The following is a 269904-nucleotide window of genomic DNA, read 5'->3' on the forward strand; positions in this document are numbered from 1 at the left end:
TGACCTGCTGGACCTGGTGCGCTGGAGGGTGCTGAAGGAGAAATGCATTCCTGCTCTGCTGCAGGAGGAGTTGGACAAGAAGGTACACAACACAGGCTCCCCCTACCTGTGGAGGTTAAAACTCTTCCTGGTGCGCGTGCTCTACCAGTCCCTGCAGAAGGCCCCCGTGGAGGCACGCTGGCGCCCCACGCATGAAGACTCCAAGGTGTTTGTGGGGGATGAGGAGGGGGGTGGAGGAGGGGAAGAGGGGGTGTCGAAGCTACAGGACCCAGAATCCCAGGCGTTGGAGGAGAAGATGGGAGAGGTGATAGCGTGGATCGAGGCGGTGGAGGCCCACCTGACCAGGGAGCACATGAAGAGGGTTCTGGGGGAGGTGTACCTTCACACCTGGATCACAGAGAATACCAGTATCCCCACCAGGGGGGTCTGTGACTTCCTCACCTGCGACCCTACATACGAGGACAGGGCTGCCAAGGTTGGACTAGGCTCCCTACACATTTCTATTACCCTATTCCATAGCCTGAGCAATAATCAAGTTTTTCAACATTAGGCTAAACCCTGTTGTGCATTATTCAGCACCTCTCACGTCTTGCTGTCTGTACCCCAGGTCCTGATAGGTCACATCCAGAAGAAGATGAACAAGCAGACGTTCCCAGAGTACTGTAGTCTGTGTAAGGAGGTGCTACCGTTCACAGACCGCAAACAGGCTATCTGCTCCAATGGACACATGTGGCTCAGGTAAAGTGTCATCAACCTTATTTGCGTTAACCACGAGTCACCCGATTCCCGTACTCTAAATACTGCAATTTTTTGCTATGCTAGTCCAATGTTTATGCCACAGTTGCCTTCGTATGTCAGTTGGCTTTCATGTTGCAGACAGCATTTTCATAAAATATCATCAATGATATTCTTTTCTACAAAGAATTTCATACAAAATGTTTGCCTGACGATATTCTGAACTTCCCAATACCTTTTTCTGATGCATTTCAGTCACTTCAAACCATACCTCCTTCAGAATGAAATACTTTGACTGATTTGTAGTAGACTGTCAAAGCCCCAATTAAAAAAGTTACCATTGGCCTGATTACATAACTTTATTAAAAAAAAAAATGTACATGGTGAGGTTGTGAAAAGGTTTTGATATGAAAATGGGGTTGTGGGCCAAAAAAGTTTGGGAACTCCTGTCCTAGGGATTTCTTGAATAATGATGTCTACTGGGAATTCACTTTCACATATTCTGTTCTTTCCAGTCATTGCAAATGAAGGGAAGAATATGAGCAAAGGAAGCCACTTTAGACTATTGATACCCCTCCCACTCAGTGTCAGTGCCTGTCTGAAGCGTGCCCGTCTCTTTCAGGTGTGTGTTATCCTACCAGGCGTGCCAGACACTCACGTACAGACGCTGCCTGCTGCAGGATAGCATTGCCAGACTGCCAGTGCCTGAGGGTAAGCAGCTAGCGCCACTTTCCACTTCTCTACCTCCTCTCTCACTCCACCCTCTTCTCTCTCTCCCAGGGCTGTTATTCACTGTCAGCTCTCTCACTCATCCTGCTCCCTGATCAGCATATCTCCTTATATAGCATTGACAATATATAAGAAAGTACTTTTTTTTTCTCCAAAAACTTTTTTCTTTAATTGTCACAGACTGCCTGCATAAACGATTTTCAATAAGCTTAACATTACTGAGTGTTCAAGCTGTTATCTATTTACTGCTCAAATAGTGGAGCAGATGATTGTGATTGAACAGATGAATCTGATAAAATATTCAATGTTTATTTATTTTCCTCCTACCCTCTTCACTGCAGACCCAGACTGGATCAAGAGGATACTGCAGGGTCCTTGTACATTCTGCGACTCTCCTCTCCTCTAGGACTATAGGACATGCTAGTGGAGAGCCGAGGTTACATTGCCTGCAGCATTTGTGTTTCTGCTCGGACTAGATGGACAATTTTCACAACGGACACCACTATTCCTTATTTTTACCTGTTACTTATAGCCAAGCATAATTGATATATTTAAATGAATTATAGCACATAACCTTATCATTTTCTAAATAAAGATTTTGAATAAACATTTAAAACCCCACTGATATAACTATGGTTTAATAAGAGGAAGTGGAGTGTGTGGAGATCGATATAACCTTTTCTCTCGGAGTTCACAGCCCAATAAGTATTATTTTCCACATCTTGACTGCATTTCCAAACACTTTTGTGTGTTATTCTGTTAGGTAAAAAACGGAGGGGGGACTTGGAGTGTCAGCCCTATTTTGGTCTATTTTTTGCCAACTACATATCCTGACTGACTGAGAGAAAACAATCTAAATGTACCGGTATCTGTTATTTTAATTGGCAGTGTAAAACAATTTCCATGCTGCATGTAGGAGAAAAGAGACTGTCGTTCTCTTAGATGAGGACTTCCGCTACTGTAGACGGAGAGAGGGGGGAGCGCGAGGCAGTGAGAGAGGGATAGAAAGTGTGTTTAAAACTGACGCATGTCTCCCCTGGGGGCTGATTGTAATGAGATTCTACAGTAATGAGGGACAGAGTCGGGCGGCAGGCAGATGTGAAACTAATTCTAATCAAGGGGGGGTTAGAGTTGATATTGTTAAATACAATAAAACCTTTTTTATTTTGGGGAGAACAATGTTCCATGGGGAAGGATGTGTACTCATGATGTGCTCCCGCCTTGCACCTTCCCCCTGTCTCAGAGACATAGATGTCAGTGGCCAGTGATCAAAGATGTAGTTGGACCTGAGAGACTGGGCTAGTAGCAGTACTGCTCTCTATCATGTCCTCTCTCATCCCTTACATCCCCAGCATATCCCCGTGCACAGCCCCAGCCAGGCAGAGGGGTGAGGCTGCTCTGGAGCTAGCCCTGCGTCAGGAAGTGGCCCTGGCTCTTGGTTCTCAACACTTAATGAGATGGCCAGAGTTTTACCCAGAATCCTCAGCCCATTGTCAACACTTTTTCTAGACAGACAGCAGATCTGTTCAGAATTTAAATTTATTTGTGGAAATAATGATAATTTGCCTGTTTTCTGCAAAGTGGCTCATTATGTCTGATCTAAGGTTGTCTGGTCGATATAGCGGTAGTATGTGTGACGCTAATGTATTTTGGCGATCCACACTGAAAAGGTTTTTAATTATTCATTAGGAGCTAGCACTTTGCTAATTATTACATTCAATATTATTAGACAATGTGCAAACTCTGCAGCATTATATAGAGCATACAGGTTTTTTGATCATGTGATTGGCTCCCAGTAAGTGTGTTTGTCAAGTGGAAGTGGGCCTTCAGGTGAGAATGTTCTTGTCATTGATAGGTGGAGACCAGTGCTGTTAGAGGTTAGCTGTGTTTGGTTGAACCTCCTCCTGCTTTAATAGAATAATCTGTCAAAGAGCATTTCCACCAGTAATTACCGTCTCCCCTCCCTTTCTTCCTCTGTCTTAGCTCTCACAAGACTTCAAAGAGGGATTCTTCTCTATGCATACAATATTTATAGCCTTCATGTCAATGGCTGGATCGCATAAAACATGCATAGCACCTTTTCACACTTTATTTAATATGCTATCCCTTTTGTTTATCTAGTTTGAATATGATACAATATCCTGTATCTACTCTTATGTGTACAGATGCATTTTGTAGTACCCAAATATCTCCATCTCCACCCATTTGCACGGCAGTTGCTTCATTTCACTGGGAAATCCTAATGGGATCAAATCCATGTTTCCGTTTGTATTTTTTATGTTTCATGTTGATTTCTCACTTTTGTATTTTTCTGTGTTTTGAGTCTTTTCGATAACTTCAGTCAGCTAATTTTACATTCACGTCATAGTTTGGAATGGAAGGCCAACGTTGGACAAAGAGTTTCCATTAGAGTGTCTCACCTGGACTACCCAGTTTTCTGTCCTTAAGTCCTATTTGACAGTTGCATGTCAACTAACAGAGTGGACTGTCAACCCAGAGACACTGATCCCTATAGTACCCAAAGATGACAGCACTCTCTACTCTCTCATCTAGCTCTGTGAAACCTTGTGTCCTTGTCACAGTGCCGTTTCACAAGTTCAGTGTCTCCTTTATCGCATTTCATTGGGTCGTCTGGACTTTTCCGTGACCCTAAATATTTGTAACCAAGAGTTATATTTTCCTTATGTTGTGTAAATAAACATTTTTGTCTTTGTACATTTTTTTTGTTTTTTTTCCCATTGAATTAAAGATTCTAATATGTAGTCATAAAAATCGAGTCCTCCGTAGTAATTGTATTACCCTAAACAATGATGTTTGTTTATGCAGGAAACAGACAGTCCCCTAACTCTGAGATAAACATGACTGTCTGCAATGTTTGGACCCCAAAAATAAACACAACATTTTGGAGAACGAACGCTTTTCTGAAGTCACTTCCCTCCGCCGTTCTGCTCACACACTCCAACCCCTGAGAGAATACGTTTCTCTCCTCAGGTTTTAAACTATTCCAAACTAAGGCACATCTTCTAACTTGTCCCTGCTAATGAAGTGAGTCTGTGGGGTTTGTTTCTAGGCAGGCTGTTAACAAGGTCCTTTAACGGGTAGACTCCCCTCTCTCCTCTTCCTGTCCCTAGAGGGGTGGGGGCAGTGACCCGAGACCAGTGGTGGGGATATGTGGAGAGAAGGGGGACGTCCGTCATTAGAGACGCTGCTTGTTCTTGTTGCTAAGCATGGGGCCACTGAAGTGGAACTAATACTGAGCAGTAGCAGCAGAAAGGGCATGAGCAGGGAGGTTTGTGTTTTGCTGCTACATTAATGAAGCTCATTCTCAACACGGGACCCGCCACTCTCAGCCAGAGTTAAATACGTCTAAGGGGGTGTTATGTGTGTGGTTTCATGTTGGCTCCACTTCGAGACCAGAATGTCCATCTAACTAATAGGCTTTGTATGATATGGAGTTGATGTGAATGGAGAGTTGTATTGCCCCGTCATTGGTAAGTGAGTCATTTACTGGATCAGTCTGGATGAATCAGATGTCAGTTGAAAAGAGAAGCCTAACTTATACCTGGCTTTCTTCAGCTTTTTTCTTCTTTGTGTGAGACACAGTACATGTGTTGTAGTTGTAAATCTCGACAGTCGCTTTTTTAGGATGTCTCTCTCCATCACTTATGACACCGTGAGGTGACAGCTCTCGATAATAGTGACAGCGTTGAGTTACAGCTGAGAAAGATTGCCTTCAAGTGTCTGACTCTGGATCCAGAATCGTACCTAGGACGCCTTCCTCTCCTTTTGAAGGCTGAAGGGCTCTTTCTGCCTTTTATATTCCCACATTTCAGCCAAAAGACAAATGGAAATTACTCATTTAAGTGTTTGCTTTAATATCAGTCTTTCAGAGATCAGAACATGTCATATGCATACACCTCATACCTCACGTATCACACAATGTGTAACAGTCTCTTAAACAGTTTAATAGAATCATAACGGCTGCTTTCCATTACTATATCTGACAAGGGAAACTTAAAGTCACCTTTCTTCTTTGACTAAACTGAATTGTATAGCAAGTGCTGGAAGTAAATACAAAGAGGCTGCTGTCTACTGTATTGTGTCTCGCACATAGGCCTATCACAGGTTGAAGAGTTCAACTCTTCGACATAGAAATGCTACTGTATCATCTTTGGAAAGATAATCAATCAACAAAGAAGATAAAGTGAGATGCATGTAGAAGGCATTGGCTTACTGTTGGTCTGACTAAAAGTGAAATAGTTTACTGGCAGTGCAGTGTTTGTGTTTGTTTAAGTGTCTGTTTGGCTGAGAGTGTATGAGAGTATTTCAGGGTTTGGTTATGCAGAAATTATAATTAGTATTTTATTTAAATTTTTTGTAAGAAATACCGGTAATAACTACTGTGCAATACCATTAGAATTCATATGTATGTTTCTTGTTATGAAATATTCATTAAGTTGGTATAAAAAAAAGAACAAGGAGCAAGAGTGGGGAGTGTGTTGTGTGTGTGTGTGTGTAGTGTGAGGTGTGTAGTGTGTAGTGTGTGCAGTGTGTGTGTGGTGTAAAGTGTAGAATGTGTGGTGTGAGGTGTGAGGTGTGTAGTGTGTAGTGTGTGGTGTGTGTAGTGTGAGATGTGTGGTGCGTGGTGTGTGGTGTGTGTGTAGTGTGTGATGTATAGTATGTGTGTAGTGTGTGGTGTGAGGTGTGTAGTGTGTGGTGTGAGGTGTGTAGTGTGTGGTGTGTGTAGTGTGTGGTGTGAGATGTGTGGTGTGTGGTGCGTGGTGTGTGTGTAGTGTGTGGTGTATAGTATGTGTGTAGTGTGTGGTGTGAGGTGTGTAGTGTGTGGTGTGAGGTGTGTAGTGTGTGGTGTGTGGTGCGCGGTGTGTGTGTAGTGTGTGGTGTGTAGTGTGTGGTGCGTGGTGCGTGGTGTGTGGGTAGTGTGTGGTGTATAGTATGTGTGTAGTGTGTGGTGTGAGATGCGTGGTGTGTGGTGTGTGTGTAGTGTGTGGTGTATAGTACGTGTGTAGTGTGTGGTGTGAGGTGTGTAGTGTGTAGTGTGAGGTGTGTAGTGTGGTGTGTGTGTGTAGTGTGTGGTGCGTGGGGTTTGGTGCGTGGTGTGTCTGTGTAGTGTGTGGTGTGTGGTGTATGTGTGTGTAGTGTGTAGTGTGTGGTGTATGTGTTTGTAGTGTGTGGTGTGTGTTTTGGAAAGTGGCGGTAGGTCCACATCGCCTATCGCGCAAGAAAGCTACTGACAAAACCCTTGGATTGAATATCTGACATTAACAAAAGCAGCAGCAATAGCATCTTCCTCCCCTTGTTTTTTCAACCATCCCCTCCTCACTCCCTCCCTCCTTCTCTGCCTGAGGTGATATGAGTCCCCCTGTTCACCCGGTCTCCCCATCTCTCACATTCTTTCTCCCTCTCTTTCTCGCCCATCCCTACCTTTCTCTCCCTCATTTCCCCTTCGTTCCATCTACCCAAATTAAGAAATTAATGAGGGATAGGTTCTTTACCAACTGCCCCCGCAATGTTTACCACTGATGAAATTATAATGTAGGCCTGCTGTATTATTTATAAGCCAATTAGGGGAAGTGTTACTTGATTTGATGGGGAGCCGACACACAGAGTACATTTAACTAATAGAGAGAAAGAGAGTAGAGGAGAGGAAGGAGGGAACGAGAGAGAGAGGACAGCTGAGGCTGATGATTCCGTACGATGCTCTAGGATTACGTGGCTAATTGCCCTGCTTTATCTGTCTGTCACGGATAGTCATGCATATTTCAACGTTCCCAAACACTTTGATTGTTTGCACTCGTGTTGGTGCTGTAACAAGTAGAGCAGAGGCCAGAGTGGAGTGTAGTTAAAAACTGGCAGCAGGGGAGCTCGGAAGGGGCATGGGGCAAGCGAGGGGGGAGTGGGGGGGCTATACAAAACTCTGTCATTGTGACAAGTGCAGGGGAAGTTTTGACAGGGAGGAAAGGGCACAAATATATGAAAAGCATACTTCAATCAATCAATCAAATGTATTTATAAAGCCCTTTTTACACCAGCAGATGTCACAAAGTGCTTATACAGAAACCCAGCCTAAAACCCCAAACAACAAATTCAGCTTAAAGGGATAGTTCACCTAAATTACAAAAAAGTATTTTCTTACTCTGTGAGCAGTCCATGGACAAGGTATGACAGCAATCCATGCTTTGGTTTAGTTTCCCTGGCACTGTTTCCATATGCTGTCATTTTAGCATATGTGGCACAAATCCTATTCAAGTCCTGGTACCAATATTAGCATTTTTCGTGTGTGATGTTGAGCCATGTTGAACCAAAGGGCCTCAAAACTGTAGACATGGATAAATAATGTATTTTATCTAAATGTGTCCTTATATTTTCCCTTGTTGGCGTCCACATGGACATCTATAAGTTTAGTATGTTTTAAATGTGTGCCACCCCCTGCTGTAACATTCTAACATTCTGCTGGAGCCCCAAAGGATAGCTCAGAGGAAGGAGCATCTCTCTCTGACTGATCAGCTATTTGAAAGTCGATCAGACACTTATGCAAAGGAGGGGAAACTGGAGCAAAGGCATGGTTAATTATCTGATGAGGGAAGTTTATCTGAACGGTTTCTTTTCCTCTCCTCTTTTATCCTGCAGGATCACATGGCACCTCTTTACATAACAAAAGAGCTACCTGGCTGACCTGCTTCAGTTAAGCTACATCCTGATCCGCGCACATGCACAAGCACACACACACTCATCTTGTGTCATCCCAGGCACGCCTGGTCTGAGAGAGGCTGTCTTAATTAAATAGGAAATCTAACTTCAGTACTCTAAATTATAACTCTCTGACGACAGTATCTGAATTGAATATCGAAGCTGCTTTGGATGGAAACAGTGTCCACAAGCACAGCTCATGCACATGTAAACCAAGACCTGGCTGTTGGGTCTTACCAAAATATTGATACAGCAGTCTAATTAATTCACAATTAAAAGTATTAACGGAGGCTTTGTGTGCTGGCAGAGGCCGGGTTTCCTCCTTTAGGGAATGAGGGGTAAGAGGATCCACCCTATGTGCCAGGCCATCCTTGTCCTCCAATCTCTCTTATAGGACTGTGGTTTCTCCATTAGAACACCTAGGGTGCCTTCAAAATGGCTTCCTACTCCCTATATAGTGCCATACTTTTGACCAGAGCCCTATGGTCACTATAATGCACTATATAGGGTGTCATTTCAGACCTAGACAAGGGCCCTACACACGGGCACACACGTCACCATGTTGACTTATTCATCCCTCCTAAAGCCCATGTAACGGGATAGCCGTTAATTAATGTAGCTGTCGGGTAAATGGTTGCTGCCGGTCAGATCAACATCCTCCCGTTCCATCAGTAACATTATCAAAGCCTTGTTTTCATGCCAGGCCTTGGGCTCAATTAAGATAATGTTATGCAAACGAGGTCTCCCTCCATTAGCCTCATCACTGAAGGGCCCTTAATGGCATCATTGGGGCACTCCAAAGGACAATTACTATGGCACCGCCCGCACCTATCAGATCCCCCATCATCTCTAAATATGGCATCACAGTCTTGAGTCGTAACTGGAGGGTGAGGAGTCACGGCAGGGAATCGACCCAGGTGGGTGTCAACTGGGGAGCAGGGACTGTGTTGCTAGGTGGAGGTAGGACAAACAGTCCACCTGTAGTCTGGGGAGCAGGAACTGTGTTGCTAGGTGGATGTAGGACAAACAGTCCACCTGTAGTCGGGGGAGCAGGAACTGTGTTGCTAGGTGGATGTAGGACAAACAGTCCACCTGTAGTCGGGGGAGTAGGGATTGAAGGTGAAAAGGGTTTAATTATGGCTAACCTAAAGAGCTTGTTCCTCTTTCTATCAATCAACAATTTAATATTTTGTAAGCTTACATCCACAGAGAGGATAGTAGGTACATCCTTTGAATTAATATGAGGACTGTCTGGACCATAGACATTAAGGTCTGGACTAATGAAATATTAGTATTACACAATCACATTTTAAAAATAGGCTCTAAGATGCTGATTCTACTTGCTCTCCCAAAAGAGTAATAACCACCATCTCTACAACACTAAAGGCATTAGCATGCTTCAGTTCGGCTGGCGGCTAGCCGAAAAGGTGTGCTCGCACACTCACAAGACATTCAAATCAAATCAGATCAAATTGTATTTGTCATATGCCCCCCCGAATACAACAGGAGTAGATCTTACAGTGAAATGCTTACTTACAAGCCCTTAACCAACAACGCAGTTTTAAGAAAATACCCCCCAAAAAGAAAGAGATGAAAATAACTAGTAATTAAAGAGCAGCAGTAAAATAACAATAGCGAGGCTATATACAGGGGGTACCAGTACAGAGTCAATGTACGGGGGCACCAGTTAGTTGAGGTAATATGTACATGTAGGTAGAGTTATTAAAGTGACTATGCATAGATAATAACAGAGAGTAGCAGCAGCATAAAAGAGGAGGAGGCAATGCAAATAGTCTGGGTAGCCATTTGATTAGATGTTCAGGAGTTTTATGGCTTGGGGGTAGAAGCTGTTTAGAAGCCTCTTCGACCTAGACTTGGCGCTCCGGTACCGCTTGCCGTGCGGTAGCAGAGAGAACAGTCTATGACTAGGGTGTCTGGAGTCTTTGACAATTTTTAGGGCCTTTCTCTGACACCGCCTGGTATAGAGGTCCTGGATGGCAGGAAGGTTGGCCCCGGTGATGTACTGGGCAATACGCACTACCCTCTGTAGTGCCTTGCAGTCGGAGGCTGAGCAGTTCCCATACCAGGCAGTGATGCAACCCTTCAGGAAGCTCTCGATGGTGCAGCTGTAGAATCTTTTGAGGATCTGAGGACCCATGCCAAATCTTTTCAGTCTCCTGAGGGGGAATAGGTTTTGTCGTGCCCTCTTCACGACTGTCTTGGTGTGCTTGGACCATGTTACTTTGTTGGTGATGTGGACGCCAAAGAAACTTGAAGCTCTCAACCTGCTCCACTGCAGCCCCGTCGATGAGAATGGGGGCGTGCTCGGTACTCTTTTTCCTGTAGTCCACAATCATCTCCTTTGTCTTGATCACGTTGAAGGAGAGGTTGTTGTCCTGGCACCACACGGTCAGGTCTCTGACCTCCTCCCTATAGGCTGTCTCATCATTATCGGTGATCAGGCCTACCACTGTTGTGTCATTGGCAAACTTAATGATGGTGTTGGAGTTGTGCCTGGCCATGCAGTCATGAGTGAACAGTGAGTACAGGAGGGGACTGAGCACGCACCCCTGAGGGGCCCCTGTGTTGAGGATCAGCATGGCTGATGTGTTGTTACCTACCCATACCACCTGGGGGCGGCCCGTCGGGAAGTCCAGGATCCAGTTGCAGAGGGAGGTGTTTAGTCCCAGGGTCCTTAGCTTAGTGATGAGCTTTGAGGGCACTATGGTGTTGAACGCTGAGCTGTAGTCAATGAATAGCATTCTCACATAGGTGTTCCTTTTGTCCAGGTACGAAACGGCAGTATGGAGGGAAATAGAGATTGCATCATATGACCAGCCTTTCAAAGCATTTCATGGCAACAGACATGAGTGCTATGGGTCGGTAGTCATTTAGGCAGGTTACCTTACTGTTCTTGGGCACAGGGACTATGGTGGTCTGCTTGAAACATGTTGACATTACAGACTCAGACAGGGAGAGGTTGAAAATGTCAGTGAAGACACTTGCCAGTTGGTCAGCGCATGCTATGAGTACACGTCCTGGTAATCCATCTGGCCCTGCGGCCTTGTGAATGTTGACCTGTTTAAAAGTCTTACTCACATCGGCTACGGAGAGCGTGATAATACAGTCGTCCAGAACAGCTGATGCTCTCATGCATGCTCTCATGCAGTGTTACTTGCCTCGAAGCAAGGATATAAGTTATTTAGCTCGTCTGGTAGGCTTGTGTCACTGGGAAGCTCTCGGCTGTGCTTCCCTTTGTTGTCTGTAATAGTTTGCAAGCCCTGCCACATCCGACGAGCGTCGAAGCAGGTGTAGTATGATTCGATCTTAGTCCTGTTTCTTATAAGCTTCTAGGTTAGAGTCTCGCTCCTTGAAAGCGGCAGCTCTTCCGTTTAGATCAGTGCGAACGTTGCCTGTAATCCATGGCTTCTGGTTGGGGTATGTACGTACAGTCACTGTGGGGACGACATCATCGATGCACTGATGTGGTGTAGTCCTCACTGCCATCGGAAGAATCCCGGAACATATTCCAGTCTGTGCTAGCAAAACATTCCTGTTGTAAAGGTGGTCTAGAGTTTTTTCCCCTCTGGTTGCACATTTAACATGCTGATAGAAATTTGGTAAAACTGATTTAAGTTTCCCTGCATTAAAGTCCCCGGCCACTAAGAGTGCCAGCTACTTTCTCGCTTGAAAGCCCGAGAAAAAATAAGCAATAGTACTGTTTGTCCATTTTGAGATGCCGTAACCAGTATACATTTCCTCAAAATAGTCAGAATTAATCTAAGATAACTCAAGAAATCTGTCATTAATCTTAATTGCGCAATTTTTCGTCTTTCTAAGATGTTTGGTGCCATATTTCTCAATGAAAAAATTGGCATGAAATCGAGTCGTCGCTCATTGAATGACAACAAAGACTACTGAAGAATCACTACTGTTGACCAATCAACGACGAAGGGACGTAGACTTCGGCTCAGGACTTCGGCTTGCCTAAAAAAAAAATGTGTGTGCCCAAAAAACTGGAAAAAAAACTGGCCCAAAACGAGAAAAAAACGTCACAAAATGTCGCCATAATATATGCACAAACTTTTCCAAACTTTTTCTGCTGGGAAGCATGCAGACACCTTAAGACATCCTGTCAGTTCTCACCTCCACATCTTACACTTACTTCACATCCACCTAGCTAGCAGAGGCTAAGCTGACCAGGTGTCTATCTTGACCCTGGTTTAATGATTCCTCTGATACACATTGAGGCACATCATTCCACAACATAGCACAGCTTTGCAGCTGAAGGCCCACAAACCTCCCTCCTATCTCTCAGAGAAAAGACTGTGTGTGAGCGTGGCTCCTTGGGAATTTTAAGAGTCAAGCCCCTCTAAATCTCCCTGTTTCTACTTTGAAAAATCAATACCATAAATATCCTGTGTGTCCCTCTCGCCTCTGCCGTCAGACCAGCACATCCCTCACATCCAGGGCACTGGAGCGGTGAATTTCACCCTCACCTCGGGCTATGTTTAAAATAATCCCTGTTTTTGGGCTTTAAATGGCCAAGGATCTCAGGTGTAGCTTTTGAAACAGGGAGGGGAGAGGGAGAGTCATGTTTAACATATGCTAATGGTGAGTGCCAATGGCTAAGTCCTGGCATCGACCCGCGTAGTGTGTGATTAGGGTAGTGAAGCTGAGCCTATCCTAGAAACAGATCGAACAGCCAAAACTCTCAATATGGATGCGCCTGTGCTCACAGCAGCTCACTGCCAGCCACATCCAGCTGCTTCTATTGATTTCTGCCCTCAATTATATAATGGAAGCTCTGTTCAGGATTTGAGCTAAAATCACATAGTTTGGAGAGCCAACGTCTCCCATAAATCAAGCGTTTTCCCTCATATCAAATTGGATTTTTATCGACAGTGTTTGACAGCCTCTACGGAGACCTGTGTGTGTGTGTGTGTGTGTGTGTGTGTGTGTGTGTGTGTGTGTGTGTGTGTGTGTGTGTGTGTGTGTGTGTGTGTGTGTGTGTGTGTGTGTGTGTGTGTGTGTGTGTGTGTGTGTGTGTGTGTGTGTGTGTGTGTGTGTGTGTGTGTGTCTTTCTGTCAAAATTAAATGTTATTTTTAGTTGAGTTCTAGGAACAGAAAGAGGAATTGACTTGAAACTTGATCATGCAGTTCAGCAGGCCACATCTGAGGCCTTTACAACAAATATGTTTTTCAAACCCTTGCATTAGTTCTCCTACACACAGCTCTCATTTATAATTGGAGAAAATACATGTTTTGGCTGTTTGTTTGGGCTTTTGATACCTACTAATACAACTTTATTCTATTGTTATTAAAGTCCTCTGAATGAGGATAGTCTCTGTTTTTAGTTAGATGAACAAATCAAATACATTTCATGCACACCTGTGTTATATTTCCATTTCAGGGGTTTTTGGTATTTCCTGTGATAGTCAGACAAACTAATTGCCACAAACTGTAAATTTATATTGGCATACCCATCCACGTTCATTTAAGGCGACTCGGGACAAAATGTTAAGAGGATGAAATAATGAAAAGTTATAGCACTTGCCCCCGTGCCTCCTGGGAATTTAAACTGAGAGTAACTGATACACAGACAATCCAGTAAACTGACAGGTATAAGCTCTGTACCTTTCCAGAGTGTCCTGCTCATTGACAGCCTCGACCCCATTTCAACTCACTGTCCTTTCTGCAAATGAGACCACCATCATTATCACATAGTGCCATCAGACACCTGAGGAAGACAGGTGGGGGGGTGGGGGTGGGGGGTGGGGGTGGTAACCGGAGTCGGAGATGCTAATCTAGCTACGCCAGGGTTTTTGGAGGATAATTGTAGCCCTGCCGCAGCTCAGGTGATGATGCAAAAGATCCACACGAGTTAAGACCCCCCCAAGATGCTCTGTTTTACTGCTCTTCTTCCTCTTCCATCCGTTCCCTCTCGCCCCCCCCCCCCCCCCCCCCCCCCCCTCCCCCCCTCCCCCCTCTCTCGCTCTATCTACCTCTTCTGTATGAATATTCTCTGGCACGCCTAACAAACCCATGGTAAGAGGCGGTGGCTAGGCGGTGGGGAAGGGTCGCGGGCGTAGCTTTAGCTGGAGTAATGAGGCCTAATCCCCTGCTGACTAGGGCCTGTTTAAACAGCTACTGCCTGAGCCACCCAGTAATGGAGTAATTAACCCCAGCGCCCTCTCCTGCCCAGCAGCTCTACACCTCCACCAAGTCTTCTCAGCACCAGCAGCCTCAGCAGCACTACATCTCAACTACCCCTACTCTACACAGCTCCATCAGCCCCTGTTCCAGCCTCAACCACAGAGAATGATAGAGTAAGGGAAAACTGCAAGTGATGGGATGAGAGAGGATCAATGTTGAGGAGAGATAGATAAGGTAGAGAATAACCAACGAGAAGGACATCAATACTATATCCCTCACTAACAGGTTCATATATCCTCCAGGTATACAGTGTGAGAGGTAGGACTATACAGTTAGTGTTGAAGTATTAGCATGGTAATGATGGTTAATGGTTCAGGGCTCCCTATTAACACTGTCATGATGATAAGTACGTACATGTTGTCGATGTCTATTACAGGCCAGAACAGGCACAGACAGCTATCCAGGTACAAAGCACATCTCCACTGATCTGTTTTCCATCAAATCCGACGCAACATTTTCCTTGTATTTGCTTTTAGTGGGCTCACAAAAACAATGAGGCACAATCCAACATCGTACACAACACACAATATCCCAGTGTGCCAATAGAAAAAGCCTTGTATGTGTCTGCTGCTATCTCCAGCTGGCTTTTGCAGAGAGAGGCACGGGCGTTTGAAGAAAGCAGCCACCACACATTATGCTAGATGAAATGCTATCCTGCGTGGTCGCTGAATGGTTTGTGTCATTAAGAGAACACGTCAAATAGAGAACTGAACGCACTCATAAACCTGCCTGGCGTTGCTTCTCTGAGGGAAGGCAAGATTAAGGGAATGTTCAGAGGCTCTTGTCTGTCAAGACTTGAAAGATCCCAGCGACACTCCTTGTATCTGCCGGCACGGCGACCAAATCGTGCACACTCTGCCGCCTCTGTGGCTGTCAAAGTTGTTCTGACATCCCCTTTATCAGGTATACAAGCTTTAATCCAGACACAGATAAATAAATCAACACATACAGGGGCTGCTGCTCTCCTTAGCACCTCCTGGTGGCGGGGCAAGAGAACAACAAGGAATGGGTCTATTTGGTGCCAGAACATCATTAGTACTGCTGGAGGTGACAACAAAGACAGGGCCAATTACATTGTACATAATTGGTGATGAATGCATAATAATCAACGGCAGTAGACTCAGACAGGCAGAGTACTGGATTAACGAGCAAATGAGTAAAGCAATATTTTTTTGACGATCAATTCCAATGTGTCCACACGCCTGAAGAAAATAACCTGGAAAAGAAAGACAGCGTCTGTGGCATCAGACAGGATCTCAGCAAATTGGGCTCATCTCCACCCGCGTGGCTTGTGGCATGAAAGAAAACGGAATTGAATTTCAAAGTGTATCTATCAGCTTGTACAAACAGAGGAATGTGTTGCGTTCCCCATTTTTCGGCGGTGGAGAATCTAGAGATCCATTTTGACGCCGGGCGCAACATCTGGAGGAGACAGACGAGAGAAAATAGAAAGAACAGAGAGGGATAAATTAGAGCTGACAAGCCGACATGCAGGCAGACACGCAGCACATCAGAGCCCAGAGCTGGATGGACGTATCAGGCCTGTTTGGATACCACAATCCTAACTCTGAAAACACACACCAGAGAGGGTTGTCTGTTTGTCTGCAGAAGCAATCTGAGAAATTGACAATGAAACACCAAAGAAGGAGAGAACGGGGAGGAAGAACAACATGTGCCCCGATATGAGTATCATAAGTTAGTCAGAAGTGACTTTTCAGAACGGGAGAAAACCCCAGGAAAGACACTCTTTTTGTGTATCTGTCTGGATGTATTTCAGTAGATTCTTTTTATTTAGTTTTAACAGTGAAAGTGAAGCAGACAGAGATCAGCAGCAACCAAAATGATGTCTGGGCTGAAAAGTGAGATCTGTTGTTTCATTGTTCTGTTTGTTTGTTTGTTTGTTTTGAAGACGGGTCTAGCAGTGGAAGCACATCCCTTTCAGAATACAAAAGATGCCTCAGAGGCAATGTAAGTGCATTTTTATGCTGATGGCTGCATGACACGAATAGGGGTGAAACTGCTAGTCTGCTCGGTGAGAGTAGACAGAGCAGGTACAGTGAGGAGAATAACTGAAAAGGATGGAGATAATACATCTAATAGAAAAAATATGAGAAGATGAGAGGACAAAAAAAATCATTTATTTCCTATAAGAGTAGTGGTGGATTACCCAGGGGGCCCTGTAAGTTGTGAAAAATTAAAGGAGACGGATTCAAACTGTCCAATTTCCACATCAAACAAGCCATGGCTCCATGCTCCTGGAGAGGCTGCTTCACACACTGCCTAGCCTCAGTTAGGTGCCCCACCCAGCCCCCCTCCCTAGTCCTTCCAACACCACCACGGTTTTATACCCCGCTACCGGTTGATATTCTCCATTTCCTCAGTAACCCCGCTCCCTCTCCAATTCCCCTAAGCACTGTACTGGTTACACTAGCCACTGTCTTTCCCCTGTCTAATTATACCCTTGTGAGTCTATTAATCAACTTGTGAATTATTTAAGAAGGAGTGCTCTTCTGCCTGTAACTTGGTTTGACACTGTGAGAGAGAGAGGAGAAAGGGGGACAAGGTGGGGGAATGAGAGAGTTAGAGAAAGATGAGGGAGGAAGGACGGGTGGGTCGGTGGGTGGAAAGAAAGAAAGAAAGAGATAGATAGATAGATAGAGAGGAAGGGAGGGAGGGAGGGAAAAGGATATGGAGAGAGAGATGGAATCAGGGTCTCCCGCATTGGCATGTCCCTCAGGACCACCCTGCCTCTGCCACTCTGTGCAGCGCGGCGCCAGACGAGACAAACCTCCGTCAACATTCACTCTGTTTTTTCCACCCTCTGTTTTCATGCATAAGTTTTCATCACAAACAGGAATTCATGAATATATGGAGTGATACAGTGAGAAAGAGAGATGGGAGAAAGACAAAGAAAAAACAGAGAAATGGGGAAGGCGAGAAGAAGAGATATTGTCAGAGGGCCACAGAGCGCCAAAAAAAGAAATGTAGATGGCAACACACACACAAACGCACACACACACACACACACACACACACACACACACACACACACACACACACACACACACACACACACACACACACACACACACACACACACACACACACACACACACACACACACACACACACACACACACACACACATATATATATATATATTACAGGGTGAATGGGCACCTCCAGTGTTTGACAGGGGCCTGGCTGCGTCTCCTCTGTGCAGGTGTGTGTGCTGCTGTGCTGGTTGTTAGCATGCTGTATCCCCACACTCCCACGGTCCTCTGCTCCTGCTAATTTTATCAGCTGAGAGGTGTGTTACCTCCTTAATGACTCCCATTGCCACTGCCACCCACCAAAAGCAGCCAGGGCAAAAAGAAAACATCCTCGTAAGTGAGATCATTATTATTTTCATAATGCTACGTGCTCTCTGTCGGACCCCTGGTGCATAACACAATGCCCACAGAATTATAATGAAAACGGTCAGAGGTTTTCGATAAATAAGTGAGTTTGTTTCACCGAATGTAAGAGGGTCTACTTGCTCAGTAAATGTGTGTGTATGTGAGAAAGGAGTGTAATAATTCAGAGATTATGTCAAATTTAAAATTGTAGGCTTCATCTAGTGTGTGTGTGTGTGTGTGTGTGTGTGTGTGTGTGTGTGTGTGTGTGTGTGTGTGTGTGTGTGTGTGTGTGTGTGTGTGTGTGTGTGTGTGTGTGGGTGCGTGCGTGCGTGCGTGCGTGCGTGCGTGCGTGCGTGTTTTTGAGACAAAGAAAGACAGTATGTGTGTGTGTGTGTGTGTGTGTGTGTGCGTGCGTGCGTGCGTGCGTGCGTGCGTGCGTGCGTGCGTGCGTGTTTTTGAGACAAAGAAAGACAGTATGTGTGAATGTGTATCAGTTTGTATCCGTGGGGGTCATTGTTGTCTCCATCAGTGTGTCTGGGACCAGCATCTCTCATTGGGCCTGAGGTGGGCTGGTGGCTGGTAGCTGGTGGCTAGTATTGGTGGCTACTGGCTGGTGGCTGGTGGTTGGTGGTTGGTGGTTGGTGGTTGGTGGTTGGTGGTTGGTGGTTGGTGGCTGATGGCTGGTGGCTGGTGGTTGGTGGCTGCTGGCTGGTGGTTGGTGGCTGCTGGCTGGTGGTTGAAGGTTGGTGGTGGCTGGTGGCTGGTGGTTGGTGTCAGAGTGGAGGAGGCAAATGTGGTTCCACACCAGGCCATCGCTCTGGGATGTTTAATAAATTAATAAAAGTTGCTCAAGGGAGTGCTGCTTGGGAATGCTCTGAGAATGGTCGTGGTTGGCACTCTCCTCCGCCCCGCGGTCTCTCGGGGGCCCATCCGTGTTTGCTTTAACTAACTAGCTGTGACTGAGGAGAGTAGGCTTTAGAACTCTACAGGAAGGCCTAGTGGGAGGCTGATGGCGGTGGATGGAGGGACAGAGGAAGGAGAAGAGACACTGGAGAGACCAGAGAGGGTGAGACAAAGTACAAGTGGACAGAAGAGGAAGAAAGACAAAAAAACAGTGGTGATGAGACTTGTTTGTAGCCTAAATTAATATTATCATTATTTAACAGTTACTTTACACAACAGATCTGTTTTGTTTATTTTGTCCAGCGATATGTTCCAATTAAACACAAAGAAAAAGCATTGCGTTCCTAAAATCTAGAGAGAATCTGCATATTTTCATCTCCTTTCAGGAAAAACAAAGGGAAAAATTTAAATATATTATAATCTCTTAAATATCCTTTTAAAAATAAACAAGACAAACAAAAACAAAACACAACAAAAAAGCCCTTCTCTTCTGTCTCTTCCAATTTATCTCTATTTCTCTTCTATCTCTTTTGGCTGATGAATCTCTGAGGAGGAGAAGCAGAGAGGGAAGTCATTTGCATATAAACTGTGAGAGGCAGGGATTGTCATCGGCGGCACATTAGACGCAAGGAGCGCGAAGGGAGACGATTTCCATGTGCAAATTTCAGCCCCGCCAAACTCTGTGTGCATTATTATTTCATCAGCGCCTAGGAAGAGTCCCTCTGTTCCAAAAGCCCAAGTCCCCACGGGCACTTGAAGATTCCGACCAAATCCCTCCACCTAACTTCTCCCCCACCACCCCCCACTAACTGTCTGTTTACACTAGGTCCATGACGTTGAAAGAGTCGACCGCCCCAGAAATGGGCAGGGATCAGATCACAGGGAAGTCCAGGAATAGCGAGACAACAGGTGCGACCAGCGACATTGGTGTTCCACACATTAATTGCTTGTAAACTGTGAGACTGGAGGCTAGCAGGCTTTCAAGTTTTAAAGGAGATTACAGCCAATTAGTGGGGCCTCTGAAACCGTGGGCTGCCTGGGGAATAAATGCTGATTCCTAATGTGGGGCAGCGAAGAGCAACAAAGGAACAGCCACAGTCTCCCGTTTGGAAACACACACTTTGTACATGTGGGACGGAGCAATTTAGTAACACACACTCACACAAACATGCCAGTGCAAAAAATTCAAAAAAATATACAGATTGATAGCAGCAGTTGATGAAAGTGCTGTTGCGACATTAAAAATGCATGGAGTAATACTGAATACATCAACACACACACACACACACACACACACACACACACACACACACACACACACACACACACACACACACACACACACACACACACACACACACACACACACACACACACACACACACACACACACACACACTCCAAAGAGTCAGATGGAGAGAGACAATGAGATAAATATGTTTTAAAAGGTGAAGGGAACGTTTGTGGTTTGGGGTACTTATTTCATCCTTTTAAATCAATTTGTCAAATTCTCTTAGGGCTGTGTTACCCAGAGAAGTCGGTGTTTCCCTGTTAACTGCCATCTTTAATGTCTTTGTCTGACGTGCTCCACCGTACCACAGCACACTAGAGACTGAGCACAAGGTGATGCAGAGCCCCGATCCCACGTGGAGAGACTCACTGAATGATTTCAGCCTCTGTTGCATGTGTACCCTTCTTCCACCCTGTGCCCCTGTTAAGCAGATGTATGGCCAATGTTCTAGACTCCAGCCTCAGTCTAATGATACTGCATCTCACATCTGTGGAGGCTCAATGACTGTGCTAGAGAGGGTTTCTACCACAGGAGAGATCAGGTAGAAGTTAATAAAAAAACTGAGGCCCTAACATGACAAAGAGGGAGAGAAGCCACTATAGAAACAAAGGCAGAAAGCAGTGGCACTTTATCACAGGTACTTCCCCTCTCTCTCTGTGTCTCTGCTGCACCAGGGGAGTATTTGTTGTGAGCGTGACCCTCTCAGGAAAGTTAACAGCTGTTTCCAGTCAGCTTTAGGGGTGACAACAACCATCTTTCACCGTGATGGTCCTCGCCTTTAATGCATCGCAATTAACCACTTCCTAATTAGAACTAATGACTGTCTCGTTAAGCTCTCCACAGCTAATTGCTAAACTGAACCACAAGCAGAGAAAAGCCACGAGGAGGCAGAGAAAAAAATGAATAGGAGAGTTGTGAAAAGGAGGGCTGTCCAGAGGAAGCTGTTGGATATTAACCTCCTTATCAAACTGCATATTTAATTAGTGATAATCAATACTCAAGGCGATGGTTTTATCGCAGTTTATACGTCTATCAAGCATCATAAATACTTAATGCTTTAAAAAAGTCTGCTGCCCCCCCCCCCCCCCCCAAATGTATATTCCCCAAGTTTACGGCAATCAGGCAAATCAGATATGATTAATTATAAATTAAACTATTATAGCAGCGTGCTTCAGAACCTCACGTTCACAAATTGCATCCATAACTGGGGTTGCAGATAGATGTGATCGCCTGGTAGTTCTGCTTCCAGAGCGGAGCAGGGTTCTCTGGGCCTGGCTTATTCACATGCAGGGGCCATTCTGATTCAACAGCACCCTGTAGTTGAATTTAGATTTTAAAATAAGACTCCAATAGACGGAGAATCAGATGATTTCCAGCATATCTGATAGTTTCCGCCTCACCTTGCCTTTGAAAATTCTACCCGAGCCCCGTGCCGAGCACATCTCATTAAAGCTGATCCTCGAATGACAGAAAAAATAACAGAGGGGGAGAAAAATGAAGTGAGAGAAAATACAACAACATCCCCAGATTTCTCCTCTTTGCCCAGGACAGAGAGAGAGGGGGGGGGGAACCAGGTTCCGTGCCTCCCAGCCTCGCAGGCGACCGCGGGGGACCAGGAGCCACATAAGGAAAGTGTGACAGTCACACCACGTTAGCACAATGACTGGAAAACCGCATACTTGGGATTTGTTCCCTAAAAATACTCTTTACACCAAGAAGAGCCACCCAGGAACCCATCTCAAACCACGCTGCCTGAGGACTATGCCCCCCAAACCCTCCTAACGGGATAATATGCTCACTGGAAACAATAGAGTTATTCTGGTGCGGAGTGGGATTGAGCGGTGGCATCCCGGGGCAGAGGGCTGGAGGAAGGGGGTGTCAGGGAGGTGTAGGGGTAGGAGGGGGTGCTCTAATGGGCTTGGGGAGGCTGCCAGGGCCTGTTGGAGGCCCACAGGAGGCCCTCCTCTCCTAGCCTGTGGTCTTGCCTTGGGCAGGCCTGCCACAGCAGCAGTCAGGTGGGCTGACAGACTTGAGGGAGGCAGAGGGGCCCGCCCCATGAGGGCTGCCATCAACCCCCTCCCTCCTCCGCCACACAGATGTTATGGTATGGGGAGCAACAAGCTGTGGTGTGTACTAACAAAGACAGTGTGATTTGCCCGACATTCATTTTCAATGGAAGACATCAAAATAGAAAGAACTGAGAGACAGTATGTACAATCACACTTTTGGCACTAACATAATTATTATATTGTATATTGTTCCCAAGTAAACAAGTGCAATATTTTTATGTAACAAAATTACATGCCTTGAGCTCTAGTATGTTTTAATTCACATTTTAAGCATGTGTTTACGCTCGCCCTGCAAGATTAAACGTGTAATGTTTTCTCATGCAACATGGAGAGGACTTTGAAGTTTAGTGTTCATATTAATAAATTCATATCAAATAATTTATGGTTATTTATCGACATGAATAAAAAATGAATTTGCGTCTACCTCCTAACTTGAATGCATGTTTAAAGTATAGCATTTATGTGTGTGGTCAGCCCAACAGTCGTGTATTTACACACACACATTTATGAAGTCCACTACCATGTCAGTTTTGGACTTGGACACTGCTGCCCTCTAACCTCTCCACCCCTACAACCCTAGGAGGTGTAGATCAGGGCGGGCAGACCCAGCTTTCTCCTCCTGACCGAGGCTTGGGTCTGTGTGTGGAGCCTCTGGTATGACTCTCAGCAGGGGGAAAATGCAGCTTTATCAACGCTGCTCAAACATTCATTACACAGCTCTCCTGCAGCGTGTTCCAAAGGGAGACAATGCTGCCTCTCCAGCCTCTCCAGCTCTCAGACTCTCACTAAAGCACCCTATTTACACAGAGATGGCAGGGAGGAAACTTCAAAGTTAGGGCCCGGGGTCCAGATCCACACATATCACAGTGGAGGGACACCACGGGAGCAGCACTCTCTATTCAGCTGGGAGGTCATTACGGGGCCATGTTTACGTCCAACCACTGATGTCTGTTGCTGTTTTAACATTTGGAATTTGCTGCTGCTGCATGCATCCACCGCAGCCAAACTACGTTATGTGGTGGTGTGTGTGTGTGTTGTTGCTATAGCTGTGGTTTTTGTTGGTAGTAATGAGAGAGACACAGTAGACACAGGGGATGACCATGTGAGAGATTATTGTGATTTTATCTCCTGCAGAGCAGAGTGTCTGTTGAGAGTCAGGCTAAATGTTTCAAACGTTAGTGAGAATAAGACCACTCAATGTACTGTAGAATGATACTATAATCATACTAATCACACTATAGAATGAATCACACTATAGAATGATACTATAATCATACTAATCACACTATAGAATGATACTATAATCATACTAATCACACTATAGAATGATACTATAATCATACTAATCACACTATAGAATGATACTATAATCATACTAATCACACTATAGAATGATACTATAATCATACTAATCACACTATAATCATACTAATCACACTATAGAATGATACTATAATCATACTAATCACACTATAGAATGATACTATAATCATACTAATCACACTATAGAATGATACTATAATCATACTAATCACACTATAGAATGATACTATAATCATACTAATCACACTATAATCATACTAATCACACTATAGAATGATACTATAATCATACTAATCACACTATAGAATGAATCACACTATAGAATGATACTATAATCATACTAATCACACTATAGAATGATACTATAATCATACTAATCACACTATAGAATGATACTATAATAATACTAATCACACTATAATCATACTAATCACACTATAGAATGATACTATAATCATACTAATCACACTATAGAATGATACTATAATCATACTAATCACACTATAGAATGACACTATAATCATACTAATCACACTATAGAATGATACTATAATCATACTAATCACACTATAGAATGATACTATAATCATACTAATCACACTATAGAATGAAATGCATGTAGGGTAGCATGGCTTGGTTAGGGCTGCTACATACTGGTACAGATAATTGGCAGCAATTAAATAGATAAATTATTCAACAAGTCACTTCAAATGGCTTATTTATCGCATTAGACTATAATCAAATACCTTCAATGTAGTATATAGTGACAAACAATGTCCTCCTCTTGAAGACCCGTGGGTTTAATATCTCAGAATTATTTACAACTCCAATAATAATATAGAAAAACATGAAGATAAATAATGACAAACTGTAACATATTACCCACGTCAAAATAAAGAAAATAAAACATTTGCAATGATAATAAAGTGATGATAACAACACTGAGTCTCGCAGGAAAGGCAGGAAGAGGGTTAAACAAAACCTTGAAAAAGAGTCTAATTCTCTAGCTCCTGCCCCAAATCCTTGCAGTTACCCCCACAAACTTCACAAGAAAAAAGAAAATAGCATGCATATCATTCATTAGCAGCAAATAAAAGAAATTCTCTCTAATAGTGCCCCCAAATCCCCAAGCTCCCTGCAACATGGAGCGGGAAATAAAGAAATGGGGGAGAAAGATGCAAAAGGAAGCCTTCTCCCTCAAGTGCTTGTTAGGCCCAAATTATTATGGCGATGAATAATTTTAAAAATAAATAAGGAAATAAATAAATAAAAAAGGAAACATTTATAGATCTAAGTATTATCAGAGGAGCTGCGGGTTGTTGCCAAGCTCTCCGGGCCGTTTGAAATCTGCCTTTGTTTTTCACTTTGATCTTTAACTGCTAACCTACCTATCCATCGCTTCACCTGATCCCCTGCTAACGCTTCACCCACTTCCTCCTATATCACACTTTTTAGTGTGCAATGGCACTGCCCGTGCTAAATGGTAATCATCATCATTAACATAATTATTTTCCTTGCTTGCTTCCTCAACAATCATTAACATGCTGCATGGGGAACCAGTGGAGATACTGTACGCAGCGATAGAAGAGTTGTAGAGAATGGAGAAAGAGTGGAGAGAAATGGAAGAGAAATGACTGCGAAAAGACAGACAGTGAGAGATGGACAGAGAGAGTAGAGTGGTGGCTAGCTCCTCTCCTCCTCACACCTCTCTCTCCTCTTCTCCAGGGGGACCCAGGATCTTGACCTGCAGTGCAGGGATGTCCCAGCCCTGAGCCCTAAGCCTGGGGTCTGATTGGTATTGTAATGAGCCAGTTTTACTATCCTCTCTACATCTCCTTGTACCCCAGTCCCTACCGCACCGTTCCCAACCGACCCCCCTCCCCACACATCTCCCTGAGCGGCTCGCTCCATTCCGTTTCATCACACATCAAACAGGCCTGATGCTCTCCGCGCCATGCGGTCAGGACCCAGGGACTGCAACATCTGCACAGGGAGGTGAGTGTGGGACACCGGCCTCTGAAGGGGGTGGGGGGGAGACACGCCGAGTGCAGAGCAGATGTCATTGGGACCTGAACAGCAGGTTGGGGAAAGGCCACAGGGAGAGAGAGAGAGACTGTGTCACCACCCACCCACCTCAAGCCAATTCTAGAGAGAGAGAGAGAGAGAGAGGGGGGAGACCCCCCAGTCCTGTCACACACACCCCTCCCGGCCCACCAGCAAGGCCCCCGTCCCTCTACCCTCTTTGACAGTACAATTAGGTAATTAGTCACCCTGGCACTAATCATTATCTGTGTGGGTTTTTTTATTACAAAAGCCTTGTCCTCCGTGGGCGCTCCCTGAGGGTAGGGGTCCTGTCGCAGAGCTGCGCTGTGAGGACACAGAGGTGGTGGGGATCCTGTCACGGAGCTGCGCTGTGGGGACATAGAGGTGGTGGGGATCCTGTCACAGAGCTGGGCTGAGGGGAGACTGGGGACATAGAGGTGGCGGAGCAGAGATAGACGTACTCAGGGCCTTTGTCTCAGCATTCCCTGTGGCACAGAGCCAACACTGATCCACCGGCACACAGAAAGGCCACCCTTTAATGGAGACAAAGATACTCCTCTTTGAAGAGGGTCAGAGTGGCTCTCACATCCATTAACACCAGGACTGTTTCGTCATCACTGTCTGTCCTGGCTGGCAGCCCCAGAGCTGAGGGTGAGTTCACTATGATCTGCCCTCCTGTGCAACACTGGCATTTCCCCGCTGTCAATGAGTCTTCAAAGAGCTCTGTTAAAAGTAGTGGTTGACGTCAACGATTCAACTAGTGTTAACACCAGGTGAAGCATGTTGCATCTTTACAAAAGACACAGCATGGGCCTACAACATTAAAATGTCACTTACAATAAATGCAGGCAAATGCATCAACACTCCCTTCTGAAATGGTCCCATCTCATTTTTACATTACATTTTAATCATTTAGCAGACTCTCTCATCCAGAGCGACTTACAGTTAGTACATTCATCTTATGGTAGCTAGGCGGGACAACCACAGATCACAGTCATAGAAGGAGGCTATGTTGAGAAATGTTTTACATTCAGCATCACTAAATCAAGGAAATATAGTATTCTTTCTAACAAAGATATCTAAATATATTTCAGGAAGTTGTGTGTCCCTGGAAATAATCATAATTCATGTAAACATAACAGTTTTGAAAATATAGCTTATCCCAGGAATGGAGTAAATTGAGCATAGGGAAAGGGTAAGTTGAGCCACCTTTTGATGTGCCAATTTAACCTGGACTCAGGGATAGATGTACATGTAAATCCATCTTCCTCCATTTAGTATGATATGTTACGTTTCATATGCTTGTTACAAATTGCAATTTGTATATGTTACGAATTGCAATTTGTAGGGGAGACCGGGGTTGGTTGTCACACTTTTGACTAATTCATGTATTTCTCCACACCAGTATATCTTATAAAACTATTTTCAATATTAGGAGAAAAAATAAGGTCTTGGATTGAAATGAGGATCCATTTTATCCTCATATCTTCTACCAATATGGAGGTAAAAGCCATTAAACACACTCTGTCCACTTGTGACAACTAACCCCATCCTGGGAATGATTGTCTCATGGTATGGGGTTGGTTGTCACAGTGTCTGCCATTTGTTTTTCAGCAACATTTGAAGCAATTTACTAAGTATTAGAAAATGTAAAGCCTTTAATTATTGAACAGTATTTCTATCGAACATAATTCAAAAAAGCACTTAAAAAAAAAAATCAACATATAGTTGTTGAATATTTGCTTTGACGTTGTAGTTCTTACTCCACTCAAATCAAAATTCTTACTCCACTCAAAATTTCTAAAACAAACAACAGTAACCATCTGATATTTGGATGAAAATAGAAGTGAAAGTGGAAAAAGTAAAGCTGTTATTTTTGAACAAGGCTTTTCAAAGAGGAACTGGTTTGTGTGTGTGTGTGCGTGCGTGCGTGCGTGAATGTTGTTCACTCTCAGTTGGAGTCATATGACTCACAGATTTGACAAGCAGGTTCGGACTGGACCAAATCTGAACCAGTCAGAGACGTCTATTTTTTACACGTTTGGACAGCATAGTATACAGTAGACCACTGCAGTGTACAGTACAGTACTACAGTAAAGTATATCTCAGTACAGTACATTATAGAGTACAGCACAGTAGTATAGAATACAGTATAATGTACTGTATTGTATCCTACTGTATTCTACTGAATTAAACTCAACTCAACTATACTATACTGTACTCGACTTTGCTCTACTGTACTTGAATATACTGTACTCTACTGAATTCAATTCAACTGTACTGTACTCTACTTTGCTCTACTGTACTTTATTCCAATATACTATACTGCACTGCACTGCACTCTGCTGAATTAAACTCTACTGGACTGTACTGTGCTGTGCTGTACTGTGCTGTCCAAACTTGTGAAACATAGACGTCTTTTCAACGTCAACATCATTTAGCTTACTGGGTACATTGTTACAATGGGGAGGGTTGACAGATTGTGACAAGCAACCCCAACATCAATGTGACAACCATCCCCAACCACCCCCTAACTCTGATTATGATGCTAGATTATGATGCTGGATTTTGAGTAATAATTACTGACACAACCAACCCCGGTCTCCCCAACAATATGTTACAAATTTGTAATACGTATGATATGTTACGAATTCAACTAATGTTACCTAGGTGGCTAATATTAGACTAGGCTAGGGGTTAGGATTAAGGTTAAGGTTAGGGTTAAAGATTCATAGCTATTTCGCACATGTACATGTTCATTTTCTTTTTTTTTATCAATGCACCTATTCAGTGTCATTCGGTCAGATTTTTCATCCCTTGCTGCTGCTCAAATGGACTTCCTTTCTCTTTCCTTGGCTGCTCTTTCAAGAACCTCAAGGTGGGCTAGTCCCCTGCTTACATTTGTATACACAGGGCATGATGATGTCTGCTCTGTAATAATAAAAATGCACTATCTTGAGTTCAAATGCTTGACAAATTACAAAAATACTATGCATATTATGCATAAAACTGACAAAATGGTTCAGGACCTCATATTGTAGCTTATAGAGACCACAACTGATGTCTTAAAACTATCTGCTTTGTTTAGATACAAGTATCATGAAACCTATACACTATAAATTTGTGAAAATCAGTTTTTTGGACCTAAATTGCTTACCACTTTTTCCATGTGGTTTCTTCCTTCACAGACTCCATGAAATGACGACCTCTTCCTATGATATTTATTTTATTTTATTTTACTAGGCAAGTCAGTTAAGAACAAATTCTTATTTACAATGACGGCTTATCCCGGTCAAACCCTAACCCGGACGACAATGGGCCAATTGAGCGCCGCCCTATGGGACTCCCAATCACAGCCGGATGTGATACAGCCTGGAATCAAACCAGGGTCTGTAGTGACACTTCTAGCACTGAGATGCAGTGCCTTTGACTGCTGTGCCACTTGGGAGCTCAAGTTTCCTAGAAACAAGGGGTGGCTCAACTAACCCTTCGGCATGACTTTCCCCACTCTCACCTAAGTAAAACATTTTTCTCAATAAAGCCGCTGTCGGATTACTCAAGATACTTTTTCAGATGTTTTGGTAGATGGGCAGGGACTCAGCTGTCCTGACGTTAGGGGGAAGCTTGTTTCCCTATTTGGCGGCCAGGACAGAGAAAAGCTCTTCCTGGGATGAGCAGGAGCCGACCCCTCGTAGGGGGGTATTATTCTCAAAAGCAGGGTTGGGAGTAACTGATAAGCAGTTATGTTACCAGCAAAAATATTGTAGGCAGATTACAGATACTTTTGAAAAACTAGATGATTACTTATTGGATTACTTTTAAATTCAGAAAGGAGGTTTGCGGAAAAAAATACATTATGACACACGTACATTTCTGTTTTCTCAATGACATTCAATTCAGCATAAAAAAAAAAGACAAGTCTAAGTTTACTCCACCAGAGCGAGTCTGACCACGAGTCAGAGACCTCTATGATAAAAAAAAACAAATGAGATTGATGGATCCTTTTTATCTTCTTCTAATGACACTTAAGGGGAAAGTAATCCAAAAGTAACGGAAAGTAATCAGATTACGTTAATGAGTTTGGGATACCAAAAGTTACGTTACTGATTACAATTGTGGACAAGTAACTAGTAACTGTAACCAATCACATTTAGAAAGTAATCTACCCAACGCTGCTCAAAAATAACCACAAGACTGGTCTGGAGTGAGGTTTTGTTTCTTCTACAGAGTTCTCAAAATGTACACCACTTTTGTAGCCTAAATCCAAACTAAATCATGCTACGTGATTCAGTTTATATTTTGTGGCTACCATTTCTGGACTCATGACGGGAGTGCTTAGGCTCTGAGCTCACTTGTTTACAGAGGAAAGTAGGCTACTGTATCTAATCCTGAAAGTTTGGGAAGGCCTGGTCAGGCTGCTCAATGGGCATGAAGGGCAAACCTGCTTGACTGACCTTTCCCCAAAGGTCTGAGCCAGAGAGACCAGCCAAATATCCCTTCCCTTCTCTTCCCTCCATCCCTCCATCGCTCCTCCACAGACTCCTACTGCAGCAGAGAGCTGGATGAAATTACATAGCACATTCAACTATGCCACAACACCATCCTTCATCCTTCTCGCCTGTTTCCGTTCGTTTTGTTTTCGGTACTTATCTGGTGGAGTTGTGGCCCTCCGCGGTGCACGCAGAGACAGCCGTTGTGTTGTCCTCATTACCATTTATTTTGCCACACAATGGAGCCCTGACTCCCAACAGCTGTTTTCCATGACAGAATAAATAAGGGCTTGTTCTTCTGACACAGAGGAGAGGGATAGGAGGAGGACAGAGGTCTAGCATTTGCACAGATGAGGTAACATATCAACAAGAGGACAGAGCACAATGCTCATTAGTAAAGTCATGGTGGAAAGCATGGTGGTTGTCTGTCAAAAAACATTGTTTCAGAGGTGGTGTAATTAGGAAAGCTTGACATACAGTAGGAGGCTATATGCGTACACATTTGTATATATATTACATTTCACCATGAACCATGAATAAAACATTCATACTTCATATGCAGTGATTCTTAACTATCAAGACAAGCATCAAACCCCAGAGAGAGAGAGAGAATTAGTCCCTTACTTTCTTTCTCCTCAATAACAAACCAGCACAAATGGTGCACAAGTGCCAGTGTATGTGTATTGTGGGCAGCAACCTTTATTAGATACAGCAACATACAGTATACAGTAGCTGGGGAAGGCGCTACAGCACATTATCACAGTGTGGGTAATGAGAGATAACTTTCGCACCACGGAGGTAGCAAGCGCAAAGCAAGTCAATCCATCACCCCATGCATTTTTTATCAGTCGCAATTAGTCAGAGGCTGTTTCTATTTCCCATTCATTTCATTTGGAAAAATGTACATGAAATAACCAGAGGCCAGCTGTAGGGGCTAGCGGCAAGCAGCGCCACAATAAATAGCAGGTTTCTGACAACATCTTGGGGATTAACTAATGACTAGGCTGCTTGTCAGAAAGGAGGGCTAGTCAGTTACATTTAACGCAATGTAGGCTATTGTAAATTCTCCTCACTACTCATGTCTGTCTGAAGTTTGATGCCTTTACTCAATCAGTCAATTCTCTGAGCTGAACATCTCTGATTCTGTAAGTACTGTAAGGTTGATTTAATGTGATAATGACAAAAAGGTAGACAATCAATGGTGTGTCCATCTCTCCTTCAGTGTGTCTCTCCCTCGGTGTGTGATAAGAAAGGGAGGAGAGGTGGGGTCTGACAGACTGACCTCTGCTCTGATAGGGTGAGAACAGGGAAGATGTAGCCATTGCGCTGAGAGTTGCCTGTTGTGATTGCCAGGTACAAAGAGACATCAGAGAATCATTCTGTGGGAGCTCCATGTTGTTATGTAGATAAACAATTTAAAATTAAATAAAAGGATACCTACTATCAAGTTCATATCCTGAGGCGATAGCATCATTTCCAGACTAAACAAAATAAGTAAAAACAAAGCAATCTCATCAAAAGTTGCCAAGCTTAGGGGTAAATCGTCTTTGTCTTAATTATTTAACTCTGTGAGAACGATGCCCTGATTTCATTATGTAACCACGAAAAGCAACATGGGTCAAATTAAATTAAATTCATGTTTGCCAAATCAAATGTTATTTGTCACATGCGCTGAATACAACAGGTGGAGACCTTACCGTGAAATGCTTACTTACAAGCCCTTAACCAACAATGCAGTTAAGAAAAATAAACTAAAGTAAAACAAATTTAAGAGCAACAATAAAATAACAATAATGAGGCTATTGTCACAACTTGATCTGTCTCACCTGTCTTGTGCTTGTCTCCACTCACCACCAGGTGTCTCCTATTTCCCCATTATACCTGTGTATTTATATCTGTCTGTTGCCAGTTTGTCTTGTCAAGTCGTCCCAGCGTGTTTTTCCTTCTCTCTAGTTTGTGTTCTAGTCTTCCCGGTTCCGACCTGTTTTTGCCTGCCCTGACCCCGAGACTGCCTGCCATTCTACGCCTGCCTGACTTTTTTTTAGGATTACTGTTCTCTCCTTGTCCTGGACCTGCCGTTTGCCTGCCCCTTGTATATAATACATCTCTGAGACTCGAACCATCTGCATCTGGGTCTCATCCTGTGTCTTTATAGTACAAACTGGCCCAGCAGACTAGGACCAGCTCCGCAATGCAGTCTGCCTGCAAGGAGCCACCATTGGAAGACACAAAGCGCTACTTCAGAACCTGATGGAAGGACTCTATACCTTGGTGGAATGCCATGACCAGGGTTTCAACTTATTACTGGAGCAATTCCGCGGACTATCTATCGGGCAGCAAGCCACAACAGAAACCTCCCGGATGCTCAGTAACCCCGCAACCAGCGGTGCTTTTCCCCAGCTTCCCGAGAACCCCCTTACCTCTTCCAGAGCGCTACGTTGGGGATCCTGGAACCTGCCTTGGTGTTTCTCTCCCAGTGCTCTCCCAGTGCTCATCTTTGAGCTGCAGCCCTCTTCGTTTCTTTTAGATCGTTCGTAGATAGCTTATCTCATAACGCTGATGTCTGGAAGGGCTCTCGCTTGGGCTACGGTGAAGTGGGAGCAACAATCCACCATTTGCCTTCGTCTGGAGGATTTCGTAGAGGAGGTGAGAAAGGTGTTCGATTCTCCGGTGTCCGGGAGAGGCGCGGCTCGGAAGCTACTTCAACTATGTCAAGAATTCCATAGTGTGGCAGACTACGCGGTAGACTTTCACACGTGTGCCTGGAACATGGAGTTCCTGATAGACACCTTCCTTCATGGATTATCAGAGGAAATTAAAGGCGAGCTCGCAGCTCAGAAGTTACCTATGGACCTCAACCCCCTCATAGCCCTGACCATAAGGATCAATGGGATCATTCCACTAAACTTACCTGTCATCCCGGCTCCCATCCTACCCTGACTTTCATCCGACAACGTTTTTGGTGGCCCACCATGGTTCCTGATGTCTCTGCATTCGTCGCCACCTGCAGTGTGTGCGCACAGAATAAGACTCAGCGGCAAGCTCCAGCTGGCCTTCAACCACTCCCTGCTTCTCACCGCCCCTGGTCCCATATATCCCTGGACTTTGTCACTGTCTCCCCATGTCAGACGGCAACACCACCATCCTTACGGTTATGGATAGGTTTTCCAACGCCGCACATTTCATTCCCCTTCCCAAGTTGCCCTCAGCCAAGGAGACGGCCCAGCTTATGGTGCAGCATGTCTTCCGGATCCTTCATTCATCATTCAGTCCATCATTACTTTAAAACATGAAGGTCAGTCAATACGGAAAATTTCAAGAACTTTATGGTTTTTAAAGTGTAGTCGCAAAAACCACCAAGCGCTATGATGAAACTGGCTCTCATGAGGACCACCACAGGAAAGGAAGACCCAGAGTTCCCTCTGATGCAGAGGATAAGTTTGTTAGAGTTAGCCTCAGAAATTGCAGCCCAAATGCTCCAGAGTTCAAGTAACAGACACATCTCAACATCAACTGTTCAGAGGAGACTGCGTGAATCAGGCCTTTGTGGTCAAATTGCTGCAAAGAAGCCACTACTAAAGGACACCAATAAGAAGAGGTTTGCTTGGGCCAAGAAACATGACCAATTGACAATAGACCGGTGGAAATCTGTCCTTCGGTCTGATGAGTCCAATTTTGAGATTTTTGGTTCAAACCGACATGTCTTTGTGAGACGCAGAGTAGGTGAACGGATGATCTCCGCATGTGTGGTTCCCACTGTGAAGCATGGAGGAGGAGGTGTGAGGGTGTGGGGGTGCTTTGCTGGTGACATTGTCTGTGATTTATTTATAATTCAAGGCAGACTTAACCAGCATGGCTACCACAGCATTCTGCAGCAATACGCCATCATATCTGGTTTGCACTTAGTGGGACTATCATTTGTTTTCAACAGTACAATGACCCAAAACACACCTTCAGGCTGTGTAAGGGCTATTTGACCAAGAAGGAGAGTGATGGAGTGCTGCATCAGATCACCTGGCCTCCACAATCACCCGACCTCAACCCAGTTCAGATGGTTTGGGATGAGCTGGACCGCAGAGTGAAGGAAAATCAGCCAGCAAGTGCTCAGCACATGTGGGAACTCCTTCAGGACTGTTGGAAAAGCATTCCAGGTGAAGCTGGTTGAGAGAATGCCAAGAGTGTGCAAAGCTGTCATCAAGGAAAAGGGTGGCTACTTTGAAAAATCATTTTGATTTTGTTTAACACTTTTAAGGTTACTACATTATTCCATATGTGTTATTTCATAGTTTTGATGTCTTCACTATTATTCTACAATGTAGAAAATAGTAAATAGAAAAACCCTTGAATGAGTAGGTTTGCCCAAACTTTTGACTGGTACTGTATCTCTTTTTTCTCAATGAACTGACCAATAAAGCTTCAACTCTTCCATAAGTTGAAGCCACATGCCTCCGCCGTCCTCCCCCTTTGACCTTCACCCGTGCTGCGGCCCCAAACGTCATGTATTGATTCTGTTTACTCCTCGTCTGCCTCCACTCCATCCCAGTGCAGGAGAGGAGCATCATTTGCCCCGAGGCAATCAGCAGGGCCAGGCTTGTTCCAGCCTTTGATCAACGTTCAGCCAGAGGATTAACATATGCATGCTCTCGTCCTCCCTTTGTCACCAAGCTTGATCATAAGTCTATGGCCTCCCCTCATTCCCTCTGATATGGGCTGAGCCCAAGGAATCAATGGCTGTGCTTTAGGTCTCTTGTTCAACATGGGTGCCAATGATGGATGGATGTCTGTGGGTAAAGCTCTGTTTATTAAAACGCCATAGCTGATTTGTTAGGCCGCCTAACGTGAGATAATGACAGAAAACATGTGTGAAATGATACTGTACACTATTTCCTATAACAAGGCATACATTCCAAACAGACCATGCCAAAAGCTAATTAAGTCAATAGTTTCCTTAGTGTTCATGCTGGCTAAAATGGACCTAGTATAAAAGACACTGGAGCGCAGGGGTGCATCTGTCTCTGTCATGCCAGACCTAACTGTGCAGTAAGTGTACTAATTGCAATGATTTGGGCCTACTACAGTCTCCCCAGTTTGTTTGCAGTGCACTAGCTAGTGGACGAGCTGAGAATGCAGCCTGATAGGCTGAATGGCTGTGGAATTGGGACAGAGAGTCCTTATCAGGTGGAGGTTCTCCATTAGCTGAGCTGATATTGCCACACTTATTACAACCTAATTCAACATAAGGTGTCTAAATGTCCAACATCCTGCCCTAACTAACGTAAATATTCTCATGGCCAACCTTTTGGTTGTCATGTGAAAAGGTAGCCTCTATAGGTCATAACACTATTAACCATGACTATTGATTCACATGAGCACCATTTCCATTGAGCCTTTCAATGGAGCCTAAAAAAGGCAAAATGAAATAAGAATTTCTAGGTAGCTGCGCCACATGCAGTGAATGAAAATACAGATTCCAGGCACCGAGGAGGGAGTCAGCCAAATCTGTACGAGCTCTCCCCCTCATCAACCTGCAGGTCTGAGCAAGAACCAAGGTGCTGGAGCCCAGGCCCTATTAAAACTGGAGCCCAGCTTGCCGTAAGAATGCATGTCTTCTCGTCGTGGAAAAACCAATCCACACGCCCCAACAGTGAGACAATCAGCCGTGCGCTGCGCGGGGTGAGACAGGAGTGACCTGCTGTTTCCTTCACAGCAGAGGTGAGGCCCACTCTACACACTGATGAGCACTTCCACAAACATCAAACAGGCCGCGGCAGACCTCCCTGCGACCTCCCTCCACTGCCTTGTCTCCTGCTCTCTCCTTTTATTTGGGGTTGATGTGGGAGGACGGATCGTCAAATATCGATCATGGTGTGCTCCGTAAAATTCTCCCTCCAGGTTTGAGAGGTGATTATAGGCCCAAGCCCAGCTGATGCAGAAAGTGGTGAGTGTGTGTGTACGTATGTGTGCGTGTGTGTGTGTGCATGCAATGACAATCTGAAGTTCCTTGTGTCAGAAAGAGAAGCCTAGGAGGGCAGTCCTTATTCTTTTATTCAATCTCAGATGCTGCTACCCAATATGTTCCAATCATCCAGAGGACACCCCAAAGAGAACAACTAAAGGCACAGACATGTAAAATACTGTAGGCCATGGAAACACTGAGAATAATGCATACTCTATAGAATCCAATCATCAAAATTCTAATGGTTTGTATCCATCCCACAAACCATCCCACAAAAAATGCAGCTAGATTCCAAGTGTTTGCAATAGGAATAGACTGTTATTAATTAAGGTTGTGGGTAGTTTTTGACAGCGGCTCCCGAGTGGCAATCGGTGTGGATCTTGGCGCTGACCTGGCCCAGCGGGGGTATGCGCTGCGTCTTTGAGGAGAGGAGGGGATAGAGGGGGGCAGGAGGGAGTGAGGCAAAGGGTGGGGGCTGGCTCCATGCCGGCAGCAAGGCCTGCCACGTCTGTGTGCCTGCTTTGAAGTGTCACCTTGAGGGAAGAGCCGATGGCCGGGAAGCAGGGAGGGCGGGAGCCGTGGAAAGGAGTGGCACTGTTGGCATTGCCAGACACGGCGTTTTAATATTACATGGGCTCCCGTCCATCTCTCTACACACACAGGACATTCCTTATGCTTGATTTAGTTTGAAAGTAGATCTTTGGGTTTTTCCTCCTCTCTGTGCTGTGGCTCAACACCTGTGCTGGTTTTGTGTTCACTCTGGCAATAACAAATGTCAAGCTCTCAAAACAGAATATCTTTAGTAAGACCTAATATTATGCAGCATAACAGCAAATAGTTAATTTGACTAGATGTTTATGTTCTGATTACTAGATGAACAGTATGTCTACAAAAACTTGGTAGTGGGCTTGAACCAAACATGTAACTTGGCTGCAGAGGCAACATTACGGCCTGGAAAACTTACTCATTAGTTGGAGAGAACTTGAATTAAGGGATGCACACTCCATTTGATAATGCTGCTGTCATAAATGTAATATATTTCAGTGATGCTAACTGATAAGCTAATATTACTCACTTGCCCATATAATTGCTTTTTTAAATGAAAACTCAGTATCATTATGGGAAAAACTCAATCTTTCAGCAATCTTCCCATGTCCCTCCTGCCAAGACTCAGTGTTCTAGAACACACCAGAATATCAAGCACTATGTCAGTCAATACACTGGCAGTGTGCTGTGGGGAGAGTGAAGAGAGCTTCTCTGTTTGACTGAAGTTTTAACAGAGAATGAGGAAATAGGTGTTTTGAAGTGAAGGAAAAAAACACTTTCTACCCACTTTAACAACCGTCCCAGTTCACAAATAGCAGTTTTAACTCCCCTGATTAGCTCTGACATCTGCAGCCTTTCATCTTCCCCTCCATCTTGTTTTTTTAATCACATTAACCCAAACGGGCATCCTTTAATGGCCTCTTTTTTAGGAAAGCTGAAAGAAGAAAGATAATTAAAATAATTAAACCATAGGGATTGGCCTGTGCATGCTCCTCTTCTCTCCCTCTTTTTTCTTTTCTTCTCTCCTTTTTTAAGTTTTGAATCTGCTTTGCTTACTGATTCGAGAGAGAGAGAGAGAAAGGGAGAGCCTCACCACCCTCATTTAATTGCATTAACTCTCCTCTCAGAGGTCCAATTTTTTCCACCAAAAACAGCAACCAATGTAGAGTCTGATGCAGAGGTGCATGTCAGCTGTCTAGATGTGCTAGTGGAGGAAAGGCATGTGTAATAAAAAATAACTTCAGTGCATATTTATTTAGTCTATTGTAGTGTGTTTTGCATAAGGCCTCGCTTAAAAAAAATGAAAAAGTATCCTCTTTAATGATTATTTATTCATGGGCTTTTAAGCTTTTAATGAGGACAAATGAAGCCGTTTTCCACAGTGTCAGAATGTAGTATGCTTACCAAAAATGTTCTTGTTTAGCATTTTCCTTCCCGTGTGTGTCCATGTGGAATAAACACAAACATTTAAATATAACTAGACTTTTGGAGGGAGACTTAAAACATTCATGATTTTAACTTGATCCTGCATAAATTCCTTATCTTCAAAATTTCCCTAGAAATTCTGATCCGGCTCTAATCATGATACTTACCGCTGCACTGTATTTTCTGTCTTTTAATTACATTCTATGAATGTAGATTATTTCAATAATTTAAGAAAAGAGCTAGAATTAGTACAACTGAGTTTGATGTCCAGTGCAATTGAGGGAATGAACCACCTCAAATTCATTACTATAATAAGTTTGAAAAGTCTATAGGCACTTGACAAAGTTCTAACAGTCTTACTTGAGGAAACCCTTCTTCTGGACTGCTTCAAATAATCTTTCCTGGTCATTAAATATGCCATTATGATATCATTAGGAAAAGGAGGAATTTAAGTATTGCTAAGTTGTAAACTTCACTAGCCACATGAATCTAATAGATTCACCAGATCATTTGAAAATGTGGATATAATGCATGAGATAGTTGCTGTAAAAAGAGAGATGTCGTCCCGTATTTAAAGATTCATTGTCTGCCTGCAATTTTATACATCAATGTTTTCTGTTGCTCAAGCACCTGTGTATGAACCTTTTAAGAAAAATCTGCAATTTTGTGTAAAATTAAGGTTTGAAAATCAACTATGTGTTATAGGAAATGTAGCAAAGTCACAGACATACAGTACACTGCATTACAGGTGTATATTTCTGAAAATTATGAAATAATTTCCAAATAATTATCTTAAAAGGAATGAAACCACAGGACTTCACTGTTGCCAAGAGATAGACATTCTCCTTGGAGCCCAATCCTTACTTTGCATAGCCTGCTGTCTGTTTCTCTGCAACCCTTTTCCTCATTCAGATCGTTCGTACAGGGCTCATTTCAAGTTGGCAAAAAGAGAAGAATCCCTTTGCTGGAAATACTTAAGATTTATATTAAAATTTTCATGAAATCTTTGAGAACATTGAGGAGCAATTTCACATTTGCACTGACATCTAATTTCTTGAGTACAGTCTGAAATCACAAATTGCCAAGGATTCCCTCTGTGCCCAATTATCCTGCATCAATTTGCCTGACCCCGCCGAGTACTGGTAAATTAATCATACCATTTTTTTTTATTCACTCATGAAATACATAGGCACACGTTTGATAAACGAATCGTACTTGCTCAGTTATACCCACAATGATTCCTTTCCTTTCCCGAAACGATATACACATAGGACCGTAGCATTAACCCATAAAACTGAGCTTTGTCGACGACACACACACAGTGAATATCTGCATACAACAACTGTCACTATTCATTATTCAGTTAATCTCTTTGCCCAATATGTTAAAATATGGACTAGAAATGTACAAAATAAAAAACAGTTTCGGGTAATAGGAAGGAGAGAAATTTAGAAATATGTAATAGGCTGAAAATAGGCAGCCATTAAACTATTTAGGTTGAAGTGTTATAGAATTGAGCTAATTTGATACATGGCTATTACGTTCTATGCTGTCTTTTTGTACCACTAACCATCACCATAGATTAGACCAGGAATAATGCAACAGCTAAATAACAGAATCAAACATTTTAAATATATCCTGTAGCTACCACTGACAGTATTTTGAACTTGGCAATAATTGTCTAAGGACTTGTTAGCTCCAATCATCAACTATACATCACATCTACCAGACCCGGCTTACCTGTTGATTGAACCACTGCAGGAAAAGGCTAAGTGTTTGGAACAACAGTGCTCTCTAGTGGGGAATAAGATAGAGAATGATGTTTAATGGTCACTTTTACCCTTGGTTGAAGTTGGGGACATATCTAAATTTACTGGGGGTGGGGGGCTGGTCCAACATAAATATTTTCACATGACTCTCCCCTTGTACTGTAAAATAAATTGAACACTCTCCCCACTCATAGACTTAACTCCAAATAATGTTTACGACCACAAATAACAATAACTATAGCGACCCTGTGTTTATAAACATGGATATCTACTTTGCTTTTGTGGAACAGTCGATGCCACGTAGGGCTATGGGCCAGAAGGTTCAGGGTTTGCCAACCACCACAGAGGGGCTCACTCTCCCTCCCTGTTTCATTAATGAATGATTAGAGCCGGATGCAAACAATGATCAGCTAAGGGGAAATCTGATTTAACATTTTGACGCTATATTTATAATTATATAAAATATATGCAACACATTTTCCACCAACAGGTTTCTGTGCCAATGCATCACACCACCAATAAACAAAACATACCGACATGGTTTGCGTTTTCAACACCAAAATAAGTCAATCTTGACAATCAGAAAACACATCCCTCCCTACCTTGTAGGCTTACCCAGTATTGAAGGCTTGGCTTGAAATCTCGGAATGTCATTGAACTTTGTGTTTTGTAACAGATGTCTCTTTCCATTCATCAAAATGCCTCTGCAAAGTCTGGAATGATTAATTGTATTTGTCAGTAAAAAAAAAATACACATACAGAAATAACTGGGATTGCACAATAAAGTCGGAGACATACACTACATGACCAAAAGTATGTGGACACGCGCTGGTCGAACATCTCATTCCAAAATCATGGTTATTAATATGGATTTGGTCCCCTCTTTACTGCTATAACAGCCTCAACTCTTCTGGGAAGGCTTTCCACTAGATGTTGGAACATTGCTGCGGGGACTTGCTTCCATTTAGCCACAAGAGCATTAGTGAGGTCGATGACATTCGATGAGGTTGAGGTCAGGGCTCTGTGCAGGCCAGTCACGTTCTTCCACATTGATCTCGACAAACCATTTCTGTATGGACCTCACTTTGTGCACAGGGGCATTGTCATGTTGAATCAGGAAAGGGCCTTCCCCAAACTGTTGCCACAAAGTTGAAAGCCCAGAAGCGTCTAGAATGCCATTGTATGCTGTAGTGTTAAGATTTCCCTTAACTGGAACTAAGGGGCCTAGCCCGAACCATGAAAAACAGCCCCAGACCATTATTCCGCAAAATTTACAGTTGGCACTATGCATCTGGGCAGGTAGCATTCTCCTGGCATCCGCCAACCCAGATTCGTCCATCGGACTGCCAGATGGTGAAGTGTGATTTATCACTCCAGAAAATGCATTTCCACTGCTCCAGAGTCCAATGGTGGCAAGCTTTACACCACTCCAGCTGACGATTCGCATTGTGCATGGAGATCTTAGGCTTGTGTGCGGCTACTCGGCCATGGAAACCCATTTCATGAAGCTCCGACAAACAGTTCTTGTGCTGATGTTGGGAACTCGGTAGTGAGTCTTGCAACCAAGAACAGACGATTTTTATGCGCATCAGCACTCTGCGGTCCCGTTCTGTGAGCTTATGTGGCCTACCACTTTGCAGCTGAGCCATTGTTGCTTCTAGATGTATCCACTTCGCAATAACAGAACATACAGCTGACTGGGTGCAGCTCTAGCAGGGCAGAAATGTGACTTACTAGCTTGTTGAAAAGGTGGCATTCTATTACGGTGCCACATTGACAGTCACTCTACTCTTCAGTAAGGCAATTCTAATGCCAATGTTTGTCTATGGAGATTGCATGGCTGTGTGCTCGATTTTATACACCTGTCAGCAATGGGTGTGGCTGAAATATCCGAATCCACTCATTTGAAGGGGTGTCCATATACACTAAATATACAAAAGTATTTCCATTTCCAGGACTGAATGCATCTAATTTACACATCTCCATCTGGCTTTCGGGGGTCACCTTTTTTTTATCAGAGTTAAATCTATGAGTTATTAAGTTTTTCTGTCATGAATAATGTGCGGTAGCACAACCTGGTCTCCGAGCATTTCGTATTATTCTGTACGTAAATCCGAGACACTCCATTTAGTATGATATGTTATGTTTGGTAAAGTTACATAAAACAGATGGTAACTTAAGGCAAAAACAAAAGTAGGTTTGTTGGTCGGGTAGGAAATACCGGGGGAAAAGTGATTATTCTCGGGATGGAACATTTGTAAAATACCAGGAAAATATTCAACCCTAGTCTGTAGCTTATTCTTTAGATGTTTGGGGCTGCTGGTGAACCATGATGTGCAGGCCTAATCAAGGTGACACTGGACTAGCACATTTGCCAGAGTCTTTAGGGTGTCTATAGGTTTCCATCCAATGGGCAAAAGATTTAATGCGAATATTCTAAAATCTGCATTAAAACAATATGCACATTTCAGGGTTTCCTTTAGGAACATTTAGTGCCGGACAACGTGCCCGGGAAGATTTAAAATTGACCAGACATTTTTTACATTGTTTTTAGGCTACGTTCCTAAAACAGTAATTGTCCGGTTCAGCTGTCAGAGATTTGAGCTCTAAATGTATCAGGGCATTGCATGCATAGGCCTATAGGTTTAGCTGTCCACTGTATGACAGGGCAGCACGGTAGCCTAGTGGTTAAAGCGTTGGACTAGTAACCGAAAGGTTGCAAGTTCGAATCCCTGAGCTGACAAGGTACAATCTGTCGTTCTGCCCTTGAACAGACAGTTAACCCACTGTTCCTAGGCCGTCATTGAAAATAAGAATTTGTTCTTAACTGACTTGCCCAGTTAAATAATGGTTAAATAAAAAATATTAATATTTTTTTTAAAGATAGTGCCTTCGGAAAGTATTCAGACCCCTTGACTTTCTCCACTTTGTTACGTTACAGCCTTATTCTAAAATGAATTTTAATAAAATCATCCTTAGCAATCTACACACAATACCCCATAATGACAAAGCAAAATCAGGTGAGATGCTTCTAAAACTTGGAGACCACCTGTGGTAAATTGAATTTATTGGACATGATTTGGAAAGGCAAACACCTGTCTATATAAGGTCCCACAGTTGACAGTGCATGTCAGAGCAAAAACCAAGCCAAGGAATTGACCGTAGAGCTCCGAGACAGGATTGTGTCAAGGCACAGATCTGGGGAAGGGTACCAAAAATGTCTGCAGCATTGAAGGTCCCCAAGAACATATCATTCTTAAAAAGAATAAGTTTGGAACCACCAAGACTCTTCCTAGAGCTGGCCACCAGCCCAAACTGAGCAGCAGTTGGGGAGAGAGGCCTTGGTCAGGGAGGTGACCAAGAACCTGATGGTCACTCTGAAAGAGCTCTAGTGTTCCTCTGTGGAGATGGGAGAACCTTCAAGACAGACAACCATCTCTGCAGCACTCCATCAATCAGGCCTTTATGGTAGTGGACAGACGGAAGCCACTTCTCAGTAAAAGGCACATGACAGCCCGCTTGGAGTTTGCCAAAAGGTACCTTAAGACTCTCAGACCATGAGAAACAAGATTCTCTGGTCTGATGAAACCAAGATTGAACTCTTTGGCCTGAATGCCAAGCATCACGTCTGAAGGAAATCTGGCACCATCCCTATGGTGAAGCATGGTGGTGGCAGCATCATGCTGTGGGGATGATTTTTCAGCAGCAGGGACTGGGAGACTAGTCAGGATCGAGGCAAAGATGAACGGAGTACAAGAGATATTCTTGATGAAAACCGGCTCCAGAGCGCTCAGACTGAGGTGAAGGTTCACATTACAACAGGACAAAGACCCTAAACACACAGCCAAGACAATGCAGGAGTGGCTTCGGGACAAGTCTTTGAATTTCCTTGAAACGGCCCAGCCAGTGCCCGGACTTGAATCTGATCGAACATCTCTGGAGAGACCTGAAAACAGCTGTGCAGCGACGCTCCCTATCCAACCTTACAGAGCTTGAGAGGATCTGCGGAGAATGGGAGAAACTCCCCAAATACAGGTGTGCCAAGCTTGTAGCGTTATCCCCAAGAAGACTTGAGGCTGTAATTGCTGCCAAAAGGTGCTTCAACAAAGTACTGAGTAAAGGGTCTGAATACTTATGTAAATGTAATATAGTTTTTTATACATCTGCCAAAATGTCAACTTTTTGCTTTGTCATTATGGGGTAGTGTGTGTAGATTGAGAAATACTATTTAATACATTTTAGAATAAGTATGTATCGTATGCTATAAAGTCAAAGGGTCTGAATACTTTCCAAATGCACTGTAGTACAGGTATAGCCTACTACATAAAATTATTTACAAAATGATAGACAAAAGTGCGAGATTATTATGTCAATAGGCAGCCAAGCATTGATCATCATGTCACTAGAATAAGACCCTTGATATTTATTGAAATGAGAATCAACATTATCACTGTGCACTTTCGCCACCCTGTGACGTTAACTTATTTCATCTGTACCCTAATAAACTGCATGCTTCCCAAGATGTGGTGACATTTATCAGACATGTAGGTTACTTTACTCACATAAAGGTTTGATTGAAACCTGGTTAATGTCAAGCCATTTTGAGGACGCTGGAATTACATTTTGGATGAACAGGTTCATGGCTACAGGAGACTTTTGAAGTAGCCTTATCAGATTCAAACATTGTGACTAGTTGAGTTTTTGCCACATATAAAAGGTTAACATTAAAGTGAAATGTTAAATATGTAGGCTATAATGAAGCGTTACGAATAGCCGCTTTGATTGGAGCGGAGGCAGAGCATGTGTTAAGCTTTCCTGAATAACTGGGCCTGCCGGGAGCATATGTGGCCACATTATTATAGGACAACTTGGGAGAATGATCTGCAAGACAGAACATTCAGTATCAGAAGTAAAAATAGTCAGACTGGCCTGCTACTGTGCCTTTCTATAGTCCTTATAAAATGTTGTGAGTAGATCAACGACTGATCCTAATTGAATGAAATATTCAAATCACAGGGCAATTGACATTTTCACTGGAGCCTAGAGTAGGATAGAATGGTGTACTCACTTGAAAGCAATAATGCAATTAATCATTGCATTATGGTGTTGTAGGCTAGTCTAGATTTTTGAGCTGTGTGTCTCATGTCTTCACTGTTCTTTCATGCGCAATGGTGCACTTGGCCTCTCCGCTGCCTATCAGTTATTCCTATTTGTTCTTGTCGATTAATATTAAAAAATTATGCAGCTTTGAATGTTGTGTGGTATGACTGCTAGGTAGCCTATTGCAGATCTGGACAAACAATCCACCTACCACAATTGCCACTATGAATGGTGTAAAGAGGGCAGGATGGACTATTAGACTATATTGACCATTAGTGTAGTAAAAAAGATAGCACATGGTAAAGCATAGTGCATAAGGGAAGTACCAAAACACCTTGATATAGGGGAGGTGCATGTAAGCAGATTTGAAAATGTGGCTAGGATGGGAGAAATTATATGGTAAACCCTGCAAAAGAGCGAATGTAAACAAGGGGAAAAAATGTAAAAATTAACACTAACCTCCCCTGTGCCCAATACATTTTTTTTTAAATACATCCCCACCCCCCAGTAACTTGCAATCTGTCCCTTAGTTTTATGATTATAGAACATTTAATGAAAAAGAAAAACATTAAGAGGATCTGTAGTGCAAAACATTGAAGACGATTTTATTTTTTTTATTGTTCACAGTTAAAACACAAGCAACTGCTTTAAATAACTTTGTTTTTTGCCTTTTTCAAAATCTCCAACTCCAAAAGGAGTGCCAACTCAAGCTTTCCATTCAGTTCAGTTCACGCTTGATTGTACCATCTCTTGGTTTGTTGTAGTTCCTACTACTATACTGTTGGCATTAAAGTGGATTGTTGAACATGCTTTAGATAGCAAGGCAGCTGAAGTTCAGTGGACAACAGGATTTATGACCATTTCAATGTCCACATCAAAGTAAAATTCTTCCACTTTTTACTGAATTTAAAAAAAAAAATTAAATAGGTAATTCTGACTGCCATAGGTCAGTAGGACCAATAAGAATCAATTGGCAGAGACTTCTGTTTTTGTTCTGTTCTCAGAAAACAGATGACACATGTAAACCTTTTATGCAGCATTCGAAAGACACCGAGACACAGGGTTGGGGAGTAACTGATTTAAAATGAACTGTAATCAGTTACGTTACCGGCAAAAATGCTGTAATCAGATTACAGATACTTTAAAAAACTAGATTATTACTTTGTGGATTACTTTAAAAAGGATGTTGTGAAAAACATTAACATCTTTCTGTTTCTCAACGACATTCAATTCAGCATTGAAAAAAGGCGCAATTTAAAGTTTGTTCCTCTGGAGCAAATCTGACCACAAGTCAGAGACCACTATGACACATCAAATGCGTTCGATGGATCCGTTTTGTATTCTTCTTATGCCTCTTATGGGGAAAGTAATCAGATTATGTTACTGAGTTTGGGTTATCCAAAAATTACATTACTGATTACAATTTTGAACAGGTGACTAGTAACGGATTACATTTAGAAAGGAGCCTACCCAGATACATAATGTATCAACTAGAATAGAAACTCTTCAGGTGAACGTGTCATTCTGAAATGGTTGTATTTAGTATCTGATTAAAATGTTTGGCACGTTCAAAGTGTCTTTCTGTAAGTGAACTCGAACAGAATACACTGCTTTATACAGGCAGATGTATTGCAAATTATTTGTTGAAACGAACATAGCATGAGTGTGACCTAAATTCAAGATGTAGATATCGTGAGCAACATAAGTTGCAGAACCTTGCAGGTATTTTTAACTCCGTTAACAAAATGCTGTTGTCATATCAATATTCCAGTTTGATAATAAATGTTATTGAAAGTTTCAGTAACTTCATCAACACTAACAGGAATGTAAATGGAATATATCCCCAAAATCCTTCTCCTTACAGGTTGCAAAGCCCCTTGCAAGGCTAAGACTACTTGGGGAAGGGAGTGATCATGAAATAATAAATCGTTTAAAAAAACTCTACTTATAAAAAAGCATTTCTAAATGTTGCAAATTTTTCTTATTGCAACTTGACTTAAACAACATACACACAAACTCGGCACAAACACACTCAGTCTCTGTCTTCAACACATGGGTTGTTCTGCAAAGGCTGCCCTTTGATATTTTAAGTAGACATTCTTTTGCACCGATATTGAATTTCAAAAGCCTGTTATATTAAATGAAGTGCCCTTTATTATAGACCACATGGAGAATTCAATAAATCCCATTTTTTATATGAATAAAGGTTTTTCAGCATTATGACATGTCCCTCCGTGCACCTTGTGACTTCTAGGAAGATTTTAATCCACTAAATCCCAACATTTCTCAAATTTCACCATCATTGTAAAGCCCTAGTTATTTTGTTGCTTTGACAAAGTCTTTTCTGAAGATCATTATTTATTTAATGTGATTGGTGATTCATTTACGTCTGTCCCGCATTTTAAGGTCAACCCTGTTATGTGAACTGAACTCTCATTTTAATATGAAACTATTCCTTTTTTTTTTTTTTTCACTAGAAACATTGAATATTTAAGTCAATACAGTGTAAAAGCAGTTGAATTGGTTCTGTCATTTTCAGTTTTTTTGTGGTGGAAAATTGAGTGGGTCAAACATAACACATCAACCCTGTCACCCTTAGATAGACAGGCTAGAAATGTTTCAACAAAAAGTAAAAATGTGAAGCTTGTATTCAATTACTACTCTGTTGCACACAACAAGCTTCCATTCCTCCTGTCACAAGGGGATTTATGGCTGATTTAAGATGAAATAGTCAACCCTGTTACTTTATTTGGCACTTAATAGGCACTTACAATAGTAATTATTTTATCTCTTTAATTTAACATGTGCTCTTTATGACAATGTTAAAATTAGGTGAAATCCAAAGTTTTTTTGGCATGGTTACACCGAATTGGTGGAACAAACCACATACTAAATGACATTTCTGTCAGGAATGCAGGCCTAATGAAATTTGCATGGAAAAGCAATCCTCTTGCATTGTATATAAACTATACTGTAGCAACAGTCAAAATCCCTGATTCCTCCCCAAGAATAGCAGAGTTGGAATTACGAACAACAATCCCATGCTTGGTACATCTACTATCCAAGCCTTGAGGATCACCCCACCCCCCTCCTCACACAACCTCAGTACAGGTGCTCAAGAGGGACATTAGTCAACCAAAACCGGGCTTTCAGAAACATCCTTTCTGACACACCCTACAAGACTCTAATTTGTATTGATGTGGGTTTTTTAATAACGTCAAGTAATGGATTTGGAAATAGGGTGTCTCTATATGAAATAGTTTGAAAAATCCCAAATGTATAAGTGAAATCAAAGCAGATAAAGATAATGTGGTCTCCGCTGGTATATTGTAACATTACGTTCTTATTTAAACCTTCCTTCCAATCTTTACATTTGATAAGGGAGTAAATCAAATCAGTGGTTCAAATCCTGTTGTCCACTTGAGGGAATGAGATAAATAACACTGAATTTAAAAAAGAGCTTTGTCTTGAACCTCTTACTGTTTGGAGCTCTTGCTCCGGCCAACCACTCGTTCTACTCTCCTACTCTCCATCCTCTCTCAGTTCTTGTATTTTAACTGTGCTTGTGATGCGTTTCGTTGTAGTCCATGATCCTTAGTTGCTGTCTGGGTCGTGCTGAACTGGCCGCCACCATTCCCCCTCCCCTTGCTCCTCCCATCTTCCGTCTGGTACTCTCCTGCTTGGTAGCTCTCTGCTTGGTTTCAGGCAGGTGCTCCTTCGCAGGCACAGTGAGAGGGGCACCCAGTATAGAGGCAAGGGCAGGGGAAAAGGTAAGGTTAAGGACAGGGTTAGAGACAGGACACGTCAGAGAATTCCCCAGTGGGGGAAATGAGGGCTCCACACACAGCTCAGTCTTCAGGCCCTGTGAAAGGCCGGCCAGGCGGGGGAGGGGCGGCTCCTCGTCACACTGGCTCTCGCTCTTGTTCCGGAACAGCTCTCGCGCTCGCATGCCCAGGAAGCTCTTGGCGCTGGGGTAGGAGCCAACAGTGAGGGGTGTGGCGTCAGGAGGCAGTGGGGGGGCCAGGGGGGTATGGGTACAGGAAGGCTCCACAAGGAGAGGCTTGGGGACGTCCTGGGTGCCGTTGACCGAGTTGACAGGGGGCGTCTTAGGGGGGTTGTTCGCCTTAGGTTGCCCTGGAAATAAAGTGCTGCCGTTGCGTCGTGGGGACTGAGGTGGTCTGCCGTTATCTGACCACTCATTGATTCCTGATGTGACTGGTCCATCTGGCTCCATGATACTACCATTACCATAGAGACAGGGGAGGAAAACATGGAAGGGGATTACTTTCAATTATAAACTGGGTGGTTCAAGCCCTGAATACTGGTGGCATATCAGAACGTATACTGCTCTAATTACATTGGTAACCAGTTTATAATAGCAAAAAGGCACCTCAGGGATTTGTGGTATATGACCAATATACCACGGCTAAGGGCTGTATCCAGGCACTTGACGCGTGCATAACAACAGCCCTTAGTCGTGGTATATTGGCCACATACCACACCTCCTCGGCCCTTATTGCTTAAATATACATTTAGCTTCTAATGGCACATACACCATTCTGCATGTGCATTCCATAAACCTCAACAGTTTGACTGCCATCTCACCTAGAGTCTATAGGAGGGCCAGGATCGGTACTGCTGCCCCCTGCGGAGGCTGTGGTCAGGGTGGCATGACCCTCCATCTCCAGTCTACTGTAGAGCTGCAGCAGCTCAATCTGCAGGAGCTGGGTCACTCTCCTCTGGGCCTGGTACCTGCTGTCTGATGCCTGCAGCTCGCCCCTACACAGAGACCGATGGACATGATCATATTACACACTTAAGAGACAAAAACAGAGCTAGCTGCTGTGCTAACACACAGTTGTGCATAAAAACCCACAAACCAACTGCGTTGATCCAAAGGTCGACACCTTAAAACACAATGAACCTAAATCCCCATTCTAAAGGAGCTTCTAAATAAGTCTAGAGGCCTTTTCCACCTCTAAACCCGGAATGCTCATACTTGGCCCGGCCCTTGACGTCCTCCAGAAACTTCTTCTGCTCCACGATGAGGTGTTCCTTCTTGGTGAGCTGGTTCTCCAGCTCACCCACCCTCTGTTGCGCTGCCTCCAGCTTCTGGCCCTGCTGCAGCAGGCTCTGCCTCAGCCTCTCCACCTCCTTCCCCCAGGACACCTGCACCATTTGGGCCTCCTACAGTGAGAAAGAGAGGGTGGTGGTGTGGGAACTGTTAAACTAGTCTGGCCAGGGTTTGGCCAGTGGCCTCCATGAGAGGTATCGTCTGGTATGCATAGAGTCATAGTACCCATAAAACCTAACGGTCAAACAGGGAAATAGTTCCAATTGTTTTCCACCATTAATTTTTCCATAGCGGATTTTATAAACACTTAAAATAAGGGCTGTATTTCGTGTAGGCTTACCCTGGCGTGGCGTTTTGATAACCGTGTAAATCTCTCTCAGACAAGGTGACTTATGTCAATATATTTGCCTGCATTTACACCCCTCCAAAATGTTTTAATGCTAATTAGCTGCTAATGTGGCCATCATACAGAACTACAAATGCCATGATGTCTGGATGAGACTGCCGAATCGTGGCAAAGGTAAGAATCTCTGGGTTAACTATCTAATGTTAGCTAAATGTAGTAATGAATAAATTGGTTTTAAAATTACACAATACCTGTTTAGCAAAGGTGTCAGCTAAAGATGACATGCAGGAGCTTGTAGGGATTTGTAGTCTTGCATGATGTCTACTTTGATGCTAATGAGCATTTTCAAACCTAAGAGTAAATAGAGCCAAATATATATATATATACACTGCTCAAAAAAATAAAGGGAACACTTAAACAACACAATGTAACTCCAAGTCAATCACACTTCTGTGAAATCAAACTGTCCACTTAGGAAGCAACACTGATTGACAATACATTTCACATGCTGTTGTGCAAATGGAATAGACAAAAGGTGGAAATTATAGGCAATTAGCAAGACACCCCCAAAAAAGGAGTGATTCTGCAGGTGGTGACCACAGACCACTTCTCAGTTCCTATGCTTCCTGGCTGATGTTTTGGTCACTTTTGAATGCTGGCGGTGCTTTCACTCTAGTGGTAGCATGAGACGGAGTCTACAACCCACACAAGTGGCTCAGGTAGTGCAGTTCATCCAGGATGGCACATCAATGCGAGCTGTGGTAAAAAGGTTTGCTGTGTCTGTCAGCGTAGTGTCCAGAGCATGGAGGCGCTACCAGGAGACAGGCCAGTACATCAGGAGACGTGGAGGAGGCCGTAGGAGGGCAACAACCCAGCAGCAGGACCGCTACCTCCGCCTTTGTGCAAGGAGGTGCACTGCCAGCACCCTGCAAAATGACCTCCAGCAGGCCACAAATGTGCATGTGTCTGCTCAAACGGTCAGAAACAGACTCCATGAGGGTGGTATGAGGGCCCGACGTCCACAGGTGGGGGTTGTGCTTACAGCCCAACACCGTGCAGGACGTTTGGCATTTGCCAGAGAACACCAAGATTGGCAAATTCGCCACTGGCGCCCTGTGCTCTTCACAGATGATAGCAGGTTCACACTGAGCACATGAGCACATGTGACAGACGTGACAGAGTCTGGAGACGCCGTGGAGAACGTTCTGCTGCCTGCAACATCCTCCAGCATGACCGGTTTGGCGATGGGTCAGTCATGGTGTGGGGTGGCATTTCTTTGTGGGGCCGCACAGCCCTCCATGTGCTCGCCAGAGGTAGGCTGACTGCCATTAGGTACCGAGATGAGATCCTCAGACCCCTTTTGAGACCATATGCTGACATGCACATTTGTGGCCTGCTGGAGGTCATTTCGCAGGGCTCTGGCAGTGCACCTCCTTGCACAAATGCGGAGGTAGCGGTCCTGCTGCTGGGTTGTTGCCCTCCTACGGCCTCCTACACGTCTCCTGATGTACTGGCCTGTCTCCTGGTAGCGCCTCCATGCTCTGGACACTACGCTGACAGACACAGCAAACCTTTTTGCCACAGCTCGCATTGATGTGCTATCCTGGATGAACTGCACTACCTGAGCCACTTGTGTGGGTTGTAGACTCCGTCTCATGCTACCACTAGAGTGAGAGCACCGCCAGCATTCAAAAGTGACCAAAACATCAGCCAGGAAGCATAGGAACTGAGAAGTGGTCTGTGGTCACCACCTGCAGAATCACTCCTTTTTTGGGGGTGTCTTGCTAATTGCCTATAATTTCCACCTTTTGTCTATTCCATTTGCACAACAGCATGTGAAATGTATTGTCAATCAGTGTTGCTTCCTAAGTGGACAGTTTGATTTCACAGAAGTATGATTGACTTGGACTTACATTGTGTTGTTTAAGTGTTCCCTTTATTTTTTTGAGCAGTATATATATATATATATATAAAAAAGTCGCCTTGTCAGAGATATTTACACAGTTATCAAAAATCCCCAATGGAAAAATTAAAGGTAGAAAAACTATTGGAACCATTTCCCTGTTTGACTGCTAGGTTTTATTACCACACATACTATGACACATCCACTGTGGGGCTTTATAGGTTGTTGTTCCTCTCCAAATACATACGTCCCTGACAACTTTTACCACAATGCAATGGAACACAATATGGAAGACAGGTCATGGCGGAGACATCGATAGCAACTTTTTATTAATACAGCTTTTACCCATGCAGTAGTACTGATTCTGTTCCTCTTTTCCCCCTAAGTTCCTCCTATATGTTCTCAGTGGCCCTTGGTACCTTACCATGGCATTGTCTGAGCCTGTGTGCTGCTGCCGCTGTACAGCCAGCTTGTGGGCCTCCCCCAGGAGCAGCAGCTGCTTGTTCAGGAAGCTCATCTGCTGCTGGGTGCGCTCACTGGTGCTCAGCTGAAGGACACATGAGACAACCAATCAGAATGGAGACAAACCCCACAAAGCCCTCGGTTTGGTTTATTTATGGACACACTATGTTCTTAGTGCTTTTATCTTCGCACATACAGCATCTGATTTACTACAAGTGGCAAGCAGATTATCCATGTTGATTGATTTTACAGCAGCAGAGCAAGTAGAACTAGATGAGGTGCCTCACCTTGGTAGTCATCTGGTTGAGAAGGTGCCCCGTGTGACACACCTTGTTGTTGGACCTCTGCAGATCTGCCTCCAGCTCATTCATCTTCTTCTGATACTCATTCAACTGACTCTGGAAAAGATCAGAGAGGGTACAATACAGTGTATGGAAGATTTGATATACATTATTCTATGCATGTGTGTGTGTGCGCGTGCGTGTGTAAATGTAGTCATGCATCTACCTGCAGCTCCTGGTTCTTGGTGTAGTAGTCGTCCCGGCCCTGTTGTAGTTGGCGGACCTGGCAGTGTAGTCTGGTGACCACGGTCTCTCGGTCGTCCCACAGCTGTCTGCAGCGCTGCTGCTCCACCTGCAGACTCTCCTTCAGAGACACGATGTCCACACTCTGGAGGTTCAACTGGTCCTTCTGCAGGCAGATACAGTGAGAGAGGATGACAGACCGCTCACCATTTGACGAAATCTACAACGTCATAGGATTTAATAAAACAGTTAATTTGTGAAACTTTTTTTCACCATATGCAACAGAGGAAAACCTACTCTACTGAGTCACTAGACGCAACAAAGTCGGTGAGTGAAATGGATCAAGAGCAGGCTCCTGTTTTGTGATACTTATCAAAACATCTACTTTGTGATACTTTCAAAGATAACCGTCTTAGAAAGCCACGATTCCAACACCACTACCTCTCAACCAATTCACACTAGTTCTGAGAAGCTACAGGACAAATCCAGGAGGGGAGGATCTGCTGCATTTATTACCATGGCGTTGTTCTGTTCCTCCAGTGCGGTGGCGTTGATGACGCGTCGCAGTAGGCGTCGGTTGCGGACGGCGTGCTGCTCTCGCTTGTAGCGTTCGTACAGCAGCTGGCTGTGCAGCAGGAGCAGCTGGCTACGCAACGTGTGCAGCTCGTCCAGCGGAGCAGAGCCTGGGGGAGGGAGGACAGGCACGCAGCAGATTAACAACAACCAGGAAAATGATGACCGTCATAAAATGATAATTATCAGGATAATAATGAAAATGTATTTGGTTCTTCTCATGCAATGTCAACAAGGAACTTTGAGCACATCGTTTGCGGGAGTTAACTGTTAACTCCACATTGTACAAGTTGTGGTTTATTTCACTGGGTAGATGTGAAGTTTATGATGGATTGATTGTATTTCTGACCCTCTCCTAATGCTATTCTGGGCTCAAACAGTAGTACTGTTCATTACGTAGATATAGCTTTGTTTCTATGGTTCATTAGCTCTAATTTCATCAGGCCCACATACACAGTACATAACACCTACATAAAGTAATATATTGAACATTGATTATTCATAATCCTTTAGTTATGTATGAAAGTGGTATGACTAGTTCACTGTATGTAGTCACACTAACACAGAAAAAAGGGAACTGAGTAGGTGTATATAAAATAAAACTGGCAGATAAAATCTATGAGAACTTTACACCAAGGCCTCTCAGAGTCATGAGGGAACTTACATAAGTTAACCACAAGCTCTTTGTGGAGTTGGTTTCACACACACAATTAAAAATACATGACTTATATAAACTTATTCAATTCCAATGCTCTAACTTGGCAGGCGGAGAGGGAGGCTTGGCCCATACACAAGGCTGTTATACAGTGATCAGCAGCTGGAGATGGTTAAGACAGAGACTTTTGTTCCCATCTAGGGAAGATGTCACATAGCAGCTAGGATCATCTCAACTGCTTCTGTACCTTTTTAATACTATTCTACCTAGGGATGCATGATATAAAATCGGTGAATATATCGGAATCAGCCGATATTAGCTAGAAATGCCAACATCGGCATCAGCCCGATGTCTAGTTTAACGGCGATGTGCAAATCCGATGTCAAAGCTGACGTGCATACCTGTATAACGTAGGTACATGACGTAATGACGCCACTTAAGATTTTGCGCTACATGTGCCACACAGCATTCCTAACCTAGCCCACAATATCTGCTGTGTGGATCGAGCAGTCAACAAGTCGAGCAGTCATTTGAAAGAGTAAGAACATATCATTCAGACAACTCAAAAGGCAAAATCCATTAAAGCCAAGATAATGGAATTCATTGCCCTTGACAATCAACTGTTCTCTGTCATGGGTGATGTTGGCTTTCGCCGACTGGTTGAGCACCAGTACACATGTTGCCCTACCGGAGTTACACAGTAATAGCGTCACTGCTATTAGCGTCACAACATACATACATACTATGGAACGGCGCTTGGGTCTTTGCGTGTCAAAAAAAGATTGGTCAAATAACACTATTTGACGCATTAAATAAGCTTTTAATTTGACACGTCAAATAACACAGTTCTATTATAGAATGTTGTGTGGGCTGAATTTGCACGTGCAAGCCAGGCGCCACCACTACTATAAGTAGCACTGTCAAAGCTGTACAAAAAGTCTACAAACACCGGCCACGAACGATGTGTTTACAATACCGTGTTGGTAATAAAGCATTATTTGTTTGACCGCAACTTCTGGGGTAGCTAGCTTTAGCTTGGTACTTAGCTAGCACCAATACAACCAGCCTGAAAACAATGACCAGTAGAAACTGCAGTCATTTTGATTATTATTAGCAATGATTTAGGAATCCTTGTGAGTAAGTATTAGCTAGGTTGTCACTTGTTGTTCGCCTATTGAAATTGAACTTCAGTTCATGAAAATAGCTAGCCAGCTACTTAACCCTGTTGCCCAAAGCAAACGTTATAAGCAGCCAGCTAGCTTCATCTGGCTAGGAAGGCTTGACTGGAACGTGTTATGTGTTGTGGCCTCCCCAGTCAGGCTATTGTGTGTATTGACATTCATAATGCACTGTACAGCTTTACCTAAGGATTTGGGATCAAATGGGGTATCAGTCTACTCAATACCCAAGATATTTTTTCCCAACATCCTCCTCAGAGTTATCAGACTCCAAAACATCCACACAGTATTGTTTTTCCTCAGGAATAGTGTTCAATACACATTGGTTGACAATAAATGTGGCTCAATTCACAATTGTTTCAGAGTCCCGCAATAAGACCTACGACGCTAATGTTCTCTGGGTGTCACTGAGTAGACTGATACCCAATGTCATTGATACCCAATGTCATTGATCCACAATCCATAGGTAAGGCTGTACAGTGAAATTAGAATTACATTGGGGGAATACTTATGTATGATTTCAACAGATGTCAAATTAACAAATTATTGTATTTTTTTTATTTTATATAACATTCCAACCTCGTTTAGCATGATATATTCAATTATAGCATAATTCTACTATTTGTATTCATTTGCATCACTGTCACACTTTTATTTTGAAGGCTAACTGCAAAGTTCACTATTGTGGCTAGCGTCACATAGATGGGTCCGCCCACCATTAATCAAATAAGAACTGTCTTATAAATTAGGGTTTATTTTAGATGACACCTAGCTATATAGTTAGCTAGCTAACTATAGCTACTGAAAGATGTATTTTTGCTGTTTTTGGGGAAGAACATTGTTTGCATCCATGAGCTAGCTAGCTTTTTTATTTATTTTTATGACCAGCACTGTAGATTCACGAGACAACTTTACCAGCACCATAGAATACGTATCGATGAATCGTTGTGAAATACGAGTGGTAGTGTAATCAATGTGTAATAACTACATCAAATTAATGAATGAGTTAAATTATTATGTGATGTGCAGTCATATTCAGATCCTGATTGGTCAACAAGCTTATTTGACACGTCAAATAGTGTTATTGACACTCAAAGACCCAAACGGCGTACCATAGTAAGAGAAATCCTGGTTGAGAATGAAACGACTGAACAACGAAACAGCACAGCAAGTAAGTGAAAGAAATAGGTTTTGATTATGTTTGGGGACATACGTAAATGCCAACAAAATAACTTTTTGGTCAGTGGTGTGTGTGTGTGTGTGTAACCTTTAAATTTAACTTGGCAAGTCAGTTAAGAACAAATTCTTATTTACAATGACTGCCTAGCCCGGACGACGCTGGGCCTATTGTGCGCCGCCCTATGGAACTACCAATCATGACCCGATGTGATACAGCCTGGATTCGAACCAGAGACTGTAGTGACGCCTCTTACACTGAGATGCAGTGCCTTAGACCGCTGCGTCCATGTCTGTGTTTTAACTATTTAACTGTACTAGAATGCTTAAAATGCTGCTAAAATTTAAAATATCGGTTTCGTTTTTTTTGGTTAGGAAAATATTAGATATCAGTATCGGCCAAAAATGTCATATCGGTGCATCACTAATTCTACCTCCAAAGGCACTTATGAGTGGGAGAACACTGTCAAATAGCCTCAGTTTCTGCCTGATGTTGGAAAACGACATTATAGTCAGTGTAGGGTAAACACATCATGAGGCCTAAATGTCCTGAAAGTTTTATCAGTGTTCCACTGTTGCACTAGCTGAAAGTACAGTGCTGCTGCTGTACTCTGGTGGTGGTTGTTTACCTCCAAAATGCGTCCAGTCAGCTGACTTGCTTGGCAAAGGTAATCTGTAAGAGAGAGAGAGGGAGAGTCATGACTATTTAAAAAACAGGGTCAGTTCAACAGAGTCAGCATTGGGTCAGTACATCAGACTCAGACACCCCCATAGAAAAATCTGAATGGTAGATCCCAGTCTTCTGGACCCATCTGGTCTTGGAGACACCTTTCTGTGTACTGGGCCTCTGTCCCAGTCAATTATATCCCTCAAGCAGGGCATGGCCTGCTATTGAGCTTTGGGGAAGATACTAAAGAGGTGGGGGCGGCGGGGGATGAAATGAGCAGAGCCAGATTGTTTTGTGCAGAGCTCCAACTCTGCTGACACTGGTCCCTTCTGTTGTTGTATTATTGGCTTAGGAGCGAGGACAGTGTGTGTGTGTGGGGGGGGGGGGGGTCAGACAATGCCTGTAGTTGTTCAACTGAGTTTTACCCGTGGGCCAGGGCATTGGACTGGAAAGGACCCAGCCCAGTTCTACACAGTGAGCTCAAATCACATACTCTGGCTTTCCTTTGCCTTCAACACTTACAGCACACTGAAAGCCATGTTCTTGGACTAGGTACTAAGACAACCCATAATCAGATGGTTTTGATGGAGACTGATAAGCATAAAGTTGGTCAGACAGTTGTGATCTCACACAGATATTAAAAGCTGGACCCCTCACCTGTTGAGCACCTTGTCGTGGGCGTCGCTTCCCTGCTGAACGAGACGATCCAGCACCTCCAGGGGGGAAGCCGACACCCTCCCCTGGCCCTCCTCCTCCCTGTCCTCCAGCCCCTCCTGCCGCTGGCACAGCCTCTCGAGAGCAGCCCGGCCCAGGGCCTCTGATGTCCTCCTCCCCACGAAGAGGGATGCGGCCCGGGGCAGAGCCAGGTCAAACAGGGCCTCATAGGGCAGGGAGGGGTTCTTGATGGAGGGGCTGGGGGAGAACAGGCCACCGAACTTGGCCATCTCGTACTCCGGGGCAGAGGGGCTCTGGTGGAGTGGGTGTTCGATGGGGCTGAAGGGACACATGGGTTGGAAAGACCAGGACTGCTCTAGGGCCGAGCCCCTACTATTGTCCCCACCACCATTAGCGCCCTGGGCATTCTCCAGTGCCTTGTCTGGGGTGGACACCGCATGGTGGGGGTCCCGGAGCAGCATGAGGCCACCCAGTGGGGGGTTGGGCAGGGCCTTCTCCTGGGTACCCGTCAGGGTCTCAGTGGTGCGGTAGAACGGGGAGTCAAAGCCCCTCAGGGCAGCCAAGTCTCGCTTGTCCTCCGTGATCTCCAGGAGCTCCTCTGTGATGGCAGCTGGTGTGTTTTTGGAGAGGTAAAACAGGGGACATGAGGACGCTTGCAGTGAAACAGGCTTTTGAGTCATTGGTGCATTAAGACATTTGCTGTGAAATGTATATGGTTCCCTCTCATTCAACTGACATTTTATGTCAGCCTCATTTAGACCAGCACACTCCTATTCTCAGACAGTGTACTCACCCTCTTCCCTCTCCTTCTCTGTCCTCAGCTGAAGCTCCTGCTCCTTCATAAAGACTGAAAGTTCTGTCAGCGTCATGGAAATGGTCCCACCACCACTTGCATCTAGTAAACAGAAGACAGACAATAAACATACAGTTTTACATAAAACAATCTTCCACCAGAGAACATGGATCGACAAAGTTTAAGAACCAACGACTTGGTAAAAAGCATACAAATGTAATATCCAACTCCACATTTTTGATGATGACTGACCTCTGTTGTTGATGACCACTCCACTTTTCTCAGGATCTTTAATTGGTTCGTGCCTCACCAGGCTGAGTTTGGATGCTTCTACAGGGAAGCCATGCTGAAAGTGAACAGTTTTTATTGTAATTTGTATTAAACCTTTATTTAAGCAGGAAGTCCCAAGTTCTCTTCTTACTACACTACAAAGGCCAATAATGCCCATCGTGGGCATGGATGTCATACTGTACCTTCCGTGGTGGACTAGCGGTGTTGGATGTCAGGGGGATGGTGGGGAACTCATCAGAGAGGGTGGGGGGCGGGGAGGTGGTGGCAGGAGTACTTGAGGCAGGCGTTCCTTTCCCTCCTGCTTACAGAAGACAGCAATTAGGAACAAATACCAACGGAAATGTCATGTAGGATTAATCACATGGCAAAACCTCACCAACACATGTAGGGATCAGTTTCTAAAGCATGATTGTTATATCATATGAATCAATATTGTTTATCAAATCCATATTAAAACACAAGATATTGTAATATGCCTTTTTACACTACACCGGTTTGAAACCGTTTTCATAGAGAAACTAGTTCCACGACACATATGCTACATATACACAGGCAGTCCAATTCTGACTTTTATGCCCAATTATTGGCAAAAGAGCTGATCTGAATTGTCAAAAGACCAATTTGTTAAAAAAAGATTACACAGACAGCCCACAGTTAAACACCGACATTTTTACAGTGTAAAGATCTGGTTTCCAATCCGACTTTCCCAAGCCACATCTGGACGTAGTTTGGGAGACACACTTCTACACTACATAACCCCCTCTGAGTGGTATAGTGTAAAGACAATGATTTTCCAACACCATTCTATTTCTATGGTGCAGACACACATGAAGCTATGTAAGGAGTGCAAAAAGATCTGTTTAATATCTGATGTTGAAGAAAGACAAATAGTGCTTCACATATTTTAAAGGTTTCTAAAGCATGTTGGTTATATCATACAAGTCCATATTGTTTATGAAATCTATACTGAACAAAAACTCAACATGTTGGTCCCATGTTTCATGAGCTGCAATTAAAGATCCCAGAAATGTTCCATATGCACAAAAAGCTTAATTCTCTCAAATGTTGTGCACAAATTTGGTTACATCCTTGTTAGTGAGGATTTCTCCTTTGCCAAGGTAATCCATCCACCTGAAAGGTGTGGCCTATCAAGAAGCTGATTAAACAGTATGCTCATTACACAGGTGCACCTTGTGCTGGGGGCAATAAAAAGGCTACTCTAAAATGTGAAGTTTTGTCACAAGACAATGCCACAGATGTCCAATTGGCATGCTGACTGTAGGAATGTCCACCAGAGCTGTTGCCAGAGAATTGAAGGTTCATTTCTCTACCATAAGCTGCCTCCAACGTCATTTTAGAGCGGCCCCACAACCGCAGACCACATGTAACCACGCCAGCTCAGGACCTCCACAACCAGCTTCTTCACCTGTGGGATCGTCAGACCAGTCACTCGGACAGCAGATGAAACTGAGTATTTCTGTCTGTAATAAAGCCCTTTTGTGGGGAAAAACTCATTTTTATTGGCTGGGCCTGGCTTCCCAGTGGGTGGGCCTATTCCCTCCCAAGCCCACCCATTGCTGTGCCCCTGCTCAGTCATAAATCCATTAGATTAGGGCCTAATTTATTTATTTCAATTGACTGATTTCCTTATATGAACTGTAACTCTGTAAAATAGTTGAAATTATTGCATGTTGCGTTTATATTTTTGTTCAGTATGTTGTATAGATTAATTATCTCTTTTCACCTGATGTGCTGTGGACGCGGTGGCCTGAGAGGTAAGAGGCACTATGGGAGAGCTCTGAGTTGGGTGACATGCCCCTGGAGGAAGGGGGTGTGGCCATTCCACACAGGGAGGAGGGGCTCCACAGTTCTTTTCCCCCACAGGTGGAGTTGAATTCACAGCTAGAGTTCTGAAGGAAGACATTCACAATGTTACCAGTTAAAGTTCCAATGCAGCCATTTTTATCCCGATATCAAATCGGGGTAACAATTAGGCATCTTACTGGGATTGCTTTCAATTAAAATGGTCAAAAATAAAAAGCATAGTTCCAATAGCTTCTTAGCAAAGAGCATTTTCTCATGCAAGAATTTTACTAGGACTGTCGAAGTGGTCTGAGTAAAAACTGAAAACTAGCTGTTATTGGCATAGAGGTTTGGAACTCTTTCTATTGGTCTATTAACTAATTTACCACCTGGTGATGCCACCAGGCAGGCCAAAACTCCATCCCACCAAAACAGGCTGACATTTCAGGTGGTCTTTTCAAACAGGTCTTACACTAAAATGGCATTATCAAAATGTTCACAATTTCACAGTTTTATTCCAACCTCATATTGTGGAAATACATATAAAAACGCAAGAAAATCATGTTTTTGACTACACAGGGCTTTACGAATTAATTTCAAATTGTTGATAATGATGTGGTATACTATTAATAGTAAGTGGAAATAAGGCTACAATATTTTTTTCAGGTTTCTACAGACAAATCCTCAGCCAGACAGACAGACAGACTGAGTGCTGAACAACACCAGGACCCCCTGCGTGGGCCACTCACAAATAGAGGGACAGACAGCATCGCCAAGGCAACCAGCCCATGTGACAGACCATATTGGGATGGCAGGACGGGGGCGTAAGGGCATGTTTTCTGTTTTCTAAGGCCTGACACCACCGCCCGCCAGTCTTGCCCACTGATGACTCAAAGCCTCTCCTCCCTCATCTCTCCTTGCTAAAGCACTCCCTCCCTTCTCTCCAAAAACAAGGGGGCGATTCATAGGCTCGGAAGGGAGAGGGGGGGGCCAGTGGGTTCAGGGATAAGCGATTGACTAAGAACATCTGACACAGCCAATATATCAAGTGTAAACACCCTCTGCAAAACAACAAGAAATGCATAGAGAAGAAGCAGCAGCAGCAATCAGCAGCTGCTCACTCTGGCTGACACTGGCCTCCAACCAACACTTTCTATCTAGGAACTAATCTGGACACATTTGCTATGGGTCAGTGCAGTGAAAATTTGTGCAACAGAAATGCTGTGTGTGTGTCTGTGTTACCTGACGTCTGGAGGTCTGGGGGCTGCGATAGGAGGACTGGGTCCCTGACAGAGGGGGCAGGGACAGGGGTGGTGGTTGGGGCTGGCGTGGGGTAGAGAAGGGGGTCAAAGAGGAGCTTCCTGTGGGGAGAAGAGGACTCACTCTTACATTGATATGTTAAATAAATCTCCATTCATTCTCCACTTATCAACAAGACCATAATCACCTCATGACAAATCATTACAAACCAACTATGCCGTCCGGCAGCCAAACAACGCTAGAAACACATTTTTTCAGATGATTGATAGTTAGAATTCACACGACTGAGTGAAAAAACTGGAAACAAATTATGAACATGAACAATACTCCAAACACCAAAACACCAAACAAACTTATGTCATTCCTGTCCATCAAAGGGAGGTGAGAGGTGTGGGGGGGGCGGGTGATCTCACCGTAGCTGCTGTGGAAGTCTGTGTAGGGGCTAGAGGCTGAGTCTTGTGGACAAAGCTGCATCTGGGGGTAGAGGTTCTCGGGCATGGTCGCATAGCCCTCCTCACACGACGCTTCCTTGGGGTCCAGAGACACTTTGGCGCATTCTATGACGATGTCATGGATCTCAAATCTTTTCCATCTGCAGAGGAACAGAATGGTCAATCCAATTGAGAAAACAATGTAATAATATTTTCTCATTTGTGCATACAGCAGATAAGCTCTTGATTTGGTTGACATTTTTTTTTTATATAAACAAGAGAGTGAAGCTTGAGAGCTGTGATTGACTGACCTGGTGGGATCAAGCTCATGGTCCTTAGTTCCAGTCACTAGTTCCGGGTGTATACGGACGTGTTCCAGCATTGGCTGCAAAAAAAATGGGAAAGAACAAAAAATAATTACAGAACCATTTAGATACACATTCGTATTATATTTCTATGGGTAGAATCTCTTCCTGAAGACAAATCAACATAATAAATTGAAGATTGATCATCTCTCACCTTCACCACTTCCTCAAAGGTGTCCACGTTCTCCTTCATGCTGTAGTGGGAGCGCAGGTAGGACACAAAGTTGCAGGGGTACATGCCGTAGAGGCGGTGGAAGAGCGAGTAGACGCTGGCGTGCAAGTGGATGAGGTACACCTCGGAGATGTGGCCTGGTGCAGGCAAGAAGAACAGAAGGAGAGTACATGATGTCAGGTCAGGGGCAGCAATGTGAACAAAACAGTCCATCTAAAACCACACCTGACTCTCTACCATTTCCAATATTCTCATAAAGAGAAAAATTCTCTATGAAAGAATTAATTTCAGCCGGTTTAAGCTAGAGGTGGGTTTTTTGGCATTGGATGGGTCTCAAACCACTACATCTGCCAATGTAACATTTCCGCATCTGCGGTGAAAGGTGTCAGAGATAGAGCGGTGTATGTCAGACTATGAGACATCCCGATAATCGGTCTTCTCACAAAATCGTCGGTAGCCTCCGAACAGTTTGGCCTACAAACTATTATGACCCCTTTATGGAAATATGACAAGACTTGTCTGAAGGTCTCCCGGAACCAGTTGAAAACATTTATGGAAGTACAGTATATATGGTGACTGTTTAGTGAAAAAGAATAGGGGGTTAAATACAAAAAATGTTTCCTGATTTGTCTTATATCGCTCAGATATAGGATAGACAGTTCAGAACAAACTTCCTTTAGATTTTTTGGGGGGAGACTATCTGTTGTTCCATATAGTGAATCTGTTATTCAATGAGTTTGTATGGTCCAATAGCAGTAAAGCCAAAACTATTTTTCAAATAACTTAAAAATCAAATAGAAAAATTATCCTTGGTATGATGTTCTTAAAATAATTCCATATAGCTCAGTAGTACCCCTGGCTTAGACTTAATAAAACAGCTCCTCAGTCATTTTTTGATTACCTGGGTTCTTCAGGTTCCAGGAAGCCAGGCGTCCAAAGATGTCAAAGAACTCATACAGGTGTTGTTTGCCAGCCTGGGGGATCATGGGTAGCAAAGTGATCAACACCAGGACTCCAGTTATGAGGACCACAACGTCTGAATCCGTCTGGACACCAAGGAAAGAGAAACATTTAACATAAGGATACAAATTAAAGAGGTCCAAGACACTTTATATAATACGCCTGTGCTTCCATGTATTCCTAGAACAAAAAACAGACCTCTGTGGCAATCTTTCCCTCCTATCTACAATAAAACATTTTCAGTATTTTTTTTAATTTTTTTTATACCTTGAGGCATTTGAGCAGCGAGAGCAGCAGCGGGTAGCGGGCGATCTTGTGGATCCAGGATGGCTGCTTGCGGACCACGTGGCCAAGCAGAGTGAGGGTGGGCAGCCGGCAGGCCTGTTTGGTCATACACTCGTTCATCTTGTCCAGCAGGTGCTGTGGTGGGCAAATTAGAAACAGCACTGGGCTTTAAGACACTCATTCTATTCATTGTTACTTAATGTTTTATGATTTGTTTTGATCAATTATGGAGAGTTAAAGTTATTTAATTAACAACGGATGAAAAATGGGAGTACATTACTTTCTTCAGATAAAGGGGATGGGGGTGTAAGGCAGGTCTCACCTTATCATGTGGCTCTCTGACTGACGAGAGGATATGCATGGCCTGGGCCGAGTTAGTCTCCAAGAAGTAGTCCACCAGTCCATTCAGCAGCATTGACCCTCGCTCTGCACAGAGGGGAGAATGAACATAGTACCAACATCCACATTAAGGCCCACAATATGGCTGCAAAAAAGCATTTGCCATAGCCCTCTATTACAGAGTACAGGATAAAAGGATGACTGACCAAGTCCAAAAACACCGTATTAAAAAGCAGAGTTCTCACCAGTGCTGAGGTGCTCATTGATAAGGCCTTTGATCTCCTCCAGTTGGCGGATGTCAGAGGACTTCAGGAGAGGGAGGAGGTCCCCAACGTTGGGCTGCTCTCTGGCCATGTTGACAGCGGAGGGTGAGGTGGTGGCAGACAGTCTCCGTCAAGGCCTGGAGGGCAGGGGGTGTCCCAGTCGTCTCTCTCACAGCGTCCTGCCTGGAGGGCTCACTGGGCCTCCGGCCAATACAGTCTCCAGGCACCACTACAGGACAGGGCAAGCAACAGGACAGTAAAGGGTCAAACCTGACTCAGCACAAATCAGAGAACTTCAGTGATACCTTTGGTCATGTAGTGCATGTGGACAGCTGCTAGTCGAACATCTCATTCCAAAATCATGGGCATTAATATGGAGTTGGTCCCCCCTTTGCTGCTAAAACAGCCTCCACTCTTCTGGGAAGGCTTTCCATTAGATGTGGGAACATTGCTGCGGGGACTTGCTTCTATTCAGCCACAAGCACATTAGCGAGATCGGGCACTGATGTTGAGAGATTAGGTCTGGCTCGCAGTTGACATTCCAATTCATCCCAAAAGTGTTTGATGGGGTTAAGGTCAAGGCTCTGTGCAGGCAAGTCATTTCTTTCACACCGATCTCGACAAACCATTTATGTATGAACCTCGCTTTGTGCACAACTGAGCTCTTCAGTTAGACATTGGCAGTACAATGGAGATTGCATGGCTGTGTGCTCAATGTTATACACCTGTCAGCAACAGGTATGGCTGAAATAGCCAAATCCACTCATTTGAAGGGGTGTCCACATCCTCTTGGCCATGTAGTGTATCTAGGCTATTAGATAAAACATTCTAGATAAGCATCAATTGCAGCCCAATACCACATGATTATGACCCTCACATATCCTAATCTAAAAAGTCATACAGTGTACTGACAAAATGTAGGACATGAGCAATGTTCTAAATGGCATTTAGACTAGCTACATACATATTGGTATTATTAGGCTTGTTACCCTTTGCACTTAGGAACTGCATTGTATAAATAAGGAAACCGGTAGGTACTAATGGAAGTTTTGATAACGCCATGTGAAATCTACCCCACTAGTTCTAAAGCAGTGAAACAGTGACAAATTCGAAGAAATTTGCTCTGACCACATTTGGCCCACTGGAACAGACAAAACCATAATATTAATAATCTCTATGATATCTGCACCCACCATCTACCACAGCGGTTTGTCATAACATTCTGTGAGTGTTTTCACAGAATTTCTCCTCCCAGTGACTCAACCTTTCAAAGGAAAAGAGGCCATAAATAATCGTAATAGACAGGTCATTATCACAAGGGTGTCCAACAGCCCTGCTTATGCTTCATAAGGAGTAATGAATCAGCCATAGAGGTCTTAACACCGCTCTCCCCTCAACATCTAGCCTAGCCTACACAGTCTAATGAAGGCAAGCCACAACACAACTAACAGGAGCAGAAATAAACTAGAAATCAGTAGTGCATACTATGTTCATTGAAGCTTTATTCTCAAATCGGGTCACACCCCTGGTCTCAATATTTTGGACAAAACGGCAAGCATTATTATAAACTCGTATTCCCACTCCAGTGACATGAGCAGCAGCAGCTCCGGGACACTCAGGAAGAGCCTTGATGCAGCCCCATGAACTTCCATATAAACACCGGAAATTACATTTGGCTGTGTACAAGCTGTTAGGGTAGGTAGCACAAACATAACCACATGTAACATGTGGATTGGAATTAGCATACACATCAAAAGTCCCAATGCAAAGTTACATCTCACTTTTCTATTTTTCAAGTTACTACATAAAACTGATCTTTATTCCGAAGAACACCAAAGTCATGTCGGAAAATGTCAAAAGCCTATTCCCTATAATATAAACTCAAATAGAAATAACTTCAAATATGTAACTTCACTCATGACTACTGGTTTCAATAAATTAATTTATTGTTACAACTTGCAAAGTCACTAACCAACTAGCCTATTAGTGATATGTTAGCAGTGCATGAGTCAGACAGTCGCTATCAACCCCTAGCTTACAGCTACATTAAAGTAAAACAACGTTTTGGAAATGCATAACTCCATCTTACCAGTTATCAAAGAGTGTTAGCAATATGCAGTTATCTTAGCCTAGCCAACCACCACAGTTATGGTCAGCAATCTAGAGCCCAACTACTGGAGACCAGCTAGAACACAACCAAAACATAACCGCAGATTATTAAAAGCAAAGAGAGAACAGAGACTTACAGATTGATTGCTGGGGCCTATCCCATGGCAAAACGTTTAAAGGAGCACAGGTTGAGTTAGCTACCACTGCAGGGAGGTGGGCGCCCCACCGGGCTGAAGGACTATGGGAAATCCAAAAGAGATAGATTCCAGATGTCCGTGCTAAACCAAGGTGGAAAAAGTCAAAACAAAAAGGAGAACAGAACAGGTACTACACAATTATAGCAAGCAGGTATGATTTTCTCCGTTGTGAGCCCACGGCAAAAAGCCATCATAGCCTGCCGTTCTAACGGGTCCCCACTAGATAACACAACCATAAGGTCCGTGAAGAGCATGCTGCATGGCCGCACGTGCCCCATCTGCTCCTTGTTTACGTCACACTTCCTCGTGATTGGTGGATTGTAACTCACCACAAACACTTGGTCTGAAATGCAATTACATGCTAGCACGGCTAGTGGCTAACATTAGCCAGCTTGAGCTAGCTACCGAGCTAGCGTCTGAACTCTGTAGCACTGAGTACTTCACTATCACAGTGGGGAAATTTTGTTGCAGTATCATGTATAAATTTAAAGTGCCGTTTAAATAGAGTAAAAAATATATATATTTGACAATACAAAATAGCTACTGGCACTGCAGGATTTGAGTCCCTGGCGGCGTAGTGTGTTACTGATGGTAGGCTTTGTTACTTTGGTCCCAGCTCTCTGCAGGTCATTCCCTAGGTCCCCCCGTGTGGTTCTGGGATTTTTGCTCACCGTTCTTGTGATCATTTTGACCCCACGGGGTGAGATCTTGCGTGGAGCCCCAGATCGAGGGAGATTATCAGTGGTCTTGGTTGTCTTCCATTTCCTAATTTCTTCAAACCAAGCTGCTTACCTATTGCAGATTCAGTCTTCCCAGCCTGGTGCAGGTCTACAATTTTTTTCTGGTGTCCTTTAACAGCTCTTTGGTCTTGGCCATAGTGGAGTTTGGAGTGTGACTGTTTGAGGTTGTGGACAGGTGTCTTTTATACTGATAACAAGTTCAAACAGGTGCCATTAATACAGGTAACGAGTGGAGGACAGAGGAGCCTCTTAAAGAAGAAGTTACAGGTCTGTGAGAGCCAGAAATCTTGCTTGTTTGTAGGTGACCAAATACTTATTTTCCACCATAATTTGCAAATAAATTCATAAAAAATCCTACAATGTGATTTTCTGGATTTTTTCCCCTCATTTTGTCTGTCATAGTTGAAGTGTACCTATGATGAAAATTACAGGCCTCTCTCATCTTTTTAAGTGGGAGACCTTGCACAATTGGTGGCTGACTAAATACTTTTTTGCCCCACTGTATAATTGTAAAGGTCCCTCAGGTCAGGCAGTGAATTTCAAGCAGATTCAACCACAAAGACCAGAGGTTTTCTAATGCCTCACAAAGAAGGGCACCTATTGGTAGATGGGTAAAATAAAAACAGAAATTGAGTATCCCTTTGAGGTATATCCCTAATTACACTTTGGATGGTGTACAAATACACTTAGTCACTACAACGATACAGGCGTCCTTCATAACTCAGTTGCTAGAGAGGAAGTAAACAGCTTAAGAATTTCTCAATGACGCCAATTGTGACTTTTAAACAGTTACAGAGTTTAATAATGGCTGTGATAGTAACAACATCCGCCACGCTGATCCTCAAACGGGGGCCCCGCAGGGGTGCGTGCTCAGTCCCCTCCTGTACTCCCTGTACACTCATGACTGAATAGCCAGGCACGACTCCAACACCATCATTCAATTTGCCGATGACAACACTGATCACCAACAGAGACTTGGCCGTGTGGTGCCAGGACAACAACCCCTCCATCAACGTGATCAAGACAAAGGAGATGATTGTGGACTACAGGAAAAGGAGGGCCGAGCACGCCCCATTCTCATCGACGGGGCTGTAGTGGAGCAGGTTGAGAGGTTCAAGTTCCTTGGTGTCCACATCACCAACAAACTAACATGGTCCAAGCACACCAAGACAGTCGTGAAGAGGGCATGACAAAACCTATTCCCCCTCAAGAGACTGAAAAGATTTGGCATGTGTCCTCAGATCCTCAAAAGGTTGTACAGTTGCACCATCAAGAGCATCCTGACTGGTTGCATCACTGCCTGGTATGGCAACTGCTCGGCCTCCGACCGCAAGGCACTACAGAGGGTAGTGCGTACGGCCCAGTACATCACTGGGGCCAAGCTTCCTGCCATCCAGCACCTCAAAACCAGGCAGTTTCAGAGGAAGGCCAGAAAAAATGTAAAAAAGACTCCAGCCACCCTAGTCATAGACTGTTCTCTCCATCTACCGCATGGCAAACGGTACCGGAGCACCAAGTATAGGTCCAAGAGGCATCTAATCTAATCAAATGGCTACCCAGACTATTTGCATTGCCCCATCCCCCCTCGACTAACCAGTGCCCCCGCACATTGACACCGTACCGGTACCCCCTGTATATAGCCTCGCTATTGTTATTTTACTGCTGCTCTTTAATTATTTGCTACTGTTATTGTTTTACTTAACAGTTATTCTTTTGTAAAACTGCCTTGTTGGTTAAGGGCTTCTACTTGCTACCAAACCCGGATCCGGGAGCACCCCCCACAGTAAAAAAGCTGACTAGCATAGCCTAGCATAGCGTCACAAGTAAATACAAGCATCTAAATATCATTAAATCACAAGTCCAAGACACCAGATGAAAGATACAGATCTTGTGAATCCAGCCATCATTTCTGATTTTTAAAATGTTTTACAGGGAAGACACAATATGTAAATCTATTAGCTAACCACGTTAGCAAAAGACACAACTTTTTTTACTCCACCATTTTTTTCCTGCATCAGTAGCTATCACTAATTCGACTAAATAAAGATATATATAGCCACTAACCAAGAAACAACTTCATAAGATGACAGTCTGATAACATATTTATGGTATAGGATATTTTCTTTTAGAAAAATGTGCATTTTTCAGGTATAAATCACAGTTGTACATTGCAGCTGCAATCTGAAATAGCGTTGGAAGCAGCCGGAATAATTACAGAGACCGACGTCAATTATCAAAATACTCATCCTAAAACATTTCAGAAAAATACACAGCCTACAGCAATCGAAAGACACAGATCTTGTGAATCCAGACAATATTTCAGATTTTCTAAGTGTTTTACAGCGAAAACACAATATATCGTTATATTAGCATACCACATGAGCTAACATCACCCCAGCATGAAATCAAGGCAAAGGGGGCGATAACGTTATCGCCACCAAAATATATTAATTTTTTCACTAACCTTCTCAGAATTCTTCAGATGACAGTCCTGTAACATATTACACAATGCATATAGAGTTTGTTCGAAAATGTGCATATTTAGCATCACAAATCTTGGTTATGCTATGTAATCTGTCAAAACATGGCATGCATTCGGGCCGGCGCCATCTTGGAAAGGCACCTATGATTACGATTATTTATCGATTAGATTGAATAAAAAAATACAGGTTGGACAGCTAATGAAAGATGCATTGGTTATTAATGCAACCGCTGATTTAGATTTTTAAAATTAACGTTACAAGACATACATTGTGAGTTACAGCCAGACTAGTGCCGCAAAAAATGGCCGACAACTGCGTTTAAATTTTTCCACATAAATACGGAATAAAATCATAAATAACTCTTACTTTTGGACGAGCTTCCATCAGTATCTTGGGCAATGTGTCCTTTGTCCAAAAGTATCGTTGCTTTGTTGTAAAACGACCTCCTCAATTTCAGAACTAGCAGCTAACGATAGCTACTCGGCACACACATGCCCAAATCGTCAAACGCAATACTAAGGAAATTCAGAAAAATAGCAATATACTCGCATAAACTGATATAAATCGGTTTCAAATAACTTCGTTATGATGTTTCTAACACCTATATCGAATTAAATCACAGACGGATAGATCTTTGATCAATAACGAGAGCTTTTGAGCATGCGATTCTGATGTCCTCCCTTGCGTCCTGGCGAGCGTCAAAAAGATGGGTCATCTCACTCCATTCCCTTTTATAAACTCTGAGAACCACCTAGAGACACCATTCCACTTCTCATTGGTTACTGACATCCAGGGGAAGGCGGGTGCAGTTCATTTCGATCCATAGGGCATACACAGAGCTTAAAACTGATCCGAGATCAGAGACTATTTTTCAGAGCTTCGCATGTCCTGTCATGAGTTTCGCTGTAGAAAGAGTTCTGGTTCACCCACAGACATAATTCAAACGGTTTTAGAAACTAGAGATTGTTTTCTATCCAATAGTAATATTAATATGCATATTGTACGAGCAAGAATTGAGTATGAGGCAGTTTAATTTGGAGACGATATTTTCCAAAGTGGAAACAGCACCCCCTGTATTGACAAAAGGTTAGGGCTTGTAAGCATTTCACTGTAAGGTCTACCTCACCTGTTTGTATTTGGCGCATGTGACAAATAACAGATTTGATTGGAGAAAACTGAGGATGAATCAACAACATTGTAGTTACTCCACAATACTAACCTAATTGACAGAGTGAAAAGAAAGAAGCCTACATAGAATAAAAATATTCCAAAACATGCATCCTGTTTGCAACAAGGCACTAAAGTAATACTGCAAAAAAATCTGGCAAAGCAATTCCCTTTTTGTCCTTAATACAAAGTATTATGTTTGGGGCAATTCCAATGACCCATTACCGTACCACTCTCCATATTTTCAAGCACAGCAGTGGCTGCATCATGTTATGGGTATGCTTGTAATCATTAAGGACAGGGGAGTTTTTCAGGATAAAAAATATATATACGTAATGGCGCTAAGCACAAGCAAAAACAATGTTTCAGCCTGCTTTGCACCAGACACTGGAAGATTAATTCCCCTTTCAGCAGAACAATAACTTAAAACACAAGGCCAAATCTATACTGGAGTTGCTTACCAAAAAGGCAGTGAATGTTCCTGAGTGGTCGAGTTACCGTTTTGACTTAAATCTACTTGAAAATCTATGGCAAATCCTGAAAATGGTTGTCTAGCAATGATCAACAATCAATTTGACAGAGTTAGAAGAATTTTCGCAAGAATAATCGGAAAATGTTGCACAATCCAGGCACCAAAGGTGCTTCTACAAAGTATTGACTCAGGGGTGTTAATGCTTATGTAAATTAGATCTGTATTAATTTCTATAAAAATGTTTTCATTTTGTCATTATGGGGTATTTTGTGAGTAGATGGGTGAATATTTTTTTTTATCAATTTTGAATTGAGGCTGTAACAACAAAATGTGGAATAAGTCAAGGGTTATGAATACTTTCTGAAGGCACTGTCAATCCCAAATACACAAAGAAAATAAATAATGATTATGTTATGGTAGCTAGCTAAGCCTTTTTATTTACAGTTGAATGCAATAAATTTATTAGATATAGTATGGTCATCTACTGTAGCTAGTAGTGTTGCACAGTATACTGACATTTCGGTACTTTTTCAATACTAGAACATAAAAAACAGTTTGGTACTATAATTTGTCACTTTACAATGCAAGAATCCAGCCTACAAAGCTGGAAGCTACTGGTAACTTTCCTTGCTAGCTCACAGCTGTAGCTAAAAAATATATTCACTATCCTAGTACTTTGTGATACCATAACGCAAAATTAGCTGATTTTAAAGCTGATGCCACTAAAACCATATTAATTTGCAGTTGCTCTCACGTCTCTTCCAAAGATGATCTATTGTTTCAGCGAACTGACAGAGGATCTCAATTGCATTCAACTCCTCTCCTCTGTCCTCCTCAAAACCCATTGTTTGAGAAAGTCAGAGGTCCCTCTCCTCTGACCTCCTCCAATGGGTTAAGGAGGCGAGCAATATGATTCCTGTGTGTGTGGACGTGTTTAACTATTCTTGTGGGGACCAGAAGTCCTCACAAGAATAGTAAACAAACTAAAATTTGATCAACTGGGGACATTTTGTTTGTCCCCACAAGGTCAAATGCTATTTCTAAAGGGTTAAGGTTAGAATTAGGGTTAGGAGCTAGGGTTGGGTTTTGGGGTTAGGAGCTAGGGTTAGTTTTAGGGTTAGGAGCTAGGGTAAGAGTACAGCTTAGGTTTATGGTTAGGGAAAATAAGATTTTAAATGGGACGGAATTGTGTGTCCCCACAAGTTTAGCTGTACAAGACTGTGTGTGTGTGTGTGTGTGTGAGAAGAGGTCTCAGATGGGCCTCCCCCTCTTACCTCGTGAATGACGTCATTACTGGTTAAAGAGACAGCATACGCTTTTGTAAAATCTATGCAAATGTTGTTGATCAGTACAATAAAAGACCCAAAAGGAAGGGAAACAGATTGTCATCTGTAGCCTCGTGAAATAAGCCAAAACAAGCTCAATAACTCAATACATGCACACACTACTATTAAATATGCATTCACCTGTACTGTGAATAGGCCTAGGCTACATCTTGATTAATCCAGTTTGACAAAGATTTACCATTCAAATAAATTATTACCATTGGGTGTTCAGTAGTCAGATTAGTAAAAACAAAGTCAAATTGGTTGTTTAATTGATTCATTAATGCATACATGCCTCTGAAATGTTGACATAAAAACATTTGAATGTAATGATATTTAACTAATATTGTGTGACTTCGGCTAATATGCCTTCTTTTTTTGCTGTGGTATCGAGTATTGTGACGGTATTAAGTATCCTAGTGCTAAACCTGGTATCGAAGTCACAATTTTGGTATGGTAACAGAAGATGCTTAGTAAAATTAGGATTGCAGTAGCTTTAGCCTAATAATGGACTAAAGGAGCCTAACATTACTCTTTATAGTCCAAGGACCTTACATGTTCTGCTTAGAGGTGAATTGGCTTTGACAGCCAAAACAGGCTAATACTCCATCTAAACGTGAATCGACTGTCAATTGCGGTACTGTTCTAGAAACAAAGCACTCTACTTCCATATTACATAAAAAATAATTTCACAAATACAAAATATACACTTACTGTACAGCCAGAGGTTGGTGACACCTTAATTGGGGAATACGGGCTCATAGTAATGGCTGGAATAATGGAACGGTATCAAATACATTAACATGGTTTCCATTTGGTTGATACAATTCCATTCCAGCCACTAATATGAGCAATCCTCCCCTCAGCAAACTACTGTGCCGTACACCGTTTTAATACAGTATTTTTCAGGGACAAGTCGGCATCCGTCCTCGTTAACACACAGGTGTTCGAAGACGCAGATAGCCAATTAGCACAGTTACGAGAGAAAAAGTATTGCTGGTATGAAAAATACGTTCCTTATGTTTCCAAAACTGTACGAATTCAATGCGTTTTGACGTTCAGAACGAACGTCGGGCTCTTAAAGTATCTTCTGGCCGGAGAAGTTATCTTCAATGGGCGCTGAAGGTAGTAAGCTAGCGTCTATGAATGTGTTAGCTTTAGCCTAGCTTGATGTGAGAAGTAGCTACGTTACGCCTCAATATGTGCTCAGGAGGTGACGCAGAAAGCAGCTGCAACATTTCAAGAAGTTGCAGCTGAATACAAAATGGTTAGTTACATCATTCACTGTAACTAAGCTCACTATGACAGTCAAATGCAAGCTAGCTGGCTGTGTCGCCAGCAAGCAGGCTAGCTATCTGGAATGACCACTGACTGTCGTAAACAACTCAGGGGAACAATGGGCAGGGTTTTTGTTGTTTTAGACGATTGTTTTACAGGAATTATTATTGGTAAATTGAAAACGATTTCAACAGATGCATGTTCATGAAAGTAGCGATGACTCAAACCATTATTGTCAGTGTCTGTGGAAATATAATACCCGTTATATAGCTAACGGTAGCTGTCATTCAGAAAAACAAGTCATTACCGACCACTACCAGGAGAAAAAAATATATATATATTTGACAGTCATGAAAGAGCATCAGCAATTCCTAATAATGCACACACCTTACACTAACGATTTTTTCCCCGTTTGAAATTCACCAGTATATATTTCTATATATCAATAAATGGACCTGTTTACCTGTTAGAGTCTCTACACTCCACAGGGCGCCGCCATCTTGAACACATCACAGCCCATCCCTCTTTAATCAACCTCCGCTGACTCGCACGCAAAGTAATCCCTTACTAGCGAGCCATTCAGAATCTGACACTGACTAGTCTATTTACCTAAATAATGCTACAGCTAGGCTCATTTAAATACTTCCACTCTGCTTCAATCATATTTCAGTGCACCGCACTCCTCATGTCCTCACTCCACGAGAAACTTGCCATTGTTTTTCTCATAGGTGGAGGGATGAATGTATGTGTACTGCGGTTTTCGCGTGACGGGCATGAGTCAGGTAATGAGCGCATGCGCTGAATAGAATGGCAACTTTCTAAGAATGGCCGGATTCGATTATGCTAAAACACAGTCTCATTTAAAAATCTTCCCAGTTTGAAATAGTTCCCAATCCTTTTATTTTTTATTAACAACAAATCAATACAAAAAGTACATGGGGAACACAAGTATGTATAAAGAATATACAAAGGACATCTGTGCTAGGGGGTACAATATCCCATTACACAAGGACCTTAAGGGACATACACACATTTATAATTCTAACAGCTGTTAGAAATACTCTGTTGGCAGAGTATTTCATTGTCTTAAAATATAGTTAAATGTATTTTCGCAAGATAACAAAATGTGGTGTATTGTTTGTAAATGTACATTAGTGAATATGAAATTTGTCCAAAAGAATAATGAAATTAATTACATAAGATTGTTTCAACTTATTTCTATCGTAAGTAAAGAATCCAATCACTACATCTTTCCATAATATTGTAAAATCTTCATAAATGTATTCAATTATAAATCTACTGATGTCATGCCACAGATTCCTTACATTAATACAATGCCAAAAAAGATGAAACACTGTTTCTGTGTGGTCATTACAAAAGGTACAATTTTAATTTATGTTTTTTTTAAACATCTTCATGTAGTGGTTGGCCGGATAATATTTATGAATAATTTTAAAGGAAACTTCCTTAATTTGTTTAAAAAGTAGGTATGTGTGTGGCAACATCCACACTTTTCCCCAACAGATATTATCAATAAAACCATTCCAATAAGGCATGACATAATGTATAGATAGATACAACATCCTGTTGAAACAAGGCTGGTATAGCTCTATTGTTGTTGAATGGACTTAAAGAAAAACTAAATCTTTCCTACTGATGAATCAACAGGGTTGCACCTGAGGGAATGGCATCTAAAACAATTGCAAAATCTTTAGGTGTTGCAAGGATCTTGTAAAGTGATTGGCTCACCAATAGGATATTATTTCAGAACCAATATTCTAAAAACGAAGAAGTCTTTTTTTTACAATATGTCCCCATTATTCCATATACAATATCTGTTTGGAGAAAAACCCAATCCTTCATGGCACCGTTCAATGGCCCGTGACGTGAACGGGCAAAAGCGGTGAAGGAGGAGCACCGATCTCTAATCTGCGTATCTCCGTCAAAAAGGCAGCATGGTGCATCGTCCTGAAACATCTCTTGTCCATAAAATACATGTTTGAATTTTCAACTTAATTTTCGTTAGGAAGGCAGATAACGTGTTTTATAAAAAGCAATGACATGCATGTGAAAACACAGAATCCTACTAATTAAGGTACTCCATGTTCTTAACTACGCCACTTTTGTTAGAGTCAATTTCGACATGGGATTTGAACGGGGCACCTGGTTCACACCCGGGAGGCAGCCCGGTGTCACGGCCGTCGTCGGAAGGAGACCAAGGTGCAGCGTGGTGAGCGTACATTTTCTTTTATTATAGTAAATGTCGCCAAGAAAACAAAGAACCGACCGTGAAGCTTAACAGGGCATTAGTGCCACTAACAAAGATAACTACCCACAAACACCAAAGGAAAAAAGTCTGCCTAAATATGATTCCCAATCAGAGACAACGATAGACAGCTGTCCCTGATTGAGAACCATACCCGGCCAAAACATAGAAATACAAAACATAGAAATAAAGAAACTAGAATGCCCACCCTAGTCACACCCTGGCCTAACCAAAATAGAGAATAACACGAGGAGTTGGCTCAGGTCTCCAACCTGACTCAGCCAATCTATTCATGTTCCCCCCCCCCCAAAAAAAAGTGGGGAGTGGCCTCTCGGTCTCTAGTGCCAGCCGTGACCCTGTGTAATCCTGGGCCCTTTTTCTACCTGCCTCCGCTTTCCTCGCTGTGTCACGCCCTGACCATAGAGAGCTTTTTAGGTCTCTATTTTGGTTTGGTCAGGGTGTGATTTGGGTGGGCTATCTATGTTCCTTTTTCTATGATTTGTATTTCTGTGTGTTTGGCCGGGTGTGGTTCTCAATCAGAGGCAGCTGGCTATCATTGTCTCTGATTGAGAACCATACTTAGGTTGCCTTTTCCCACCTGTATTTGTGGGTAGTTGTCTATGTGTTGTTGCCTGTCAGCACTAATTCTTGTATAGCTTCACGGTTCGTTTGTTACTCTATTGGTTGTGGATGTGTTTTCCTCGCTGTAAATTACGATTTACCGAACCCTCTGCACCTGACTCCAACCCACCACTCCTAGTAAACTCTGACAGAACTACCCACCACCAAAGTACCAAGCAGCGTAGAAGAGAGGACTGGACATGGGAGGACATCCAGGACGGCAAGAGATCCTACACATGGGAGGAGATCCTGGCTGGAAGTGATCGCCTCCCATGGGAACAGGTGGAGTCAGCCAGAAAGGCGGAGGCAGCTAAGAAAGGGGCTAAGGATTACACGGGAACACGGCTGGCAAGGAAGCCCGAGAGGCATCCCCCAATTCTTTTGGGGGGAACACACGGGGAGTGTGGCAGAGTCAGGTTGGAGACCTGAGCCAACTCCCCGTGCTTACCGTGGCGAGCATGTGACTGGTCATGCCCCGTGCTATGGGGTGATGCACACTGTGTCTCGGCCAAGCATTCACAGGCCGGTGTGCTCGGTGCCAGTGTCCCGCATTTGCCGGGTGGAAGTGGCCATCCAGCCAGAACGGGTGGTGCCAGCTCTGCGCTCGAGATCGCCAGTGCGCCTCCACGGCCCAGTGTATCCGGTGCCTCGGCCAAGGAAGAGGCCTCCTGTGTGTCTCCCCAGCCTGGTGAGTCCTGTGCCTGCGCCCAGCCTGGCGCCTCCAGAGACGGCCTCCAGCCCAGAGCCTCGAGAGACGGCCTTCAGCCCGGAGCCTCGAGAGACGGCCTCCAGAGACGGCGTCCAGCCCGGAGCCTCCAGAGATGGCCTCCAGCCCGGAGCCTCCAGAGACGGCCTCCAGCCCGGGGGCCTCCAGGGACGGCCTCCAGCCCGGAGCCTCCAGAGACGGCCTCCAGTCCGGATCCTCCAGTGACGGCCTCCAGTCCGGATCCTCCAGCGACGCCCTCCAGTCCGGAGCCTCCAGCGTCGCCCTCCAGTCAGGAGCTTCCAGCGACGCCCTCCAGTCCGGACCCTCCAGATGCGCCCTCCAGTCCGGAGCTTCCAGAGGCGCCCTCCAGTCCGGAGCTTCCAGAGGCGCCCTCCAGTCCGGAGCTTCCAGAGGCGCCCTCCAGTCCGGAGCTTCCAGAGACGCCCTCCAGTCCGGAGCTCCCAACAAGGGTCCCCAGTCCGGGGTCCGCTACGAGGGTCCCCAGTCCGGGGTCGGCGGCGAGGGTCTACGTCCCGCACCAAAACCGCCACCGCAGTGAAATGCCCACCCAGACCCTCCCCTATAGGTTCAGGTTTTGCGGCCGGAGTCCGCACCTTTGGGGGGGTTACTGTCACGCCCTGACCATAGAGAGCCTTTTATGTCTCTATTTTGGTTTGGTCAGGGTGTGATTTGGGTGGGCATTCTATGTTCCTTTTTCTATGATTTGTATTTCTGTGTGTTTGGCCGGGTGTGGTTCTTAATCAGAGGCAGCTGGCTATCGTTGTCTCTGATTGAGAACCATACTTAGGTTGCCTTTTCCCACCTGTATTTGTGGGTAGTTGTCTATGTGTTGTTGCCTGTCAGCAATCATTTTTGTATAGCTTCACGGTTCGTTTGTTATTTTGTTAGTTTGTTTAGTGTTCGTTCTTTAAATAAATTAGTATGTACGCATCCCACGCTGCGCTTTGGTCTCCTCTCTTTGACGGCCGTGTCACGCTGCTTCCACCTGCATCCCTCCCCGCCAGGATCTCCTCCCACGTCCAGGATCCTTTCCCATTCAAAATGTCCTCCCACGTCCATTCCTCCTTACCACGCTGCTTGGTCCGTTTGTGGTGGGTAGTTCTGTCACGGCCGTCGTCAGGAGACCAAGGTGCAGTGTGGTGAGCGTACATTTTCTTTTATTATAGTAAATGTCGCCAACAAAACAAGAAAACAAAGAACCGACCGTGAAGCTTAACAGGGCATTAGTGCCACTAACAAAGATAACTACCCACAAACACCAAAGGAAAAAAGTCTTCCTAAGTATGATTCCCAATCAGAGACAACGATAGACAGCTGTCCCTGATTGAGAACCATACCCGGCCAAAACATAGAAATACAAAACATAGAAATAAAGAAACTAGAATGCCCACCCTAGTCACACCATGGCCTAATCAAAATAGAGAATAAAAGCCTCTATGGCCAGGGCGTGACACCAGGTTACAAAATAAATACAATCAATGTTCACCCGTTGCAAAACACTCCCGGGCTACATTAAAAGAATCCCCTCAGTAATGCCGGGGTCTCGAGCTAGTCGAAACTCGGAAATTCCAGACTTGCTAACTGATTGAACGCCGCACGTGTATAATAACAAGCAGTTAGCAAGTCGGAAATGTACGAGTTTCCTAGTTCCGATTCCCATTGAAGTAGAAATGTAAAATGGTTAAAGTTATGGTTATGGTTAGGATAAGGTTAGGGTTTAGGGTATGGCGCTATCCCAAGAATCCCGGAAAGACCATAATCATAATAATAGGCAGGTCAAACTTTCTTATTTTTAAAACATTTCTGGAATATTATCCAATCAATGAATCATAGCCGATTCTTGTGCTCACAAATTGAAATGTGCAACACAGAAATATTTTCTAAATGTTAGCTGATGGTGTTATTACATTATACAAACCAAGCATCTCTTAACTTATTTACCACTCAAAGCAGTTTAACTATCAATATGATTTCCTTGACCACAGCTATTAGTTTAGATAAAGAAAGATTTGTGAACATAAACCTAATGTAGGAGATCCCAGGTTTTGCTGGAGAGAGGGGAGACATGGTTTTATGGGAGGCATTGTTTAACTGTTCCATCAGATGTTGCCTCACTATAAAACCACGCCTCCCTTCTTTCTAGCCTATTAGTAGCTTTCTATGGACATTACATTTGATTAACTAAATTTTGTCGTGAAAAGTGCACAGTAGGCAAGGGCTACATGTATTAGTGAACAAATAATGGCAGCATAATGTTGTTTATATTGTTTATGAATTTGTAGATTTAAAAAGAAGCTTAAAATAATACAGGAGATACCAAAACCCAATAGTACATTATTGGCTTGCACATTGGGGCGCTACTGCCCCAAAATGCCCCTTGATAAACCAATAGTCAAACCATTCAATATGCTTGCACTGCCCTCTTCTGGGACCAAAAAATATCCCAAGATGATGAAGATATTGTCAATAAAAACATTGACTCTGTGACAGAGGCACTGTTGGCGGTGGAGGTTTCAGTGGAGGCATACAAATGGATGGATCCAGTGATAAAATTATGACATAAAGAGCCGTTGTGTTGAAACACCGTGCGATGTTTAACGGTGAGAATCGCAGAATGGTGAACTTACTAAATGACTGAAGAGTTTGACTGTGTGATATTAGGTTGCTTCTTGTGTAAATATTTTCCGTCTGGATTTTAATGATTTTTAATGATTTGCTTCTTGTGTAAATATTTTCCGTCTGGATTTTAATGATTTGTATGGGATAGCACCATCACTTTTATTAGTGAAGAATTAAAGGCGACAAACTACTACTTTTAAAACAAAAATAACAAACAGGACTATGAAAGGACACAGAGTACACTCAAGATAAACTAAAAAACAAGTTGACCAGTCAATAAATCAAACAGGCTTCAATCATGCCTGAAACATACCCTGTGTATGGCAACGTTACCCCTGTATCATCAGAAAGGGAATTACCTGGGGTTAATAGCATAGCTGGAACACTCAATCAATAGGACCATACCATTATTAACCAATCAATAATTATCTGGTTTAAGCATGGAATCTTATTTAAAAAATAAGGTTACACATCCACAATTACCCTATGCTTCAATTACGTAGAACCCTGCATTAAGCAGTAATATACTGTGATAGCCTACACTTCCCCTCGGGACTTGGTCACCTTTACAATCAACCACCCAGGATAATTGGTGTTCCCATGACATGTCCTATCTGAGCATGGCAATAGAAATACAAGGCACCTAAGACGTCATGTAGGCTGGGCCTATTTCTCTTGATGAAGGCCTAATCTCACAATGCTTCCTTCCCCAACATTCTTCAGACATTGTGTCAGTCAAACCACCCTGCAACTAACTCAAAATTGTAGGCTACTAGTCATCAAGCCTCTTAAAACTATGAGTTCACTTTTATGGATTGATTTATAGGCCTATTGCTCTGTAACCAATTCAATAGTCTATACACAGAGCAATAAAGCAGACTCAAATGTTTGCAAGCAAATATCTGTTTTACCCTCAACAATAGCCAACAGCGGTCAACCTATCCTGCAAACGAAAATGATCGATCAAGCCATCCGCACTGTAGAATTAGTGTGCGCGCATGCACAGCACATTATGGTATCACGGGGAATAAGCTTGACAGGAGTAATTTATAATTGACAGCAGTGAATTGTGTGATGATGATGTGATGTTTATACCCAGTAACTTCATTCAAAAAGTGAGGCAAATTGTATTGACTTTATTCAAACTCTTTTGATTTCAGTTTGGTAGTATCATGCATCATCCCTGGAAGCACATGCCTCCAGTGTCGGAGTTAAGGGCGGGCTTTAGGGTTCCTGGCCCGCCCTACCGTACCTCCTTGCCCATCGAAATAAAATATTCAAATATTGATAACTTATTTGACCGAGACGTGCGCAGACAGAAAGATGCATCAATCTCAGTTAAATCATCCGAACAAGCGAAACAGTGCCCCGCTGTCTCAGTATGTGTAGACCTTGTATCTGATACGGTCTGGACCAAAATATCATGGCATGTCATACCATTTCTGACCAGACAGCATCAGATACATGGGCTACATATAGAGGGGCACTGTTTCGTTCGCTTGGATGCTTTCTCCGGTGATATAGTTTCAGCAGAGAGGAAGAGGCGATTTCTCCAGTGATATAGTTTCAGCGGAGAGGAAGAGGCAAAGCGAGAGAGCTCACTCTCACTAAAATTTGTCCAATATAAGCCCAATGCATTTTTATAGGAATAATACGCAGACTTAAGCTTGTCGCCTGCCTTCCCACCTTTGGGACAATGACTCCCATTGTTAGGGCGGAGACATGAGCATCTCGTCATTATATACAAAAATCTCTGGTTTCAGACTCTTGTGAATTAGAAAGGAAAGTTGCCGGGTGCACAGTGTGCCCTGTTAGGATGCTGGAATGCCCTAAAATAAATTGTTTCGCCAAAATTATATTATTACTCCTGTCTAAATAAAATCTTTAAAAATACTTCACCAGGGAGCATGACTTAGCCACAGAGGTTCATTAGCTTATTTTAAAAAAAATAGCTGTGGATTGTTTCAAATCACAAGTTGTTAGGAGAATTTTGTTCTCATGTTCATTAACCAATTCAATTAAAATACTCTGTCTGTTACTAAGAATTTGTAAGGTTCTTATTAAAATGAAACAGACAGAGGCCAGTCTACTTAGTCAGCAGGTTTATTTACGAGAGCTCTACTTATCATTTCCTGTACATTGGTCTATATACCTCACATTTCGTCATAAATGTCCCTCCTCTCAGAAACAATGACAATATAGTTCACATTTCCTCTCCTTCTCATACATTGCCTGTCACCTGTTATACAATCTACTACAAGCCCAAGGTCTCTCCCCTCCCTGGGTGGGGACATAATGTCCTGAAAGGAACACAGTAGTACGGCTTGTCTGTCGATAGCTCCTCTTATCTCATACATTGTCTCACACTTGCACCCTGCTTACATACTAAAAAGGAACAAAAAGTCCTTGTACTAGTTCTGACTAAAACTACACACATCAGATTTAGATTTATGATTCTGATAAATTTCATACAGTGACAGGGTAGAATTCTGTTAGTTATAGTTCTATGTTAAATGTATACATTATTTAGTCATTATTCATAAAATTCATAACAATCCACCCTATGACTAAATATTATTCACACAATCCCACATCTATTTTTATTAGGAATATCAATTATACCCAAAAAATCTAAATCAATAATCAACCACACACAAACCAATATATGTATTTACAATGACTGTTCTAGGCCTACATCAGAATCATAACTCTTCTTATCAGGATTTTCGTTATAATCTTCATCAAAGAACAGTCTAAACATAAAAACAAGAAGAAACCTAAACATTAAAAATGGTCTCATGTAACATAAGCTCCTCATAAGTGCAGGAGCCTGGTCCATCTACTAGGTCTGGGGTCATTTATTCATCATTCCACTGGTCAGAGCTCGGAATCGGTCCGTATCTCACCATCTGTTGCATCATCGATTTCTCCAGAGTCCTGGAAATGAGACCTCTCACGCAACATCCGCACAAAACGAACACAGTCACACAGGTGAAGGTTGCCCACAATACAGTGATCATGACATTTTTCCATTTCCCAAACACACTGTCAAACCAACTCGTCCGAGAAGTATCTACCCCAGAGATTTCTGCTAGTTAAACCAGCCAGGGCCTTGGTCACTGATCCGTCTGATATGTGTTATTTGGGATGAAGGTACAACATTCTACTCCGAATATCACACACACCACCCTTTCATCCAGTAACATATCCAATACTATCCTATGTAAATTCTATTGTCAAAAGATCCGGACGGATCACTCCTTCTCTCTCTTCTACCTGGCTCTAGGTTCTAGTGTTTGATAAGGGTGAAGGGCATGCCTAACTGCACTAGTGCACAACTACCGGTCCAATTGGTAGGAAGGTCAGGCCACAGCCTCACCTCTCCACAATCCACCAGACATCCGCTCTAGGCCTTTTCATCTGCCAGTCAGGTCCCTCATTGTCTTGTCGGTTGTAACATTCTCTGTCCTATTGCATGTTCTTACTTCCTCTACATCCCATCCGTGTGTGATGTAGTGAGCCATACAATAATAGTGTCTTCCTGTAACTGTGAAAGGGGGAAGTCTGGATGTAATGGGGACAGGATTTAGCAAACTTATTGAGAAAAGTGGAGAGAGACAGTCAAAAGAAAGGAGGAGGCCTTAAGGGGAAGGGACCCAAGAGAGAAGGGAAAAAATGGATAGAACCCGAGAACAGAAAATGTTACATCTGTAGCCAGTCAGGACATTTGGCTAAGGAGTGTGAGGAACCATGCATGCACTGCGATAAGGTGGGCCACAATCACCGAGACTGTAGAAAGAACAGACAGGATAGGAGAGAGGGTCAAAGGCAAGAACAGAGAGAAAAAGGTCAGGCGCCTACAGCCAGACTCAGAGGAGGAATAGAAAAGAAAGGAGATCAGTACCTAATGGTCACTATCGGAGTAACTGTAAATAAGCATAAAGGAGGCTTCAAGGAAACGAGAAGTAAGGAAGATCAGACAGGAACGGAATATTTCATCGCTGCTCTTGGGGAAAGAGCAGGAAAGATTTTAAACAGAGGGGGAAAAACAGAGAAACGCTTGGACCTTTAAATTAGGACTATTTTCTGGGAATGTTCTCGGTAGTGCGTGCCGGAGTTTGCGACTACAGACAATTATAATAATAGGGTTGTTCTTGCCTACCACGCGGGAGACTGGGGTTCGCATCTCAGCCTAGGCACCGATAGACTAAAATTTGTAATTGTAATTCAAATACTGAGATGTTTTGCCGGGAGAGATACGGTTAGTTAGTGTTTGTTTAAGATATAAACTGAACGGTTTAACTTCTCTGCGCTACGGATCCCTTTTACGGGATAATTTTCCTAAACAACCCCTGAATTGCAGGGCGCAAAATATTACAAAAAATATTATTTATAATCATGCAATCACAAGTGAAATATACCAAAACACACCTTAGCTTGTTGTTAATCCACCTATCATGTCAGATTTTGAAAATATGCTTTACAGAGAAAGAAATCCAAGCTTTTGTGAGTGTATCAATCAATGCTAGAACAGCTAGCCCCAAATTAACATGGTCACGAAAGTCAGAAAAGCAATAAAATTAATCGCTTACCTTTGATAATCTTTGGATGTTTGCACTCACGAGACTCCCAGTTACACAATAAATGTTCTTTTTGTTCAATAAATATTACTTTTATAACAAAAAAACGCCATTTGGGTTGCACGTTATGTTCAGAAAACCAAAGCCTCGTTCCGTTCCACGAAAATTCCAAAAAGTATCCGTAATGGTCGTAGAAACATGTCAAATGTTTTTTTAAATCAATCCTCAGGTTGTTTTTAACAAACATAATCGATAATATTTCAACCGGACCGTAACCTACTCAATAAGAGAGAAAAAGAAAATGGGGAGCTACCCTCTCACGCGCAGGAACTAATCTGAGGACACCTGACTACTTTTGAAAAACCTCGCTCATTTTTCAAAATAAAAGCCTGAAACTATGTCTAAAGCCTGGTCACAGCCTGAGGAAGCCATTGGAAAAGGAATCTGGTTGATACCCCTTTAAATGGAAGAAAGACGGGCCAGGAAACACAGATTTCTTTTTAAAGAATCACTTCCGGGTTAGATTTTCTCAGGTTTTCGCCTGCAGAATCAGTTTTGTTATACTCACAGACAACATTTTGACAGTTTTGGAAACTTGAGTGTTTTCTATCCTAATCTGTAAATTATATGCATATTCTACGATCTGGACCTGAGAAATAGTCACAAGTTTGTTTACTTCCCTGTTAGTGAGCATTTATCATTTGCCAAGATAATCCATCCACCTGACAGGTGTGGCATATCAAGGAGCTGATTAAACAGCATCATCATTACACACATGCACCTTGTGCTGGGGACAATAAAAGGCTACTATAAAATGTTCAGTTTTAGTCACACAACACAATGCCCCAGATGTCTCAAGTTTTGATGGAGCGTGCAATTGGCATGTAGACTGCAGGAAGGTCCACCAGAGCTGTTGCCAGATAAGTGAATGTTCATTTCTCTACTATAAGCCACGTCGTTTCAGTGAATTTGGCAGTATGTCCAACCGGCCTCACAACCGCAGACCAAGTGTATGGCATCGTGTAGACGAATGGTTTGTTATGGTATGAGCAGGAATAAGCTAGAAAACACAATTGCATTTTTTCTATGGCAATTTGAATGCATAGAGATAACGTGACAAGATCCCGAGGCCCATTGTCGTGCCATTTATAAGCATTTTTGGAATACTCTGGATCAACGTGTACGACAGCGTGTTCCAGTTCCCACCAATATCCAGCCACTGAAGAGGAGTGGGGACAACATTACACAGGCCACAATCAACAGCCTGATCAATTCAATGCGAAGGAGATGTGTTGCGCACCATAGGGCAAATGGTGGTCACAGCAGATACTGTCTGGTTTTCTGATCCACGCCCCTACCTTTTTTGTTAAGTTATCTGTGACCAACAGATGCATATCTGTATTCCCAGTCTTGTGAAATCCATAGATTTAGGGCCTAATTAAGTTATTTCAATTGACTGATTTCCGTATACTGTATGAACTGTTAATCAGTAAAATCTTTGAAATTGTTGCATGTTGCATTTATATTTTTGTTCAGTATATGTTGGTAAACCGTTTATAATAGCAATAAGGCACCTCTGGGGTTTGTGATACAGTATATGGTCAAAACACCACGGCTAAGGGAAGTATCCAGGCACTTTGAGCCCCGTCGTGCCAAAGAACAGTCCTCAGCCGTGGTGTATTGGCCATATACCACAGCCCCTCGGGCCTTATTGCTTAATTATTACATATGCGATGTATGTGTATGTTCAAAATGGTACATATTCGAAACAGTATGTTACACTTTAATTGAGTCTACAATATGGGATATATACTGTATATTAAGATGAAACGAATCAAGTAATTACTTGTATTGGCAATCTATTTGAATCAGCTCTTCAATTAAAATAATGACCATTCAAATATTATACATGATCATATTTGACAATAGGTTATGATAATTACAAAAATCCAATCATGGCTTTATTAATCAGATTCTGCTTTTAATCATCTGTGCCTTTATAAAGTGCTTAGATGTTTCTTTGCTTCTAGACTGTATTTCTAACATATTTCATGAGATCTAAATGCAATCATAGTTATGTGGAATCTTAATCACTGAATCGGGTCTAACCAAACTACTGCCTGGGAGGCATGTGCTTCCGCATGTGATGTGTGTTGCTACCCAAACCAAAAAGTGTGAATAAAGTAAATAATTTCCAATTTGCCAAAATTTTTGAGTGAAGTTACTGTATATATATATAAACATATCACATCATCATTGCACAATTCACTGGTGACACTACATCTGTTTAGAAGAGGTTCAGAGATCAGAACAGCTCTATAAGAGCTCCACAGTGGACATGTCATAATACCCATAAAACCTAGCGGTCAAACACGGAAATGGTTCCAATCATCTTTCCACCATTCATTTTTCACATAGTGAATTTTACAAACACTTCAAATTAAGTATGTGTTTTGTGTAGGCTTACCTTGGTGTGATGTCATGATAACCGTGTTATTCTCTCTCAGACAAGGTGAGTTTTATTAATATATTAGCCCCAATTTACACTAAAAAATGTTAAATGCTAATTAGCAACAGAGAAGACCTCTGCAAGACCACACATTTCTGCAGGATGCTCCTGCATGTCATCTCTAGCCAGCACTGTCAGCTACCGTTCACCAGTGCGATCAGAGAGCTGTGCCGAATCCACGATAAATCCATGTGCTGCATTGAAATGAAGTGAATAAAGTATTGAACATCTTTCATCTCCTTTCTCTGTCTTAGTCAGTAGATCAAAAAATAATTTTGGATTACTTAGCCTAGGTAATTGTTTGTAAAGTATGTCTATTTCAGACCTTATGGCATTTTCTTCAAGGATGAGCATAAGAGCATTAAAAAGGGGAGAAGACCACTATAAGTCTTGGATTCTGGATAAGTACAGCTATAGTTTAGTGGCAACTTACCAGTTTGATCAGGGCCATCGTGAGGGATAACGTTTATCCTGTGTCGGTGAGTGTAGCTATTAAGTTAAGTTTGAGCATCTTAGCAATACAAAGCGTTCTATACAGCTGTCAACATTCTACAAGATATTAATTATATAATCAATAACTAGATTACCCCGGATACCAGACTTGAGTGATAACAGTTCTAGAATGTTGTCATTGATGAGAATGAATCTAAAAATCTAATGACATTCAGAATTGACTTTGTTTAGACATCTAGCCTGTATTGTAGTTTCATGACCAGAGAGAAATCTTCAAAAGCACAGTATTTATTTATTCGGACTGGTAAATCCATTCACATAGCCTTCATTTATAGGATCCTTCCCACTATATGAGTGATAAAATCCCAAGTTATAAATTAAGTTTATTGAAAAACTGCACTTGTCCCCTATAGCAGTAATGTCAGACATCAATATAGCACATTTCTTTTAACAATTGCATTTCAAGGTGTTCAAAGTCATGAATTGAAAGATATGTGTCACTTAACATCCTTCCTCTTGGCAGGTCTCTTTAGGTCACCAGGGGATTCTCTATACCACATGCAAATGCCTCCGTGGAGCTCATAAGTGTAGCCATGCAGCCTATTTTGGCAGTTCACAATTTCGGCCATACGGATGTGGAATGTGAGTGGAGGAAGCCAGCCGTGACCAACCAGGTGCAGTCAGTGGAGGACCTGTACCCAGCCGAAGACTTCAACCCTCTGTCCCGAGAGCCAACAGAGGAGGATCTTCAGTAGCTAAAACACCTTCTCTGTGGCAGGTTCAGTGGAATGGCATGTCTCCTTGAACCTGAGCCAGAACAACCGATACAGACAGGGATGACAGGGAGGGTATCGGACATTATTAAAAAACAAGGGCACCTGGGGCATACAGGCATCCTGGCTGGCATGGCGCTGTCAGTGGAGCAGCAGGAGGCTATAGGGCAGGCAAAAGTTGGACAGCGTACCAAACCCAACTGGCACACCATGCGGAGAGGGAGGTTGACGGCACCAATTATGGAGGAGTGGTTAGGGCCAAGTGCGCTACTCCGTCACTGCTTAACTTCTTATGGATGGGGAGCAGTATTGAGTAGCTTGGATGAATAAGGTGCCCAGAGTAAACTGCCTGCTACTCAGGCCCAGAAGCTAAGATATGCATATTATTAGATTTGGATAGAAAACACTCTGAAGTTTCTAAAACTGTTTGAATGATGTATGTGAGTATAACAGTACTCATATGGCACGCAAAACCCTGAGAAAAAATCCAACCAGGAAGTGGGAAATCTGAGGTTTGCAGTTTTTCAACTCTTTGCCTATCCAAGATAGTGGAAATTTGGTCCGATTGCACTTCCTACGGCTTCCACTAGATGTCAACAGTATTTAGAACCTTGTTTGAGGCTTCTACTGTGAAGGGGGAGAGAATGAGAGCTGTTTCAACCAGAGGTCTGGCAGAGTGCCATGAGCTCAGTCTCGCACGCACCCGTGAGAGTAAGCTGCGTTCCATTGCATTTCTAAAGACAAAGGAATTCTCCGGTTAAAACATTATTGAAGATTTATGTTAAAAACATCCTAAAGATTGATTCTATACATCGTTTGACATGTTTCTACAAACTATAACGGAACTTTTTGACTTTTCGTCTGGACCTAGTGCTCGCGCCTCATGAATTTGGATTTGTGACCCAAACGCGTGAACAAAAAGGAGGTATTTGGACATAAATTGACTTTATCGAACAAAACAAACATTTATTGTGGAACTGGGATTCCTGGGAGTGCATTCTGATGAAGATCATCAAAAGTAAGTGAATATTTATAATGCTTTTTCTGACTTCTGTTGACTCCACAACATGGCGGGTACCTGTATGGCTTGTTTTTGTGTCTGAGCGCCGTGTTCAGATTATTGCATGGTGTGCTTTTTCCGTAAAGTTTTTTTGAAATCTGACACAGCGGTTACATTAATGAAAGTTTGATTTTGATAGTAATTCAGATTTTTGGATATAAATATGAACTTTACCGAACAAAACGTACATGTATTCTGTAACATGAAGTCCTATGAGTGTCATCTGATGAAGATCATCAAAGGTTAGTGATTAATTTTCTCTCTATTTTTGCTTTTTGTTACTCCTCTCTTTGGCTGGAAAAATGGCTGTGTTCTTCTGTGACTTGGCTCTGACCTAACATAATCGTTTGGTGTGCTTTCGTCGTAAAGCCTATTTTGAATTCTGACATGTTGGCTGGATTCACAACAAGTGTAGCTTTAATTTGGTATCTTTCATGTGTGATTTAATGAAAGTTTGATTTTTATAGTAATTTATTTGAATTTGGAGCTCTGAATTTTTACTGGCTTTTGGCCAAGTGGGACGCGTCATAATGACAGAAGTGAATGCTATGAGGCGATAGTCATTTAGCTCAGTTACCTTTGCTTTAGTGGGTACAGGAACAATGGTGGACATCTTGAAGCAAGTGTGGACAGCAGACTGGGATAGGGAGAGATTGAAAATGTCCGTAAACACTCCAGCCAGCTGGTCTGCGGATGCTCTGAGGACACGGCTAGGTATGCCGTCTGGGCCGGCAGCCTTGCGAGGATTAACACTCTTAAATGTATAACTCACGTCGGCCACGGAGAACGAGAGCCACATTGATGGCACTGTTATATACTCAAAGCGGGCAAAGAATGTGTTTAGCTTGTCCAGGAGCAAGATGTCGGTGTCCGCGACGTGGCTGGTTTTCCCTTTGAAATCCGGGATTGTCTGTAGACCCTGCCACATTTGTCTTGTGTCTGAGCCATTAAATTGCAAACCCACTTTTTCTCTGCACTGACATTTTGCTTGTTTGATTGCCTTACGGAGGGAATAATTACACTGTTTCTGTTCAACCATATTCCCAGTCACCTTGCTATGGTTAAATGCGGTGGTTCGCGCTTTCAGTTTTGCGCAAATGCTGCCATCTATCCACGTTTTTTGGTTTGGGTAGATTTGAATAGTCAGTGGGAACAACATCCCCTATACACTTCCTGATGAACGCAATCACCGTGTCTGTGTATATGTCAATGTTACTCTGAGGCAACCCGGAACATATCCCAGTCCTCGTGATCAAAACAATCTTGAAGCATGGATTCTGATTGGTCAGACTCTAATGAACTTATTCTCTGCAGCAGAGGCAACTCTGGGTCTTCCGATCCTGTGGCGGTCCTCGTGAGAGCCAGTTTCATCATTGCGCTTAATGGTTTTTGCAACTGCACTTGAAGCAACTTTCAAAGTTCTTGAAATTTTCCGAATTGACTGACCTTCATGTCTTAAAGTAATGATGGACCGTCGTTTCTCTTTGCTTATTTGATCTGTTCTTGCCATAATATGGATTTGGTATTTTACCAAACAGGGCCATCTTCTGTATACCACACCTACCTTGTCACAACACAACTGATTGGCTCAAACACATTAAGAAGGAAAGAAATTCCACAAATGAACTTTTATCAAGGCACACCTGTTAATTGAAATGCATTCCAGGTGACTACTTCATGAAGCTGATTGAGAGAGTGTGCAGAGCTGTCAAGGCACAGGGTGGCTACTTTGAAGAATCTCAAATATAAAATATATTTTGATTTGTTTAACACTTTTTTCTTAAAACCCTTGAATGAGTAAGTGTGTCCAAACGTTTGACTGGTACTGTATCTGCATATCTAAAATCCTTCTATGTGGATGGGACATTTCTGTTGGGATGGAGGAATTATCTGAAATGTTGAACTAGATGATCAGGACAGTCTAGGGTACTATTTGCCTGAAGAAGTGAAGTATTGCGATGAGATATACGACTGTTTATGATTCTAATTCTCAAGAGGAAACTTAAAACCCTCAGCACTGAGGTCACTGAGGAGGACCTACAGTGATAGGGCCATCGTCTGAACGCGACTGACATACAGTACATCTAGATTTTGGCCACTGGCCAGCAGAGCGGGATTTCTACGAGCCTGGGTAACATTCAGGTCCTGCTGTGGCATGCGATGTTTACAAAGGCAAAATTTCACTACGGTGTTAGGCTAGTTTGGCACATTTTCTACTCGCCATTTCACTGCTGTACCAGGCTAGTTTGGCACATTGTCTACTAGCCCAGTCTGAAAGGTACTAGCCTCAGGCTATCTTAATTTCCATTCCTGCTGACATTTACAACTGACTTCACAGGTCATCTGATTAGTCTTGTACAACAGATGCACTCGTGGAACAAAACCATAGGTGTCTTGTATGGGAAAACATTGACCCCACAAGTCCTTTGTCAACTAGCTATCCAGCTACTTAACGTTAGCTCACCGTTCGTGTAGTCACACTTTTCCAAGTGGTGACATAATAGCTAATGTTAGCCCACCAGGGCAGGGATATTTAGTTAACGTTTAGCTAGCTAGTTACTTCACCTCATTGTTCGTGTAGTCAGACTTTTCCCCAGACCCCACGGGTGGTGACATGCTAGCTAGTCCAACAGAGCAGGGATATTTAACGTTAGCGCTAATGGTTACCATGTCACTGCCTGTCGGGAAAGTCCGGCTCCACCACGGTGAGATATGGTACAACGTTAGCTAGCTAACATTAGCTAATGTAGCCAACTAGCCAACCAAGGTGCCTAACTAGCTAAGCCAACAGGCAATATTTAGATAGCTACATCCCTGCCCTGGTTGGATAACTTTAGCTAGCATGTCACCACGTGAAAAAATATGACTACACAAACCGTGAGCTAACGTTGGCTAACTTAGGTCACAAAGGACTTGTCAATAATAAAAGGTCACAACAGTCATTATACTAGCCTATGCTGATTGTATTTTTACTTGTAAGGAAGGTAATGTGTGTTGCACACATCAGTACAGTCAGTGGTTATCTAGCTCATTTAAAAACAAAACATCTACCTAACCACAAATCTTTGACCTAACCAAAATAGCTTGTTAGCAGCTCGCATACAAGGCTTAAGTTATCACATAGCTCCAGCATCGCCTCTCACTTACCGAGTTCGAAAAATGAGAAAATGCACGTGTGCTTATCGGAGTGGTGGTTGCAATCCGGTACATAGCACAGAACCCTCCTTGCTTCTGATCGACGGAGAGACCTAAGATTAGCTACAAAGGCCAGGGTAATTTAAAAAAGTATAGTACTGTAATTGAAAAATGCTACGGTAGCTAGCTAGGTAAATTGAAAAATGCTTAACAAGAATACACACAATATCAATTATTTACACGAGACACTAAAAAGGCTATAATATCTACTTGCTTGGTTACTTGTCATGAGAGTTTGCATGGAGGAATGTGGAGGTTTAACTTACCCTGCGCCTTGAGTGAATACGTCAAAGCTTGCAACAGGATGTGTAGTAGTTCTGTATGATAACTACATTATCCTTGCCAAAAATAACTAACTGAAAGCCACACCCCCAATAAGCCAGGAATATGACAGCATTGAGGCATGTGTCACTGTGTATTTCACTTGTTCATATAGCAAACAAGAAATCTCATAATCCAGTGACTTTAACAGTCAACACTAATAATTTTGCGTTAATTAGTTTAAAATAAAAACATTTTCTCTCAGCCTCATGGCAAAATGTGTAGAATAGTGTTACGTTCCCCAGTTTCTGTGTTGTGGTTTTGTTTGTATGTGTGTGTGTGTGTTTCAGGATGGCTTCCTGAAATTTCCCCAAGCAGCTGATTGGTCGGCCCCATTGCTAATTGGAGCTGACCCCGCCCTCTCGTCAATGGATACAGCTGTCTGTAATTACAGACTCCTTCAGAAGCTAGAAAAGCCAGTGTTTGTTAGGAGAGAGCTGAGGGTTATATCCTATGTTGGTTGTTTCTCAGATAGAGCTGAGGGTTATATCATGTGTTGGTTGTTTCTCAGATAGAGGGGGAGATTTGCTATGTCCTATGTTGGTTGTTGCTGAGAGAACTGATTAGTATGTCCTGTGTCAATAGGATGCAGGTTTTTTGGATTATTGACATTGTTAATATTCTGTTTAATTTGTTCCGAAGGGGAAGGCACCTAGGGAGTGCTTACGCAAGAGGCCTGCTGGCATACATAGTATTGAATCTGTCTATGCACACTAGGTCAGACCTGGGCGGGCCACCCCCTATATTTTGGTTAGCCCACCAGGTGGTGCTAAAAGCTAGGTAAGTAGTGGGTAGGCAGGTAAGGTAGAAGAGGGGGCTTTGACATCTACTTTCTTTGCTTTGGTTCCGTCCAGCCCCTTTGCCAAATTTACCATGTGAAGGAATACATTCCCAGTAAACTGTAAATTCTCTGCCTTTTTGTCATCCTTACTCGCACCTACAATCCCATACCTCTTTTGCTCCACGGGGAGTTGAGTTGTTGCGTTCCCTCTTCCTAGATGCGTACGTAACAAATAGCATGAGATGAGCTATACAACTGTACATTTGTCACTTTGCCCGATATCGAAGGGAGGGGGGCACCCACATTTCTGCAGGCCCACCCACCAATGAATTTCTGGCTACGTCCCTGCTTCCAACATAATTGAATAGGAAGTATAAACTGTAACATCCTATTAGCTAGAAAGGTAACTCCAAACACATTTTCGCTAATAGCAGCTGTTAAGCTGGTTAAACAAAGGTTAGCCATGTGTTGGCAAAAATATATGTCCAAGTTAAGAAAGCAGATACTCCAGTGAGTGTAATTTGCTCAATATTAGGAGTTGAGAAATAAAGCTGACATCATTAGAGAGAAGATATTCTTATGTTATACAGCATGTATCTAATTCAAAATGCGTTTATTCTGTTGCTAGAGATATTCAGAAAAACATTAAATATATATATTCTACTTTTTCACAATATATATTTTAGCGGACCCCTTGCAGTACCTCCGCAGGCCCCAGGTTGAATACCCCTGCTCTAGAGTAGTCGAGACGCCCGCATGAGAATAATATATTGACGTAAAACAGCCACATGATGTCGCAAGTATGCCTCTGCACTTCATGACATCGTGAGTTCATGCACTGAAAATGAATTATTGTCTTGGCAAGATATAATTAGTGTAGCTTGCTAAAGTGACGTTCATTGCTTTATACATACTATTATTGTAACACTATATATTTATATCTATACTTCATTGTATAATATATTTTTCAAAATAATATTTTCGTTAAAGAGTATCCCTGCCCTCAAGAGAAATAGCCTTTATGACAGTTTGGATGGAGTAGACCAACTGACAAAAGTTATGACAGAGTTTGGATAGAAACAAATCTATGTCGGTAGGCTAACTGATGAACAGCTATACACAAAATACAGTACAGTGCAAACAAGACTGTGTAAACATGAATAATCGCAGGAGACTGGTTTGGTGTGTGTATCTATGGAGGTGCTGGGGCCCAGTTTTGCTTATTTAAATCTTAGCCACCCAAGATGTATTGGCAATTTCATTTACACAACAGTGAGAATGAAACTACTACTGTAAATCTTGTAAATCAAATATTGCAAATTGTAGGCTAAGGAGTGAAACATTTGGATTTGATTTATTTTTGTTTCTCTAATACATGTTAAAGTTTGTAAAATATTCTGTCACTAATTGGTCAAATTACATTTTTTCCTTTCAATTTGAAAACCATTAGCCCTATATGTGGCCAAACAAAATACAATCATGAGGGTGACATGATGTTCTAAAATTATTTCAATTTATTTGTGAACTGTTTGAAACTTGAAATCATTTGTAACAGTTCGAGGGACTGTGTCCAGGGCCAATGTTTTTCTACGCAAATGTCCACCTGCGAGTTGGCCCTCTCATTGGTTGAAACCACAGTCAGATTCCTGCACAACATTATCTGATTGAAAATCAGGGAGGGGAGCAAAGGAAAGAGAGCAGCAAGTGTGATGTCTTACAGTGGTTTGGATTCTGACTTTTGCGAAAGGATTTTAGGAAATATTTATTCTTCGACAGATTGGATGATGTTTTAAGACTGGGGAAATAATTAACCTAGCCTATATAATAAGAGCACTATCCTCCCTACTTCTTATAAACAAACGGTAAGTAGGCTACAGCAGGTGCATAATACTATAACGAATATTCCCTGTTGCCTATTATTAGAAATATTGATAATTCGAAAAATTAAAATGGATCCATGTAGGCTATAATGGAATTAATGCATTTTACAATTAGCTTATCCAAGTCAGTGATGCTTTAAACGTAATTAGCCTAACATATGCTTTTGGAACGAAACTTTTTTAAAGTTCTGTATTTTACAGCATTATATTTCAAGATACATACATAGTTAAAACGATAACTGAAAAAGACCTACTGATAGATCATTGGACCTCACAGCATATTATGGAAATGAATGAGTGGACAAGTGTGAAAATATTTGGCTATTTTATGTTTCAAATATTTACATTTAAAACATGAGTGTTAACATACAGTTAAACAACCTACCTTAACTGAATTAACACATATGACACAATGTGTCTAAGAATTATGTAATGGTAATTACATTTTTGTTTCCCTCGCTCAGATACGCTCCATCAAATATGTTATATCAGCCTAATTAAACATCTTGAAAGTTCACAGACTAATAAACTGTACATTATAAAAATGTTAGGCCTAGCCTAAAACATTTTGAGTTGTCTATAAGCATTTATCATAATATTTTTTTCCAACAGCGTTGTCATGCCACGATCCTTTTTGGTGAAAAACAAGAGGTGCGCATCTTACAATGTGCACCGCTCTCATGAAGACGAAGTCGAACCGAGGGAACCTGAATTTACAAGTAAGAATGTCAAGATTATCATAGCGACACATCAAGACTTTCACAATTGTATAACGACACGTGTATAATGATTTGCCAGTTATTTAATCAATTGTAGTTTATAATGAATCAATTGACATAGTGACAATGCCATGTTTAGATTTCCTGGTTATTTTTTCACTTCCCTGACCATCATAGACTAGTATTTTTTTTATTATCTGGTTAAATGAAAGCTATTGCTAAAAATAAATAATAATGTATAAATATTTGACTTGAGAAAAGTGAATCCATAATGATGCGTTGCAGCATACAGTGGGACTTTTATAATGTTATGTTAAACATCATCATAGAAAATACATTACATTTGAGGACAGATGCAACACCTGATGGACTAGAAAAAGTATCTCAAAAGCAAGGGAAATATGCTTGGACTGTTATTGATGCTTGGATTTGTCAGTGCATTCATGGAGTTATTGAAATTAACTGGTTAGGGCGGGTTTCACGGATATACAAAAGAGACATTATTCTGAAGGATTCTAAGACTTCAGTCTACACTGTACATTTATGTACATATTTACAGACAAAATATTTGAACTTTATGTTGACACTCAATTAATCCTATTTGCAATTGTGACTTGACAGGTGTGATCTCGTCAGAACCACAGAGTCCAGAGTCTCCAGTCAGGCCTCAGTCAGTGGGTCAGCCCTCCCCTCCTGAACCAGACCTCTATTCTTATATTAAACATGAGCAGGAGCCTGAACGCCCAGTCCCCTCTTACCCTAAGCCAACAGGACAGCCGGTTGCCCCTGCTCCACGACCATACTACTTATCAGGTGGGAGACCCTCCAACTGGGCTGGGATGTTGTGAAGGGATGACATGATGTCCCCCAAAAAATTGTTGGGAATAGAATAGAAAAGAGTAGAACCATATTGGTCCTAAATGGGACAACATATGATTCAGAAGGTTTTTCAGAGGAAGTGTTCATTGACTCAATCATCTTACTCCGTTTACCCTCAGAGGCTCACATGGCAGAGTTCCCTCCCTTCTACAAACCCTCCTATGCCTGGGACTCTGTACCTGCGCCCTATGACCTCCGTCAGATGGGCTCCCCCCCCTACCTCCTGCAGCACGCCAGCAGCCTGTACGGGGCTCAAGTCAGCCACAGCACTGAGCCACAGCAACCTCTAGACTGCAGCACACACTACTCCCTCACCTCTGACACTTATCACTGCATCACCTGTGACAAGGTACGTATGCAGGAGTGGAGTCACAGCTTTCTCTTTACGCTGTGAGACTGACAATAGCTAATGGGCCTATACAAAATTAAACTGCCACAACACACAGCATACAGAGATTTCACAAAGCCACCAGAGGGAAAGTTGTGCATGTGGTCTCATATCCCTATTAAAAACATCACATGTAGTCTTTTCAATTCATCAGTCTTTAAATTAACATCGACATTGTGACTAGCAGGTTGATAACTCCCCTGTCCTCCTCTGCGACGGCAGGTGTTCTCAACCCCTCATGGTCTCGAGGTTCATGTCAGACGCTCCCACAGCGGGACCAGACCATTCGGCTGCAGCATCTGCAGGAAAACCTTTGGCCACGGCGTCAGTCTGGAGCAACACATGAACGTCCACTCACAGGTACCCACAATGCACTGTTAGAGATGGTTAAGGAAACAAGACAGACAAACAGATATGTGGAATCTGGCACAGTGCCCAAATTGCCCTAAGTTCTTTGTGTACTTCCATGGAAAAGTAGCCCAAGGTACTTTCATGAGAATTATAATATTTGAAATGTGATGTTAAAATCACTCTTGTTGCAGAGCAGGAAATGCAAACTTGTAGTGTATTCAAGGTTTAAAAAGGCACCTAGCCTCCCGAGTGGCGCAGCAGTCTAAGGCACTGCATCGCAGTGCTTGAGGCGTCACTACAGACCCGGGTTCGATCCCAGGCTGTGTTGCCGCGACTGGGAGACATATGAGGCAGCGCACAGATGGCCCAGCGTCTTCTGGGTTAGGGGAGGGTTTACCGGCCGGGATGTCCTTGTCCCATCGCGCTCTAGCGACATTGTTGCCGCTGGGTTCCGGGTTAAGCGAGCAGTGCGGCTTGGCAGGGTCGTGTTTTGAAGCACGCATGGCTCTCGACCTTCGCCTCTCCCGAGTCCGTATGGGAGTTGCAGCGATGGGACAAGACTGTAACTGCCAATTGGATACCACAAAATTGGGGAGGTTTAAAAAAAATAGGTTAAAGAAAAAGGTATCTAAAGTTTGTAATTTCCACTTAAAAATGTCAGACTTGATTTGCCATAAAGATAATTGATCAACCCCCACAACAAATATCCATTAGAAATTATCCACATAATAATTCTCATTTCCTGTTGCTGCAGGATTATTTTCCTGCTGTAACAAACTGGCTCAAATTAAGATCCTACATCTGTACCTGTTTCTTTAAACAAAGGAAAGAAGTTTTGAATGCAAGATGTGTGGAAAGACATTCAAGCGCTCCTCCACCCTCTCCACCCATCTACTCATCCACTCAGACACCAGGCCCTACCCCTGTCAGTACTGTGGAAAGAGATTCCACCAGAAGTCAGACATGAAGAAACACACCTACATCCACACAGGTGAGGAGAGAAGAGCATCCACATAGCACCAAAGTTAGGGATCCAATTACTTATGAGTCTATTGTAATTTCTCAGAAAACTAAAAGACAACTTTAGCAATTGCCTCACTCTATAGTTCTCTGCTTTCTAGGTGCTGTTAACATTAATTGTTTCCAAGAGTAATAACTACTGATAAATCAAAAAAAGAAACTTAAACAAATGTCCATCTGATTTGCATATCTGGTTATCCTACTTTGCCGAGGCCTCTGTGAAAGGAACTCTGTGCAGGCAGAATATGTCTCAAATGAATGTTCGACAAATCTGAACAATGGCACGATTCTTTCCTCCCAGTCATTGATACTGACTTCAGCTCTACAGCACATAAACTCAGCAAAAAAAGAAATGTCCTCTCACTGTCAACTGTGTTTGTTTTCAGTAAACTTAACATGTGTAAATATTTGTATGAACATAACAAGATTCAACAACTGAGACATAAACTGAACAAGTTCCACAGACATGTGACTAACAGAAATTGAATAATGTGTCCCTGAACAAGGGGGGGTCAAAATCAAAAGTAACAGTCAGTATCTGGTGTGGCCACCAGCTGCATTAAGTACTGCAGTGCAACTCCTCCTCCTTACCCACTCTTCCACCAAGGCACCTGCAAGTTCCTGGACATTTCTGGGGGGAATGACCCTAGCCTTCACCATCCGATCCAACAGGTCCCAGACGTGCTCAATGGGATTGAGATCCAGGCTCTTCGCTGGCCATGGCAGAACACTGACATTCCTGTCTTGCAGGAAATCACACACAGAACGAGCAGTATGGCTGGTGGCATTGTCATGCTGGAGGGTCATGTCAAGATGAGCCTGCAAGAAGGGTACCACATGAGGGGGGAGGATGTCTTCCCTGTAACGCACAGTGTTGAGATTGCCTGCAATGACAACAAGCTCAGTCCGATGATGCTGTGATACACCGCCCCAGACCATGACGGACCCTCCACCTCCAAATTGATCCCGCTCCAGAGTACAGGCCTCGGTGTAACGCTCATTCCTTCGACGATAAATGTGAATCCGACCATCACCCCTGGTGAGACACTTCAGTGAAGAGCACTTTTTGCCAGTCCTGTCTGGTCCAGCAACAGTGGGTTTGTGCCCATAGGCGACGTTGTTGCCTTACAACAGGCCTACAAGCCCTCAGTCCAGCCTCTCTCAGCCTATTGCGGACAGTCTGAGCACTGATGGAGGCATTGTGTGTTCCTGGTGTTACTTGGGCAGTTGTTGTTGCCATTATGTACCTGTCCCGCAGGTGTGATGATCGGATGTACCGATCCTGTGCAGGTGTTGTTACATGTGGTCTGCCCCTGCGAGGACAATCAGCTGTCCGTCCTGTCTCCCTGTAGCGCTGTCGTAGGCGTCTCACAGTACGGACATTGCAATTTATTGCCCTTGCCACATCTGCAGTCCTCATGCCTCTTTGCAGCATGCCTACGGCACATTCACGTAGATGAGCAGGGACCCTGGGCATCTTTCTTTTGGTATTTTTCAGAGTCACTAGAAAGGCCTCTTTAGTGTCCTAAGTTTTCATAACTTTGACCTTAACTGCCTACCGTCTGTAAGCTGTTAGTGTCTTAACGACCGTTCCACAGGTGCATATTCATTAATTGTTTATGGGTCGTTGAACAAGCATGGGAAACTGTGTTTACACCCTTTACAATGAAGATCTGTGAAGTTATTTGGATTTTTCCGAATTAACTTTGAAAGACAGGGTCCTGAAAAAGGGACATTTTTTGCTGAGTTTATATACTCTACCTCATGCTATCTGTTTTAATACTAGATGGGGAATGCAAAATACCACTCACATGTAGGGGCATCAATACAAAATGAAACTGTGATATTTGATTATGATTGATTTGATGCCACAGTTTAAACATGTTTTTGTATGTGCCTATTTAGGTGAGAAGCCCCACAAATGCCAGGTGTGTGGCAAGGCGTTCAGCCAGAGCTCTAACCTCATCACACACAGTCGTAAACACACAGGCTTCAAGCCCTTCGGCTGTGAGATCTGTGCCAAGGGCTTCCAACGCAAGGTGGACCTCCGCAGACACCATGAGAGCCAACATGGCCTGAAGTGAAGCGGTTGAAAACAATGGATGGAGAAGAGGAGGAGGAAAACGTGCCTTATGCCCTTAGCAAAGCAATATAGCAAAGGAAGAAAAAGAAAGACCAAACATGATGTCCCTTAGTGGTGGGCATCTTGGCATCATGACACAAAAATGGCCCCTACGGACACAAGAATTGTACATGTATAGTATTGAATATTATCCTTCTTGTGAAAATGCATTTTTAAGTAAATCAGAGCTGGCAGCTAACCAGTAGAAATAAGACAACGCAAATTATGAAGGTACTTAAGTATTTGCTATCACTTAAGGAGAAACAGTAGCCTGACAGACACGACCCACGTGACTACACAACGAGGAAGAGGACTTTGAAAGCTGGTGTCAGCCAGATTAGAGGAACAGTCTTTTGGAATAAAATGGAATTCAACTGATATGCATCCTTTGGGTGCATTATGATGTTGTAGACTTATCACAGAGGCCTTTGAAGTCAAATGTGAAGAGAGATAGGTCTCATGACTTTGTTGCATAATGTATTTAAGAAAAAGCTTTATATGCTCACAAACAGTATGTGTGCCATTCATATTTATAAATTAATCTTATGTCAAATAAAATTAAGCAATGGTATGTATGAATGAACAAATGCTCTCCAAATAAACTGAGATGTTATTATAAACCTTGTCATCATTGTGAGCTGTGGAGAAAAGAAAACTCACGCTCCGCCCATATTTAACAATCATACTTTCAATCTCATGTGACAAATAGACAAACATTCTGAAGAAGAAAAAAACTGGCAAATGGTAAAAAACACACATTGTGTTAGCTTAGTAAGATGAGATGGCTCATGGTACAGATGTAAGATCTTAATTTGATCACTCTTTTGTTGCTGAGAATTTTCCTGCATAGCAAGAAATGAAAAGTTGTAGTGTATTCAGGGTTTAAAAAAGATTCCAAAGTTTGTAATTTCCACTTATAAGTGTCAGAGTTGATTTGCCCTAATGAAAAATGTATCAGCCTCTACAAAAAATTGCCATTTATTATAATAGACAGATTAATTCACATTTCCTGTTGCTGCGGGATTAGTGTCCTGCTGTATAGCAAACTGGATCAAATTAAGATCCTACATCTGTAAACCTAGTCTTTATGTGTAACCGTTTTGCCATAGGGCAGGTTGCATGTAGACAGTCTTCCAACTGGCTCTGTAGCAGTCCTTTGCAAGGCTGAGCTCATGTTGCCTGGGGCAGAAATCTCTAGTGTGACCAGTGAGAGATAGAGTAAGGCTTCATTCAAATCTATACCTGGAACAACATGCAAATCTCAAGTCACCAGGTTCTCAAATGTCACACAGCCAAAGTAATGGACTTCCGATGCATGCCACCATGCTCACTAAAGAGAGGAGAGGGAGGAAATGAATTTGTTTTTCCTCATTCTTGATCAATCCCCCCAATTCTTCCAAAATCTCAGTCACTAATGTACAAACTGCTTAGGCCTTCCTCATGTATGATGCATGTTCTTCACACCCGTAAGCAAAGGTCTGCACATTCATTTTAATCTCTAGTCAGTCACACTGTTGGTCTTCAAGTGCGAAGAAGTGTATTCCCTCTGTGTTGTGATTTGGGATATACTGTATAACAATAGACATACAGAGGATAGAGTACTCAAACACCCTCTACCCATACCGTACCACACCCATCCATTCTGACGGGTTTGCTTTGACAAACACATTGCACTTCTCATGAGGACACCACCTTCCTCAAACACCAGATCCAGTTAGGCCATTTAAGCTGTTACAGGCAAATCAGATCATTGCTTAGTTAAATATGTCTTATACTATAGAAGTAGCTGGCCAAGTATTACTAATATGTATTCAAGTCCCACTGTATGCTCTATCCCATTATAAGAGTTTTCAGGTCGCTATGCCTCAAAAACAAATTTAAACCTGAGTTTAACAACCACACAACCATACACAGAAGAATTACCAAGAAAGATATTTCAGGTGATGAAGAATACTTACTGAAGGTAAGAAATACAACAAACATATACATGGACATGGTCACAACAGCAGTATGAGTTTATGTTGCGGAGTTGTCACAGAAATCAGTGTCTTGGTGCGGAATGAAACAGGCAGCCTGTCCACTGTCTGGTACAGTTGGTAAACAAATCTGTGGTGCCATGCAAATTAGTATTTATATTACCTAGGCAACGGGGTCCGTTGTGCTCAGGAGGAACAGTTAGGGCTGCATCCTGGTGTGAGGATACAGAGCAAATCAAAATCCTCCACAGGTAGCCAATGGCAGAGATAGGAGCAGGACGGGCGGGCCTAAACAAACAGGACATGTGTCCTGCAGAGGAGGGGTGTGACCCAGACCTTAGCCTGGGGGTAAAAAGGGGGATATTTGGGGACTAGGTCCACACACGCACCTGAGCTGCACTTCCCTTTTTAACATTCACATACAGGTGTGTGAATGTGTGCTTTTTATCATTCAGTACAACAAAATGCAGGGTTTTAAAACAACACAATATAGTAACTTCTCAAAAGTAATTATATATTCAGTATTTGATGGTTCTATTACCTCCTTTTCTTTCTCAGGTACCTTTGACTGGGATTCTCTCTCTGTCTGTTGCCTCCCCCTCTTTATTTGCATCTCCTGTGCCCTAAGGCACCGTGGTATCCTAATCCTGCAAAGTACTAAACTATAAGTTTCTCTGGAACTTCAATGTTAAACTGTCCACTCAAAGTTAAGCTAAAATCTGAAAATGTTTAAACACTTCCAGCTCAACAAAAATCGCATTTGAACTTGATGCATCCACAGAAAATAAAAAAGGCTAATAAAAAGTCAAATGCATGTTAAAACTATCAGAGAATGAAACAAAAGGTGAAATCAACAAAGCAATCGTGCAGCACTATTTAGTCTAAAGGCCCATGTCCGCTGCCTTGCCAGCGAGCTTATGGAGGAATCAGATAACAGAAACCGACTCAACACATTAACAGAAATAAAGAAAAAAAAACTCTAAATCTGTTCTACCCAGCCAAGAACATGTAATGCAGGAAAACAATAATCTGCACACAGTCTCAAACCTAACCACACCAAACTCAAGCTCACACACACACACACACACACACACACACACACACACACACACACACACACACACACACACACACACACACACACACACACACACACACACACACACACACACACACACACACACACACACACACACACACACACACACACACACACACACACACGTAGATAGAGAGGCCAGAAGATGGGGCACAGAGTTGAATTTGACTTGCAAATGAGTATGCAAAATATCCCTGGTCTGTGCTCTGGTAAAGTGTGTTTCAACCTGAGGCTAAATGTTAGGGGAGACATACTGAAGAGCGGATGTCTCCCATGGGCTGGTCTATTTTATGGGAACCCTCCACTGAGGACACTTAAATTAGCAGGCACTGAATATTTACTCAGTCTCAATCAATGGAAGCCATTACATCCATGTGCAGCCATATCTTAATATCATATACAGTTAGCAATGCTTGACATAAACAAACCCAAAGAAAGTATGAATTGACTCCATAATTATTTTTTTTTAAGTTACACGTCTCAAACTATATGAACTTCCCCACTCTCAATCAGCTAAAGGAAAGAGCCTTTCATCCATGTTTATGACATCAGAGGCAGGAGCTGGATGGTAGGAAATAGCTAGAGACATAGAGAGGGAGTGGTGTGACCAGGCCGAGCCTAACACACACAGATTACCGAAGACAAGATAAAGGACAATCAGTATTTAAATCCAGGGAGTGGATTATTTGTTTGTGTAAAGCATCCAATTGGAGGTAAAGCCATGCTCTTCTCCAGGACCCAGCTAGGAAGACTGAAGAGGAAAAACATTGACGAGGCTTGAAGCTGGATGTTGTCTACTTTGCTAATATTACATTCATATCTTCCTTTAGTTTGGCCTTTACATGTTTTGCCTTGAATCTCAATTCTATTAGACCAGTGAACTAAAGGAGAAGTGAAACTGACAGCTGTCAGCAGCTTTCTTAATTTTGCCTGGACACAGGAAGTAGGTCTCTGATCATGTATAAGAGTGACAGGGTGGTGATACCAGTTGATTGACAGTTAGCAGGGGGAAGAGTGTGGTGGATCAGAATGAAAATAGTGACAGCAGCCATCATAGCCACAGCTCTGAGGCACTTTGTCATCCAAATATGGCGTTGTCTCTCCAACCGCCACACAATCAGCTGCAAGACATGGGTTTCTGACTGTACATGATGCATTGAGAGAGAGACAAGGAGAGAGGGAGAAAGAGAAGGGAGAAAATATGAAAAGGGAGGGAGAATGACTGAGCAGGATCAACAAGAAAGAGAGTGAAAATTAAAAAGAGAGCGAGAAAGAGGTGGAAAGAGAGAGGGTGAAATCTGGGGCCATGCAGCAGGCATTGAAGGGCAAGCCGGGCGTGGTGTGTGTGTTATAGTCTTATCATGGCTGCACCACACTGTAACAGTCGGAACACGCCAGAGGCAAGACAGGGAGGAGTGAACAGTCCCTTGACAGAGATAGCACCCAACACAGGCGTAATCTGTGAGACACAGGGCTCGGCAGCACGCACCCAGAGACAGAGAGTTGCTAGATCCCACTGTGTGTGACACCCCAGCTCCACCACACCACATGACAGATTGTCACTCCCAGCATGCCCTATTCCGCTGCCTCATCATCTCCCACAAAGCACAGAACCTCATAATATGGCCCGATGCAGGAAGCACAAACGTCTTATCTGACTCTCCTCTAGAAAAGCATGGCACTAGGATTCTTATTCAAACAGCTGTCACACCAATATCCTCTCCATTTCAGGGATGGTGGGAAATGTAGTTATTTGTAACATACACTTTGACTGAGTTGGAATGAATATAAAGTGGTTCAACTGAAACAGGGGGTCAAAACAAAAGACTGCCTATCCGAGGGACACCAGCCATCATCAAGGCTACAAAAAAACAAGAAGCCGATGGAAAACATATACTGTTTATCTTGAGTCACACCATATTAGCTTATATAATGCCCTAAAGGCACAGAAGTGGAAATTAAAAAAAGTAGACAGAAATGTCTATCACTAAATTCTGCTTCTTCCCTGCCTAAGCAAGTCCTGTCTGACTCTGGCATCATAACTGAGAAGAATGGGATAAGTGACACTTTTAATAATAATTTTATCTCTGCAGTCTTTTTATTTGAGAGAAACGGTGGTATAGTTGACCCTGGTCAGTCAATCGACAGCTCTTCCCTCTGCCAGCCTCTAGCTGACTCGACGGTTAACTTGTCAACTTCTAGTGAAACTTTATTTTCATTTCTCTCAATTTACTATCTCTGATGTGCTAGATGCCTTAATTAAGATTGGTGTAAAAAAAAGTATAATAATACACTGTGGCTGATATACTTGATCCATTTTTGCTGCAGCTCTCTGCCCCCCTGATTGCTGAATCTTTAACCCATATTTTAACCTGACGATTATATCTGGTACTATCCCCAAAGTTTGGAAGGCAACCATGTACTCCCCCTTCACAAAGGTGGTGACCCTTGTGACCTAAATAACTATCGGCCTATTTGTAAACGTTCTGGCCCAGCTATGTACACTATACAGTGCATTCGGAAAGAAGTCAGACCCCTTGACTTTTTCCACATTTTGTTATGTTACGGATTTATCCTAAAATGTATTAAATAAAAAAATAAACAACTGAATATATCACATTTACTCAGTCCCATAGGCCGAAGCACAATTGGCCCAGCGTCGTCCGGGCTAGGGGAGGGTTTGGCTGGGGTATTGTAAAATAAGAATTTGTTCTTAACTGGCTTGCCTAGATAAATAAAGGTTAAAGCTTTGGTAGCGATTACAGCATTGAGTCTTCTTGGGTATGACGCTACAAGCTTGGCACACCTATATCTGTGAGTTTCTCCCATTCTTCTCTGCAGAGCCTCTCAAGCTCTGTCAGGATGGATGGAGAGCTTTGCTGCACAGCTATTTTCAGGTCTCTCCAGAGATGTTAGATCGGGTACAAGTCCGAGCTCTGGCTGGGCCACTCAAGGACCTTCCAACTTGTCCCGAAGCCACTCCTGCATTGACTTGGCTGTGTGCTTAGGGTTGTTGTCCTGTTGGAAGGTGAACCTTCGCCCCAGTCTGAGGTCCTGAGCACTCTGGAGCAGGTTTTCAGCTCATCTTTCCCTCGATCCCGACTAGTCTCCAAGTCCCTGCCGCTGAAAAACATCCCCACAGCATGATGCTGCCACCACCATGATTCACCGTAGGGATGGTGCCAGGTTTTCTCCAGACATGACGCTTGGCATTCAGGCCAAAGAGTTCAATCTTGGTTTCATCAGACCAGAGAGTCTTGTTTCTCATGGTCTGAGAGTCCATTAGGTGCCTTTTGGCAAACTCCAAGCGGGCTGTCATGTGCATTTTACTGAGGAGTGGCTTCCGTCTGGCCACTCTACCATAAAGGCCTGATTGGTGGAGTGCTGCAGAGATGGTTGTCCTTCTAGAAGGTTCTCCCATCTCCACAGAGGAACTCTGGAGCTCTGTCAGAGTGACCATCGGGTTCTTGGTCACCTCTCTGACCAAGGCCCTTCTACCCCGATTGCTCAGTTTGGACATGCAGCCAGCTCTAGGAAGAGTCTTGGTGGTTCCAAACTTCTTCCATTTAAGAATGGAGGCCACTGTGTTCTTGGGGACCTTCAATGCCCAAGAAATGTTTTGGTACCCTTCCCCAGATCTGTGCCTTGACACAATCCTGTGTCGGAGCTCTACGGACAATTCCTTCGACCTTATGGCTTAGTTTTTGCTCTGACATGCACTGTGGGACCTTATATAGACAGGTGTGTGCCTTTCCAAATCATGTCCAATCAATTGAATTTACCACGGGTGGACTCCAATCAAGTTGTAGAAACATCTCAAGGATGATCAATGGAAACAAGAGCTCAATTTCGAATCTCATAGCAAAGGGTCTGAATACTTATGTCAATAAGGTATTTATGTTTTTTATTTTTAATAAATTTGGAAAAAATTCTAAAAACCTGTTTTCGCTTTGTTATTATGGGGTATTGTGTGTAGATTGATGAGGAAAAACATTACATTTAATCCATTTTAGAACAAGGCTGTAAAGTAACAACATTTTGAAAAAGTCAAGGGGTCTGAATACTTTCCGAAGGCACTGTATGCTGCTGTTACTGTTTATTATCTATCCTGTTGCCTAGTCACTTTATCCCTACCTATATGTACATATCTACCTCAATTAACACGTACCCCTGCACATCGACTCGGTACTGGTACCCTGTGTATACAGCGAAGTTATCGTTACTCATTGTGCATTTATTCCTTGTGTTATTATTTTTCTATCATATATATTTTTTTCTCTCTGTATTTTTGGGAATGACCCGTAAGCATTTCACTGTTAGTCTACACTTTTGTTTACAAAGCATGCGACAAATACATTTTGATTTGAACTGCACTTAAAAATCAAAATTTCTTAGATTTTTCTCAGAGCTCAGAAATGGTCTCGTAATGCGTTTTAAGCATTGTTATGGACTTAGAACATCCAATTTTGTTGTTTTCTATTAAAAAAAGTGTGACTTTGAGAGCAAAAACCTGGGGGGAAAAAGAAAAAAATCTGAATCCTGTGATTTTCTGACTCTGTTGACAGCCTCATTCATCTGTTTCAACAGTACTGTTAGCCTACTTGCACAGTACAGCTTGGATTTGCCTGACTGTGAAAGACCACTTCTTATTGGATTTATAATTTTAGGTAATTCCCGAGTGTATGTCAATGTTTCTCACAAAATCTTTCAAACAGGGCGCCTTTCCTTCACCGGGCAGGTTGATTGTGAAATTTTGGACAAAATTATAGTATACCCATTTCTCCAGGCACCACTACACCAATGCTCCCCTAGTCTGTTTTTTTTACTAATAAATAAAAGGGAAATCTGAGGACTATACCATTTCAGAACCTTGGATGTCACAGACAACGTGGTCTCAGAGCATTTCGTATTAATCTGTACGTAAATCCGAGACACTACATTTTGTATGGTATGTATTAATTCATCATTCACTTTGTATGATATGTTACAAATTGTAATTCGTATGATATGTTATGTATTGCAATTCATACACTATGTGCAATAATTAAATTTACCCTTGCACTCGTTCTAAACAACGCAACAACAAAAAAATAATGGCAAAGTGTAAAGTCTACCAAACGCAGTCCACTCTGTTTTTTAACTGATTCTAGTTTTGGTAAACAAAAAAGTTTACGGAGATAAAATGTTTCACAGATTAGAGAATTAGCAGAATGTCGGCAAAAATCCATATGGTCCATCTATTCCCACTTCCGGCAACTGGACTTCCTCTCATCACCATATTTGATAGTGAGTGGAAACGCCAACCGTATGCTTAACATTTATACATCCGGTTACATATCTGGCTCATTGTTCTATGTGGTTTATCCTTGTAGCTAGTCTGGCTCTCTACTGGCCCCGTTTGGCTTAAAATTGCTTTACACACTTTAGGTCTAGAGGTTGAGGTGAGTTCTAGCACGAAATATAACCTCTTTAACACAATTTTTCGATTATACCTGGGGTTTTATTTTAACAAAACAAACTATGGTCTGACATCAAACATACTGATAGGCCTACAGCTTCAATTGCTAAATTCATCCAGGTCTAACAATTCTCATTATTTGGTCGGAACTTTAAACACGTCCAATTGTTTCCACCCGTAGGAGTTTATTGGTCGAAATGTTTGAATTGTATACAAACCAGAAAACCACAATTCTATCTGTGAATTATGTTTCTAATTACCCAGCATACGGGCATTTAAATAACATACTCGGCTCAAACGGTGAAATGTATTTCTCCAAAGGTGAGATGGCAGCATCGGGGCTGGACGATTTGAATTTTACAATGAAAGCGATAACCGGCACGCGCCAGTCAGGCTCGGGCAGCGCAGGCGATGAAGTTACCACTGTCGGTGGGGTGCCTGGGAGCTCGGCGACTCTTTCCCTATCAGAGGACAATAGACTCGTTTGTGTGGAGTATCCAGGGATTATCTCCAATGTGGACAATATGCTGGAAACTATTGGGGGTATACAAGGGGTGTCCAAGGTGAGCAACCTACACACGTCAATCAACGCATGCGCGACTAGTCAATCACTTGATAGCTGTTACTCAGCTTGCAATGTTTATGGATGTATAGCTAGCTAGTCCTGATTGGCTATGTTATAATTCACACCGTATTTGTTTACTGTACTAACTGAGGTGATAGTGCAGCTATGCAAACCTGCTTACATGATATGTTGTTGTTCCCATACTCACCACCACCATTTGTATTGGTCTGCTGACTATGATGAACTAAACAGGAAATGTTTCTCTACAGACCTATGCTGACCCCAGCAGGCGGTTGGAGCTGCGCTTTCGTCCCAAGGACCCGTTCTGCCACCCTGTCTGTGGAAATCGTTTCCCATCCACCAACCTGCTACTGCACGTGAAAAGGATTTTGCGCAAAGGCAACCCCAAGGAATCTCAAATCAACATGGACATCCTGGGAGTCATTGAGACAACATACAAATTCCAAGGTTCAACTTCCTAAACCCAAACACTTGACCCCATTATATCACTGTATGATTCCTTTCCATTGCCTCCCTACTTTGATCTGTGCTGTTATAACTTTTCATTGTGTATTTGTTGATGTAAGTTGTACATTGTTTATTGTTGCAGGGATGGCTGACTTCCAGTATCTTGCGGTGCATTCAGCAAAGGACAGCTCGCATACATCCCTCTACAATAAGATACTCTTGCGTAAAGCGGAGAATAATGAGTTCTTTGAGCAGCCTGTGCCCCTCTTCATTCCTTCACCCATCTTCTCTCGCCTGGACAGTGCTGTGGACTACAGTTACCGACCTGAAATCCAACACAAGTAAGCAGGGGCACTGGGGCAGGCATGTGAGCAACACTACACACAGTTTCACCCTCATCACAGGTAGTGTGTTAAGCTCAGAAACAAATATGCCAAAGGACATCAACATGTTATGTAGTGTGTCAGCAGTAATGCATTAGAATTCCCCCCCAATAACGTTACACAACGACGTGTTCAACAACAGGAGCAAGACAGGAAGCCCGTTATAAAGATGCAGGTGCTAATAGATATGGCCATTAGTCAACCCATAGGGGTGCCATGCAAATATATGTCTGTATTGATGAATATTAGCTAAAAATCATTGTGAACTTGTCTTCCATGCAGAGAAGGCTATTGACCCCCGACAGTATCCAGGAATAATCTGATTGGTTTGAGTCGAGCCCGTCGGCCTCACAACGCCATCTTCCTCAACTTTGACAACAAGAATGTCCCCACGGAGCCCCTGGAGGCTGCGAAGTTCAACTGGAAGAGGGTGTGTGTTCACCCCAGTGACATAAAGGCGCAGAGGAACAAATTAATAAGGTCAGTATACTTTGCATTGGGCTTCTGAGGTTGTTACTCTGTTACTTTTTTCACAAGCCGATGTGAAGTCTGCATGAACTGGTCACACACAAGGGATGATGTTTTCACGTTTAAAAAGTTTTAGTATTATTGTTTAACCACTATGGAATCGGTGTCCCTAAACCCGGGACGGTTGTTGCTAAAGTGCGCTAATGTGATTAGAATGACATGTCCAATTAACAGTAGCTATTACAGTGAAAAAATACCATGCTATTGTTTGAGGAGTGGACAACAACAAAAAACTTATCACGGCAACTGGTTTGATACATTAACCTCTGAAGGTAAATAATGTACTTACATTCAGTAATCTTGCTCTGATTTGTCATCCTGAGGGTCCCAGAATGTAGCGTAGGTTTGTTTGATCAAGTCAATTTCTATGTTCAAATGTAGGAACTGGGCTCTACAGTTTGACCCCTCTGCTGTCTCTGGCTCCATACCCACCCGCCCGGCCATCTAGATGTGTGACAGTTACTGTATAAGCTAATGATCGATCATGTGTGACATTCCTGGGAGTGTGTAAACCTATTTTTTTTTTATTACCATAGCATTTCTGTATGTTCTCTATAGTTAAGTACTTGGAAATGTATCAATTGACCAATTCGGCACATTTGGGCAAACTCCTGGCAGACTTGATACAAAATATTGTGCAGTAATGTAATTCTTCCCTGGATCAGTCTGAAGCTTTTCACACACACTGCTGCTATCTGATGGGCAAAATCTAAATTACACATAGATTCCAATCTGAAAGTTGTCTTGCATTTCAAAGATAATGGAACAAACCCAAAAAATAGAAAACATGTTTTTTGTTTGTATTTTCTTTTACCAGATCTAATGTGTCATATTCTCTGACATTAAGTTCACATTTCCACAAACTTCAAAGTGTTTCCTTTCAAATGATATCAAGAATATGCATATTCTTGCTTCAGGTCCTGAGCTACAGGCAGTTAGATTTGTTTATGTCATTTTAGGCGACAATTGACAAAAAGGGTACGATCCTTTAAAAGGTTTAACACTGATGCGTTAATCACAGATGCAAAGGAACATAACTTTTTTTCAGTTTGAGCCTTTCTTTTTTCCCCTAATGCTATTTCAAGACCGAAGCGTTTACTTGAGTGTTAGCCCATAGGCTAGTTTGTATTTTAACTCTATGATTTAGCCTATACTCTTTACATCTCCATATAAAGATGATGTTTCTACAGTATATGCCCATAGAAAATGTACACATATAAAGTGTTACTTAATAATGTTGCGTACATTGCTTTGATGTCCCCTCTGTGTTATCTTTTCCCCAACCACATTGTGTGTAGATGTTTGAGAGCCGGCCCATCTGGTCCCGGAACTCGGTCAAGGCCAACCTGGACATCCACCCTGATAAACTGAAGCTGCTGCTCCCTATCGTGGCCTACTACATGGTGAGGAGATCTAGACCGCCAGTGGTATTCAAAGTCGGGGTATTGGAAATTGCAATGGTGTCACCATGTAAAAAAGTTGGATAATAATTAAGAGTATGGGACAATATACAAACTTTTTTTTAAATAATTTGAAAGACAATTTGAGTAAATGTATTTATTACTTCTCTCACTTTTGATTAAAGAATTTACATTTGAATGAATTGAAGGTTATTTGTTGATGTTAAAATTGAAACATACTGATTTTGACTTAAGGTTGTGTCATGGGATTTGGGGCGGTGCCGGCAGAAATTCTGGCTCAAAAAATTGGGACCCCGACATCTCTCAATTTACATGCCATGTCCTGTTCAATTCCAGAATTAACTTCAAATGAAACTCTTGTGAAGTGGTTGACGGGGAGAAGGAGAAAGTGAAGAGAAACAAAAAGTGACTTATTTAGTCAGTAGGATATAAAATTAAAGCAAATTCTTCATAATAAACTCAAATTTCATCCAAACCTGACATGTGTGTTTCCCCTAAGGTGACAGGCCCCTGGAGGAGCCTCTGGGTGAGGTTTGGCTACGACCCTCGCAAGACAACAGAGGCCAAGAAATACCAGGTGCTGGACTTCAGGATCCGCTGCAGTACCAAGCACGGTGAGGAGTGGGGGCAGGGTGGAGGTTTGGTTCAAACTAATCGTAAGGGACTCTATACAATTTAATCCCACAGTCTTTGTTAATACAGTCCTCATGCTTTGTTTTATGAGACCCTGTCTGTTTCCCCCCTGTGACTGTCTTTAGGATATACTATAAATGACATGCCAGTGAAGGCCAAGAGGAGCACGTTCAACTATACCCTGCCAATCACACTCAACAAAGCAAGTGAGCAACTGGGCGTGTGTGTGTGAGACTGTGACTGTGTGTGTCTTAGTGATGATTGTCTCGCTAATGTCCCTCTTTGTTGTATAGGTCCCCAGGCTGCTAATGTTACAGATTTAGCCTCCGGGGGACATAACACTAATATAACCAGGTACCAGCTCAAGTTATTGGACCAAAGACTTCCCCACAACTTACTCACACGCTCTACATGTTACACTGTACTTATAAGAATAATGACACAGTAATAAAACCTCACATGCTAACTGCCCTCTACCCTGTCTCCTTTTTGTCCAGGAGTCGTCGTGCATATTTCGAGATGTGCAAAGGCAGATGTGCTATCAGCTCTGTGATTTGGACGTGCAGAGGTAGGATCCAACATGGAATAAGGGCGATTCCATAAGAGATTGGCCAAAGATATTTATTTACATTTTAGTAATTTAGCAGCTCTTATCCAGAGCAACAGTTAGTGCATTCATCTTAAGACACCTTAACATTTATGATGTTAAGAAAAGGTTTCAAATGACACCAATAATGGCTATGTCTACTGAACAAAAATATAAATGCAACATGCAACAATTTCAATAGTTTTACTGAGGTACAGTTCATATAAGGATATCAGTCAATTTAAATAAATTCATCAGGCTCTAATCTATGGATTTCACATGACTGGGCAGGGGCGCAGCCATGGGTGGGCCTGGGAAGGCATAGGCCCAGCCACTGGGGAGCCAGGCCCAGCCAATCAGAATGTGTTTTTCCCCACATAAGGGCTTTATTACAGACAGAAATACTCCTCAGTTTCATCAGCTGTCTGGGTAGCTGGTCTCAGACGATCCCGCAGCTGAAGAAACCTGGGCTGGCATGGGTACACGTGGTCTGCGGTTTTGAGGCCGGTTGGACATACTGCCAAATTCTGAACATTCAATTCTCTGACAACAGCTCTGGTGGACATTCCTGCAGTCAGCGTGAAAATTGTAAGCTCCCTCAAACTTGAGGCATTGTGTTGTGACAACTGCGCATTTTAGTGGCCTTTTATTGTCCCCAGCACAAGGTGCACCTGTGTAATGATCAGGCTGTTTAATCAGCTTCTTGTATGCCACACCTGTCAGGTGGATGGATTATCTTGGCAAAGGAGAAATACTCACTAACAGGGATGTAAACACATTAGTGTCCAAAATTTGAGAGAAATAAGCTTTTTGTGGGTATGGAACATTTCTGGGATCTTTTATTTCAGGTCATGAACATGTGACCAACACTTTACATGTTGCGTTTGTATTTTTGTTTATGGGTAAGGCCAAAATGTCATGCATTTCCCAACTTTGGTCAATTATTTCTCAATAATCATTGTGGATACAGACTTCAAAGATATGCCTAACATCCTTCCCTCAAATGACCTTTCTATGGAAAGATCTAAAACATCAGAAATATCTTTGGGCCTATCTTGTTTGGAATTGCCCATAGAGTAGAAGTGGCAAAGATCTCTGCATTTTGTTGTCTGTTTGTGTCTAATGCTTCTGGCTCCTTGCTCCTGGCTCAGCATAAGAAACGTGGTTCATCGGAACGATGGCCAGGAGGAGGAGTGTGACGAGAGGGACGGCTGGTGTCTGTCCCACACCTCTGATGACCTCCGAGATATCATGTCCTCCATGATCAAACAGGTCATCCGCACCAAGAGGCCAGCTAAGACCTCTCTCTGTAACACCGACGTAGCACTCCTATGGCCAACCTGGCCTGGAATCAAACCAGGGAGTGGGTCAGAAACCAGTCCATGGGGAATAGTTATTTAAAACGGGTGTTTTTGAGTGTGGGTTGAAGTGCAGGAGAATTTCAAAGACTGGGATAAAACTGTTACTAACAACCTGTTTTCGTTTCGCTTTGTCATTATGGGGTATTGTGTGTAGATTGATGAGGATTGTTTTTTTTTTATATATATAAATTTTAGAACAAGGCTGTACTGTAACAAAATGTGGAAAAAGTCAAGGGGCCGGAATACTTTCCGAATGCACTGTATCTGGTGTTGAAGTGTTAACTTCGGATATTTTCCATGCCAGTGCTGTGCGTTTTCCCTATGCTATGAGGTGCTAATAGTTTTCTCCCTACGTTTCTTTTCAGGGCTGTTTTTATTTTAATATTACCACCCACCAGAATGTCATTGTTTATTCATCAGAAATACCTGCACAGTTCGTCCTCTACGCAGGCAATATAAATCGGGTCTGTAAACGTATGTTTTTGAACCTCCACTTTTTTACCAGCAAATTATGATAATCCTTTGGATAATTTGTCAAATGTCACTTATTTTTGCGTTAATCTGTATAAAAAATATACAGTGCCTTCAGAGAGTATTCATACCCCTTAACATTTTCCACATTTTGTTGTGTATTACAGCCTGAATTTCAAATTGATTAAATGTAGATTGTTTGTCACTGGCCTACACACAATTAGTGCTGTTGCGGTGACCGTATTACCGCCACACTAGCGGTCACGAGTCATGTAAGCAGTCAAATTCCATGTGACCGTTTAGTCACTGTAATTAGTCTTCTCCAAGCTCTGATGCTGCTGATGGTCATTAGTAGCCTAACAAACTTGCAAACTGCCTGGTACTCAGCACTCTATTGTCCCTCTAATCACTCAGACATCAATGCAAATGTGTATTTTTTTCAACTTTCCTAATATTAAGCACATTGTTTATCGTTACAACAAGAGTATAGCCTACCTGGCTGGCATAGAAATGAACCACAGGAAAAGCATCCTCCATTAGCTATTTAGGTGCATAGATTACATGTATTTTTTCCCCTGCCCCTGTTTCGAGACAGGTGCATGATAATGGTCAATTCTAAATCAAAACAAATTACACACATAGTATATGTAAAGACAAGATTAATTCAAGAATACTCTGATGGGTGACAATATTAGCCTATCACTTGTGAATTAATATTATCACTTGTAAATGATGCCCAGCATAAGAAAGTACCTTTTTTTTCGACTTTTTCGAATCATAGTCACACTCCTCGTGTAGCCTAGCCCATAGGCCTATATGTTTTGATAAGGTGGCCAAATAACTTCTTAAAATTAAGCACATTAATCAGCTTTACAAAGGTTTAGAGCCGAACTGGCATACATAAGCAGCGCGTGACTTTCAAGTTTGGGGAAGATAATTTTCACCATAAAAATGCACCTTTAATAATAAAAACAATCGCATTTGCGGTCCCTTTTGATAAGGGTGTTTTCCCGCGAATTGAATATTTGCGCTAATAGCCTACTGCCATGTGCACATTGCTGCGCTTATAATGTGAAGAAATAGCCTAATAGTTTATCAACATTTTAAGCTAAACGTTCTTATCTGTTGCTTCAGCCATTGCGTAAATATTACATTTTTATGCTTGTGGTTGTATTAATTTGCCATTTATTGCACCCCAAAACTGCACCCCACAACTATGTTTGGAATATTTATTTATTGCAGAGAATAGAATAGGTTGACTTTTGGACTATGTGGGATAGTAGATTGACATAGGCTAGTGTTTTTGCTGTTCGTTAGGCCTACTCATCTTGTTAGCTGATGAAAAGTAGATGTGGACAGTTCTTCTAGTATCTTCAATATGTACCTCGGAATTGGATAAGGATGCGCGCAGTTGCGTCCCCGATGTGTCTGTCTTCACTTGTAGCCTGTGAGAAAGACCCGATCACGTGATGGAGAGCCATGTGAGTGAGAGGCGCTTCACATTGTGCAGCACTCAGGGAGAAGGGAACAACGCAGCACTCCAGGCCGCAAAAGGCATAAATGCCACCGTAAAATTTGAGGCATTATCAAGTGCTTGTCAAATTGTGAATGAGAGACTATTGGAGTGTATACAGCCTGTGCAAAAACAAAGCAGAGCTCATGCCTTTTCAAGTTACTTTTTTTCAAATCATCATTAGTCTCATCATGCAGCTTTACAATGTATTAAAAATCAAAACATATAGCCCAACATTTGTAGAACAACTAAAGTTATATTAATAACTCTAAATTAAGCATATAGGACTACGTATGTCTTTGTTAACCACTCAACACAGAATAGCCGCATGTGGGCTCTCCCTCATCGTTTGGACAAAATATTGATATTTTTGTTCAATTGTATTCTTCATACTATAAAATAATGCCTCGGAATTATAAGCTAATCTTGTCTGCTAAATGAACTAGTGTAGCCCACCGCCATTTGGCATAGCTTAACATAAGGATGACTCGGCGTATGCTATTATTTTCTTCTGAAATAGATCTAAAGAAGCATGATATGAAGAAAATGTAGTCTGTCTAAAATAAATAATGGATTTATTGTGAAGATGTAGGCTATATTACATTGATTTATTAGACTTTTTAAAAATGTAGATCTTCCAAAGGTCTGCATCAGTGGCTTGTAGGAAGCCAGGAGATGCTAAATGTGTTTTTTGTTAATTAACGGTCAATTACCTTGAGACGAACAGTTATTTGCTTGACAATCACCAGCTGACACAATTTTGTGACCACCACAGCCCTACACACAATACCCCATAATGTCAAAGTGAAATTCATTTACAAATGGAAAGCTAAAATGTCTTGAGTCAATAAGTATAAGTACCCCTTTGTTATGGCAAGCCTAAATAAGTTCAGGAGGGGGCCTCCCGGGTGGCGCGTTGGTCTAAGGCACTGCATCGCAGAGACTCTGGGTTCGAGCCCAGGCTCTGTCGCAGCCGGCCGCGACCGGGAGGTCCATGGGGCGACACACAATTGGTCTAGCGTCGTCTGGGTTAGGGAGGGTTTGGCCGGTAGGGATATCCTTGTCTCATCGCGCACTAGTGACTCCTGTGGCAGGCCGGGCGCAGTGCACGCTGACCAGATCGCTAGGTGTACGGTGTTTCCTCCTACACATTGGTACGGCTGGCTTCCGGGTTGGATGCGCGCTGTATTAAGAAGCAGTGTGGCTTGGTTGGGTTGTGTTTTGGAGGGCGCATGGCTCTTGACCTTTGTCTCTCGTACGGGAGTTGTAGCGATGAGACAAGACGGTAACTACTAATAATTGCATACCATGAAATTGGGGAGAAAAAGGGGGTAAAAAATAAGTTCAGGAGTAAAAATGTGCTTAACAAGTCTCACATAAGTTGCATGGACTCACTCTGTTTGCATTAATAGTGCTTAACATTTTTGAATGACTACCTCATCTCTGTACCCCACACACAATTATCTGTAAAATCCCTCAGTCGATTCAAGTCTTTTTTTAAAGCAGACATTGAATATCCCTTTGAGCAAGTTATTAATTACTCTTTGGATGGTGTATCAATACACCCAGTCACTACAAAGATACAGGTGTCCTTCCTAACTCAGTTGCCGGAGAGAAAGGAAACTGCTCAGGGATTTCACCATGAGGCCAGTGGTGACTTTAAAGCAGTTACAGAGTTTAAAGGCTGCGATGGGAGAGAACTGGATGGATCAACAACATTATAGTTACTCCAAAATACTAACCTAATTGACAGAGTGGAAAAAAAGGACACCTATACAGAATAAAAAATATTCCAAAACGTGCATCCTGTTTTCAATAAGGGACTAAAGTAAAACTGCAAAGAAACAAACTTCATGTTCTCAATACAAAGCGACAAATTCACCTTTCACCAGAACAATAATATGGACAAATATACACTGGAGTTGCTTACCAATACGACATTGAATGTTCCTGAGTGGCCTAGTTACAGTTGACTTAAATCGGCTTGAAAATTAATGGCAAGACTTAAAAATGGCTGTCTTGCAATGATCAACAACCAACTTGACAGAGCTTGATTGAATTTAAAAATAATAATAATGTGCAAATATTGTACAATCCAGGTGTGCAAAGCTCTTAGAGACTTACCCAGAAAGACTCACAGCTGTAATCGCTGTGAAAGGTGATTCTAACATGGATTGACTCAGGGGGTTGAATACTTATGTAATCAAGATACATTAGTGTTTTTATTTTTCATGCATTTAAAAAAAAAAAAAAAAAAGTTAGAATTTCTCTTCCACCTTGACATTAGAGTATTTTGTGTAGATCGTTGACAAAAAATGACAAATCCATTTTAATCCCACGCTGTAACACAACAAAATGTGGGAAAAAATCAAGGGGTGTGAATGCTTTCTGAAGGTACTGTATATTTGGTAAAATTGCATGTGATATGACTGCATTTTGGAACCCCATCACCCCAAGATTAATGGTTTTGACCATGCTCCACTACTTTGATTGGTGCAACTAGAATCACAAGTGTCTGTTCTATAATGAAAAGTCACCCGTGGAAAAAAATCCACAAACTTCTATTTTCTGCTGCTGTTACATTTGCATTGGTGTTTCGTGTCCGATGCGCTCAATGTGTTGTTCCATATAATTTGCGGCGTGCGTCATGAGCAAAGTCATTGTAGCCCATCATTTCACTTCCCCCAGCTTTGAGGAACATGGCATGAGCACGGGCTGACGACGCAGGGATCCCGAGTGTCGCAGTGATCTAAGGCACTGCATCTCAGTGCTAGAGATAACAGAGCCTGGTTCGATTCTAGGCTGTATCACAACCGGCCATGATTGGGAGTCCCATAGGGCAGTGCACAATTGGCCCAGCGTCGTTAGGGTTTGGCCGGGGTAGGCCATCATTGTAAGTAAGAATTTATTCTTAACCGACTTGCCTAGTTAAATAAAATAGCCTGTTAGCAGCCTACCAAACGTTGCACTGTGTTAATTACAATGTAGAAAACGCATCTCTAGTCGAAACCACTTAATATTTGTCTATCCGGATTTGCGGCAGCAATTTATGGAAGATGCCAGAACTTTGGAGATAACAATAGATGGCAAAGTCAAAGATACTGGTTTCCCCTATCCATCTATGGCAAAGTTTTCCCTAAATGCTTATGAAGAATACAGCTCCAGAACAAGCCATAGTCTAGCCAGTTAGCTAATCTTTCAATACGGTGTAGCAACAACTGATAACATTAGCTAGCTACGTAAGGTTAGTATGCTAGCTAGCTACACTGATAGCTGTCAGTGCCGTTCTTGTTATTATTTCTCCACTCCACACGGAAATCACCACCGTAGCCACCCCTAATTCGTGAATATGTATTAGCAGCCTGCATCATTCTTTCTGCTATAGGACAGGAATTACATCTTAATAAGGGCGGCATTGCCCTCTGGTGGGGTTCTTTAACAAATTAATATTGAAGTTTTGTCTACGACATCCATCATTGATACATTGTATATGTGTTTTCTGTAGCACCATACCCTTCTGGGCCTGAAAGTTTTGCTACCAGGCAAAAGGCCCCAGAGAGTGGAGACGATGGTGATGAAGAGGAGGAAGATGAGTTTCATCCCTCAGAGGGAAGTGACAATGAGATGGAGACAGAGATGCTGGATTATATGTGAGAATGGAAAATGTCCATACCTACCCTGACAGAAATGGACTGTGGAATTGTACAAACTTGCTTAATTCACTGTAAAAACATACAATTGTGTGTATTTTTTTATGTTTCCAAATTAGTGTCAATGAATATGTTAAAAGGGATACTTCATATTCATCTCCAGCACCACCCCAACATCAACATACAGTATTTGAAAATGGTGTGTTTCTATGTTTTGTTACGAAGAATATACAGTTGAAGTCGGAAGTTTACATACACTTAGGTTGGAGTCAATAAAACTCGTTTTTCAACCACTCCACAAATTTCTTGTTAACAAACTATAGTTTTGGAAAGTTGGTTAGGACATATACTTTGTGCATGACACCAAGACACAAGTAATTTTTCCAACAATTGTTTATAGACAGGTTATTTCACTTATAATTCACTGTATCATAATTGCAGTGGGTCAGAAGTTTACATACACTAAGTTGACTGTGCCTTTAAACAGCTTGGAAAATTCCAGGAAATGATGTCATGGCTTTAGAAGCTTTTGATAGGCTAATTGACATAATTTGATTCAATTGGAGTTGTACCTGTGTATGTATTTCAGGCCTACCTTCAAACTCAGTGCCTCTGCTTGCCATCATGGGAAAATCAAAAGAAATCAGCCAAGACCTCAGAAAAATATCTGTAGACCTCCATGCGTCTGGTTCATCCTTGGGAGCAATTTCCAAACGCCTGAAGGTACATCTGTACAAACAAAACAATAGTACGCAAGTATAAACACCATGGGACCACGCAGCAAGTCATACCGCTCAGGAAGGAGACGCGTTCTGTCTCCTAGAAAGGAACTTACTTTGGTGAGAAAAGTGCTAATCAATCCCAGAACAACAGCAAAGGACCTTGTGAAGATGCTGGAGGAAACGGGTACAAAAGTGTCTATATCCACAGTAAAACAAGTCCTAACTGACCTAAGACGGGGAATTGAAAAACTGAGTTTAAATGTATTTGGCTAAGGTGTATGTAAACTTCTGACTTCAACTGTGTTTTCAATGACATCAGCGGTGTGCATCATGTGATTTTTGACCAATTGTGAGTAGGCATTGCCTACTAATTGGTTGTCATTGGAAACACTTATCTTTCTAATTTTTTTACCATAGAAATGGGCTGTTTTCACATGATGTTGGGGTGGTGCTGGAGATGAATATGAAGTTGAAAAATTGGGAAGTTTCCCTTTTACGTTGAGCAGTGATCTTTCCCGTTATTGTCCACAATGGAAAGATCAATTGAGGAGAAGTGTATGAGTTATCAATAAGCTATCAGTTGGGTAGCTTATCTGGCTGTGCACATAACCATAACCAATGGAAAAAGCTACACGAAACACACCTCCAAAAATCTGCTATCTAACTCTGTCACCATGGATATTTCAGTCCATGCTCAAGGTCACATACATTGCCTTCAAAAAGTATTCCCACCCTTGACTTTTTCCACATTTTGTTTTCTGATAGACTGAATATAAAAGGTATTACATTGAGATTTTATCATTAATCGACACCTAATACCCCATAATGTCAAAGTGGAATTTTGTTTTTAGACAAATTAATAAAAAATGAAAAGTTGAAATGTCTTGTGTCAAGTATTCAACCCAATTTATGGCAAGCCTAAATAAGTTCAGGAGTAAACATTTGCTTAAAAAATCACAAGTTGCATGGAAGCACTGTGTGTGCAATAATAGGGGTTAACATGATTTTTATGAATGACTACCTCATCTCTGTACCCCACACATGCAATTATCTGTAAGGTTCCTCAGTCGTGTAGGGAATTTCAAACAGAGATTCAACCACAAAGACCAGGGAAGTTTTCCAATGCCTCACAAAGAATGGCACTGATTGGTAAAAATAACAAAATGACCGTTCCACAGGTGAACATTCATTAATTGTTTATGGTTCATTGAACAAGCATGGGAAACGGTGTTTAAACACTTTACAATGAAGATCTGTAAAGTTATTTGGATTTTTACAAATGATTTATTTTATTTAGTTTATATGTGTGTGTGTGTGTGTGTGTATACAGTGGGGCAAAAAAGTATTTAGTCAGCCACCAATTGTGCAAGTTCTCCCACTTAAAAAGATGAGAGAGGCCTGTAATTTTCATCATAGGTATACTACTGTATATGTATACACCTATCTATCTAGTGTCAATTTCTGATATTTAATCCAAGTAAAAATTCCCTGTTTTAGGTCAGTTAGGAACACCACTTTATTTTAAGAATGTGAAATTTCTGAATAATAGAGTGATTTATTTCAGCTTTTATTTCTGTCATCACATTCCCAGTGGGTCAGAAGTTTACATACACTCAATTAGTATTTGGTAGCATTGCCTTTAAACTGTTTAACTTTGGTCAAACGTTTCGGGTAGACTTCCACAAGCTCCCCACAATAAGATGGATGAATTTTGGCCCATTCCTCCTGACTGAGCTGGTGTAACTGAGTCAGGTTTGTAGGCCTCCTTGCTCGCACACGCTTTTTCAATTCTGCCCACAAATGTTCTATAGGATTGAGGTCAGGGTTTTGTGGCCACTCCAATACCTTGACTTTGTTGTCCTTAAGCCATTTTGCCACAACTTTGGAAGTATGCTTGGTGTCATTGTCCACTTGGAAGACCCATTTGCGACCAAGCTTTAACTTCCTGACTGATGTCTTGAACTGTTGCTTCAATATATCCACATTTTTCATCTTCATGATGCCATCTATTTTGTGAAGTGCATCAGTCCCTCCTGCAGCAAAGCACCCCCACAACATGATGCTGCCACCCCCGTGCTTCACGGTTGGGATGGTATTCTTCAGCTTGCAAGTGTAACAGTATAACTTTAAACGGTCCCCTCGCCCCGACACGGGCGCGAACCAGGGACCTTCTGCACACATCAACGGTCGCCCACGAAGCATCGTTACCCATCACTCCACAAAGGCCGCGGCCCTTGCAGAGCAAGGGGAAACCCTACTTAAGTCTCAGAGCAAGTGACGTAACTGATTGAAATGCTAGTAGCGCATACCCGCTAACTAGCTAGCCATTTCACATCCGTTACACTCACCCCCCTTTCAACCTCCTCCTTTTCCGCAGCAACCAGTAAAGCGGGGCAACAGCATCAATGTAACAGTATAACTTTAAACCGTCCCCTCGCCACGGGCGCGAACCAGGGACCTTCTGCACACATCAACAACGGTCGCCCACGAAGCATCGTTACCCATCGCGCCACAAAGGCCGCGGCCCTTGCAGAGCAAGGGGAAACCCTACTTAAGTCTCAGAGCAAGTGACGTAACTGATTGAAATGCTAGTAGCGCATACCCGCTAACTAGCTAGCCATTTCACATCCGTTACACAAGCATCCCCCCTTTTCCTCCGAACATAACAATGGTCATTATGGCCAAACAGTTCTATTTTTGTTTCATCAGACCAGAGGACATTTCTCCAAAAAGTATGATATTTGACCCCTTGTGCAGTTGCAAACCGTAGTCTGGCTTTTTTATGGTGGTTTTGGAGCAGTGGTTTCTTCCTTGCTGAGCGGCCTTTCAGGTTATGTCGATATAGGACTCGTTTTACTGGAGACATAGATACTTTTGTACCTGTTTCCTCCAGCATCTTCACAAGGTCTTTTGCTGTTCTGGGATTGATTTGCACTTTTTGCACCAAAGTAAGTTCATCTCTAGGAGACAGAACGCGTCTCCTTCCTGAGCGGTATGACGGCTGCGTGGTCCCCTGGTGTTATACTTGCGTACTATTGTTTGTACAGATGAACGTGGTACCTTCAGGATTTTGGAAATTGCTCCCAAGGATGAACCAGACTCGTGGAGGTCTACAATTTTTTTTCTGAGGTCTTGGCTGATTTCTTTTGATTTTCCCATGATGTCAAGCAAAGAGGCACTGAGTTTGAAGGTAGGCCTTGAAATACATCCACAGGTACAACTCCAATTGACTCAAATTATGTCAATTAGCCTCTCAGAAGCTTCTAAAGCCATGACATAATTTTCTGGATTTTTCCAAGCTGTTTAAAGGCACAGTCAACTTAGTGTATGTAAACTTCTGACCCACTGGAATTGTGATACAGTGAATTATAAGTGAAATAATCTGTCTGTAAACAATTGTTGGAAAAAGTACTTGTGTCATGCACAAAGTAGATGTCCTAACTGACTTGCCAAAACTATAGTTTGTTAACAAGAAATGTGTCGAGTGGTTGAATAACTAGTTTTAATGACTTCAACCTAAGTGTATGTAAACTTCCGACGTCAACTATATATATATATATATATATATCAGTTGAAAAATAAACATTTCATGTACTGTACCAGAGCCCACCATGGGAGCCCTCCCAACTTTATTTTTCTCTGTTACCATCTGTCTGGGTAGAGGGGAAGATACGTGGCGGTAACTATGACTCAGGGTAATGGACATTGTGAAACCCTAGCTGGAACAGAACAGATGGGAGGGGTCTCCTGTATAAAAGTTGTGCTTACAGGTGTCTCTGGATCAGCATGATGAAGACACTGGGTATTTTGGTTGCCTCTGCCCTGTTCCTGGGGTCCGCCTCGGCCGCCACTGTAAGTCCATTTTAGTTTATTTGGTGTAATTAAAGATTTTTATTTATTTATTCTGAAACCCATTTCCAGATATGATATTTGTTAATAATGTAGGTGTTTTAATGTAGCTATAATGTGTTTTTAGAACTATCTGTGGTTTTGATCACCTTATAGAGGTAAAAATGATACAGTAGAAATATACAGTGAGCTTAAAGTATTGGAACAGTCACAAATGTTTTGTATTGGCTCTACTCCAGCGCTTTGGAAGTGATACAATGACTATTAGGTAAAAGTGCAGACTGTCAGCTTTAATTTGAGGGTATTTTCATCCATATTTTCATCCAACGGGTGAACCGTTTAGAAATACAGAGTCCCCCCATTTTAGGGGACCAAAGGTATTGGGACAAATTCACTTGTGTGTTCAAGTAATAAAAAGTTCATTATTTGGTCCCAAATTCATAGCACGCAATGACTACATCAAGCTTGTGACTACGAATTTGTTGGATGCATTTGCTGTTTTGATTGTGTTTCAGATTATTTTGTGGTAAATAATGTACTGTCATTTTTTTGTCACTTTTATCGAAAATAAGAATAGAATATGTTTCTAAAAACTTCTACATTGATATGTATGCTACCATGATTACAGATCATCCTGAATGAGTCGTAAATAAGGAGCGAGAAAGTTAGACTCACATGTCATACCCCCAAGACATGCTAACCTCTCATTTTACAATAACAGGGGAGGTTAGCAGGGGGGTGTATCTGTTATTATATATTCTTATTTACAATAAAAGTGACTCAAATGACAATACATTATTAACCATACATTTCTATGGGTCACAAAATAATCTGAAACACAACCAAAACAAACAGCAAATGCATCCCACAAATTTGTAGTGTCACAGGCTTGATTTAGTCATTGTGTGCTATGAATATGGGACCAAATACTTTAATACACAAATAAGTGAATTTGTCGTAATACCTTTGGTCCCCTAAAATGGGGGGACGGTGTACAAAAAGTGCTGTAATTTGTAAACAGTTCTCCCGATATGGATGAAAAAACACTCAAATTAAAGCTGACAGTCTGCACTTTAACCTCATGGGCATTATTTCAAATTCAAAGTGGTGTAACATAGAGCCAAAATATTTAAAAAATTGTACATTTCCCAATACTTTTGGAGATCACTGTAGTTTCACAAATAAAATAGGCTAAATATGAAATTGTTTATACTGATAAAGTAACCAATAGTGAAACACAAAGGGTTAAGAACTTCACCTGCATTTGTACTCGCACTGCAGGTTTTTGACATCTTTATCATTAACAGGTTGATAAGCAATGTGAATTCAACAGCTGAACACCTTTTTTGCAACAGTTCACTAATAGAAAAACTCAAAACAATGACACCACTACATGCATAAAACAACAACACTGAATACATTTGTGCATAATAAAAACAGTTTCACACTTGCATATATTACTGAATGTGTAATGAGTTGGTATCTGCCCTTTTGGCGTGTGCATGTGTAGCTTGGAGTGGTGTACACTGAGGGAGGCATGGTGAAAGGGAAAAAGGTCAATTCTGATGGACTCTTACGCACCATGGATGTCTTCAAAGGAATCCCCTACGCTGACAAGCCCGGCGTTTTTGAGAAGCCCAAGCGTCACCCTGGATGGGATGGTGGGTAAAAAACTAAATGCCTCCGATGTCCATCCATAAAGCAAGGAAAACAATTTAGTAATACAGAAGCAGATTGTAAAATAAATATTGGACATCCATATTGGACCATATCAGACCTTAGCCTTCCTAACACTCATCTCAGTTGACTGACTGATTCTCCTTGTGTCTCCTTCCAGGTGTTCTTAAGGCTACAGAGTTCAAGCCGAGGTGCATGCAGCTGAACTTGCTCCAGTCTGACACCCGTGGCCAAGAGGACTGCCTTTACCTGAACATCTGGGTCCCTCAGGGCCTCAGTGGTATGTAACATTCACCTGTGTCTTTCACCCGTACCTGTCACAAGAGTAGGATGTCTTTATCCACATATCAAAACATCATACAGTATGGTCTGCTGATGTTTAATAATAATATAACTATGGTGTAATTCTGCAAATGTATTGAAATATATCTCCTCCCTTCCTAGTTTCCACTGGGCTGCCAGTCATGGTTTGGATCTTTGGAGGTGGTTACCTGGTTGGAGGCTCTATGGGCGCTAACTTCTTGGATAACTATCTGTACGACGGGGAGGAGATTGCAAATAGGGGCAAAGTCATTGTGGTGACTCTGGGTTACCGTGTGGGCACCCTGGGCTTCCTCAGCTCTGGAGATGCCAGCGGACCTGGTAGGTATCAACCGAGGCTTTGCCTGGCTGGCTAGGTGGGTGGTGGGTGGGCGGGTGGCTTTGGTATGATCTGTGCCGCATCAGCTGATGTATGACATTGACCTTTTCTTCATGTAGTGATTCTCAGGTGACTGAATCCACTATATGATAATACTGATTAAGAATACGGTGTTCATCTGACCTTTAATCATCAACTGGCTGTCAGAAACTTTTGCCATTCTGTGGGAGCCAGATGTACAGTATGTTAGTAGGGAGAGTACTGCTGCTGGCTCACAGAGCGATCTTCCATGTCAGGTAACTATGGTTTGTGGGACCAGCATGCTGCCATTGCCTGGGTGAACAGGAATATCCGCGCCTTCGGAGGAGACCCCAACAACATCACCGTCTTCGGAGAGTCTGCCGGCGCTGCTAGCGTCAGCTTCCAGGTGTGGGACTAAAAAGAGAACTAACAGTTTTAATACAAAGCTTTCAGGGCAAAGGTAGTCATGTCGAAGTACAAAAAAGGACATTACAATGATGTTTCTTCAGTCTCAATGTTATATACTCTTCATTATAATATCATTATTAATCAGTGTCTTCCTGTCATAAAACATAAGTTTACTGTCACAGTGTGTAGTTTCTGGTAACTCGTGTCTATGACATTAGTTTATTACATTTGATACATTTAACAATGAGAACAGGGAGACTTCTGATACCTTATTCTGAACCACGATGTCCTGTACAGAGTGATGGTCAGCCGAGTTCCTGAGACCTCTGTGATCTAATAAACAGGGTGATGGAAAACACTTGTACTTTAGACCATTTTAAGTTGTACCTTTTTCGATTGTTAGATACAGTATATGTAAGCATTAAGCAAGGTTCCTGTTATGATTGTAAGTAAAGATACTGTAGGTAAGGATATGGCTTTCGGCTTGGGTCCTCCGTCCACAGTATTAACAGATTAGCAAATGCAGAAAATGCAATGTACTAATTTGAGTTTGAATGTACTTTACGCCACACAGACGCTTTCTCCCCATAACAAAGGGCTGATCCGCAGGGCCATCTCCCAGAGTGGCGTTGCTCTCTGCCCCTGGGCCATCAACAACAACCCTCGTACCTTTGCAGAGATGGTATGTGTACTTCAGTAACATTGGGGGGGTATGAAACTGACAGAGATGCATGTTGGTTGTTAAAGGGTGGTCTCATCCTCCTCTCTTTAGGTTGCTGGGAAGGTGGGCTGCCCCATTGATGATCAGATGATGGCCTGCCTGAAGCTCATTGACGCTAAGGAGCTCACCCTTGCTGGTACCCTGTCCCTGGCTGGTTCTCCCTCCAGTGAGTATTCACTGAGGTTAATATAAGGGGCTGTGGCACACTTTGAGAAAGATGCTAAGGAGGTTGTGATTTGCATGCATTGATGCCTGTATAGATGAGCATTAGCCTGACGCTCACATATCTCCTCAGCCCACCATTTTACACAGGAATTTGGTGATGGCCATGTCCTACCCATAGCGTTAAAAGGTATGTCTTTCTCTGCCTGCCTCCTCTAGCCCCCATAGTGAGCAACCTGGCCCTCTCCCCAGTGATCGATGGGGACTTCCTGCCTGATCACCCAGGGAAACTGTTCCACAACGCTGCTGACATTGACTACCTTGCAGGGGTCAACAGCATGGATGCCCACCTATTCACTGGACTAGATTTACCCGCCGTCAACAAGCCAATCGCTAGCCTCCCTCTGTGAGTGACTTTGGGCTGATTGGTTACCTGGGAGGAGGAGGGTAGTCTGTTCAGTGTTGGCCATGTGCATTGTGTAGCTTAAATGGGACAGCAGATGTACCCACAAAGCATTTTATAGAAGCAACCAAGTCTAACTAACAAGTAGGAGTAGAATAAAACATGTATTAAAAACCCACAAAGCATTTTATAGAAGCAACCAAGTCTAACTAACAAGTAGGAGTAGAATAAAACATGTATTAAAAAGAATAGGGTTATCAGTTTGGGCAGGTCCCTAACACAGTTGGCTTAAGAAGGGGTTGTTAGATCTCTTGAGACTAATCTCTCGCTTCCTCACTGAAGGTCAGATGTGAAACTGCTCCTGGGTTCTTTGACTAAGAAGGGAGAGGCCTCTATCAATAGCGCTTTCGCAGAGTACACGGCAGACTGGGGAGATAAGCCCAGTCAGGAGACCATCAAGAAGACTGTTGTTATGATCGAGACTGACTACGTCTTTCTGGTTCCTACCCAGGCTGCTCTCTATCTGCACGCCTCCAATGCCCAGTGAGTCTACCTCCTTGTTACTCTAGCACAGCCTTTCTCCCCCAGTATGTGCTGTTTCCTATCCCAGTGTCACATATCGGATATCTAATCATTCCCCCTCTCCTTGCCCTATCCCAGATCTGCACGCACCTACTCCTACCTGTTCTCAGAGCCCAGCCGCATGTCCGGGATAGTCCTACCTTTCCCCAGCTGGATGGAGGCTGACCACGCTGAGGACCTGCAGTTTGTGTTCGGCAAGCCCTTCACCACGCCCCTGGCATACTGGCCCAAGCACCGCAATGTCTCCAAATACTTTATCGCCTACTGGACCAACTTCGCCAGGACCGGGTAAGAAAGAGCTGCAAAGCAATCATATACAGTAATCACACCCTGTGGGGGATATATGTATATATATATATATATATATATATATACACACAGTATCAGCCAACCTGTGGGCACACCTACTCATATACATTGTAGAATAATAGTGAAGACATCAAAAGTATGTATTAACACATATGGAATCATGTTGTAACCAAAAAAGTGTTAAACAAATCAAAATAGATTTTAGATTCTTCAAAGTAGCACCCTTTGCCTTGATGACAGCTTTGCACACTCTTGGCATTCTCTCAACCAGCTTCACCTGGAATGCTTTTCCAACAGTCTTGAAGGAGTTCCCACATATGCTGAGCACTTGTTGGCTGCTTTTCCTTTACTCTGCGGTCCAACTCATCCCAAACAATCTCAGTTGGGTTGAGGTTGGGTGATTGTGGAGGCCAGGTCATCTGATGCAGCACTCCATCCCTCTCCTTCGTCAAATAGCCCTTACACATGATAGTGCCACTAAGCGCAAACCAGATGGGATGGCGTATCGCTGCAGAATGCTGTGGTAGCCATGCTGGTTAAGTGTGTCTTGAATTCTAAATAAATCACTGACAGTGTCACCAGCAAAGCACCCCCACACGTCACACCTCCTCCTCCGTGGTTCACGGTGGGAACCACACATGCAGAGATCATCTGTTCACCTACTCTGCGTCTCACAAACACACGGCGGTTGGAACCAAAAATCGCAAATTTGGACTGATCAGACCAAAGCACAGATTTCGACTGGTCTGATGTCCATTGGTCGTGTTTCTTGGCCCAGGCAAGTCTCTTCTTATTATTGGTGTTCTTTGGTAGTGGTTTCTTTGCAGCAATTTGACCGTTAAGGCCATATTCACGCGGTCTCCTCTGAACAGTTGATGTTGAGATGTGTCTGTTACTCTGAAGCATTTATTTGGGCTGTAATTTCTGAGGCTGGTAACTCTAATGAACTTATCCTCTGCAGCAGAGGTAACTCTGGGTCTTCCTTTCCTGTAGCGGTCCTCATGAGAGCTAGTTTCATCATAGCGCTTGATTTTTTTTGAAGAATATTACATTTGTTTAACTCTTTTTTGTTTACTGCATGACTCCATATGTGTTATTTCATAGTTTTGATGTCTTCACTATTATTCTACAATGTAGAAACAGTCAAAATAAAGAAAAACTCTTGAATGAGTAGGTGTGTCCAAACTTTTGAGTGTGTGTGGCAATTTAAAAGAAAATACCATTTCAAATTCTAAAGTGATATTATCCTCACGAAAACGATAATAAATCGAAGTTTCCCACCATTATGTTTTTCTTACCATCCTCAACCCCTTTCCCACCACAGAGACCCCAACAAGGGGGAGTCCAATGTGCCTGTGACCTGGCCTGCATACACCACCTCTGGGCAAAAGTACCTGGAGATCAACGCCAAAATGAACAGGAACTCCGTCCATGAGAAGATGAGGGTGCGCTTTGTGAACTGGTGGTCTAACACCCTTCCCTCCATCTGAGGTAGTTCTCACTGAGCACAGGCTCCCTGATGCATAATTGACATCATGCTACATTCACAGCTATACAGATTGGTCTTATTATGTCACAAATAAATGCAAGGCTACTAGTACCACCAGATGGATTTCTGATTGTAACCATTTTTTCTTCATAAATAAATTAATGCAATTAAGAAGTCTACCCTGTTGTCTGTTTTTAGTACTGTACAGTCACCAGTGAAAGGTGTTTTTGTTTGTATTTATCAAGAAATGGTTGTATATGTACATTATAAACTCCTTACTATATATATATATATATATTTATTTATTTATTTATTTTGTATATCAAAGACCGATGGTGATAGAAATAGTAGCAGGTAGACCTATTCACCCAAGTTGCATCAGAATTTACAGTGGAGTTGTTTTTCTCTGATTAGTTGCAGTACTTATTTTTGCCACCATAGATCACTGACAATTTACTGAAGGAATTTAGTTCAATCCGAGATTAGATGAGTTGCTCACAGTCACTAGTGGTTTGACATTTTTTTGGGAAGAAGGTGCAGTTAGAACCAGAGCCTATAAACTGAAAAACCCTATTACAGAATCTTGACCAGTGGCATGAACGCGTACCCAGCTTCAGCCCAGCTTGCAGCTTGAAACAAAAAGGGAATCAGGTGCTTAGCTGAGGGACTTGAAAATAAATACAAATATACTTTACCACAGGACACTTCAACAATTGACTATCATGGCAAATAAAGAAAAAGGAGGCGTGCACTCCGTTTTTGCATAAATCATCCGATATTTATTTACGGGACATGGACAGGTGTAAGCATAAATCCTAGTCCTCAGATTCTAGGAGATAGTCCAGTGTCCTATTGTGACAGCTACATGGCTGACATATAGACAAGACCATGTGTGTGCGAGCGTTCCAAAATAAATGTACACATACAGTGCCAGTCAAAAGTTTGGACACACCTACTCATTCCAGGGTTTTTCTTTATTTTTACTATTTTCTAGATTCTAGAGTAATGGTGAAGACATTGAAACTATGAAATAACACATATGGAATAATGTAGTAACCAAAAAAGTAAGTAGCCACTCTTTGCCCTAATGACAGCGTATACCCATGTGGGTGATTGAAAGATGAACAAGGTCCACACTCCAGTCCAGTTTGTGGAGGTAATGCACCTTAAAGGTGGTTGCCAACTGCCATATAAAATCCACAAAATCAAATCAAACAACCACCCACATGTCACAGTTTAGAATAATGTTTTGTCAGTGATGAACACCCAACAATGCCTATACATGTAATATTTGCTGGTGGGTATGTCTAGAAAGGGAAGATGAAGGTATATAGTAAAAGCAGTGGTGTAAAAATATAGCTGGCACTAGCCTTTTGGGGGCCCTAAGCAACATTTGGTTGGGGGCCCCACAACCTTGTTGCAAAACATTTTATTGGCCTTATGACAGCAGGGAGAAAAATTGAACTTTTAAAGGTACACTATGCAGAAATTGCTCCATTTCCTAGATGCTAAAAATTGTGACAAAATAAGCCAGTATAGTATAGAGAATCCTTGTACCATGAAATATATTTTTAATCATCCAAAATATTGCATTTTAAGCTGTTTGAAGCTGGTGTACAAAACCAAAAGTAAAAGATGCAAAAATAAAACTTAAGAATAGGAAGCATAGAAATAGTGCACATAAACCAGATCTACTGCGTCTTAGACTTTCAATTACAATGACAGATATGTAACTCACATTTTAATGTGAATTTGGTTGGTTGCCCAAAAAGTTACATATTGCAGCTTTAAGGTTAGTTTCCTGCAATTCTACACATTTTGTCATGGGGCTTAGATAGTGTTGCAGGTTTAAAGCATGTTTTCTGCAATTCGATAAAATGTTCCATTGGCTAATGCCTGGGTATAAAGACTGTTGTGTAACACTTATCCCAAGCTTGACTTCTCATCTGTCGGAGGCGTGGCCTATTACCCAAGTGTCGCATCTCTTTTCCAAGGTGCTCTGCATCACGACAATAGCCTATAGAACATTTATGCCACACCTGACAAGACTACAGTACGACAAACTATTAAGTCAGTCTTTTTGTGAAGCCACACTGCCGATCTGGCACAGGAATCAGTGCGACAGCGCTGCAGTGGCCCGAACATGAGGAGAGGTTTTCATGGTGACGCGGCTGTGACAGGCCGCTAGAGGGTGGCAGCCAGGGACAAACACCCGAGTACTCTGTCTGGAGATCTCCTTATAGGCTAAATAACACGAGAGGATGGAGGGTCAAAGCATGTCTATACTCGGCAAGATGATGGCAGTTATAGGGATAAGCGTGGTAGCAGGTCTCATCGTGCACGTGCGAGACCCGTTGGACTCAATTTTAGGAGGTGGATACCCGGAGCTGTGGAGGAAAGCGGGACTTGTAGGTGCCCCAGCCCGGGCCGTGGCTTGCATCTTCGCCGGGGTTTCCCTTCTTGCTATGGGCTGGCTATATAGACTGCTGTTTGCCCCGCTGGAACTGCTCAGAACTCCCGACGAGGTTGGATACATTGCCGAAGACGGTCGCTCCCGCGCCCAAGCGGCAAACGAAGTGCGTCGGAGACGAAAAACTGGCGAACTGCCACCCGTTTATCCCAACGGCTGGTATCGAGTATTGGATTCTCACATGCTGGAGCGAGGGGATGTCAAAAACGTAACTGTTTTAGGTATTCACAGCGCCACCCACTACAATACAGACAAACCAACAACACATTCGATTAGACGACAATATGTCAGTCTCTGAGATCAGCAAATAATTTGTGCACTACATGTTTTTTTTGCAACACACACAGTGTCTCAGTAGTGCACCTCACAGTTGAATTTAAGGCTACGCATCATAGGATAAAAATAGCCTGTCTCACTCCAGATTGTAATACATGTGGTTGTCACGTCAGGCAGGACAGTCCAATAACGAATCCAGGTGGAGATGCTGACAATGCACCTGTCCTTGTTTAGGTCTCCCTTCTCTCTCACTTTCTCTCGCTGTGTAATGTATATCCACTCATGAGTAAAAAAACATCATATCCAGTTGATGTTAAATCAAATATATGTACCCTACCTGCAATTAACAGTCCAAGACTCCTCTGACTCACATTTCCTGTGTTAACATTGTCACATCAAAAAGCCACACTACGATTGTGCATAGGCCTACCAAAGAGTGTCCTACCAACATGATTAGGCAAATTTTGAAGCATGATTTAAGCTTACACCATTTGTATACAAGTCTCATATGACAACATAAACAGTGTAGGTGCTTATAGTAGCCTAGTTATAATCAGGTAAGTCAGATGATGTTTAAAAGTCATTCTTTCAATTCAAGTATTTCGATTGGGCCTATTTGAAATGATGGAAACCCTACTGTGTAAAAGAAAGGGACCACATTTGGTCTTATTCTCTAAAGTTCAGCTTTGGCTCATTTCCTTAGGTGTAATAACACATGCAGTTCAATTCTATTGACTGAACACCTGATTTTGTATTACAGTACATTTCCTTGTCTCAGCTCTATATCCGCTTGCTGAGTGGTGGTGGTTGGAATAGGGAAACAATAGAAGCGCCCTCTTTTGCATGGACAACCTGGGGTTCCAAGATCCACACAAACGAAGGACTTTTTTGTACACTCAAGTATGGATAGTTTGTTGCCTCGTGCTGAGTGCCTGACACCAAATAGTCAGCTGGAGAATGTGTGGAACACTGAAGATGAATTTGTATATGAAATCAGTCACATTTGACATGCACTAATCAGTACATGTGGTTTTGTATGTAGCCTACTGAACATATTTGCATGTCCTCAGAAAAGATGCAGTCACAAAACTGTATAAAAAATACTAATCCCCATGAGGAAGACATTATACTGATCATCTATTACCATGTAGAGAACACTATGATGATATGCCATTGACATTCTCTTCATATTCTTGTTCTTCTTTGGGATGCCCTCTTTCTCTGGCTGCCTGCTACTCATAGCTCTATCATAGGATCTAATCAGTAACCTACTTTAGCTACAAAAAAGATCATGAATAGCATTGTAACAGTAATTAGATGCATTGAGATTCACTGTCCTTTACACAGAAAAAGCTGTAAAAAACAGTCTCTTAGGCAAATAATATTTAGGCCCGAAGGACTAAAATAACTTCTGAAAGGAATGCCATGTATTATTCTGACTCCAGTGACATCTGTATTGCATGATCCAGTCAGCATATTTGTAACCCTGTGTGATATGAGAGAAAGGAATGTGTCATCAGTGTCTCCAGACAGTTATATAATAGATTCTACTCTCTAATTAGTCACAGAAGTACATTAATGCAGAACTATTTGGACATATTGGGACAAACAGGGTTCGACGCCTATTGTGATTGGATTTCTTATCATTACTCAAGAATTAGGTTCTACTGAATAATTATAAAAATAATTACATAACCTCTTTTAGCTGATTGCACTCTGCACATTTTGTCTGCCATTTCTCTGCCATCATCTTGAACTGGTTTCAACTTTGAATATGTGATATCTTTAGAACCTGCCAAGGCAGGTCTCAACAATCCAACATAGATACATATCATTGAAGATTGTTTGATATGCGCTCACTGTTGACATTTCAATGGTCGTTGCCTTTGCCTTGTCAATGCAATGCCTCACCTGTCCATTGTTCTTCATGTGCAGTTAGATGTAGCCAAGCCAATTTGCCAGGAGAAACCCTATATTGTTGGAATGCCCATTTTGGTTTTGTGTTGAAAGTTTCAAATAATCTGCCTGCCTGCCTTCCTTTGTTAACCAAGGGCCGTTGAACAGTTGATGACTTGGCTGCTAGGAAACATTTAATCTGAAAAGCCAACCTCCTTATTGTTTACTGGGACCTGATCACCATCAATGTGTGTTTGCTTCAGCATCCTGGAGGTGGATGCTATGGCCACTAATGTTTATTTTAGTTACTCCATTCTTTCATCTGAAACTCTGCTGTGTGTCTCTGTGGTCTGTGCTGACCTGTGACAACAGCGACTCAGTCATTAAATCAATAAATGCTTACTTAAGGGTGATGCAACCATTTTCAATAAATAAAGCAGAAGGCCCAAGTGTTGGTTTTGTTGCACAAGCCTCTGCTGTGTGTCAGGCCTGACAACACACCTTAGCTGCCCCGACCTCCAAAACTAATGCTCTTCACACACCAATGCATTGTGAGGCTGACTACTTCTATCCAAGGCCCGAGATTAGGCTATTTAAGAATGCTCGTCGAGTGGGTGACATGAATTAAAGTCACACAACCTGTCAAATAAAAACAAGTTCTTGGGTGAGACCCACGGATTCACTAAATCAAATGTTTTAGTTATCCTGCAATGTTTTTTTTCTGCAGACACAAGAGTTGGGAAAGTCTTGTTGTGTCAAACCTCAAATTAAACTCTTGGCCCTCCAATTCAGTGCTATTTGTATTCATTCACATGTACAGTACGGACTATAAATTAAGATTCATGTGAGACCAGTACTGTTAAAGTTTTGACCACCCAGAATTTTATTTTTACATTGGATATTCTTCCATCTCTCCACATTCCCTTTTGACAGTGTATACTGCCATACTGGGGAAAAGTGCTGGTTTAGGAATGATTTATCTTTAATTATCTGTCAGCAAGAGTTGATAAATCTCCCCCTGTTATGGGATTAATTATTCTCCAATTCTCCCCAGGCACATTATTCTACATTCCCCTCCAAACACAGTCTCATGAGAGTAACTGGAGGAATATGCTGTAAGGGCCTGATTCTGACCCGAGTTAAGCGCACGTAAATGGAATGCAATTCCCTTTTTATCCACTCTTCTCTCTATGGTATTCTGACCTTGAATTTAAGAATAAGAATAGCATGCTGTTCGCCTGCTATTTGTTTGGGGTGGAGATTGAATAAATTAAGGTGTGGCGGAGGTGTGTCTACAGATATGCCGTATTCTGACCTTGACTTAATTCCCTAATAATTTCACCACTTTTACGCATGAGGAAACCATGAATAAGCTATAGCAAAACTACTGGTTCCAACTGTAAAAAGCATCCGATAGAAATAACACCATTCTCTATGCACTGTGATATACAAATTGTTAAGAGCTATTGATAAGAGCTTGGTAAATGAGTAATCTGTTTGGATAAAATAATAGTGCATTTTATGTGACACTTGTTTTAGATCTATTTGACCTTATAATCACTGGAGACAAATGTGAAACCAATCATATGGCAGCAAACTGAAGCATGTCAACATAGCAACTTTTAGTAGAGTTTATGAAATGCTGTGCCATTATAGAGAATTTAAATTGTACTGCCTTTTAACTTGCAGGAATGGGCACTCAAATGTCATGATTATAGGCTACCAGGACTTTTTTGGTCTCCTATTTTCTATCATGTTAAATATTAGCCACTATCAGTATCGACTGTCAGTTGGCTTAATAACCACACATATTCAACTGCCAATTTACTGTTAGTTCCCTTCAGTTGGTATAGCCTATGTAACGGGTGTGAAATGGCTAGCTAGTTAGCGGTGGTGCGCGCTAATAGCGTTTCAATCGGTTACGTCACTCGCTTTGAGACCTTGAAGTAGTGGTTCCCCTTGCTCTGCAAGGGCCGCAGCTTTTGTGGAGCGATGGGTAACGATGCTTCGTGGGTGACTGTTGTTGATGTGTGCAGAGGGTCCCTGGTTCGCGCCCGGGTCGGGGCGAGGGAACGGACTAAAGTTATACTGTTACACCTATATTATCATTCCATTTAATTACATTGTTTTGTTAACCTTCATTTACTTCCTCTGTAAACGCTGTCGTGGCCATGTGGTTATTGCTGAGGATCATTAGTAAAAGTTGATCATGTAAAAAAAAGAAGAAAAAAAGAAGGCAAGTAAGTTAATTAAATCGTTGTGGAGCGGAGCGCAGACCAAGCTGTAATAGTTTGAACTTTCCGCATGGCGCAATACTTGGCCATGTCTTCACACAGTTCCATAGTTAGTGCAGTGAATAGGCGAGGGTATAGCCTACTATTGTACACTATTCTCCCTATTATAATTCTATGTACACTATTCTTCCAACATTAACCTGGGTTGAAGAACTGAATGTGGCAATTGTCAGAATGAATCAATCCACCATTTTCTTTCTTTCTTGCGTAAAGGCTCTCCAAACCATTTTTTAATGATTTATACTGTAAATACTTTCCTAAACCTAAATAATCTACAAGATCAGAGTATTTTAAAACTACCAACTGAAACGGACGAATATGCATATGTAACCGATGTGAAATGGCTAGTTAGTTAGCGGGGTGCGAGCTCATAGCGTTTCAATCGGTGACGTCACTCGCTCTGAGACCTTGAAGTAGTTGTTCCCCTTGCTCTGCAAGGGCCGCGGCTTTTGTGGAGCGATGGGTAACGATGCTTCGAGGGTGGCTGTTGTCGATGTGTGCGGAGGGTCTCTAGTTCGAGGCGAGGAGAGGGACGGAAGCTATACTGTTACACATGTATGGTCTCTCAAGTCTGTCGACAACATTTTAACTAAAAAGGTACACCGTATTTAAAGGGATGGCTTAAGATAAATGTACTGAAAACCTGAAAACTCCACTAGAAAATATGTTGGCCAGCAAGTGGAAGGGATTTCAGCGGTTGAATGAAGTTTATTCAGAGCGTGCAAGGTAGCCACACCTGTAGAGCGCATTACGCTACTGAATGAGGTAAGTCTGAATACCAGATACTGACAAGTGCATAGGAAAGGCGTAAATTCCTAAATCGGAATCAATCCCTAAAAGCATCACAATTTCTATGGTCACAAACCATGACAGGTATGCACATGGAAATGTTAGGGAAAAGGGATATTGGACTGATGGAGGAGAAACTTGACAACTGCTGATGACCAGGTGACACCTGGTGATTCAGAGTAACGTTACAGTGCTGCCATGTCTGTATCACACTTCCCCCCAAAAATATGCATACCATTTTGTGATAATGGTTACGACAAATTACATGGCATCCGTGTGAATTTATAGCTAAGCTATTATTTATATTATGGCACCACGTATCATTTCACGCTACCTCGACTTATTCCATCATGACGTCAACATGCTCCTTATTTGACTGTAGTTAGCTGCAATCTTAGACAGATGCAGCCTATGATTGTTGAGTCCGGGCAAATGTTGCAGCCAAACTGCTTCAAATAGGGTGATTAGCCTAGGTAGCTAGCTAGCTAGCTAAATGACAACACTATTAATTCTAGAAGGAACGACTCTATTGCTTAATTCAGAAAGTAGACTTCACCTCCGCGTTACATCTATAGGCATTTGCTCGCTAACTAGCTAGCATGAACTAGCTAGCCAACATGCATTGTTTCTGACATGCCACGATTCTGATTACTTTACATCTGACAGATATCTAGCTACTGTAGCTAGATAATGATGGTTTACACTGACTCTACGCACACCCACTCACATACAAGCTGCTGCTAATCTGTTTATCTTATATCCTGTTGCTGACTGCAGAACAAAAATATAAACTCAACAGTCAAATGAAATAAATTCATTAGGTCCTAATCTATGGATTTCACATGACTGGGAATACAGATATACATCTGTCAGATACCTTTAAAAAACAAATGGGCCTCAGGATCTCATCACGGTATTTCTGTGCATTCGAATTGCCATTGATGAAATGCAATTGTGTTTGTTTTCCATAGCATATGCCTGCCTATACCATAACCCCACCGCCACCATGGGGCACTCTGTTCACAACGTTGACGTCAGAAAACCGCTTGCTCACACAACGCCATTCACGTGGTCTGCGGTTGTAAGGCGGGTTGGACATACTGCCAAATTCTCCAAAACGATGTTGGAGGCGGCTTATTCCACATTAAATTCTCTGGCAACAGCTTTGGTAAACATTCCTGCAGTCAGCATCCCAATAGCAAGCTCTATAAAAACTTGAGACATCTATGGCTATGTGACAAAACTGAACATTTTAGAGTGGCCTTTTACTGTCCCCAGCACAAGATGCAGCTGTGTAATGATCATGCTGTTTAATCAGCTTCTTGATATGCCACACCTGTCAGGTGGATTGATTATCTTGGCAAAGGAGAAATGCTCACTAACAGGGATGTAAACAAATTTGTGCCCAAAAGGTCTACACCTGTTGTATACGGCACATGTGACTAATTTGATTTGATTTGAATTTGAGACAAATAATGTTTTTGTGCGTATGGAACATTTCTGGGATCTTTTATTTCAGCTCATGAAACATGGGACCAACACGTTACATGTTGCGTTTATATTTTTGGTTCAGTGTAGTATGTTAGCTAGCTAACCAACTAGGCAGTTATCAAAGACACTCAGTCAGTAACTTACAATACTTTTCTGACCAACTGGACATTACTTTAGCCAATCTCGGCCTACTCCCGTCTATAGGTCTCCTACTAGGTTCAAAACAATATCAAATAAGCTCTGTGGCTGTAGTCCGGTGCTTCATTGTCAAAATAAACCATCCGCATACTGCGTTCTGGTGCAGCCAGGCAGTCAATGGCTCAATGTTCCAAAAGTATTCACCTGAATCTACGTCAAGCCTGGACAACATTCTATTTCATATTGTTATGGTGTGCGTGCAGCCCAGAAGTATATTTAAGCAATAAGGTACGAGGGGGTGTGGTATATGGCCTATATACCACAGCAATGGGCTGTTCTTACCCACGACACAACGCAGAGTGCCTGGATACAGCCCTATTGGACATATACCACAAACCCCCAAGGTTCCTTATTGCTATTATAAACTGGTTACCAGTGTAATTAGAGCAGTAAAAATAAATGTTTTGTCATACCTGTGGTATACGGTCTGATATACCACAGCTGTCAGCCAATCAGCATTCAGGGCTCGACCCACCCAGTTTATATCTCCAATTTATATCTCCAATTTACAATGTTGGATGGAGAAAAAAATAAGTGACACATCAGATTCATACACTACTCATTATTGTTGTTGTTTTTTTAAGTGAAACATGGCCTTTACTAGACTCAGTAAGCATATCATTAGTCAAACACATAAGGCCTATTGGATTGATGCTATCCTCTCTTTTGGAGCCTCTCTAGTTTCTCTACTTCCCCACATGGATTTACCGAGATCCTCCTCTCTTTTTCTCTTCCCCTTTCTCTGTGCCAGTTTTCCAGCCACCAGTAAGAGCCTGTCCCAGATTCTGCTGACTAAAATGAACATTTGTCAGCTCCGGTCTGTTCATTTTTTTTTTTTTTTTTTGTAAATAGCCACACCTGTTCCTGAAATCTGTCAGTCTAGTCAGTTTCACTATTTTATGCAGTACACAGTCAGTCTAGGAACCTCTTCTCAAGATATCTCAGTCAACATTTGCACACTCTCTAATTCTGTCCCGGCCTGCAGACAGTGTGGTTGCAGTCACGGCCTGCTCTACTTATCTGCTGTCATTTGGGCGGCAGGGCGTTATCCCGGTTTCCGAGGGTTTAACCGGGAGGGCCTACTCATTGCCTAGCGTTGCCAGGGCCGCTGAATCCTATCCTTAGTGACAGTTGGGCGGCTTTAATCTGAAGGTAATCTTAGCTCCGTGGGGTCACAGTCAGGAGCTAAACCAGCTAGTTTGCTGCTTGGCCTCTGGTCCCGTATCCAATCCCACACTGTCTCAATCTGATGGCTCACTATGCAGTGGGCCGTGGCTTAGTGTGGTATACGTGCTTGTGGTATACGTGCCTGTAGCTTCCTGATCGGTCCTGTCCAACTTAACTATATATACTGTAGGTCCCACATACAACACACCCGCCCTTCTCTGATGCAGTGACACAGTTCAGGAGACAGGGGTCATACCTCAGATGAGCATTTAACACTGACTTTGTTGAAAATATGATTGTGAGAATATGACATAAATGGCACTGACTCACACCCAGTCCATTCTTTTAATTTACTGTACTGTTAAGCTTGCCAACTCAGACCGAGCTCATTCCAGGAAATGAAATAGGGCCTTCAACATTGTTTACAATTGAAAGAAAGTGTACCAAACGCAGCTGTTTCCAATTGTTTCTAGGTATTTATGTAGCTATTTATTTAATCTCCTAGAATAGTTTCAGTGCTTGCCAGGAGGTACAGGTTGGTTACAGAAGAGTTCAGGCCAAGCCAGGTGGGTTGGCAACCCTATGGATACGGTTGTTGTTGCCCTGAATACATTGTTTACTGGGGACACCCTGTGGATTTAAAGAGAAATGCAGTCTTTTCAGAGATTTCTTTAGAGTAAAAGAGTCTATTTTTTAGGGCCTTCAAAGAGTAAAATGCTCATTCAATAAATTAGGTCTTTTCACATTTGTGTGTCTTAATTGACTTTAAGTAGATATTTCAAGTATTTTATTATAGTAGTCATCTAATTTTAAGACCCAGCTCCTCACAGCTTACTTTTGACCTTCTTTCCCAAATCTGTTTTCCTCCCAGGTGAGCAGGTGGCAGTGTTCCGGGGCACAGAGGGCAAAGCCTACGTGGTGGATGCCTACTGCCCACACCTGGGGGCCAACCTGGCAGTGGGGGGGCGTGTGGTGGGGCAGAGCATAGAGTGCCCATTCCACGGCTGGCAGTTCCGGGGGGAAGACGGAAAGTGTGTGAGGATCCCCTATGCAGAGAAAGGTGAGAAGCCACGACCAACTCAATGTAATGTAATTTAACCATGTTTATAATGTATCCAGCTAAAATAATGTGGGATTTTACTTCTGTCAACTGCAGTCTTTCGTGACAGCCTGAAAATTAGTAGCTGATTTGATTCTGGGTGCCGAGATTGTAAACAGTGTAATGTCTTACATTTTAAAAACAGATTGATTTGTCATTTAGAGCAATATAATGATTTTGTTTATTTTCCCTCTGTGGATCGTTAGTGCCAGAGTTTGCTAAGGTGCGCTGCTGGCGCAGTATGGAGACCAATGGTCAGGTTCTGGTGTGGTTCCACTGTGACGGAGAGGAACCTGGCTGGACAGTACCAGAGCAGGGGGAGATCACACGAGGGGAATGGGTCTACCGGGGCCGCACAGAGCACTTCATCAACGCACACATAGAGGTCTGTTGTCTGTTGTAGATGTGTGTGTGTGATAAGAAAAAGTCTTACTTTTATACTGGTATATATTTTTTTTTACCATATGATAACTTTAGGTCAATGTGTTCTTTAGTAAATCCTGAAGACTTTGTTTTATAAAGAGAAAGTCAACTGTGCCTTTTCCTCTCTGTGACTGCCACCTGTAGGAGATCCCTGAGAATGCAGCAGATATTGCCCACCTGGCCCACTTGCACACACCAGGCATTGTGAGTGGGGTTGACCTGCGCTACACCAACAGCAAGACCTGGGAGTTTGTGAGGCACGACTGGAAGGTAAGGGCTTCCTGTCCATGTGACCTTACCACTCTGGGCCCTACTTATATATACGTTTAGAACTTCTTTAAATGGTGCCTCAATGGTGTGTCCCTACAAATACTTGTGTGTGTGTGTGTGTGTGTGTGTGTGTGTGTGTGTGTGTGTGTGTGTGTGTGTGTGTGTGTGTGTGTGTGTGTGTGTGTGTGTGTGTGTGTGTGTGTGTGTGTGTGTGTGTGTGTTTTTCCCAGGTGCAATGGGAAGCTGAGTCTGAGCCCACTAAACACTGCTCCCAGATGCTGGTGAAACATGCCCTGACTGTGTTTGGTCGCCACTGGCCTTTGCTGGACATGGATGTAGTGGCTCGACAGGTACAGATAATCACAGACAGACTAGATAGTGTTTAGAAAATTGTGACCCTGAGGTGCTGAATTCAGACATAAAACACAGCTGAAGTCATCATTGTCAACAAGTGTGTCGGCCAAGACCACCCAGTGCCAAGACTGCTCTTGGTTTTAGCCTCTCCGTCAGCTTAGATATATATCACCATCTCAAAGGAATAAACTGACCATTCAGACAGCTTTGTCACCTCTTGTTTTCGCTTCACTGTGCTTTTGGATTTGTGTATACATGGCTGCTTCCAAACGAGCTGCCTCAGTCACTATGGTGACGTTGAACAAGACCTTTGGCTGTGTGGAGACGACCTATAACTCTGTCTTAGGTCAACTGCTGTTGGACAGTGTGGTGCCTGGCTGCTGTAGAGGCAGAACATAGAATAGTATCAAAACTCTCATCATAGAAAGCAATTAACATTCACCTTAGTATTGTATCAATAACAGTGTTTCAGTCTGATGTGTCCAGCACCATAAATCAACTCCGTTTTTTATGAATGGTCCATTTAGCTCTGTCCAGAATTGTGTCTACACTATGTTTAGTACATGGACATGATGTGTATGTGTCAGTAATATATGTCTGTGTGTTCCAGGTTGGTCCAGGGGTGGTGTTCCTGCTGTTCGACCACAGTTTCCTGGGTCGGGGTGTGATCATGCACTGTGTGACGCCCGTGGAGCCTCTATTGCAGTGTGTGTCCCACACCATCTTCTACCAGAGCAACATCCCCCCACTGGTGCCCAAGTTCATCCTGAGGGCAGAGTGCATCCAGGTACCATGTATCCCCACCATGTTGCCCATCTTACTCCTGCCCTCAGACTCGTACACACGTTTTAACACACGGGAACTGTACTGTACAGCCAATGATCAAACTGTTCTCAATGTGGTACATCATATTCCAAACCATGAATATCATGCATGTCAATTCATACAGATTATTAGTATCCTTAATAATATTCAATTCATCATAATCTGGTGAATATACAGTATGGTAGAATACATGGTAGACTTTGAAATTTGACTTTTAAAAAGTCACTAATTAGCAGTTTTTTTCTTTTTATGTGAACATTCTTGTCAGATTGATCACTACTTATTTCAGGTTTTGCTATAAGTGACCCCTTGTTGTTCTGACTGTTTGTGTCCCAGTTTGAGCGGGACGTGATGATCTGGAACAATAAGAAGTACATCTCTAAGCCCCTGCTGGTGAAGGAGGACTCTGCCATCCAGAAACACCGGCGCTGGTTCAGTCAGTTCTACAGCGACAACAGCCCTCGCCTGCGCTACCAGCACAACACGCTGGACTTCTGACCTCTCACACACTGAAAGAAGCACAGGAATGCCAAAAGGAGGTACTGGTCCAAAAACACGTTCAATGTCCAAAAGGTATTCAAATATAAAAGAGAAGAGGACACCCTTGGACTCTGAATGGGGATAAATTTAACACCAGAAAATTGTTAGTCTTTTGTAGCAGCCATAATGTCAATGCAGTCAGCTCTTTCATGGTTAATGGATTGTGGGGTCTTGTGATGCAAACCAGCTGTAGTAAAAGCAGTATTTGTTATTGTTTTGATAACTGAGCTGCAACCAAGTGCCCAAAGGGACTCTTATTCTACCAAAGCCCCGAAGTCGTGCTGCACATTTTCACTGAATTGGACTTCCGTAGCAAGAAAAAATGCTGGTGGGAGGATTCAAAGCAAAGAAACTGAATGCCCTCACATCTCCCATCAGAGTTGTACAGGTGTAAAAAGAGACCAGACTATCTTTGGCCAAATGAACACTCCTGTGGGAACTTGATGAGATTCGCTCTGGCCTCGTTTAAGTGCCTAGCTATAGCTACTCTGTGATCCTATAAGATTGATGGGACCTGAGGACTGCTCCCTTTTCACAATCCAGTTTATCCACATCTCAATCGTACTGGATTCAGCCCATATTCCTGTGAAGACCCACCAGAACCAACCAATATGAATAGATATGCCAGAAATGCCTAGCCTTTATTGTAGCTGATAGTAAGAGTCTATACTGTGTGAATGAACAGGAATGTATTGGAAACCGGTGTGCTGTCTGTACATTGTTACATGATTCCAGCAGGCTTCAGTTTGATCTCTGTACCTCCTGGCATTATAGACCTGTGACTACCATACAAAATAGGTCAGTGTAAAAAACATAACTCGCTATAACTTAAAAGATTACATTTATTTTCAGCCTAAGCTCTCAAGGAAACTCCAAATCAGGCAATCAAGACTTGTGAGGACATCACTGTGTTCCAAAATGAGTGCTTAAAGCATTAATGTTTAATGAAAGCTGGCACCCAGCCCCAGCTTCAGGCCCTTTCAGGAGTGTTTGTGTCCCCTGGAGAATATCTTAAAGCTCAGTTGCTGATTGACCCTGCCAACTGATAGTGGTTCCCTCACATTACCCCTGAATAGATTATGCAGTTCCTTTGTACTATGCACCAGTATGATGACAGTATTGGAATTTTGGTACCAGGTAGTTACCAATATGCTGAATTTGAATAGTTTGAAATAAGTATTAGAAAGTATCAAAACCAGGTGGAAACAGTAAAATGAAGTACTACCGCACACTGTGTAGACATGAGGATAACAATTATAGTCAAAGGTCATTACTCAAGACAGTATGCAGAATATATTTACATGTGGATCGCTTATTGACAAAGCCATTTTGACAAAGTATTTAGCAGAGATGTCCTATAAGAAACTCAGTGTTGTTGTTTGTAGCTTGTTCTTTCTCTATTACATAGCTCTGAGTCCCGTTTGTGATGAGGAAAGGCGGGGTTATCCAAGGAGTTTCATGGCTTCATACCGCAGTTGTGCACTATATATGCACTCAAATGTAGCAAATATCATGTGGCAAAATTGTTTGATTGAGTTGCTTCGCGCCAGACTTAAAACATGCTCCCTAATGAGAAAAGCTGTGAGAGTGCTAACATGGTGTTACTGTGCTAATGATACAGTACATTATTACCATATTAGTGCTTTGTGACTGTGCAGGTCTATACAGACCATTGGTATGTACTTGCATTATATGATGCTGTGTTACTGGCTGTACTCTGAGATTGCTCCAAAGAGCCAGATTCTGTCTGCACTCTGTGACAACAATGATGCCGTTAGGTTGTACCAAATACTGTACATGTCTGTCTGCTCTGATGGAAGTGTGAGCATAATGACCCGTGAATAAGTGTACTGATAGCGCTGAATGTGCTTTGTGACTGCATTGATGTTCTGGGTCAGGGGTCAGGGTTAGTGTGACTGTTCTAACTGATCCCAGTTGGCCCTTTATGGCCAATACTCACAGTTACCCCAAAGTGGGGAGGTTGGTTTAGAAAAATGATTAGCAAAGGTAGAATAGCACAATAATTTGTGTTTAACCCACCTTTCTTCATATGACACAGCAGATTGGAAATATTATTTTTGTAAATGCATTGTCTAGAAATGCAGCATTTATGTAAATCAGCAGAATAAACATACTCAAATCATTGTGTTTGCTCTTGCATTATTGCAGTTGTAGACAGACTCTTCCAAAGCAAGCTTTAATGTGTTGAACTGAGTGGAATGCTCAGTGTACTGCTTGGCCACTAGCACTTCTGGACACTTGGGCTTATCACTGTGAAAGTGCTTATCGAGGTTGGTTTCACTGACGGAGAGGCTAGCATTACGTCAACACTACTGCCCACTTTCACATTGAGTCAAGCTTTGTCCAGGTAGAGTTTTGTGACGGAACTTTCTTAGCTAAATGATCTGGGTTGTACATGCCACTGGAATTCTGCTCAGCCTAATCTGAAACTTGACACAGAATACTGTTTAGTTTTATCTAACAAAATATGGATGGAATAGCGGGTGACCTTGAACCGGGGCAAGCAGGGAACGACGTGACACATGAGGAAATTATTTGTTCTGTTGTTGGAGCAAGGTGTCCTGCAGTGTTAAGTATTGTTGAGGAAACCAAGGAGGTAGAGAAGGAGAGGGACCAGGGAGAGGATGGCTCAGTGAAAAAGCCCCTTCTTCTACAACCGCATGTCCTGGGAGAGGTCAAGCAAATTCACAGACCAGTCACCCAAACAGGGCCAGCGGATGGGGCTGACCAAAATACATCTGTTCAACAAGAGCTCCATTCTGACAACACAGAGCAGCCTCAAAGGAAAGGGACAAGTGTCGGGAGTCAAAGAAATAGTGACAACCTAGGGGACAATGAGTGCCCCATCTGCAGTGAACTGTACGACTCTCAGGGAGACCATCGGATGGCATTGTTGAACTGTGACCACACGTTGTGCCATTGCTGTCTGGCAACCATCCTTAAGCGTGCAGCAGATCCTAGCCGGGTGCAGTGCCCCTTATGTCGACAGAAAACTCCTCTCCTTCACTGGGAGATCCAGAGGATGCAGGAGGATATGATGTACCACCAGGTCAGTAGCTCTGAACGTGTACTTATCATCACAGACACTCTGCCTGAGACCATTCCAGCCCCACGACTCTGCTTCGCCATGGAACAGAGGCTGCAGACTCGCATGGAGTCAATATTGCTGTGTGGATGCTGCCTGTACCCTTCTTGTCTGATGCAGATGATGAGGCAGATGCAACAACACTGTCGATGCTGCTACCTGATATTCCTGGTGCTTCTCTTCCTGATGGAGATGAGCTGTCTGCTGGTTGTCTTCCTTCCTGTTATTGTGCTAGTGTTGTTATTCACTCTAGTGAAGTAGATAGTTGGTTAATCTATACACATTAATCTCCTTTAACATCCATTGTATTTCATTATTTATAACAGTGTTGTCTGTCTTACCAATGGGCCTTTAGTTTTACAATCATCAATGAACCATGTGTTTCTCTCAAATTTCTCAATAAAGGAGGAATCCTCCATGGACCTTGGCATAATATTGGGATTGAGTGATTTTACATAATGGATACAAATGAACTGTGGTACACACTTCTTGGAAACATGGTGAAACTGCCTCCATCTAAGGATGAACAAGGTCAGAGTGGCTTAAAAATAGCCTGAAATATTTCAGTGCATCTCTTGCAGTGTCTGGGCCTTCTGTTTTCCCTCTGGCCTACTTTAGCAGTTTGGATATCTTCTGCTGTGTGTTCCTCCTGTTTATTCCTAGCCACTGTAGTCCAGCTTGTATTTTCATGATATGTACTAGTACGTTTTCAATAAGACTGAGTTAGTAAGAAATCCTGGTTTTAGATGCTTGATTGTTCTGACATGTAAATTGCCTCAATTACACTACATGTCACCTTTTGATTTTTGATTTTTTTAGTTCAACCCCGCACCAAACAATCAGTAAGTAAGCCACCTCTTTTCCATTAAAGTATACATCTACTAAATTAATGTTCTCTGACAAACAGAACAGGAATACTGCCGCTGGCCATTGGGGCAGGGCCAAAGAAAACAACAGAGAGCTGCTCATCAGTAATTTATGCAGGAAACACATCAGACATGCATCTTCAGAAGGCACGCTTAGGCAACCCGCTTTTATGAATTACAGTACTCTATTAATGCTAACATATTGACAGCAGAAGAATGCTTTACTCCCACCTCTCAATCAACTAATGTGGCTAAACGGTCACAGAACTTGATGAACACACACACATGTAGATGAACTTAGCAATGCAAAGGGACGCTGGTGCAATACTTTTCAGAATGCTCTCTTAAAGGTATACTGTTCATTATTGGTTCCCCACCTGAAAGGAGTACCTGTGTTTTGCTACTACTGATTCACATTGCAACATGTAACTAAAGGTTATGGCTGGCATACAAATAGAGTGCTGCCAGGCTATGTGTTAGTGTGTAGGAGGGAAGTATGTGTGTGAGAGAGAGAGAGAGAGAGACCTTCCACTGTGTAGGTGGTATGTGTATGTATGTACTTGTCTCTGTGTGGGTGGATGATCGTGTGTGTGCATGTGAGAACTCTAGAGAGTGTGTGTGTGTCTCATTGGAGTGGAATGAGACTCTTGAGTCTATTTGCTTGTATACGTCTGTTCTCCTCCAGTGCACATCGTTATATAACGGCTGCATTGCAGGCTGGCCCTGCTGTATTGATGTGTGAGTGGTGGGTGGGTGGAGGGAGGGAGGGAGGGGAGACACTAAGGGCTACTGCAGGAATCCAGCAAACAAGAGTCCTTGTTGCTGTTGGCCTTCCCTCTGAGTGGCTCTCATTAGGCAGCGTTTAACACACACCCACAGTGCCACAGTCTAACAGCTATCCCAGAGCCACAGCCATGGATAATCATACTGTATATCTATATGGCTCTGAGCTATCTGAAAACCAGTCGGGCTGTTAAATTGTTCTATTCTTGACACCCGTGTTATGAAAGGTTACTTTATATGACGGTGATATGACAGTGATGTAGTTGACAGTTGATGTAGTTGACAGTGATGTAGTTATTTAAACCAATCGAGAAGCCTGAGGCAGAGGTAATGTCCCTCCCCCTTTAAGATGTTGTCATTGCTCTAAATACAATGTCATACTTAATAAATCTATTGAATACATCTATACTAATAGTTTTGTTTCCATTCCTGCGGAAACCACACACTTCATAAGAGGGCGATGTGTTTCCTATGCCTAATTATGATACAGTGCATTCGGAAAGTATTCAGGCCCACTGACTTTTTCCACATTTTGTTACTTTACATCCTTATTCTAAAATGTATTAAATGAAAAATTTTCCTCATGAATCTACACAAAATACCCCATAATGGCAAAGCGAAAACAGTAAAAAAAAAACAGTAAAAACAGTAAAAATAAAAAACAGAAATACCTTATTTACATAGGTATTCAGACCCTTTGCTATGAGACTCGAAGTTGAGCTCAGGTGAAACCTGTTTCCGTTGATCATCCTTGAGATGTTTCTTCAACTTGATTCGAGTCCACCTGTGGTAAAGTCAATTGATTGGACATGATCTGGAAAGGCACACACCTGCCTATTTAAGGTCACACAGTTGATAGTGCATGTCAGAGCAAAAACAAAGCCATGAGGTCGAAGGAATTGTCCGTAAAGAGCTCGGAAACAGGATTTTTTTGAGGCACAGATCTGGGGAAGGGTACCAAAACATTTCTGCAGCATTGAAGGTCCCCAAGAACACAGTGGCCTCCATCATTCTGAAATGGAAGAAGTTTGGAATCACCAATACTCTTCCTAGAGCTGGCCACCCGGCCAAACTGAGCAATCAGGGGAGAAGGGCCTTGGTCAGGGAGGTGACCAAGAACCCGATGGTCACTCTGAAAGAGCTCCAGAGTTCCTCTGCGGAGATGGGAGAACCTTCCAGAAGGACAACCATCTCTGCAGCACTCCGCCAATCAGGCCTTTATGGTAGAGTGGCCAGACGGAAGCCACTCCTCAGTAAAAGGCACATGATAACCCACTTGGAGTTTGCCAAAAGGCACCTAAAGACTCTCAGACAATGAGAAACAAAATTCTCTGGTCTGATGAAACCAAGATTGAACTCTTTGGCCTGAATGCCAAGTGTCATGTCTGGAGGAAACCTAGCACCATCCCTACGGTGAAGCATGGTGGTGGCAGCATCATGCTGTGGGAATTTTTTTCAGCGACAGTTACTGGGAGACTAGTCAGGATCGAGGGAAAGATGAACGGAGCAAAGTACAGAGACATCTTTGATGAAAATCTGCTCCCTAGACCTCAGGACCTCAGACTGGGGCAAAGAGTATCCTTCCAACAGGACAACAACCCTAAGCACACAGCCAAGACAACACAGGAGTGGCTTCGTCTCTGAATGTCCTTGAGTGGCCCAGCCAGAGCCCGGACTTAAACGCCATCGAACATCTCTGGATAGACCTGAAAATAGCTGTGCAGCAAAGCTCCCCATCCATCCTGACAGAGCTTGAGAGGATCTGCAGAGAAGAATGAGAGAAACTCCCCAAATACAGGTGTGTCATGCTTGTAGCATCATACCCAAGAAGACTCGAGGCAGTAATCGCTGCCAAAGGTGCTTCAACAAAGTACTGAGTAAAGGGTCTGAATACTTATGTTAATGTGATATTTACGTTTTTTTATTTTTTATAAATTAGCACAAAAAAAAAAGTTTTTGCTTTGTCATTATTGGGTATTGTGTGTAGATTGATGAGGGAAAAAACAATTTAATAGAATAAGGCTGTGACCTAACAAAATGTGGAAAAAGTCAAGGAGTTTGAATACTTTCCGAAGGCACTGTATATCATCTCTAGCCTATTTGTGTGCCTCTCATAGAGGGCCATCTCTGCGTTCGTAATGTATAATTCAGTAGACAGATCAATTGTGACCTCATTTCCAAAATGTCTCTTTCATTTGAAAATATATGTGCACATGCCATTTACATTTGCTAAACACACAACAGGGCTCACAGATTATTTCCTGCTAAATGAAAATGAATTGACTATTTATTAAAGGAGATAAAACTAATTAGATTTAACCACTAATCATCTGGTTTATAAACAGCCCATCCCTTTTACAACCCTGGTTGACCTTATAGGCTAGTTAACCCAGAAACATCAGATTTGACTGAGAAACATGTGGGGTTTAATGTGGGCAGAAATAGGATAGGCTATTGGCAGGCCTACATTCCAATTGCAATGGCATTTTGTCTAAATGAACCTAGGCTAGGCTGCTATGCTTTATCAGTTTTCCAGTGTGATGTGCATAAAAGTAATAGCTGTGCCATAATGTCTTTTATGTTCAATAAATGTGTTAGGTAATATGAATTTTCTGAAATGTAACACTGTGGAGAGAGAGGCTTGTTTCCTAGGTTACCAGGATGGTTGAAAATGTGCTTACCAAGACGGATATTCTTGTGCCTCACATGGTTACTTGGACACTTGGTTCCCTCTCTCCATTCAGACATTTCAAATGACATTACCCGACCCCACAATCGGACAAAACATCTAGCAAGTATACACATCTGTCAATACAAATGAGATAAAACGACACATTCATGTCACACTTTGGGAATTAGTCTAAATAAAATAGTTTATTAGACACAAATTTTAGATACAACTCAATAAATTATTCTGGCATTTTTATCTATATATATCCCCATGTCAGGGGCTTGCAGTAGACAAGCGTCATAAAAGTACTGTGGTTATGTTGGAGGTTTGCAAGATTTACGAGGTTGAAATATGGATAACATGGCTACATAATTGATTGGATGTTTGGATGTAAAGAGGGGGAGGTGTAACCTAAAATGGGTGGTCCTGGTCCACCTGGGTATGTGGAATTATGTTGATTTACAGTGTGAGCCAGTTCAACTGAGACCGGCGACCCATTTCAGCGTAATGAGCATGCAGGCTCGGGTCCATCTGCTCCGTGCGCTGTAGCAATGCCGTTGGAGAAAAAAAATCACACATTGGAATCGTCTGGATCACTGGATTATTGAGGTGTCAATTTTCATGGATACCTCAATTATTTTTGTTCTGACACACAAATGTTTTCTTGATTGTCATTGATCCCCTATTCATAATCTAAGATGCGTGTCCTATAATGAATAACATAATTGATGAGATGTTGAAAACAAGATACATTTATGTTCTGTGATTAGCTGAATTTATTTTATTTACTTTTCATTCTAGCAGCATAAGGTCAACGCAAAATCAAAAGGTAGACTGCGGAAGCGCGCACCACTGCGCGGGCACAGCTGTCAGCACCAAGGACAGCCGCAGCCCCAAGCGTCGCATCAGTCTAATAATCACTTCACAGCAAAGCCCCGCACAGAGCCCACGGAGGACCGGGAGAGCGAAACACAGCACTTAAAGGAAAACGCATACACCGCAAAATATGCTCTGACTCGTTTCTATCGACATTGGAAAAAAGAAAATGGTGGAAATTGACAAAGAAAATCAAAATGTTTGAAGAAAGGCTGCTGACAATTACGAAGATAATCCAACAGCGGTTGAGGTCCTGACCATGAACATTCCTCCGCATTTCCCATAAATCAGCTGTCCAGATTTTCCCCACTGTCCAGGGGGACGGTGGTTCCAGTCTTTTTAACCGGGTGAACCGTGCAGTCCAGAAGCCGGGCAAGCCGACCCGCCAACACGAGGGAGAGACGCAACCGGGGTCCTCTGTGCGGTTTGATCGTTCACACGATGCGTCTGTTTCTGCTGGCGGTGTTCCTCTCGTGCTCCTGTGCGCGAGGCGGCTGCGAGCCGAAGATAGTGAACATCGGAGCAGTCCTGAGTCAGAAGAGGTACGAGCAAGTCTTTAAGGATGCGGTGACCCAGGCGAATCAGATCTACGGGAGAGATAAATTCAAGTTGACCGCCATCTCCGTAACGCACAAACCCAACGCTATCCAGATGGCTCTCTCCGTCTGCGAGGACCTCATCTCTAACCAGGTATCTCAGGAGGGATCCGTTGTCCCTGCATGTCCCTGCATGGGTGTTAAATGATTAATTGCCTAATTAGATGAGTCATTTAGCCAGGACATTTAGCCATCTATTCATTGGTGCAAAATGTCCATCATATCAATCAGAACCATTTATAAGACTAAAATGATTATGAAGCCTACTATATTTAAGCTGTGCAAATTAGTATGAGGCCTATGCCCACTATTGGGAGGGAAATTAATCGTCCTATTTAGTGTGATGCTGCATCATCCTGTGTCTGTTTCAAGTGAACTGGCTGACGTGAGTAATAGGGCAGATGAGGTCGATATATTGTGATCAGTGACCACTTCATTTGCAATATACAGACAATGCCATCTGCCTAGACTGTAAACTCAATGCCTGCCTGTGAAACACTGTGCCAGTGCCACCTGCTTCTATTGCATATTTCAAGCAGATTGAGCTGACTGCATTTGATATATTTTCCTAAACGAAACTGTTTATTTGCAACAAAAAAAACGTGTAATTTGTTACACAATTTTTATAATCAATACAGCAATGTCGTTACTCTCACAATATCTCTTAGAGCCTAGCCCTTTAGGCTATGATAACAATACTATGAAACTGCGTCCTTTTCAGAGATCCGTCACCTCTGGTAATACCATCGAGCTTCCGAAAGAAAATGGAAGCTGAAATGAAATTATATGTCAGATATGCATATGACGTTGTTACATAAACAGTAGACTATGTAATGAGTAACTACCAAACCTGAACTTGTGGCCTAACATGAAAAGTAAATGGCCTGAAAATGGTCTGTTTGAAGTGGCCAAATCTCTATCCCCATATCTGTATCTTATTAGTCAGACAAAGCAATGTATTCAAGGGTTAATATAACCTATTCAATCAGATACGCTTTAATGACATCAGCATAGCAGTTGTTTTGGCGGTGTTAAGAGGTGGAATTGCATTGTCAAATCCACAAGCAGCTCCTGGCATTACACCTAAAGCAATCTAGAAGAAAAAGAAACGCACACCCATTTAAGGAGAGCCGCACACTAGGAGCTCAGATGCAAAAATGTAATATCCAACGTTTCGACAGCCAAGCTGTCTGCATCAGGGTATAATTACACCTAAAGCAGACATTGCCATTGGCTGCACAAAGTTGCATTAACAGAAATCCCATGCAGTCTTGTTTACATGTTCGAACACTGGATTACACTGATTAGAATGATAGAAGTTCTCCAAATTTAGTTTAATGATTTTTAAATTTGAGCGTAATTATTTCTATATTGCCTACACTTTCTCATTCTGAACTTCTAACATGAGTGGGGCGGGTGTGGCTTCACGACAATGATTGCAAGAGCAGCTGTTCACCATTTTGACAGCTATGGGGGTGTCTGCTATTGCCGATTAACGCTTGATGTGATTGAATCCAGGTCTAAATCTCATCCAAAAGTTATTATTTTATGATATCAGTTAGAAATGGAAAATCTACTTAGCTTTTAGCTAAAAGCTAAGGGCCAAAAACACAGATTTGTGGGGGATGAGAGGCCAACCACTTCAGTGTGCACAGCTGCAAATCCACTGAAATGAACTAACTAACCAAGAGTGAAATCAGTGACTCATCATTAAAGGTATACTGCGAGATTCTGGCATTTAGGCCCTTGTTCAATTTACCCAGAGTCAGGTGGACTCGTGGATACCATTTTTATTTCTCTGTGTGCAGTATGAAGGAAATTAGCAGTACTTTCACGAGCTACTGCTAGGTTAAACTACAGCTAATAAATAAATAAAACATTGTATTCACGAGTTCATCTGACAACAAGGGATTAAATGCCAGAATCTTGCAAGTATCCCTTTAACAATGACATTTTTAAAACTGTTTTTATATTCACTGCTGACATTGCAGCATGCGTAACGGCCCACTGCATCAAAGCATTTGGGGGGGTAGCAGTTGTGGTGCATGTCTCGCTGGTCTGACGTTATGTCACCGGTCTTATTAGGGGGTTAGCGTTTAGTTTGTATTATGTCAAATTATGATTTGATCATTTGTAGTTTTAACGGTTTGTTCATGTTCATTGCTAGATCAATAACTAATGCAGACTGATGTTGTATTGGTTAGACACACGAATTATGGTATGCAATTGTTTTTGCCTCTAGACTGGAAAGAATAACTGGCTTTTTCACTTGAAGTGCGATTCTTCTTTAGGTCATTATAGCTATTGCTCAGGACATGTGAATACAACTATTGCAATTTAATCCTAACAATGAAAACAACATTCATAAGTTATGTATTGTGATGTTATCCCTTTGAGAGTTGTTCCAACACTGAAACACATTACGCGTTACGTTGCTTTGGAAAGCAGCAATATCATGTAGTGAAGAGAGCTGAGGTGTGAAACACCCCTCCCCCATCCCTCTTTCAAATTCTCACACTCTCTTTCACACACACGCAGACCATGTCCCTGCTCCTCTTCATTGTAATGATTGTAATTGATAGAAATGGTTACGTTACAAACATATCTCCCTTCGTTCCACGACATCTGAGTTCCATTCATCATCACAGAGGGCTGCAGGGATGAGGAAGCTGTCAGTATTCTACATGTCAAATGCAGGTAACAGTGTCTGGTAACTGCATAGATGGAGATCTAACCATGTGAGAGACTTAATGAGAGGGTCTACGACAGATGCTAGATGCCTGGAAGCGCTCTCTGGGTGGAAGACCTCATTTGAGGCCCAACCATACGGGCTGCACGCACTAAACCATCATGCCTGCATGTTTTTTTCCCGCTTCAGTTGGATCAATGTTCCATTTCTCAAGAATCCTATTCATCTAAGAATTGATATACAGTTGCGCAGTAAAAAGCTGTTAGTAGAGTGCCATTCAGCTTTGAGCCAAATAAATATCTATCTACTAAGCAGTCATATTGCTAAATGAGGATGGTTTAAGAGGAGAAAGCTGATGTGACATTTCCATGTCGCAGTGATGAATCAATATTCCATACACTTTTTTATCCTTTCAACTCTGTACAGGAAGTGTGGTTATCTTTCATTCCCATGCTTGTGTCTGCAGGTGTATGCCATCCTGGTGAGTCATCCTCCCCAGTCCAATGACCACCTCACCCCCACGCCTGTGTCCTACACCGCAGGCTTCTACCGCATCCCTGTGGTGGGCCTCACCACACGCATGTCCATCTACTCCGACAAGGTGAGAAATTAAAAAGAGGGAGGGAGGTAGGGAGTGAGAAGAGAGAGAGGGGAAGAAGAGAGAGATGGGATAGACAGAGAAAGAGAGAGAGTGAGAAGGGGAGAGAGAGAGAAGGGGGAGGGGGAAATTATGGAGAGGTCCCTGGGAATTGAAACTGATAAGAGAGACAAATTCTACTCCACTACTTGGCTAGCTGCCAAAATAGCTAATGTAAGGCCTTATGAATATGTTAGAAATGTCACCAAAACCGTGGATGACTAGCAAGTAACTTCCTCTCACTCATTCTTCTTCATTTCTTCTTTCTCTTCAGAGTATCCACTTGTCCTTTCTGCGGACTGTCCCCCCGTACTCCCACCAGGCTCACGTGTGGTTCGACATGATGCGAGAGTTTCGATGGAACCACATCATCCTGATTGTCAGCGATGACCACGAGGGGCGGGCCGCGCAGAAGAGACTGGAGACCCTACTGGAGGAGAGGGAAACAAAGGTGAGATGCTCGGGCTCGCAGGACCCCTAGTGTGTGTGACCGTGCGTGTGTGTGTGTAGTCTTTGTTTAACTCTCAAAGGTCTTCTATGTACTATATGTAACTGTTTTCCTTTATTTTGTGTGAACACATCTCTCACTGACCATTGTGTAAACATTGGCTAACATCAATATGCTAGAGACATCTACAGCGTCTAATGTGGTCTGATCTGAGTACATCTTTTACTCATCTCATGTTGCTTTTCACCATAGTCAAATTCTCCTGTGTCAATCCACAACGGGAGCCAAATAGCACACTTTAACCTGGGGCTTTGCAAAACATCAATGACTCCCAAACATAATGATGGTCCACAGATCCTTCATGTATATTTGTGTTGTGATATTATGTGTGTAAGGAAAGGAGCTAATCTACCCAGTGTTATGCTCACTTGGAGGCTTGTAAAGTGATGGATGGTTGACATGCAGTATATCAGATTGTCCTGAGACACTGTCTGAAAGACATATCTTTGGTTTTACTACATGTACGTGCTTTAGCAGACACTTACAGGAGAAATGTATAGGAGCAACGTACAGGAGCAACTAAGGTTAACTGCTCAAGGGCACATCAACATATTTTTCACCTAGTCGGCTCAGGGATTCAAACCAGCAACCATTAGTTTTGCCGGCCGGCAAGGTCCTTGTCCTTGTCAGATAATGGACTGTGAGACCATGCAAGTGAAATGACACATATAAATGTTGTAACCATGAGCATAATTTTTCACACAAGGCTGTGTTACTTGGAATGTAGCTAGCTCATTAATAAATGTGCTGATCCACCTAAAGCCTAAAACAGACCGGTGATCATGTTCCCTAAAGGAAAAGAGATGGAACAATTAACACATCGTTGAACATACATTTAGTATGTTTCACCTCAAGATGTAGTTAAGGCTTTTTGTAATGCTTGTTCTCTTCAGGGACTCCTTCCTGTAATTGTGTGACGGAGTGAAATGAGTCCTGATTTGAAGAGTAATTTAATCAGAGGCTGATGAAATGGTTCATTTGACACATGCTCATGATAATCCACACCGAAGGGAGATGGGACATTTTAAACACATTGTGGTTAATCAGTTACTCACACATGATCAAGATTGATTAGGAGTTACTAAGTATAGTTTATGTCGATAAATCATCTTGTTATTAAGGATTATGACTTAATTGGATCGTATGTATGACTTTACCCGTGGAGTGGTATTGTCTATGGTAAAGACCTACATTACTGTAGATGAAAGAATAGTTGGTTAACTGATAGCTACTTGTTCCTTCCTTCCTGGAATCCATCTTGTCCGCCCTTGACTATCTCTCTCTCTTATATACTGCCATAAGCAGAGATTGGATAGATTTACAGTTACCAGATTGAAGGAATCTATCAATGTCACAGAATCCTTGATATGGTAGACACTACGATATGACGATGTAAGGAAGTATCTGTGTTCCCACAGTTAAAAGCTTGGACTGTGATTTTATCAGTGGTTGTAAGAAATTACTCAGCTAGCCAGGTTGGCAGAATGTTTGTCACATTTGGGGAGTTTGTGTCATTTCCTCCTTAATGAGAAATATTCTAGTTATTCACATTTAATATTCTGTATCGTGCAGATTATTCACACTGTATTTGCAGATTTATATGCTGTGCTGCTGTGACAAACCACAGGGACAATTTGATGGGGTTCTCTAGCACAGCCGGTAGAGAGACTCTTCTAGCTGTAATGGATTCAGTTAGAATACTAACATTAGTGACACAACATACAATATCATACTAGACTGAATAAGCAAAAATAGGGCAGTCAGAGAGGAACTCCTTGGTGAAAACAATGGCAGTCATCTAGACAGTTCTTTTTTTGCCAAGGCATTATAATGCCACACAGAGATAGTTGCAAGATGGTGGAGGGCTAGAGAAAAATCTATTTGTGTTTAACATTTAACCTTTACTTAACACCCATCCCGGATCCGGGAGCATCCTCATCAGTAAAAGCTGACTAGCATAGCCTAGCATAGCGCCACAAGTAAATAATAGCATATAAATATCATGAAGTCACAAGTCCAATACAGCAAATGAAAGATAAACATCTTGTGAATCCAGCCATCATTTCCGATTTTTAAAATGTTTTACAGCGAAAACACTATGTATTTCTATTAGCTAACCACAATAGCCAAAGACTCAACCGCATATTTTCACCATGTTTCTACCGCATAGGTAGCTATCACAAAACCGACCAAATAGAGATATAATTAGTCACTAACCAAGAAACAATTTCATCAGATGACAGTCTTATAACATGTTATACAATACATGTATGTTTTGTTCGAAAATGTGCATATTTGAGGTATAAATCATAGTTTTACATTGCAGCTACCATCAAAAATATCACCAAAGCAGCCAGAATAATTACAGAGAGCAACGTGAAATACCTAAATACTCATCATAAAACATTTATGAAAAATACATGGTGTACAGCAAATGAAAGATAGACATCTTGTGAATCCAGCCAATATTTCAGATTTTTTTTAAAGTGTTTTACAGCGAAACACAATATAGCATTATATTAGCTTACCATAATAGCCAAACACACAACCGCATTTATTCACCGCATAGATAGCATTCGTAAAAACCAGCAAAAGATATAAAATTAATCACTAACCTTGACCAACTTCATCAGATGACAGTCTTATAACATCAGGTTATACAATACACTTATGTTTTGTTCGAAAATGTGCATATTTAGAGCTGCAAACCGTGGTTATACATTGTGAATATGTAGCATCGATTCCCCAGAATGTCCGGAGCTATTTTGGACACTCACCTAATCTGACCAAAGAACTCATCATAAACTTTACATAAAAATACTTGTTGTATGGCAAATGAAAGATACACTGGTTCTTAATGCAACCGCCGTGTTAGATTTTAAAAATAACTTTACCATAACAAACAGCTTGCGTTATTGCGAGACAGCGTCCGCCAAAACGGCAGAGAATAGGAATCAACATTTTCCACAGAAATATGAAATAACATCATAAATTGTTCTTACTTTTGCTGAGCTTCCATCAGAATCTTGTACAAGGAGTCCTAGGTCCAGAATAAATCGTTGTTTGGTTTTAGAATGTCCTTTTCTCCTGTCGAATTAGCAACCTTAGCTAGCCATGTGGCGCGAACATCTTTGGAAAATTCCAAAAGTCCCAATAAACGTTGAATAAACTGATACAACTCGGTTGAAAAAAACTACTTCATGATGTTATTATCACATGTATCAAATAAAATCAGAGCCGGAGATATCCGCCGTGTATACCGAACGCTTTTCAGAAGCCAATGTCGACGTACTTCGCGCGCCAGAGAAGACAAATACATTTCCAGACCTATCACTCCAAAAGCTCTTGTTCGGCCTCAGATCAAGCTAGACACCCCATTCCACCTTCCACTGCCCGTTGATATCTAGTGGAAGGCGTATGAAGTGCATGCATATCGATAAATATTAGGCAATTGAATAGGCAGGCCCTGGAACAGAGCATCGTTTTCAGATTTTTCACTTCCTGTATGGAAGTTTGCTGCAAAATTAGTTCTGTTTTACTCACAGATATAATTCAAACAGTTTTAGAAACTTGAGAGTGTTTTCTATCCAATAGTAATAATAATATGCATATTGTACGATCTAGAATAGAGTACGAGGCAGTTTAATTTGGGCACGATTTTTTCCAAAGTGAAAACAGCGCCCCCCTATTGACAAGAAGTTTTTAAGTCATTTAGCAGACACGCTTATCCAGAGCCACTTACCTGATCAATTAGGCATAAGTGCCTTGCTCAAGGGCACAGACAGAGTTTTCACCTAGTCGGCTCAGGGATTCAAACCAGCAACCCTTTGGTTACTGGCCCAACACTCTTAACCGCTAGGCTACCTACAAGATGAGTTGATTTATATTCTAAATAAGGACCGTAGTCCCAGTTTGATTAATGCTTGTTTTGCAAAGTCATAATTCATGAGTGTGCACCGACCTTGACACACTTCAAGACATTATCATGCAACATTTGGAAAGGGGAGCAGTGTTTTACAGAGCAGCGCTGACCACAACAACCTCAGATTACATTTGAGGCAGAACGGTTCTTTATTCCTTTCAAAGAAGTGTGAATACAATGGAGGAAAATGGGATTTACTTCAGGTTTGCTTGTCAGGCAGATTAATGAACCAATGCGTCAGAGTCACTGTAGCATTTGGGTAGCGGAGGACGTAGACCCAGAGCGCTCTGCCTCCCAACGGTCTGAGCTGAGAGTTCAGGCATCAGGGGAGGCAGGTCTATCAAGCAGAAGATGCTATGTTTCACTGCAAAATGGCTCCCTAAGGCAAAGAGACTGCCTTGCGACTCCTTTCACAATATACAGGAGCAGAGTGGATTTCAAAATGGAAACAACCTTAGTGGAATTAGTTTGCAAAATCAGACTTTTTACGTGTTGGGATTGCTTTGATCTGGAACTTATCTCAACCTAATTGTTGTACATAGAGTATGACTGTTTCTGGACCAATGCTGGACGATGGTTTAAGGGTCATGAGTTGTATTTGAAAGGTGGTGAATAAGGGCATATGACATAGCAGTAAATAGGATTGCTAGTGGTCAGTGGCTGTCATTGATGTTTTTTGCAAGCCCCAAGGGATCCCCATTTGAAGCAGAAAAGTTGGAGATTTGTTGGAATGCTTTACTGCGATCCATTTTCAACTGTTTATAATATTCTTCTGTGTCTGCATATTTTCTCTGTGCACATTACTCATCAGAATAAAAAAAGGAACTATGAAAACCTCGACCAACTGTCCTATGACAACAAGCGAGGACCTAAGGTATATTTGCATGGTCAATGCACGCCGCCCACCAACTTTTCAAACGTAGCAACTAGAAACCAGCCCAACCAGTCACCAGCCGACCCAGAAATGCCCCTATCTTGGAAGCACGTGTTTCTTTTTACTTTGAGACATTATTCCTATGATTTCACAGAAGAATGGTTTTGTTAATGGAAAGACTATAATTTTCCGTAAAAAAATAAACAAATGAACAGCGCTCCGCTTCTATCATATTACCTTTTTTCCTTCAACTAAAGGAATGCATGTTCTAAACAAAAAAAGGATTGCAAGTTTATTCCTTTGTGGAGATCCGGTAGTGTGGGACAAAACACTTTCCCAGATTACTACTCCCTCCTGTTTTGTAGCACCTCTAGTTTCAACCGTTTTTGGTTGGGGGAAAGGTTCCCCTCACTCCCCTTCACCTGTTTTTAGTTACTGGTTCCATTGACCTTCTTATCCCCCCTATCTAACATGCACGTCCTTCTTTGGAGCCTTGATAACCCTCAGTTTGCATGCGAAAAATGCAAACGTTTTTTCCCCTCCAAGCTTTTTTTTAGTTGAGCCGATTTCCATGGATCGCTTTCCTTTTTTTCCTCTCTCTCTTTTTCAACAAAAATCAACAAAACCGAACAAAACAGGTAAAGAGACAGCATGGTTTCTGAGGTGGGGGTAAGTAGCTGGCTTGACTTATTTTGTGCCCCGATCACAGGCAGAGAAAGTCCTCCAGTTCAGCCAGGAGACTAACTTAACTGCTCTGCTTCTGGAGGCCAAAGAGCTGGAGGCTCGTGTCATCATCCTCTCCGCCAGGTGAGACTGCAGCAGCTCCCATTTGTCCCATCAGTCCCCTCCCATCATAGCTGACCTGCCTCTACTACTGAATCTAGTTCATTCTGATCACGATCCTTAACCTAAAATTATCATAAGTAATTTTCCCGGCTCCTAATTAGACCGCAACTGGATTTACAATGACTTATATTTTACACTTTTTACATACTTTTACTGCTAAATGCTGGCATGATATCACACCGTAGTGATTTACTGCAATGATTTGCGTTTAGATTAAAGATAAGTAACCATGCCTGTGTCATTTAACATCTCTGTTTTCAGTGAAGAGGACGCTGCTGCAGTTTACAAGGCTGCCCGTTTCCTCAACATGACGGGCTCGGGTTACGTGTGGCTGGTCGGAGAGCGGGAGATGTCGGGTAAAGCCCTGAGTGAGGCACCAGATGGTACGTACCATACGCTGCTACCCAACAGCTACTCGGAAAACACTTAATAACGCTGGCTTTTTTCTGGAGTCACCTTTAATTTAACCTCTATGATTAGGGAGACAACCATAGATGAAGGATTCATTGTTTAACAATGTATCATGTGTGATCATTTGTTGAGCGTTAAGCATTTAAACGTTTAAGCATTTGATATGTTTAAAGGTTTTAAATGAGTCACAGTAGTTTACACTATAAGCTCTTAAGATACAGTTTTAGGTCCTGTATCTCTGAACTTATTTCTTTATCTATAGTCATAACTATTGATAGGTTAACCCGCACATACAGTGTGTTTCTTAAAAATATATGTTGGGTTATCCAACGCTTCCCGCTGCCTTTATTGTACTATCCTGACATATTAATAGCTTGGTTCTCATGAGTTTATAAAGGGAGTTTTGCAACCTCCACATTGAAGTGTAACTGAAATTGAATGGTAAGCTACAACGGTCTTCCTTATGTCCCAGAGTCTGCACAAGTCTCACGTAATATGTCACTTTGTGGTCACAAACGTAAGCGTCAAACCCAGGCACTCCAACACCCCCTACCCCCATTGTCTTACGTTAGGTGGTATCACTCCTACATAACGCTCGTCACGCTGTGCAGAGATGCAGTAAGTAGCGCTATCTGACGTAAGACAATGCTCAGACCTCTGCAGAAAATTCTTCGCCAGTAATGTCTAGGGTTGCAAAGCTACCCGTAATTTACCAAAGTTACAGGAATCTTCAGTAATTTTTGTAATTAACAGAAAATCTATGGCAATATATCATAACTTTGGTAATTTCTCCATTACTTTCTATTAGATAGACCATATGGTTCAAGAGAAAATAGCCTAAATAACAAAAAAATCATCGAATCAACAATGGCATTAATTATCTGTGCAACTCTTCCAACTATTGACTGCCACCAGTTTGACGCCAAAACATTGACAATAAATACATATTGACATAGTAAAATAAGTGTATAAAGAATATTTCATGCTGAAACCTTCATATTATACACCAATGGTATTCACTAAGTTGATGGTTTATATTTAAGATGCTTTACAGCTTTGTCATTCTATTTTTTTTTTATCATCAATTTTAATTATTTCATAAACAGTATATATACAAAAGTATGTGGTCACCCCTTCAAATGAGTGGATTCGGTTATTTCAGCCACACCTGTTGCTGACAGGTGTATAAAATCGAGCACACATCCATGCAATCTCCATAGGAAAACATTGGCAGTAGAATGGCCTTACTGAAGAGCTTCATCATAGGATGCCACCTTTCCAACAAGTCAGTTCGTCAAATTTCTGCCCTGATAGAGCTGCCCGGTCAACTGTAAACGTTGTTAATGTGAAGTGGAAATGTCTAGGAACAACAATGGCTCAACCTCGAAATGTTAAGCCACACAAGCTCACAGAACTGCACCGCCGAGTCCTGAAGCAAGTACCGCGTAAAAATCGTCTTTCCTCGGATGCAACACTCACTACCGAGTTCCAAACTGCATCTGGGAGCAATGTCAGCACAAGACCTGTTCGTTGGGAGCTTCACAAAATTTGTTTCCATGGCCGAGATGCCGCACACAGGCCTAAGATCACTATGCACAAAGCCAAGTGCCAGCTGGAGTGATGTAAAGCTCGCTGCCATTGGACTCTGGAGCAGTAGAAATGCGTTCTCTGGAGTGATGAATCACGCTTCACCATCTAGCCGTTCGACGGACGAATCTGGGTGTGGCGAATACCAGGAGAATGCTACCTGCCCCAATGCACAGTGCCAACTGTAAAGCTTGGTGGAGGAGGAATAATGGTTTGCAGCAACAGTTTGAGGAAGGCCCTTTCCTGTTTCATGACAATGCCCCTGTGCACAAAGCGAGGTCCATACAGAAATAGTTTGTTGAGCTCGGCGTGAAAGAACTTGACTGGCCTGCACAGAGCCCTGACCTCAACCCCATCGAACACCATTGGAATGAATTGGAACTCCGACTGCGAGCAAGGCCTAATCGCCCAACATCAGTGCCCGACCTCACTAATGCTCTTGTGGCTGAATAAAAGCAAGTCCCCGCAGCAATGTTCCAACATCTAGTGGAAAGCAACCCAAGAAGAGTGGATTATGTTATAGTAGCAAAGGGGGGGACCAACTCCATATTAATACCCATGATTTTGGAATGAAATGTTTGACGCGCAGGTGTCCATATACTTTTGGTCATATAGTGTATTTTACATGTGATAAGGCCAGAGAGAGAGGGCCAGAGATAATTACAGACGATTGTGGTAATCGGAAGTAACTAAGAGGGCCACTAGATGTTTTCTGATAGATTACATAAAATCCTTGAAAGATACTGCAATTCTGGTAGTTTACTGGTGAACTAGTAATATACCAGTAATATACCCCACCCCCCACCCCCCCATTGCAACCCTAGTTGTGTCCATGTCTCCAGCACCTGTTGCTGTCTTAAACTCACCTCTGTGGCTTCTTTCAAGAGTCTGCAAGACTACCGGAGCAATTGCAATGAAAAAACTTAGCTGAAGTTGGATTGTTAATGTGATTTGTTTATATCAATTCTCTAATATAGTTGATGTAAATTTGTTTGGTCCCACACATACACTATAGCTTTCTGCTTGTGGTATTTTCCAACCTAACCCCTATAAAATGGGTGATAGAATTGAATCGATCCAACTTCAAGGGACTCTTTTTTTCATGCTGGGAAAAGTTCAATAACAACCTCAAAATATGAATCCATTCCTCTCTGATGATGTTGCCTCTTCTCAGAAAGGAATAAAAAGAAAATCAGCTAAAATCTATTTTGATCACGATGAAGGTCATGGTTCAAAGACATTGTTTGTTCCAGTACTGGATGATTAAAATTGCTTTTACAAATAGAGCAACAGAGAGCATGGTGCTGGATCAAAACTTGCGGTTGGACCTTTTCTCAGGATGGCTGAACAAGAGGTTCCTATAAGTTTTTATTGTGTGTATTGCAAACGGATCCTGATGGTTGGTAGTCTAGCAGGTCACTGATTGGCTTTGTGCTGCTGTTGGCGTGATGTGAGCAGGTCTCATCGGCCTCCAACTCATCAACGGCAAGAACGAGTCGGCCCACATCAACGACGCAGTGGCAGTGGTGGCTCAGTCCATCCAGGAGCTCTTTGAGAAGGAGAACATCACGGAGCCGCCGAGAGGCTGTGTGGGAAACACCAACATCTGGAAGACCGGGCCCCTCTTCAAAAGGTACATTTATAAAGTCATGATATATTGTAATTCAGGAAGACATACACACACACACACACACGTTCTCACTCTGTCTATTTCCCTACACTCTCACACTCACATCTACTTTAATTTCTCTGTCTCAGGGTTCTGATGTCATCAAAGTACCCAGAGGGCCTCACTGGACGTGTGGAGTTCAATGACGATGGCGACAGGAAGTACGCTCACTACAGCATTCTCAACTACCAGAAGAGTCGACTCATTCAAGTCGGGATTTACAATGGAACACAGGTAACTTTATTGCAAAAGTCATTCTCGCTGTTTCTACTGTGATCTTCCCGTCTATTGCTATTACAGCTCTCTATTAAGCAGTACATATGGTAATTAGAAAGCAGTGGTTTTATTAGCTAAATGCTAAGCTGTAGCTAAAGCAGCTGACTCTTTCGTATTGGACTCCCTTGTGTTTGGCCCTCATCAGCTCCACACATTATGTCAACACTCCTCTAATCGTGGTGTCATGACCCTGTAGGTGGTGATGAATAATCAGAGGAAGATCATCTGGCCGGGGGGAGAGACAGAGAAACCGCGGGGCTTTCAGATGTCCACAAGACTAAAGGTACCGCATTTCACCCTCCTTAAACAATGATGTTCCCGATATACAGTGCTTTCGGAAACTATTCAGACCCCTTGACTTTTTCCACATTTTGTTACGTTACAGCCTTATTCAAAAATTTATTCAATAGTTTTTCCCCCCAAATCAATCTATACACAATGACAAATGACAAAGAAAAAATCGGTTTTTAGAAATGTTTGAAAATGTCTAAAGTATCACATTTACATAAGTATTCAGACCCTTTACTCAGTACTTTGTTGAAGCACCTTTGGCAGTGGTTACAGCCTTGAGTCCTCTTGGGTATGACGCTACAAGCATGGCACACCTGTATTTGGGGAGTTTCTCCCATGCCAGATCAGGTTCAAGTCCGGGCTCTGGCTGGGCCACCCAAGGACATTCAGAGGCTTGTCCCAAAGCCACTCCTGCATTGTCTTGGCTGCGTGCTTAGGGTCGTTGTCCTGTTGGAAGGTGAACCGTCGCCCCAGTCTGAGGTCCTGATTGGTGGAGTACTGCAGAGATGGTTGTCCTTCTGGAAGGTTCTCCCATCTCCACAGAGGAACTCTAGAGCTCTGTCAGAGTGACCATCGGGTTCTTGTTCACCTCTCTGACCAACGCCCTTCTCCCCCGATTGCTCAGTTTGGCCGGGCGGCTAGCTCTAGGAAGAGTCTTGGTGGTTCCAAACTTCTTCCATTTAAGAATGATGGAGGCCACTGTGTTCTTGGGGACCTTCAATGCAGCAGAATTTTTTTGGTACCCTTCCCCAGATCTGTGCCTCAACACAATCCTGTCTCGGCGCTCTACGGACAATTCCTCCGACCTCATGTATTTTGCTCAGACATGCACTGTAAACTGGGGGACCTAATATAGACAAGTGTGTGCCTCTCCAAATCATGTCCAATCAATTGAATTTACCCCAGGTGGACTGCAATCAAGTTGTAGAAACATCTCAAGGATGATCAATGGGAACAGGATTCACCTGAGCTCAATTTTGAGTCTCATAAAAGAGTCTGAATACTTATGCAAATAAGGTATTTCAGTTTTTAGTTTTTATACATTTGCCATTATAGGGTTATTGTGTGTAGATTGATGAGGATTTTTTTTAATAATAATTTTAGAATAAGGATATGTGGAAAAAGTCAAGGGGTCTGAATACTTTCCGAATGCACTGTATATATAAAGTAAAGCAACGCTTTATATCTTACAGAATCTTCAATGTAATGGGTCTGCGCAGGATTCTTTCTCTATCCTTCAATCTCGTTTTCTCTCTCGCCATCATTTCTACCATGGGTGTGTGTGTGTTTTGTGTGTTCCTTGAAGAGGGGTTGTTGTCCGGAGGGTTGGTGATTTAAAGGTCCCTCAGGGTCAGTGTGAGCTAAACGCCCACTGTGTGATAAACAGTGTGCTCTCCCGTCTGTTATAGATAGTGACCATACACCAGGAGCCCTTTGTGTATGTGAAGCCCACTGAGCAGGATGGAACCTGCAAGGAGGAAAAAACATTAAATGGAGTGGCAGATATTAAAAAGGTGATCTGCACTGGACCAAATGAGACCATCCCAGGTAACACAACAGGGACGTTTAAGATATCACTGTGCTTTTACTACGCCCGCTAAGTACCAACTGGAAATGCATACATATATATACAGTAGGTATCTATATATGTATGCATGTAGCTGAGTGTGCCTTTGTGTGATTGTTGGCATATTTGTGTGTGTGTGTGTGTGTGTGTGTGCGCACGCTCGCGGGTGTGAGTATGTACCGTGAATATGCTTGAGTGTTTGCTTTAATGTTTGCAAACAGTGTGGGCATGTGCCAGCCTGTGTTTAGTGTGTGAAGTCTGTTTGCAGTGAACATGTGTGTAGCTATATTATTGTATGTGTGATTTTGGTTGAACAGTGTGTGTGTGTACTGTTTGGGCATGTCTGGTGTTATTAAAAAATATTAAAAAAGAAAGAGAGGGATTTCCTCCAGATTGATTGTAACTTGCAACCCTCTGCTGGTTGGTTACAGGACGTCCAATTGTACCTCAATGTTGTTATGGATTCTGTATTGATCTACTTATCAAGTTGGCCGGAACCATGAACTTTACCTATGAGGTGCACCTGGTGGCTGATGGGAAATTTGGAACACAGGAGCGGGTCAGTTCCTATAGATACTCAGAGTTCACTCTAGATAGAAACCTCACTGGCCCAAAATGTATTGACCAACGATTGTCTATTTACATACATTTATATTAGATTTTATTATGTTAAGTTATGAAGCAAATCATATCTCCTTTCTCGAAGATGTGCTTTTTGAATTAAGTTCATGCATTTGTAACGTTTAGAAAATGACACAAAATCATCTTACAGTATGTTACTGCACTCACAAAAATTGTTGTTTGACATAATCACTAACTTTCCCTAAATCACTAACTAAAAGCAGTCCGAGAGAGCCATGGAAACCTAGAGTCCGACTACATTGGGGACTTTAGCTCCGTGTTAGAGGGACAAGTAGGTGGTGAGAGTGAGACCCACGCTGACCTGTCAGGATCTACCGAACAAGCAAGATGAGCTGAATGGAGCTTCTCTGGAGAGCCAAGCTCAGTTACCACGTCTGAGCCAGAAAATACCATTCAGATCATTTCTGCTGATATTAATTTAGGTTAAAGGCACAAAGGGTTTTAAGAGAGGGCTCACTTGTTGTTTCTGTTTCTGATAATGACACTTCATTCTGAAATTCATTGTCATGTTGGGTTGGTTGTTAACCCTTTACGTCCACTTACCACAGGTGAACAACAGCAACAAGAAAGAGTGGAATGGCATGATGGGAGAGCTCCTGGGGGGTCTGGCAGATATGATCGTTGCCCCGCTGACGATAAACAACGAACGAGCCCAGTACATCGAATTCTCCAAACCTTTTAAGTACCAAGGCCTAACCATCCTCGTTAAAAAGGTATGTCCCCAAATTCCCCTCAAAATGTATGAAGAGTGTGAATTGAAAGTTCATCCAGACTACACCTGATATAGTCCTCATTGCAGATGGGGTGGTAGTAGACTGCAAGTGGTTAGTGAATGACTGTCTGTGCTGTGTGTTACAGGAAATCCCTCGCAGTACACTGGACTCGTTCATGCAGCCGTTTCAGAGCACACTGTGGCTGCTGGTGGGTCTTTCGGTGCATGTGGTGGCGGTGATGCTTTACCTACTAGACCGGTTCAGGTACAAGGGGATCCATGTGTGTGTGTCCGTGTGTGTCCGTGTGTGTCCGTGTGTGTGTGTGTGTGTGTGTGTGTGTGTGTGTGTGTGTGTGTGTGTGTGTGTGTGACATACTCTACCTCTGCTTATGCTCCAGACCTCTCCAGATCTTCTCTCACTGGGGACGAGGGGACAGAGGTGAAGACTGGCTCCAGTCATTCCACTGCTCTGTTCATCTGGCCTTCTCTTTCTGTGCTCTATCTTGCTTTGCCACTCACAGACTCCCTCCCTGTCTGGGGTTGCCAGGGTTTTCGCCTCTGTCTGCTTGTGTATGTCTCACTTCATATCCTGCTCTCTCTCTAGCCCGTTTGGGAGGTTTAAAGTAAACAGTGAAGAAGAAGAAGAAGACGCCCTCACCTTGTCGTCAGCCATGTGGTTCTCCTGGGGAGTTTTGCTTAACTCCGGTATTGGGGAAGGTAGGAGAATACTATCACTAAAGGGCAGATTTACTAATACAATAGTTACTTATCTAGCTACTTAGTGTACTATTTCTACAAATACTATACAGATCAGTTTGTGATATTGATACTCACTGGGCATAAACTGGTTGAGTCAATGTTGTTCCCACATCATTTCTACCCCAAAAATCAAAGTGTTGACGTTGAATCAACGTGGCAATCGAATTGGATTTGCAAAAAGTCATCAACGTAAGGACATTTCATACCTAAATCCAATGACATGATGAAATGTTTTGTTGATTGCCTATTGAATTTACGTTAGTTGACAACTCAACCAAATGTACAACAAAACTAGACTGACGTCTGTGCCCAGTGGGTATTAACAGTATAAATATTAGTGTTGCACGTCGATAAATAATGTAATATTTGAGAGACCCTCCGCCATACAGTACCAGTCAAAAGTTTGGATACATCTACCCATTCTTTATTTTGACTATTTTCTACATTGTAGAATAATAGTGAAGACACCAAAGCTATGAAATAACACATATGGAATCATGTAGTAACCAAAAAAGTGTTAAACAAATCAAAATACATTTTATATTTGAGATGCTTCAAAGTAGCCACCCTTTGCCTTGATGACAGCTTTGCACACTCTTGGCATTCTCTCAACCAGCTTCACCTGGAATGCTTTACCAACAGTCTTGAAGGAGTTCCCACATATGCTGAGCACTTGTTGGCTGCTTTTCCTTTACTCTGCGGTCCAACTCATCCCAAACCATCTCAGTTGGGTTGAGGTTGGGTGATTGTGGAGGCCAGGTCCGCTATGCAATCTGGTTTCCGAGCTTGTCACGGGTACACCTCAGCCTCGCTCAAGGTCCTAAACGATATCATAACTGCCATTGATAAAAGACTGTACTGTGCCGCCGTCTTCATCGACCTGGCCAAGGCTTTCGACTCTGTCAATCACTGTATTCTTATCGGCAGACTCAACAGCCTTGGTTTCTCAAATGACTGCCTCGCCTGGTTCACTAACTACTTCTCAGACAGAGTTCAGTGTGTCTGACCAGTGTTCAGAGGTCCTGTTGTCCGGGCCTCTGGCAGTTTCTATGAGGGTGCCACAGGGTTCAATTCTCAGGCCGACTCTTTTCTCTGTATATATCAATGATGTCACTCTTGCTGCGGGTGATTCTTTGATCAACCTCTACGCAGATGAAACCATTCTGTATACATCTGGCCCTTCTTTAGACACTGTGTTAACAACCCTCCAAACGAGCTTCAACACCATACAACACTTCTTCTGTGGCCTCCAACTGCTCTTAAATGCTAGTAAAACAAAATGCATGCTCTTCAACCGATCGCTGCCCGCACCCGCCTGCCCGACTAGCATCACTACTCTGGACGGTTCTGACTTAGAATATGTGGACAACTACAAATACCTGGATGTCTGGCTAGACTGTAAACTCTGCTTCCAGACTCATATTAAGCATCTCCAATCCAAAGTTAATTTCCTATTTCACAACAAATCCTCCTTCACTCATGCTGCCAAACTTACCCTTGTAAAACTGACTATCCTACTGATCCTTGACTTCCGCGATGTCACTTGCAAAATAGCCTCCAACACTCTACTCAGCAAATTCGATGCATTCGATCACAGTGCCATCCGTTTTGTCACCAAAGCCCCATATACTACCCACCACTGTGACCTGTATGCTCTCGTTGGCTGGTCCTCGCTACATATTCATCGCCAAACCCACTGGCTCCAGGTCATCTATAAGTCTTTGCTAGGTATAGCTCCGCCTTCTCAGCTCACTGGTCACCATAGCAACATCCACCCGTAGCACACGCTCCAGCAGGTATATTTCACTGGTCATCCCAGAAGCCAACACCTCTTTTGGCCGCCTTTCCTTCCAGTTCTCTGCTGCCAATGACTGGAACGAATTGCAAAAATCACTGAAGTTGGAGACTTACAGTTGAAGTCGGAAGTTTACAAACACTTAGGTTGGAGTCATTAAAACTAGTTTTTCAACCCCTCCACAAATGTCTTGTTAACAAACTATAGTTTTGGCAAGTCGGTTAGGACATCTACTTTGTAAATGACACAAGTAATTTTTCCAACAATTGTTTACAGACAGATTATTTCACTAATAATTCACTGTATCACAATCCCACAATTGTACAAACAATAGTACACAAGTATAAACACCATGGGACTACACAGCCGTCATACCGCTCAGGAAGGAGACTTGTTCTGTCTCCTAGAGATGAACGTACTTTGGTGCGAAAAGTGCAAATCAATCCCAGAACAACAGCAAAGGACCGTGTGAAGATGCTGGAGGAAAGAGGTACAAAGGTATCTATATCCACAGTAAAACGAGTCCTATATCGACATAACCTGAAAGGCCGCTCAGCAAGGAAGAAGCCACTGCTCCAAAACCGCCATAAAAAAGCCAGACTACGGTTTGCAACTGCACATGGGGACAAAGATCGTACTTTTTGGAGAAATGTCCTCTGGTCTGATGGAACAAAAAAACTGTTTAGCTATAATGACCATCGTTATGTTTGAAGGAAAAAGGGCGAAGCTTGCAAGCCGAAGAACATCATCCCAACCGTGAAGCATGGGGGTGGCAGCATCATGTTGTGGGGGTGCTTTGCTGCAGGAGGGACTGGTGCACTTCACAAAATAGATGGCATCATGAGGTAGGAAAATGATGTGGATATATTGAAGCAACAGCTCAAGACATCAGTCAGGATGTTAAATCTTGATCGCAAATGGGTCTTCCAAATGGACAATGACCCCAAGCATACTTCCAAAGTTGTGGCAAAATGGCTTAAGGACAACACAGTCAAGGTATTGGAGTGGCCATCACAAAACCCTGACCTCAATCCTATAGAAAGTTTGTTGGCAGAACCTAAAACGTGTGTGCTGGCATGGAGGCCTACAAACCTGACTCAGTTACACCAGCTCTGTCCGGAGGAATGGGCCAGAATTCACCCAACTTATTGTGGGAGGCTTGTTGAAGGCTACCTGTAACGTTTGACCCAAGTTAAAGAATTTAAAGGCAATGCTACCAAATACTAATTGAGTGTATGTAAACTTTTGACCCACTGGGAATGTGATGAAAGAAATTAAAGCTGAAAGAAATAATTATCTCTACTATTATTCTGACATTTCACATTCTTAAAAGAAAGTGGTGATCCTAACTGACCTAAAACAGGGAATGTTTACTAGGATTAAATGTCAGGAATTGTGAAAAACTGAGTTTAAATGTATTTGCCTAAGGTGTGTGTAAACTTCTGACTTTAACTGTATATCTCCTTCACTAACTGTCACGCCCTGACCATAGTTTGCTGTGTATGTTTCTATGTTTTGTTTGGTCAGGGTGTGATCTGAGTGGGCATTCTATGTTGTTTGTCTAGTTTGTCTATTTCTATGTGTTTGGCCTGATATGGTTCTCAATCAGAGGCAGGTGTTTGTCATTGTCTCTGATTGGGAGCCATATTTAGGTAGCCTGTTTTGTATTGTGGGTTGTGGGTGATTGTTCCTGTTACTGTGTTCCTGTGTTTGTGTTGTCACTTTACGGGACTGTTTCGTCTTCGTTCGTCTATTCGTTATTTTGTTTGTTTCAAGTATTCCTATTAAAATGGATACTCACCACGCTGCATCTTGGTCCGACATTTCTTACTCCTCGGCAGAGGAGGACGAAGACTTCCGTTACACTAACATTAAGTGTCAGCTGTCAGAGCAGCTTACCGATCGCTGCAGCTGTACACAGCCCATCTGTAAATATCCCATCCAACCAACTACCTACCTCATCCCCATATTTTGTTTTTCTGCTATTTTGCACACCAGTGTTTCTACTTGCACATCCTCATCTGCACATATCACTCCATTGTAAATTGCTAAATTGTAATTACCTTGCCACTATTGGCCTATTTATTGCCTTACCTCCTTACTTCATTTGCGCACACTGTGTACAGATTTTTCGCAGTTGTAATTGAGAACTTGTTCTCAACTGGCCTACCTGATTAAATAAAGGTGAAATAAAAAAAGTAAATCTTTTTTAACTGTATTTTGAATTGTTTAACACTTTTTTGGTTACTACATAGTTACGTATGTGTTATTTCATAGCTTTGATGTCTTCACTATTAATCTACAATGTAGAAAATAGTCAAAATAAATAAAAAATACCTTGAATGAGTAGGTGTGTCCAAACTTTTGACCTGTACTGTACATTCAATATATTGTCTCATAGAGTGAACGTGTTATAACTTTTTATGGGCTTTGCTTATCCAGGCGCGCCGCGCAGCTTCTCAGCGAGAATCTTGGGCATGGTGTGGGCCGGCTTTGCCATGATCATAGTGGCATCGTATACTGCCAACCTGGCTGCCTTCCTGGTGCTGGACCGGCCTGAGGAGCGCATCACCGGCATCAACGACCCGAGGGTGGGCATCAAGAAGTAGTCATGCTTTAAATAAATATAGATACTCTTTCAGTACATCTCCACCTCCATAACCTGTGGATATTAGGTGGCATACTGTAAATGTGTGGAAGTTTAGCGAGGTGCGCAAGTTATTGGGGGTGAAAAAACTGTAAAGTAAGTGGTTGTGCAGTGTCAAATGTTGAATTTTTCCAGACTTACAGAATTGGTAAAGTGTATGTGAGTGTTGAATGTAATGTTCCTTCCAACCCTCCCTATCCTTCAACAGCTGAGGAACCCATCAGACAAGTTCATCTACGCCACTGTGAAGCAGAGCTCTGTGGACATCTACTTCCGGCGGCAGGTGGAGCTTAGCACCATGTACCGCCACATGGAGAAGCACAACTACGAGAGTGCCGCTGAGGCTATCCAGGCCGTGCGCGACAAGTGAGTCCTGGCCGGGCCGGCCTGGCCTGGGCGTGTCGGCCGGAACTGGTCAGATAGTCAGTCAGGTCAGAGAGAAAGAGATAGGGCCAGTCAGTCAGACCTGGGGGTTCTGGACCTCTGGATCAGCGAGACACAGAGGGTCTTACTGCAGCGTTCCCTCTGGTCCAGGCCCATCATCCAGCCAAGACAGAACCAGGCTCAGACTCAGAGCAGGGCCGCATGCACTGTGTCAAAAGCGTTCTAAAGTTGAGCTAATGTTGAGCTGAGGAGCACCTTTTTTCAGGCTTTATCCAAGACGAGTGTCTTTGAGGTGGGGAATCCAATGGGGGACGCGCCGTCGTCCGTCCGGCATTGGATTTCATTTTTCAAGCGGCGGTAGACATGGATGGTAATGCTGACTCACACGCTTTGTGTGGCCAAAGGGGAGCCGTAAATGTGTGTTGTGACAATCACTGTACTGTTGCACCGTAACCCCTCCTCCCCCTGCCTCCCTCCCCCCAACAGCAAGCTGCATGCTTTCATCTGGGACTCTGCGGTGCTGGAGTTTGAAGCCTCGCAGAAGTGCGACCTGGTGACCACGGGAGAGCTGTTTTTCCGTTCGGGCTTTGGCATAGGCATGCGCAAGGACAGCCCCTGGAAACAGAATGTGTCCCTGGCCATTCTCAGGTCTGTCCCAGCCCAAGCAGCATTGTTTTTATGTTGTTCTTTTTTTTCTCTCTTTTTATTTTCCTTTTTTGACCATCCGACACCGCTGTGTCAGCTCTCTTCTCTCTCTGTATCTCCCCATTCCTGCCCTTTGTCTGTCTGTTAGTCTATCAGTCAGTCTGTGTTTGTGTCTTCTGTGTTACTAGCATTCTGGGATTTCTCTTCTGGAGTGTATGGCTTGGCTTTTTGTTAACTGTCTTACCTCTTTGCCCACTCCCCCCACCCCTGCAGTTCCCATGAGAATGGCTTCATGGAAGATCTAGATAAAACCTGGGTGAGATACCAGGAGTGTGACTCACGGAGCAATGCCCCAGCCACACTCACCTTTGAGAACATGGCAGGTAGGGTTTCCCTTTTGGGTTTTGAGAAACCTAAAAGTGATTGGACAAAAACTGCAGTGGTAAGGTACTGTAGCCTTTTTTTGTCCAATACCTTTTTTTCCTGTATTTTTTTTGTTACGTGAAGTGTGTTAAAGTTGTTTGTTGTGGTTTACTGTTGTTATACACTGAGTGTACAACACATTAAGGACACCTGCTCTTTCCATGACATAGACTGACCAGGTGAATCCAGGTAAACGCTATGATCCCTTATTGATGTCACTTGTTAAATCCACTTCAATCAGTGTAGATGAAGGGGAGGAGAGGTTAAAGAAGGATTTTTAAGCCTTGAGACAATTGATGCATGGATTGTGTATGTGTGCCATTCAGAGGGTGAATTGGCAAGACAAAAGATTTAAGTGCCTTTGAACAGGGTATGATAGTAGGTGCTAGGCGCACCAGTTTGTGTCAAGAACTGCAACTCTGCTGGGTTTTTTATGCTCAACAGTTTCCTGTGTGTATCAAGAATGGTCCACCACCCAAAGGATATCCAGCCAACTTGACACAACTGTGGGAAGCATTGGAGTCAACATGGACCTGCATCACTGTGGAACGCTTTCGACACCTTGTAGAGTTAATGCCCCGGCGAATTGAGGCTGTTCCTAGGGCAAAAGAGTTGGGGGGTGCAACTCAATATTAGGAAGGTGTTCCTAATGTTTTGTACACTCAGTTTCGTTGTTATAGCTGTGATCCTAATATAAACTTGCAAGGTTTGCAGCGGACGGCGTGAAGTGGAAGCAGGTTGAGGAAAAGACGGGCAACCGTTGACGTATAGACTAGATTCACACAGACACAGTCATGGTCAGTGGGTTGCGGCTGAGTGTCAGAGTGGCGACTCACCACCCATCCCTGTGTCTGTCTGTCTCTGTCTGACAGGAGTGTTCATGCTGGTGGCTGGAGGCATAGCAGCAGGGATCTTCCTCATCTTTATTGAGATCGCCTACAAGCGGCACAAAGACGCCCGCAGGAAGCAGATGCAGCTGGCCTTTGCGGCCGTCAACGTCTGGAGGAAGAACCTGCAGGTATGGCATCTCTTTCCCCCCGTAAGCACTGGCACCCGGGGGGGGAAGGGCAGAGATGGGCTGAGACACGCCCAGTATAGCCCTTCCTGCAGGTTCCTCCAATACAGGTGTACGACCAATCATTTTTTTCCGTCACTGTTAGCATCCTGTCTGACGATATTGCCTACTGGTGATAGTCACTCATGGATTGCTGTGTCACATTCAGTGATGAAGCTGTTCCTAAAGGCATTACCATGGGCCACCGTGGGTCCGTCTTCCAGTCCCTTAGACCAACAGCCCCCATGTCTCCTTTCTGTGCTGCAGGACAGTAAGGAGGCCTCTGGGAGCCAAGCTGTGGGCGCATCGATGACTCCATCGTTAGTACGTAACATAGACAAGAGCCATCTCCACCCCACGTCACCCTTTCGCTTTTAGAATAAAAGTTCAGCTAAAATCAAAAGTAGCTTTAACATGAGAAAATCTGAAACAAAAATATGCATTCCACGTTCATGGCATGAGCCGGTTAAGCCTTACACTTACCTTAGCACGTATGCAACGCAAGAACGCAATTAGCTACGCAAAATGGCCCTTCTGCGTACTTGCGTTGCAAAAATATGGAAAAGTGTGCAGCCCAAAATGTATAATGCAACGCAACTACGCAGAACGGCCATTTTGCGTAGCTAATTGCGTTGTTGCATTGCATGCCTGTGTAGGGTATAAATTAGGCTTTATGCACTGCTGCTATAACACTTTTAAGCTTTGTAAGGTCAGATGATGAGGACATGCAGGGGAATAAGGTAATAAAGAGATTCTCACATAACTATGAGATACTCACATAACTATGAGATAAATCTCATGCTTTTTGATAGCTGTAACAGTGTGCTATCATTTCTGACCCCGACTCTCCTACGCTTGATGTTTATACTTCTCCAGTATTTACATCACTCCATCCCCCAGAACCCCCGCTCCCCTACACTGTTTATGGACACAGAACATGAGAGTCCTCTGAGGAAAAGCCTTCGGGTCAGTCACTCGTTTCAAAACAGTGGCTGTCTAAAGCTAATCAGGCAAAAACCATTCCAGCTACAGTTGAGTTATGCGCTCGCTCCTCAGTCCGTCTCGTTGCTGAAGAACATGATTTGCCCTTAACTCCAATATCTTCCGCTGTGAAGCATTGGTGGCCTTCCAACTTCCTATTTCGCCCTTACTTCGCATCATCCTGCCCCCCCCCCCCCCCCCGCCCCCACCCTCACTGCGCTGGCTTTCCAGCAGCAGGAGGAGCGCAGCGTGGGGGTACAGGGGAGGGGGTTGACGGGAGCAGACGAGGCGGCAGTGGACACTGTGAGCCTGTGATGTGGCTCTGGCAGCCAGCCTCCCCATGCTGGCTCTTTGTTAAGCACTCACAAAAGGTCAGTGGTACACCTGTTGTATTGACAGCAGGGCTGGAAGAAGGTACGGTAAGATCACAGTCTCCAGTGTGTGTCAGCAAATCAATGTCCTTCCGAGACTGTCTGTCATCTATCTTACTACTGGATGTAACTGTTGTCTTCATGTCTGTGTACATGTATAGGCACATACAGCAGACAAATGCATGCAGGCGCCCGCTGAGAAAGGAAAAGGACACACAAACTGTTGGTCTGCATAACATCTGTGTTTTAGACAAGGTTTTATTGATACAGTTTATGAATAATTTTTGCACTGGTGAACAAAGATGGCTACATCCATGTAAATCATACACAGCATCCTTCTCAATAGGGCCTGGAGCTAATGTGGGGTTCACAAATGACAGTTTTCTGCTCTTATTCCTCAAATGGGGCATTATGCTTGAAGTACTAGAAATTAGATTGTGCTTGGAGTAGTGGAAATGAGGTCATGCTTGGAGTACTATACGTGAGATCATGCTTAGAGTAGTAGAAGTGAGGTCATGCTTGGAGCAGTAGAGGTAAAGTCATGCTTGGAGTAGTAGAGGTAAAGTCATGCTTGGAGTAGTAGAGGTAAAGTCATGCTTGGAGTAGTAGAGGTGAGGTCATGCTTGGGGTAGTAGAGGTGAGGTCATGCTTGGAGTAGTAGAGGTGAGGTCATGCTTGGAGTAGTAGAGGTGAGGTCATGCTTGGAGTAGTAGAGGTGAGGTCATGCTTGGAGTAGTAGAGGTGAGGTCATGCTTGGAGTAGTAGAGGTGAGGTCATGCTTGGAGTAGTAGAGGTGAGGTCATGCTTGGAGTAGTAGAGGTGAGGTCATGCTTGGAGTAGTAGAGGTGAGGTCATGCTTGGAGTAGTAGAGGTGAGGTCATGCTTGGAGTAGTAGAGGTGAGGTCATGCTTGGAGTAGTAGATGCGAGCAAATCATTGAAGCTAATACAGTATGTTATGAACATTATTCATCTTGTCCTCATGTCTCTGGAGGCCATCAATGTGATGACTTACTGAGCTTCAACAGAGGAAGTACAGTAAAATACATATTTCACACTATTCAGTACACACTAGCATAATAGCAGGGTTGGGTGACAATTTATGTGTACTTTCCTTTCTCTGTAGGTATCTCCAACTAGGTGTCCAGATGTCATTTTGACTGCTTGTGTGTTTGTTGGTTTGTGTGTTTGTATGTTTATATTTGTGTGTTTTTATTCTTCTGTGCATATGCAAAGTGTTTGTATATGCCCGCTTTCCAACACAGGTACCTCCAGAGTGTGCACTTCTGAATAACCTGTTTGAGTCTGTCATATCCTTCACACTGTTTCTGCTCTGAATTGATTACGCCTTAGTCTCATCTCCAACAACTAACCAACCATTCCAGGGTTGGGCTAAATTCCATTAGGAATTTCAAGTCACTTCCTGAATTGATTGAATTGAATTGGAATTTACCCAAAACCTCACCACCTTTGTTTGCTTGTATCTACTGAAAAAGCACCATGAACTGAATCTGTCCTCATCCCTAGTTTAAAAGCAGCTGCAGTATCTACTGTAGCCGTTAGCTTTTTCTGTTGTAGCAGGTCTTATTCAGAAGTGCACTGCCTAAAAGTGGAGATATTAGGAGTGAGATCAACGAAATGTCAACAAGAACTAATGCACTCCAGTGGCTGTTGTTTCCTATTGGAGACAGGCAGCCGCTGCACATGCGTCCAGTAGGACTCTTTCTCCGTTGGACCAGCATGCTTTGCATGACCGGGACTGTGCAAACGCAGCACTTCACCAGCGGTCAGTATCGCTTGATGTCATGTGAGACCTGGATAGTCTACGCTGAAAAGTACAAGAAGAAGAAACAATTTTGACAAAAATATAAAAAATACTAAAGACTAGAAAAAATCAATGCTTTGAGTTGCCTGGGCAATGAGCATTGTCTTGTTTATATCTAAATGTCTCTATGCCTCATCATTACCTCATTGATGGAGTTTTAACATGAGGTGACTTTGACCATTGACTAACGTCTAGATGTCATCTTCCAACAGGAAATCCATTTTATTTGACTTTTTTCTCACTCAGAGCGGAGTGGTGACCTGTCCATCACTCCTCAGCCAGTCAGCTCCATCAATCTTCCACACCACCCAATAGAACAGCACCTCTTAATGCTGTGGCATTAAGAGACTGGGGATGGCTCAAACAGAGACCCAGTCATTTAACCTGATGACAGGGGATGTTCTGTGTTGGTCCAGTGCTGGCCTGGGTTGAATGTCATGCTTTATGTTATTTGTCTCCTCTTCTATCTCTTTCCCTTACCAACCCTGCCAAGCTCTTCCCATCCTCCCATGCCCCTTTCTGCATGCTCTCAGCTGAAATTCACACAGCCCTGCCCTAAGGTCCTCCCCATACCCTACCACTAATTCACCTTACTCTACATCTCATACCCATTCATCTAGGCCTAGGGCCTCCCTAACCCCTATGACTAATGTATCCTACTCTCTACATCTCTTACCAATTCATCTAGGCCTAGGGCTTCCCTAACCCCTACGACTAATGCATCCTACTCTCTACATCTCTTACCCATTCACCTAGCTAACCATCCCCATCCAGACCTCACAACGACATGGCCAAAACCTCACATACTACCTACCTACCTCACCAAAAGCTCTCGTACTTCTCCATTCCAGGCCCAATCCCCGCTCTACCTCCATTTACTAATGTACTGTATATAGTACATATACTATTCCATATACCACTACCCCACTCTTTAAACCATTTATTTCACTCCCTAGGGTGTGGGGGGAATTTCCATTATACCCGACCACCGGTATAATGACTCAAGGGGCTTAAATTATATATTACCTATCTGTTGTTTATCTTATGTTGGTATGCATTTTAGCGGCTCCCCTGCCTTGTAGAGCACCTTTTCTTTTTACTGCATGGCTTTCAATGTGGTTGTTTCCTTTGCCAGCTTTTCTTCTCGCTCGTTTGGTTCCCTTGGCTTTGCTTATGGATCTTAAAGTAATAACGATCTAATAGCAAGACGACGGATGTTTATTTATTTTTTCTTTTCTCCCCCCTACGCAGCCCTCTTCCTCTCTAGAGACTCAGGATGTAAGAATACCTTAATATGAGCTTTTGCACACAAACACTCTCTCTGCCATGTACCTATAGAGGACTGAGAGTAGCTGTGGGGCACTTTGATGGGATGAGGGAGGGACGTAACACAACTGATGTGTGACTATCATGTAAGGATATGGTTAAAATGGGTTTGGGAATAAGTGGGAGGGAATAACAAGCTTTTCTAGACCTTGGACAGGGGTTTGAACATCCAATGAATACAGTTGATTCTGCTGACTATGACATATCATAGACATGGTATACTGGCTATTTTGTTGTTCCTCGGACCTGGCTAATGTATATTTTCTCTTTGAAAGGGTGTGTGTCTTGGGTGAAGGGGGTGGAGGTGACTATTTGATGTGCGGGTGTGTGCAAGTTGGAGTGAGTGTGTGAGTAGGATGTAGTGGATGGTCAAAGCAGCATAGCACAGGTATCGTCAACACATGCTCCTCAAACCATTCCAATGCATTTCTAAAGACATGGGGGTATTTGGATGTGTCAGTGCTTGGCTAAGGATTTTCCATCATGTCCAGTCCCACTATGGTGAAATGGCCTAGCCGACAGTGTAGAGGCATTCTTACATGATTAGACAGACTACAGTCCCAGTCCCACCCTTGAAAGCGGCGCCAATCTCCTGTTGCCTCCAATGTCCAATAGAGACTACTTTGGGCCAGGACACTCACCCTCATATTGCTTCAGACAGTGAAAGGGAAGGGGAAGGAGGGAGGGTGTGGAGAGAGGGTGAGTGGGTGGATGGGTGAGACTGAGACCAAGGTATCACTCCACCCCAAGAATATGAATAACTGTTCTACATATATTTATTTTAGGATAGGAAAAGTGGTAGAGCAGAGCCCCCCGACCCCAAAAAGAAAGCCTCTTTTAGGTCCATCAGTACCTCCCTGGCCTCCAGCATCAAGAGACGTAGGTCGTCCAAAGACACGGTAAGGAGATGAAGAAGGGAACATCATCTTCCCTTACTCTTCCCTCTCTTCTCTCTCTTTTTCTCTACATCTGTCTCCTCTTCTCTCTCAATCTCTCCCTCTTTTTCCTGTCTTTTCTATCACCATTCCCATCTCTTAATTGCCAGAACCCCATTCCTCTCACCCATCCTACATGGCTCAGCAGCAGCCATGGCCACATGTCTGTCAGTCTGCCATCGATCAGCCATCCAACCAGACGCCATCTGTAGGCAGACAGGATGCAGGATGCTAGGCAGCAGTGCAGGATGCAGAGCAGGTCAGGGGTTGGAGCTGGTGTGCTGGCTGTGGGGAGAGCAAATGCAGGGCCAGGCTGGGCTGGCTTCATGGGATTAGTGGGTGTAGTACTGGAGGAGGTGCAACGCAGCAGTCTGTCTGTCTTGCTTGTTTGGGCTGCTCTTCCTTCCTGCCAATGATATGGACGTGGTTTTGACCAATTTGTCTCTTGGTGATTTTGTAGTGTGTGTGTGTGTGTAATTGTATTTGTCTCTTGTTCCTTTGATTGCCTGATCCTTCTGTTCAATCCATCTTTTATACACTTAAATCCCGCACTTCTTCTTGTTTTGTTTCAGTCGTTGTTGGTTTTGATTTCAAAGCATGCGCCAACGTCCTGCCATTTGCCAAAGTCAGTCAACCGTTCTGGAAACAAACTAACATGTCGATTTTTACCAACAGACCATCTATTTCAGGGTTTTCCTCATGGAGTCATGTTATTAGATCTAGTCTGTCTACTTTTGATTTGTCATGTTTGTAACCATATTGTCTGACGAAAGGATTTATTTCAATGTCCTTGTGGTGTCCATTTTGCATGCTTTTTAGGGTCTATTTCTAGGTGGTGAATGCAGGTGGTTCTATTGTGTCTTCCTCTCTTTGCCGCCTTTCTCGGGTTGAGATTCTTTGAAACATCACGCTTTTATTGTATAAGCAGCTTAGACCCACTGTAAAAAGAACACAGGCCTTATCTACCTCTCTTTCTATGGGGGCCTTGCTGCACCACAATAAGAGTGTGATGCTCTCTCATTTCCTCCACAGTCCAGTTGGAAGGGCCTGCTCATTGCTGGTGAGGAGGCTCCTCCACAGTGGCCTGACAATCCAGTGACCTGCAACATTCTCTGTCCTGTTGTTCACCCAGACATAGCTGGCTGATGACCAAATCTGAGTTAACCAGCTATGGTCAATTCGGATTTAGCTTAGAGTTCCACAGTAGATATCAAAGCCTTTTGTTTTTCCTTGACTACTTACTGGACCAATCAAACATGTCGAAAAGGTCTCTCTTTGTCTGTGTTTCTGTTTGATTTCTCTCTCTTTTCCCCTTGGTCTTATATCTAGTATCTCTGACATTTATATTGATGTTACTTCTTTGATCCAAATCAATACTTACTCTCTCTTGGAGTTTTTCTATAGGCTTGGTCTCAACTATTGGAATGGAGAAGATGGAATGACCATTGTTGCTGTTTGTGGGAGGGTTGGGATGGTGGTTTGGGAGTTATCATGCTCTTACGCACATCCACGGTGAAAAAGAGAGACCACATAGGTTATAATAAGATTATAGCCAAAGATGTACCATCCTCAGTCTTTGACTATTATTTTGATTTTATATAAGTGTTCTTCTTTTATATTAATGGTTATTAATGGACTTTTGAGTGTCAGTGTCCCTCACCCACATGCCACACTGCTCCTCTCTCCCTCCCTCTACAAGCATGTGAATTAATGTTGTTGTTGTCAGTAGTAGAAGTAGTAGTTGCAGTAGAAATAGTAGTAGTAGCAGTAAGATATATTATTTTAGTAGTAGTAATTGTAGTAGTTCAAAAGTCATTGTGGTAGTGGCCATAATATTGATGTATTGAAGTGTCTCGCTTTTGCTGGTCCACCTTCGGCCAGTAGGGGGTGCTCTAAATGATACCACTAACAGCAGGCCCCAAAGTAGGTCCACATGTGGACATCTTAACAGGGGCCTGTAAGCCTTGTGATGATGCAACTCTTAGATCTAAGTGATAAGTTCTTTGTAACTATTAGTAAAAAGTCATCAGTATTTTTATTTGTATTACCCTATGATGATGTTGATCCTTGACTTAGCGTGGTAGTTGCATCATAACAACTTATATAGCTCAATATGCTTGAATGCTTGAAGAAAAGCATCAACACCGATTCAAATGAGAGACACAATCACCAACACCTAAAATAATCGTTTGAATTTGCTGATTTGCGAAATTGACAGGCATCAGAAATTACATTTGGGATTTTTGTGAGGATGGATGGAGGTACTCGGTGGATTATGATTGGCTTGTACTGAAGTGTCTCTGTTCTGAAAAGGAAGACCTCTTAAAGTACAAAAACATGTTTAAGCCATTTGTCTTATCACAGTTTGAAAAAGTGTTGTGAATTAGGTTTCTCCAACTTTTATACTATAAATCAGAATCCATGACAAAGTAAGTTGGATTTTGATTTGACATGCTGGAAACAACGCTGATGAAAACAGCATGTCTCGTAGAGAGCATGATTCAGCACAGTGGTATGGTATGGAATTATAGGAAGGCAACAAACTTCACAAAAAACAATCCCTATATTTTGCAAGATCAGTTAATGGCCATATTTGCAATGGATAAGGAACAATCCACAGCAATTGCAGTGGTTAGTGATACTGCTACTTTGTCAATTGCTAAAGGAACCATCCTTACCATTTTCAAGTATGTTACCTGCCATGAAGCTCATGACAAATTACACAATCAATGACATTAGGTTACACAATCCCAAAGTCACAGTTGCCATAGTAACTGAGCACCTGCATGGAGCTGGGTATGTTGCTACCCAGCACTGTAGATGCCCATTAAAACCAACCACTCTGCTTCTCAGGAGGAGTACAGTGAAATATGGACTGGAAGTAAGAGTCCAACTGGATAGCGATGTGAACCAGCCAAGATTGCACTGGGGTTTAATCATAATGAATATTTTTCTCTCAGCTTAGCTGCTAAAAATAAAACCCGGTCTGCATGCAAATGACTGTGGGTAAATCAAGCTGTCTTATTTTATCCAAGGGGGTAAATGATTGCCAAGTCAGTCATGTAGGGTTGAGATTACCTTTGGCTGATTCAAATGTGCTCTACCCTCTGGGCCTTACCTCCACTCCACTGTAGTCATATGATAACCCTCCTCAGGCAGAGCAAGCAACTAGCACATGTAGACTCATGGCTGCACTGTACTAATCTGAGGACACAACAATGGAACCAAAATGTTTCCACCTTTCCTAACCACACTGCCTTTCGGGGGTTATAAAACACCTCTGCTTTGATGATTTTGACTGAAATGGAGCAGAGGTGTTATTTTCTATAGCAGTTTTGTTTAGGGATTTTGTAGGGGATTGACTATGGCTCTGTTTTTCTCATGTTCTCTCCATCTCTGCAGCAGTACCCACCCACCGACATCACGGGCCAGCTCAACTTGTCCGACCCATCTGTCAGCACAGTGGTGTGAGAGGGACAGAAGGAGAGAGAGATTCTCTCCTCGGAGAGAAAGAGAGAGGGTGGGTGAACGGAGAGCCTTCCCCCAGATCGCTGCATTGTTGGATCCATCACTGCTGAAGCTTTTTGTCCCATTGGCTTTGCAGTGGAGCGATGGAGCCTACGTCTAAGAAAGGACTCCCCTGATCATATTCTCTGATCATGGCACCTGTTACAGCTGTCTGGCATTAGTTAGCTCTAGGGTTCTGAGCTTACTGACACATACTGTGTTTTTATCTGTTTTCTCTATTCATGCTCAATTTATGCTTAAAACAGTCCAATCTTTGTCTAATTTACTTACTGCAGACATAGTGATGCTGGATACTACTACTATTTAATATATCTACATGATACATTTGACTGTTTTAAAAAATCTTGTTTATTTAGATTACTTAAGTATACAAACAAGTTCAGTTCTGTACATATCATTTAACTTATAAGGAGGGACTATAACACACATTATTATTTCACAGTATTTAACAACAGGAGGTGGCAGGTAGTTTAACGGTTAAGGGTTAGTTAGGCCAGTAACCGAAAGGTCGCTGGTTTGAATCCTCAAGCTGACTAGGTGAAAAATCTGTCGATGGTCCTTGAGCAAGGCACTTAAGCCTAATTGCTCCAGTAAGTTGCTCTGGATAAGAGCCTCTGCTAAATGTGAACAGCATAATAGGTACACTTTGCTGGATAACAACTACAGCATTTTATTAAGAAATTCTTATTTTAACTCCATGTTTAAACATTTTAAATATGTCTTTGTTCAATTGGACACGTTTTAATAGTGAGAATATTAACTTTTGTGACAATGTGATCCTTTAAAGCAGCAATTCTAAAGAAGGAAGCATGCATGTATTGTAAATGCATAGATGCAACTGAATATTTATGTAACTAATGTCCATGGTGTTAATATTGCTGCTACTGTTTGTTGGAATACTCTGTGGCACTTTACAACACACTTAAAACCATTTTCTAATCACTCACAGTTTTCTGAGATACAAAAATTGAGAACTTTGTTTACATTGTATTCTTTGCCCCTTAATAATTTTATAACTGCCAAATGCATGCTTGTATATATTATATCCAGCCAGTATTATCCTTTGGTGCCCCTTGAAAACATTCTGCCTGTAACGTAATGTTCACATTTACCTGTATTTGGTCCAATGAGGTCCTTACACCTTTGATATTAGGAAAGTGGCAATGCTCTATTCTTATTTGAAAGGGATTTTTAGTCACGAATCTAATCAAAACTACAGGAAATACTCTCAAAAGGGTGCACATTTTTGCTTTTGCCCTAGCACTACACACCTGATTCAAATAACCAACTCATCATAAGCCTTTGATTGGTGGAATCATGTGTGTAGTCCTAGGGCAAAAGCAAAAATGTGAATCCTTTTGGGTCCCCAGGACCAGGATGAAGAGAAACATTCTCTGTCATTGTTTTCTGACATATGTTTGGAAACCCCCCTCTCTCTCCCTCTCGCTTTCCTCAGTCTTTCTCATCGCCAGTGTCAAGGTGTTGCATCAAAGGGCCAGGTTTTTCACCCAACCAGCACTTGGTCTTTCATGCAAAACCTCTTCCCTGTGCATGGCAGTCTATCTTCAATTTGCACTGAGATCTTTTACATGATAGGAACCCATGTGAATTGATAACTCGGCTTAACTTGCAGTCTTGCTGCTGTGAGGTTAGGTACAGTTATCTTGGTTAAATGCAAAACGGGCCATTTCCCAGGCTCTGATGTTGAGAAACAAAGACAAAGTGTGGCATGTTGAAACAAAGACTACAGTACCATTCTGGCACGGCAATGCACAGCACTTTAACCATGAGGGCTTCCCCATACTGTTCTCTTCAACAAGGCTAATTGAAATATGATTATGTATTCAGTATGCAAGTACATACAAATGTATATGAATAAGAGTAGAAAACAGCTCACAAGAGAGATCATGGTCTAATTGTTATAGTATGATCCACAGCACAAAATGGTTAAATCAACGTTGTTTTAACGTAATTTCTCAATGTATTGAGATGTGGAAAATACATTGGATTTGAAAAAGTTATCAACTGTTGTTTTGAGGGTGACATTTCAACCACAGAATTATGTCATCATTGTAACCAATTTTCAACATAGTCAACCTTGAATAAAATATGTTGAATTTGTACCTTTGAAACAACATCAGATCTTCAATGTTAGATCCACGTCAGAAAAAAAACAACAGGCTGGGCTGTACCTGGTACTGGAGAGTTGATCTATCTACAGCTACCCGTTGGTCCAGGGTTTTAACCAAGCCCAGCCCTGCTTAGCTTTGATATTTTCCACTGACTACTACCAATGTGCTATCGTGAGAATGATTATTGAGAGATCTCTTAATAGCTAAATAGATTCACCGTTGCTATCAAAGTAATTCCAAAGGTCATATAAGCAATGTTCCCCCCCCCAAAAAATCCGGCACTGAGCAAATTTCAGGTCTGCTGAGCGCAAACTTGAATGTTGTGAAAATTCTGTGGAACTTCCAGCGCGTGTTTACTGCTTTAAGTTACAGTTTTAACAGTGGCCAAGTAGGCTACTGTGGCTATTTGGTCATAATGTAGGACTACCAGAGTGGCCTACTATCAAAAACAATGGAGAAAATGCATCCCATAACATTGTAACATGGAAATAGCTGTTCTATCATGGAGCCTACAGTAGCAGCCAATATGTGGTGGTCAATGTAGGCCTACATTCCATGCAGGGCTTGACATTAACCTGTTTATCCTCTTGTCTTTCATAAAAGGAGGTGACTGAAAATGTTTTTGTGTTGTTTGATGTAAGAAACCACTTTACAAAAGAAAATGTATTATTATTTCCATACCCTTTTTACAGAGAATCAGACAAATTATGCTACCCTCTGCTTATTGGCTACTTAGCTTATTCAAGCCTGTCTCAATATACAAAACTGCCCCTTTAAGACAAAAAAAAAGCTCTTTACCTGACTCGCTTTTCAAAGATGTCTAGGAATGTGCACGTTTTGTGGTCTTATAGGAAGCAATCACTCCCCTATTGCTGACTACAAATGATCTATAACTGGGCTAATAACTCACTAACTAGCGAACGATATGAACAAAATGTGCACACGTGGCTACATACAGGTCTTGCTTTGATCTCAAAACAAGTGCATCTCCTCAAGACCACAGCTGTAAACACAGTCCAGTTCAAAGTAAACGGCACAGATCCATATATGGCAATGGTCTATTTGTATATAGGCCTACTACAGCTCTGATTGGTTATGCCGCATGGGTCTGTGTAGTGTACGGGCTGAGTCGTGTGCAATAGAATCCTACTCCGATGAGGTCTGCCTTCAACAAAATCTCTTGCATAGTTTGTTTTGTTTCTAATATTGCGTTGATTCGACCACAATTGCCACAGTAAAGGGAAACGTTGATAGTGTTAACAGGGAAAACTAGACAAACTGGGTATTGAATTGTGTTTAGTTGTCAACACAACCAAATATCAACATTTGAAGGAGATGTAGCTTCTGCTTTGGTATTTCCATCTGTGCCACTGACATAGTTTGGCTTGAATTCCAGTTTACCTACAAATAAAAAAAGCATTTGTTGGATTCATGTCCCCTTCTCAACCAAAAATCTAAGTTAAAGAATAAGACTAAATCAAATCAAACTTTAAATAAAGTTTGATTTGATTTAGTCCCGTTCTTTAATTTCAATTTTTGTTTTATATGGAGACAAACTGGAATTAAAGCCAGACTACTGGCACAAAAGATACATATTTTTCAAATGTTGATATTTGGTTGTGTTGACCAAACACAATTCAATATCCCTTTAGCAATACAGCAAATAGCCTAAAGTTAACGCAATCTTACAAACTAATATAACAGTATTTATTCAATGTTAAAATTAGTAACACACCAATGGCCACATTTTGAGGTTACTGTACTTTAAATGTCTTATGTCATCATAGAAAGTGTGCATGTTCAAGATGATGGCATGCAAAGGTCGCAGGTCTGTGGAGAGCTTCACAATTGCTTTAATAACGTGCAGAATCTCGAACAGCATTGATCAGTTCCACCATTTTTTATGTAATCTCAACTGCAATCCAGGTCATTTGGTTGTGCTATTACATGAAGCACGGTGATAACACATTATATTGTTGTATAAATACAGATTATCTGACATTGTTTTTCCATTCAAATTTGGTTGGGCTTTTAGATGGTTGAAAGCATAGTAATAACACGTTGGGAATTCAACACATTTCTGGCTGTCTTTTTGAGTGGCTCTCAACCAAATATTACCCAAATGTTCACGTTGAAATGACGTGGTGTGCCCAGTGGGGAGTGTCTCATACAAACAGAAAAAAAGTCATTAATAATTGTATGAATTTGTTTGGTGACAAAGTTTTTGATGAAACACATAGATTGTAGTACTTCACAGGAGAAACAGTTAACACGTGTTAATATATAGCACTAAAACAGCATCTAGTTTATGAATGTGAAATTTTATTATTTAAATAGTTGCTTCTAGTCATTTTCTCATTCTGGCCAATGCATGCTTAAGTGTTTTTATCAGTGTTGTTTTTTGGTTCTTGAATGCTTATTGATATTGACCATACAGATTATGTTTAGTTTTCTGAAATGCATACTTTGAGTACAATGTAAATAGAATTTGGTTTGTTATTGATGAGGATGAGGAGATTGACATTCTAGTACCACAAGTGCAATACAATGTCACGCACACACAAACACACACTCAAACACTGTATACATTTTGAAGTTTTACCTCCTCAATTACGAAGATGATATAAAAAGATTTTCAATTAAATGATCGTGTTTGTATAGATGCACTTGTAAATAAAATGTACCTATTGCCAAATTCAATCAGAGATGCTTTTGTTTATGCAGCATAGCCTACTATACACATTGCAATCTATATTGTCTGCCGACACTCAAAGGGTGCACTTGGGTTAGTTCGCTTGTCACGTCGGATGAGCGTAGAGGCATGATACAGTATGTTATGTTCTGTTCATTTAGTGTGAACCCAATCCAAACGGAGCGCGGGCAAGCTAAATCAGGCAAGCTCATTTTCAGTGGCCGCAGTTGGGGCCTAGGACAGAAGAAGGCTGACGTGCCTGCTCAGGTAGAATATTTGGGTGGGTGTAGCTTAAGTTTCGTGCCTGTTTTTTTCCCAGAAGAGACAGGGGTCATGAATTGTGTTTCTAGTTAGGCATATGGCACAATTTTAGAGCGAATACATGTGATACCACCAGATTCCACCGTCCACACCTGTTTGCAGGTGAACCTCATCACCTGAATTCTGGAGTTTGTAAGGTAAGAAGTTTTACTTTACTTTCATACAACCAAGTACTTCTCTGCAGCTGCCACCACAACATCTATTTTCTGTGATGTACATTCCATTTCTGCGGTACAGTTGATAACCACGGCTATGAATGCTAAGAAACCAACCTGACTGAAGCAACCTTACTGAACCTTGTTAAGTACCGGTACTTGTGCCATTCTTCAGGGGATTAATCACTGATGTTCCCATGGAGGCATGAGCCCAAGGGATGGAGGGGATGTAAACACATCAGACGGCTCGTAAAGAACATTAGCATTATTAGATGACATCATGTTAAAATCATGGGCAAAACAGGACAATCCCTGTTTAGGTCATTAAGATTGTTTGACTACTATCATACTGTCTTGTATGGTGTCTTATTGTCCAACAAGGTGAGGGCAAATCAAAACATGGTCATTATCGCAATTGTTGTGGAATAAAGTTTCCATGTAGGCTTAGTTTATAATGCTACATTGGAGTGGGTCTAGGGTTTATGGGATCAAGGTGTTGATGTGAGCCATGACCAGCCTTTCATAGCACTTCATGGCTACAGAACGTGAGTGCTACGGGTCGGTAGCCATTTAGGCAGGTTACCTTGGTGTTTTTGGGCACAGGGAGATCTGCTTGAAACATGTAGGTATTACAGACACGGCCAGGGAGAGGTTGAAAATGTCAGTGAAGACGCTTGCCAGTTGGTCAGCGCATGCTCGGAGTACACGTCCTGGTAATCGGTCTGGCCCTGCGGCCTTGTGAATGTTGACCTGTTTAAAGGTCTTACTCTCATCGGCTATGGCGAGCGTGATCACACAGTCTTCTGGAACAGCTGGTGCTCTCATGCATGTTTCAATGTTGCTTGCCTCGAAGCGCGCATAGAAGTCATTTAGCTCATCTAGTGGGCTTGTGTCACCTTTGTAGTCCGTAATAGTTTGCAAGCCCTGACACATCTGATGAGCGTCGGAGCCGGTGTAGTAGGAAAACATTGTCATTATTGCACTTGTTGTGGAATAAAGTTGCCATGTAGGCTTAGTTTATAATGACAACCATAATATACAATAACTCAATCCACCATGGGGACCTTACCCAAATAGATGGTTTAGTTTCATGTTTGCGTTGTTGCTCTGTACAGGCTAGTATAGTCAAATAAGGGCACAATCTGCAAGTCATGTTTTTACAGCATTGAAATGCAAATATAAAATGGAAACCTTGCTCACAGGCAGCTGACAATAACAGATGTCACCATTTAGACTGGTTAGTAGGGCTGTGCACGGACCTTTCAGGGGGCAGGTGAAATGAAAAAAGGGTGAAACAACTTAAAAAATGTATATCTCAAAAGTCATAAAATACTTTGTATGTAGTGGGGAAAAAATACATTCTTGAGCATAGGCCTATTCATTTCTGCAACAACACACTCATCACATATTGTAAGCAAGCTAGCTACAATGCTTCCTAAAGACATGATTGACATCAGGAAAATAGGGTGGGATATCAGCTGATCATTGATGTTCATGATTGATGTAAATCTGATAGTTACTTAAAAAGACGTCACAATGACTTGCGGGCAGAGGGTTCAGAACAACAACGACAAAAACTGTACACCAAAAAAAGATATAATATACAGTACCATTCAAAAGTTTTTACACCTACTCATTCCAGGGTTTTTCTTAATTTTTACTATTATCTACATTGTAGAATAATAGTGAAGACATCAAACTATGAAATAACACATATGGAATCATGTAGTAATCAAAAAAAAGTGTTAAACAAATCAAAATATATTTTATATTTGAGATTCTTCAATATAGCCACCCTTCAACTTGAGTGCTTTGCACACTCTTGGCATTCTCTCAACCAGCTTCATGAGGTAGTCACCTGGAATGCATTTCAATTAACAAGTGTGCCTTGTTAATTCCACAAAGTTAATTTGTGGAATTTCTTTCCTTAATGCGTTTGAGACAATCAGTTGTGTTGTGACAAGGTAGGGGTGGTATACAGAAGATAGCCCTATTTGGTAAAAGACCAAGTCCATATTATGGCAAGAACAGGCTAGTATTACAGAAAAACAACAAAACATGTCAGTTTTATTTATTCATCACATAGATTGATCAAATTCATTTATAAACATTCCTACTGCCCATCACCGGCAGCTAAAATCCAATCAAACGCTGTGTTTGTCACTCTACACTCGCTCTCCTCCTCCACTGACGATAATGCACACACTAGAGTGTCTAGCCTTGGGCTCCCGAGTGGCACAGCGGTCTAAGGCACTGCATCTCAGTTCGGTTCCAGGCTTTATTACAACCGGCCGTGATTGGGAGTCCCATAGGGCAGCGCACAATTGGCCCAGCACTGTCCAGGTTAGGGTTTAGCCCGGGGTAGGCCATCATTGTAAATAAGAATTTGTTCTTAACTAACTTGCCTAGTTAAATAAAATAAATACATTCTGGCTAGTCATCTCTTTGCTCCATGCACCTTGGAAAGAACCGTTGCCTGATCCAGTCAGGCATTCAGTAGATAGGCTACGCTTTACCTGGTCCAGTCAGTGTGCCCCCTCAGCAAAATATTTCTGACAGATCTTTTTTAAATAATTATGAAAAAATGTGGGTTTAAAAATGTTGTTCAGTAATTTACTTTGTTAACAAACATTGGAGTAAAACAATATTATATTTTGGGTTCTGATGGGGTACGACAGAACTAAGCTCATGAGGCATTTATAAATGATATGGCTACATATAATGAATTTATTGATGTAGCAATGATGTGAGTTGTATGAAGCCAAACCCATTGTGAAGTTACCTCACTCAAGCTGTTATCTCTTCTCCTTTGCCTTCACTGCCAAGCCAGGCATCGCACTGGAGATTTCATCTGCAAGAAGAATAACTACAGTTTCAACACATGGCCAAGCAACGCCGTTATGTTTTCGCCCCAGTTGCGCTTGTACTGTTTGGAATAGTAGCCATTTTCCTTCTAACTATTCCCACCAAGGACTTGACCGAACCTCCGGAATGTATGGTAAGATTCGTTGGGTTATTTCTGTGTTCACAGCTTTTATGCGGTGTCGTGAAATGTAAGATGAACCCATTTCCAACGGTGCAATGGAGAGTGCAGTGCGGTGTCCGGTCCTCTTGCGACACTGCTACGCATTCATAATATAAATTGCATAGTTTAAGTCCACTATAACACTGTTGATAAGAAAATTATGTTGACAAGCAGTCAACAATTGAGTAAGTCTATACACCTGATACGTAAAATAATACAAGAAACGTGTAGCAATTCAGTTAGCCTACAGTACCATCTTAGGTTTATAGGCTTAAAATGCTCTTTCCATACACTTGAATAAGGTTGATGGCCAACCTTTCTTAGCTTCTATCAAACAATACACCAGTTATGAGAGGACAGTCACTGAAAGGTAATAAAACCTGTTTAGCCATTAATGTGCCTGTCCCATTGTCATGATAGCCTTATTTTCTGCCGCATTCAAAACAACTGGGAACTCAGAAATCTCCGACTTTTGTTTTCAGTGCATTCAGGACAACTGTGAACTCGGAACCACAAAACGAGCTCCGACTGGGAAAAATACATTTGAACGGTCATCCAACTCGGAATTCCAAATTGGAAACTCCGGTATCTTTCTAGAGCTCCAACTTTCTGACCTGAAGACCACTGACGTCGTGATTTGACCTCGTTTTCTTTTAGTTCCCAGCTGTCTTGAAAGCACCATTCACCCGGAGAACTGTTCCAACATGGGTGTGAGCTGCTGACAACCTAGTGACACTACCAAAGATTTGTATAACTAATGCAAGATAGACCAGAGCCTGTCGTTTCCAATGGGAGCAAATTAATCATAGTGGGCAGAACAGGCGAGGATTTGGGCAGAGCCAAGCACTAGCTAATGAGATCCTATTGGCGCGTTCTAGCATTTATTTGCAGATTTACGTTAGGGAATGCCTACTCTGTGAAGTGCGCTTGTGCTATAACTCACTTTTCCCTTGCACTCTTTCTAAACCACGCAATATTTTTTAAACTTTGGCAACGGCTAAAGTCTAGTTTTGAAAACAGAAAACTGTATGGAGATCAAATGTTTCATCATGACAAAATTAGCAGTATGTCGGCCAAAATCCACCTTCTCCCACTGCGGGCCACTGGGCATCCTCTCATCACCATATTTGGTAGTGAGTGGATATGCCAACTGAAGGCTTTACATTTGTACATCCTGTGAAATGTCTGGCTCATTGTTCTATCTGTGACACTACATTGTGGTGTCCAAAGCAACCTGCTGACAATGACCGTGTTCGAGAGCATCAAGTCCATGAGGCATTGTTGGCGAGGGGCTTCTCCTGACACCTGCATTACATTGCAGACAGGGTCCTTGGAACTCCCCCCTTCCCCCACACCTCTTTCTGTCTTTCACTCTGTGTGTGTGTCTCTCTCACTGTGTCTCTGTGTCTCTGTGTGTGTGTGTGTGTGTGTGTGTGTGTGTGTGTGTGTGTGTGTGTGTGTGTGTGTGTGTGTGTGTGTGTGTGTGTGTGTGTGTGTGCGCGTGCGTGCGTGCTCATGGAGCAGCCCCCTGGACTTCTTCAGAATGCTTTTTACATTGATGGCATGTAAACTAATAACACAATTATGGGCAACTTGGTGTGTATGTGTGTTGGTTCTGGTGTAGTCTGGTGTGGTCTGGTGTGATGTCACATACCCTCATGCATGCCTGGGTCTTTGTGCTATGTAGAAAGAAGCCTCCACTCGCTTGAATAGACATTGCCAATGGCTCAACCCCCTGTATGTTTGGGTGAATTCAAAAATCTCAAAGAAAAGAGTAGTTTAATGCAGCTTGAACCATAAAAGATGATAACTAGTACTTCTTACATGTGTTACTGACAGTCTGTTTATGTAAAGCATATGAATCAAACCTCTACTGGTTTTCATATAAATCTTATGAATACCCTTCAAGTTGTATGAATACCATACATTGAGTTAAAAAATAAATAAACGGAAAGCAGCTCTTTGTGGAGGACTGGCCTGCAGATGTTCTGTCCGTTAACAACCTAGAACCGTGGGAATGACTACTAGTGCATATTTTGTCAGTGGTGTATATCCATTATTTTTCTTTTTGGTGCATATCCATGTTGTTCTGTTTTTGGAAGACTCTCCCTCTAACCTCCCATTAGCTAGGTTTCCATCCAATTGGTGAAAGATTTTCATGCAAATGTTCTAAAATCTGCATAAAGAAAATGTGCACATTTTCCCACCAGTGGTGTGTTTCCACCATACGGTCTTGTTGCAGATAAAAATCAGTGCGTGATGTCATAGTGCACACAAAATGTACTTTTTCACTCAAGTTTTCATGTACCGAATAAAAAAATGTGAAGTCCCCTATATCATCACAGCTGGGGATTACTACAGGTCGTCTTTGTGTAGCCCCTATTGCCTCTCTCTTATTATTTTCCCATACCAAAGCCGTCAACCACACCTCCCTGTTAGCTGGTGAAATTGTTAACAGTCAGTCTGTTTAGAAAAAGTTTGAAGGTCTCATCCTGTTTCCACCCCTCTGCCCCATCAATCATGTCAGTGGATGAGCTCGTTTTCAGCAGAAGAGTTTTTGGGGGGGTTATTGGGAGGTCGAAACAGGAAGATGTATTCCTTGGGTGAAACATACAGGCCATGCCAATCAGCTGTTTCGCCATTTAGTAGATACAGATAGTTATACTTAATGCCAGATAAATTGTCACCGCACTTGAGTTATTAATGTCAGCTGTGTAGACAAACTCAGTGGCCTTGTGGTTAGAGTGTCCACCCTGATATTGGGAAGTTGGGAATTCAATCCCCAGCAGAGTTATACCCGATGATCGGGTATGCTTGGAATTCCGTATTAAATTCAGCGTTCAAAACATCTGGGAGCTCGGAAATCTCAGACTTCTGTGCGTTTGAAACAACTGGGAACTCAGAAAAAAAACTGGCCTCTTTCTAGAGCTCTGACCTGAAGATCACTCCGTCATAATTTTTCAGAGTTCCCAGTTGTTTTGAACACAGCAAAAGGCCCAGTGCAGTCAAAACTGGGATTTCCTGTGTTTTATATATATGTCGACACTATGAGGTTGGAATAATATTGTGAAATTGTGAATATTATGATAATGCACTTTTAGTGTAAGAGCTGTTTGAAAACACCGCCTGAAAGTTCAGCCTGTTTTGGTGGGAGTTTTGGCCTTTCCATGGTGACTTCTGTAAATTAGTTAATAGACCAATAAAAAAGAGTTCCAAACTTCTCTGACAATAACAGCAAATTTTCTATTTTCCTCTTCCCACTTATACCACTCCAAGAAAGTCCTAGCTAAATTCTTGCTTGAGAAATTTCTCTTTGCTATTAAGCTATTTTTATTTTATTTTATTACCATTTTAAAGGTCCAATGCAGTCGTTTTTAACTCGATATCAAATAATTTCTTGATAACAGTTAAATACCTTACTATGATTGTTTTCAATTAAAATGGTCCAAAAAATAAATAAATAAAGCTTCTTGGTCTAATAAATAATTTAGAGCATGGTGTCACCATGGAAGGCCAAAACTCCATCCCACAAAAACAGGCTTAAATTTCAGGCTGTCTTTTCAAACAGCTTTTACAATAACAGGGGATTTTCACAATTTCACAATATTATTCCAATCTCATACTGTGTAAATATATATAAAACATAGGAAAAGCATGTGTTTCACTGCACTGATAACAATCACAGTAAGGTACTTAATTGTTGCCTAGAAATGATTTGATATTGAGATAAAAAATTACTGCATTGGACCTTTTTAGATAGATAGGGGTTAAAGGCCATGCAATAGACTCGTCTCCTGTACTTGTAAGCTTACATCAAGCTGCCTCAATCTACAGAAACAGGAGATACTGCTCCTATGAGCTGTTCCAGCTTCCACAAAGCTCGTTCCAGGATACTTACTTACTGTACACCGTATGCTACTCATTTCTGTAGTATTATCCTATTTCCTGTTTGCAGTTTCACACATGCATGCTGTGAGAGACATATACAGTTAGGTCCAAAATGATTAGCACCCTTGATAAAAATGTGCAAAAAAGACTATAAAATAAATAATACAAATACTGAGCTATATTGTATGACCAAAACAATGGGGAAATTATATTATTTTATACTAATACAATTTCTCAGAGAAAGAGATTTAGAGTAACAAGTAATACTTTTTTCTCAAAAAGATAGGGTTTAAAATTATTGGTACCCCTGTTTTCACTACCTTTCAATACCTCACCTTGCGAGGATAACGGCACTGAGCCTTTAAAAAAATATATATATATATATGTGATTGGAGAACACATTGGGAGTAATCTTAGACCATTCTTCTAGACCAATCCTCCATGTAGAGTCTTTCCAGATCCTTGACATCCTTCGTCTGTGCTTATGGACCCCCCTCTTTAATTAAAACACAGCCTGGAGACTGAGATGGCCATTGCAAAATGTTGATTTTGTGGTCAATTAACAATTTCTTTGTGGATGCTGATGTCTGCTTGAGGTTATTGTCTTGGGGATCCATTTGCAGCCAAGTTTCAGCCGCATGGCAGAAGCAACCAGGTTTTTGACTAAAATGTCCTGGTACTGGGTAAAGTTCATGATACTTAACAGAACCAAATAGCCACATAGCAACAAAACCGACACGTGCACAACTATGGAGCAAAACAGACAGGGTTGGCATAGATTGTTGACAACATGTAAACTATATTTAGTCTCCAATGTTTATTAAAGTAGGTATGGGGTTCTTTTCTGCAAATGCATCTTTCTTTTGATGCAAAACCTACGACTGGTGTGTGTGGCCAAAGAGCTCTATTTTCATGTAATCTGACCATAGCAACAGTTCCAATCCAAGTGTCAATGACGTTTAGCAAACTCCAGGCGTTTACATTTGTTGGATGACGAAGAAATAGTGTTTAGAAATATTATATTCTTATTTTCAATAAAAGTGACCCTAAAATGACGCACTACATTATTTATCATTCATTTCTATTTGGTACAAAATAATCTGAAACGCAACCAAAATAAACTGCAAATGCATTCAAGAAGTTTGTGGAGTCACAAGCTTGATGTAATCATTGGGTGCTAGGAATATGGGACCAAATACTAAAGTTTTGACTACTTTAATACACATATAAGTGAATATGTTCAAATACTTTTGGTTCCCTAAAATGGGGGGACTATGTACAACAAGTGCTGTGATTTCTAAACCGTTCACCCGATATGGATGAAAATACCCTCACATTAAAGTGCCGGAGTACAGAGCCAAAACAACACAAATCTGTCACTACTTTTGGACCTCACTGTAGCTCAGTATTGTATGTTTTATTTCATACAGTCTTTTTTATTCGGCTTTATCAAGGGTGCCAATAATTATGGTAATGACTGTATATTACCATGTAAACACACATGCACATTTAGCATGAGGCAAAACATACAGAGACGGGAAAGGTCGATTGAAGGGGGGATTGAAGTGGAAAGAATGTAGATTAAGTTAAATTATTCTAGTCATATGGGTAGTGTGTGTGTGCACGCTGTCACAAAAACAGGAGGCTTCTGGTCTGAAAGCAACCCATGTTTGTCTGGTCTGAGAACAACCCATGTTTGCAGATCATGAAGGAGCTGTTTGGAGTGTGTAAACTCCAATCCTGATTGTGCTATGAATCGTCAACTCTAAACATGGTGAATTGTGTGTAAATGTTCAAATGAGAAAGGCAACAATAACTTGCCAAACACAGTCAGCGAATTAAACAAGTTTCAACAGCCTTGTCAGAAAAAGAGAGCAATTCAAATGTAATTATGTTGTCCAAAAGTGGACGTTTAGAGTTGATGATTCATAGCACAATCAGGATTGGAGTTTACACACTACAAACAGTTCATGATCTGCAAACATGGGTTGTTCTCATCCTCTCTCACTTGCTCCACAACTTTCCATCTATCTTATCTTGAAGTAAACATGCAACCAACATTCTTGCTGCCAAAATATATACACATGTCATGAAAGCCAGAGGCCACCATTTGAAAGAAGAGGTTTATAGTCAATCAAGTTAAATGTCTTCCAGATGCCTCTATCCCTATTAAATGTCTTTGCGTAGATTGATTTCAAACACCTGAACATTTGTAGCCTTTTATTGTTTGGAGTAGAGTAGACCCAATTAGGTTGTCTTTCCTTTGACATTATTCTGTATCAGCAATTTTTGTCAATATTTTTCCCTCTGTCTTTAACCTCCCTCTCCTCTGTTCTCTCCAACCCTCTCCCCAGTATGGGATAGTCTTGGACGCAGGCTCCTCCCACACAGCTATGTACATCTACAAGTGGCCAGCAGACAAGCAGAACGGCACGGGTGTGGTCACTCAGCACAGTGAATGCCATCCAAAGGGTAAGAGTGTCCCAATAGAAGGATTCTTCCAGGTGTTTGTCTGCTATTTACCTAGTGTTTACATATAAATTACTTTAAACTTATTAAAACAAGCAATATTACCATTTGTTAGTAACCAATTATTTGAAGTAATCACCAGAAAGTACAGATTTACATTTTTAAAATTTTAAAATTGCAGGCAGATACAAAATTATAGTAAAATAGTGTGTTACCCAAAGCCTTAAACCCTAAAATCTCAATTCTACTTTTGTTGGGTACTCTGAGTAGGAAAGAAACATTGTTTTAGTTAAATGGTGTGGAAGTTTTTTGGCACTCCAGTTGGCAAAGAACAGTTCCCATTGTGTGCTGTGTGCGGGCCTTTCGGCTAACTCATCACACAAGGCTAGACATAAAGAAGCAGAAAAACATGGATGCCTAGCAATGGTGGATTTGTCAGTAGTTCTGCAGTGACTCAGTGTGCTGTGTGCTTTTCCAGTCCTGTCCTGCATACATGAATTGCGTGTTCATATAGATCACAGTTGTTGGCTGCTTTCATTAATGTGAAGTATTTGCAAATACACCAGCTTTCCTGAAGTTCATGTAAACAACACTTTCCAGGTAGTAAGACTCAATAATCTCCAAGTGCTCTCTTTTTATGTACAGTAGCTACTGCATGTGTGCATGTCTCCCCACCATCGTTTTCTATTACTAGTCGATTTGATCAATGTTAATGTTAAATGAAATATAGTTACAAATATACTTCTACAGGTTTGTCTAGGGAGAGGAGTTATTTCCATAAACTCAGATGACTAGACCACCAAATAAGTGGATGGAATTAGTGAAATTGTGATAATGTGTGGTCTGACTATATTACATATTACATACAGTAATGTATCATGTTCCCGCCATGCAGGTGGAGGAATCTCTAGCTACGTGGGACAGCAGGGAGCAGCAGGGAGAAGCCTCCAAGTTTGTCTGGACCAGGCCATGCAAGATATCCCCCGAGCCAGGCACCACCTCACACCTGTCTACCTCGGAGCCACCGCTGGCATGAGGCTCCTCAAGTGAGTTATAGTGTGTTAATGAGTGTGAGTGCACAAGCATGTGGCTGTATCAAGGCACAAGGTGAGACCCAGATGCAGACACCGGAGGCAGAGTCTTACAATGTTTATTATTCCAAAGTGGTAGACAAGAGAATGGTCGTGGACAGGCTAAAAGGTCAGAACCAGATCAGAGTCCAGGAGGTACAAAGTGGCAGAAAGGCTTGTGGTCAAGGCAGGCAGAATGGTCAGGCAGGCGGGTCCAGAAACAGGCAAGTCCAGAAACAGGCAAGGGTCAAAACCAGGAGGACTAGAAAAAGGAGAATGCAAAAAGCAGGAGAACGGGAAAACCGCTGGTTGACTTGGAAACATACAAGACGAACTGGCACAGAGAGACAGGAAACACAGGGATAAATACACTGGGGAAATAAGCGACACCTGGAGGGGGTGGAGACAATATGAGTATCGAGCCGGAGGCTCCTGGAGAACCAGTTGTTTGTGAAAGCCAAGAAGTGTGAGTTCCACCGCTCTACATTCTCCTTTCTGGGATATGTCATCGCTGATGGAAATGTCCAAATAGATCCTGAAAAGGTGAAAGCAGTGGTAGATTGACCTCAACCTACGTCCAGGGTGCAGTTACAACGTTTCCTAGGGTTCGCTAACTTCTACCGCCGTTTCATTCGGGGCTACAGCACCCTGGCGGCCTCCCTCTCTGCACTCACCTCTCCCAAAGTACCGTTCACATGGTCTCCAGCTCTTGACAGAGCCATTGTGCACCTGAAGCATCAGTTCACCACAGCACCCATCCTCATCCATCCGGATCCGTCTCGTAAATTTGTGGTAGGTTGATGCTTCTGATGTTGGAGTGGGGGCCATCCTGTCCCAGCGATCTGCCCAGGACCATCCCTGTGCCTTCCTGTCCAATCGTTACAATCCAGCAGAAAGGAACTATGACGTAGGCAACCGAGAACTTCTGGCGGTCAAGATGGCGCTGGAAGAGTGCAGGCACAGGCTGGAAGGAGCAGAACAGCCATTTTTGGTTTTGACCGACCATAAAAATGTGGAATATCTCCATACAGCCAAGCGCCTTAACTCCAGGCAGGTGGTGGGCTTTGTTATTCACAAGATTCAACTTCACCATTTCCTACCGCCCAGGGTCCAAAACAATGTGAATCCTGATGCCCTCTCCCACCTATACAGTTCCTCTGCCAGACCCTTGGTCTCCAAAACCATGCTTTGAGGCTTTAGTGGGTTGGGGTATTGAAACCCTGGTTCGCAAGGCATAACGTTCCCAGCCTGACCTGAAGGGGACCTTGCTGACCGGTTGTTTGTCCCAAACTCAGTCCAATCCTGGAATGGGCTCATTCCTCCAGGCTGACCTGTCATCCAGGTTCCCGTCGAACCCTAGCCTTCCTCCGACTATGTTTCTGGTGGCCCACAATGGTTCCTGACGTTTCTGCCTTTGTCACCGCTCAGAACAAGACCCCACGGCTGGCCTCCTGCAGCCACTACCGGTTCCTCATCGTCCATGGTCTCATATATCTCTGGACTTTGTCACCACCCCTCCTCCCCGTGTCATTGATGGCCATCCGGCATACACGGTAAAACGCCTCCTGGGTGTTCGACCACGGGGCAGGGGTTTCCAGTACCTGGTTGACTGGGAAGGTTGCGGCCCGGAGGAGAGGTGCTGGGTTCCCGCTAGAGACATCCTGGATCAACCAGGTATGCGCCCAGGTAGGACGCCAGGTGGCGCCCCTAGAGGGTGGGGGTACTGTCAGACCCTGATCTGTTTCGCTTGTCTCCACCCCCTCCAGGTGTCGCTTATTTTCCCCGGTTTATTTATCCCTGTGTTTCCTGTCTCTCTGTGCCAGTTCATCTTGTTTGTCAAGTCAACCAGCGTTTTTGTTTCTCAGCTCCTCCTGGTTTTGACCCTTGCCTGTCCTGACTCTGAGCCTGCCTGCCTGACCTCGAGCCTGCCTGACCTCGAGCCTGCCTATCGTCTTGTACCATTAGGACTCTGACCTGGTTTATGAACTCTCGCCTGTACCCGACCTGCTTTTTGCCTACCCCTTTTGGCATAATAAATATCGGAGCTGTCACGACTTCTGCCGAAGTCGGCCCCTCTCCTTGTTCGGGCGGCGTTCGGCGATCGACGTCACCGGCTTTCTAGCCATCGCCGCTCCATTTTTCGTATATCCATTTGTCTTGTCTTGTTTCCATACACACCTGGTTTTCATTTCCCCAATTAAGCTACTTGTATTTAACTCTCTGTTTCCCATCATGTTTTGTGTGTAATTGGTTTCTTGTTCGGTGGTGTTAGTTTACGCGCTCTACTTTTATGTTCCGGTTTTTGAGCGCGTTTGATTCATGTAGTGCTCTCGTTTTTTGGAACTATAATAAAAGTGCGCCTGTTCATTATAATCTGCTCTCCTGCACTTGACTTTGCCTCCAATACACCATCCTGACAGGAGCTCAACCATCTGCCTCCTGTGTCTGCATTTGGTTCTTGCCTTGTGCCCTTATACCGTCTGATTTGCTTAATATAAGGAATTTGAAATTATTTATACTTTGATACTAATGTATATTTTAGAAATTACATTTACTTTTGATACTTAAGTATATTTAGAACCAAATAATTTTACTCAAGTAGTATTTCACTGGGTGACTAACTTTTACTTGAATAACTTTCTATTAAGGTATCTATACTTTTACTTGTGTATCACAATTGGGTACTTTTTCCACCACTGGTAAGGATTTCCCGCTCCAGGGCAGACAGGCAAGAACAGGCCCCCAGGAGCTGCCAAGCTCCTAGAAACACGATCACACCTGTTTCAGACACACGGTCATATTCCTACAGTCTGTTTTAAAGACACATGTTCACACTAAGTTATACTAAGACCCCCATACCCATGCAGACGTACACATAGACATGTTTCATGCTCTTGTTCACACCTGTTTCAGACACATGCAATGTTAACAGAATTTAGGTCAAAGAAAAACATACACACAAATGGCACAATAAGAGTTTCTAACCCATGCAAATATGGACATTTCTGCATCTTTGTGTTATCAGGGTAAAATGTGAGTCATTGTGGTTCTGAGATATCTAATAGGAAATGAGTCCACAACAAGCTTGAGAAATGTTGCATTTGTCTGGTAGATAGGGTATTGTTGTCATGCTGAGTAATGTTTTTCATTCCATTCCCCATGTTGATCCTGAATCTACTATATCTGAAGTAGTACATTTCACTTTGTCAACAGTATCTCCAGCCCTATCCAGTCAGCCCAGGTTTTACAGGAAGTGGGTCATAAAATCCAGTCCTATCCATTTAACTACCAGGGGGCAGCCATCTTAAGTGGCCAGGAGGAGGGAGCATACGGCTGGGTCACTGTCAACTATCTCTTGGAGAACTTCATCAAGGTACCATGGTCCAGCTTTCACCTTTCACCTGATTAGAAAATGGGGTAACGAGAAACACTCAAATAAAAATTAAAAAACATTGCTCTCGGTTAATATAACCGGGGTTACATCAGTAACCTCTGGTAGCCGCTAGATGCGGTTGTAATAAACTGTGCGGTTTCTGTTTTCTTCCTACAAATGTTTATCTTTTGAATGGTTTAAGCAACAACAACAATTGCACCCCTTCACTAAAAGATAAATCTCAGGAATACCCACAAGCCACGCAGGACTCATTAGAACTGAGTGGACAAGACCAGGCACTAAATCAGACTGGGGGAAAAATAACAATCATTAGCTGGGTTTCCATCCAATTGGCGACAGATTTTCATGTGAATATTCAAAGATCTGCATGAAAACAATATGTGCATTTTCTCACCAGAGATGTTTTTCCATCAAATTGACTTGTTGGTTATAAAAGGTTGTGGGTGATGACGTAGTGATAACGGCAGCCTAGCATTGATGAGCATGTCACCAGAATAAGACCCTCAATATTTTTTGGAAAGGAGCATCAAGCTCATCACCTTGCACTTTCACCACCCTGTGAAGTTCATGATAATTTATTTAATCTGTAGGCTAGTAAACTGCATGCTTTCCTGACGAGTTGTTGTCGGAGGACCACACAACATGTCATCGCCTGACTCCAAATTTACTTCGATATGATGGTTATTAAATCAATATTTGCCCATAAAAGAGTTGCCACCGACATTTCTTGCACAATTAATTTTACAGACAAAAAGATCCCACCTTGTCTAGCGTATTTTGTTTTGTCCACATATAGAAAGTTTACCAACAAATAGTTTTTTCTCCATCAAGCCTGTCATTACATTTTTTATCCAACATGTACTTTACTGGCTTAAAAAGGTTGGATGGAAACCTGATTAGTGACTATGTTCTTTTCTACACAGAAGACATTGACTAATGTCTTCTGAATTTCCAAATACATTTCTGATGCATTTCAGTCACTTCTAACAATACTTCCTTTATACTGAAGTACTGTCAGACTGATTTGTAACAGATTGTCATAGCCCCAATTAAAAAAAAAAAACATTGGCCGTTGATTACATCACCCTTTTTTTTTTTACATGGAGGGGTCAAAACAGTTTGGGAAGTGCAACCTCAAAATGAGGTTGCAGGCAAAAACAGTTTGGGAACCCCTAGAGTATATGGTTGTTTGAATATAAAGATTCTGCATTAGCATTGCTATCTATGGTGGTTGTAATCGATCCCTGTCTTATTAATTTCTTTGCACGCAACCATAAGCACTTAAAAACGTAAGTATCCTGTGTTAGTTTCATTCTAAGCTTTTGTAGGCATCCTTTGAAAATGTACAGTACCAGTCAAAAGTTTGGACGCACATTCAAGTTCTTTTTTTAAAGTTTATTTTGTACATTGTAGAATAATAGTGAAGATATCAAAACTATGAAATAACATATATGGAATCATGTAGTAACCAAAAAGGTGTTAAAGAAATGTTAATATATTTTGTTTAAGATAAGATAAAGATAAGATTTGTTGAAGAAATCGTAATAGAGCACTCCACTAATCAGGCGTTTATGGTCAGACAGAAGCTACTCCTTAGTAAGAGGCACATGACAGCCAACTTGGAGTTTGCCAAAAGGCACCAAAAAGACTCTCAGACCATGAGAAACAAGATTCTCTGATCTGATGAAACCAAGATTGAACTCTTTGGCCTGAATGCCAAGCGTCACGTCTGGAGAAAAACTGGTAGCATCCCTACGGTGAAGCATGGTGGTGGCAGCATCATGCTGTGGGGATGTTTTTCAGCAGCAGGGACTGGGAGACTAGTCAGGATCGAGGCAAAGATGAACAAAGCAAAGTACAGAGAGACCCTTGATGAAAACCTGCTCCAGAGTGCTCAGGATCTCAGACTGGGTGAAGGTTCATCTTCCAACGCAGGAGTGGCTTCGGGACAAGTCTGAATGTCCTTGAGTGGCCCAGCCAGAGCCCGGACTTGAACCCGATCTAACATCTCTGGAGAGATCTGAAAATAGCTGTGCAGCCAACCTGACAGAGCTTGAGATGATCTACAGAGAACAATGGGAGAAACTCCCCAAATACAGGCGTGCCAAGCTTGTAGCGTCATACCCAAGAAGTCTCGAGGCTGTAATCGGTGCCAAAGGTGCTTCAACAAAGTACTGAGTAAAGGGTCTGAATACTTATGTAAATGTGATATTTCATTTTTTTAAATTTTATAAATGAGCAAATATTCTAAAAAACTGTTTTTGCTTTTTCATTATGGGGTAGTGTGTGTATATTGGTGAGGTGGAAAAAACGATTTAATACATTTTATAATAAGGCTGTAACGTAACAAAATGTGGAAAAAATCAAGGGGTCTGAATACTTTCCGAAGGCACTGTACATAGATTACTGCATCTGCCTGTGGAGACAAACTACCCACACACCTCTCCTGTTACTTTGTTTGTCCCTGTGTGCCCACTGTAGTATGGCTTTGTGGGCCGTTGGCTGAGCCCGGGCAGACAGACGGTGGGGGCGCTGGACTTTGGTGGGGCGTCGACCCAGATCACCTTTGTGACCAAGGATGAGGTGGAAGACGAGAGGGACAGGATGAAACTACGTCTGTATGGCCATGACTACTCCCTGTACACACACAGCTTCCTGTGCTACGGACGAGACCAGGTCCTCAAACGCCTACTGGCTCACCTGGTGACGGTAGGAAACATTCTGTTTGGCCACAACAACAAAACAACAACCTTATACAGTACAGGAAGGGCCCAAAGTCTTTCCCAGTCATGTCACATTTTCAGGAAAATCTCTTGGTTCCTGTTACAAGATACTATCATAGTGTAAATCAGGACCATTGAAATAAAGAAACGTTGTTATTAATCATTGGAAACCCACCCACTAACATATCACTGTTTTATATAATTGTTTTCTACCACAGATTTAATTCACTGTGTGTATTTGAAAGTCATCCCAGTACAATTTCAACAATAGATATTGGCACTCAGTACCATAGTACTCCATGCCTGTAGCTTGCTCTCTACTTGATGTGTCAAGTTACTGTAATAATTTCTCACACTCACTCACTCAATCCCTCTCCCTCACCCTCTCTCTCTCAGGCTCAGGATCACACAGGGACAGTGGCCCATCCGTGCTTCCCTGCAGGCTACAGCGTCACCATGAAGCTGGGGACATTGTTTGACTCTCCCTGCACGGTGGCCCAGACACCCAGCTACAGTTACAATCCCCAGGCAGCCCTGTCTGTGAAGGGCACTGGCGATTATGATCACTGCCTGGGCAACATTACTGAGATCTTCTCCTTCCACAGCTGCCCCTTCTCCCAGTGCTCATTTGACAAGGTGTTCCAGCCCAATGTCAGTGGCAGCTTCATGGTGAGAGACAGTTTACAGTGGTTAAATCAACCCTAACCTTAGCTTCATGTCCACATCTGGGTTCAACCTTAATCCTAGCTTCAACCACAACCACAAACCTAACCTTTACCCCAACCATAGCTTCATGCACACATCCCGGTTTAACCCTAATCCTAGCCTCTACCACAAACCTAACCCTAGCTCTAATCCTAGCTCCGGCCCAACCTTAACGCCAACCCTAGCTCCAGCTCCAACCTTAACCCAAACCCTAGCTCCAGCACTAACCTTGACCCCAACCCAATCTCCAGCTCTAACCTTAGCTCCAGCACCAACTTTAACCCTAACCCTAGCTCCAACCTTGACCCCAACCCAATCTCCAGCACCAATTTTAACCCCAACCCTATCTCCAGCACCAACTTTAACCCCAACCCTATCTCCAGCACCAACTTTAACCCCAACCCTAACTCCAGCACCAACTTTAACCACAACCCTATCTCCAGCACCAACTTTAACCCCAACCCTATCTCCAGCACCAACTTTAACCCCAACCCTATCTCCAGCACCAACTTTAACCCCAACCCTATCTCCAGCACCAACTTTAACCCCAACCCTATCTCCAGCACCAACTTTAACCCCAACCCTATCTCCAGCACCAACTTTAACCCCAACCCAATCTCCAGCACCAACTTTAACCCCAACCCTATCTCCAGCACCAACCTTAACCCCAACCCTAGCTCCAGCACCAACCTTAACCCTAACCCTAGCTCCAGCCGTAACCCTAACTCCAGCTCCGACCCTAATCATAACTAATCCTTTTTTCTCTCTCTCTGTCCATTTGTCCATCAGGCGTTCTCTGCCTTCTTCTACATTCACCAGTTCCTACAGACTACTACAGGAATTCCTGTCACCACCCCTGCCCAACTGGAAGAGGCAGCCCATTCTATCTGTAACATGAGCATCAATGAGGTTAGCAGCATTGTGTGTTTCTCTGTCTGTCTGTCTGTCTGTCTGTCTGTCTGTCTGTCTGTCTGTCTGTCTGTCTGTCTGTCTGTCTGTCTGTCTGTCTGTCTGTGTCTGTCTGTCTGTCTGTCTGTCTGTCTGTCTGTCTGTCTGTCTGTCTGTCTGTCTGTCTGTCTGTCTGTGTGTGTGTGTGTGTGTGTGTGTGTGTGTGTGTGTGTGTGTGTGTGAGTGAGAACATTTGTGTGTGAAGGGAAGAGAGCATCCATGCATGTGAGAGAAAGTGTCTCTGTTTGCATGTGTCTCAATGGATGATGGTTTTGTATGTGTTTCATGTATTTCATGGCTATGTCATCCCCATTTTTATATCCTGTTTCAGATGTTGGTGCTGGCCCCAGATCAGAAGCCTCGTCTGCAGGACTTCTGTGCTGCCTCTGTATTCACCAAGGTGCTCTTCACGAGAGGCTATGGCTTTGATGAGATCTCATTTCCCCACATTTCCTTCCAGAAAAAGGTGAGCTTGCTTGTTGGGAATGTTTTTTTTTTTCTCTATCTCCTTCTTTTACTCCAGATATCAGCATAATCCTTGACATTACACAAAGTCATATCAGCAAAGACATTACAGTATGAAGATAGGCAGAAACTGCTTCTCCAATAGAAATGCCCGATCACACTTGTAGGCGATGTTGGCTAGCTAAGCTCATGCATAGGAACAGGTCTAACGGTTGTCTCCCACCAAACTGCGCATGTGCAGGCCATCAAATCAAAGGCACTCCTTCGATATAAAGTTGTTTTTGACGAAAATGAAAACGTGTCAGTTTGTCACTTTCAAAAGGTTGGGGTAATAAAATATTCAACCACTTAAGACGGCGCGGCAGGTAGCCACTTAGGGACAGCAGGTAGCCTTGTGGTTAGAGCGTTGGGACAGTAACCGAAAGGTTGCTAGATCGAATCCCTGAGCTGACAAGGTAAATATCTGTCGTTCTGGCCCTGAACAAGGCAGTTAACCGACTGTTCCTAGGCTGTCATTGTAAATAAGAATTTGTTCTTAACTGACTTGCCTAGTTAAAAAAAAGGTCAAACATTGGCTTGAATCTAGGTAGTGCCTATAGATTTTGAGAAAATTTTAATTTAAGGAAGACATTTTCACTTCTCTCATTGACTTCTCAAACACCAGACCCCGACCTGGTCTGCTTGGTCTGTTTCGCAAGAGTCCCCAGAAATCTCACAATGTTGCGTCTCTGGGTTTAGAAACTCTATGATATCAGTCTTTGTCGTGCATCGTTTTTGAGGCTGCAGCCTCTCCATTGAAGCTTTAACCTCTGAATGTCCTTAATTAAGTGCGTATCAGAATGCTCTGAGTGTACCCAAGCTGACTGAGGTGTGTGTTTGTGGTGTCACCAGGCAGGGGATGCCTCTGTGGGCTGGGCCCTGGGCTACATGCTCAGTCTGAGCAGTCTGCTGCCGGGGGAGAGTGTGGGCCTGAGGAAGGCCCTGAAACCTGGAGCTTGGGCTGCCCTGCTCTTCCTCTTCGTCCTTCTCCCCGCCACCGCCCTGATGTATGTTTCCCTCCAAGCCTGCCGCAGGAAGAAGAAAGGAAGCAGTGACACTGCCAGCTAATCATCATAAGGGACTTCCATTGACACCTGCTTTCACTTTGTTTGGAGGAAAGACGGCAAACTCTTTGTAAGGGTGCTGGTGGTACAATCCTGGACCCAAGAGTGCGTAGATAACTGTATCATGAAGAAGATATAATGTTGTATAAAGTGTTGATCATCTTTACCTTGAGATATAACAAGTGAGTTCTCCCCGGCTGTCAACACATTTTATATATCCTTTTTTTTATGTATACTTTAACAAACAGTTAATTTTTTTGTACAAGTATGCATTGTAGGCTATAATTAATGTTCAACATCACTCTCACATGTTACCCAACATTTAAGTATAATTTGTTTGTGCTTTATATTAATTCTGTATTTTGTATTGTGATAACAAAAAATCAACTATGTTTTGTACATGGAGTGGCCAGAAGATATGTTAGTATTCATGTGTTTCATACGTCATATTGACTACAACTGACTAAAACTACAAGTACCATCATACCATCCCCCCTTTTATTTCCGGAAGTGTGTTACAGATCATTTACCATAACTGTCCACATTGATCATCACAGAAAGAATTATCTACTATTTCAAATTGAAGAATTATCAGCTGTGCGAGATAGAACTCTACGTTCCATTTCGTGAAAGTATTTTCGTGAAAAAATGTGTACTCAAACGAAGGCTGCTGCTCTTATTGCGAACATTCCAGAGGCAGAAATCGACCCGACTGGTGTGTTCAAATACGTTCTCATTCGAGTACACAGTAAAGAAGACGGCGACGACTCGAGCGTAGATATTGTACGTGGATATGCCTGGGCCGAATATCATGGTAAGAGGTCCAATATTGTCATGTTTTTGTCTTTCAGAGTTGGCTAGCTAACTGCTGTATGATTCATGTCCATGTTACTGTCCAATTCTACATAGCCTAGTAGCTACTCATGCTGTACTGATGCTTACGAGCCAGTAGGTGGGGCCTTTGTCACTGAAAAATGCCAGAGCAGTCGGTCAGTATTGGTTTGCCTCCATTGTACAGCAAAATAATTACACAATTTGACTAGTTTTCTATGCACGTCACAGTGCTTTTGAAATATGTTGTATTTTGAGAGTATTTTCAAGAGCCTTGTTCTTAAACTTTGAGTACAGTACTGATCTTGTGTTTTTGTCACTGCAGCGGATATCTATGACAAGGTAGCAGAGGAGCTTGAGAAAGGAGGGCACCTAGACTGTGAATGTATTGGAGGAGGAAGAATTAAGCATGACTGCCAGTCAAAGAAGATCCACGTCTATGGCTACTCCATGGTAAGAGAATGCAAAATAATGTTATTTCAGTGGAACTCATGTATACCCATTGATTGGGTCTTCTAGTACATTTGTGACCATAACAATTCATCCACATATTATATACCAACATTTTGATACATTTTCTAATATTGTAAGACTGATATTGCATCTCTTAAGTGTTGTTATTTCCTAGCAGCCAAGTTATCATCTCAATTGCCTGCTTGTTCTTTGCAGGGCTTCGGAAAAGCAAATCACGCTGTTTCCACAGAGAAACTGAAGGTGCGCTACCCTAAATACGAGATCACCTGGGCTGATGAGGGATACTGACCTACACTGGACCCAACTTGGTCTTGGTTCAGGCCTAACTCCTTTCTGTGTCAATAAGTGTGGGCCAATAGTACACAGCAGAACCTCAGTGGCATCACATTATGTGAGATCTGAAGACAAACCTGTCAGTACAAAGCTGAAACTGGGACTAAGACCGACACAGTACCTAGTTGCTGACTAATATAGCCAGAACAACAGTGCTTGATTTTCTATTTTGTTTCAGTGAAACAATAGATGGAAAACATATTACTTAACAGAAATCGTTTTATGTTTAAACATAAAATGAATAAATGTTTGCGTTGATTTAATAAATGGTAATGTATGCTTTATTATCATGAAGTCATGTACCTAAGGACATTTACATCATACAATACTGGTACCTGAAAAGGATAAAGTATGAAATTCCATCTCCGGTCATGGAGTCATAAAACTATTATCATGTTGAGCAATGTCGATTTCAAAACACAGGGGAAGTAACACACTTCACACTTTTATTTCAAAATAATTTCCTCTGGTTTCAGAACAGAAAAACTTGTCTGTCATTACTTTTGTCTACTTTATCGCACTGTGCATCTATCTAAATAAAGTTCATGTTGTTTTGTCAGCCAGTTAACTTTAAACTGCATTAACCTCCGATGTTGCCATACAGCTACCATGCAGCTGTGCCAAACAATGTTAGGCATGTAAGAGCTGTCACACTACCACATACAGTAGGTAGTATGTGTTAGAGGTTGACCGATTATGATTTTAACGGCGATACCGATTATTAGAGGACCAAAAAAAGCCGATGCTGATTAATCGGACGATTTGTGTGTGTATATATATATATATATATCATAAATAATAATTACAACAATACTGAATGAACAATGAACACTTATTTTAATTTGAATATAATACATAAAATTCATTTAGTCTCAAATAAATAATGAAACGTGTTCAATTTGGTTTAAATAATGCAAAAACAGTGTTGGAGAAGAAAGTAAAAGTGCAATATGTGCCATCTAAAAAAAGCTAACGTTTAAGTTCCTTGCTCAGAACATATGAAAGCTGGTGGTTCCTTTTACATGACTCTTCAATATTCCCAGTTAAGAAGTTTTAGGTTGTAGTTATTATAGGACTATTTCTCTCTATACCATTTGTATTTCATATACCTTTGACTATTGGATGTTCTTATAGGCACTTTAGTATTGCCAGCCTAATCTCAGGAGTTGATAGGCTTGAAGTCATAAATAGCGCTGTGCATCCCAGCATTGCGAAGAGCTGCTGTTTGAAGGAATGCTTACAAGCCTGCTGCTGCCTACCACCGCTCAGACTGCTCTATCAAATCATATACTTAATTATAATATAATAAACACACAGAAATACGCGTCTTTGGTCATTAATATGGTCAAATCCGGAAACTCATTTTGAAAACAAAATGTTTATTCTTTCAGTGAAATGCGGAACCGTTCCGTATTTTATCGAACGGGTGGCAACCTTGTCTAAATATTATGTTTACATTGCACAATCTTCAATGTTATGTCATCATTTTGTAAAATTCTGGCAAGTTAATTACGGTCTTTGTTAGAAATAAATGGCCTTACAACAGTTCGCAACGAGCCAGGCGGCCCAAACTGCATATACTCTGACTCTGCTTGCACTGAACGCAAGAGAAGTGACACAATTTCCCTAGTTAATATTGCCTGCTAACAGTAATTTATTTTAACTACATATGCTGATAAAAAAATATATACTTGTGTATTGATTTTAAGAAAGGCATTGATGTTTATGGTTAGGTACATTAATGCAACGATTGTGCTTTTTTCACGAATGGCTTTTGTTAAATCATCAAGTTGAAGTAGGCTGTGATTCGATGATAAATTAAAAGGCACCGCATTGATTAAATACAACGTAAAACAAGCTAGCTAACCTAGTAATATCATCAACCATGTGTAGTTAACTAGTGATTATGTGAAGATTGATTGTTTTTTATAAGATAAGTTTAATGCTAGCTAGCAACTTACCTTGGCTCCTTGCAGCCACAAGATCCTTTTGTTGCTGCGCTCATGTAACAGGTGATCAGCCTGCCACGCAGTCTCCTCATGGATTGCAATGTAATCGGTGTCCAAAAAGGCTGATTACCGATTGTTATGAAAACTTGAAATCGGCTCTAATTAATCGTCCATGATTAATCGGTCAACCTCTAGTATGTGTATATAAAAATATACAGAATATGGCAAGTCTACACTCAATCGAGGACCTAAAATATACACCCTTGATAAAGATGAGCAAAAATGACAGTATATAATAAATAATTAAAATACTGAGGTATATTATATGCTAAAAAAAAGTGGGGAAATTCTTATATTTTATACTAATACAATTGCTCTGAGAAATACATGTTTAACAAATCCTATGTATTTTTTCTCAAAAAGGTAGGCATCAAAATTATTGACACTAGAAGTCTTCTCGGATCCACCTGTACCCAAATACCCGAGACCTGATCCGGGACCCAAAATTCTAAGGGTGCTTTCACATATCCCCTTATGATCTGGAGCATCTGGTACCCTGATCCGCACTATAAAGCATGTGAGAAAAGCAAATTGACCCTGGCTGAAACGGATCTTGGACCTGCGTGAGTGGGTAATGGGTCCAAGACCAGAGTACCAGGTATTGTGACGAGGCAGCCCGAGTCACGTAGAACTTTTTTGCCCGTTGTAAACAAGCTAGCTTGCGAACATCATGTAGAATGTGCGTCTTGCTAATCACACCCTGAAAATTTTATTTTCAGATCTTGTGAAAGCAAAATGTGTTCTGTAGAATTGTCACAAACGCTACAGGAAACTTAACCAGGGTACTGAATTTCATATGTGAAAACGCCCTAAATAATGTCATGGGTCGGATCTGATATGATTTGCACGGGTCTCGGGTATGTGTAATTTTAACTGACTTGTCCAGAAGGACCCGTACAGATACAAACACAACTGCTAGAGTGAGAGAGAGGCATTTTTATAATTTATGCTGGTGCTCTTGCTTTTTACGAGAGTGGTGCATTTAGCTTGTTGTTGTTGGCCAATCATAAGTAATCAAAGCGGCAATCAGAACTCCATGTTCATGTCATCTGACCAAAGCACCGGTTCCAATCCAAGTGCCAAAGCCGTTTAGCAAACTCCAGACGTTTACATTTACGATGTTGACTAGCTAAGCTCATGCGTAGGAACACGTCAGGTTGGTTCATGGTAGTGACTAAAGTGAAGGTAGACTCTCCCAGCAATGCTGTAGTGGTGTCTCCCATGATGAAACAGTCCTCTCCATCCTGCCAAATGCATCTCAAATACTTCCTCTGGGACCCAGGTATCAAATCATACAGTACATTGAATCAATAAAAAACACTTGGTTCTCTGATCTTACTGCCCTTGTCCGACTACCTTATACAGACAGCAGTTTTATTGTCAAGGGTTAGCAAATGCGCCACACTGCCCCTCCCCCAGTACAATATAACGTTTTAGATAACAACGGTTAGATTTATCATTAGGCTTCACAGGGCTGCAGCCTGCCCCACTGTAGGCCTCTGTGCATAGGGAGGGCACCCATCAGGCGGTGGTGTTGGCATCCTGAGAGCATCAGCGTGCATGGCTGGAGGACACCTTCCTAGGCCGCATCCCCACCTCCTTCCAGATCCACCTCCACTCCCAACGCGCTGAGGGTTGCCGTGGAGACGTGGCTATAGACTAGCTGCAGTTCCTGGACTGTGCCCTGCCTTGTGAGTCTCTTTTTCAGTCTTTTGATTCCTCTATTTCTCTTTTATTTTTCTCTTAGATTTGTTAATCTGTGTCAGTTTTAACATCACTTTGAGATTAAAGCGGTGATTCGTTTAACTCTGTTTCTCTCTCAATCTATCTCTCTTTAACTCTCTACCTCTGCCTGCCTCTACATCCCTCTGTTTTCAGTGCCAGTGCCAGGGGTTACTGGAGTGTGCTAGGGAAGGCTGTGTGGAGGAGCGTCAGGTCTGTGACGGCACTGATGACTATGGTGATCGAACTGATGAGAAGAATTCTGGTGAGATACACCTTATTCCAACCCTCTTCCACTATTTTCATGAACAATTAAATTATGTATTACAAGTAGAGGCAACTTTTGATTAAGAATGTAGAATGCAACAAATGACCAGCGCGGATGTGCAGGATTGTACTGGATTTGTTACTAAGTGTTGCCCACTTGTATGTGGCTGTGTGTTTAGAAGGCTACTGGGGCTGTGACTTTGAGAACAGAGTGTGTGTGACTGGGACCTGAGGACTATCTCCACTGGTCTGAAGTGGACATGGAGCAGTTAGGCCAACATCTCCATGACACACCCTCTCAAAGGACCCGGGAGAGACCACTCCACCAACACTGCATAACGTACAAGCTCAATGTCACTATAGAACATCATTGTCCTGTGCTGATTTCATTTCTCAATGAGATGTCTTCAACTTGTGTTGTTGCCCTGAATGTCACTTCCTGTATGTCACCGTACCTGAAGGGGGTTGAAATCTGATTGGACATCCTTTCAAAGCCCTCTTCTATAACCCACCAATAGCACACATCCTTGCAAGATATTCACTAAGGCAAAGGTGCCACTTTGGTTTTAAAAGTGGGGGGGACATAACCTGGTGGGGGGTGTGGGGGTCCTCCCCCCAAATTGTTTTGGCCATCTAAAGCTAATTTCCTGCATTTTTACACAACCCAATATGCCTCTAAATATCTCTATTTTCACAACAAAAAGTAAGCAAAAATGCCCACAGTCTTCAAGCTAAGTAAGAGATCATTAAATATGACTGAACTGGATCAAAGGTAATTCAATAACAAATATTGGGTTGCACCTTTAACCAATAGCCTAACAAAAGAACAACTCTTGAAAAAATACAAAGACTTTTGATTGTCTTTATTAAGACATCCTCTATATCAAGTTTCAGCCAGACCGACCAGCCAGCTCAAGCCGCCTGCATGCTCCCCCCACCAGTCTAGTCAATAACTCAACTCTCCCAACACAATTTCCTTCCCAGGTCCCACCTTTTAAAAAAATTAAGCTTTGGGAACAAAAAAACACATACACCTCCAATATACACTGCTCAAAAAAATAAAGGGAACACTTAAACAACACAATGTAACTCCAAGTCAATCACACTTCTGTGAAATCAAACTGTCCACTTAGGAAGCAACACTGATTGACAATACATTTCACATGCTGTTGTGCAAATGGAATAGACAAAAGGTGGAAATTATAGGCAATTAGCAAGACACCCCCAATAAAGGAATGGTTCTGCAGGTGGTGACCACGGACCACTTCTCAGTTCCTATGCTTCCTGGCTGATGTTTTGGTCACTTTTGAATGCTGGCGGTGCTTTCACTCTAGTGGTAGCATGAGACGGAGTCTACAACCCACACAAGTGGCTCAGGTAGTGCAGTTCATCCAGGATGGCACATCAATGCGAGCTGTGGCAAAAAGTTTTGCTGTGTCTGTCAGCGTAGTGTCCAGAGCATGGAGGCGCTACCAGGAGACAGGCCAGTACATCAGGAGACGTGGAGGAGGCCGTAGGAGGGCAACAACCCAGCAGCAGGACCGCTACCTCCGCCTTTGTGCAAGGAGGTGCACTGCCAGAGCCCTGCAAAATGACCTCCAGCAGGCCACAAATGTGCATGTGTCTGCTCAAACGGTCAGAAACAGACTCCATGAGGGTGGTATGAGGGCCCGACGTCCACAGGTGGGGGTTGTGCTTACAGCCCAACACCGTGCAGGACGTTTGGCATTTGCCAGAGAACACCAAGATTGGCAAATTCGCCACTGGCGCCCTGTGCTCTTCACAGATGAAAGCAGGTTCACACTGAGTACATGAGCACATGTGACAGACGTGAGAGTCTGGAGACGCCGTGGAGAACGTTCTGCTGCCTGCAACATCCTCCAGCATGACCGGTTTGGCGGTGGGTCAGTCATGGTGTGGGGTGGCATTTCTTTGTGGGGCCGCACAGCCCGCCATGTGCTCGCCAGAGGTAGCCTGACTGCCATTAGGTACCGAGATGAGATCCTCAGACCCCTTGTGAGACCATATGCTGACACATGCACATTTGTGGCCTGCTGGAGGTCATTTTGCAGGTTTCTGGCAGTGCACCTCCTTGCACAAAGGCGGAGGTAGCGGTCCTGCTGCTGGGTTGTTGCCCTCCTACGGCCTCCTCCACGTCTCCTGATGTACTGGCCTGTCTCCTGGTAGCGCCTCCATGCTCTGGACACTACGCTGACAGACACAGCAAACCTTTTTGCCATAGCTCGCATTGATGTGCCATCCTGGATGAACTGCACTACCTGAGCCACTTGTGTGGGTTGTAGACTCCGTCTCATGCTACCACTAGAGTGAAAGCACCGCCAGCATTCAAAAGTGACCAAAACATCAGCCAGGAAGCATAGGAACTGAGAAGTGGTCTGTGGTCACCACCTGCAGAACCATTCCTTTATTGGGGGTGTCTTGCTAATTGCCTATAATTTCCACCTTTTGTCTATTCCATTTGCACAACAGCATGTGAAATTTATTGTCAATCAGTGTTGCTTCCTAAGTGGACAGTTTGATTTCACAGAAGTGTGATTGACTTGGAGTTACATTGGGTTGTTTAAGTGTTCCCTTTATTTTTTTGAGCAGTGTATATTAACACACAAACAGCAAATCTTCCATATAATTAATTTCATAGGCCTAACGGTACTGTAGAGCTCTTTTTACTTGCACACAATATAGCTGGGTCGCCCCATCCTGTCCCTAGGGGTCCACCACCCTGCAGTGCCCCAACCCAACACACCCCACGCAGCTTTAGGATCTTCATGAAAATTCATTATTGTTTTCGGGTGTGTTAGGCCAAGGCCAGTGTGACAACCCACAGGAAGGCAGATCCCCAGGGCCAGGACTGAGCAGCCCAGCAGCTAAGGATTGCTTAAATAGGTATCTCCCCTGACGTGGGCATGTTTTCAATACAGACTCCTTTAGTCGTACTGTATTCTATATAAGGCATCCAGACCTTATGAAAGTTGCCCAGTATACCATTAATCCTGTAATAAATCAAATGTAGTGATACATAACTTGACATTGTGGGAGGATAACCAACCTTCCAACTAATGGAAATACATTTCTTAGCCATTATAAATGCTAGATTACACAGTTTCTTCAGATAACAGTCTCCAGTATCAACATTTTCAAGCAAACAAAAACAGAGAAGGGAGAATCTGAAGACATGCTGAGATAAAAGTGCATATTCTTTGCCAGAATTCAGCCACCCTTCACAAGACCATAACATATGGAAATATGTCCCCTTTTCTGTTTTACACCTCCAGCAGAATAACTACATTGATGAGTGCATGATATTCAGTTTCACTGGCATATAATATGTTCTACGGATGGTCTGAAACTTCAGTAAGTTACAGTGCATTCGGAAAATATTCAGACCCCTTGATTTTTTCCCACATTTTGTTATGTTACAGACTTATTCTAAAATGTATTAAATAGTTTTTTCCCTTCATCAATCTACACACAATACCCCATAATGACAAAGCAAAAACATGTTTTTAGAAATGATTGCAAATTTATAAAATAAAAAAAACATATCACATTTACATAAGAATTCAGACCCTTTACTCAGTACTTTTATTGAAGCACCTTTGACAGCGATTACAGCCTCGAGTCTTCTTGGGTATGGTACTACAAGCTTAGTACTCCTGTATTTGGGGAGTTCCTCCCATTCTTCTCTGTAGATCCTCTGAAGCTCTGTCAGGTTCGATGGGGAGCGTCGCTGCACAGCTGTTTTCAGGTCTCTCCAGAGATGTTCGATCAGGTTCAAGTCCGGACTCTGGCTGGGCCACTCATGGACATTCAGAGACTTGTCCCGAGGCCACTCCTCTGTTGTCTTGGCTGTGTGCTTAGGGTCGTTGTCCTGTTGAAAGGTGAACCTTCGCCCCAGTCTGGGGTCCTGAGCGCTCTGAAGCAGGTTTTCATCAAGGATCTCTCTGTACTTTGCTCCGTTCATCTTTTCCTCGATCCTGACTAGTCTCCCAGTCCCTGCCACTTAAAAACATCCCCACAGCCTAATACTGCCACCACTATGCTTCACCGTAGGGATGGTGCCAGGTTTCCTCCAGGCGTGACGCTTGGCATTCAGGCCAAAGAGTTCAATTTTGGTTTCATCAGATCAGAGAATCTTGTATCTCATGGTCTGAGAGTCTTTAGATGCCTTTTGGCAAATTCCAAGTTGGCTGTCATGTGCCTTTTACTGGGGAGTGGCTTCCGTCTGGCCACTCTACCATAAAGGCCTGATTTGGTAGAGTGCTGCAGAGATGGTTGTTCTTCTAGAAGGTTATCCCATCTCCACAGAGGAACCCTAGAGCTCTTTCAGAGTGACCATCGGGTTCTTGGTCACCTCCCTGACCAAGGCCATTCTCCCCCGATTGCTCAGTTTGGCCTGGGCGGCCAGCTCTAGGAAGAGTCTTGGTGGTTCTAAACTTCTTCCATTTAAGAATGATGGAGGCCACTGTGTTCTTGGGGACCTTCAATGCTGCAGAAATTGTTTGGTACCCTTCCCCAGATCTGTTCCTTGAGATAATCCTGTCTCAGAGCTCTACGGACAATTCCTTCAACCTCATGGCTTGGTATTTACTCTGACATGCACTGTCTACTATGGGATCTTATATCGATATGGATGTACCTTCCCAAATCATGGATGTACCTTCCCAAATCATGTCCAATCAATTGAATTTACCACAGGTGGACTCCAATCAAGTTGTAGAAACATCTCAAGTATGATCAATGGAAACAGGATCCACCTGAGCTCATTTTCGAGTCTCATAGCAAAGGGTCTGAATACTTACTGTATGTAAATAAGGTATTTCTGTTTTTTATTTTAATAAATTGCTATTATTGGGTATTGTTTATAGATTGATGAGGAAAAATGTTTTTTAATCCATTTTAGAATAAGGCTGTAATGTAACAAAATGTGGAAAAGTCAAGGGGTCTGAATACTTTCCGAATGCACCGTATGTCTGAGAATATATGAACATGACTGGGCATTCAAACATATCTGTATACATTCATCATTATCAATAGCTTCTACCAGGTCTTCCTCACATTTGTTGTTTTACATGTTTTGTTTCATTGGGAAAAGCCTCTATCAACCATTGATACAGTTTGGAAATCAACTTTGGAGGTTTGTCAGACTGCCTTAAAATAGCATCTGGCTTGTCCAGTGCTGCACAGAAAGGAGAATAAAGTGTTGTACCTGCAAAAATTCCCTGCCTGCCTGATCTTGCCTCGACTCCTGTCACAATCTGATCCTCCTAAGATGAGGCATGACTAAGAATTACCTTGTTGTACATTTATACATGATATTATCCAAGAATAGAATCAATGGTTCAATAATTGAAATGACCATTATTCCCAGATCCCAGACTGTAGCTTTATACTTAAGATTCTGAACTTTATATCATTAACTGATATTGTTAATATACAGCAAAATTCACCTGAGCTGGTCTTCCCTGGCTGTCTGACCCTGCTGGGACCCCTGTCACCATATGATCCTGCTAAGACATGATGAGCATAGTGTTGTGTACTGACTGTGCACAAGAGTGCAGAACCTGCAGGTGCCGACACAGATCATTGCAGCAGGGTTGGCATTTTTCATTCTGCGATTCTGCGGGCGGTCAGACAGAGGACTTTGGGAAGAAAATATTTTTGTTGTCCCACAGATTATTTAGATACAGTCCTCTTTCTGCTTTAGATGCGTAAGCCTACCTATTGTATTAAAATGTATATTTTTTTGCATTATTCACACACAGATTTCGCTGCTTCAACTTCTGTAGACTACCTCTCCTAGTTGGGCGTGAGAGTTCAAGTGCTCCTAGTATGTGTGGTCTCATTGAAATAGAGTAGGCTACCTACACGGGCGAGGAATCAAGGCATCAAATCAAATTGTATTTGTCACATGCACTGAATACAACAGGTGTAGACCTTACAGAGAAATGCTTACTTACTGTACAAGCCCTTAACCAACAATTCAGTTCAAGAAATAGTCAAGAAAACATTTACTAAATAAACTAAAGTTAAAAAAATATATATAAGTAACACAATACATTTACATAACAATAAGGAGGTTATATACAGGGGGTACCGTAACATTTGTACTGTATCTATTTACCGTTACTCTGTCCCCTTCCCATCTTTCATCCAAATTTCCCCTAACCTCCTGGGCATCATTGCACTAACGATACCAGTAATATCTGTGACTTTCATGAAGACTGTGCAGATAAAGATGACGAGGCCAAGTGTGGTGAGTACTCTGGGTTTATGACATACACTGAGTGTACAAAGCATTAGGAACACCTTCCTAATATTGAGTTGCACCTCCATCTTTTGCCCTCAGAACAACCTCAATTCGTTGAGGCATGGACTTTACAAGGTGTCAAAAGCGTTCCACAGGGATGCTGGCCCATGTTGACTCCAATGCTTCTTCCCGAAGTTGTCAAGTTGGCTCCATGTCCCTCTGAATGGCACAAATGCACAATCCATGTCTCAATTGTCTCAAGGCTTAAAAATCCAGTCTCCTCCCGTTCATCTACACCACGTGTCAAACTCATTTCTCAGAGGGCTGAGTGTCTGCGGGTTTTTGCTCCTCCCTTGTACTTAATTGATATATTAAGGTTACTGATTAGTAAGGAACTCCCATCACCTGGTTGCAGTGGTGCAACTTTCACTTTCTGAAATTGCATTTTTGTCCCCCCCAGTTTTATCATTGGAATGTGATATAAAACGAGGCAACAGTCTGCTTTAGGACCATGCGTACGCCTCTGTGTGGTCGGGTAGGCTGTTTGAGTGTTTATCCGACTGGGGGAAAAAATAAGAAAGTATGTCCCCACCACTTCTAAAACCAAGTTGGCACCCCTGCCTGGTTGTATAGGTCTTAGTGAAAGGAAATAACAAGAATCAGCAGACACTGATTTGACACCCTTGATCTACACTGATTAAACTGGATTTAAGAAGTGACATCAATAAGGGATCATTGTTTTCCCCTAGATTCACATGGTCGGTCTAAGTCATGGAAAGAGGTGTTCCTAAGGTTTTGTACACTCAGTGTATTTATTATTTCATCTGTAGCATGTTTGTATTATTTATTTCATGATTTTGAGTGTGAATCTGCATGTTCTTAGTATATTTTTATTTAATAGGGATCCCCATTAGCTGCTGCCAAGGCAGCTACTCTTACTGGAGTCTGAACACATTAAGGCAGTAACATCACACATAAAACAAAAGATAAAACAGTACATCATATAACATTATTACACCACTACAATATATCTACAATACAAAATGTATAATACCACCATACAACAATATTACAATGTGCGTGTGTGTAGAGTGCGTGTGTCTGTACCTGTGTATTTCTTCACAGTCCCCAATGTTCCATAAGGTGTATTTTTATCTGTTTTATTCATCTGACTCTTCTGCTTGCATCAGTTGCCTGATGCAGATAGGAGTTTCATGTAGTCATGGCTCTATGTATTACTGTGCGCCTCCCATAGTTTGTTCTTGACTTGTGGATTGTGAAGAGACCTCTGGTGGCATGTCTTGTGGGGTATGCATGAGTGACCGAACTGTGGGCTAGTAGTTTAAACAGACACCTCGTGCATTCAGCATGTCAACACTTCTTACAAAAACAAGTAGTGATTAAGTCAATCTCTCCTCCACTATGTTAGCTCTACTATGTTAGCTCTGAGACAATTGTAATTTTCCAAGGTCCCTCTTTGTGGCACCTGACCACATGACTGAACAGTAGTCCAGGTGCAACAAAACTAGGGCCTGTAGGACCTGTCTTGTTGTTAAGAAGGCAGTGTAACGCTTTATTATTAACAGACTTCTTGCCGTCTTAGCTACATGTTTTGACCATGACAGTTTACAATCCAGGGTTACTCCAAGCAGTTTAGTCACCTCAACTTGCTAAATTTCCACAATATTCATTACAAGATTTAGTTGAGATTTAGGGTTTATTCAATGATTTGTCCCAAATACAATGCTTTTCGTTTTTGAAATATTTAGGACAAACGTATTCCTTGCCACCCATTCTGAAACTAACTGCAGCTCTTTGTTAAGTGTTGCAGTGATTTCACTCGCTGTAGTACAGTAGCTGACGTGTATAGTTTTGAGTCATCCGCATACATAGACACACTGGCTTTACTCAAAGCCAATGGCATGTCATTAGTAAAAATTGAGAAAAGTAAGGGGCCTAGACAGCTGCCTTGGGGAATTCCTGATTCTACCTGGATTATGTTGGAGAGGCTTCCATTAAAGAACACCCTCGGTGTTCTGTTAGACAGGTAACTCTTTATCCACAATATAGCGAGGGGTGTAAAGCCACAACACATACGTTTTTCCAGCAGTAGACTATAATCGATGTGAAAAGCCACACTGAAGTCTAACAAACAGCTCCCACAATCTTTTTATCAACAATTTCTCTCAGCCAATCATCAGTCATTTGTGTAAGGGCCATGCTTGTTGAATGTCCTTCCCTATAAGTGTGCTGAAAGTCTGTTGTAAATTTGTGTACTGTAAAATAGCATTGTATCTGGTCAAAGTAAAAAAAAATCCCAAAAGTTTGTTAACATGCTGATTTGTTGGCTGTTTGAGCCAGTAAAAGGGGCTTTACTATTCTTTGCTAGCGGAATTACTTTTGCTTCCCTCCATGCCTCAGGGCACACACTTTCTAGTAGGCTTATATTCATGATATGGCAAATAGGAGTGGCAATATCGTCTGCTATTATTCTCAGTAATTTTACATCCAAGTTGTCAGACACCGGTGTCTTGTCATTGTTGATATACAACAATAATTTTTTCACCTCTTCCACACTCCCTTTACGGGATTCAAAATTACATTGCTTGTCTTTCATAATTTGATCAGTTATACGTGGATGTGTAGTATCGGCGTTTGTTGCTGTCAAGTCATGCCTACGTTTGCAGGGCAGAGTGACCGTGCTTCCAGTCCCGGTACAACCAATAGCGTAGGCTTTCACTAACGAAGACTACGTCCCTGTAAGTACACTCTGAATTAATGAACTTCTATTCACTTATTTATTCTAAGCTATGCTGCTCTGTGAATAACCTATGAATATCTGCCTTTGTGTGTCTGCAGGACTCCACAGAATTAGTGAGGGAGGAGATGGTGTTGAAGGGGAGTCTGCAGCCTAGTGGTGGCTTTGTGAAATTAAGGCGATATTACAGCAGAAGAACTGCTTGTGTTGTCTTGCACCTGACACACACAGACCTGGATATCAGGATAGCAGTAATTTGCTAACTGTGAGTGAAGTGTCTATAGCGTCCACTGAACACGTTCGCAAACCCCACACACACATACACTCACACTCATCCATGTACCATTGCAATCAATGGAGCAGCTGCAGATTCGACTGACTGGGTACTGAAGTCTGGGACTTCTCCAGGTGGACAGTCCGGATAGTTGGAGGTCAAAGGTGCAAGAGATGAGATGGCTCACTGTTTGCATTTCTAACTGCCAAAGCATGAAATTGCCCCTTCTGTCTTCAGAGACAAGACACTCTGCTCTGTTGTGGTAATCCTACTAATAGAGTTAGGTGTAGAAGAAATGGAGAACGTGTCTGACCTCGAATCCTGTCGGTTAGCTACAGTGCTGAATTAAATCTATAGCTTATTGATATGAGAGCCATGCTGTATAGCTGTTTGTCATAGAGTGCAGCTGGTCAAACTTCAAGCAAGAGAGACGGAGACAGGGAGAGGGATTGCATGCCCTATATTAGAACTTGTGATAGGTGCCTTGTTAAAATTGGCTTCCAAATAGAGTACAAATGTTCTGGGGCAAATAGAAGAAGACTATAAGAGGAAAATTAAGAGCATGTATTATCAAGCAAAATGTTGTTGAAATTGTACCAAATTGTATGTTTTGAGATTATGACTATTATTCATTAAAACAGTAAATGTCATGCACCATATTGCTTCAGTTTAGTTTTACAATAAATATAAATTAATTTGCTTATGACACATTGTGACAAGTGACATCAATGGTACATATTCATATTAAACTGTCAGACCAATTTGTAGGCTAATTATAGGTCTAATCTGTCATAATTTAAGTAAATTGCATCCTATTATTTATTTGGTCAAGAGTACAGGTGGTGTTGCCCTGGTCAAATGAGAAATTGACTTGGGAAAAAAGATGAACAAGGGAATGACGATATCGCCCCTAGCAACACCTACGTCTCCACGGCAACATCCTCCCCTGTCCTCTTCTCTTCGGTGGCATCAATCACACAGCCTGTTTTCGATCAGACTACCAACTCCTACAAAAATGGTTGGGTTACACACTGTATTGACAGGTGTAGTGGCATTAATTCGGCTGTAGCCTAGCCATAGTCTATAGTTAGATCAGACTATTGCACGGGCGGTTAGGCTACCTAATGACAGCGCACACATCCATATAGGTGGGTGGTTGTAAGGCGCAAATTAGGAGGGAGCTGGCCTCGAATGAAACTCGGATGCAATTCCATAAAAACAAATGATTTAATTGCTCTCCAAAATAAACAGAATATACCACGCGCTTACACCGATCCTGACTCCCGCTGCTCGGACAAACCTCCTTTCCAGGCTCGTGCCATCCGTCCTCTTCCAATACCTTAACTGATGTGGTGCGCGGATAAGCTTTTTTTCACCTGCACCCGCCCGCAATTCCTAATAACCCACCCGCAATTGCTAATAACCCACCCGCAACCGCCCTGATATACACGACTCAACGTGCATAGGCCTATCAGCTTTTATGATGCGTTTTTGATGAAGACAGCACCTCTACATATGGTATATAACGGTGAGCATTGCAATCTCTCAAGATGCAGAAATAAATAAATCATACTTCTCCGCTCCTGTTCCCAAGCCCAAATTATGCCTACATTTGGTGTATAATTTTACTGCAATAAATGCTTAATTCTGCAGAAGTTATTAAGGCTATGTGATAGGTTATAGATCTACAGTTAGTGTCCAGATTTCAGTTACAGTGCAATTAGTGCAACCAATGACAATAGTGAGGGGTGTGTCATAATGATTAAGTTAATTAGAATGAACATATTAGGTGTACGCTAATAAGCTGTAGAAAGAATATATCAATTTATAAGACGCAGGTTCTCTGCTAATTACCCTGCAGGTTTTTATTTTCTTGTTCTTTCCCCTGCAGAGTGTAAGAGTATCGTGGCTTTCTAATACGTTGAGACATTAACTTTGGAGTTCCTTAACGGAGTTACTCCATCATATGGTGCTGTTTTTACTGCTTGGATATTAAACCGGCGTCAAACAAAAAAACAAATAAATTAAATCCATTACCTGGTTGCTGTTTTTTTGTCTGCCTGCTTTTCATTTTTTTGCAAAGGTACTAGGTAATTTATCCCTCACCGGGTTCCTATTCCTCCAAGCGGGTCACGACATAAGCTCTCCCAGGGCGTCAGACTCCTGCTCCGTGGCCTTGTTGGTTTGGCTGAGCTAATGGCTTCCCTTTGTGACAGGTGTGATGGTGGCATCCCCCCTGGGGTCTGTCTGGGTTTGAGCCACGTGGAGAGGGTGGTGGATCGCCCTACCGGATGCCTGTTTTGTGTGGTGTTCTCAGAACGCCTGCACCTGGTGCGATTGGAGGCCATGTGCAAGTGGGTCAGCCAGGCCTGGGCTCAGGCTGGGCTCCCTCCCTCAGGAGTGGTGCACCAGCGAGCTGTTAGTCCCTCTACTGTGCCCAATACCCCTCCCAGGAAGCGTGGTCGGAGCCACTACAGGCAGAGCCCATCTGCTGCCAGTCCTGGACGGGGGCAGGAGTCGGAACCGCTGGGACCACCTTGAATGGAGAGTGCATGCCCTGCGTCAGGAGGTTGATAGCTTCGATGGCGATGACAGCTGTTCCCTGTTGGCCAGTGATAGGCTGTTCTTGGGGGACGATGCTGGCACTGTTCATCACGGTGAGTGGGGCTACCAGGCTGACAGGCCATCAGAAGCCGGCAGCGGGGATTCATCGCCCCCAGCGGCTCGAGAGGCTATGAGGAGCCTACTCACTCGGGTAGCCACTGCACTGGGAATCAAACTGGTGGACAGTGATGACTCTCCATCTGTCCCCATCTCTGCTGAGTTCCGTGAGGCCTTGCAGGAGAGCTGGGTCTCTGCCAGGGGGCGCTTCCGACTCACAGCAGAGACTGGACCATGGAGTTATGTTGCGGGTGCAGAGTCACTCGTCCTCCGGGAGTACCCGACCATGGACACCATGATAGCTGACATGGTCCTCCCAGACCGGGAGATTATAGGGTGGAACCCACGACTGAAGCCAGCACCCCCCAGAGTCTTTAATGCGGACCTGAAAGCCACATATGGTCCCTCTGCTCTCTTTGCCGCCTTAGCAACGCAGCCATGCTGCTGCAGGCCTACCTGCAGACTCTGTTGCCCTGGCTGCAGGAGTTCCTCCGGGAAGCGATGGAGGTGTCTTGCCTGCTTTCTCTGCTCCAGAGAGATGTGGCCCGTGCCATCTCTGGCTGGCCCAATCCCATCTGCCAGCTGCTCTCCAGAGCACATTTGCCACTCTCCCCATCACCCCAGGGCTGACATTTGGCCCAGGGGTTCGTAGGGATTGGGAGACCCTGAGATGGTTCATGCCACATCCTCAGGCCCCGGGTCCAAGGTGCCACCCACCTGCACCCGAATGATGGTGGGGTCCCTCCCGCCTCGTGCTGAGGGACGACAGAGGGGAGGGGCACAGCATACGGTGGAGCAACAACCTGTCAACCATCACCGCCATAGGGACGTGCCTGGGGGACCCAGGAGCTCGGCGCCAGAGGAGAGGCGGACCCCGGTAGGACCCCTGACACACCCTTCCCTGGCCTCTGCCGCTTCTCCTGGTCCCCCTGGGTGTTGTCCACAATGCTCGAGGGGTACCGACTCCAATTCCGGTGCTGGTCCTCGTCCTTCAGGGGCCTTTGTGTCACCACAGTGGCCGACCCCCTGAAGAAAACCCTGCGGAGATCTCCTCACTCCTGGACAAGGGTGCCAACCGCAGGATTGATACATCAGAACGGCTAGGTGGGTTCTACTCCACTTATTTTGTGGTCCCAAAAAGAGACAGAGGGTTTCGACCGATTCTGGACCTCTGCAACCTCAATGAGTATTTGAAGGTACTGAGGTTTCACATGCGGTCCCCAGCCCGCGTGTTGCAGGCCGTGTCCAGGGACCAATGGTTTGTGACGCTGGACCTGAGGGATGTGTACTTCCATGTTCCTGTTTACCCAGCTCATTGGCAGTACCTACAATTCACTTTCGAAGGGATGGCTTACGAATTCATGGTTCTTCCCTTCGGCCTCTCCTTGTCACCCCGCACTTTCACAAAGTGCATGGATGCTGTCCTGGCACCTCTCATGTCCCGAGGATTGATGATCCTCAATTACCTGGACGAATGATCTTTTATGGAATGATCTGCCTGTCCATGTGTACCTTTTAAGTCTTTATTGAAGACTCCTCTCTTCAGTGGGTCCTATGATTGAGTGTAGTCTGGCCCAGGGGTGCAAAGGTGAACGGCAAGGCACTGGAGCGACAAACTACCCTTGCTGTCTCAGCATGGCCGGCTCCCCTTTCTCCACTGGCTTACTGGTCACTGGCTTACTGGTGCTCTTCCATGCCGTCCCTAGGAGGGGTGCGTGACTTGAGTGGGTTGAATCATAGATGTGATCTTCCTGTCCGGTTTTGTGTCCCCTCGGGCTCTTGCTGTGGAGGAGATCTTCGTGGGCTATACTCAGCCTTGTCTCAGGGTAGTAAGTTGGTGGTCTGTTGATATCCCTCTAGTGGTGTGGGGGCTGTGCTTTGGCAAAGTGGGTGGGGTTATATCCTGCCTTGTTGGCCCTGTCCGGGCCCCGTATTATCGGACGGGGCCACAGTGTCTCCCGACCCACCTGTCTCAGTCTCCAGTATGCTGTAATAGTTTTAGTGCCGGGGGGCTAGGGTCAGTCTGTTATATCTGGTGTAATTCTCCTGTCTTATCTGGTGCCCTGTTTAATTAAAGTATGCTCCCTCTTATTCTCTCTCTCTCCCGGAGGACCTGAGCCATAGGATCATGCCTCAGGACTACCTGTCCTGATGACTCCTGGCTGTCCCCAGTCTTCCTGGTCGTGCTGCTGCTCCAGTTTCAACTGTTCTGCCTGCGGCTAGGAAACCCTGACCTGTTCACTGGACGTGCTACCTAGTACCGGACATGCTGTTTTTGACTCTCTCTCTCTACCGCACCTGCTGTCTCGACCTCTGAATGCTCGGCTATGAAAAGCCAACTGACATTTACTCCTGAGGTACTGACCTGTTGCATTCTCTACCACCACTGTGATCATCTTGAAGAACAATCTGGCCTTACTTGACCATGTACTCTTATAATCTCCACCCAGCACAGCCAGAAGAGGACTGGCCACCCCTCAGAGCTTGGTTTCTCTAGGTTTCTTCCTAAGTTCCTGCCTTTATAGGGAGTTTTTCCCTAGCCACCGTGCTTTTACATCTGCATTGTTTGGGGTTTTAGGCTGGGTTTCTATATAGCACTTTGATTGATTAACCTTACCGTGAAATGCTTACTTACAAGCCATTAACTTCTCTGCGCTACGGATCCCTTTTACGGGATCATTTTCCTAAACAACCGCTGAATTGCAGGGCGCAAAATATTACTAAAAATATTTATAATCATGCAATCACAAGTGAAATATACCAAAACACAGCTTAGCTTGTTGTTAATCCACCTATAGTGTCAGATTTTGAAAATATGCTTTACAGAGAAAGAAATCCAAGCTTTTGTGAGTGTATCAATCAATGCTAGAACAGCTAGCCCCAAATTAGCATGGTCACGAAAGTCAGAAAAGCAATAAAATTAATCGCTTACCTTTGATAATCTTCAGATGTTTGCACTCACGAGACTCCCAGTTACACAATAAATTTTCTTTTTGTTCGATAAATATTACTTTTATTAAAAAAAACGCCATTTGGGTTGCGCGTTATGTTTAGAAAACCAAAGCCTCGTTCCGTTCGACGAAAATTCCAAAAAGTATCCGTAATGGTCGTAGAAACATGTCAAATGTTTTTTATAATCAAACCTCAGGTTGTTTTTAACAAACATAATCGATAATATTTCAACCGGACCGTAACCTATTCAATAAGAGAGAAAAAGAAAATGGAGAGCTACCCTCTCGCGCGCAAGAACTAATCAGAGGACACCTGACTACTTTTGAAAAATCTCGCTAATTTTTCCAAAAAAAGCCTGAAACTATGTCTAAAGCCTGGTCACAGCCCGAGGAAGCCATTGGAAAAGGAATCTGGTTGATACCCCTTTAAAAATGGAAGACGGGCCCGGAAACACAGATTAAAAAAAATAAAAAGAGAATCAGTTTTGTTATACTCACAGACAATATTTTGACAGTTTTGGAAACTTGAGTGTTTTCTATCCTAATCTGTAAATTATATGCATATTCTACGATCTGGACCTGAGAAATAGTCCGTTTCCCTTGGGAACGTTATTTAAAAAAATATAATAATCTGACCCCTAGCGTCAAGAGGTTAACCAACAATGCAGTTCAAGAAATAGAGTTAAGAAAATATTGACTAAGTAAACTAAAGTAAAAAATAAAATAAAGACTAACACAATAAAATAACAATAATGAGGCTATAATCGAGGGTGCCGGTACCGAGTCAATGTGCAGGGGTACAGGTAAGTCAAGGTAATTTGTACATGTAGGTAGGGGTAAAGTGACTAGACATAGATAATAAACAGCGAGTAACAGCAGTGTAAAAACAAAGAGGGGGGTCAATGTAAATAGTCTGGGTGGCCATTTGATTAATTGTTCAGCAGTCTTATGGCTTGGGGATAGAAGCTGGTTAGGAACCTTTTGGACCTACACTTGGCGCTCCGGTAACGCTTGCTGAGCGTTACCAGAGAGAACAGTCTATGACTTGGGTGACTGGAGTCTTTGAAAAAAAATTGGGGCCTTCCTTTGACACAGCCTAGTATATAGGTCCTGGATGGCAGGAAGCTTGGCCCCAGTGATGTACTGGGCCGTACGCACTACCCTCTGTGGCGGCTTATGGTCGGATGCCAAGCAGTTGCCATACCAGGCGGCGATGCAACCGGTCAGGATGCTTCGATGGTGCAGCTGTAGAACTTTGAGGATCTGGGGACCCATGCCAAATCTTTTCAGTCTCCTGAAGGGGAAAAGGTGTTGTCGTGCCCTCTTCACAAATGTTTCTGTTGTGTTTGGATCATGATAGTTTGTTGGGGATGTGGACACCAAGGAACTTGAAACACTCGACCCGCTCCACTACAGCCCTGTCGAATGTTAATGGGGGCCTGTTCAGCCCTCCTTTTCCTGTAGTCCACAATCAGTTCCTTTGTCTTTCTCACATTGAGGGAGAGGTTGTTGTCCTGGCACCACACTGCCAGGTCTCTGACCTCCTCCCTATAGGCTGTCTCATCGTTGTCGGTGATGTGTGTTGTCAGCTAACTTAATGATGGTGTTGGAGTTGTGCTTGGCCATGCAGTCGTGGGTGAACAGGGAGTACAGGAGGGCACTAAGCACACACCCCTGAGGGGCCCCAGTTTTGAGGATCAACGTGGCAGATGTGTTGTTGCCTACCCTTACCCCCTGGGGGGCGGCCCGTCAGGAAGTCCAGGATCCAGTTGCAGGGAGGTGTTTAGTCCCAGGATTTTCAGCTTAGTGATGAGCGTTTGGTGTTATGTGAATTGGAGTGGGTCTAGGGTTTCTGGAAAGATGGTGTTGAATTGAGCTATGACCAGCCTTTCAAAGCACTTCATGGCTACCAATGTGAGTGCTATGGATCGGTAGTCATTTAGGCAGGTTACCTTCGCTTTCTTGGGCACATGAACTATGGTGGTTGGCTTGAAACATGTAGGTATTATAGACTCGGTCGGGAGAGTTTGAAAATGTCAGTGAAGACACTTGTCAGTTGGTCGGCGCGTGCTCACAGTAACGTCCTGGTAATCCTTCTGGCCTTATGAATGTTGACCTGTTTTTGCTCACATCGGCTACGGAGAGCGTGATCACACAGTCATCTGGAACAGCTGGGGATCTCATGCATGCTTCAGTGTTGCATGCCTCGAAGCGAGCATAAAAGGAATTTTGCTCATCTGGTAGGCTCGTGTCACTTGACAGCTCGCGGCTGGGTTTCCCTTTGTAGTCAGTAATAGTTTTCAAGCCCTGCCACATCTGACGAGCGTCAGAGCCAGTGTTAGTAGGATTCAATCTAAGTCCTGCATTGACGCTTTGCCTGTTTGATGGTTCGTCTGAGGGCATACCGGGATTTCTTATAAATGTCCGGATTAGTGTCTCGTTCCTTGAAAGCGGCAGCTCTAGCCTTTAGCTCGTTGCGGATGTTGCCTGTAATCCATGGCTTCTGGTTGGGATATGTACAAACAGAAACTTTGAGAACGACGCCCTCGGTGCACTTATTTATGAAGCCGTTGACTGAGGTGGTATACTCCTCAATGCCATTGGATGAATCCCGGAACATATTCCAGTCTGTGCTAGCAAGACAGTCCTGTAGTGTAGCATCCACGTCATCTGACCACTTCCGTATTTTGCGAGTCACTGTTACTTCCTGCTTTAGTTTTTGTTTGGAATCAGGAGGATAGAATTATGGTCAGATTTGCCAAATGGAGGGCGAGGGAGAGCTTTGTATCCGTCTCTGTGTGTGGAGTTAAGGTGGTTCAGAGTTTTTTTTCCTCCTTTGGTTGCACATGTGACATGCTGGTAGAAATGAGATAAAACCGATTTAAGTTTGCTTGCATTAAAGTTCCCGGTCACTAGGAGCTCTGCTTCTGGATGAGCATTTTCTTGTTTGCTTATGGCCTTATACAGCTCGTTGAGTGCGGTCTTAGTGCCAGCATCGGTTTGTGGTGGTAAATAGATGGCTACGAATAATATAGATAAAAACTATTTTGGTAGATAGTGTGGTCTACAGCTTATCATGAGGTACTCTATCTCAGACTAGCAATACCTCGAGACTTCTTTAATATTAGACATCGCGCAGCAGCTGTTATTGACAAATAGATCCCCACCCCTCGTCTTACCAAACGTACCTGCTCTGTCCTGCCGATGCATGGAAAAACCCAGCCAGCTCTATATTATCCGTGTTGTTGTTCAGCCATGACTCTGTGAAACATAAGATATTACAGTTTTTAATGTCCCGTTGGTAGGATAGTGTCGATCGTAGATCATCCATTTTATTTTCCAGTGATTCCACATTGGCTAATAGAACGGAATGTAGAGGCAGTTTACCCACTCGCCGACGAATTCTCACAAGGCACCCCGACCTCCGCCCCCTGTATTTCTGTCTTTCCTTCACGCGAATGACGGGGATTTGGGCCTGGTCTCGGGGAAGCAGTATATCCTTCGCGTCGGACTCATTGAATATTTTTTTTAATTTAAAGACTACAAATATGGTAAAATCATGATTTTTAAGTGTTTGGTGCCTGTGTTTTTACATATTACCTGCAAAAGTTCTGTGCCCCCACCCCCAACTCTGCAGTTATAATACAAGCCTACTGCTAATGTGAGTTTACGCAATTAAGAACATAATCCAAAGGATGGCAGCCTAAAATTGCAATTCTGCTATATTACATGTAACTAGAACATTAATTTGTGGTTTAGGCTGCCACCGTTTAGATTGTTTTGGAACTGCACAGTGCGCACAGCATGATTAGTTCAAATTTATTTCGCGGTAATGTGACCAACATCAACATGAGGCTTTTTTTATTGCCAATCAAATATTGGACATGGTTTATGAAAACATTTCAACATAATGATACAAATAATTTCCCCACTTTTTTTCTTTATGGAAAATAACCATATAGTTATGCACTTGTAATTTGTACTTGCTAACAGAATTGTATAAATATTAACACCATATTCCATGAGTTTACTGACCAGAATCCATTTAATTAATATTGAGAAGTGTTAATTATTTGGCATCAGGAGAGCACAGCACATGGAAGAAAGCAGTGAGATATGCAACATAGCGTTATGTTTCTGCAAAATGTTCACTGCTAGCGTGCGAGAGTCTTCAGGGCTGAGCCATGGATGTTCTGAATGTCTGGTGACGTCCCTGGGCTAAAGATCCCTTGACATCCCATAGGCCTATGGGACTGTTGAATTTGTACAGCGCATCACAATCATCACACTGCTAATCATCCTCTTTTACCACTTCACCAAATATTTTCCAAACATTATTTTTCTAACCCTCCCTTCTCTTTATTATCAACTCTTTGTTACCAGCTTTTGTCTTATTGAATTAAACTTGAATAAGGTCCTTTTTTCTTTAACTTTGGCTGCCCATTCCCAAAAGCATTATTTGGCGTGCATACAGTTAAGTCCTGAAGTTTTATTTAGAATTCAAGGCACACTTAACCAGCATGGCAACCACATAATTCTGCAGCAATATGCCATCCCATCTGGTTTGCGCTTAGTGGGACTATCATTTGTTTTTCAACAGAACAATGACCCAACACACTTCCAGGCTTTGTAAGGGCTATTTACCAAGAAGGAGAGTGATGGAGTGCTGCATCAGATAGCCTAGCCTCCAAAATGACCCGACCTCAACCCAATTGAGATGGTTTGGGATGAGTTGGACCGCAGAGTGAAGGAAAAGCAGCCAACAAGTGCTCAGCATATGTGGGATACAGTTGAAGTCGGAAGTTTACATACACCTTAGCCAAATACATTTTAACTAGGTTTTTCACAATTCCTGACATTTAATCCTAGTAAGAATTCCCTGTCTTAGGTCAGTTAGGATCATCACTTTATTTTAAGAATGTGAAATGCTTTAAGCTTTAAATTCCTGACTGATGTCTTGAGATGTTGCTTCAATGTATCTACATAATTTTCCTACCTCATGATGCCATCTATTTTGTGAAGTGCACCAGTCCCTCCTGCAGCAAAGCACCCCCACAACATGATGCTGCCACCCCTGTGCTTCACGGTTGGGATGGTGTTCTTCGGCTTGCAAGCATTCCCCTTTTTCCTCCAAACATAACGATGGTCATTATGGCCAAACAGTTAATTTTTGTTTCATCAAACCAGAGGACATTTCTCCAAAAAGTATGATCTTTGTCCCCATGTGCAGTTGCAAACCGTAGTCTGGCTTTTTTATGGCGGTTTTGGAGCAGTGGCTTCTTCCTTGCTGAGCAGCCTTTCAGGTTATGTCAATATAGGACTCGTTTTACTGTGGATATAGATACTTTTGTACCTGTTTCCTCCAGCATCTTCACAAGGTCCTTTGCTGTTGTTCTGGGATTGATTTGCACTTTTCGCACCAAAGTACGTTCATCTCTAGGAGACAGAACGCGTCTCCTTCCTGAGCGGTATGACGGCTGCGTGGTCCCATGGTGTTTATACATGCGTACTATTATTTGCACAGATAAACGTGGTACCTTCAGGCTTTTGGAAATTGCTCTCAAGGATGAACCAGACTTGTGTGGGTCTACAAAACATTTTCTGAGGTCTTGGCTGACTTATTTTGATTTTCCTATGATGTCAAGCAAAGAGGAACAGAGTTTGAAGGTAGGCCTTGAAATACATCCACAGGTACACCTCCAATTGACTCAAATTATGTAAATTAGCCTATCAGAAGCTTCTAAAGCATGACATCATGTTTTTTAATTTCCCAAGCTGTTTAAAGGCACAGTCAACTTAGTGTATGTAAACTTCTGACCCACTGGAATTGTGATACAGTGAATTATAAGTGAAATAATCTGTCTGTAAACAATTGTTGGAAAAAGTACTTGTGTCATGCACAAAGTAGATGTCCTAACCGACTTGCCAAAACTATAGTTTGTTAACAAGAAATTTGTGTAGTTGTTGAAAAACGAGTTAATGACTCCAACCTAAGTATATGTAAACTTCCGACTTCAACTGTATTCCAGGGGAAGCTGGTTGAGAGAATGCCAAGAGTGTGCAAAGCTGTCATCAAGGCAAATTGTGGCTACTTTGAAGAATCTAAGATCTAAAATCAACCTGGTTATTAGTCAACCTGGGCATCACCACTGCACAGCAGCCCATTACCGTTTGTTCTGATGGATCCCAATGTACTCATCTTCCTGCTGTATAATGATAGCTCATAAACTGTTGGGTTGGATGCAGTACCGGAGTCAAGCCACCAAGCCCCGCAAACGAGCGATGCCAATATGGAGTAAAAGGTAAGGGTTATGTGTCGCGTATTATGGGATGAATAACAAAAGTGTGGGTGTTTTTATCCTAGGCCAAATGAATCAATGGTTGGCTAAGTCTATATAATTAACCTATTTAGTATTTGAAAAACAATTTAACATTACAGGCTATTATGCAGTTATTAAATTACAGCATGACAACTATTATATATTCATTCAGATGTTAATACCTCCTCTCTACCTTTCAGATACCGAGTTTGCCCTAGCAGCTGGCAAATCAGCAGCCAGCCTTGCAGAACAGAGAGGATGAGACTGGAGGTGGGCTGCTGGGAAGAGTGGATGGATTGACAGAAAGGCCTGAGCTGGAGACTGCATCTGTTGAGCAGAACTTCAGACAACTATCCAACCCCTAAGTGAATTGTTAGACTAAAAGACCTCTTCTTGAACTTGGAACTTTGACATGTTTGAAGAGCTTGATCTGCTGAAGAATCTCTTTGCTGTGATTGAATAGCACATTGCCCATGGGGATTTGATCTGTCAATACAGCAGTGGAGTCTAAACTCTGGAAAACTGGCTGCAACCTGGTCTTAGAGCATTTCATATTATTCTGTATTTAAATCCGAGACACACCATTTTACATGATATGTTACGTTTCATATGGTATGTATTAATTTCTGGTTGTTCAAGACCCATTTCATATGATATTTGATGAATTACAATTCATATTATATGCTACAAATTTGCTAAACGTACAATATGTTATGAATTTGCTAAACGAATTTGAAAAACATACAATATGTTACGAATTTGAAAAACATACAATATGTTACGAATTTGCAAAATGTACAATATGTTATGAATTTGCAAAAACATATGATCTGTTATGAATTCTAGCTAGATGGCTAACGTTAGCAAGGCTAAAGTTTAGGGGTTAGGGTTAAGTTTAGGAGTTAGGTTAATGGGTTATGGTTAGGGGTATGGTTAGCTAACATGCTAAGTAGTTGCAAAGTTGATGATTGAGTTGGAGGCGTGCATGGCCACGCAGTCATGGGTGAACAGGGAGTAAAGGAGGGGGCTGAGCACGCTCCCTTGTGGGGCCCCAGTGTTGAGGATCAGCGAAATGGAGATGTTGTTTCCTACCTTCACCACCTGGGGGCGGCCCGTCAGGAAGTCCAGGACCCAATTGCACAGGGTAGGGTTGAGACCCAGGGCCTCTAGCTTAATGATGAGCTTGGAGGGTACAATGGTGTTGAATGCTGAGCTATAGTCAATGAACAGCATTCTTACATAGGTATTCCTCTTGTCCAGATGGGATAGGGCAGTGTGCAGTGTTATGGCGATGGCATCGTCTGTGGACCTATTGAGGCGGCCTTCTTGGAACAGGAACAATAGTGACCATCTTGAAGCATGTGGGGACTGCAGACTGGGATAGGGAGAGATTGAATATGTCCGTAAACAAACCAGCCAGCTGGTCTGTGCATGCTCTGAGAACACGGCTAGGGATGCCGTCTGGTCCGGCAGCCTTGCGAGGGTTAACACGTTTAAATGTCTTACTCACATCGGCCACGGAGAAGGAGAACCCACAGTCCTTGGTAGAGGTGGCACTGTATTATCCTCAAAGCAGGCTAAGAAGGTGTTTAATTTGTCTGGAAGCAAGACGTCGGTGTCTGTGACATGGCTGGTTTTCTTTTTCTAGTCTGTGATTGTCTGTAGACCCTGCCACATACGTCTCTTGTCTGAGCCGTTGAATTGCGACTCCACTTTGTCTCTATACTGACATTTTGCTTGTTTGGGATTGTATGTTACAATCCTTGATGTCTCTCTGGAAAGCAACCCTTGCCCTAATTTCGTCTACCTTGTTATCTAGAGACTGGACATTAGCGATTAATATACTCTGAAGCAGTGGGTGGAGTGTGCGCCTCCGAAGTCTGACCTGAAGACCGCTCCGTCTACCTCTTCTCTGGCGGCGTTGTTTTGCGTCAGCCTCTGGAATCAGCTCAGATACCCTGGGTTCAGTCGTTCGGACAAAGGATCCGCTTCGGGAAAGTCGTATTCCTGGTCGTAGTGCTGGTAAGTTGACGCCGCTCTGATATCTAATAGTTCTTCCCGGCTGTATGTAATAACACTTACGATTTTCTGGGCAAACAATGTAAGAAATAATATATTAAAAAAACAAAATACTACAAAGTTTCCTAAGGACTAGAAGCGAGGCAGCCCTCTCTGTCGGTGCAATTTTGTCACATATACTATGTTACGTCTAGTCAATGAGACCAGGCTGGGACAACATGAGGAAATGTCTGCGGAAGTATGGAAAGGCTGAATATTACTTTATTTTCCACTGTTTGTGTATTTATGTATCTGTTAATCTAGATTTTGTTAGTCATATTTGATCATGTTATTTGTTGTTGTTTGTATTCCAAATCAGATGTTTTTCCCCTTTAGTATCTGTTTTTCAGACCACACCTCCAAAATAATGCTTAGAGTCCTTCAGATGCATCCAGGAATTTTAAGTGTCCTTTTTGTTTATACACTTCATTATTTTGCTCTGAGCACAGGTGGCAGCTGAGGGGAAAACGGCTCATAATAATGGCCGGAACAGAGCAAATGGAATGTATTTGATACCATTCCACTAATACCACTCCAGTCATTACCATGAGCCCGTTCTCCCCAATTAGATGCCACCAACCTCCTGTGTCTCAGAGAAAATGAAGAAATGTTTGTTAGGCCATGTTCACACTAATGTACAGTAAAGACCACCATGTGTGTCTACTGTGGATGTGGCTTTAATCAAATAAAACTGAAAAAACAACCACAATGAACCACACCAGGTTTGTGGGCTCATGGTAATGACTGGGGCGGAATCAGTGGAATGGCTTGCAAAACAGCATTCCTTTGTGTGAAACATTGCATTTTTTCGGCATGCTTTTCTTATAAAATAAGATGTTTGAATTCAGTTGCTTCATACTTACCTTTCAAACGATGATTCCTGCAGTTTAGGCTTACATAGTGTCTCTCCCAGTCTCATTATGCCTGGAATATTATCTGATTATACACAAGAGACACCTGATCTCTCCCTTCAGTAGTTGTTGACTCTGTCAGCATACATGTGCGTTGGGCATTGTGCCTCATCAGCATGGAAACAGACTCTGAAATACCCACCCCTACTGTCCTTTGGCCAGCCCCCAATGTCAGAACAGTAGTCAGTGTCATTAGAAAACTGCGTCCGTATTAGAAAAGCCAGCCTAGTGGAAAGTAGGTGCGTTTAATAAGGAGCCATCCTCCTCCCTACTGGCCCGTGTTGTGTAATTGTGTGCTCCTGTGCACTGAGCTGCATACAAGGCCTGGATCAACAAACAGCCGTAGTCCTCTCTCAGCAGATGGCCTGCCTATGATGGCACAGGTGGGTGCTCATGTTTATTTCTCGTGGGAGGGAAGATTTTGGCTGCCTCAGTTGTACTGGTCCAATGTCAATGTTTGTCTAAATCTGGTTGTATGTTTTATAAGGGGTTTTCATGTTCATTTAGTGATTAACAATGTATAATCTCAAGAATTGAAACTGAATTTAAGTTTTGCACATAGAATCACATTGTGAAATTTGAGTGGGTCAGTGCTTATGAATGTTTTAAGCCCTTTTTTGCACAGATTGTGACACTGGACAGTATATTTACATCACAAGCAGTGATGGCAACTTTTACTTCACTATATTCCTAAAGAAAATAATGTACTTTTTACTCTGTACATTTTCCCTGACACCCAAAAGTACTCGTTACATTGACAGGAAAATTGTTACTTAAAGATAACATCCCTGCTCATCCCTACTACCTCTGATCTGGCGGACTCACTAAACACAAATGCTTTGTTTGTAAATGATGTCTGAGTGTTGGAGTGTGCCCCTGGCTATCCGTCAATTAAAAAAACAAGAAAATTGTGCTATCTGTTTTGCTTAATATAAGACATTTGAAAAGATTTTTACTTTCGATACTTAAGTACATTTGAGCAATTCCATTTACTTTTGATACTTACGTATATTTAAAACCAAATACTTTTAGACTTTTACTCAAGTATTATTTTACTGGGTGACTTTCAATTTTACTTGAGTCATTTTCTATTAAGGTATCTTTACTCAAGTACGACAATTTAGTACTTTTTCCACCACTGATCACAAGACACTATATTTACATTACAAGGCTTACAAAATTGAATCATGGTTAAATAAACTAGTCAAAGCCTGATGTAGATTAAAGAAACCTTTTTAGAGACAAGTTTAACAACATGTCATTATTTCTAGGAAAGACACTGAGCTTCAAAGGTAAACTGGTTGATTGATAGGTCAGATGTCAGTGATGAGACTACGTCACAACAAGCTCATTTACATAACCTGTGAAAAACCCTAAACCGGTTTAACTGTCTCAGTCGACTTGGATGATCTAAGGCTGAGAGGAAAAGAGAGGAAGAGAGACCAGAGCACTGCTTCAGTATAATCAACTCTCCTTACTTCACCCATAAAACAGTAAGTACAGATGTTTCTCCATAATAACTTTGGAAGTACAGATGATGTCATAGAAAGTGAAACTCCTACGACATACTGCAGTTAGTTTCACAATGGGTGGCAAGGAATAAATTTGTCCTAAATATTTCAAAAACTAAAAGCAATTGTATTTTTGACAAATCATTCACTAAACCCAAAACCTCAACTAAATCTTGTAATAAATAATGTGGAAATTGAGCAAGTTGAGGTGACTTAACTGCTTGTGAGTAACCCTGGATTGTAAACTGTCATGGTCAAAACATGTTGATACAACAGTAGCTAAAATTGGGAGAAGGCTGTCCATAATAAAGCACTATTCTGCCTTTTTAACAACACTATCAACAAGGCAGATCCTACAGGCTCTAGTTTAGTTTTTTACTTTCGGTTTTGTACAGCTTCAAACAGCTGAATGTACAATATTTTTGGTTATAGAAAATATATTTCACAGCGGTTAAAATGGTACAATGATTCAATACACAATGACTGCTTGTTTTGCCACAAACTGAAATTAGGCAAACTATTAGAGTTTTAGCAACCAGGCAGAGCGATTTCTGCATAGTGCATGTTTAAGTCTAAATCATTTCAAATTCCTTATAATAAGCAAACCAGACAGCACCATTTGCTTGTTTTTCAAATTTACGCATAGCCAGGGGAACACTCCAACACTGAAACATCATTTACAAATGAAGCAATTTTGTTTAGTGAGACCGCCAGATCAGAGGCAGTAGGGATGACCAGGGATGTACTCTTGATAAGTGTGTCAATTGGACCATTTTCCTGTCCTGCTAAAGCCTTCAAAATGTAACAAGTACTTTTAGGTGTCAGAGAAAATGTATGGAGTGAAGTGTACATTATTTTCTTTAGGAATGTAGTGAAGTAAAAGTAAACAAACATTGCAAACAGCAAGATGGATGCTTATAAAAAACTTTGGCCATCTGTTTCAAACACACAATATCATCTTTAACGGGATAGTTTACTCAGAATACAAACATGATTTTCCAGCTACCTTGGCTATACTTGAAGGCAGTTTTGGGATATTTAATTTCCTTTCAACACTTAATAGCCATATTTTGTTACTGTTAGCATTCTCAGTAACACTTAACATGAAACTGTTCTTGTGCCTGTGTAATAAAACTGTAACTACTTTTGGAGCAACATTGTAGTAGCGTGTTACATAATACTTTGGTAATTGTATTTTAAATACATAGGAATGAGCTGAGAGTTTAACTACTGTACACAAGAGGAATAGTGACTGTAATAACTCCATAAGAACTTGATGTTCAAGAAACAGAAACAATGATGCCTGAGCAAGGAACCAAAGGGAGTGGCACATATAGGGCAGGTAATCAAGGAGGTGATGGAGACCAGGTGAGTGTCATAATGCGCTGATGCGTGTAACGATGGTGACAAGTGTGTGCCATAACGGGCAGCTTGGTGACCTAGAGCCCGGAGAGGGAGCACACGTGACAGTACCCCCTCCCCGACGCGCGGCACCAGCCGCAGGATGCCGACCAAGATGACGATCCCGGGGATCAGGAGCGGACCGGTCACCTCTGCCAAGGCGCAGGCACCTGTCGATCCAGCTGAGGCGCGGGAGCATGGCGACCTAGAGGCCGTAGAGCATACGTGACAGTACCCCCTCCCCGGTGCGTTCGGCTCCAGCCGCAGGACGCCAACAACAGGGACGATCCCAAGGATCAGGAGCGGACCAGTCGTCTCTGCTAAGGCACAGAAACCTGATGAACCGGCTGATGTGTGAGAGCCTGATGAGACCTCCCTGGTTGCCTCCATCGAGGCACGGGAACCTGTTCACCCTGCTGAGACATGGGAGCCTGTCGAGCCAGCTGAGGCATGGGAGCCAATCGATCCCGCTGAGGCAGGGGAGCCCCTCGAACCCGCCGATGCATGGGAATCCGACAAACCGGCTGAGACCTCCCAAATAGCTTCGGTTCTGACACCCGAACCCGACATCACCTCCAAAACAAAAACAAAAAACACTCCCTGATGCTTCCCTTTGGTGAGGCATCACTCTAATGTATGCGCTGGGAGTCAGGAAGCAAGTTCAGGGAGTGAATAATTTAATAATAAATAAAAACATAATACAAAACAAGAAACGTGAACAGCGCACAGACAAGAAACAGAAACAATGACGTCTGGGGAAGGAACAAAAGGAAGTGACAAACTCATAAAAAGAAACGTCCTCTCACTGTCAACTGCGTTTTTTTTTCTTCAGCAAACTTATCATGTGTAAATATTTGTATGAACATAACAAGATTCAACAACATACATAAACTGAACAAGTTCCACAGACATGTCACTAACAGAAATTGAATAATGTGTCCCTGAACAAGGGAGGGTCAAAATCAAAAAGTAACAATCAGTATCTGGTGTGGCCACCAACTGCATTAAGTACTGCAGTGCATCTCCTCCTCATGGACTGCACCAGATTTTCCAATTCTTGCTGTGAGACGTTACCCTACTCTTCCACCAAGGCATCTGCAAGTTCCCGGACATTTCTGGAGGGAATGGCCCTAGCCCTCATCCTCCGATCTGACAGGTCCCAGACGTGCTCAATGGGATTGAGATCCGGGCTCTTTGCTGGCCATGGCAGAACACTGACATACCTGACTTGCAGGAAATCACGTACAGAACGAGCAGTATGGCTGGTGGCATTGTCATGCTGAAGGGTCATGTCAGGATGAACCTGCAGGAAGGGTACCATATGAGGGAGGAGGATGTCTTCCCTGTAACGCACAGAGTTGAGATTGCCTGCAATGACAACAAGCTCAGTCCGATGATGCTGTGACACACCGCCCCAGACCATGACGGACCCTCCACCTCCAAATCGATCCCGCTCCAGAGTACAGGCCTTGGTGTAACGCTCATTCCTTCGACGATAAAGGCGAATCCGACCATCCCCCCTGGTGAGACAAAACCGCAACTCGCCAGTGAAGAGCACTTTTTGCCAGTCCTGTCTGGTCTAGCGACGGTGGGTTTGTGCCCATAGGCGACGTTGTTGCCGGTGATGTCTGTTGAGGACCTGCCTTACAACAGGCCTACAAGCCCTCAGTCCAGCCTCTCTCAGCCTATTGTGGACAGTCTAAGCACTGATGGAGGCATTGTGTGTTCCTGGTGTAACTCGGGCAGTTGTTGTTGCCATCCTGTACCTGTCCTGCAGGTGTGATGTTCAGATGTACCGATCCTGTGCAGGTGTTGTTACACATGGTCTGCCACTGCGAGGATAATCAGCTGTCCGTCCTGTCTCCCTGTAGCGCTGTCTTAGGTGGCTCACAGTACGGACATTGCAATTTATTGCCCTTGCCACATCTGCAGTCCTCATGCCTCCTTTCAGCATGCCTAAGGCACATTCATGCAGATGAGCAGGTACCCTGGGTATCTTTCTTTTGGTGTTTTTTAGAGTCAGTTAAAAGGCCTCTTTAGTGTTCTAAGTTTTCATAACTGTGACCTTAATTGCCTACTGTCTGTAAGCTGTTAGTGTCTTAATGACCGTTCCACAGGTGCATGTTCATTAATTGTTTATGGTTCATTGAATAAGCATGGGAAACAGCGTTTAAACCCTTTACAATGAAGATCTGTGAAGTTAGTTGGATTTTTACAGATTATCTTTGAAAGACAGGGTCCTGAAAAAGGGACGTTTCTTTTTTTGCTGAGTTGATATAGGGCAGGTAATCAAGGAGGTGATGGAGTCCAGGTGAGTGTCATAAAGCGCTGATGCGCGTAACGATGGTTACAGGTGTGTGCCATAACGAGCAGCCTGCTGACCTAGAGGCCGGAGACGGAGCACACGTGACAGCTATAGGCTATATTAAGATTCATATCTAAGAGCCCTCCAAACCATGTGCCTTTGATCGTATATTTAGACTAATTCAACAAACTGTTGTCGGTTTTGGTTCTTCATCAAATAGTTGGCAGCCATCAAATAAATATTTGTTTCTTTTCAAATAACTTGCATATATTCACATACCTTCAAATTTTCTTTAGTTTTCTGAGAGGCATACAAAATACTTAAAAATATTATTTGTTTTTCTGAGACCTGTATTTTAATATCAAATGAAATAGTTGCCTTTTAGTTTAAATTCTATATAAACTATATTCGACTACCTCTAGCATATAAAAAGTTGCTATTTTCAAATAAACAAAATACAACTATCTTCTGGCCAGGTCTAAATGTGTGCACATCCAGTGAAACTTACCAGGTGTCAGGTAGAGCAAATAGTTCAATGTAAGAAAAATAAAACCCACAAATACGGTTGTGTGCTCTCAAATGATTTGTTAAAGTGACTTTTGATGAAGACCCATTGACAAAACATTATTGTCCTAATAAAACATTTTCATTTTTTATGCCTTTACCTTTTGTACTGTTCTGGTATGTCTATCCATCATGGCATTCAGATTACTTCAGATTGCATTTAGGCTTTTCCTTGTTTGATTTTGCCACTGATTATCCCCCCCTTTGGCTTTAGTGGTTTGTTTGGAAATGTGACCTATAGTCTTACTGAGACTGTTGTTTAGCCACTGCTGTTTCAGACCCTGTATGGTTGAAATGTTGCTGAAAGTATCAGAAATCCATCAGGCTTTGGGTGGATCAAAGCATTTGTCAAACTAAAGGATTGGAATGAAAATACATTTTGTAAAATAGGAATGTGTTCATGAGGACAAGTGAATGGAATGGTACATGAACAGCAAAACAAATCATGATCTTGTTCAACATGATCTTGTTCAACACTATGTGTCACTATACAGCATGTGTTCTCGAGTGTCTGTTTCTCTGTTTTTTTGACCCCCTCAGACTCTACACTTAGCCATGGCATCTGTGTCAGTCAGCTCTCGTCTAAACAAGGCCATCCATCAGCACTACATGTCCCTTCCTCAGGGGGACCTGTGTCAGGTCACCTACATCTGGATCGATGGCTCCGGGGAGGGGCTGAGGAACAAGACTCGCACCCTGGACAGAGAGCCCCAGGGAATAGAGGGTAACACATTAAAGCAAATGTATTTGTCAAAATAATAACAAGAGCGATAAATACACAATGAGTATAGATAACTTGGCTATATAAACAGGGTACGTACCAAGTCAACGTGCAGGGGTACAAGGTAATTGAGTTAGATATTTGTATTCATTTATCCCTTATTTTACCAGGTAAGTTGACTGAGAAGACATTCTCATTTACAGCAACAACCTGGGGAATAGTGACAGGGGATGAATGAGCCAACACTGGGGATGATTAGATGAACGTGACAGTATGAAGGCCAGATTGGAAATTAGCCAGGACACCAGGTTTAACACCCCTACTCTTACAATAAGTGCCATGGGATCTTTAGTGACCACAGAGAGTCAGGACACCCGTTTAACGTCCCATCCAAAAGACAGCACCCCACACAGGACAATGTCCCCAATCACTACCCTGGGGATTTGGGATATTTTTTTAGACCAGAGGAAATGGGGCCTCCTACTGGCCCTCCAACACCACTTCCAGTAGCATCTGGTCTCCCATCCAGGACCAACCCTGCTTAGCTTTAGAAGAAATCCAGCAGTGGGATGCAGGGTGGTATGCTGCTGGCAATGTATATATAGGTAGGGATAAAGTTAATAGGCAACAGGATAGATAATAAACAGTAGCAACACCGTACAGTATGTGACTAGTCAAAAGATTGTAAAAAGCATCAATGCAGATAGTCCGGGTAGCTATTGACCATTTTTAAGGCCTTCCTCTGACATAGCCTGGTATATACAGTACATGGCCAAAAGTAAATGGACACCTGCTCATCGCACATCTCAATCCAAAATCATTGGCAATAATATGGAGTTGGTTCCCCTTTTACTGCTATAACAGCCTCCACTCTTCTGGGAAGGTTTTCCACTATATGTTGGAACATTGCTGCAGGGACTTGCTTCCATTCAGCCATGAGAGCATTAGTTAGGTCAGGCACTGATGTTGGGCAAGTAGGCCAAGCTCACAGTCGGCATTCCAATTCATCCCAAAGGTGTTCGGGTCAAGGCTCTGTACAGGCCAGTCAAGTTCTTCCACACCAATCTCAACAAACTATTTCTGTATGGACCTCTGTGCACGGGGGCATTGTCATGCTGAAACAGGAAAGGACCTTCCCCAAACTGTTTCCACAAAGTTGGAAGCACAAAATCATCTAGAATATCATTGTATGCTGTAGCATTAAGATTTCCCTTTACTGCAACTAGCCCGAACCATGAAAAACAGCCCCAGACCATTATTCCTCCTCCACCAAACTTTACAGTTGGCAGTATGCATTCAGGCAGGTAGTGTTCTCCTGCAGCCGCCAAACCCAGATTTGTCCGTTGTCCGATTCATCACTCCAGAGAATGGGTTTCCACTGCTCCAGAGTCCAATTACGCATGGTGATCTTAGGCTTCTGTGCGTCTGCTCGGCCATGGAAACCCATTTCATGAAGCTCCCAACGAACAGTTCTTCTGCTGACGTTGCTTCCAAAGACAGTTTGGAACTCGGTAGTGAGTGTTGGAAACGAGGACAGGCAATTTTTACGTGTTACGTGCTTCAGCACTCAGCGGTCCCGTTCTGTGAGCTTGTGTGACCTACCACTTCACGGTTGAGCCGTTGTTGCTCCTAGACGTTTCCACTTCACAATAACAGCACTTACAGTTGACCGGGGAAGCTCTAGCAGGGCAGAAATTTGACAAACTGACTTCTTGGAAAGATGGCATCCTATAAAGGAGCACCATTGAAAGTCAATGAGCTCTTCAGTAAGGTCATTCTACTGCCAATGTTTGTCTTTGTAGATTGCATGGCTGTGTGCTCAATTGTATACACCTGTCGGCAAAGGGTGTGGCTGAAATAGCCAAATCCACTAATTTGAAGGCGTGTCCACATACTTTTGTATATATAGTATAGGTCCTGGATGGCAGGGAGCTCGGCCCCTGTGATGTATTGGGCCTTACACACTACACGCTGTAGCACCTTGAGGTCGGATGCCAAGCAATTGCTATACCAAGCGGTGATGCAGCCATTCAAGATGCACTCAATGATGCAGCTTAGAACCTTTTGAGGATCTGAGGGCCCATGCCAAATCTTTTCAGCCTCTTGAGGGGGAAGAGGCTTTGTTGTGCGTTCTTCACAACTGTGTTGGTGTGTATGGACAATCATAATTCCTTAGTGATGTGGACACCGAGGAACTTGAAGCTCACGACCCCCTCCACTACAGCCCTGTCGATGTGGATGGGGGGCATACTCGGCCCTTTGTTGCTTGTAGTCCACGATCAGTTCCTTTGTCTTCATCATGTTGAAGGAGAGTTGGTGTCCTGGCACCACAATGCCAGTTCACTGACCTCCTCCCTATAGGCTGTCTCCTCATCGTCGGTGATTAGGCCTACCACTGTCGTGTCATCAGCAAACTTGATGGTGTTGCAGTCATGGGGGAACAGGGAGTACAGGAGGGGACTAAGCACGCACCCCTGAGGGGCCCCCGTGTTGAGTGTCAGCGTGGTGGCTGTGTTGTTGCCCCTCACCACTTGGGGTGGCCCATCAGGAAGTCCAAAATCCAGTTGCAGAGGGAGGTGTACAGTCCCAGGGTCCTGAGCCTAGTGATGAGCTTGGAGATCACAATGGTGTTGAACACTGAGCTATAGTCATTGAACATCATTGTCACATAGGTGTTCCTCTTGTCCAGGTGGGAGAGGGCAGTGTGGAGTGCAATAGAGATTGCTGCATTCGTGGCTCTGTTGGGATGGTATGCAAATTGGAGTGGGTCCAGGGTTTCTGGGATGATGCTGTTGATGTGAGCCATAGCCAGCCTTTCAAAGCATTTCATGGCTACAGATGTGAGTGATACAGGCAATAGTCATTTAGACAGGTTACCTTATCGTTCTTGGGCATAGGGACTATGGTGGTCTTCTTGAAACATGTAGGTATTGCAGACTGGGTCAGGGAGAGGTTGAAAATGTCAGTGAAGACACTTGCCAGCTGGTCAGCGCATGCTCTGAGTACGTGTCCTGGTAATCCGTCTGGCCCTGCGTCCTTGTGAATGTTAACCTGTTTAAAGGTCTCAAACCTCATTCACATTACAAATAAGCATGTTGCGACAGATATCATGCATTTCAATGGGGATGACCACAATGGAGTGAAAAAGCAACTCCCCTTCTTGCGGTTGAAGGCTGCATACTTTGACATTCTTCAAACTTTGCGTCGTCTTCAGTTCAGCCAGAGTCCGTCAAAGAACAGGAAGTTACCAAACAGAAGTAGATGAAAATATTCGGTTTACAGTGATGGCTTTATGGGATAGCTAGCAACTTGTAAACAATTACCCATTCCTCCTGTCTGTTAAGCCAATTATATTATATGAATGTTGCCTACCATTTAAGTTTATTGTGATGGTAATGACATTTGTTTTTTTATGATAATTATTAGGTAGAGGTCGCTAGCTACAATGGTATCTTCAACCTAGCATAGCTTTCAGCTTTCAGCTAGCTATATACATGCTATAAAGTTAGAGAAACAATTTGAGGAAAAAGTTGCTTAACAAAACATGTTTTATTAGCACCTGAGACAATATATTTCTTATCCTGTCTTGAATGAAAAGGTCATATTTTGCAATCTCCGAAAATAAATGTGATCTCTGATGAGAGACAGGTTCTTCTCCATCTTGCAATACAAACACTACACTTGTCCATTCAGTAGTGGGACAAGACTCCGTGAAGATGGCTTATGGCGTAACAAAATATGTCACAATGTAAACTGGGGCATTACTCACATCGGTTACGGAGAGCGAGATTACACAGTCGTGCTCTCATGCATGGTTCAGAGTTGCTTGCCTCAAAGCTTCAAGATTAATGTCCAGCTCTAGCCTTTAGCTCAGTGCAGATATCGATGGCTTCTGGTTGGGATATGTACGGTGCCTTGCAAAAGTATTCATCTCCCTTGGCGTTTTTCCTATTTTGTTGCATTACAACCTGTTATTTAAATAGATTTTTATTTAGATTTCATGTAATGAACATACAGAAAATCGTCTAAATTGGTGAAGTGAAATTAAAATGTTTACTTTTTTCCCCAAAAAATTACAAAAAAAAGGAAAATGGAAAAGCGGTGCGTGCATATGTATTCACCCCCTTTGCTATGAAGCCCCTAAATAAGATATGGTGCAACCAATTACCTTCAGAAGTCACATAATTAGTTAAATAAAGTCCACCTGTGTGCAATCTGTGTCACATGATCTGTCACATGATCTCAGTATGTGTATATGTGTTCTGAATGGCCCCAGAGTCTGCAGCACCACTAAGCAAGGGGCACCACCAAGCAAGCGGCACCATGAAGACCAAGGAGCTCTCCAAACAGGTCAGGGACAAAGTTGTGTAGAAGTACAGATCATGGTTGGGTTATAAAAAAAGATCAGAAACTTTGAACATCCTACGGAGAACCATTAAATCCATTATTAAAAAAGGGAAAGAACATGGCACTACAACAAACTTGCCAAGAGAAGGCCGCCCACCAAAACTCATGGACCAGGCAAGGAGGGCAATAATCAGAGAGGCAACAAAGAGACCAAAGATAACCCTGAAGGAGCTGCAAAGCTCCACAGCGGAGATTGGAGTATCTGTTCATAGGACCACTTTAAGCCGTACACTCCACAGAGCTGGGCTTTCCAGAAGAGTGTCCAGAAAAAAGTCATTGCTAAAAGAAAAATATAAGCAAACACGTTTGGTGTTTGCCAAAAGGCATGTGGGAGACTCCCCAAACATATGGAAGAAGGTACTCTGGTCAGATGAGACTAAAATTGAACTTTTCGGCCATCAAGGAAAACGCTATGTCTGGAGAAAAACCAACACCTCTCATCACCGCGAGAACACCATCCCCACAGTGAAGCATGGTGGTGGCAGCATCATGCTGTGGTGATGTTTTTCATCGGCAGGGACTGGGAAACTGGTCAGAATTGAAGGAATGATGGATGGCGCTAAAGGGAAATTCTTGATGGAAACCTGTTTCAATCTTACAGAGATTTGGGACTGGGATGGAGGTTCACCTTCCAGCAGGACAATTACCTTAAATAAGCATACTGCTAAAGCAACACTCGAGTGGTTTAAGGAGAAACATTTAAATGTTTTGGAATAGCCTAGTCAAAACCCAGAACTCAATCCAATTGAGAATTTGTGGTATGATTTAAAGATTGCTGTACACCAGTGGAACCCATCCAACTTGAAGGAGCTGGAGCAGTTTTGCCTTGAAGAATGGGCAAAAATCCCAGTGGCTAGATGTGCAAAGCTTATAGAGACATACCCCAAGAGGCTTGCAGCTATAATTGCTGAAAAAGGTGGCTCTACAAAGTATTGACTTTGGGGGGGTGAATAGTTATGCATGCTCAAGTTCAGTTTTTTTGTCTTATTTCTTGCTTGTTTCACAATTTAAAAAAATGCATCTTCAAGGTGGTAGGCATGTTGTGTAAATCAAATGAAACAAACCCCCAAAAAATCTATTTTATTCAATTTTGTAAGGCAACAAAATAGGAAAAATGCCAAGGTGGTGAATACTTTCGCATGCCACTATGTAAAGTTCTGTGATATGGGCCAAGTGTTTTGGGCTTCACTGTGGTCTGGTCTATTCTATCAACGGGACCTGAAGAACTGTAATATCCTATGTTTCTCGAAGTCATGGCTGACAAGAAAATGGATAATATACATCTAGCTGGTTTTTCTATGCATCGTCAAGACCGAACGGCAGCTGCGGGTAAGGTTAAAGGGGGGTTGTGTGTCTCTTTGTTAACAGCTAATCCGCAATCTCTAATGTGAAGGAAGTCTTGAGGTTTTGCTCGCCTGAGTTAGAATACCTCATGATAAGCTGCAGACAATACTATTTACCAAGAGTTTATCTATATTTTTCATAGCTGTCTATTAACCACTACAAACCAATACTGGCACTAAGAGCGCACTCAACAAGCTGTATCGGGCCATAAGCAAACTAGAAATGCACATCCAGAGGCAGCACTGCCAGTGATTTTAATGCAGAGAAACTGACAACAAAGAACCATTACTCATTTTAAGCCCAAAGGTAAATTATGTCCTATGGTTAACAACTCCTCGATTAATACCTATTGTAGGTTAGTCGAACAAGAAGCCATATCCGTATATTCGAGAAAAACAAACCATATTCAGAAGAACCTCACTAGGACAGAAGAACAGGCACTCAATTAACTAATGAAAGACTCATCTTTGCTGCTGCTACTCTCTGTTTATCATATATGCATAGTCACTTTAACTATACATTCATGTACATACTACCTCAATTGGGCCGACCAACCAGTGCTCCCACACATTGGCTAACCGGGCTATCTGCATTGTGTCCCGCAACCCGCCAACCCCTCTTTTCGCTACTGCTACTCTCTGTTTATCATATATGCATAGTCACTTTAACCATATCTACATGTACATACTACCTCAATCACCCTGACTAACCGGTGTCTGTATGTAGCCTCGCTACTGTATATAGCCTGTCTTTTGACTGTTGTTTTATTTCTTTACTTACCTATTGTTCACCTAATACCCTTTTTGCACTATTGGTTAGAGCCTGTAAGTAAGCATTTCACTGTAAAGTCTACACCTGTTGTATTCTGGCACGTGACAAATAAACTTTGATTTGATCTTTGGTTATCAAACCTGCAGACAAGGGGGGTGCTGTGGTCGTTTTAGACTATGAAAAATACAAAGAAGCGATTCAGAGATTCAATTTAGTAATTAACGTTCCTATTAGAAAACTGATCCCACACTGGTGTTCCAAAGGGATATTAACTCAAATCTGGAGCATGCCACATTAAACAACCTTATATCACAGCCTGAATATGACTACCTTTGCTGCAAAGGTGCCATTCATGCCTGTACATTTTGCCTGATTTACATAAATCACAACAAGGCAATTATCCAAGCAGCCCAGTGGTCGCAGGAATAGTGCAAACATTGCCATCATATGTGAATTACGCTATAGACTTTACAAACAAGATCTCACCAATAACAGGATTAACAGAAGACTGTATTTAGCTCACATTAGATGTCTAGTCTGTACACCAGCATTCCCCACACGTGGGGATGGCAGCCCTAGCTCACTACAGCTGCCCTGCGCGCCGGGTAGGCAAACTGTTGCCATTTCATGTGTCTGAAGGTACAAACTCTTGCTTCCCGGTGGGCCTGGAGAGGAAATCAAGTGCACTACGCCACCGCTGGCCAATCAGATTGCTCAGATGACCGAGTCTGCAGTAACGTAGCAGGCATAAAATAAATCTACGGCAAAATTGATACTGTGAGATTTCAAAACTTTTAAAACAATGACTAAAGGGAGACTGTCAACGAGTACAGCAAAGAGCTGCTGTTTTTATGAGTGGGTTCATGTTTAAGTTCTTACTCAGCACTGTCAACACTTTGTATTCAACAGTTTTATTATCCATAAAATGCGCGTTCTTTCTATTCCACTCAGCACTACAACAAGCAGTGCAGCAGTAATGAATGAGTAGGAAAGTGTATCTATAGGCGTGCGTTGTTATTATTACCGGCTTGGGTATTTTTTTATATCAAGTTATATTTAACTTTCTCTGTTCATAGAAGTAACAACATGAATTTGTGCACGAGGCAGAAATAATGCGGTGAGACTCGAGTTTCGCCATTAGCTGGAAGACGGTGTCCCTTTCTGGTCAGTGGAGGAAAGGGAGAGCGGAGGGATGTTGAGAGACGGACCCTCAGTCTGCTCTCTCCCTCCGCTGAGACTGACGATCAGATGCAGGCACCATCAGCCAAGTAAAATAAAAAGCACATTATTTAAACGTATGCTCACTCAGCTGTGCCTCACAAGTAATACAACAATGGATCTATTACCGGTGTGATCATATAGCCTACCTCAAAATGTCCCGAACAACAACGCATTGGCAGGTAAATTCAAGCAAAGCCAGTATGCGTGATAATGTATTGGGCCTATAGCTTACTGCAAAAACATCATTGCTACAGTACTGTTTTTAATTGGTTAATGTTCCATAGGCTTACATTTTTAAAATCATGTTAATAAAAAATCAGAGCGGTAGATCTCGGCATACATTTTGACTCAGAAAAGGTTGGTGACCACCGCTCCAGAGCTAATGAACAGTCAGTAATGTTCACCACCACATATACTTTGAGCTCCCGCAAAGTGGGCGATGCTGTCAAGAAACACTGGCATGTTTAATCCTCGGAACCAGTTTTGTCAGCTGAATTTAAGAACTCACCACTTATTGTATCTAGGAGAGGTCGAAATTTACGCGACAAGTTGGTCTATGCCAACTGCCAGCCACAAAAGAAAATGAGCCAGGCTCTTTTACGCCCTCTTCTGAATGGTAGCTATAAATGCAGAGGCAGCGCACAGTGCAACAATATGATGATGTGTGAATATTTCTGCCACCCACATGCAGGAAAACGGTTCCAAATAAATGACATTATTACGTGCTCCTCCACCCATGTTATCTACATGATTAAATGTCCATGTGGGTTGTGTTAAATAGGAACAACCTGTCGTTCTCACAGAGAATTAGTGAACATAAAAGTTAAATCAGGAGAAACGACAGGGATTATCCTGTTGCAGTACATTTTAATGACCAAAAACATGACATTTCTACATTTAGATTTTGTGGCATAGAGAAAGTCAAGATATCAGACAGAGGGGTTATAAATAATACTCTGAGCAATACACCCTCCAGACATTATTCCCAAAATGTCTTAATGATGAAATTTCCATGAATGTTATGTCATAAATGTGAACATGAACTAATGCCTTGTAGTTAAAACCACTTCAGCCTACTCAGACGTTTTTACTTGATAGGTACTTGATAGGTCGATTGCCTCATTTTGGTTTTACAGACATGTTTAATACGTTTTATGTACATACTTTATTAGAATATTTCTGAAATGCACATTGTTATATTTGGTAACACATTCGATGCACTGAACACTCACAAAAGCTCTGACGAAGGCCTTCAGGCCTATGAGTAAAGCTTAATAAAGAACAGTGATACTAGCAAGAGCAGTGCAGGTTTCTGTTATTCAATGTTATTCAATTGTTACCATGCACCTTCAACAAAGTTAGCTCAGATGTGCAAGTGCCTTTTGAATTTTGAATGCAGGGAAACTGAAATACAAAACACATACAAGCACTCCCTTGCCCTTCATTTGGCAAATCTGACCATATGTAACGGGTGTCTAGATCTTCCTCCTCCTCGGACGAGGAGAGGAGAGAAGGATCGGAGGACCAAAATGCAGCGGGTTGTGAATACATAATGATTTATATACAGACGAAGACGAAACACGAAGAACACTTGAAATTATTACAAAATAACAAAACGAAAACGTAGACAGACCTGAACTCTGAGAACTTACATGTAACACGAAGAACGCACGAACAGGTACAGACTACAACAAACGAACGAACAAACAAACAAACCGAAACAGTCCCGTGTGGTGCATAGACACAGACACGGAAGACAATCACCCACAAACAAACAGTGTGAACAGCCAACCTATATATGGTTCTCAATCAGAGGAAAACGTCAAACACCTGTCTCTGATTGAGAACCATATAAGGCTAATTACAAGTGACCTAAACATAGAAACACAAAACATAGAATGCCCACCCCAACTCACGCCCTGACCAACTAAACACATACAAAAATAACATAAAACAGGTCAGGAACGTGACACCATAACTCTATCCTCCTGATTCCTTCTTACAAGGATCGACAACGTCCCCCCCACAGTGACCATATGTACAGTGGCTTGCGAAAGTATTCACCTCCTTGGCATTTTTCCTATTTTGTTGCCTTACAACCTGGAATTAAAATAGATGTTTGGGGGGTTTGAATCATTTGATTTACACAACATGCCTACCACTTTGAAAATGCAAAATATTTTTTATTGTGAAACAAGCAAGAAATAAGACAAAAAAACAGTAAACTTGAGCGTGCATAACTATTCACCCCCCCCCCCCAAAGTCAATACTTTGTAGAGCCACCTTTTGCTGCAATTACAGTTGCAAGTCTCTTGGGGTATTGGGACTTTTGCCCATTCTTCAAGGCAAAACTGCTCCAGCTCCTTCAAGTTGGATGGGTTCCACTGGTGTACAGCAATCGTTAAGTCATACCACAGATTCTCAATTGGATTGAGTTCTGGGCTTTGACTAGGCCATTCCAAGACATTTAAATGTTTCCCCTTAAACCACTCAAGTGTTGCTTTAGCAGAATGCTTAGGGTAATTTTCCTACTGGAAGGTGAACCTCTGTCCTAGTCTCAAATCTCTGTAAGACTGAAACAGGTTTCCCTCAAGAATATCCCTGTATTTAGCCCCATCCATCATTCCTTCAATTCTGACCAGTTTCCCAGTCCTTTAAGATTGAAAAACATCCCCACAGCATGATGCTGCCACCACCATGCTTCACTGTGGGGAGGGTGTTCTCGGGGTGATGAGAGGTGTTGGGTTTGTACCAGACATAGCGTTTTCCTTGATGGCCGAAAAGCTCAATTTTAGTCTCATCTGACCAGAGTACCTTCTTCCATATGTTTGTGGAGTCTCCCACATGCCTTTTGGCGAACACCAAACGTGTTTGCTTATTTATTTATTTTAGCAATGGTTTTTTTTCTGGACACTCTTCCATAAAGCCCAGCTCTGTGGAGTGTACGGCTTAAAGTGGTCCTATGGACAGCTACTCCAATCTCCGCTGTGGAGCTTTGCAGCTCCTCCAGGGTTATCTTTGGTCTCTTTGTTGCTAATCTGATTAATGCCCTCCTTGCCTGGTCTGTTAAGTTTTGGTGGGCGTCCCTCTCTTGGCAAGTTTGTTGTGGTGCCATGGTCTTTCCATTTTTTAATAATGGATTTAATGGTGCTCCGTAGGATGTTCAAAGTTTCTGATCTTTTTTTATAACCCTACCCTGATCTGTACTTCTCCACAACTTTGTCCCTGACCTGTTTGGAGAGCTCCTTGGTCTTCATGATGCCGTTTGATTGGTGGTGCCTCTTGCTTAGTGGTGTTGCAGATTCTGGGGCCTTTCAGAACAGGTGTATATATACTGAGATCATGTGACAGATCATGTGACAATTAGATTGCACCCAGGTGGACTTTATTTAACTAATTATGTGACTTCTGAAGGTAATTGGTTGCACCAGATCCTATTTAGGGGCTTCATAGCAAAGGGGGTGAATACATATGCATGCACCCCTTTTCCTTTTTTTCACCCCAATTTTTTGGGGAATTTTTTTTTTTTTTTCATTTCACTTCACCAATTTGGACGATTTTCTGTATGTCCATTACCTGAAATCCAAATAAAAATCCATTTAAATTACAGGTTGTAATGCAACAAAATAAGAAAAACGCCAAGGGGGATGAATACTTTTGTAAGGCACTGTATCTCTAGGACAGTGCATTATATTCCATGATGTTAATGTTGGTATTGCTATTGACAGATATTCCAGAGTGGAACTTTGATGGCTCCAGCACCTACCAGGCCGAGGGATCCAACAGTGACATGTACCTGATCCCAGTGGCAATGTTTAGGGACCCTTTCACACTGGAATCCAACAAACTGGTTTTGTGTGAGGTCCTCAAGTACAACCGCTTGCCTGCAGGTAATTGTAAACATAGCAAGACATACCTTTCTTACTTCAGTTGACAGACACAGAGACCAACTGGTTTTGGTCTATGATCGAAGCTGCTGTCCATCTAATTGACTGCTTTGACTGTCATATTCCCATCAGTCAAACTAACCCTGCAATATACACCTTCTCCCTCCTGCACAGAGAGTAACCTGCGGTCAGGTTGTAAGAAAGTGATGGAAGAAGTGAAGCACTATATCCCCTGGTTTGGAATGGAGCAGGAGTATACTCTCCTGGGGATGGATGGTCGCCCCTATGGCTGGCCCCAAAATGGATTCCCAGGACCCCAAGGTGACTGACCCTACTATATTTTACCATGTGTCCTTTCGTAATATAAATGGTCTTAAGCACTTGGAAAAGCACTACATACAGTGGGGAGAATAAGTATTTGATACACTGACGATTTTGCAGGTTTTCCTACTTACAAAGCATGTAGAGGTCTGTAATTTTTATCATAGGTACACTTCAACTGTGAGAGACGGAATCTAAAACAAAATTCCAGAAAATCACATTGTATGATTTTTAAGTAATTAATTTGCATTTTATTGCATGACATAAGTATTTGATCACCTACCAACCAGTAAGAATTCCGGCTCTCACAGACCTGTTAGTTTTTCTTTAAGAAGCCCTCCTGTTCTCCACTCATTACCTGTATTAACTGCACCTGTTTGAACTCGTTACATGTATAAAAGACACCTGTCCACACACTCAATCAAACAGACTCCAACCTCTCCACAATGGCCAAGACCAGAGAGCTGTGTAAGGGCATCAGGGATAAAATTGTAGACCTGCACAAGACTGGGATGGGCTACAGGACAATAGGCAAGCAGCTTGGTGAGAAGGCAACAACTGTTGGCGCAATTATTAGAAAATGGAAGAAGTTCAAGATGACGGTCAATCACCCTCGGTCTGGGGCTCCATGCAAGATCTCACCTCGTGGGGCATCAATGATCATGAGGAAGGTGAGGGATCAGCCCAGAACTACACGGCAGGACCTGGTCAATGACCTGAAGAGAGCTGGGACCACAGTCTCAAAGAAAACCATTAGTAACACACTACGCCGTCATGGATTAAAATCCTGCAGTGCACGCAAGGTCCCCCTGCTCAAGCCAGCGCATGTCCAGGCCCGTCTGAAGTTTGCCAATGACCATCTGGATGATACAGAGGAGGAATGGGAGAAAGTCATGTGGTCTGATGAGACAAAAATAGAGCTTTTTGGTCTAAACTCCACTCGCCGTGTTTGGAGGAAGAAGAAGGATGAGTACAACCCCTATCAAATACTTGTTCTCCCCACTGTATATGAAATATATCTCTATATTTATAAAAGTCATACTATATAAGTTCTAATGTTATCAAATAGGCCTTTTGATTTTGATCTCATCTAACTCTCTCTCTTTCTATTTCTCTCTCTCTCAGGTCCATACTACTGTGGGGTTGGTGCAGACAACGCCTATGGAAGGGACATTATGGAGTGTCACTACAAGGCATGTCTCTATTCTGGGGTCAAAATCTGTGGCACCAATGCTGAGGTCATGCCATCTCAGGTAAACATTTACCTTTTGCTTCAGGAAGGTTCTACAGATTGCTATATAATATTTCCTAACTCTCCTTCTTTTATCTCCCTCTCTCAGTTTGAGTTCCAGGTGGGTCTGTGTGCGGGGATAGAGATGGGAGACCACCTGTGGATGGCACGTTTCTTGCTGCACCGTGTGTGTGAGGACTTTGGAGTTGTAGCCACTCTGGACCCCAAACCAATGAAGGGGAACTGGAACGGGGCGGGCTGCCATACCAACGTTAGCACCAAGGAGATGAGGGAAGAAGGGGGGCTGCAGTGAGTATGCAATAATGTTATTACAGTCACTGTAAGTAAGGTTCTGTAAGGCTGTGTAACTACAAAATTTAGTCCAACACCTAAACTCTCCCCTCTTCTAACAGACATATTGAGCAGGCCATTGAGAAGCTGAGCAAGCGACATGCCCAGCACATATGTGTGTACGACCCTCACGGAGGCCAGGACAACATCAGACGCCTCACAGGCTTACATGAAACCTCCAGCATCCATGACTTCTGTTTTGGTGTGGCCAACCGCGGGGCCAGCATCCGGATCCCACGCCAGGTGGCCCAGGAGGGGAAGGGATACTTTGAAGACCGCCGGCCCTCCGCAAACTGTGACCCTTATGCCGTGACGGGCGCCATCGCAAGAACCTGCCTGCTCGGGATGGAGGAGGAAGAGGAGAGTACATGAGAATAGTCTGCAGTGACCAGACTCATAGACACATATAATCCTGTAGCTGGTGGTTGGTGGAAACCGTCCCTTTGATTTTCCATGATTGTGCGATAGAACTATATTGTAACCAAATAAATCTATACTTAAGACTACTGGTTGTGGGCCTCCCGAGTGGCGCAGCGGACTAAGGCTCTGCATCGCAGTGCTAGAGGCATCACTACAGATCCGGGTTCGATCCCAGGCTGTATCACAACTGGCCGTGATCAGGAGTCCCATAGGGCGGCGCACAATTGCCCCAGCGTCGTTAGGCTGGGGGGGCTTTACTTGGCACATTGCTTTATAATGAATACTACTCGTTGGCTGCTTTAAAGATTCATTACTTGAATGTATGTTGAATGTTTATGAAGGTTAATTATATTTTTCAGTCTTGGTAATTGCAGCTGGTCCAATTGGCATATTATTCAGTTTGTTTATTGTTTGAGATTGAATAAAATGATGCTGAATTGAACACGAGGCGCATGTTCTTTAAAATCACTACTAGGTGGAATCATGATGCAAGTTTTAATTGTCACCCCTCATACTGGACATGAATGACAATAAAATGAGTATTTCGAACAAACTAACCTTTGACTGTAAATTATTTGAATATATTGACAACACATGACAACCAGTCAAATAAGACTGTAAATGCATTGAATTAAGTTAGCTAAGTCATTACCAACAATTCAGCAAGAGGAGGCCTGCTCACTGTCATCTGCCATGTCTCTCCACATTTTCCTTTTGTCCTATGTTGACACCCTGGCTCAACCTTAGCCCTACCCCTAACCTTAACCGTAGTTTCATGTTCACTCCATTGCTCAGCCTTAACCCTAACCCTAGCTTCATGTCCACACACCCTGGCACAACCTAACCCTAGCTTCATGTCCACACACCCTGGCACAACCTAACCCTAGCTTCATGTCCACACACCCTGGCACAACCTAACCCTAGCTTCATGTCCACACACCCTGGCACAACCTAACCCTAGCTTCATGTCCACACACCCTGGCACAACCTAACCCTAGCTTCATGTCCACACACCCTGGCACAACCTAACCCTAGCTTCATGTCCACACACCCTGGCACAACCTAACCCTAGCTTCATGTCCACACACCCTGGCACAACCTAACCCTAGCCCCATGTCCACACCCTGTTTCAACCCTTACCAGAGACATAACCCTAACTCTAACCCTGCTGTTTATATATTAGTGTAAATACTATGTCTGTGCTGAATAACATAGCTGAATCTGGGACCAATTTAACAACCGTCATCATGCATACATCATGCAGACCATGATGTAAAAAGAAAAACTGCGTCATTATAAAACCAGGATGTATAAAGAAAAGCTGCCTTATTATGAGACGATGATGTAAAAACGATACCTGCGTTATTATGAGACCATGATGTAAAAACGAAACCTGAGTTATTATGAGACCATGATGTAAAAACGAAACCTGAGTTATTATGAGACCATGATGTAAAAACGAAACCTGAGCTATTATGAGACCATGATGTAAAAACGAAACCTGCGTTATTATGAGACCATGATGTAAAAACGAAACCTGAGTTATTATGAGACCATGATGTAAAAACGAAACCTGAGTTATTATGAGACCATGATGTAAAAACGAAACCTGAGTTATTATGAGACCATGATGTAAAAACGAAACCTGAGTTATTATGAGACCATGATGTAAAAACGAAACCTGAGTTATTATGAGACCATGATGTAAAAACGAAACCTGAGCTATTATGAGACCATGATGTAAAAACGAAACCTGCGTTATTATGAGACCATGATGTAAAAACGAAACCTGAGTTATTATGAGACCATGATGTAAAAACGAAACCTGAGTTATTATGAGACCATGATGTAAAAACGAAACCTGCGTTATTATGAGACCATGATGTAAAAACGAAACCTGCGTTATTATGAGACCATGATGTAAAAACGAAACCTGCGTTATTATGAGACCATGATGTAAAAAAGAAAACTGAACTGACTTCCATAAAACTGATATTTTATGGAAAACACTTTTACTGCAGTTTTGTTACTGCAGTAAAAAGTGCAGTTATTATATCGCTGTAGTATTGCAGTCAAACTGCAATAAACAGTTATGTCACACCCTGATCTGTTTCACCTCTTCTTGTGCTTGTCTCCACCCCCCTCCAGGTGTCGCCCACCTTCCCCCATTATCCCCTGTGTATTTATACCTGTGTTTTCTGTCTGTCTGTTGCCAGTTTGTCTTGTTTGTTCAAGCTTACCAGCGGTTGTTCCTGTCTTTTCCCAGCCTGTCTTTTTCTCATCCTCCTGGTTTTTGACCCTTGCCTTGCCTGTCCTGCCCTGTACTGACCACTGCCTGTCTCTGAGCCTGCCTGCCGTCCTGTACCTTTGCTCCACCTCTGGATTACCGACCTCTGCCTGACCTGACCCTGAGTCTGCCTGCCGTCCTGTAACGTGGCCTCTGCTCTGGATTATTGACCCCTGCCTGCCTTGACCTGTCGTTTGCCTGCCCCTATGGTTACAATTAACATTGTTACTTCACACAGTCTGCATTTGTGTCTTACCTTGATTCCTGATAAGTTATGTTACTACAGTACTACTACTGTACTGCTACTGTAGTACAACTGCACATAAAATGCATATAAAATATGTCACTACTACTAATAATGCTCAGAATCAAAACGTGTAGTTTATTTTCTTAAATGCAATACACAAAATAATTCTAAAAATCCCAAGGTCAATTGTAATGACATAAATAAATTTATAAAACGAACAGTTTGCATTACCTTAAATAACTAATTAAGACTACGCCAAGAGAAAAGCAGTGTGCGCGCATACATGAGAGAATTACGGCCTCTGCTTCAAATCCTTGATTTCATTAACGATAGGACACAGCCGGTCAAGGTGGTACAGTGGATTTCAGACAAGCGTACCACTAGCGTGGGATCTCCTCAAGGCTGTGCACTTTCTTGACTGTTGTACATATTGTACACTAATGACTTTAAAACCCTACCCTGGTAGACACCTGATAAAGTTTGCAGACGACACAGCACTGGTCAGTCTATTCCAAGGTAACGAGGAGGAGCACGTGCCAGTCTTGGAGGACTTTTTCAGGTGGTGTGACAACTCTCACTTAGTGCTCAATACAACAAAGACCAAAAAGATGCACATCGATTTTAGGAAAAATGTAACACCTTCCCCACCGACTGTTAAGGGACAAGACAGATGTAGTAGAGCAGTATAAATACCTCAAAGGGACGATGGACGGGGCCATGTACCGTCAAATCTTGGGTGAAAACCTCCTTCCCTCAGCCAGGGTATTGAAAATGGGTCGTGGATGGGTATTCCAGCATGACAATGACCCAAAACACACGGCCAAGGCAACAAAGGAGTGGCTCAAGAAGAAGCACATTAAGGTCCTGGAGTGGCCTAGCCAGTATCCAGACCTTAATCCCATAGAAAATCTGTGGAGGGAGCTGAAGGTTCGAGTTGCCAAACGTCAGCCTCAAAACCTTAATGACTTGAAGAAGATCTGCAAAGAGGAGTGGGACAAAATCCCTCCTGAGATGTGTGCAAACCTGGTGGCCAACTACAAGAAACGTCTGACCTCTGTGATTGCCAACAAGGGTTTTGCCACCAAGTACTAAGTCATGTTTTGCAGAGGGGTCAAATACTTATTTCCCTCATTAAAATGCAAATCAATTCATAACATTTTTGACATGCGTTTTTCTGGATTTTTTTGTTGATATTCTGTCTCTCACTGTTCAAATAAACCTACCATTAAAATTATAGACTGATCATTTCTTTGTCAGTGGGCAAACGTACAAAATCAGCAGGGGATCAAATACTTTTTTCCCTCACTGTATGTGTTGTAATTGACCGCAAGCTACAATGGGAAAAGTGTACTAAGCAGATTTGTACTTTTAAGGAAACTAAGCTATTTTAATGTTGATCATGTTCTATTGTCACTGTTTCACAAGCCATTTATTGAAAGTATCTTAACATATTAACATAATTTGCTGGTACAGAAATACTAGTGTCTCTCAGAGAAATATGTTAGCTCTGCTAGTAAGGTGCTAGGGGTCAAGCAGACAGGTCTGGATGTCATTTATGATATAAGAGCCTTCACAAAAGTCCTCTGATGGACCCCAGAAATCTCGTTACCAGGAGTTTGAGCTACTCCCCACTGGGCGACGTTACAGGGTACCAGGGCACAAAAGAAATGGGGCCAAACGATCCTTTGTCCCAGCAGCAGTAAGGCTCCTGAACATTGTGGTTGATAGAGGCCTACAGCTAACATTGTGGTTGATAGAGGCCTACAGCTAACATTGTGGTTGATAGAGGCCTACAGCTAACATTGTGGTTGATAGAGGCCTACAGCTAACATTGTGGTTGATAGAGGCCTACAGCTAACATTGTGGTTGATAGAGGCCTACAGCTAACATTGTGGTTGATAGAGGCCTACAGCTAACATTGTGGTTGATAGAGGCCTACAGCTAACATTGTGGTTGATAGAGGCCGACAGCTAACATTGTGGTTGATAGAGGCCTACAGCTAACATTGTGGTTAATAGAGGCCTACAGCTAACATTGTGGTTGATAGAGGCCTACAGCTAACATTGTGGTTGATAGAGGCCTACAGCTAACATTGTGGTTGATAGAGGCCTACAGCTAACATTGTGGTTGATAGAGGCCTACAGCTAACATTGTGGTTGATAGAGGCCGACAGCTAACATTGTGGTTGATAGAGGTCTACAGCTAACATTGTGGTTGATAGAGGCCTACAGCTAACATTGTGGTTGATAGAGGCCTACAGCTAACAGTGTGGTTGATAGAGGCCTACAGCTAACATTGTGGTTGATAGAGGCCTACAGCTAACATTGTGGTTGATAGAGGCCGACAGCTAAGCTAACATTGTGGTTGATAGAGGCCTACAGCTAACATTGTGGTTGATAGAGGCCTACAGCTAACATTGTGGTTGATAGAGGCCTACAGCTAACATTGTGGTTGATAGAGGCCTACAGCTAACATTGTGGTTGATAGAGGCCTACAGCTAACATTGTGGTTGATAGAGGCCTACAGCTAACATTGTGGTTGATAGAGGCCTACAGCTAACATTGTGGTTGATAGAGGCCTACAGCTAACATTGTGGTTGATAGAGGCCGACAGCTAACATTGTGGTTGATAGAGGTCTACAGCTAACATTGTGGTTGATAGAGGCCTACA

At 42.6% G+C, this 269904-nt stretch overlaps 10 protein-coding genes, 1 long non-coding RNA gene and 1 pseudogene across 22 annotated transcripts in view; 10 read left to right on the plus strand and 2 right to left on the minus strand.

Moving 5' to 3' along the window:
• The window catches only part of LOC139543949 (general transcription factor 3C polypeptide 4-like), a 4050-nt gene extending 1965 nt beyond the window's left edge, over positions 1-2085 (plus strand). The window contains exons 2-5 of the mRNA XM_071350545.1: positions 1-475; positions 608-738; positions 1358-1446; positions 1806-2085. The exon at positions 1-475 is cut by the window's left edge and continues 1238 nt beyond it. Coding sequence (XP_071206646.1) covers positions 1-475; positions 608-738; positions 1358-1446; positions 1806-1870 — 760 coding nt within the window. The 3' untranslated portion in view covers positions 1871-2085. The remainder of the gene's footprint in view (positions 476-607; positions 739-1357; positions 1447-1805) is intronic.
• A 43195-nt stretch (positions 2086-45280) lies between these two features.
• On the minus strand, positions 45281-75381 carry tsc1b (TSC complex subunit 1b). 2 transcript variants are annotated; one of them, XM_071350546.1, is made up of 22 exons: positions 75131-75381; positions 64879-65125; positions 64617-64720; positions 64277-64429; positions 63951-64095; positions 63032-63186; positions 62824-62897; positions 62495-62673; positions 62064-62182; positions 60763-60928; positions 59201-59316; positions 58980-59073; positions 58728-58829; positions 57917-58544; positions 57222-57265; positions 53527-53693; positions 52994-53176; positions 52774-52884; positions 52449-52571; positions 49701-49888; positions 49307-49480; positions 45281-48939 (listed from the first exon to the last, which is right to left on the minus strand). In XM_071350546.1, the coding sequence occupies exons 2-22, from the start codon at positions 64985-64987 to the stop codon at positions 48255-48257; spliced, it is 3819 nt and encodes a 1272-aa protein (XP_071206647.1). In that variant the 5' UTR covers positions 64988-65125; positions 75131-75381; the 3' UTR covers positions 45281-48254. The 2 variants fall into 2 exon arrangements, with proteins under 2 accessions (XP_071206647.1, XP_071206648.1); XM_071350547.1 differs by lacking the exon at positions 75131-75381 and adding an exon at positions 74104-75027.
• A 7606-nt stretch (positions 75382-82987) lies between these two features.
• LOC139543951 (uncharacterized) lies at positions 82988-94091 on the minus strand. Of its 2 annotated transcripts, none has more exons than XR_011668777.1 (3): positions 93737-94091; positions 93423-93533; positions 82988-90912 (listed from the first exon to the last, which is right to left on the minus strand). It is a non-coding gene; the product is annotated as an uncharacterized lncRNA (long non-coding RNA). The 2 variants fall into 2 exon arrangements; XR_011668776.1 differs by having other exon boundaries at positions 82988-89249; positions 93737-94089.
• Positions 94092-96238: 2147 nt separating this feature from the next.
• LOC139543953 (zinc finger protein Gfi-1b-like) lies at positions 96239-102551 on the plus strand. Of its 2 annotated transcripts, XM_071350548.1 has the most exons (7): positions 96239-96434; positions 97065-97171; positions 97793-97984; positions 98170-98399; positions 98661-98798; positions 99615-99780; positions 101715-102551. In XM_071350548.1, exons 2-7 carry the CDS (start codon positions 97072-97074, stop codon positions 101891-101893), a joined length of 1005 nt encoding a protein of 334 aa, XP_071206649.1. In that variant the 5' UTR covers positions 96239-96434; positions 97065-97071; the 3' UTR covers positions 101894-102551. The 2 variants fall into 2 exon arrangements, with proteins under 2 accessions (XP_071206649.1, XP_071206650.1); XM_071350549.1 differs by lacking the exon at positions 99615-99780 and having other exon boundaries at positions 96294-96434.
• Positions 102552-110475: 7924 nt separating this feature from the next.
• LOC139543955 (general transcription factor 3C polypeptide 5-like) lies at positions 110476-122345 on the plus strand (annotated as a pseudogene).
• A 1440-nt stretch (positions 122346-123785) lies between these two features.
• On the plus strand, positions 123786-133205 carry LOC139543954 (bile salt-activated lipase-like). The gene is made up of 11 exons (XM_071350550.1): positions 123786-126617; positions 128125-128275; positions 128452-128571; positions 128736-128933; positions 129228-129358; positions 129935-130042; positions 130133-130247; positions 130463-130649; positions 130989-131189; positions 131307-131516; positions 132862-133205. The coding sequence occupies exons 1-11, from the start codon at positions 126552-126554 to the stop codon at positions 133025-133027; spliced, it is 1653 nt and encodes a 550-aa protein (XP_071206651.1). The 5' UTR covers positions 123786-126551; the 3' UTR covers positions 133028-133205.
• A 1792-nt stretch (positions 133206-134997) lies between these two features.
• On the plus strand, positions 134998-149262 carry LOC139543956 (cholesterol 7-desaturase nvd). Its single transcript, XM_071350552.1, has 7 exons — positions 134998-135717; positions 144479-144667; positions 144913-145091; positions 145274-145399; positions 145630-145749; positions 146364-146540; positions 146915-149262. Exons 1-7 carry the CDS (start codon positions 135288-135290, stop codon positions 147074-147076), a joined length of 1383 nt encoding a protein of 460 aa, XP_071206653.1. The 5' UTR covers positions 134998-135287; the 3' UTR covers positions 147077-149262.
• Positions 149263-149368: 106 nt separating this feature from the next.
• Positions 149369-150635, plus strand: LOC139543957 (uncharacterized). Its single transcript, XM_071350553.1, has one exon. The coding sequence runs from the start codon at positions 149607-149609 to the stop codon at positions 150483-150485; it is 879 nt and encodes a 292-aa protein (XP_071206654.1). The 5' UTR covers positions 149369-149606; the 3' UTR covers positions 150486-150635.
• Positions 150636-154733: 4098 nt separating this feature from the next.
• Positions 154734-194150, plus strand: LOC139543958 (glutamate receptor ionotropic, NMDA 1-like). 8 transcript variants are annotated; one of them, XM_071350554.1, is made up of 24 exons: positions 155024-155153; positions 155346-156110; positions 159172-159306; positions 159617-159793; positions 164584-164646; positions 165356-165453; positions 165754-165875; positions 168949-169123; positions 169249-169393; positions 169632-169718; positions 171136-171274; positions 171725-171852; positions 172484-172648; positions 172794-172912; positions 173252-173364; positions 177644-177792; positions 178057-178214; positions 178719-178880; positions 179151-179260; positions 180173-180318; positions 180622-180678; positions 184781-184807; positions 185641-185754; positions 189193-194150. In XM_071350554.1, the coding sequence occupies exons 2-24, from the start codon at positions 155862-155864 to the stop codon at positions 189259-189261; spliced, it is 2907 nt and encodes a 968-aa protein (XP_071206655.1). In that variant the 5' UTR covers positions 155024-155153; positions 155346-155861; the 3' UTR covers positions 189262-194150. The 8 variants fall into 8 exon arrangements, with proteins under 8 accessions (XP_071206658.1, XP_071206656.1, XP_071206657.1 ...); XM_071350557.1 differs by lacking the exon at positions 185641-185754 and having other exon boundaries at positions 154734-156110; XM_071350555.1 differs by lacking the exon at positions 180622-180678 and having other exon boundaries at positions 154734-156110.
• A 3270-nt stretch (positions 194151-197420) lies between these two features.
• Positions 197421-214892, plus strand: LOC139543960 (ectonucleoside triphosphate diphosphohydrolase 2-like). Its single transcript, XM_071350562.1, has 9 exons — positions 197421-197616; positions 203886-204003; positions 204896-205046; positions 208284-208443; positions 210946-211173; positions 211584-211856; positions 212682-212801; positions 213172-213306; positions 214197-214892. The coding sequence occupies exons 1-9, from the start codon at positions 197500-197502 to the stop codon at positions 214410-214412; spliced, it is 1518 nt and encodes a 505-aa protein (XP_071206663.1). The 5' UTR covers positions 197421-197499; the 3' UTR covers positions 214413-214892.
• Positions 214892-216330, plus strand: LOC139543961 (14 kDa phosphohistidine phosphatase-like). Its single transcript, XM_071350564.1, has 3 exons — positions 214892-215222; positions 215565-215692; positions 215909-216330. Exons 1-3 carry the CDS (start codon positions 215057-215059, stop codon positions 215999-216001), a joined length of 387 nt encoding a protein of 128 aa, XP_071206665.1. The 5' UTR covers positions 214892-215056; the 3' UTR covers positions 216002-216330.
• A 27921-nt stretch (positions 216331-244251) lies between these two features.
• On the plus strand, positions 244252-265257 carry LOC139543962 (glutamine synthetase-like). Of its 2 annotated transcripts, none has more exons than XM_071350565.1 (7): positions 244252-244628; positions 250567-250750; positions 262219-262380; positions 262552-262698; positions 263824-263951; positions 264039-264238; positions 264343-265257. In XM_071350565.1, the coding sequence occupies exons 1-7, from the start codon at positions 244617-244619 to the stop codon at positions 264650-264652; spliced, it is 1143 nt and encodes a 380-aa protein (XP_071206666.1). In that variant the 5' UTR covers positions 244252-244616; the 3' UTR covers positions 264653-265257. The 2 variants fall into 2 exon arrangements, with proteins under 2 accessions (XP_071206666.1, XP_071206667.1); XM_071350566.1 differs by lacking the exon at positions 244252-244628 and adding an exon at positions 245256-245738.
• Positions 265258-269904: the final 4647 nt, after the last annotated feature.

This window comes from Salvelinus alpinus, chromosome 18, assembly GCF_045679555.1.
Source record: "Salvelinus alpinus chromosome 18, SLU_Salpinus.1, whole genome shotgun sequence".
Taxonomy (NCBI): Eukaryota; Metazoa; Chordata; class Actinopteri; order Salmoniformes; family Salmonidae; genus Salvelinus; species Salvelinus alpinus.

Coding starts and splice junctions, on each gene's coding strand:
- tsc1b (XM_071350546.1), bottom strand. CDS start 64,987: ATGGCCAGAGAGCAGCCCAACGTTGGGGACCTCCTCCCTCTCCTGAAG. Junction 52,885..52,993: donor CCAAGAACCAGGAGCTGCAG/GTAGATGCATGA, acceptor GATCTTTTCCAG/AGTCAGTTGAATGAGTATCA. Junction 48,940..49,306: donor GGCCCTCCTATAGACTCTAG/GTGAGATGGCAG, acceptor TGGTAATGGTAG/TATCATGGAGCCAGATGGAC.
- LOC139543953 (XM_071350548.1), top strand. CDS start 97,072: ATGCCACGATCCTTTTTGGTGAAAAACAAGAGGTGCGCATCTTACAAT. Junction 97,985..98,169: donor ACGACCATACTACTTATCAG/GTGGGAGACCCT, acceptor GTTTACCCTCAG/AGGCTCACATGGCAGAGTTC. Junction 99,781..101,714: donor ACACACCTACATCCACACAG/GTGAGGAGAGAA, acceptor GTGCCTATTTAG/GTGAGAAGCCCCACAAATGC.
- LOC139543954 (XM_071350550.1), top strand. CDS start 126,552: ATGATGAAGACACTGGGTATTTTGGTTGCCTCTGCCCTGTTCCTGGGG. Junction 126,618..128,124: donor GGTCCGCCTCGGCCGCCACT/GTAAGTCCATTT, acceptor GTGCATGTGTAG/CTTGGAGTGGTGTACACTGA. Junction 130,248..130,462: donor CCTGGCTGGTTCTCCCTCCA/GTGAGTATTCAC, acceptor TGCCTCCTCTAG/CCCCCATAGTGAGCAACCTG.
- LOC139543956 (XM_071350552.1), top strand. CDS start 135,288: ATGGAGGGTCAAAGCATGTCTATACTCGGCAAGATGATGGCAGTTATA. Junction 144,668..144,912: donor GATCCCCTATGCAGAGAAAG/GTGAGAAGCCAC, acceptor GTGGATCGTTAG/TGCCAGAGTTTGCTAAGGTG. Junction 145,092..145,273: donor TCATCAACGCACACATAGAG/GTCTGTTGTCTG, acceptor TGCCACCTGTAG/GAGATCCCTGAGAATGCAGC.
- LOC139543957 (XM_071350553.1), top strand. CDS start 149,607: ATGGATGGAATAGCGGGTGACCTTGAACCGGGGCAAGCAGGGAACGAC.
- LOC139543958 (XM_071350554.1), top strand. CDS start 155,862: ATGCGTCTGTTTCTGCTGGCGGTGTTCCTCTCGTGCTCCTGTGCGCGA. Junction 165,454..165,753: donor GTCATCATCCTCTCCGCCAG/GTGAGACTGCAG, acceptor CTCTGTTTTCAG/TGAAGAGGACGCTGCTGCAG. Junction 169,394..169,631: donor GGATTTACAATGGAACACAG/GTAACTTTATTG, acceptor ATGACCCTGTAG/GTGGTGATGAATAATCAGAG.
- LOC139543960 (XM_071350562.1), top strand. CDS start 197,500: ATGGCCAAGCAACGCCGTTATGTTTTCGCCCCAGTTGCGCTTGTACTG. Junction 212,802..213,171: donor GTAACATGAGCATCAATGAG/GTTAGCAGCATT, acceptor ATCCTGTTTCAG/ATGTTGGTGCTGGCCCCAGA. Junction 213,307..214,196: donor ACATTTCCTTCCAGAAAAAG/GTGAGCTTGCTT, acceptor TGGTGTCACCAG/GCAGGGGATGCCTCTGTGGG.
- LOC139543961 (XM_071350564.1), top strand. CDS start 215,057: ATGTGTACTCAAACGAAGGCTGCTGCTCTTATTGCGAACATTCCAGAG. Junction 215,223..215,564: donor TGCCTGGGCCGAATATCATG/GTAAGAGGTCCA, acceptor TTGTCACTGCAG/CGGATATCTATGACAAGGTA. Junction 215,693..215,908: donor ACGTCTATGGCTACTCCATG/GTAAGAGAATGC, acceptor TGTTCTTTGCAG/GGCTTCGGAAAAGCAAATCA.
- LOC139543962 (XM_071350565.1), top strand. Junction 250,751..262,218: donor AGAGCCCCAGGGAATAGAGG/GTAACACATTAA, acceptor TGCTATTGACAG/ATATTCCAGAGTGGAACTTT. Junction 264,239..264,342: donor AGGGAAGAAGGGGGGCTGCA/GTGAGTATGCAA, acceptor CTCTTCTAACAG/ACATATTGAGCAGGCCATTG.